The sequence below is a fragment of the Embiotoca jacksoni genome, unplaced genomic scaffold (assembly GCF_022577435.1).
Source record: "Embiotoca jacksoni isolate LCO1_2020_lvr unplaced genomic scaffold, fEmbJac1.0.p SCAF_22, whole genome shotgun sequence".
Lineage (NCBI taxonomy): Eukaryota > Metazoa > Chordata > Actinopteri > Embiotocidae > Embiotoca > Embiotoca jacksoni.
The window spans coordinates 4,529,648-4,817,316 of record NW_027185363.1 but is presented as its reverse complement, the minus strand read 5'-3'; the positions used below and the strand labels follow the sequence as shown (position 1 = coordinate 4,817,316).

Below are 287,669 nucleotides of genomic sequence, written 5' to 3'. Positions count from 1 at the left end.
TAAACTGTTTAAAATTCCAAATATTATCCAACAATTTCAAAAAATCTCCACATTGCTGCTGTATTTTTTGTTTGTTTGTTTGTTGATTGTGTCTCTTCACATAAGAACTCTGTTCAGATGACTGAGATCTGAATACATTTGGTAGCATATATTCATGCTCTGTGCCTATAATGACGTCAAATCAACTGAAAAAATGGACTTCATGACTTAGACTTTATATGTCAAAAAATTATACCAAATTTTGCATTTCCTTTCATGAGATTTCTAAACTAAGAGTGCAGGTTTAACACAAACCTCCACATTTTCAAAATGTCTTCACTTTTGTTGTCATTTGTATGCAGGCAGAATAATTTATAGGGAACAGACAATTGGAAAACAGGTTTTCTTGCCTGCAGTAAGTAGGCGTCTGAATTCCGGTCTCACGTTCCTTTATTCATTCATTTATTCAGCTCGTTTGGCGGCTCTTTCATTACACTGCATTATCTGTTGTCTTCAGTGGGAGAGAGACTCATTGATCTGGAACCAAACTGCCTCTCTGTTTGGGACACGCTTCTAGGCGCAGGTGAATTTAAACACGGTGGGCAATTCTATCAGGACCGGTAGGCAATTCTATCAGGGACCCACTGTTTGTGCATAAACAATCAGAAGCATGTGATTTGTGATTTTGATGCTGCGGTGTATTTGCAAAAGAGAGAGACGAGCTGAGAGTGTGTAGGTGTGTATTTTGTATTCATCTTTGCGATCTGCTCACCCACTAGTCTACTGGGGGTGCCTAATACAGTACCATGCCAGCATTAGTCCTTTCTCTCGCAAAGGCAGGCACGGAGCACACTGGGAGGGTAGAAAACAAACCCCCCTACTGGTTATTTTATGTCTTTCAGCCGCACAAGCACACAGTTCCCCCATAATAGTGGAATTCAGACAGCTTAAGATAACAGGAGGATAGGTGATTGGGTTATTGTCTGATGTCTTACTTCTCTGATATGCCATTGCTTTGTATTCAACATGATCACGGCTTTCATCTGACTTCTCAAAAGGGTTTCTGTTAGATGCATTTGTTTTGTGATCTCTAAAATATGGAAAAAACAAAACTCATCATAATATGAACTTGTCAAACAAACAAAGAGGAACAAAACAAAAAGGGAACTGAATAGAGAAAAGTAAAGTAAAATGAGTTTAACTGACGGTGCATAAAGGAAAACATGCATTGTGTTAGCTGAGTTATTGAGGCAACCCAGTAGCTGAGTGGTTAGGGTGCATACTACATGGGTGCAAAGGCCCTGAGCGGTGAGTCTCCGGTTTGATCCTCACTTGACGTCACCTTTACCGCATGTCATTTCCCTGATTTTCTGTCTATCTCCACTGTCACTATCAAATAAAGGCATAAAAAGCCCAGGAAATAATCTTTAGAAAAGTGTTAGCTGTCTTACAAATGTTAATCTTGTGGTCTTGCATAGCTTCAGAAGAATTTGTCCCTTTTAATGTAGAATATGGTCAAATTCAATCCAGCCAAAAATCACTGCAAAAGCAAGTTTGGGCCAAAAACATAGAGAAAAAAAATACTCATTTGGAAAGGCTCTAAATACCTTCTCTACAGAAAAAAGGGACACTTTCTCCTTTTAATGGCCATCTGCACAGGAGAGGGGAAACAGGGGGCTGGGGTCATCGCCGCTCAGCTGTCAGCGTTATTAGCGTAGGTAATGGAGCAGACGCTGGATTCATAGGGGTGTTGTTTTCATCCATGCCCCGCTCCATGGTGTCAGTTCACACTGATAACTCTATATATAGTGATGTGCCGTGACATAACCATACTGCTAAGTGTATGGAACAACAAAACCTGAGCCTGTCTCACCCAGACGAGTCCATATTAGCTGCCTTTGTAATACAATAGTCTCCTCAAACCAAGTGCAATGAGCCTCCACCCTCACCTCCTCCCATCAGGCCGTGGCTGCTTCTTCTGTATGATTGCCAGCACATTTTGATGCATGGATATTACACTCAGATGATGACGGTCCTGGTTCAGACATAAAGGGCAGTTGTGGTGCTCAGCTACTCAACATTTACTATCATAATGGAGGTAAATGAAAGGCAAGGAGGAGGCCGTGGGTGCAGTAGGGTGTGTTGCAGACCAGCCCCAGCCAAGCCTGTGAATGGCCCCACGTGTCTTAAGATGGAGGCTGCAGCCTGCTAGGGCCCAGATGGATCAGTACACATTTGCTGTACAGCTGGTCGCTCTGTTTGGGGACCTGGTGTGATACTCCTATGGAGAAAAAAATGATATCGCCACCATCCAAGGAGCAATTTAATAGCAGGCCAGAAGACAGCTGGCCACTCTTTAGTTTAGAGTTTTTTTGGCATGGCACACTTACAGAATTGAGGGTGTCCGATTTTTCTCCAGAGACACACAGATTTATACAGCTTTCAGCTGTTGCAGTCACTATCAATCCTTTCATTTTCTATTTATCTTTAAGATTAGAACACAAATCTGTCCATCAATACGGTTTTCTATTTTCATCTGTAGTAACTGCATTGGAAAAGATATTTAAAATTATAGTGCTTTCAAAAAGTCATCTTTTTTTTTTTTTTTAAGAGGACCTTTGAAGGTCTTTCATTGACACAAAAGCCTGTTTGGTTTTATCAGCATGCCATCATGCCACCCCATTGCTTCACTTTGACCCCAGTGTAAACTATGACATTTGGAGCCTCATGGGGGGCACGTTTGGCCCATTTATCGCACTGTTTCAAATGTCCCTGTGTGGATTTTCAGAGCCCTGACATGTTTTGAAGCATGGGCTCTGTCTTAAAGTGTTTTGAAGGTGAAAAGGGGTTTTGCTTTTTTTTTTTGCTTTTGTTATATCTGCTTTCAATCTACTACTCATCTCACTCCTAACCATTCCAAGCATCTACTGCCAAGGTGGCAGTGCTCAGAAGGAAAATTGTAAACAAGCAAACCAAACCACATCCCGGAAAAGTGTTTTTGGGGTCACCTCTACAGATTTTTTGGGTTGGTGACAGCACTGAGCTTGAAGCCAAGTCAGGGAGGAGCTTTCTCTCACAGAGAGGAGCCGGTGGCCTGGTCGGCCCAGGCAAAGGGGGGCACTGGAGGGGTGGAAAGGTTTGGGGGCGGAGAGGGAAAGGCACATTTGCTGTACAGCTGGCCGCTCTGTGTGAAGCAGGCACTGTGGGCCGTTACAGAGCTGGAGAGGAGAGCGAGTGAGAGGCCTTTAGCTCTCCTCTAGTTTCTCCTCCTCCTCTCTGTTCTCTATCTCTTCATTTTCCTCTGTCTTAGTATATAGCTCTCACATTTTCATATTAGCTCCAACCTGGCAAAACACACTGTGCTGGCTGTTAGTGGTGGAACCAACAGGAGGCACACTGTAACAGTATTTGAAGCTGAAAGCCTTGTTTTGTTTCTTGCTAAGGGCCGCAAATTATCCTTGACACATATCCTCTTGTCTTGGGCCCCTAGAGCAACTTGGCCAGTGTATGTTGATTATATGGTCTCCATCACTGTCTCTGCCCTGGTGGCAACACATTTACTACTCCATTAAGTGCTTTTTTTTTTTTTACTCCTGATGCATAGTGTTATTGTGAATATAGTGAATGTGTTATTTTCATTCTTTGTTTCTTTTCCGATAATCCTCTTTGATCAGGTCTGTCTGATGGTGTTCCCTCCGTTTCTAGGACTCATTCATATAGAGCATACAAATGTAATCTGTTAACAAACATGACCAAACACTCCTCATTTGCCTCCTAGGGGGCTGGATCAGAGTCAGAACTCAATAAACTACACAGAACAGGAACAGGATCAATCTTATGAAATAAATAAAAGAACAAGTTTGGACCAGCTACTGGAAACAAAGGAAACCATGCATGCCATATAGTGAGTGTGATATCTGCCTGCTTTTATTAATTGGTGATTAATAACGCCTCTCTGTTCGTTAGCATAGTCACCTCCCGTGCAGCCAAGTGTGTTGCTGCTAATATGCAATTATGCGCACCTTACTGCTCGTTACATTATACCTCTCCCTGACTAATGTGGGGTCCATGAGGAGAATAAGAATCAGAGTGAGCTGCAAAAAAGAGTTATCAATAAGATGCTCACACTCACTGTCTTACTTACCTGTCTGGATGGAAAAACGAGAAAAGGAAGAAGTTCCTTACAAATTCCTCAATGTAACCAGGAGACTGCATTAAAAGTTTTACAGCATTGCAAAGACTGTTTTGCTCTTCCTGGTGTTTTTGTTGTAAAGCAGAGGTAATTGACATCACCATGGGGATGCTCTGTTGCTAGGCCAGACAAGCTCAGTCTGATGTGGTCCTTATCTATTGATTTTCCTGACATTTCCCCACACCTCACAGACTAGGCCAACATGTGAGAAAATATCTGATGCTCTCAGTTCATACAGCCTGTTTGTACAAACTCCGAGCGAACACTTGCTGCCCCTTACTGCATTGCAATTGGTAGGTTGATGTCACCATGGCGACTTGGGGCAAATTCCTCTCAGTGATTGGCTGGTTAATTACTATACAACGTAAATTACAATCTCAATACGATAATTTAGATTTGAATAACTTATGCATATTTAGATTGAATTTAAAGACGTTGTCTATAAGTTGGGAACTTGCACAACCTGAATAAAGGTAGCCTCCTTCTGTCCTTCTGCTATGTTTTATTGATATCCAGAAGAGATGTCTCCTTTAGAGTGTTAATGCCAACCCTTGTTCTGAAGTGAAGCCCATAAATACTGGATGATCAGAATTAACCTCTGCATTACTCCACCTCCCCATGGTCTCTGAGATGTCACCAAGGCCGGAGGTGCATGCGCACCCCTGGTCTGATGGGGTTGCTTAGCAGTCTGACTGGAGGGGGGCTTATGGGAGAAGTGCAAACAGACAGTCCTGCCTTAGTAAAGGTCAGAGCTGCAACCTACACCTCTCAAATCCCAGTTGGGCCCTGATGGGATTGGGGTTCCAGGCGTGCCTAGAGATGCTTGTGGTAAGGGAGAATTACAGTGAGAGCAAAGTGGCCCGCAGCCGCTGAACTGCATTGCTTTTAGAGGTTGTCGGCACCAATAGTAGTGTGACAGATCTGACCTAACTTTGTGTAGTGGCTCTTACTTGGTGTGTTTCTGGAATGGCATGCACACGGCGACACCGGTAGCTATCATATGCTGCTGAATAGGAAAGAGTTCCAGTGTTGTTCTCTAACCTGCTGTTAAGTACACTTCATAGGGGCAGGGAGGTTTGTTTTAGAATACAAACAAACTCCAAAAGAGTTCGGTAAAAAAGTTTTAGCTCTCTTTATGGAGCACAATGGTGGTTTTCCAAAGTACCATGTAACGAATGACTATCCTCATCAAACTTTGGCTGTGTGAATGGCAGACAGGGGAGGAGAGGGGAGGGGAATAGGGTTCTGAAAGGCCCCCCAGCGTCAAAGCCTTAATAATCATGTGAGCAGCGCTGGACTTCATTACCCTCCTGTTCGACAGGCCGAGTGCCAGCCTGGATAGCTGGCTGGCTGTGGCAAGGTCAACGGCGGAGGAAAAACCAGTTACTGTGTTACTCTGGAGCGGAATGGAGAGGGGCGGCCATCTGTCAGCTCAGGCCTGCCATACCCGCAGAGCAAATGGACACGGGCGGCCAGAGGAGAGGCCACAGACACCCATAGAGCTAAACCCAGTGAGCATAACACTGAGGCATGGACACAGATCTAGCCAAAGAGATGGGCCTTGGTAACACTAAAATACATACAGTATATATACACACACATAGAGAAGATATGGCTATCTCCAAGAAATTTGGCAGCAGTTTGTCTGTGTTTATGCATGTTTGTTTTTAGTGTTAGCACACTGTTGGGCCCCTTACTGTTTTAAGTCCAGATGGCAAACCATTTGATAAAAAGTTGACAAAAGTTTTGCTTTGCTTGCCAACGGTAAATGTGTTTAATCATAGTGCTTCTTTATGAAGACAAACTTCTTGTGAACCTACGTGCAGAAACTGTAGCCAAGTTTGGGATCCAGTGGACTCTTGTTTTCTTCCTAAAGACAACAAAAATACCTCAGTTTGCATTATTCTCGGATGTCACGCTCGTTCATATCACATTCTGGGTTTAGTGGTTCACCTTGCGGCCTGTTTGTCAGTGTCTGAGTCGCATCAGCCCTCTCTGAGAGGACCTTTACGATGCCCTCTGGCCAAAGTGGAAGAACCCTCTGGAATGTTCCAAAGCTCTCTTAATAGGTTTCAGGTGCTGCGGGCCACCAGCCAGGCCCCTACCATCACCCCACTCTGTGTGTCTTGTGTGATACGACTCCCTGTTCAACAGTCAAAGCACCAACATTTCTCCTCTAAAACAGAGAGGGCAGAGCTGCAAAATGGATTGTTTACCGTTAAATCTTTGCTTGTCTTTACAATCTGCACTCTGTATTTTCTCTGTCTTCGGTGCACATTGAGTCTCTGAAACATTTAAATGCTTGTCCAATTAAAGTAAAGCAGTTTCTCTCACAGATGTGGTGGAAGTTCAGGCAGAAATTTGCATCTCTACCATTCCACAACCCAGCGCAACTAAAGTTCTCTCTTGTTTTCCTCCTGCACCGAGAGTACCGAGCCCCCGGCTTGAGCATCAACATACTCCGGAAAACAAGGAGATGGTCCTGGGCGATTCCCCTCACATTAATGGAAATCACACAGGAACTCACTAGATGAAAGCTTTATTAGTTATTAAGGTTTAATGTTGATATCAGTACTTATATGTTTACTGGAGTGCACGGTGTTGCTGATGTGGAATTGTCAGAGAGGTGCAGATTTAGTAAGGAATTAGTGTACACCCAGGATTTAATTAAGGGGATCTATTTCCATCTTGTTAGAAAGAGATAATGTGAGTACTGCATGCTTCATAGGTTACCATATTAAATGCTTCTTCCTGTAACAGCATTATATCAACTACAGTAGTACTTGTTATGTCCATTATAGAATGGAAACAAGATGCTAAATTTGCCTGGAAGAATTACAGGCAGCTAAAAGCACACAAGTTCTCTCAGCATGTTTCAAATCACATTTTTTGTACTTCAAATAATATTTAGCTTTATGCCTCTCTGTCTGATCACATGCAAACACAATGATAAAAAAAAAAAAGTGACATTGCTGCATTGAAGGTAAAATGGTTACACTTTCCACTCTCTGCATAACGTCTTGTTCTATTTCTAGCATGACGGTGGAGTGTGAACACTGAAGCGACATGGCCTCTTTGTCTCTCCATTTGTCCCACCACTGCCTAGAGACGTAAACCTTAAGCCACTCACTCTCTGATTAATCTTTTAACATTTATAATTACTAATTAAGTTAGTAAGAGACTTTTAATGTAGTCCTCCTTCAATGGGGAGCAGAGAGGACAACAGATCATTAGCTTCAATAATGAACGTGGATGAGACAGATAATGGCCTGTGATAGGTGAATACTGACAGTTATATTAAATGAGGCGAGTATATGGGAAATACTGTGTAGCGCTTCATGGATTCAAAGGCACAGGGAGACACGGTGGTGAAGTGCTCCACTAACTCAAAAAAAAAATCTGTGAGGCGTAAGGAAATTTGTCTTAAAGGTAGTTTGTACTAATTAAAACATACAAGTATGTCAGTGATGCATTCATATGCAGAATAATGTAGGTTCCGTCTGCGTTGGTAATTGTATCAGAGCTAGTTTTAAGTACAGATTTCATTTATTGATTCACAGCGGTTTCATTGAGTTTTTGTTCTCCCTGATGTCGTCGATGTATCTCATTATCACATTATTACATTAGTGCCTGCATTATACTGGTGGCTGTAAGTTGCTGGCCATTAAAAGAGTCATTTCATCTCAGTTTTTTTTTTTTTTTTTTTTTTTTACCTTAACGATGATGCTACTCTGGCACATTCCGTGAGCCTTCCCACTTTGGGGAAGGTGCTTATGCCATAATGATTGTTATCATTAAGAAGATATTAATGTGCTTAGTGTTTGCGACCCAGCTGCTCATCATGGCCTGAGCTACCTGCCGGGGAGGGAAGAGAACTGCTGCCAAAACGGACAGTGCACGTAGGCCACCGCCCACCTGTCCAGAGGTTTCAGGGTCGGTGGAGGTCACACCTTACCTCCCTGCCCTCTGCCGAACTAGCAGAGGGATGGCTCGGAACATAAAATTGGAGGAGATGAATTGTGTTATGTGGGATGATGTTATAAAGCGCTAATGAATGACTGGAAGTCATTTTTTTAACACCCGATCATGATTGTAAGAATCTTCCTCTTACACAATACCAGCATACATATTAATTATAGTTATGTTACTGCTGTGTGGGGAAATGTATGTTTTCCCCGCAGAGATCCGCGCCACGTAATTATTCATTGCATTAAAATATTGCTATTATTTCAGGCCATACCAGCAACAGAGCATTAATACGAAATGTGTTTGCATTGAATTAAGAGGGTTTTTTTTTTGTTTTTGTTTTTTAAATAAATCGTCTAGTGTCCTTAATTGTGTTAATCAGCCAAAAAAACTGACTTCTAAAGTTTTTATTTTATTTTGTTTGTTACAGCAGAACTCCAGTAACTCCTGTTTTTGAAGCCTCATACAAACATAGATAGACGGTGTTGGGCTGAAAGCAGTCTGGCTCAACCTCCTCCAGTCTCTCAGTTTCAAATTGCTGCTTCATTAGGGCTTGGAAAAGAAACCCGTGGTTACATTTAATCAAACGAATCGGTATGGCAGACCAACATAATCAATCACAATCCTTATCCAATATGCTACATTCTGTAACTACCAAGCTGGCTTGGAGAAAAGTCAATTATAGCCCCTCTCTCTGCTCCTCTGCCGGGGTTGCTGTGGTATTATACTGTTTCCGCAGTTATTTTCATTATGCAAATATGGACTATGTGCATCTCCCACATACAACCTTTTCCTATTCATACAGTTATTTTTCCCTTTTATACTGCTACTTCTTGTATGATACATGGACTGTGGGTTTGTCAGAGAATGTGATGTGCCATATCTGGAATAATCAAATTAAGTATTAATGATTTTTGCTCTCAAACTAACAGTTGTGTTACACAGTGGGCTGCAGTCAGTGGTGTTGTTCATATTTCATATGTTTTGCGTCAGTATGGACCTGTTTTCACTGTTTCCCTCTGTATGAAATCATTCACTGTTTGTTTTCTATACAAGTTCTACTTTCTCACCCCATATCCTTGAGTATATTTACGTGGATGCAAGGCTCATGCTACTTCATGCACAAACACTGTAAACACGCTGACGCACTGCACACACTCATCACTTAATCTGTCAATCCATTTTCCTCTTTTCCTCATCTTGTGTGTTCTCTCTCCCTACCTTTTCACTTCAGCACACGGCCTCGCGCACAATCAACTCGCTCCACATAATACACACAAGCACGGAAGCGCACACAGGCACGCACACACAAGGTAGCTTGGTTGGTGGGGGCCACGGCTGCAGCTCTTCTGCGCAGTCCCAGAGTGGCTCCCGGGGCTCGGCTGCCAGTTGTTTGCCAGCGTCTCCGGGTGGAATTCATTCAAATTAAAGCGGTGGAATGAGGCCCGAGTCCCAGAATGCCTCGTCCCTCTCCTTCATCAGCATTCCGCCGATGAGAGTAATTAAAGCAGAAATTAATTCTGCTGTAAGCAGAGGAGCCACAGAATAACTGATATTAGAGGCTGGATGATGAATGCTTGGCATCAAGGGAGGTCTCAGGGGAGGAAGGGGAAATTCACAGATCTCTTTTTCTTTCTTTCTTTCTTTCTTTCTTTCTTTCTTTCTTTCTTTCTTTCTTTCTTTCTTTCTTTTTTTCTTTATTTCTTTATTTCTGTCTTTCTTTCATTCGTTCGTTCGTTCGTTCGTTCTTTCTTTCTTCCGTTCTCTCTCTTTCTTTCTTTTTTCTTTCCCCCTTTATTTCCTAACATTTAGCTTCTCCTCTTCTCCTCTCTGCCCTTTCTTGTATTTGTATTTCTTTGGTTTGCATTTTCTGCATTTCTCTCTTTTCTCTGTTTCTCTCTGTGCATCAGCTTATTACTTGTTTCTTATCTTTGCATTTCTTTCATCCTCCATGGCAACATTTTGTCCTTCCATGCTGCCTGAAGATTTTGCTCCAAAGAGCTGAAGCCATTGGCTTTAAGCATGACTGAAGACATTGCCACTGAGCTTCCTCTGCTCAGTAACAGTATTTCACATTCTGTCAGCGCTGGTGTTCACATTTTCAGTCATCAGGCATTTTAGAGTGCACTGATGCTGCAAATGGTAGTGCATTGTTGTTTGTCAACAGAAACCAAAATGGAGAGCGATTGTAGTTGAATTCTTTGTTACCAGGGGCACCATATTGAATGTTGAAGAAAAAACATTAATCTATGTAATTGTTAATCAGAATGTGAGCAACAGCAGAAATACAAAATTATTGAATTAGACTGTGTTTAGAGTGGCTTGGAGCTAAACATTGAGTATCATTTTGAAGACAAAACTGCCTTTTTTCTCAGGCATAGTTTGAGACCGAACCTTGAAGCTCTCCAGATGAAGTGATATTCTACCCAGGATGATTCAGTGATCCCCCGTGTCCCCTGACGCTTTATTTTTGGAATAGCACATCTTTAGCAAGAGCAGTCACAAGACTGAAAGACAAACAACTGAACTCTTGAAACAGTGAGGCTGGAAGAGGCTGTCAGTGTTTTTCTCTCTTAGAATCAAATGGAATTGAACAAAGGTTAGCTCTTTGGGGTTTTATGGTAATGTGATATACGATGCTGCCATGGAATTTGCCAATGCATGTCTTAGCACTGTCTGACTCTAAGGAAGCAGTGAATGGTAATTACGCTGACCTCTGCCCCTCCCTCTCTTATTCTGCCCTCTGGGTAAAAAGCCTGAGGAGGTAATAAACAATAGATAGATTTGTCTTGTTTGTATTGCAGCTGCTGCACTCTTAATGACACGTGAGATTGGTCTCTATTTTGAAAATAATGCATGCCAAGATCTGCAGGTAGTTATATTGCATTTTTAATTGGTTTTGTGCAAGAATATCTCAATCAGATGTAAATGAATGGAAAGCTCAACCTGAGAGTTACTGACGGTTATTAAGAATTTAGCAGGCTGGCATGGAGTTGAAACACAGAGTGAATGATTAGAAACCATAAAGAGACCCAAACGCAGAAGAGATGCAAACTGGCTGAACCCGCCACAAACCTGTTGATGAGGGCAGGTTTGGAGGCAAACAGGTTGAAAAGAAGACCTCCTTGCCCTGTAATGCTACATTAAGAAACTGGCTTTTTCTGTTTCCAGTTTCATTTTTGTATTCTTCTTTTAGATATAAAGCATGGAGCAGAAATAGTAATCATACAGTAAAGGCATTTCCTCTAAATTATTTAGCAATGGTATCTTTTTTTATAGCCACAAGGTTTACCTATGGACCTTACTAAAAGCTTGGTACTTTGCAGCAGTTTTCTGAGTGTATCTCTACAGTGGATCATATTGCTGTAGCACATGATATTTGTCTCTCATTCAAATGGTGCTGCCGTTATGAACAGGCAGGGCACGTCTTGATGTCTGCCATCCTGGAAATAGTGGCAGCATTGTTTGTTTTGTCTACTGTGTTCCATATACCAATAAAAAATACACTCAAAATGAAACCTCGGTGTAACGATGACCTTAAACGCAATGACACTCCTTCCCATAACATTGTCCTGTCCAATAGTCCAGAACTCCCCTAAGAGGCCTTACAGCAAGTCTAGGAGGAACCAAATGAGAGAGAAATCGATTACTTTCCTCTCTCCACTGTCTCTGCCCTGGCTGAATTACTGAAACAAGATGCTGCACTTAGAGGAGTCTTTGGAGAGGCAGAGGGAGAGAAAGAGAGGTGGGGGAGAGAGAAACACTTTTAGGGACATGGGTGCCATTTAGACTAGGACCATCTTCTCACAGAAAGCCACTAAAAGCAGTGAATGATCCTCTTCCTGTCACTGGCTGGGAGGTGGTTAGCCTCCTGTGGTTAAGTGAATACTGGACTCTCAGTTTTGAGGTCAAAGAAAGATCATTAAAAATAATATTAATTTCTGAAATCTAAGCAGGACAGTTCCACACATATACCTGTATCCGTTCATCCTTAACTCAAGATGAGCACATTGCAGTTATGGCATGGCCAAAAGCACGATGCCAGGCTGCATGGACCCAAAGGGATGTTGTTTTCAGACTTCATAATGTCAAATGGGTGTTGTTTAACATCCACACCAGGTTTTATTGTCTGAACTATGAAGATGAAAATGAAGCCCGCTCGTTTGGTAGACAGAACGTGGTGCTTAAGGGACCCAATCCCTGTAAGTGCCATTAAGTGGAAATTGCCGTTCACATATTCCAGTGGTTTGATTAATTACACTCTCTCATGTGCTTTCATAAAGGCCCAATGAAATATGGGGAGCAAATTGCATTGTGTTCCTGTATCCTGTTATGTAAAAGCAGTTTAATTATTGACACATGTTTTGCCACCTGGCAGGGGGAAAGGATGGTTGGACATGAATAGAAATCGTACAATAGATATTGTGGAAGGGCAGAGCTAGCACTTGAGATGCCATGTGTTTCTGTGTCTGTTACTGAATTTATGTCCCCGTCTTCATCTCGCCTCAGGTTCTCCTGCTGAATAAGAGCAAAGAGCAGCCGCCATCAGCTAGATGTGTCATAGTTGTGAGGGAAGCATTTTGTGAAAGTGACTGCACTTTGAAACCTGTTTAACTCCGAGAGGCAGGACGGCTTTTTGAAAGGTCTCTTCTAATAAATATGTAGTTAATGCGATATTTTGTGAAGGCTGGATAGTCTCTCCAGGGAATTAAAAGATCACTGCTGGCTTTGTGTGATATCTTAAGATAGCTCTTTTTGATCAGAGTAAAGGCTTAGGCGCTGCTTAGCTACTGACACACTGCTACTTTGAACTCAAGGAAGCAGTGTAAGAAGACAACAAGCGAATTCACAGCTTCAACATAAATGTCTTTATTTTCCTTTTCTTCCGTATTGCTTTGTTGCTGGACAATGTTTTTCAAAAACAGTGCCCTCTACTGCTTTGGAGACTTGCACTGCTTGCCTTCTGTTGGAGCCAGTAGTGCTTATGCAGCACTCTATTCTGTATTCTACAGTGTATGTGGAGGTATTAGCTCATAAAACCCTCCTACTGTCATATGAACCCACTGCTGTCCCTGAGCTCTATATGAACAGCAGGGCTCTGATACTTAGTCCCAAGCTGTTCCTGTTTGCCCAAAACGATCAGGCCTGGCCTCGTGCTCTCTACCTGATCTAGTTGACTGGGCTGTGTAAGTTAGGTAGGCAGTCCCTGTCTCCATCCCCCTCCTCCCTCCCAATATGCACTTGGACCCGGGCTCAGGCTGCACCTTTTGTGTTCCACAGGGATAGGGGGGCCAGATGGAGGAATTTGATTAACCAGCAGTGGAGGACCAAATGTTCAATTGGATACAGAACCAGTTGGAAGACGGGAGGGAGCGAGGGATGAGGCGGGGTAGAGGGAGAAATCTAAAATGGCTGGTCATGTGCGCCGGCCAACACTTTCCAAAGGGGAGCCCAAACAGACACTGAGGTGTAGTAATGCAGAAGCCCTTTTCCAAGTACCAGCTGGGCCTTTTAGGAGCCTCTATCCCCACAGCAGACACTCGGCAGCCTCCGAGCAGCTTGACTTTACCATATGTGGAACTTTTTTATGCTCCACCTGGTTTCCCCAGGGGACCTGTGCCGCTGGGACGCCGGAGGCAGGTGAATTGCTCTTAATGCAAGGCACTGAATCACTGGGCCAACAACATGAGGGAAGTGCCTGGGGAGAGGAAATGGATCTGCGGAAAGACTGGCGCGGACTGGCGCGACCTTGGAGCTAGTGCCCGCTGCGCAGCAGAAAATCGCGTGACGTGTCAGTGTGCCTTCCCTTTAATCCACACTTTTATTTCTTACATAACATTATGTGTCATTTTACAAAGTGTTTTTTTTTTAAAAACTGAATTTATACTTCCATTCTCAGATTTGATTTAGGGCCTCTGTGCCACTACCCAAGTTTCTACCCAGCTCTCCGATTTCTCTTTAACCATTTTATTCTCCAGCAGCTGTTTTGTATAATTTTCTACTGATTGATGTAGATTTTGCAGTATTGGTGGAGCAACTGTATATTGGCTGCAATGCTTCCTCTAACATGACTTAGTAACATCAGTTGCTGTTTCTTCTCCCTCGCTTAGTTTTCAGTGTCCAGACTATCAGGACAGGTACTGTAGGTCGGATGGACGAGATTTTGGCCGAGACAGTGGGGGTGTGGTCACTCTCCTGCCTGCACCTGTCTTACCGAGTCTGTGGCACAAAGCCAGAGGTCAGGGGTCACCACAGGGGGCTGTCAAGGTCAAAGGTTTATCACTCTCCGAGGGGTCCTGGAGCCATCACTCAGACTGTACCATACACACAATCTGGCCAGTTGAGTTTTTTTTTTCTTCCCCCACTTTTTCTAATCCTTCCAAATGGCTCGGGCAAAACTCCTGACAGCAGCAAGAGAAACAAACTGTGGGGTGTGGAGCTCTAAGCCATCAGCTGGAGATTTCACTTTGAAAAGATTCTCTTTTACTCACTGCCCTTTCCACCAATCAGAGGGCTTGCCAGAGTCCAGGCACCCAGAGCAGCTGCCCTCTGACCCTGCCAGCAGTTGTTGGTTTATTTCCTTTTTTTTTCTTTCTTTTTTTTTGGGGGGGGGGGGGGGGCATTTTCGAGAGGATGGGGCTGCTTTTGACAGGTCAGGCAGCAGGACTTGGATGAGGTCTTTAGCAAAGACAGCCAGAGAGGGAGAATTTCACAGCTCGAGAAAAGACACAAGCTACCCCGAGCTGGTTCTGCAGCTCCAGTATTACACTCAAATAACTGGACAGGTTGTCATATCCATTGAGACATGTGGAAAATGGCCCATTTTGGGGGGAAAAGAGGGGCCATTCATGCAAAGTCAATTCCATCTAGCAGACAGAAATTCCTCGATATCCCTGTTTTTGCAGCTGTGCCCGCCGATCAAATTACACCCACCCTCTTGTAACACCCACACCTCCTTCTGCCCTTTTTTGCTTGTTCCCCCCAACTTCGTATGAATGTGCCAGGAGCCACAGATGGGTCTCCCACTCATTGGGGAGCAGTGATAAGGTAAAGAGACATAAGAGGGCGTGTAACCTAGAGTTTTACCTACCCGCAGCAGTAATTGGGGCAAAGCCATGGAGCTTCCATGGGTCAGTGAAGGGGCCAGTCATGTGAGGGGCACGTAGGGGCAAGCAAAGGAGGCACATCCCCAGAGAAGAAGTACTAACCGTCATGCTGTAGCACCAACTCTGACAGACCGCAGGGAATGGACCCGCCGCATCGAGCCTGTCAGCTGTTCCAGCAGCGCAGAGCGATCGTGGAGCCCTCCACTGGGACTGTATTACTGAAGGCTTTTCTTCTCTGCCTCTGTTTTATTTTTTTGGGTGGGGAGGGCAGGGTTGCAAGTCTGTGTGCAAGAGGGGGTGTTGAGGGGTATAATTTAGAGCACAGAGGGAGCTTCGTCTCTCCATCTTATGATTTGGAGGTGAAGACAAGCGCCCTCGGGGGCCCCCTGTCAGAGCTTTTGGGCGCGCTCAATGCAGACTTCAATAAAAACACACAAAAAGAATTCCCCCACAAGGGCGCCTGGCTGAATTGCTGACGCCAATGTAAAAGATTCAGTTTTCTGTGAATCATTTAGTACGCGACCCTGAGCTCTGCACAACGTGACAATAACAGGAAACCCCCCTCTGTCCTCCTCATCATGAAAAAATGAGAATTGCAACAAACCCAGAGAAAGCCGAATTATTTTTTTCACATACAATTTCACACATCGATCACTCTCTGCCACTCCTCCATTTTCCTCTTCCCCTCCCACCTCTCACTCTTCTTTTTCCTTCTTTCTCTCACTGTATTCCTGTCATGACAAATGTCAAACACAGTCAGCTAGGAGAGTGTTTTTTTCTTTTTGGTAACCAAGAGCTTGCCAAGTCGAATGTGCGCTGGGACAAGACTGCTGCAGAAGCATCACATTGGAGCATCAGCCTCAGATATTTCTGTGAAAGTAACAGAAATGTTTGAAGGTGTTGTCACAAGCTCACAGGTTCCTGCTGTTTGTGTGCACCGGAGGGAAATGGCGCCTTCTCAGCCCTTTTGTCTCCTCCCTCCCCATTGTTGTTTTTAAACTTATTTCTCTGTTTAGTTGTTATCACTTTTATAGTGGTTAAGAATCTCAGCATGGCTGTTTTTGCGGGTTTTGACAGAGGGGGTCGGTGTTATAGTCAGAGTTAAAATTAGAGGAGTTGCTTTTCTGTGACTTGGAGACATGTCATCTTCTAGAAGCAGTGGGGAGTCTGTCAGTCACAGCCATGGTGTGTTTTAATCATCTCTGTCCCACTTGGTGAAGCGCTGACGGTTAGAGTGAGGGTTCCCTCCCCTGGACAATACCAGTATGCTCGAATCTCATACACTCTGATGTCAGACGTAGCAACCAGTAAAAGAATATGAGACGTTTCTTCCTCAAGTTAATCCTGCAAATTCAATGGGGGAATCAAGCAATGTCTGGTGAATCTGAAGACATATCACAAGTGTGTTTGAAGGGTTTTGTGATCTTTTAAAAGATATGACAGCTGGAAGGAGATTGGCAACAAAATAGCAGGAGTTTGTCACTATAATAAGAGAATGAAGCTGATGGAATAATCAAAACCCACGACATCTTAGAAGCTTAATGAGCAGGGGCTCCCCCCAAGCGAGCAATAATAATAGTGTTTTGTAATTCTATAGCCGTTTTAATAATACTCCAAGGAATGTTAAGTAAACATTTCTTTGTAAAGAAAAGTAGGTTGACTGCAAATTATATTTTCCATACTGTAGCGCTGATGACGAAAATAATATCTTTGAATTGCACCACTCTGAGAGAATGTGGATCCCAGAAGCAAAGAAGCTATGTAGCCAAGTTGGCCTGTAGATTCCCTTAACCCTGCGCTGAATTGGCGATTACACTGCGCCCATCCAGCCCACACGCCTTTAACCCCAGCCCCAATCTGAGCATGCTCCCTGTAGTCCTCTCCAGGGATATGGCCTCTCATTTCTGAGAGCATCCTCTGACAGTCTTAACGGACAAGTAGTCTCTCTACGAGAGCTCTCGCTGAAAAGACCACTCTTGGTATGTCTGGAGTAAGTACTGCTTTCTCCGTTCTCATCTCAGACCCATCTACAGCAGTATTTATGGTCAGAAATTAAACGTTAGATGGCAGTCAACACAGAAAAGAAAGGAGGAAAAGAGAGGAGGTACTTTTTATACCACACTCACTTTAATGTAAACAAAAGAGAATGTAGAACACTTAAGATTGGTCAAAAAAATGTTTGATGGTGTCTGCATTACAGAAAAAATATTGTGATTACAAAATAAATTATAAATACATTAGAGTTGTGAAATGTGAATCTTAAATATCCTTTGTAATTGCAACTGGAGTCTGGAGATTTACATCTTAGACATTTAATGTTCACCAAAGTGACGTACGCCGCTAAATTCAGCTTTAAACAGAAGTACTTAGAAAAATATTCCTTCAAGCCCCCAAGCAATTAGTCCAGCTGCCTGCCTTTGTCCACCTACCCATTGTGTTCTTTGTAAAAACCATTCTCATACACCTTCACTTACTCCATCCTTTGAGACGCCATTGGAAATCCAGGGCTCTGAGTTGAACCCACAGTTGGTTTAAGTGTAATGAAATGTATGTCATGTCTCTGGCTCTCTCCCTCTGGCTTCCCCTCACCCCCTGGCCCCCTGAAAGCACTGCCTTTGACAGGAAGGCCTCTGTGGCTTCTGCTGCAGTGATCTTTAGCCCCTTCAGGTCCCATTGACTATTTAGGACGTCCCTGCGATTTGACGGTGGACTCAACCATTCACGCATGCTTCAGAGCATCGACTGAGGAGAAAAACAGACAGATAGATGGAGTGGAAGCCTCGGACAGCTAAACCAGCCCTCTGGGAAATCCAACCCTGATGCCTGGCCGCATTTAAAAAGAATAACCTCTGCTCTGTTAGTATATATTAATGTTTCACAGAGTATGCTTATTGAAAAACACCAAGTTGTCAGTGCTTATCACACACACTTGGGGCCAAGCAATGTGCACATTTACTCTGTGGTTTACACTGTTTATCTGTTCCGTCCTATATTGTACACATAATAGAAACCATGGCAACAGAAGTCAGGTGCAGTTTCTGGAAAAGGATCCAAGCTGAGCCATTTCAGATGATGCACATTTAAATTTGAACATATGTTGATTCAGTTCCTAGTATCTGTTTATTTTTCATATATTCAATCTTTATGCAGATGAGGGTGAACACATCATGCATAGAACACTTATGTCGTATCTGCGTGTGTGTGTGTGAGTGTTTATGAGGCCTTTTATGTGATTTACCTGAAGCTTTCATGAGTGTGTGACTGTACGTATGTGTATGTTTGTTCCCCTGCGCACATCTGTGCGTAGACGTGTGTCTGTGCATGGATATTGCAGCTCAGAGAGAGTGTGCATGTCCACTATATTAGACAGAGTGTGCGAGGGGTGCCTCAGCATGTGTGTACTGCTGTCTGTTCGGAGCTCTCTGCGCCAGCAGGGTGCGCCATTCCAATTTACCCATCAGCCATGGAGGTAGGGGGTAAAAGCGCGGGGCATCGCTGTCGGAGATTTCACATTTGAGGGACGAGATTACCAGTCAGGGGACCCCTGTGTGGAGGTGATGAGGGAGGGCGACTGCAGGGGCACAGTGTGGGGGAGTTGGGACTGTTGGGGGACGGGGGTAGTGGTGAAAGGGGGAGGGGGAGCAACACAGCCCAACACCACCCTGGAATCTGTGGGATCTCTGTTTTCTGGGGAGCGTAGCTGCCAAGCTGCACATCTGTTTGACACCAGGCGCTGTGGTATGGCAGTCAGGGGCTGTCTGTCCTGATTCACATCTCTTTGCTCTCTAGTTTGTTGCAAGGATCCAGACGACTGCTGAAGCTCCATCTCTTTAGAGATTCTTGCAAACATAATGTAAAGTAGGTTTTAGAAAAAGAAAAGCAAAAATGATAGAGAAGTCTTACTTTCATAAGAATATACTATTTATCCTTCTATCTCAGATTTTTCATGTACATTGCACAGGAAAAGATTTGTGTATCCTAAAACACTAGAACATAGTCACAGCATTATAAACCCAGATAGTTACCTCGGGCCCACAGACTGTGTTTGAGTGTCAGCCAATGGCTGCTCCAGAGACCCTGAAGTCTGTTGGGGAGACAGGACATTCCAAACAGCATAACTCATTCCTTACACCATCTCTGCTGCCATTAGTTAATTATATGCAGGTGTTTTCCTTTCTCAGGTTTTTTGTTGTAGATCTAATAAAAATGTAACCATAAGTACATAAAGCCAGAAAGACAGCAAAAAGTAAGGGGGAGACAGTGTGGAGGAAGTGGCTGAATGTGCTGCGTGAAGCAAATTATTGCCCCCATGTAGATTCATCAGTTCTCCCTGCTGGATTAAGGAAGGGCCTTTCTAATGAAGTTCGCCCCGTCAAAATGAAGGGACTAATTCTGATTTAGCTGAGGTAATGAACTTCCCCTCTCCTAGTGAGAGCAGCACCATGGGGTGAGGATAGAGGGGTGGTTGTGGAGGGGGGTGGGGGCAAAGGAGAGCGGCGGCAGGAGAGAGAGAGAGGCAGGTCGGAGACGAGACAGGAGAGAGACATGGAAGGAGGACAGATAGAGCTAGGAGGGAGCGAGACAGCAAGGTGGAGAATGAGAAAAAAAATTATGCAAAACGGCTGTCTCGTATTTGCTGAGATGTATTAAATTTCCAGTGCGGATGCCTGTGTTATATAAAATTATGTTAATGTCTTGTGGCCCGCTGCGAATGGCGGCTTGCTGGTCCTGAGCATGCGTGGCTGGCCGCTACACGGAGCGCACTCAGTGGGACTCAGCTTTTCTATTAAGGAAAACCTCTAGACACCTGATGATGAATTCTCTCTCACCAAATGTTCCCCCTTTTTTTGTGTCGAAAATATGAGCGCTTTTCTAAATGACTTTGGAGAGCCTGGCGTGGCGCTTGGCGGCCTGCATCGAGCAGGGGGGAAAGAGGTGTGAGGGGGGGGGGTCCCTCTGCAGCAGGCTAGGGGAGTCAATTAAGGCAAGCACTGATAATTATAAGCCGGCAGAACGCAGGGGCTGGCTAATTGTACAGTGTTCCATGCCGCGAGCCCAGCCAAGGGGCCTCTTCTCAACGCTCTCCTTCCCTGCTCCTTTGTGTGGACCACAAACCCCATAGAGCCACATACCTCAGCCTGACAATGCCACAGTGAGGCCAGCAAAAAAAGCCGGGCATGTGCCCATAATTAACTTTTTACATTCAAGCCGCTCACTCTTTCCAGACCTGAAAGAGAGTCTGGTCTATATTCACACTTCATCTCTTTGCTCCTCTTTGCTTGCCAAAAAGTTTTTCTTCACCCATTGTACTGTTTCTTTGTTTGTTTGTAATTTTTCTTTTCTGACTTTGCGCAGCAACTTTCATTGAGCACAGAAGTCTTGGAAAGTCAGGGCATAGTCACTTGACCTTTATTTCCTTCGAACAAGAAAAAGCCCAGCAGTTTAGAATAGGCATGTATAGAGAAAATTAGAGCATTTCAGTGCAGAATGATGTTTGTGTGGCTGCAGGGGGTCCGGCACTCCATGCAATCCATCTCAGCAGCCTGCACTGTTTGTCCCCAATGGACCACCGTACCTGCCTGCAGCTGCAGCGCCTACATATCATTCGTTAACAAGTATTCGCCTCTCGCCTTTGTTGTGTTGCATTTCTCCCTTATCTTTTTTTCTTCTCTGCCTCTGTGACCTACGCACTGTTCATTTGACCGAGTTTTAGCCATTGTGGGTTTTAGCTGTAAGAATAGCAGGTAACATGGAAACAAAATGGCATACTATTCTTCAAAGACCGCTGTAGCTCCAAATCATGCTGAAACTCCAGCTTCATCTGGTTTTAACAGCTAGTTTTCCTTTGGCAGACTGAGGGGGTGATACATTAAATGCAGCGCAGTTTCAAATCAAAATCATCAAAATCAAAGTCTTTTGCCCACTTTACAAGGCCTTCCAAAATGTCTTGTCTACAGGATATATATGACACACATCATGTATCATTTGTGCACATTTACTTACTCCAATAAAAAAATATACTTTTAGACTCACAAGTGTAACAACAAAATCTATATAATTTACTGAATGAGATGCAACAGTTTAAAGTGATGTGGAAGGTCTACAATTATGACTCAAAAATGCTTGTAAGCCATGCATTGAGACACACAAAGTCCAGAAGGGTCTAAATACCAGGCTCCGCGTAGGTAGTGACACATGGATTCAGCTGTTCTATCATTTACATATCTGGCCTGCGTCCTTCTGGCATAAAATGCTTTAACGTAATGATGATAACAATAATGCAGAGTAAAGCTGAATATTTTTTTCAACCCCAGCTTTATTATTATTTGCGCCAATAATGGCTATTGGTTTTAGTTGCTTTAGTTTTTATTTTCTTTATTTTCGAGTACAATTTTTTTTTCCAAACACATGTATGGGGACGTTTGGCAAATAACTCAACTCGAAATGTCTGCTCAGTGTGTTCATGGAGAAGGAGAAGTGTCCTTATGTTTTTGTCCCTCATGTTTTGTGAAATCCAAAAGGTGTTCTAGTCGGCTAAACCTTTTGTAACGTCCATTCAAGCGTTACGCATGTTTATCTCGACACAAAAACCTGTCAGTTTGGTGTTTCTACCTCTGGCCCGGTAGCCAGGGGAGCTGTGAAGCGGTTAATGTAGGCGCAGAGTGGCTGATCCTAGCAGGAGCCTAGCCCTGCTCTGATTAGCACCTCCAACGAGCTGCCATGCATCAGAGCTGACATTCTCTCAGAGTCATGTTCCCCCAGAATCCTTTGCTCTTGCTGTGCGAGGGCGTCACCACCACTGACATGTCACAGCCAACAATCTCACCTCACCCCTCTCTCTCCCTCTGGAGGTTGGAAAACAGCATCAGGCATGCTCTGACGTTGGGACCCTGACATGGGGGCTTTGGTGCTTTTCTTTCACTTTCCTCTTACAGACACAGAATATGCCTTTTATATGCCCACTTCTCTACAGGAGTAAAGCTTCTTCCTTTTATGCTGTAGTAGTTCTCCAATATCCTTTTATTAGCTAGCACTCAGACGCATTTCCGTCACTGTTTGTAGAATACATAACTCTTTGATAAAATGTGGGGAATTTTTTACCATGCCAGGATTAAATCTTATACTTCAATTTCAACATTTTGCACTTGATTCACTCTGTCCTTCTCGAACTGTGGAGGCAGGAAATAGACATTAGTAATGTTCCCCCCAGGCGCCAGTTCTCCAATCAGCTTTGGTCCAGGGGGAGTCCATCCCTTTGCGCTCCCACCTACCACCTTCCTACCCCCATTCTCCAGGCCTTAATGGGCCTTGTAGTACTTCTGAAATGAGTTCGTTCCTTATGAGCAGTGCTTCTACCTCAAGAGAGCGCACCACACGGAGGTGGAGTCAATTTGTATTCACCCATAATTCCCTGGGCCTTAATCACTCTGATTTTCCCCCCATTATCTGTTAATGGATAGTTCCCGCGGAGAGAAGAGAGAAGTAAACCCACCTACTGTTTACAGGCCTGAAGCTGTCTACTCTGCTACCATCCACAATCCCGTAGTGGGTTGTATATACAGCAGTGAGTCCGCTGAAAACCAAATATTCTTGGTTTATTAACATATAACTCCAACAACAATCTAAATAGTATGAGACAGATGGCAGAATAGGAAGCAAACTCCTGCTAAAGGTGAAATTCCTCATAAACAAGATTGTTCCAAGCGGGTATTTTGGTTTTTATGGCAAGCTTCGGCAGTTAAGGATTTCAACTTTGCATTGACCTGTTAGTGTGAGAGGACTTGCTTTGATTACTGGTTGTTCTGTCTGTTGCTTTTCCAAAACAAATCCATCCCCCACCTTACTACTAAATATTCCCAATTTATTCTCCCAGTTGTTTACTCATTACTTTCAGCAAAGAAGTGCCGTGATTGATGTCCTTAATATCATCTGCTTTGGTGACACATGCAACATGGGTAGCTCTAAGAGTGAGCTTCACTATGCCCCAGAGAGGAGTACAAACCTAAGTATCAGATTTTTCTTGTCCAAAGCCAAATGCTTAGAGTGATCCTGAATTCCCCTCTAATTCAAACTGCTCTTCGGTAGAGCTGTTTAAATAGAGTAAGGGGCAGTGGTGGTGGGGGGAGTGGCGGTGTTGGAAGCTGAGGAAGAGTTTTTAATTAAGCAATGCCCTGCGTTATACTTAATTACACACTATTATCAGAAAGTTAGACTGCCTTTAGTTACTTTAGTTTCCGTCTTTTACTCACTGTCAGCTGACGGCTGGGCATTTGCATTCTCAAGCAAAATAAAACATCTATTAAACTCAGACACTATTACCACTGCCTTAAACGTACAGAATTCAATATGCTGCAGTTGTGTCGTTGTTACATAAAGAGTTCACTAAACTATGCAAGCCAGACCTGCAAGCCCCAGCGTCCCAAACAACCTTCAACGGCACATGAACTTCAGCCTGGATAAAAAAAGTAAACAGCGCAGAGAAATAAAGACCATTCTTTTTGAGAGTAGTTTTTCCTCTCTCCCTCTCCCTCTCCCTCTCCTACCCTCCACATGGGAGAGATATTAGGCGTTTGTGTTTTAAGGAGCTGTGAAATACATAAACCATGAGCCACAGGAACGCGAGGCCCTGTGGATATGCAGATGGGCTTACTTTGCTGGTGTCAGGGATGCTTAGAGGGAGCAGACACAGGAGCAGTTCTCATCTAAAGGATTTTCTTAGGAGTGCGGAGGGACAGGGTGGTGGCAGTGGAGAGCACTCAGGAGACTCGGAAACAGAGAGTGGGAGGAGGGAGAGAGAGGGAGAGAGATGAGGATAGAGAGAGAGAGCTGACAGTCCCCTGTGGCCCTGTAACTATATCCAGAGTCTGCTCGGTGCATAGAGAGGGGAGGGGGCTCACGCAGGGCCATGCTGATTGGGCAGCCCTGGAGAAGGGCTGGGGGAGCAACAGGAAGTGACCTCAGCCCAATGAGGCAGCTATAGGGGCGAGCAAGCTGACTTCCTCCCTTGGCTCTCACTAAGAAACACGCTGCCAGCCTGATTCAGCCACTGCTGAATACAATCCCAGCCCTAAACAGGCTGCATTACGGGGGCTAACAGAGCATAATTTACTCCTGATCGGCTCACTGTTAAATATCTTTTGCTCCCTCGATCTCTTCTTTTCTTCCTGCCTGTTTATTGTTGTTACCCAGCATTTTTGGGGTTGTCATCTCGGATAATATGGTGTCTAATTCATTTTTAAAATGATGACAATGACAATAATCTGTCTGTGCAGCCAAAGTCTGGTATAAGTTATAGAGTGTTGTCCTGAAACTCAGGAAGTAGTATCACGAAGTCGACTGGCGTTGTTGGTTTTGTTGACAGCAAGAAAAACATAGAATAAACACCAGCCCTATTCTTTGAATGTGAAGCATTCTGAATTTATATCTCTTTGCCATTTTCCCCTGATGCACCTGCTCACAGACATAAACACACACATGCAAGCACGCAAGGTCAGTCAGGCAGGTGCAGAGTTATCTGCCTAATGAAGCAGGCCAGGTCTCCAAAGGGACAGCATTGTGCACTGGGGTCAAATGAGGGCTGCACATATGGCAGAGGAACAAATCTGTGAGTGCTGCAGCAAGCTTGACCTTAGTGTACACCCTTACACAGATAAGCAAACTGAATGGTGATCAAAGAGGACAGTGATCCTCTTGCACGGCTGCGTGGATGCACTCGTGCCATCTTCCTCCCCCTGTTTCGCTGCTGCCTGCTGCTACACTCAGATGCACATGTAGGCTGCCGAGTATCTCATCTGTCAAATGCATGATTTCAGAACACAACGTCAACTCTGTCCCTTTCAAACTAGGATGGGCTGCTTTGATCGGCTTTTACCTTTTGCAAGAGAGACATGCAGGAACGCAGTCTGTGAACTCTACTTAGGGTTTGTTTTTATGCTGCAGACACTCTCTCGTGTGATATTTGATGCCATATGTTCATGTTACAAAACAAAATGACAAGAAATGTTTTACAGTGAAAAGTTCAATATCTATACACTCCCACTGTTTCTTTTGGCACCGCAGGAGATGTTTCCATTCCTGCCTTTTTCTAGAATATAAGGGGTCATTGTGTTGTCACTATTACTCGATATCATCGGTGCAGAAGCTGAGATACTACCAACTTCTTTACACTACAAGTAAAACAAAAAGTCAACTGAAATTATTCATATGGGAAAATGATTTTAATATACATTTTTGATCGTCAGAAAATGTCATTAGCGCATTTTAAGTCAGTTAAAAAAACGTGTCACATGGGCTGTTCGTAATAATTCTAAAGATGAAAATAGAAATTTGATGATGAGCCAACAAAAAATATGAAACATTCAAAAATATGAAGGTGATCTCCATACATAGTAACTCTAACCAAACCATGAGGTTCAGGTGAACTTTTAGTTGTGGAAAGGCAAGGAGCTTTATAAAGAAGAAAAAAAAAAAAATGGAAGAATTACAAATCAGAGGATACCTTGTCCATTCAAGGTTACTATTCTCTAGTTCAGCACTGGTTTCCAGCGGACATGTTTTGCCAGATTTGCCTAAAGCACCTTCAATTAACCCTCTACTTGGATCCTCCAGGACTCGAGCTGTGCACAGCTGGTTAGGTGGATTGTGTATACACTCTTCTGGTGCCCAGGGCCTATGTGGTGGGCACTGGGCTGTAGAGACCTGGGGATAAACCCCTAGATGAGTCCCCGAGGTATCCACCCCCACCCCGTTGCTTTAGCAGGCCTAATGTCAGGCTTGGCAGGAGTTTGATAGAGCACCAGTCTGGCCCCGTAGCAGAGTGTACGGGCCTTTTTTATTGATGCATTGGAGATGGGCAGTTCTCTCGAAGTCTGAGTCAGCAGATTGTTGTGCTGCAAATAAGTACAGAAGCCTACAGTTGTGACATTTATTTAAGCTATCAATGGCTGCAGCTGCGAGGTACTCTAATGTTGAGATGTGCGGGGACTCTAATGCCAAGCAGATAAACTGTAATCTGTCTTGTTGCACGTGAGAATGTTGGAAAGGGAGAGTTGTTTCAGCAGCCGTGAGAGTCAGTGTACAGTACGCACTGAAGAAGTGAGGAGACTAGAGACATAAAAATAAGGTTCTCAAAGTAAAAGCAATAACCACTTGTTTGAAATAACACAATTTGACTGTCTTTGATTTATTTTGATTCACAATCTGCAAAGCACAAACGACTCTTTCCTCTTCCATTTGGACTTCCATCAAATTTGGTTTAATTTGCAGACACTAAAAATAAATAATTTTTCATGTAAGTTAATCAAGAAGATGACGCTCACCATGTTTGAAGCGCAAGGCCTCGTCTGAGCGATTAGGACCCCGGCTGGTCATCCAATTTATGCCTGATGGGAGCAGATCACACGTTATATTTTTTTCTGTCTGAGTCATGAAAAGCACAGACAGGAGTCTTTGCCACAAATTTGCTGAATTTAAATCTCGTGATAAGTAAAGGGAAGAAAAAAAAAAAAAGGAACACGGCAGAGTGAGACCTTTGCTGCTCCTCGGCCATTCATGCTCTGCTTATTTTTCCTCTTATGGTTTTCTGTGTTTTTGTTGTTTCTTCTCTACAGAGGAAGGATTGAACCATGAATGCAAGCTCTGTAGTCAGTCGTTCGACTCACCAGCGAAGCTTCAATGCCACCTGATTGAGCACAGCTTTGAGGGCATGGGTGGAACCTTCAAGTGTCCGGTCTGCTTTACAGGTGTGTATTGTGTTTGTGTGCATGCAAGCATGTGTGTAACACAAGCCCACTGAACTAATGGAAAGATTACAAAGTTAGTTTTTGTGTCCATGTAAACTTTTCAGAAACATTTACATTTTCAACAGAGCTTTTCCATGCATCTTTTTTTTTTCAATGTGGAAAGGCAAATGGGTTCTAAATGAGTTGGGAAAGGTCAAGCAAGCGGGCCAAGTAAAGCTGAGAGCAGTTTGCTGCATGTGGCTTTTTATTTAGTCAAATTGCCTCCAAATCAAGGCCAAAGACGTGTCATGAGGTGAGAGGGGGAGAAGGGAAGAGAGCAGGGGGGGAACAGTGCGAGCTGAGGGGAGATGGGGGATGGAGGAGTGGGGAAAGAAAAGGAGATGTGCTAATTGTGGATGGCAGTGGTGCTGATAGCTGTAATGATCTCATCTGTCTCTGTGCGTGGAGGTGGAAGGACCGGACTCCTCCTGAGAGGATAGCGCCCTCCTTCAGTGTCAACAGGGTTAACTATCTCTATAATGAAATCTGCAAAGTCGTTAACTTCAGCTCTTCACTCTTTCTCCCTTCTCAGCTCTTTACTCTTCCTCACACTTTTTGGGTCCTCAGCTCACTTCCCCCACTTGTGCTTCCTGAATCCCACCCCCACCCCCGCCCAACCCCACCCAACCGTCGCACACAAAAAACATTTGCCTCTCCTGCACTTGTTACAACAATTAACATTATGAGTTCACATTTCACATTTTTGCTCAAAGTATTTCTTTCACATCTTTTACCTCTTCATCCACTTCACTTCTCAGTTCCTTATTCATTTTCCATCTGTCTCTCTGCTCTGCTCAGCTCCACTCCCCTCTACTTTTCCCGTTGCTGTTTTGGCCTTATCTCTCTTTTAGGAGAAGCCTATTGATATTTCCCTACCCGAACCCCCCTCCACCCCTCACAGGGGTCTGGGCATTTAATATACAGAGCATGCCTCCTTCATCTGAGCCTTCATTTTCCACCGCCGGCTTTGACAGACAGGTCCCCCCCTCTCCCTCTGCGTCCATATCGATCACGGCGCATGAGAGAGAGGGATGCTGGGAGGGAGAGGGGAGGAGGGAGAGACCGAGTACACCCTCAGGACAGCGGTCGCAGAGCAGACAGACAGATGGGTGAAGGCCTATGGTAGTGGGGAAGGCAGGCTGTGGAGAGTGGAGGATGAACTGAAAGGCCTCCCTCTGTTGGGGATGCAGGGGACAGGCAGACTGAAGTCAGAGCACTTGGAGGAAAAGAAGCAATTGAGAGATTGGCTGACAGCTGTCCTTGAATATATTTCTTCAAGCTTCGCCTGGCATAAAATAGAGAAAAAGCACTTGTTTAAACAAGCTAACATAATCTAATTTACAGTTATAGATAAATGTGCTAACAGGATATTTTTTGATTATGTCTTTAATTTGATTAGACTTATTTTGTTAGTTTTAACATATGCAGTAGTTGAAAGGTATAAAAAAAAAAAGTTGTTCTTGAGGGAAAAATAACAACATAGGAAAAATAAGATAGTTCATCATAGTCTTTCTTTCAAATGTTTACATATCAAGAAATTACATTAATACACTATTAATTTGAAAGAGCAAACATTTTTAGAAAATGCGAAGTCACCCACATCATTTTTTACCCTGCATATGTTAACGAACACATCTGACAAGTCACAAAGTGTAACAAAAAGTGTTCAATGACCAAATATGTCTTCCTCTTTTCTTTCTAGTAGTAAAGCAAGATTAACTTTTTATGTTTATGTTTAAGCTCTCTCAGCTCTTCTTAAGGTAAAGCACAATATATTGAAAAAGTCAACACTGCACAGCACAGGAGGGAAATTCTTTTACTAACATTTAATGGAAACCAAAATGTCCTTCACCTCAACTAAAGTGCTTTTGATGTCTATGAACATAAACACACGTGTGAGTCAGGATGCAAACTCCTATTCTCCCCCATATACTGTAAGATGATTTGATATGATTACAAACTGTTTATGTAAACCAGCTAATAATAAATGGAGAAAATTGACATTATTTCTCTCTCAAATGCAGTGGAGTACTTTTCATACTGTCAGCTTCTCAATAATATGTTTTATCTTAGCCGGAATCTTTGCATGCACTATTTCAAAAACTTTATTTACAGATAAAAAGCTTCCCTAATATAGACATAATAAGTCTGAACATAAAAGCAAAACTTTGATCAAACTTGGTGGTGGCAGTGATGGGTTAGTGAATTCACTTGATTAACGAGGTTACTCTTTGTTTAAAAGACCCCAACCCCCCACCCGCTTCTCGGTGCCCATGTTTTAGTTTGATCCACCCCCCTGTGACCCAAAACGCAGTGGGAGGTAGAGAATGCCTGTCATTCTTTGACATACCTGATTATCCTCAATCGACACCGAAGGGAATGGTGAGAGGACAAACCATGCCACAAAACAGACCGCAGGAAAGTGTGAGGGAAAAGTAAGTTGTAGACAGTCGGTGAGGAGAGACAAAATAGAGGAGAAAAGGAGACAAAACTTAGAGGAAGCTGAGAAGGTTGCAACTGGCAAGTTTGTATGTGAGATGAAAGGAGGGAAGTGGAGGAGGAAAAGAGAACTGTGTAGGGGAGGGAGGGTAAATGGAGAGAGGTCCATAAGCCCCTGGATGATGAGAGAGAGGCTGACTCTCCCAGGACAGATTTGACAGGTTTCAGAAGTGGGGGAGCCTGCAGCTAGAAGTGTCTGCCTGCACCCTTAGGAGCAGCAGCCAGGGCTGGTGTGGAAATTGTGATTGGGAATATGTGCTTAAGACAAACAAAACAGAAGAAAGTGTGCCTGATGAAAGTCCTATGTGTGTGTGTGTATGTGTGTGTGTGTGTGTGTGTGTGTGTGTGTGTGTGTGTGTGTGTGTGTGTGTGTGTGTGTATACACTTTTCTTTTACTTATGTCACAGCATGAAGTACAAACTTGAAAAACTACAGGATGCACTGTTTTCAAATCCAAACGAGTTTGACAACTACAGTAGTTTAATTAGTTTTTTGTTTAGTTGCTGCACATGTTGTGCTGGTGAGTGATGCTGGAAATACGACACCTTACATACAAAAAAAAGGCTTAGCTTTAACTCCAAATTAGCAGTTATCAGCTTGTAGCTCCAAATCAACGCACACAGCCGCCTTGTTTGTGTTGCCTCAGAACAATCGGATCGGCCTCTGCATTGTGAACTGTTGGATTAAGCAGAAACTAACACATGTAGGATAGATGAATAAATAAATTAGATGGAGAAAGAGGGAAAAAAGGATAAACTTATTTTTCCTCCCTGCACAAACAGCTTAGTATTGGTGCAGTGCAGCCTGCAGAGAGCACCACCCTGCCAAAATAAAGATGAGCTGGGGCCTGTAGTAAAGGAGACGTCTGCCATGGGCGGCCCCTGAGATCTAATCAGAGGGCTTAATATCCCCCACAGCGAGGAGACCTTGGCCCCTCAGCCCCCTCAGCCCTGACACCCCTGACGCCCAACCCGGCTCAGCGCTCTGTTCAGCTCCGCTCCGCTCTGCTCTGGCTCCACGGCCAACAAACTCCACAAAGTTCCCTCTCCCTTTCTCTCTGTCTCTCTCTCTCTCTCTCCCTCTCTTGCTCTCAGCAGGGAGAGACACAATGGCCAGCCACTGATCCTGTTTGGATGTGGTTTTGGATTATTTCTTCCTCGTTTCTCTGTGTCCTCATTTTAACCCTCCAGGAAGACATGCCTCTGTTCTTCCTCTAAATGAGCAATGCAATGGCATATTTTATATGGGACTCGTGCTGCCAAATGCCAATACAATGTCTCTCCATTGCCCATTTCAGCTTATCCCTTTATTACACATTGCATGCTAATTTGAAAAACAACAATGAAGACAATGAAAGATTCTAAATTTGAACTTTGCTCTTTATTAAAGGGTTACCATTAGCTAACACTGACTTTTGCAATTATTTCTAGTAAACATAAATACAACCCAAGCCTTTAAAAATGCTCCAACTGACCCATATAAATTAGCTAAAAGGTTATTGAGCTCCCATTTACATCTTGAAATCTTTTGTTCATTCGGTATTTATTGTTTTTACAGTAGACCTGAAGGTGCCAATAGAGCATTTTAGGCCCCTGGTACTTTAATTCAGCTGTCACCGTCCACTTGCGTATAAATGAATGCCAAGCTATAAATTGATAAAAGCATAGCTGATTAAATGTATGTCTTGTTGGAACTGGACCAGAAACGCATGTAAACAGCAAGAAACAGCCGACTTGACATCTCCGTTGTGTTTGGCCCCATTGTACAGTATCTGAAGGCCCCCCAAGTCTCAAATCCATTTTTATTTTGCTGTATTGACTTTTTCCTCCTCTTGCCAAAGACATAATGAAGGCTTCCTGCAGCTGCTATGACCTGCTTCTGTACAGTATATGCAGACAAAACACAGCTAAAGAAAAGGGCTATTGTTTATCAGCACATTTTTTTCTTTCGGAGCATGTGTTCCCCACAAAGAAAATTGTGATCGTTTTTGGAGCGCAAAAGAAGCACAAATATGCATGATAGCCGGGGCCTTAACCTTGAGTGGAAATGTATTGTGACCCACTGTAAAACCAGCCATCTATCAGCAGTTATGTTTATCTTCATATTGCTGTGGTCATTAGTTTCAGAAATGGACCATGGAGCTGTTGTTTGTTCATTAGAGGAGGTTTGTTCATTTCTGGTTAACATGTTGCCATGTTGCAGAGACAGCTGTCACCCAGCCATTAGCAGTTGGAAAGCATCACCACAGTATGTCTGCTTTGGATCTAAACTTTTATTTCCCAGGTCAGGAGTGTGACATTCACTGAGATCGAATGTGGTCTCAAGTCTGCGCAACTCAATAATTAATAACCGCTCTCCCATGTGAGCTCAAATTGGGACACGTTAAAGTTGCAGAGGCCCCGCCACGGGGCTGCAGCGACCCCAAAGCCATCTCCGGCAGACACCTCACCTTTTGTGGCTGCGCTTTTATTTTCTCCCCCTCTCTCTCTCTCCTTGTGGCCCTCGGTGCATGCATTAGAAGAAAAGTTATTTTGAGCTGTAAGAAATTCAAATGAACCCCCCACATGCTAACTTTTCCAGAGCATCCAGACCTTTGAGATTAGAGAGCCATCCTTAAAGCACAAGGGTCTGGGATAACAAACGGCATGTTTGAAGTGCTCCTTGGAGAACGCACAAGACACACACACACACACACACACACACACACACACACAAGACACACACACTCGGGATGCACACAATTGCATCCCCCTTAGCTTTTCAGCGCGGACTATGGCTTAATTAAATCACAAATGTATGGTATATGTTTTAAGTGGCAGTGAGTTGTGTGTTTATATGATGGAGAATGTAGTCTGAGTCTGCATGAATAAGTAGTGCAACACCATGAATATTTATATTGTCAATATAATTAGCGATGTAGACTAATGGAGGCCATGTTTTGCACTTGAAGCCATGCCAATTTTTGTGGTTGTTTATTTTCTGGCTTGTTGTCCCCAAAGTAGCACTAAATATAGAGCATCATTATTCCCAAAACATTATGCATTCCCTAGCTCTAGTGCCATGAGTATGACCACTCTAGTTTCACTGTTAACATCTAAATTGTTCTATTTTTTATATTCAAATTAATATCTCATAACAATGGTTGTTTTTTTGTGCGCGTTCATAGTGTATTCATTTGTTTGCAATTAAGTAATTTTCCTTGCCATTTGACATTGTCTTCATGCTGTTGCACTTTGGAAGCAAAGTGTAGAGATGGTAAGTCATTTGAAAATGATGTATGCATTAAAAACTGTACGCTAATATTTATGCATTCATTCTCCGTCCCCTGTCCTCAGTGTTTGTCCAGGCCAATAAGCTCCAGCAGCACATCTTCTCTGCCCATGGACAGGAGGATAAGATCTACGACTGCTCGCAGTGCCCACAGAAGTTCTTCTTCCAGACAGAGTTACAGGTGAGCCTTGGGCTGGTGCAGCTGAAGGGCCACTGGCAGAAGCCGCGACTGCTAATCACACGTGACAGCTTAACAAACACTAAACACCGCTCACCGCACTCCAGCTATCCCCTCCATCCCGGCTGGGATGAGAGACTCAGAAGGAATTATTTCAGTCCGTTTCCAAAACTCATTTGTGATGTGTAGATATGATTTGATTTGCTTATTAGACCAGCAGAGCACTAAAATATCTGGAATTAGAGGATTAGTGGAATGTTCGTTTTTCAAGAGGTAATTACATACAGTGCAGAGGCAAAAACACAGTCGAGTCAATATGCCTGCATCTCCCCTCCTAATCACAGAGGAGGCCTCGTGGCTAAATATGAGCTTTGTCCTCTGGGAGACCGTATCTGCCCTTCAACAAAGTTAGTAGTTGGACTTATGAACTCGCAATGTTAGAGAGATAATCCATTTTCTAGCAATCTTTTTCTCTGGTCCTCGGAGAACCTGAAAAAATGAAACAGACCTTATTATATTATTTCACTGTGGTGGTGTTTTCAAGCAGCTCTATTTTGTTTGGGGGATTCTCTATTGTACACAGGGCACACTTCTCATATACAGATCTTTTTCTATTACGTTTTGAAACTAAATCATTAAAATATGAGTAGTCTATAACCACTGTGTCTAATCTAATCACTGAAATTATTCTTAATTCACCTTAAAGTGCTCAGATATACCAACAGCTCCTGACCACATCCTCCATCTACATCCATCTGAAAGTTGGATTAGAGGCTCTACATATTAGCTGGTAGCCAGAGGAAGCGTCCAGGGCTTGGCTTCCCATTGATCAGCAATGATTTTAATATTGAGATTCAGGTTGTAAACACAGAGGCGTGCATCTGCCAGGAGGAAGGTGAATGTGATCATTATCTGCTGGTCATTTGAGCACCGCAAACATGAATAAAACAAGTCCTGATCCTCCAACATCCAACTCCACTGCAGAGAAGGTTATTTAACAAGCTTCGTACTCCACCAAACTGCCAATGTGGAGGCCTTTCATTCACTTCAAGCCCTCCTATTTATCACATTTTCATCTCTCATTGGTACAAGTGTTCTCTATATAAGCAAGGGTTGTAGCTGGTACATGTAAACAATCTCCAGTCACCTGGGGATGTTTGCCTACTTTTTTTGTTTGACATTTTTGGGGAATGAAGTGATCTCCACCTCCCGCAGGTGATGTTTCATGCATGATTATATTGTTTTACTCTCTGTGTGAAGAGACAAGAGCTGAACATGAAAGACCTATGGCACTCTGTTGTGAAACAGGGAGTTATGAAAGGAGAGCAGGAATGAGCTTGGGGGATGAGACAATCATTATACTCAACCTGTGCCATGCTCTAAAGGCAGTCCCATGTGAGTGCCAGCTCACACTCTCTCAAACAAATATGAAGTACTTATAGATACATGTAATGTTTCTGGTAGCATTAATACATAGAAATCTGCAATCAGACAACTCTTTCTCAAAGCTTTCTTGAGTTTTGTTTTTTTCGCGGGCCCGTTTTTATTGTCGCTGAACTTCGTAATGTTAGATTTGCTTTCTTCTGTCTGTAGTTAAAACCTGACAAACAGTGTAGGTCGGAGGCTTGTTTTTAGTTGTTGTTTGTTTGCGGTTGCCATTTCCCATGCATCACACTTCAAAATGTCTCACTGACACGGGGCAGTCGTTTGTCAGTCTGTCTGAAGTGGAGCTGTCTTCCAGCAGCGAGAGCTCTCTCTCTTTGCCAGGTCTTGAGTTTGGAGTTTCTCCCTATTTCTCCCTGACACTCTGGCCCACTCGCCGGCTGCCTGGGCTCCTCATCTCTCACAGTAGTCGGAGGGGTCAAAGGGCCAGTGCAAGCTGGGAGAAGGAGCGGCGAGAGGGAGAGCTGCCACGGCAGGTAAAGGGAAGCAGGAAAGATATTTTATTAATTTGCTGCTGAGAACCTGAAACAGACCAAAGGCTGTGACAGGTATCCAGTGCACCACTCCACATTCTCCCCCACTGCCTCCCCCCGTGAACTCTACCCTGCGAGGGGCTAGCCAATTTTCGCCAGCCTGTCGAGATGGATGATGGGAGAGCATCCGTCTAATCAGCCCTCCTAGGACCCCCCGCCCAGCCGCCCCCCTCAGACCGACCAGATTGACTGACTCCTGGGCCTGTGTGCCCCAGAATCCAGATTCCAATGGAGAATAATCTCTCTCGCTCTCACTCTCCATTCCTCCTTTTTCTCTCTTTTCGCTTTCTTTCACAGACAAAAAAAAACAAGCGGTGAGATGCATAGACCACCATTCCCCTCAAAAACTCTCCAGAGGACTCCCCTCTGCCATCACACACTCTCCCGCAGCCTCCACCCTGCGCATCCCTTTCCCTCACCCCATTAAAATATGGAGCAAAGTCTAGATATTTCATGAGGTACTGATAGGGAGGGCAAGTGGGCTGGCTGTGCAGCGCTCTCTCTGACCCTCAACTACGACCAACCCCTTGAACAACCAGCTTCACTATATACTCACACGCAAATAAGATCCGTTGTGCTCTCATTGCGGCTTTCCCCTTATGAGAAAAATGTCCCTGGGTTCTAGTAAAGGCCACATAGCAATGTGAAACTTGATAATAAACTTCCTTTTCCCTTTGTGTTGGCTTCAGATACACTAGCTTTTCACATTGCAGAAGAAACTGAGCCACTGACAATGCTGCTAGGCTGGATTAATTAGCCAGATTCATTAACTGATGGATGCGCAGTATTAGCCACAGCTTAAATCTGACATTTCTCTGACTGCAGTTCATTTGTGATGAAACACACAAGTTTCAACTGTTGCAGTACACTGTCGGGCTGCAGTCAGAGGATTCTCTCCCAGCGATCCCAATTCCTCCAAAGACAAGACAATGAGATTGAAGTTACACAACAGTGAAGATTAATTTTTTTGCTTGAGATTCCCTTGTTTCTTTTAAGATGGTCCGTGTTTTTATTCCTTCCATCCTCCAATTTCTTTATCATTCCTTGGAAGTGACATGAGATTGTAAGTCGTGTTAAAGTCGTGCCATGATCGACGGAGGAGTGGAAGGACTGGGGTACTGTATGACTTCCTCCCTCTTCTCAGACGCCCGCAGGACACGTACCTTAATTGGAGTGTCTTTTAAAAAGATTCCTTCAAAGACAATCCAAAGCTCCCTGGCCTTAATGAGTGCTGAAAGTGACAAGAGCACATCTGCATCATGTTCTACTTCCCCACTCAAATGAGATTCTCCTCTCCCTGTGTGATAGCCATTATTGCCAAGCTGTGACCAATTCCACTGTTTTAATTAAGCATATTTATAGGCTTCACGGTCACCAGGTCAGTGTAAACAGCTATGCATGTCATAACATCTGTCCGAGACGCAAAAATAGGTAGAGAAGGAGAGAGATGGACACTTGGAGAGAAAGGAGGGAATAACAGTGCAACAGGGGAAATATGCATGAAATGAATGTAGCGACAAAAAAAAAAAAATCAACGTAGTTCATTCTTTATGCGTTTTAATGCATGGATTTAGTCATGTTTGTTCGACGAATGTTGTCTCTTATAAACAGTATTTTAGGCCTTTTCTTCCCCCTCTTCCTTTTCATGAAGTATTAAAAATGGCATTCTTCAGCATGAAGCACGGAGACCTAATTCCCCAGAACTTTGTCTTTCTTTTTTTTTTGCATGAATTATAAAATATGCCCCCAAAAACGCCCTAACTGCCCTGAGTCCCAAATGTGACGCACAAAAGCAGAGCTTCATGTGTTTGTCCCTAAGTGGCTCTCAAGCACCAAAATTTTTTCTGAATATTTTGATCTGCCAAGTGTGACAGCTCCTCACGCTTTTGAAAGTTGAATATATATATATATATTTCCTTTTATATGACAACTTGTTTTCTTCTTCATCACCCCAGGTGCTCAGAATTCTGTCACCATTTAAAAAAAAAAAAAAAAGTTACACTACAAAATAAAAGAACAATGAATTAGACAAAATAACGACGGCTTGTGAGGCGCCATCATTAATATTTAAGCTTATTTATAATTATGTACAACACTGTACACACACTGCTCTGCACTGTAAATGGGGACATAAACACCCTTAGATGACGAGTGATGTATCAGTGTTCTAGTTTTGTAGGTGGATCAGAATTAGACAGCATGACAGACCTAATGATCCTGGGAGGATATTCTCTGTCTCGGTGTGTGTGTGAGAGTTATGTTTGTGTGTATACATCTGTGTGCGTGCTGCGCGTTATTTGTCTTTGTCTCTGTCTCTCCCAGGGTCTGATATGTGCATGCAAACACATTGTCTGGAGGGAGACATGACAAAAACTCCCAGAAGCCTTTGAGCTGTTCTTTTTTTCTTTTTCCTCTGTTGCACCACTGGGGAAAGTTAAATCCAAACAAAAAGGAGACGCTTGGTGTATGTGCTAGAATCCATCACCGGATCTCTCCCTCAAACATGTCTCCTTTACTTTTCTTAGTTGACTTTTTCAACAACTTTGATGAATACAATTTTAAGCGCTTCTCAGGAAATTCACTACTGGTTTAATCTAGCCTCTGTAGTGATTTGATTTTCAAGTGTCTATTATGCTGTTGATGTTAACAAAATGCAGCAGAGGCCAAAATAAACAGCATTAGAACAATTATTCCCCCTCGAATTTCATATCCACACATCATAATACCAAAGTACTTTAACTTCAGATTTTGAAAAGCATGTTGAATGACACCATTGATTGGCCAATTAAAAGCTAATTTTATGATCCGCTCCTCCATTTCAGTAGGGAGGGGGAAAAAAAAGAGCGTGCAGATCAGATCTTGCCATCTCATAGTGGCTTGGAAACGCAAGAGAAAATTTAGTCCTCAAAAAATCTGCGCGTTTGTGAAGTGGCATATCTACTGTACCAGCGCTCTAAAGGCAGGGGGGCGCTCTGTAGTATCCCTAGTCAAAGTCTGTCCCTGACTGAAGTGGTTAAATGTGAAAGTAATTGTGTTTTGTTTCTGGGACTGACATGTGGAACCCCATGGACCCCATCTCCCTCCCAGTGACAGGCAGAGATCCTCCCCCCTCGCTCTGTCTAATTAGAGGATGTAGCCCAGGGCTCATGTCCCAGGAAGACCCATCCCCCTCCCAAGATGGCTCCCCTAAGAAAGCCCTTAATTGGGTTCTTTAGTCATAGTCTTCATTTTGGCTGGAAAGGCATCTGTGTGTTGCTATCACCTCAGAATACAATTTGTATCGCTCTCTTGTGTTTCTTTTTTTTTCCGTTCTCTCTTTTTTTTCTCCCTCTCGCTGGCCCTCTCTATTGCTTTTCCTCGCTCCCTCTCCCCTTCTCCCACTCTCTCCTCACTTAATGAGGCCCCATAATAACACAGCAGTTGTGCAGTTGTTTTGCTACCTCAGTCAAACAGCAGGATCACTGCATAGTGTGTTTCTAGTACCATTCACTTGTCTACTTAGACAGGGTAATGAGTATCATTTGGAGCTACAAAGCACCAGCCCTCAAAAAAGGTGGTCCGTCATCTCTGGTTACACCTCAGAAATATTTGGTTGTGGTTGTTAGACATCTAATCAAAGCATTTCAAACATTATGGGTTATTTTTTACAACTATTACGTGTGTGTATACGACTGCACACAAAATGACACATGTGGACGACACTGAAATCCAGTTGACAACTCCACTCGTGCCTTGTGCTGTTACTGTATGACCATTACTCCCTGGGCACCTTCAAACAAGACAGTCTGTTACCAAGGAGACCAGGCCGGTTGTGGCCCAACAGTGTTTGGGGTCAACCCTCCCTACGGCCTGATAAGTGATGACTGTGGAGAATGCCAACTGCTGTATTATTTATTTATTTGATTGTGTTCTTCATTGGCTAAACTAGCCAGCAGTAAGCCTGGCCTCAGGTCAAAGCAGGAAAGGATTACTCCCTCAGTGGACTGGTCAACAGTAGGCAATGCACAAAGGGAGGACTGAGTCAATACTGGACCGAGTTCAACACACCATTAAAGATCAAGACAGAATGCAACACTCCTGTCTCTCCCCAGAGTAGTTTCGAACAACAAGAAAACGCTTCGCACGGCGACAGAATTTTCACAAAATTATCTGAGACATAGTGGGGTCATTACCGATCCAAGTCCACTGTTCATCTTTCAGTCATTACACAAACAGAAATGAGCTTTAATATCCAAGTGATTGCATTGCTTAAAATCTCCCTACAGCGTAGAGCCTCTTAAAAGATCACAGGTTCTTTGTTTTAGTATCATTTGGTGACGTTCTCTTATGCCTTAATTAAATTCCTGAGTGATGACTACGGGTACGCACAGGTCTCAGTGGTTTTGTGCACACTCCCAATGCTCCACATGCAGCTTTGCAGACTTACTGTATGTCAGGCATGCAAGGTAAGAGAGAGAACCTTAATCAGGGCTTAGAGGGGGATGTTTCTAGTTTTGACTAGATGTCAAGTGTTTGATCATTGATAAACTAAAAAAGACACTTTAGCTGCAGGATGTGCATGTTGAACTCTAATGAAATGGTTTCCATGGGTGTCCTCAGGAAACTTAGCTTAGTAGTTGCTATATGACAGCACAGAGTTGCTTGTCAATTTTCAAGAAAAATAAACAAAGTACAACACCAGCGAGCCAAGAAACAAAATGCATGGTCCATGGTCATTCAGCATTCGAGACAAGTATGTTGTTCATCAGTGAATGAATGGCCACATTTTCTTGGCAGGGTTTTTTCATAGCATAAGGCACCTTCATCAGGCACGGAGGGCAACGCTAGTTGCACTACAGCTCAGGCTAGAGGCTCCTCTGTGTTGTCCATGACATCGTTGGGGACAGCTGGTTTGTCTGTCTCCATTGGAGTTTTTGGTCGTTTTTGCTGACATACGAGTAACTTTTTCCATTTGAGCACGCTAACTAGCTACATCAGCCAAGTTTACCACCTTAGGACACGACACCTGACCCCTCACCCCTTACACACTCTTGAGAGTCTCCCGTAAGATTTCATGTTGTACTTACTAAAAGTCAGAAACAGAAATATTTCTGTCCTCAACAAGGAAACTTACAGTATTAATACTATTATAAATAACATTATGACATTTTGCTATCATCCAGAGAATGTTTTCCTTCAAGCTTTGTCCATATTTAAATTCACAAAATGACATGTTTTGTTTTGTATCTGCATTTTTTCCTGCCTTACTATGTACGCATTACATAGTATGCCATGTAATGCACTTTTAGCATAAAAGCAATTTTATCATGCATTGTATGAGTTTATAATTTATCATAATAAGCAGTAGTTCAGGAAGATGATATTATAGGTAGGCATATGGAAAAAAAATTGAAAAATGGAAATGGAAAACCTATTTATATATATATAAATAGGTTTTCCTATATATATATATATATAAATAGGTTTTCCATTTTGACTTTGGTTCTTTGTAAACACTAGGTCAGTTCTATACTTTTGTAAAATGGTTAATTTGTTTCAGAAGCCTTAAAAAGTAATTATTGCTCACTCATCTCTTTAACCACTCGATAAAGCCTGGGTTTAATGTTACATGCTGGATAACACCAGGTAGAAGAACAGACACAATGTACTTAACATGTGCTCAGCAGGTTTTTACATTATGCTAATCAAACATTGTTAGTGTTGCAATTAGGCTTTACTTCTTTTCTCTGTGATGTTGGACAATCTAAAGATCGTCTTTAATACAGCGAGATCAGATGAAAGTGAGAATGTGCTGCTAGTCGACTGGCCCTCCTCTGCAGAGCTGATGTAAGAGATGCACCTCTGTTGCCTCACTGGAGACCGGGTGCTATCGATGGAGACCAGAGCAATGGGGAATGACATAAAGAATGATTAGTTAATAAATCAGCTCCCCAGCCTACTTACTCTTTCCCAGTCTCCACTCTCCCCCAATCGTTCCCCATTTTTTTTCTCCCCCCCCCCCCCTGCTACAGCGTTAAATTCCTCAGACGTGTTGCACCTGTTTGCATGGGTACACAAGACCCCTGCCGGGTGTTCTCCCTCCTCTTCCACTACCCCTGAGGGCGTTGCAGTAGGGTGATGTAATCAGATGAAAGTGGTGGTTTAACGGTGGCACACAGCTGGTGAGAGAATAAGAGAGGAGGAAGAGGTTCGCTCCGAGCTAGTGCAGCCAGTCTTCATAAGGGAGGAGCGGGTGCACGTTATTGATCAGTGCAAAATTTAATTTAGTGGAGAATTGACTGCTATGGTTTACCTGAACACTGCTGGTAACTGGGCCCTGCAGCAGGCCTGTGTGGCCAGCAGGTGGTTGAAAGGATCGAGGAGGAGATTAAGGGTTGGATATAAGGGAAGGAAATGGATGATAAGGGGAATGGCAGAGTTTCAGGGGGAATAAGATGGCATTGAAGGAGGGAGTTAGGATGAGAGCTAAAAGGCTTAATGGAGGGCATCTAATCCTAAATTGCAGTGATTCTAGTGTGACACCATTAGTGACATCTTCCTTGCAGGAGCAGTGGACATTTGGTCATTTTCTTGTGAAAGGAGTAATTGTGTGTTTTATATCTGATTTCACATTTGTGGTTGCGCACTGGAGGTATTTTACCTATCCAACGCTTGTGCAGAGGCACTTGAAGATCTTGACAAGGATGAAGATTGGAAAGTGAATTTCCACACTCCCTCCCCTCTCCCTTCCTTCCACACTCCGTACTCATACACAGAACAGTTTATAGCTACTCTGCAGAGTTCAGTATCCACAGAGATAAAGGTATCAGTTTCATTTTCTTTTAACGTTTTTTTCTCCCTCTTTTCCTCTATTTCCCTTTAGTCTGCATGGCTGCCACAGCCACTGAAGTCGTTTAACACCGTCCTTGAGAAAGCCCTCAGTGAGAAAACTCCTGGCATGTTTAAGGAAAAGGTAGAATGCAGTGTGTGTCAGACAGAGCTGGGACATGCAGAGGGGGGAGCCATTCCCCAGAGGGGTTATTTTCCCCTCTAATAGCTGTTACGAGCCCTACATTATATCCAAGGAGCTACATTCCTTTGGGGTCCACAGACACACACACACACACACACACACACACACACACACACACACACACACACACACACACACACACACACACACACACCTAGACGCACTGGCACACTCACACAAAGGCATGCACACTCAGTTGAGCACAAATTTTCTCTCTGTGTTTCTCTCTCTTCCACACACACACACACACACACACACACACACACACACACACACACACACACACACACAGGGGCACACACTCTCAGTTCTAGCCGCTTTGCTCTCCCCGTGTCAATATCCTGCCATTTGAAGTCACGTACTGCAGGGGCTTCTGGGAGTCGCCGAGGAGCCAGGCTGACGGGTAATGGGCCGCATTCATTAATAAGGTTGCCGTGCTCCTGTCCCTCCTCAGCAACACCAAGGATGTCTTCACCGGGGGGTAGGGGGGTTGGTGGAGTGTTAGGAGGGGGAGGAGATGAGGTGAGGAGAGGGAGAGAGAGAGAGAGAGAGAGAGAGAGAGAGAGAGAGCATCCCGTGGGGAGTCTCCTCCCAGACTCACTTAAAGGAGCTTTATTTCAGCAAGAGAGGAGAGAGGGAAGCGGAGGAGCTGTCCGGAGCCGCCTCTTTAAAAAAGGGAGAGAAGGGCCCAGGCGGGCCACGCTAACCCGTACAGGGGTCACAATCCGACTCCCCGTCAAACAGCTTATTACCCCACCTGTCGGGAAGTAATCGCCCTAGCTGAAAGGAAAGCTGTCGAGGTGTTTAAATGCTTTATATGGAGGCAGCTGAAAGGGTAAAGAGGGAAGGAATGAATGCAAGGGGGGCTAATAGTCGTCTCCTAGCGCTGCCCGAGGGAATCTGCACCAACAGGACTGAAGGTGACTGCTTTGGTAAACCTTCTCTCTGAGGTTGCAGTAATCATTCTCTCTCTCTCGCTCACAGTTATATTTTCAAAAGCAAGTTAGGTACTATAAATGTAATTTCACATGCTTTGATTACTTATTTCTGCGCCTATGTGTAGGACAAAAATGTATGTGTGCACTGAGGTGTGAGTGTATTTGTGCATGCATGCGCGTTGATGTTTTTGTGACAGGTGTGTCTAGTCCATGCCAGTTTAGAGAGTCCAAGGCCGTGTTTTAAACAGAGCGCAGCAAGTGGGGCATGTAGTTTGCATTAAAGGGATTAGCAGTCACTTCAAAAGATGACCTGGATTCAGCCCACCAGGGACACCAGTTACACACCCCCTGGTCCACGCTCCCTTTAAAGAACCTGGCACAGCTGCCCCACTACAACCACTCTCGACGGTCTGTGTGTGTGCCTGCATAAATTTGGGAGATACAGCACAACAGAGTGATATTGTCAGCTTGTTATCCTGTCATAGTGAATTGTGCACCGTTACATACTTACACAAGTGTGAAGGATCAAATCATTAACGGTCTCACCTGCGCCTGAAGTATTTCTCAACTTATTTTTGTCTCTGCACTGTAAGTTTGCAGCACATTTAATGCATGCAGGCACTGGATAAACAGGACTCCAAGGACGATATTCCATCAGGTGTGTCAGTGCCTTGTTATGGATTTGTTGCCATGGCTACAGCCTTTGATCGGGAGGCAGGATTTCTGAGGAATGGGATGTTATCTGTCAGTGGTCTTGTGTCTTTGTGTTAGACCGGGACTTCACTACGCTCAATCCCGGTGCCAACTGCTATTGATCCACGCGCCGATTTGACTCCCGTGCAAGTTAATTGGATCTGGATAATAAAAACTTAAAAATGGCGATGTTAAAATGTCAAGATGTCTTGTCCGTCACAACATTTGTGATGAATTGTAAGGTGTGAAGACATTAGTGGCCTTGGAACAAAAGAAAAATGATGTTTAATGAAAGGAGAAGGAGAATTAAAGCTTTGTCTGCAGTATGTGATCATAATGTTCCTCCTGTTTCTTTTTGTGTCCTTGCAGAACCACACGTTGACTCAGCACAGCAGTTAACATGGCAAAGCTCAGTGCCGTGGCCAAGAACAAGGATCACATGACGCACAGAATAATGTCGGACCGCCAATTACCATCAGTGCAGTTTCCCACTGACTGTCTTGCACTGAACTTTCGATTCAGTTACACCACAAGAAACCATGCCACAGCAAGAAAAAAGCAAAGCAAAGAAAATAAAAGAAAGAGGGGGAAAGAACATAAAAGAAACCTCTCTGTTCTTTACTAACCATTATTTCAAAAAATAAAGAAAAAGCCAACTTGTTTGTACATAGACTTCTTCATGTGTTGCTTAACTAAAGCTATATTGCAATCTTATACAGTATTTGCCAATGTACAGTTCAAAATGTTTGTCCAAAAAGCGAAGGGGGGAAAAAAGTTTAATGACATTGTCAGTCAGACGAGATGGGACACAACCAGTTGTGTAAAGGAGAAACAGGGTGCCGCTGAGAGCAAAGGAAACTGAAGGAACTGGCAAACGTTGTCGGGAGGACACTTTTCATCAGCGCCACTCCTACTGCGCAGTACGTCACTCTGTATCCTGACATGGGCAATCATTATGGGTTAGAAAAGCTTGATTCACCAGCATAGGCTGAAATCTTGTCTGTGTGTCCATCGTAATGTGGCTGCCAGAGGACCAGCTGCGAACAGCGGTGCGACTAATCTGCACTGCCTGTGCTGGAGTTCATACGAGAGGTGGTGAAAAAAAAAATAGAATAAAAAACAACACAGAGAGGAGAAAAACAGGACAGGGGACAGGATGCTGATATATGCAAACGCAGTGACACAGATTTGGAAAAGGCTAGTTCCTCTGGTTGGCTCGTGAACAGAGGCGTGAAGCTCCCATGTGGCTCTCAGAGCATGGGGAAATCTCCAGCCCACTGATTCAACCTGTACATTTCTGTTATTAATGTTTACTGCTCGTTGAAGCCTGGAGATTACTGGAATTCTTTTTTTTTTTTTTTATGTTTTGTTATCGCTACATATTTTTTCACAATGGGGGAGTAAAATCATTTGAATTTGGGGTTATGAAGACTGAATACACTTTGAGTCTGTCTCGGGGATATACCGTAGTTCCAAAAACTCCGTCCCTGGCTCTCCTGGAGAGTGCCCAAGTTCTCCTCTTGTTTTGTTGCCGTGTCCCGTCGCTCCCTGCTCAAGCTGGAAGCCACTGTGGCGTCATACAAAACTTAATCCATTCTGTTCTGTAAATGTTTTGCATTCATTGAACCTGAGATGCACTTTTGTATGAAACTTTAATGTTTTGACATTTTGATTGAGAATTGTTCGTACACCGTTTACAGGAAATCACCATCTCCTGCAGCAAAAGGACAGTTATCTCCAATGTTATTAAAATGTATTGTACAAATATGGAGTTCTGCATTTGGCAGACCTCGTTTTTTGTGTTGCACATGTGATGGAAATATTAAAAACTGTATGAGGAAATGGCTTCAATGTCCCTCCGTCTAAAAGGCTCATGTGTATCTGTATGTTAATGTATGTGTGTGTGTGTGTGTGTGTGTGTGTGTGTGTGTGTGTGTGTGTGTGAGATAACACAATTAACCCGTCAGACAAGACCTATGACGGCATAAACACGATCATCATCAAAAGCTTACGCCGCTTTTTCTCATCGTATCAAATTGCATCCTATTTTTCCTCGCTCCCTCGTGGCTCTCACTAACGAACATCTGAGCATCTTAAGGGAGGTCTGTGTTATTAATGACTCCATTACCCATCACCCTGTGCGGTCCCATTCTACACACCCTTGCGCTAGGTCTATTTAGGGAGCCTCCAGCACTCCGGGGGACCGAGGAAAAGATTCTTCTGCCTTTGCCGAATGGGACAAAACCCGTGCAGCAACATCTGTCTGTCTCAGCAAATGATTCATCAGCGGTGACACACGGGCGGCATAACATTTGTTGAGGCTTTCAGTTTTGTTTTGAAAAGGCTCGGCGCTGCAGCTCACAGCACTGTAACTGTGAGTAACAAGAGTGTAAACTAATGCTTCATTTGAAATGCACAGCAGATACTGCATTTCAATTTTTACCGTAAATAGAAAATGCTGCATTCTTAAAGGAGCAGTGTGAAGGATTCTATAATGACCTGACTTAAGAATTGCTGTGTCTTCATTGCCTCAGAATGAGTGCTTCACAACTACAGTATATGGGGAGTAGGTCTTTGCCCACGTTGCGCCCTGCCATGTTTCTACAGTAGCCCAGAAGGGACAAACCAAATACTCGCTCTAAAAAGGTCCTTTTGTGTTTTTCGCTAGTTTCGGGGCGAACGGTGCACATTTCGTTGCAATCTGCCCCTTAATCCTACACATTGCTCCTTTAATTTTGTAATAAGAGGAGAAAATAATATTCTTATGCACACAAAAAACAAAAAATATACAATTGTGATTCCTTTGGTTGAAGATGATAAATCTCATTTGTCACATCAATGATCACATTCATTGTTTTATAAAGCATCTGTGTAATCCAGCTGCGTGAGACTTGTCTTATAGAATTTTTCTATTCAGACATAATATTAAATGTGCATGCTGTTTGTCATCTATTAGCTTTTATTACATTACTATAATAAGGATCAGGACAGGGCCTCCTACAGTGACAGACTTCCACAATGAAGACGCGACGTCTCGTCCAAATCAGAGATGGTACAGCCCACCATTAACTCTCATACCAAATGCAAGCTGGGCATCCATTAAACAAGTTTGCTAGCATCTCCCCGTGCCAGGCACTTTTAATAAGCTTCAAGGGCATTTGAACGGGTCCAGAACTTTGCTTTGCCAGAGATGGACTGGCCCATATCATCCATTACATTAAATTGGGTGGCGGCCTCCAGCTCATATTTATGATTTAATTAAATTCACTTGTGAGGCGTATCAGAACCACTGCGGCCTCCCTTTTAACGCCAGCCTAAGCAGCAAAACATGCACGCACACACACACACACACACACACACACACACACACACACACACACACATACACACACACACACACACACACACACACACACACACACACACACACACACACACACACACACACACACACACAAGCGCGAATGCATGCACAAGCGTTGTGTTTCTGACACTCGCCCAAGTGTGAGACTTTGTAGGCGCTTTGGCAGGGGGCTCTCAGGGGTTCATTTAAAGCAATATAATTACACAGCCCCCAAGTATTCTTCCATCAGAAAGCAGCTGAATGGATGGCTTGTTCAGAGATAACTTAGCCGGGCTGATCCTCTGTGGTGTCGTCGCACTGAACATAACCTCAATGCAAGTGGCCCTGAATGCTGCTAAGAGCCCGGCCAGTCCTCGGTGAAACTGGGCAGTTGGGCCAGATGTTTGGCAGTCGCTGAAATGGCATTGTTCTTGTCCAGCATTTAGTTTTTTTATTTGACAGCCATATACTCAGTCCTCTGGAGGAAAAGCAGCGGCCCATGGTAAGACTTTATTAAAGAATTATGAGATCTTTCTGAACCTGTGCAGTGTGTTGCCATCGATGAAGCTAAAAATGTGGCACTTTATCCCGTATGAACAACCCCCACAAATATGCATTCAGTGCTTCTCCCTTGTGTTCCAGTGTCCTTGCTATTGCTCTTCTTTGGTGCAAAATTTAGTTTGGTGAAAACTCCACATTGTTAGGCTGCGCATTCCTCCCACTGAAGGAGACCTCAGAGACCTCTTATGGCATTCAATATGTGCGCCCAAGCGTGAGATCCAGCTCCATTTGGCCGGGAGATCCGCTGGGAGTGTCTGAGGTAACCCAATCTCTCACACCGGCACTTCACATCCAGAGAGCCATCTTTTCACTTCAGAACTGTGTCAGCAAAATGGACTCCTCAACCTCAGTATGTAGCCCTGCCAGGGTTTTTTTGGATGGAGCACAAGGGCTCTTGCTATTGTCTTTTTGGGTGTTTCCCCTAATTTTGTGTACACCCTATTTCTGTGCCTTTAAAATGTAATCATAGTAACGGGCAAACAACAAAAAACAGCTCTGAATACTATTACACATCGTCTTCCTCAGAGTAAAGTTACTTTTAAGACAACAAACATGAGGTGTGAATATCCCCTTCAGGTCTGGTGGTTCTGATGATTTCTGCCTTTATATTACACTTTAAAACAAGGAAATTTAAAAATGTATTTTAAAAATGACGTTTTTTTCAAAGTTGATTCATGTAAAAAGAAAATGGATCCTTCATCCGAACATCCATTTTTTTTTTTTAACTCTTTTATCTCTTTAGGGTCACATGGGACTTTGGTCTGTCCAGAAACAAGGTAGATGGGTTGTCAGTCTATCACCAAGCTAATACATATATAGACAAACAAACACATTCACACTCTCACACACTCACCCTCCTAATGATACCCCTGTCTCCTGTACAGGGAGAACTGAAGGTGAGTATCCCCCTCCAGTTATCTCCCTCTGCCTCACCAAGACAGACACCTGAAATAGACAATTCTTTTTTTTTTTTTTTTTTTTTTTTTGTGGATGGGATGGGGGGCAAAATTTCAAAAATGGATTAAACACCAAGTAATAAAATATAGACCAGGTGGGGGTCAAATTCACTGCAACTCTCCAGGCTCTGTGTAGCCGATGTGGCTGGTGTGATGAGATGAGGACAAGGGAAGAGTCTAACAAGAGGAGAGAAAAGGGAAAGGAATTATCAATAATGCAGCGTACACTGTATACGGCTGACAGTAAAAATGGAAAACACACTGCCTGATAGAGAGGAGGGCACACCGAATTCTGGGCTCAGTCCTGTTTGTCTGAGTGCCAGAACACGGATTCGGTGGCTAAAAGATTGGAGTTTTTTGTAACCAGTTGTAATGTGCTCTGGATGTGTGTGTTGAATATCTTTAACCGTCTTTTCTAATAAGTAGAAGTCTCTGCATCATGTGTTTGTTTGATGAACCCATGGCATAAATTCAAGTACAAAAAAAGGCCTTCTTTTTTTCTTTTATATTTTTCTGGATTTGCAGTTAAACATATTCCTTCATTCTTTTACTTTAACATTTGTTTTCCTCTTGTTTACTTGTTGGCGTCTAACTGAAATGGAGCCCCACAAATGAAAGCTTCATTCTTTCAGTGTTCCCCGTTTGCTCCTCTCTCTACCTCTTTTCTTTTTTTCCCCTTAACTTTATCCATCTATTTTTTTTTTATTTTAATTTGAAGCTTCCCGTTTTTTCCCCCCGTCTTTCTCATCCCATCCTTTCTCACCAATGTCAGTCTTCCTCGCTGTTGCTCTTCCAGCATTCCTCTTCCTCTGCATCTTTTGTATTGTAAACAGCTCACAAAAGCATGACAAGGTCTCTGCTCATGTTCCCCCTGCCTCCCTTTTCTGTTCTCCCAGCTATTTGTTATTGTCTCCTCGCTATCGTATGTGTTTGTCTCTATCCCGCGTTCTTTATTCTGTTTTTCCTCTGTGTCAGAAAAGCAAAAGTTAATTAAATATGGAACGAGATGGAGCAGCATCTCTTTAAACCATCATGTCATTAAAATGGCATCCCTGGGAGATCAGCTTAAAAGGAGTTGGAGAACAATGTCTTCTCAGTCAGATATTTATGGGCCTGGTTATGTAAACATGCTCCCTTTATTCTCTATGTATATTTCATGTAATTATCACTTTTTGTAGCTCTTCTCCCCTGAGATTCGTAGAGGCAAGAAGTTACTAGGGGAATGTCATTAGAAAAGACTATTGTTACAGCGCTGCGCTATGATACTGCACCAGGAAAAAGGCTACATTCCCGTCCTGGTAGAACCTTTTATCTATATTTGACTTTATCATATAAAAATCATCAATGTCTTGTTACAGCCTGTCTGCAGCTGAGACAAAAACTTGCGGCTCCTTTTCTGCAGTTGCCCATCTTTAATAACGCAGAAACACACTGAGTCAAGCATTCAGTAGTATTTTATCCTCCTTCCAGCATGCGTTTGATCGAGATACCAGGAAATTCATGGATGATTTACAGGTTTACAAAAACCGTGATGGAGCTAAATCAGCATGCCCATGTATTTGTGTGTTAGACAAGCTTAAAGTGAGAAGAGAACTGGATTCCTTCAGCAGCAGAGGCCGGTGACTGGTGCTTGAAGGCCTGGGTGCCAGCTGACGGAAGCCGTTAATTAAGAGGGCTGGAGAGCCAGTGGGGGGCCTTATGAAACAGGGGCACCTGGGTTTCACATGAGGGGGCTGGGTATCCATCACAACTCATCTGTGTTGCGCGGGGAAGACTATAGTCAGCTCCAGCGCTGTGCCACGTAGCACTCTTTCACTCAAGCATAATGTCAAATACAGCGCGAAGCCCCCCTCCCCCTTGTGCCCGCTCTCAGCTTGTTTGCCATCACAGAGGGAGATGTTATTGCATGGCATGATGAAATTGTACATGTCAAGGTGCATTTCATTCAAGCCAAATGCACTTAAATGCAGATGGGGGAGAAAACAGCTGTGTATACACCCAGTCAGGAACATATGTAATATTAAAAAAAAATGTGCACACACACATACACTCACACAGGATCTATACTCCCACATGCATAACTTAATGCCCCTCTCCTTTCCATTGTTCATCGAGTCTTCTTTGCTGTAGGGTCAAAATGTCTCTAAGTAATCTAACTAGCTTTGACTTAAGGGACAATATAAGGTCTGCCATGAGTTCTGTCATTACAGTTTTGCACACCAGAGACAGATACAGCTCTCGACCACCACTGAACCTGCCATATTGCTATCCAACCTGACCCCACCGATGCAGTAAACCTAAGTGAACCGCAGTTTCGAAAGTCGACAGCAATAACCACTGCAGAATTGCTTTTAATCAACGTCTGAAATGAGGGTGACTTGAAGCGTCGCCCCATGCTGATTAAATGTAATTGTTTAATTGCCAAGTGCTGGGAACCCATCCTAAGAGGATTCCAATGGAATTATTTAATCTCTAGTCAGGAAGTACACTGCAGGAAAAAGCAGAGGGAAAAACGGAAGTAGGGAAAAGGCAAAAATCAAGCAGAAATTGTTGTTTTTCTTTTTCTTTTTCTTTTTGAGTATATCCCTCATGAAATATTAACTGTGGTTTACATTTTGTTGGCTGAGAAAGTGAACAGCCCACAAGGAGGGAAAATGTAGCTACACTAAGTGATGCTACAACTTCTAAAGAGGTCAAAGTTTTGACTGCTCTCTGCACACTAAAGTGGTATGATCTTGTCTGCAGGTTCACTTTTATGTTTCAGTTTTGCTCTAAAATACTACATGTGTAGAATATTGGCCGTGGCTTGTATATGAAAATGCATCTTTTGCCACATTTCACTGAGTATTGTGTGGACAGAGGGTATTATTTGAAAATAAGACATTTTAGCATTAAATCACTCCGACAAAGTGCTGAGGTTGAACCTTTAAGAGTTTACTATTCAGAGATCCTCATGGGGAATTTATAAAGGGCCTCTCCCTCCTCTGATCACTGACTGAGTCTCTGCTAATGGGGCTCTATAAACTTAAGGGGCACAGGTGCGCTCCATTTGGGGTCGCAGCACTTAGATACATTGCTTGGGGTCACAAACATCCACTATGAACACATACGCACAGAGAGTGGGATTAAGATGGACATAAACACATATTTCTGTGTTCACACTTATTATCTCTGATCTGTATTTCCCACTGTGCTGCCTGTCCTCCACCAATTTAAGCTGGCATGATCCCCAATACAGACTCAGTCAGTAGCCAATCGGTTTGGCACACATGGCATGACATTTCAATCTATCAACAAAATCAATAGCAGTACTCCTCCTAGTATAACTGCACACAGTGCAGGCGCTGCACAGTGAAACGGCTCTTGCTGTCGCATTTAGATAAACAGAGAGTAAACCCAGCCTCGCCATTCTGCTGATGAATGCAGTTCTGTTGTCCCAGGGGAAATGTGCCTGCATCCCTCTGGTCAGAAGTGTGCTTCTGTCCCCCCACCACGCCATGGGCAGAGAGGGAGTGAGAGGGGGGGGGGGCAGAATCCTGTTCCCTGCAGCTGTGCCCTTATTCCCAGCACCTGACCATGGGCCCAGATGTGCACACAGGCAACAGTAACAATTTGAGCAATGTAAGTCCCCTGTGGGACCCAGACACCTGCAAATGTAACCTCACTATCTAACATGATGGCGTAATTACAGGTCTAACAAGTCTACATCTGGAAAGAACTCATTTAATCTATCAAATCAAACCTACATAGACTGGGGAAAAATAACAAAAATGGTATTGCACTCTCAGCATTTCATCTGCACATCAAACAAAAGCCACTCAGCATTTGGCACTGACCCAATTAGCCATCAGGTAGACAGCAGCTACAGAGCACATTGCTGTCATTTACAATGCAGCACAGAAATCAATTTTATTTATTTCATACTGTGCATGAAAATCATCAGCTAGTTACGGAGATGTATTTATTTTTGCAAATTCTAATTTCCATTTACTTACAATAAACAAAACAATAATTTACTTTTATGTACATTCACTTTCAGCTGGACAGAGCAGGGAACATTTGGGACACTAATAATAATAATAATAATAATAATAATAATAGTCCTTTTTTCACAAATTTAAAGCATTCAAAATCATTGCAGCACTCAGGAAACTACATATAATATTTGCTAAAGTATGCTGTTACTGTTCAGGTTTTGAAATTAAGTGACAATTTGTACAGGGAAAAGACAGCATGTAAGTAAATGCCAAGGCAGCACCATCCAATTTTGTAGACCTGTCATTATTTAGTTACCTTCTTCTATTACAACTTGGAACAGTCAGGGTTCTGGTGCAAAAATAAAACAGATATTTAACAGAAAATATACACACGCAAACAATAAAGTAAAACAGTGGATGTAAACCGTATTATATCGGAAAGGCTGACCTCAGTCTGTGAAGCACCGCACACGCAGGAAACTGTGAAAGTTAATGGTGACATCTAGTGGCACATCAGGATTCATACAACTATTCATCACAGTAAAATGGTATTTTGGCATTGTCTGTAAAACGTAATTTTTAGTCATTGATCCAAATACTTTCTGCAAAGCAAAAAAAGCAAAAGCATTTTACACCCGGTGGTGTTCAACATGCTGAGAGCGTTTCAGTGGCTAACTGGCTGATAACTATAAACAATGAATTACTAGTTTAACAATGCATTTTTCTAGATCTGTGTGGAGATATATTATCCACTACTAATAGCTAATAAAAAAAATTAATAAAACACTGTGGCCCAAAAAGGTGCAGAAAAAGTTTAGACTCTGACAGCACGTCTAATTCAGCACATTTAAACGTAATGGCACTTTGTGTTTCCATCACTGTGCTTCTGTTACAGTAAGAGCAGCAAACCTTCTGACAGCAGAGGGTGATATTGATCTGTTTTACTTCAGCTGAAGCAAGGATGTTACGGTGAGAGCAACACTTTTTATGAACATACATGTATAGAAAGTCAAGATAACTGCTGCTTCATACAAAGAACAAGACAACATAATAAACCAGATTCTATTTGGCCTACATTCGTTGGAGACATCTTATCTGTCCCATAATAGAGCGGATACAAATTTCAAAGGGAATCCATTTCCTGACCAAATTCTAAACCGACAGATCTCATTATTATGTTGTCTGCATGGTAGTTGTCAAATAACATGCAGACAACTTGTTTCCCTCTTTTCTGTTGTTTCGTTTCTCCTTTCCAACAACCGACACAAAGCTGCTAAACTTGACCGGTCCTTCCAGTGTGAGAACACACTGTTATATTTTTACAATAGTACTGTTGAGGGTATTTTTAGATCCAGACTTTAGCAGTATACAATGAACTAATTGACATCTTATTGCATTATACTGATCAGCACAAACTTGTATACATCCAAAGACTGAAAAGCACAACTGAGAACTACTTATTATGGTTTAGTTGACAAACTGTGGTGCACAGATTAGTTTCAACTGCGCATGGGTTAGGTTACTTCCGTCCATAGTTTTGGCACATTGTCTTCATCCATTCGCGGGCATCTGTTTGTCACTGGCCTCCACGCAGGACAGATGATGGGGGAGTCATATGCCATTTTGGGCAGAGAATCTTGCTAAAGGCCCTGCGGAAGCTACTGTGGCACAGCGGGTACAGGAACGGGTTAATAGCAGAGTTAAGCCACAGGAGCCAGAAGGTGACCTCGTACCAGTGATGCTGGATGCACCGCCCTCTGCAGGCAGCACGGATGATCATCAGTAGGGTGTACGGTGCCCAGCAGATGGCAAACACACATACTATGATGGCCAGGGACTTAGCAACTTTCTTGTCCCTGGACAGACGGCTGGGATGGGCGACCCTGCTGGTTGAAGAATCTAGTTTACCCAAACAAGGAGAGGAGGTCTGGAAGTGGATAGAGCTTCTTACAGCCAGTTTCATCCCAACCCCCCAGTTGTGAGACAGGTGGATGCTTTCCCCCTGGGCAGAAGCAGGTTCACTTGCTTGAAGGTGGAGCTGGGCCTCCCTACTGTGTAGCCTCCTCCTGCGTATACTCAGGTAAATGCTGAGGTTGAAGAAAGCCACAGAGATGAAAGGGGTGAAAAACTCCAGCATAGAGGCACTCAGCAGGAAATACCAAGAGTAATAGAACTCTGCGAAGCACTCATCCTTTGGCACACGGCTTCTGCCCACCGCCAGCTCCCAGAATATGATAGCGGGGCCATACAGGACAAAGGCTAGCACCCAGACCACAATCATCTTGATTATGGCTCGGTGAGTCATGCTCTGTCTGGCACGGTAACTCACCTGCAGTAAAAATAAGCACAAATCAGAATATATACTTGAATGATGCTGCCAGTGTGGGCTCACTCAATTGTTGCTATTATTGCTGAAATATTTCTAGATTCTTATTTACTGTAACATCAGTGACAGAAGAGGTATTTAGATTAACAGTCATAGAACAAAAACACAATGTAAAAACACACATCGCAAGTACACTCATATTTAAAATATTGGTAACATAAATTATGATTTAAAATGCTTCGAGCAAACATATCAACAGTAAAAGTACTTGTTATTCAGGAAGAATGACCCCTCCCAGTTATCATTTGGTAAAAAACTGGGTTTATCATCAGTGTGGCATTCATTTTTATGCAGCATTTACCAATGTTTGGTCAGGATGAGGTTCATTGAACTATTCTACATACTGTTGTACTGCATGTAAAACATTTATCTGTAATGTAACTATGTAACAATATTTGTCAAATAAATATACAAGTAAAATTAACTTTGTACCTGAAATGTATCAGTGTAAATAGCGTATTTAATAAAGTATTAAAATGCAGTACATTACAGTAGTAATGTATTAAGTTTCATTACACTATTATTTCATACAACACTGATTCCATTGAACTAATCACAGCATGGTGATGCAAGGATTGTGGAGACCTGTCTTCAATAGGAAAACATTGTAACTCCAAGCCAACATGTCTATAAAATCATCCATATAAACTGCAAAATCCTTTGACACCAGAGTTGTAATGAGAATTTTACCTATTAAATAGGTAAGGAAAAATAAACATATATATATCTCAAGCTACAGAACATTTTGGTGGAGAGACAAAAGATATGAGCTCATAATGTGTCCAATACTCGAACATGCAGTGCACGAAAGTGTGTGAATGAGTACTAAGTCAATGAAGTACCTCTCATAACCACTTGTCTCAGTTAGTGCCACATCCTGTGTCCCTGTCCACACTCCTGTTCAGCGGGCAGCATACTTTACAACCCTCCAGCTGCTCTGAATACAATATATGTCACTGTAGTTCATTCTAATGAACTATAGTTATTCTTCATAACAAAGTTCCACTTATGTTTGTGTACATTCATTGGTATGCCATGGTTCTGGTCCAGGCTGCATGTTGACCAGGTGTCTTATTTTGAAATTTTACATCACATTTTTTAATAATCACTAGATTCTACCTGAAATCTTATTGGATGAGCCTGAGCTTACTCTTAGAATCAAAACTAACATCTAAAATATTATATTTTCTCCATATTACTAGCATTTTGAAATGTGCTGACATTTCATGTGTTAAACATATGCATGCAACATGATTCAATCGTTTGTTTTCAAAGCCAAACTTTGTGGCTGTTGACGACACTTTCTTTGTGTTTTAATGTTCAGAGAGAAAGGCTTTTAGGAAAATGTTGCTTGGCTGCCGGTGGTTTGTTTCTGCTACGATTGATCTCTCCAGGTTGGAAGGACCATGTCACGGAGAAGAATCTCGATGATCAAAGCTAGCGAATTAAAGAAGAGGCTCTCTCTCTGGTGTTATTTGTATTCATTGCTCTGATGTTAAGTGTTTGCTTCTGAAAGGAAACACAGCACTTTCTTTGTCTACTATGCCAAGCCTCATCCCACCGTTGAGTTAACACACACGTGTATAAGATACAGTCAGCAGGGTAATGCACAGACGAGCCCCAACAAAAGGCTAAATGAGGCTAAGAGCTGTAGAGGTTTGGAAATGTATGCTGACTACAAAATATCTGCTGAAGCAGGCGGAAAATAGAATATCAACATTAGTGATGCTGTACAATTGTATTTCATAAATATTAAGTAATATGACAAGGATTAAAGGACATCGGACATCGATTAAACCATTTGTACCTGCTGAAGTAAGGATTCAAATATTTTAAGAAATTCTAGTTTAGTCATCAAAAATTAAAGCTTATTGACAGCCATGTGTTGTTTTCTATGAATTTTCTGATCCCCAGTTTGTCCCAAAGTCAAACTGTTTTTTTGCTTGTTTTTTTTACCTTCGTCATGGGGAAAATCTATAATTAGGGGTGGCACCGGGCCTGAATGGGTCGCGGACGATTAACCTCTGCAGATGGGCACATGTGGGAGAAAGAGGTGGCTCTGCCGCCACCAATGACCTGGAGACTCATCAGAAATGAAACCACAGACAGCAAGGAGTGGACATTTGAATATTTACAAGAGAGGTGGACTAAAAACTTTTAATGTTACACTTATAAAGCTTCATTCAAAAGGTAAAAAGGGTCGATACTGTTACAAGTAGTCCCGAGCAAAGTGTGAGTGAATACTAACCTACTCTGGTTTAACTTTATTTGGCTATGGCAATGTTTCCTATTCTGTCACAGTATATTGATAATTATGTAAACTGAAGGGCAGCATACTGCTCTGGTGACCACTGATGAAAACAATGCTGAAGACAGATGCCGAACAATATTTATAGAGGGACAGTGTGTTCCACTCACCGCTCTGGTGACTGACAGGAAACGGTCGTAGCTGATGAGAACGATGTTGAAGACAGACGCAGAACAGAGCAGGTAGTCCATGACCAGCCACAGCTTACACAGTTGTCGGCCCAGTGTCCACCTGCCTGTGAGGATGTAGGGGATGTACACCGGGATGCAGAATGCCCCTACAGAGATTGTTATGTTGTAATGGATCAGAAACAAAGGCCAATAAAACCCATATCTAGCGCATTTTCAGTATTTTAGTGTATTGATAGATAATCTGTGACAGTACAGCCCGAGAAACTGAAAATAATACACGCAAAGTTAGATAATTATTAGATATGATCATAACACTATAGTGTCTTATAAACAAATGAACTGTTTATAAAAACGTTGTGGTTTTAATTTGTTTTATAAGGCAAGTTAAAGTAAGTGTAAAAGCATTAAGAAATGCCACTGCCAGTTGGGAAACAAAATTAAAATGTATCAAGCAATCTTTGTATTGTTATCCCGATAAATGTAACGAAATTGCAGCTACTTAATGTTGAATTGTAGATCTGTTAAATCGGTAGAACGTATCTAGTTAAAGGAGACTGACAGGCATAAAGGAGCAACCATATCCTTAAGGATATTTTAAGGATCTCATAACTCAACATATACAAGCATATACATAGCCTACATTTTTAGCAGATCACATCATAAGTAAATAGACCTTATTACAGAGGAAGAACACATTCATCGTTAGCATTAAGCTTTGCTTAATATTCTGTAATTCCAGGCTCTATAAAAAATTTAAAAGAGACTAAGACTGGACTTACCAACAAGAAAATCTGATATTGCCAGATTAAGGAAGTAGTAATTGCATTGTCTTCTCAAACTCTTATCCACTTTAAATGCCAAAATAACCAGTGCGTTGCCCAAAACTATCACAACAACCAAAGTCACCATCATCACCATCAAAACGACAAACATGGGTCCTGAAAACACAAAGCTTCTCTGCACCCTAGTTGAGGCATTGTCAAAATAGTAGCCACTGTAGTTGGAATCAGTTCGTTCCTCCGGCATGGTCCTAATGTGAGGTGATCGTTATGGTCCTTAAATCCTCAACAGGTCGGCACAGTAAAAGTAAAAAAAGCCAGCAACAGGTGTCAGGCGAATGGACTCTGCATTCAACAGCCCCATATGTGTCCCGAAATCTTCGGTTTCCTGATGAAACTGAGCACTGTGTCCAAGAGTATCCACGAGAGAGCGCACGACGTACTTCACATCGCTGCCTGGAAACCTGTGGCAGTGTGCCAGTGAACACATTACACTCTACTTTAATACTTCTCCAATCATAGAATAGCTTGTGTTACCACACATTGCATATTGTGCAAGGCTATGATTTGAAAGTTTGAAACTGGCACAGTGACTCAATGGAAACACCACGAGGAAGTTTTAATTTCTCATCCTGAAAATTAACAAATTACGGAGACTTAACTGCCACATCTTCCTCCTAAAATAATGTAGGAAGCACCGCAAACCTGATTATTGTCTTTTTACTGTAATCTGAGATTGCCACGATTAAATACTAGCAGCATCAGAGTCAGCTCCTTTCTCTCTCTCTATTTTCATTTTCAGGATGTAAATCAACTCAGCAGCTAATCAGCGTGTTTAATAATCTCCACCCATATTATCCTTGGAGAAGTCCCCTCATAAAAACCTAATATTTAATCCATAAACACGCACTGCCTCACTGCAGCACGCACAGGTGAAGAGCCATGTGTGCATGCGCCACCATACAGGAAGCAGGACATGAATGTGCTGTGGGATGTTGCATGAACATGCTTGGAGAAGAGCCTTCTGAAAAACCATCAGTGCCAAAGGGAAAGTGAGCGCAATAAGCTGTTTTCCCAGCGACAAACAAACAATAAAATAACTAGAAATGCCTTTTTTGTTGTTTTTTGCTTTGCTTTGTTTTTATTTTAGCTTTATTGCCACATGCTTCTTCCATTTTCTTTGGTAACTGATGGAGCCTAATTTCTTTTGTTTCTTTCTTTTGTTGACACCTTAATTTGCACCTAAAGGAGCAACTAGGTGGTCAGAGGCATTTTTCCTCTGATATTTTTTCTTAAAAGTCCTTCCGGTGGCACACAGTGGAAGACACCTTAGGCCTTATTTGCATTCATACACCTCCCTGTCAGTCCCCCAGCTGTGGTGCAAGAAAAATAAGAAACACTAGAGCAGTCGAAGTGACTGAAAGAGGCCCAGTCTGAATTGTTATTTTCTCCCAAATGGAAGCGCCACCACCTCTCAGTTATTCATGTCACAGTGGCAACATGGGGACCATTGATTGCTGTTTGATTCAGACTCTTTACCAGTGTTGGAGTGACAAGAAAAATAATAGTGAACGCTTGATCATGTGAGAAATGTTTAGTTTAATGATGAAGGGGAAAAATTAATCTTCACGAGTTTATAGAAAGTGTATTTTTATTTCAGACAACAAAACATACTCCAAGAGAAATGTATTTTTAAGGGTAGGTTGGGGATTACATGAAGAATTTGATTCACATATTGTACGTGAGCTGACTATATGTAATGACAGGTCTTACATATTATGATTAACTGCTCTCCTTTTACTAGAAAATGGATGACTGAAATTATTTTATATATACACTGAATTGTTCCTGCTCATATGCATAAAATTGTCCCTTATAGCCTAAACTCCAAGTAGCTAGCTGGCTGTAAAGAAGGCTGGTCGTGGTGAAATATCCATTAACTCTCAGTTATTCAAGTAGGCAACAAAGGTCTGGCAACGTCATGGAAGTTGACATTGTGCCATCATGGAAACTAATGCACATAAAGATGTACGCCAGTGATGTATTATTGCTGTCCTTTAGACACAGGTATTAAAGACACCATTGTTTACTTGTCTCCCATTATGAGGTGCAACTCACAAATAGTAACTGAGAAAATGAATCTCCTCCCAGGGTATAACTAAATGTCATCAATAATGTAAAATTACTGCAGATGTCTCAGCTCAACATTAATATTAGGTTTTTAGTCATAAAGGTCATGCAGTGAGGTGTTCTTGGTTACATGCTGACTGGAAAGATAGGTTGGGAACAGCATCTCCACAAGTGTATTTATGTATTTTAACATAATTGTGTTTTTTTTCTGTGTAAATTATGTTAAACTACAGCATAATATTAAACAGAATCAAAGAAATTGTGTCAGAGTAGGAATCAGTTTAGCAGGTGCATTATGGCGGAGTTTAGAAGTTCACGTGACTCATCTAAATATAGAGGGCACTCAGAAACAAAGCCGTGTCACCAAGGGTACACTTGTTGCCTATTATACTGTGCCCTGCTGTGACTATCCATTACTCTGCTCGAGTGTTTGTGTTTGTATGCTGGGCTGGAGAACAGATGCGATCATACTGTAACAGTGTGCCTATCCGCGGTAATCACAGTTAGAATTTGATGAGAACATCTAAAGTGCACATCCCGAGTCTCCCTTTTACAAAAGCTTTGGAGCGGTTCCTCCAAGATCCTATTCATAATAAGTAGTGAGTATCACATTATAGACCTTTTTAGGGATGAAGTTTTGGTTGAAATATATTAATTCAACAATAATTTAGCTAAATACAGGATTGCAAACACAAAGTCTAACCATTTTTGAGAATAAAAATGACCAATAATGAGGCTAGAAGTCTTTATGAGTGTTATTCCTTGTTAGAGAAGGAATAAGATGGCAGATCTTTACATCAAGTGTTGCTGTAAGCATTCAAAACAATTTTCTGTCAGCTGCTTTCAATGAGCTGAAAAGAGATGCATTAGTGTATAAGAATGTTCTCTGCCCACGGAGCTCCTAAATATAAAAGAAATAACATCAGTGTAGCTTTGTTTAATTAGTGCGGCCTTCTTTGTAGTTTTTTTTTAAATTGCAGCTCAGTTTGAATGACTATTCTTTGTTTTTACGCTTTTTTGGTTCCCATTTCTCACATTCAGTAAACAACAATGTGAAGATATTTATTATCTTAGATTACTTCAGTAATGAGTCCTAATCTCGTTCAGATTTGGTCTAACTTGGCTCCGTTGAGTTTCGTGTAATGCAGAAGAAATTTCCCCTCGGGGATTAATAAAGTGTATAAAATAAAAAAAATTAAAAAAAAATTAAAAATAAAAATCAAAGTTCCTGACTGACAGCCAAATGTCCTCTGATGCCAAAGTCGCAAAATATCAGAATACACTTAAACTCTGTTCTGCCTTCAGCAGCTATGAAGAATTAAAATATCCACTTGCTGTAGAAAGGCATTTGTTATTTTACTTTTTCATCACAACCTCAAAACTCCATCTCATTATAAAACAGCAGAGGACCTGATGATGAATTGGGAAACCATTTTATGGAAAACAATATTACCCGAACTGTTGAGCATGGTGCATGGTGGCACCAATATGCTGGGTATGGGCTAATTGCCATTTTGAACACAACAGAAATATCCCCTGGTAGCTGAAGTCTTCACATCACATCAGAGCCGTCACAGTTTACATAATGAATGCTGATCATTAATGAGAGAGCTGAACTCAGAGTTGGATGGCTTCACAGCCTCGCAGTCTGTTTGGCAGAGCTGCTTGCGAGATGAAGGGTGCTGGCATTTACCTTATGCTCCAGATCCACAGACGCTCATTGAAATGCTGTGGGTGTGCCTCGTCGTGACTGTATTTTCAGTTGTTAAATTTTTTATCTCATTTTCAAAAGCTCCGTGCTGGTTAATCCATGTATCTCTTTACTCCGCCCTCCTATCAAAAATTGTCAAGTGAGTCAGCACTGTAAACATCACGGTGCAGGAGTTATAAATGGATGAGGTATGTACGCATTCAGAGAAAATCTTGGATGTAACATGATTCATTTATTTTGAAAAATAAGTATTTGTATTCAACACATTTTGAGCTGTTTGGATAATTTAGAATTTTTTTCTTTTAATGTTTACTTCCATCACAATGCACACAGCTCTTGTTTTCTATTTATTTTAGTTTCCACTGTGATGCTTTAAAAACGCTTTCTGCTTCTTCTAGCATTTGAATCAGTTTTGCTTATTGTGATGTAAATATGCGTTAACAATGCTTTAAAATGAGGCTGTTATAGTTCAATTTTCTTGCTAGAGGTTAAGAAACAAATATACTGTGGTAATCTGTCTCAAAAGAGTGTCCCATCCATCCTGCAATATCAAAGCTGTATTAAAGCAATTATTTTAGGATAATACTCCTCCTATAAATGCTTTACTGTCTTGACACGTATCAGTGCTGTTAACAATACCCACAGAAAACTGAACTTGATGATCCACTGGGGTTCATTCAAACAAGAGACAATGACTTTGAGAGCATTTTAGAGAAACCATGCATGTGTCTGGTGATGAGCTATACTGAAGTGAAAATTACTTCATCAAGCATTGTTAACTTTGTGATAAGTGTAGCACCTGGGCTCAATTTCCATATAAAGAACAATATAATGAAAATAGTACACAGAAAATTACTAATTACTTTCAACATTTATTTCCCACTACTTACTAAAATGACTTAAGCATCAACAAAGTAAAACACCATAAAGTAAAGGTCCGATATTGATATGGTCACAGCATATCAGTGTTGTCACCTATTCTGTCTGATAGACTGACTGAGCACATGCAAACTGTGCTGTCTGACCCTCCTATCAGTTTTGTTCCAACTGTTACACTTTTAAAAAAATTCTTATAGATTTATTGAACCCCTGCACAAACATGGTCCTGACATACAAATATTTTCACTTATGCTACTTCATAGTGATTGTGTTGACACCTGGGTGAGATCCGATGTGGTCTGGCCGATCCAATCGATTTCCGATCATATTCTTTGTATATTTTCACTCTGTAACATACATTTGTCCTTGTTCAAAAGTAAAGATGCAGATCACATGTAAATGCAACGTGGACATGGGGTCAGTGTTTCCAATCATGCTGAATATATAATAGCAGCTTGACATACATTAAATTAGGAATTTCTTGAAAAGCAATCAGTTTGCAGCAGCTTCTAAGACACAAAAATCCCTGATCATTCATAGTTAGAATAAGCTTGCAGTGGTGTGTCTGGCACCACAGGTGAGCATGCCACATGTTGGATTCAAGGAGAGAGGACTTTTTTTTTTTAACATTTTTTTACTTCAAACCTTGACTGAGCTCATGCTGTACATCATATAACATAGAAGAATCAAAAGTGACTTATTAGCTATTATGTTTAAGATATTTTTTACAACTACTGTTAAAAAGAAACATTAAAAAAGACTCATAATGGGTTAAAAGAAGAACAGCTGTTGAGACCTGTTTCCTTTGGAGCCAGTCCCTTTACTAAGCAGTCAAATAAGCCTCTGCTATTCAGACTGCTCGATGTGAAGGGAATACATGCTGTACTTTTCTCCCTACCTTTCCCTCGCTCGCTGTCTCTCTCTGCCTGTCCCTAAAATGTCCCTGCTGGGGATTCTATCTCCTCGTTCCTTTTGAAGCAGTGGCCTCTCTTTGCCTCCATTATCTTGTAATTTGTGAGGGATTACGCTCTGGAGCACACACAGTCCACCCCGTTGCTTAAGAACTGTGACAGCTTACAATAATTGCCATGCTAATTAGCAGGAACTAGCCCAGTGCGCTTCATCGTTCCCTCACCAGACCTGATTTGATGAATATGTTTTGATTAATGTCTGCTGTGGTGTTTCCATAACTTCCAATCCATTATTATTAACTATGTCACCAATAATAATGACTGATGTATGTTCACAGATAAAGTGTAGATGCTATTTTTTTAAGGAATTACTAGAAATTATACACAACTAGAAAGATATGTTGCACTGTCAAAGGTTTGTATAATGTATAAAACATTTGCCTGATCTTTTGTTTTGTTTACTCCTTATTGTCAGAGCAGTTTGTCTTTGTTTGACATAATTGTTATGAAGACTTGTTACCCTTAAATGAATTCTGCAGTTATCCTGACAGATTCATCTGCAATTAATGCACTGCTGAGTTGGCCTCTTTGGAGGTCTGTTGGTTGTCTCATGTTACTTTGAAAACTGACATAACATGACCCTGACTTACAGACTTACTTTTAAAGACGACAAAGCTGCTGTAGCTAAATGGCACACCTCTGTGCATCACTTGTCAGTGTGATTTGATCACCAAATGATCATTTTTTAATGTCTAACCCTGAAGTTCTGTTTTATATTAGCCTTCCCAGTGATTAAGGTTCCTGGTCAACACGGCCAAAAAAAAAGTATCTAATTTCTTGCAGGAGACTTAGAAACCCATCTTGAAAGTCCTCCCAGACATGTACTTCCATTACAGCACAACCTCCCATCGCCTTCCCTCACAAATATATTTTTCATGTGTTAATGTGGCCAATTCAGAGATTTGATTGCAACCTTAGTTATTAGTATACTTAATCAAAATATAGTTGTTGTTTTTTACTTTTATTTCCTTCATAGCATCCTTTAAGAAAAAACATTTCCCATAAGTCGTACATTTGTAGGCTATGGCTTGACATATTGGAGAGGTGATTCAAGGGTTTGCGCTGAAAAAGACACATCTAACAATTGGACAGAGAGGACATGATGCTGTAGTAGTTTAAGCTGAACTCAAATAGAAAGTTGAAAAAAATGACATCGTGAGCATTGGTGAGTTTAATGGATATCCACGAAATCATGTTACAGTGAGCAGTGTAGGCTAGTTTTATCACGAGAATTGTAGTTTTTCTTTTGCTCACAAAGCAATAGATATTGAACTTTAAAATCTCTATGGTTTTAATTTCCTATAGCTGCTGTTGTGAATGTTGATTCATCCTGGAATGAGAACAGTAAAGACGAGACTGTAAGGCTATAAGCCGCTGGTAGACAGGCCTAAAGACTACAATAATTAAAAGCACTTTTATTACCGCTATAGTCTATACGTCTACATATTTGTGTATCATAATGTGGTTGAATATTACTTCTGGCCTACATGATTCAAGTAACGTAATTAGGTAATTGTTTTACACATTCATAATAAGTCTTTGTTGGTTTTTTTTAATCAGCAGTTGGAAAAACTACTTCTGTATTGTATTACAATGAAGTGTGGGTAATTAAATCAGTAAAAGCTGGCCTCGCTGTTGCGGTCCTGTTAAAAATGACACGGCCCATAATATGATTTGTTTGTTGGTGTAACTCGTTTGTTTGCAGCTTGGGATGGGGTTGGGAGGCGGTGGACTTTTTCAAATGGGGGCCACGTGCTGCAGCTACGTCGCTATTTACACTTGTTTAGCAGCTGTCCGGTCACGTGACAGCTGATTGTCAGCTGATTGAAATGATCTTATTTCGGCTGTGAAGTGTTGTGTCGCTAAACCAGAACAAAGTCTGTAAAAGTTGGGTGAATTACGAGTTGAAAATTCTTCTCCTGTCAGCCTGAGATTTAATTCTAGCCAAAGTCAGTAAACAAGCTGTTTTGTTTCGTGTGCTGGTAAGTTTACTTCTCCCCTTGTTTGTGAACGTGGCGTTGGTGGTTTTACGATTTTAATTCAGTGAAGCGAAACACACTGATAAAATAGATAAGTTAAATAAACTCGCATACCAGTGGACCAGTTACTAAATATGGAGTTTGAAACCTAATTTAACGCTCGGCTGTGCTTGTTCCTGTCTGTTTAAAATAATTTGTCTAATTTGAGTTAATTCATTTGATTAAACGTCAATTAGCTTTTGTTTTTAAGGGAGTCCAGTGATGGAGGAAGACACACTAGAGGACAAGCTTCTCTGCTATGCTAAAGAGGGCAGTTGTCATATTCAGACGCTCCTTCAGTCGAGGATTGGCCAAAGCAGCTCTCTGAACATCAACTGCAAATGTAAGTGGGGAAGAAAATGCTATTGCCTACCTAGCATGACTTCAGGTACCCAAATAGTAATCATTTCCCTCTATCTAACTGTAGCAAGATCTAAAACCAGCTCAGGATGGACGCCCCTCCATTTGGCTTGTAACTTTGGACACAGGGATGTTGTCGAGGAGCTGCTCAAGGTCAGACCTATGGATGACATGTATGTTGTGTTTAGCACTTAAAGCCAGAGAAAGCTACTAAAAGGAATGCATTTGCAGGCAGGCGCTGCTGTGAACTTGCAGAATGACGTGGGTGACACACCTCTACACAAAGCAGCATGCACTGGAAGAAAGGTGAGAATAAAGAATAGTATTTCTTCCTTGCATGTTCAATGTAAATCGTGCCATCACATCTTTTCCGTCAGCCTAATGTCAGCTGGAACAACCATCACAGACTCCAATAATCTATTATTCCTGTCTCCCTTTGAAGCTTTTGATTGATGCCAAGTGATGGTCAGATGTTTTTTTTTCTTTACTTTGAACCCTTAAGGAGATTGTTCTGCTGCTGCTGCGGTACGATGCCTGTGCCAACATAATCAATGGAACTGCTCAAATCCCTAAAGATGTCACGGAGGATGATGAAATCATTACCATGCTGGAGGGTATGAAATCATGGCTTTTTCTTCTTTTTTTTTTTTTTTAAATAGCTGATGGCTTCTCATTACTGAAGATCAGCTGCCTTTGTTCTCAAGTACTGTTTGTTTTGTGCAGCTGCAGAGAGGAGAGAGATGAGGCGGCGGGAGGAGAGGCTTCTGGAAGCAGCCAGAGAGGGTGATATCTCCACTCTGTCTGAATTGGTTAGCCTCTGACCTTTTCTAAGAACTTTTGCAGAATATATCACACACTGAGAGCATCTCTCTTCACTTGGACACACATAACAAGTGTCTTTTGCAGGTTTCAGTTGTCTCTGAAAGGACTGAGATACACAATTAACATGATTTGTTTGTACTTTACACTGTTAGATATTTGCATGGGGTCTGATTGGTCTGATGCTCAATCAGGAGGTGATAAGTTTTAGTCTTAAAGAGCCAAAAACAAGATCATATGTGCCCAAATTTCCTGCCCTGTTTCTGCAGATTAGTGCAGATTTCAGAACCTACTTGTCTATTTTTCTGTGTATTGTGTGACTGATTTAAGATGAACACTTGAGACAAAAATGTTAGTCTTTTCCCCTTCAAACTGTTTTCTTTGGCTCAGCTGACCTTATTTTGTCCTTCAGCTCAGTGGAAATGAGGCTCCAGACATCCACTGCAGGGATTCAGTGGGGAACACGGCGTTACACTGTGCAGCCTACAGGGGGCAGAAGCAGTGCATCATAAAGCTGCTGGAGTTTGGAGCCAGTCCCAGTATCAGGAACAACAATGGCAATCACTTACCTTGTTCTTATGATCAGCTCTTGTTTTATCTCATGTTTAATTTGTACAGCATTGTTTTTAAAATCACAGTTCATTTTCAAAGGAGTTCAGTATCCACAAGAATCGTATGTTCTGTTGTTTGTGTGTCTAAATGTGGATAACAATTTGTTTGTATGATGATGTTGCAGATCAGACAGCATTGGACCTGGTTCGTACTAATGAACTGAAACAGATTCTAGCAGCATATCAAGAAAAGGTGAGATCAAATAAATAGATTGTAAACTGTCATTCTCTTTGAATTATCAGGTTAGTCTCTGCAAAGAATGTGTACGTTTTTGTAAGTTATTTTGACATTTGAATTTTCATATATTTTTGGACACTAAAAAAAGATTTATCATCTTTTTGCAGTGTGTCACTCTCTTGTGACTAGAGCTATTGCCTACAGGCAAGATTGCTATGGAATTTGGCTTTCAATTCACGGTCCCCAAAGGTCGATTCCTTTGATTATTTTGGTGATCCTCTAGCACCACAATTAAAGTTGGAAACCTAAAAAGCTAATGAACAGGTTTATGTAATATTTTCTGAGCTCACTGGTGTTTCTCAAAGGACTAACTCTTATGTATTTTGGCACCTTGAGAGCATATAAATCCTTTTTTTTTTTTTTTTTACTGAAATTCAGCACTTTGGTTGTCTAGCATCTTAATCACAATTTTGATATTTGCATTTTCTCCTTTAGGAAAAACATAACGTAACTATCCTACACCCAACCTGATTATACAACGGGATGTGCAGACATCTTATCTTTCTGCTCTTGGTCACCCATCTCTACATGTTCACCTGAGTTCTGGTGAATGTGGAGAAAAGGCCTTAGAAGTCAGCAGCCCTTGCTCTTGCTTGGATGCCTGATAAGCTTGGCACAGTGTCAATGCAGAGCATTGCATACTCATGGTGGGAATAGAAAAGCGTCCGCACGAAGCTGTTAAGAAAATGAAAAGTACTCTATACTATTTACCCCTGAAACTATGCACGTTTTACTTGCCAAAAACTGTTCAACCCTGTTAGCCAGGCTCTGTATGTACACAAGTCGGAGAATTGTGTTTTGTTCCCTCAAAGGATGAGAGCAGTGGGGAGCAGAAGATTGAAGGCCCTCTTTGGAAGGTACCCAGATGTTGAAGTGCATCCTGTTCCACTCTCAATAGACAGACAGTATTTCTGTTCAAACTGTAGTCTATAAACATGTAGTGGATTGTACTTTTTTCTTCTTACTTGTTTGTTTAGACTCCAATAAAAAAATAAAGAAACAAATGTTTGAAATAAAATACATTTTGTTTAATCTAAATACTTCTTGTGTCTCTGACAGAGTTCACGTTTTCTGGGATGGCGAAACCACTGGGTGGTAATTGAGAATGGAATGATCTCTTGGTACCACAGACAGTGAGATAACTTTATCTGATGTATTAATATAATATAATAATTATTTAATTATATATGCTATGTTTAATCTTACTGGAGAATAAGTGATCTCCAGTCGTTCATCAATCATGCAGTGAAAACTAGATTTAAAAAGTGTACTGAGATGTTGGTAGATTACCGTCGTTTTTTTTTTTTATGTCATCTAGTGTATGTCTGGTGTCTGTATCCTCTGACATTTCTTTCTTTTTCTAGAACTGATACACTGACTGGTGCTGGAAAACAGGGTTGTAAGTCCCTTTCACAAGCCTACTGCATAGTAAGTAATCTGTTCATTTTTAAGACGACATAATGATGCTCAGTCACAAGTTTCAGTTGCAACCACAGTCAACTTGTCACATGATGATGTTTGACATCGAGTGCAGCGAGCATGACCATTAGTGATGTTATGGTTGTCTTTCCAGGTGAAACCGTGGGACCATTGCTTGTTCATGCTCAAGTGCTTTGATGACACTCTGCATTATTTTAAGGTCCCTTCAAAGACCGATTCATTGGCAACAAGACAAGTGAGATGAGATTCATGTTCCATGCTGTTTCTACAGCGTGGTCTCTGCAAACAGAATTGGACTAATTTGATTACTTGTGTTAAATAGACTAATCGATAAATGTTTCTGGTATTTGTCCACTCAGAGATGGTTGGATGCTGTAAAGGAACATGCATCCTGTAGCACTCGCCACTGCGCTCAAGAGCAGATTATCTATGATGCAGTTGATGACAAGGATGTGGCAGTGGGAAACCTGACGCAAGCCCTTCAGGTGAAGTTCAAAACGTCTTAAAGCAAGTGTAGTGTCATGTAGGGAAGTGGTGACATTCAGAACTTTTCTTGCAATCTTGTAGGATTTTTAAAACGGTGTGTTTTGTTGAGTTATTAAAGGGCTCCACTGCTAAAGTGCCTCTTTTTTCCTGTACTCCTACAGGCAGCCAAGGCCTACCAGCAGAAATTGGAGAGTGAAGTGTCAGTATTTCTATCAATGGGGAAGAATGAGGAGAATTTTGGTACGTGCCTCAGACATATCCTGTTAATACAGTGTCCAAATGTCTTTTGGGATTATTTGTTACACTAGTTAGGGGATTTTTAGTCAGTTAAAGGTTCAATTCATCCCATTTGATTGCATCTATTGGCAGAAACATAATATCCATTATTATGTTTTCATTCATGTATAATAATCTGAAACTAAGAATTGTTGTGTTTTCATCCCCTTAGCCCTTCATATCTACATAGGGGAGCGGGTCCTCTTCCATGTAGCCCGCCATGTTGCTCTTCTATGTCTCTACAGTAGCCCAGAAGGGACAAACCAAACACTGACTCTAGAAGAGGGCTTTTTTGCAAGTTTTGCAGCCACCGTAGATTCTCTTACACGCTTGGCAGGGGAGTGTGAGGTGATCGGTGTTGTTAGTTGCAATCTTCAACCTAACCACTAAATGTCAATAAATCATACACGCACACACTCCTCCTGAAACAGAATATAATAAATTATATTATCAACTATTTTCATAATAAAATAATAATTTCACTCATGGAAAAATGGGAAAATATTTACATTTTTGCACACCACCAAAACAAATGTGGAACAAAAATGTGCAATATGAAGAATTTATTAGAACTGTAATGGACAGCTTTCTCTATTTTCTGACATTTTATATATTGTATGTATTATATATACTGCAATCAATTAATCATAACAAAAAAGTAGTTAACAAAAATAATCACAAATATTACTTTATTGTTGTTTGCATTTTTTGTATGATACTGTATATATTTTAAGTGAACACTTAATATTTTTACTTTTTCAAAGTATTGGCTGCACCTCTTCTGCTGAAAGCCAAAGAGACAAGTGAGCTATCCAGTGAAACTTGTGCTGCCCTCGATCAGTGCTTCGAACTGCTGTCTAAACAAGAAGAGGTAAGGGAAACATCTTCATTGTAAGTTGTAATGTTTATTATAAATGTGAAACTGTCAAAATCTCGGAGAAATTAGGTGAAGTGAAATCTGATCTAGTTATATATAATTTTGGCACTCCTGCACTTTTAGGTAACCAGCCTCACCGTCGTGCTGTTCTCCTATCTGTTGAATAATTACAAAATCCTGAAGCCCCTCCCCCCCTACCTTATCTCCTTCATACCAATCGGGCTTGAAGTTTGTGCGTCTCCCTGTCCACCTGTCTCAGGGGCTGTGCTGTGCCCTTGCCAAAGCACTGGAACAATGTGGTAATCACTGCCGCGTCTGTAGGAAGGACACGAGCAGGATCCGCTTTTATGCTTAGGTCTGCATTCAGCTTAAAGATCAGTGTAGACACGCGCACAGTTGCACACACAGACGCTGTTGGACTTGGATCCACACACTCCCGCTCTAGGGAAAGGCTGTGCATTGAGCGAGGGAGCTCAAGCGCTTGCATATTCACTGGCTGGAGATACATGTATTCACCCTCACTCAGTGAAAACACGCACTCGCAGGCACACTTCCATATGCCAGAGCGTCCGAGCACGGGAGAAAGAAGAGACAGTGACGGCACTTTCAACAAGCATCTTCACAGGTATAAGACTAAGCAGTTGTTCTTGTTTAATATTCTCCGCTTTCCTCTCTATTGACAGCTGAACAATTGACTGTGTTTGCTGTGGGCTGATGCCTGCTGACTCAGCGTGAGGTGTTTGAAGTTTGGCGTGGAATTATTCAGATGTTTTTAGTGTGTTGTCGATTTGCGGGTTGGTCTAAAGCGCGGGTAAAAGCATGGGCTGTTCATCAGTATGCAGAGGTCATTTCTGTGGATTTAATGATCTGAATTTAGAGTGTGAAATTGAGCATAAGGTGTTACTGAATGCTACAGTGCTCATTGAATCTTTTTAATGAGATCATCTTATAAAGTAATGAAAGCATAGATTAAATTGCACTGAGGATTTATTGGATGTGGGAATACCTAAAGACAAGCTTTTAAAATAAAGATTTACGAGTTTAACCATTTGAACATAGCAGTTGCTCTTTCTGTAGCGCCTACATTTAAGAATTAAGTGATTATATATCGGCTTCACATTTTCTGTCTCTTCACCAATTATTTTTAAATTGGCACTCTGTCAAAAAAACTACACTGCGTCTACTGATTGCTAGTTATAGTATGATATACTGCTGTCTGATTGAAAACCATTGATGAGACAGGATTTAAGATGATCTTCCCTGTGGAGACACAGCTGAGGACACTTTTTTTTTCTGTGTGGATTTGTATAATAAAGCGTAGATAACTGAATTAATTTTGCATCACTTACAATAAAACCCAGCTGTGAATAAATACTGCACAACAATGTCCAATGTAGAATGTGTACACAGTGCGTTGCCAAACCACATTATCTTAACACAAATTGGCAACAGCAACTCTCCTGTAACAAGGAATAACCCGACTTTGTTAGCACAGGAAGGCTGAGGACATTCTTCACGGTCTCATCAACCAAGAAGCACTGAAAATGCCATAACAAAGGACACTGAAATAATTTCTGACAACCAGACAGTATAATAAGCAGGAAACGCCTGAACAAGCACATTACATCTGCTGGTCTCTTGCTGAACTGCTGCTACTACATGAGCTAACTGGATTAAATTTCCTAGAGTGCTGAGATTGACTGTATTAGGCAGTATTAATTCTAATCCCACATTTTCATTGTCCCACCACAGATGTTTGCGTTGGTGACACTTACACATTTGTTCTCTACAGTACATACGACATGACAGTCGTCACATGCTGATGTAATTGTGCTTTGACATCCAGGCAGGCGTATAACAGAGAAACACAAGATGTAGCTAAAAGGGTTTTGCAGCAATTTCAGCGTTGCCCTTGAGGACTGTAGATGTGGTCTGACCCATTTCAGCAGCTGCTGCAGGACTCGTGTGCTAGCGTCACATTTCTATAGTACATGCAGGGAACGGTATGACTGCTTGGTGACTACATGGCATTTAAACTAATACTGTTTCTTTACATAACCACTGGCATGAAGATCGAGCAGCAAAAAGACAAACCAGGGCAGAAACTTCTTGTGACAGCTCTCCCTCATAACAGACTATAGGCCTGGCCTTACTTGGTGTTTGTCTGGTGGCGCACTTCCACTCCTGTCAAGAAAACAAATGGAGGCTTAGAGTTTGAAACCACTTAGCAGTGACATGCGGATAAGCAGATCTGTCAGTTTGTGTTGCTGTAAAGGCAGCAGAGTTGCAGGATGATATCTCTTGTAACAGCAGTGATTCATATTTTTTTTTTTTTCTGTACAGTGAGCAGGTTGCCCTTTAAAACCTTGGGGATTGGAGAGAAGACAAAGTACCGTTTGACCTTTACTTGATCCATTGTCACATAAGTAACTGACCCACTGACTGTCATGTCTCCCCCAGGAGAGTCCTTACTGAGTGTATATCTGTTGGTCCCTGCACTGACCTCTATTTTTTTCGGGATCTGTGGAAGAAGAGTGAGTGTGTACATATTCAACCTCGTCTTTTTGGACTTAGTCAAGGGTGTGTAGAGAGGTACCTGGTTGTATTTCTGTGAAATTTGTCACTGCATCTCTTGCTGCAAAGGTACCAGCCTCACCCGACTTGCTTGGCTGCCAGCCACCGTGCATTCATATAGAGTTAGCATTACAGAGCACTGTGAGGAGCTGTAATAATTTTGCCCCTGAGATTTGCTTTAGCAGAGAAAGCCCATTTTAGAACTGGCTGAGAGCTCTACACTTTTGGGGGTGGGCCAGGGGGGTGTTGGCCAAGGAGAAGCATCCCTCACAGGCTCCAGCAACAGCTCCAGCACAGAGGCCCAGCATGGCTTAAAATAGTGCTGTTTTGTGCTCGGACAAGAGGATGCAGTGAGAGCGAAAGAGCTGGCTAGGATAGTTACACAACAAAGTGCTCTGTTCCTGGATGGGCTCTTAAGCCAAGTGACAGCGACAGGGGCTATTACACAGGACCCTACACAGAAAGCTGATTAACCTCGCACAATATATTTACAAAGAGGCTTGGGGCCTTGCAAGGACAATGTTTTTATGGACACACACGTGAAATGGTCCTTATTATTTTCGCTGTCGTTAATTGTGATAAAATTAGAGGCAATCTTTCTGCAAACTGGCCGTCAGTCCCACTGCAAATATTTTTGAACAACAGGATAATGCTGAATTTCCAACCACTAGCGAGAGATGAAATTATATTGTCCTTGGCAAGAAGTTTCCATTCAATCTTTCCAGAAACATTACTGAATTTCTGAATAATTTCTCTAACTGTACAGCAGGACAGATCTTTCATTTGGAGGCAAAAGCATAGATATTTAAATGCTTTTCTCAAAACTAAAAATAGACACGTCTGATCTCATCCACAATCATACTGCAGGGCTGTAGTAGGGGCGTAGAATACAGTTTAGTGAAGCGTGACGACTGCAAGAGTGACAGTGTTAAGTTTGCCCTTGACTGAAAGTGCCAGACTGCTGTTTGAACCGAGTGTGAAACAAGGTGCTTCTGTTACAGTAACAAGACAGAAAAGATTCTTGGCGTAGCATGAAAACCGTGTGTATGTAGTTCTCCTGTTTTACAAGAATACAAAAACATCTATATAATGCGATTATGAATAACCTGTGTGTGTGTGTATTCCTTGAATTTGGATGAAGATGGATCTATCACCTCCGATAAATAATAATGTAACATGAAATATTCTGAGCAGAGGTGTTTTACGACTGTTGCATCATTAGAATGTGCATATTTCACATAACGCACACGAGTCATCCTCACCTGTTCTTTATACATGTCAAGTATATTATAATGTAATTGTACTAGATTTCCGTAATGTATTTTTAAAGCCAATAGTTTACATGTTACACCCAGCTAGAAGTTTGAAATAGGGATGCAGCATTCCACCATTCGAAATCAATCAATATGTATTATAAGTAGCTAAATCAGCGGCCTTGAAGTGGCCACGCTAATCTGAAAGAGCTAATCAGCAATTAAGTAAATGTATCAGTGTTTTCCCCGGCTCATCTATTATGTGTGGCTGAATCTGAAGGCTCCTGACTGCAGGAGTCGGTCAGTGACATTATCCGTGTATATATTATAATTCTAAAAAGTAAGAGTGAGAACATTTTAAATGACACCAAGATGGATCTTACACCTGTCACTTTTTAATAGGATAATAAGGAATATTACACTTCATGAACTTTTTATTGAGTTGATCACAACATCTTTACAGGCACATTGTTTCCATAATGGGAAACCATTTAAGTGAAAGGGAAATTGGTGCGCCTCAGGTGCAGCCATGAATTGTGACTCCCCTTGAGCGCACTCACACAACGTAACACTTCAGGCAGGAGAAGAGATGAGGCTGAACTTTTCATTTTTAATCGAAGACGCCGGCATTGCTCTGCAGTCTCAGATTTATAGTGTGATTTACAAGCTCCTGTTTCTCTCACTCACCTGCCTTCCTCAAGGTGACTCTGGAAGTTTTGTAAATTGTGAAGACTCGGTTGCATTTTTAATGATCACTCCATTTTCTTTGTGTATCTTTGTGAATGTTTCCTTTTTGCCTGTTTATAATGTATTTCATTTCTAAATTGAGTCCATGGGGTTTAAATTTTGAAAGTTTATATTTTGAAAGAAGGCTTTGTTATTATAGCCATTATCGTCTTTCATCCTTTTGGGGCAGCTGTGGGTTTTTGTTTGGTTTTCTGTCTTCTGTTTGGTTAGTAAAGGACGCACATCAGCCGCATTAGACAGTAGGAAACACTGATCTGGTCTGTCCTGGCTCAAGTTGCTCAGAAGGGACACTCAATCCTGGTCTACAGAGCTCTCTGAGAATGGGGTGTTTGGTTCCGCCTGGAAGAAACCAGATCTGTGGGCTGGGTCAGAACAATAACCTGCTGTCAGAACCACTCTAATACTTTTCACATCAATCACATATTTGTAAGCAATATTGTCTGTACTGCCGTTGAGTCCAAAGTGTTTGACTAGCATCTGTGAGCACGTTCGCTCCTCACTCACGTTAGCGTGTCTCTGTTGTGTGTTTTGTCTGTCTGGTGGTCCTGTGTTTGCAGGTGTGGAGCCTGAAGGTAGAGCAGGAGGTAGAGAAGAACAAAGCTCTCACAGAGGCCCTGCAGACTTTGGCAACTGAGCACCACGAACTCAAGCAGTCATTGAGTAAGAGCAGGAGATCGTCGACCCTGAGAACCCTCACTGAAGATGACTTCTATGATGCTGAGTCAGGTCAGCAACCTCTGGGTGGACAGTTAGAGAAGTAGTCAACAGATTTGTAAATATCACGTTGGGGTTATGTGAGATCTGTACATCTGTATTGTACATCTGCTGGCCAGAGACTCTAAGCTGTGCTCAGCATAAAGTAGATTCAGTAAGTATTCAGATCTGATCATAGTTTTAAATGGATAAACATTACATTTTTCCCATCAATCTTTACTGAATATCCCACAAGTAAACATATTTTTTTTAAATATATCATTTTAATTTTTTTTTTTTTTTAATCATTCAAATATATTTGTAGACCCATACATTTTGCAGCAATTGCAGCTTTGAGTCTTGTTGGCTAAGTTTTGGAAACCTGGACTTGGGCACTTTATTCCACACTTCCTGGCAGGACCTCCCAAATTCAGATTTGATGGGAATTTTCAGGTCTCCAACAGATTTTCTGTATGATTTAAATCTGGCTTTGGCTGGGCCACTCAAGGACAATCACAAACTTTTCCTGAAGCCATTCCATCCCTGTTTGGGCTGTGTGTTTTCAGTCATTGTCATGCTAATAGGTAAACCATCTCTCCAGTCTCATGTCGCCTGTACTCTGTAGCCTGTGTCTTCAAGGACCTCTGCATGTTTGACTGCTTTCATCCCTCTGTCAATTTTTACCCATCTCCCTGCCACTGAGATGCACTCCCATAGCATGACGCTTCCACCAGAATGCCACTTTGTAAGGATGAGAAATGCCTGGTGACCTGACCAGAGACCAGATCGTGCTCTTTTAATGCCCAAGAGTGGCTTCTGTCTACCCACTTTACCATAAATGCCTTCTTGATGGAGTGCTGCTGAGATTGTGGTCCTCCCACTACATTACATTACATTTAGCTGACGCTTTTATCCAAAGCGACTTACAACACACCGATGGTACAACATCGGGAGCAATTTGAGTGTCTTTTTTGAGGTTCAGTGTCTTGCTCAAGGACACCTAGGCATGTGGACAGGAGGAGCTGGGGATTGAACCACCAACCTTCTGACTACGTTATCTCATAAACATAGTGAGCTTCTGAACCTCTGCTCGGGCCAGTTCAGACCACAGATTTGCCACTACTTGCAATTTGTCTGCAACATTATGAGAACTGCCAGTTTGCACCATATAGCAACTTGACGAGACAAGAGAGAGAAAAATCTCCACAGCAACAACTTACTGTACTTCAATTTTAACTGCCGGCTTTTAAGGCATTTTTGTAGCTGGATTTAATTTGAAGCATCTTAAAACATAAATGAGAATAGTGATGGAGAGTTACTTGCAACAGTTGCATTTTTAGCAATGATAATCCGGCAAAAATCTGTGCTCCTAGGAAAACGTCAAGCTTTAGAAACATTTTTATACCCTTGCCCTGATCTATGCTGCTCCACAGTGTTATCACACCGAGTACTCTGGACTTCATGTCTTTTTAAAGGTTTTTGTCCTGATATGTTATTTGTTAGACTTTTGTATGCATGTGCGCCTTTCTAAATTGTGTTCAGTCAATTCAATTTGCCACAAGTGGCATTTAAGTTCCAGGTACATTTCAGGGATAATTGAAGCAAACAGGATGCAACATTTTGGAGGGTCACAACAAAGGATCTAAATTACTTTCAAAAATGTTTCAGTTTTTGATTTTTAATACAAAAGTCTCTAAAAATATGTTTTCACGTCGTCATTATGGGTTATTGAGTGAAGATTGATGGACAACATGGCACTTTAGCCAACTATGTTGTCTTATACGTGTTGAATTTGCTACTACCCGAAACACCCACAGTGTCGTTTTCTGAAATTCTGTTAACATGTATACAGGTTCATATGCTAAACACTGATCTCAGTGTGTGAGTAGCACACTAGTCTCCTCTCTTTTGTGTTTGTGACAGTCCCTGTAATGTCACTGGCAGTGCTGTCTAGGGGAGGAGTAGCATCCAGGAAGCGCAGAGCAAACAATGTTAGAGGAAATGAAGCCTCTGCCTGGCCTCTCATTGGAACACAATCCTCAGGTGGGGTTTGGCTGGCAGCAGGGAGGGGGAGGTCAGAGAGGAACCTGAGCACAAGTGCTTATTCACCGACTGTGCACAGTTGAGGCTGCAGAGCTAGAGCTTTTCTAAGACGGCTACTCGAACCTGAGTGTTTGGCATGACCTGGCATCTGCCCCCTGTCGCCATCCCACAGAGTCCGAGTCGGACCTCTCTGTGAGTGGCTTCCTGTCTGTGGCCAGCCACTCCTGTGAAGAGGACGAGGGGAGAGACACCCCCCTTCACAACAGCCTCTGCCATCCCGCTGCACACAGGGGGCCTACCGGAATGTCAGGGGAGGGTAACCATGGCAACCAACCAGCCCAGCACAATGGAGTCAAGAAGCACAGGTGGGACATGTTCCAGTTATGATGTCAAGCTTGTTTACTGGCTTTAATGATTACAAAGAGTCGGGTGGAGACATCCGTGCACAGTGCTCTGCTGATGGCCTCCTCACTGTTTGTTTTATGCAAGCCTTTGTTTAAGATGATTGTCAGGATTCAGTGGAATATAACTTTACACTGCTGAATGACTTAAATTTTGTATACGTGTCTGATGATAAGCTGCAGACCTCAGTCAGAGGATAGGCCCGCAGGCAGATTTGGTGTAATGGGATACACACCTTTCCACTCTGGTTTGTTTTTGTACTCGGGTGTTTTTGCCTCAGTGCCCAGTCCACAGAGAATAGCCTGTTTTGCTTTTCCTGACAGCTCCAACTCTTCAAGTGAACAATCAATTCGGCGCTTTGTGTTTATTGCCGTCTTTTTTTTCGTGAAGATTTGACAATCTCTTTCATTTCCTTGGATGCTGATTCTGGCTTGGCCTCTCTTCCTTCGTCCAACAAGTGATCCATGAATAATTTAGCATGTGCTGGCTCACAGTAGAGTTGGATAAAAGTGCTGGCTGGCGGGCTAGCTCTGTGTGCATATGTGTAGGCTTGTGCGCATTAAAGATTTATGAGGTGTCTGTTTATTTGAAATTACTTACTTCATTCAAAGATACGTCAATCACTAGTTATCTGTAAATGGCCTGTACTCTTTCTCTCGATTTTTACTGCACACGGTGACAATTCAATTCTAAACAAGATCTCCAAATACCCCAAACTTAAAAATCAAAAGCACACAGTGTTGTAAGGGTATTATTTTCATAGATATATTCATCATTTGAAGCCTTATTATATTGTAAATGTGCCATTGACAGTCTAATCTGTAAGAAATTGTGGCTTTAGAGCGTTACATTTTTTACGAGAATAGAGCATTCCCCTCACTTCCAGTTGGCCTTATGTTTCGATAGCCTCTGCTAAACAATGTAGTTTTGCTTAAAAATTTGTTTTATTTGTACTTCTGAAAGACATTTAATGAGAATTTGTGGCCATATTTTAAACTAAGTAAGCACAATTCTGAAATCCAATTTGACCACCTCGTCAAAAAAAAGGACGATTTACTCAACAGCTACAAAAACTGCAAGTCCCACGATTCTTCAGACATGTACAGATGTAGATATCAATTAGAAAATAGAAATCCCCCTAATATTGCGTTTTATTTTTTCAGTCTAATGAAAGAAATCATCCATGCTAAATACATCTTGGAGCAGAGGCCAGTGGAACGAAAACTAGGCCAGAAGTATAGCCTGCCATGCCTCACTGCCCATCCTACAGATGGAGCAAACCCCCCCACTCCCTACCCCACTGTTTGCTATGCTGACATAATGGCTTGTATTTGTGTAGTTGCTTCAGCACTCATTTTTTAAACAAGGCTACCATCTGTCTCAAGATAGCATACCTGTAAAACGGTCTGTACTATAGATGTCAGAAATAGTGGAAGATGATGACTGAATATAGTCGAGCAGCAAAGTCTGAGGTGCGTGGGTGCGAGTGTGTGTCTGTGTCTGTCAGACATTAATCTAAATGTTATTTACACACACACACACAGTTGTACTATTGCATTAGGCTTGAACAGACCAGCTGAAAGCTCATTAGCTTACAGGTGTCAGATAACCTCTCTTCCCAAATGGTGGGTCAAGCTATGTTGTCTTCTCTGAATCTTTTAGATGGTACAGGCTCACACATACAGGAGACAAAATAAGGGTTTTAATGTATATTTTAACCTAATACTTAGGTATTGGATTTAAGCTTAATGTATCATATAAACGTATCAGAAAAGTAAATAAATGTGGAGGAGACTAGAGCCATATCCTGAAGTGTTGGTTTTAGCTGATGCACACAAGCAATCTAATAATGTTCCATTGAGAGTCAATAGCTGACAGAGATAGCTCTGCAGATATTAATATTATGATATGGGTACCAGTTGTCTCTCATCGTTGACTGTGTTTCTCCCTCTTTTGATTCTGCTCTCCCACAGAACATCTCTGCCGGCTCCCATGTTCTCCAGGAATGACGTAAGCATCTGGAGTATCCTGAAAAAATGCATTGGCATGGTGAGAACAGACTCTTTACTTTTACTTTTGCTTGGCAAGATGAGCTGTGAATATTGTGAATGGTTACATAAGTAATCATTCAATACAGCTCTGTTCAGGTCCTCCAGGAAATGGTGATCTTGCGATCATAACAAGTAATGCAAATTTAAGTATGTGCAGCAATATTTGTGGGAGCTTGCTGTTTTCCATAATTACTGCAATTTTCAACAAAAAAAAAGTACTTAATAGAAGCTCTGTTAAGGGTATTACAGCACAAAGTAAGCATTTTCAAACAAAACTAACTCCTTATCTACAGTCAGTAAGGCTCTTCAGCCGCTTCTCTCATCAAAATAAGCCACATGATCGCCGGAAAAAACGGGGTTTTATTGGAAACATGGTCTTTTCATGGGAATGACAAATGTTAAATTACTTTTATACACACTTTTAGTCATAAGAGACAACACTTTGGTTTTGTGTATACAGTAGGCCTACGTGTTGAATTATTATTTAAAAAGCATTTACAGCCCTTGTATTTACAGAAGATTTTTATATTTTGCATTACAGTCACAGTTTTGTAATGCTACATCACTTTTATTAATTTTTGTTAACTTTTAACTTTTAACTGCTGACTAAGAGGAGAATTACATAATTCACTGTTGTAGTCTGTGCTTTTCCAGTGTCTTTTATCCTTTCCAACTCCAACTTCTTCCTCTTAGGAGTTATCAAAGATTGCCATGCCTGTGGTATTTAATGAGCCTCTGAGCTTCCTTCAGCGGCTAACAGAATACATGGAGCACACCTACCTCATCCACCAGGCAAATGCCAAAACAGACTCAGTCGAGAGGATGAAGGTACCATCATGCCCGTATTCGATTTCTTGAATAATAACGCAGATAAAATTATAATAATTGACCTCCATGTAATTTAAAAATGTGTTTTATTTGAATCAAGTCAAATCCGAGTTACTTTCTAGCCTTAGTGTACTTTACTTTATTATTAAAATTTGTGCCATCAGTGACAATGGCATGCTGTCACTGTCAAACATTGAATTAGTTGCCTGTAATTTGGTTATCATCAAACGATGCTCTGTAGTGTGTTGCAGCATTTGCTGTGTCAGCTGTAGCATCGCAGTGGGAGAGAACTGGGAAGCCATTCAACCCACTGCTGGGAGAGACCTATGAGCTAATCGGGTAAGACAGTAGACTCGTCAGCAAATGTGCTTCATGAGCACACGCAAGACAATTAGCATATAGTATGGAGATTTGTTGTTTTGTTTGTACCTTACATGTTGCTGTTCTCCATCAGGGATGATCTGGGCTTCAGGTGGGTGTCGGAGCAAGTAAGCCATCACCCTCCAGTCAGTGCCTTTCACGCTGAGGGCTTCAAGGAGGACTTTGTCTTCCATGGTTCCATATACCCCAAACTCAGGTTTTGGGGAAAGAGCATCGAAGCTGAGCCCAAAGGAATCATCACACTGGAGCTGCCCAAGTGAGTTTTCAAACTGTTTTATGAGTCTGTGCTGATGCCTTTTCTTATAGCATTAACTCTTGTTATTTTTGGTTGGGCTGATGGGGCTAGCCCAAGACATATGAGAGTTACACCATTGGTTGGCCAAATGTAGTATGAATGCGTTTTCAAATTAAAAGCCTTCTAGCTTTTCATACGCATTACAGACATAATTTAGCCATCTCATCTTATTGTCTTTACTGGTTGCGTCTTTGTCTCCTTAGATATAATGAAGCCTACACCTGGACAAACCCCACCTGTTGTGTCCACAACATCATTGTTGGTCAGCTTTGGATTGAGCAGTACGGCAACGTCGAAGTCATTAATCACAAGTAAAAAAAAAAAAAAAACTCTTCTCTTTGGGGTGTTCTGTATGTGTGTGCTAATGTGCTTGCCTTGTGAATTTGCATGAACCAAGACTCGGATGCTTGAATATCCTTTTTTCTGTGCTCTGCAGAGAAATGTTGATCTACTTTCAGATCCAGCTTATTGATCATGGAAGAACTGGGACAGTTGCCCTTAGGATAGAGGAGGATAATTCATGTTTGAAAGCCTCGGCCTGCAGAAGCAGAATAGTGACAGGGAATTGGTAAACGGGCTGTTATTCTGTTCCAGAACCGGAGAGCGATGCAGCATGACCTTCAAGCCCTGTGGCCTCTTTGGGAAAGAGCTTCATAAAGTTGAAGGGTACATCCTTGATAAAAGGTATCTCCATTAATCACAGTACATATGATTTTAGTATTACCTGAAAACAATGAGGGAATTTATCCTATGTTACTACATTGTCACCGACTTGTCATATGTAATACAGTAAGATAGTGTACATTGTGTCGTATCCATTAGTATTGTTAGAAAAGTATTGCTCAGTAGTTAGGTATCAAATAACAAAAGGCACCCAAAGCTGTCATTTATTAACATCTATTCTTTGTATGTTTGCAGCAAAAAGAAGCTCTGTGCAATATATGGCAAATGGACTGAATGCCTGTACACAGTTGACTCTGCTACTTTTGAGGCCCACAAGAAGGCTGAAAAAAAGACCTCCGATGACAAAAAGGGCAGCAAACAGGTACTAGATTTCACTGCTTTTAAAGTCACCTGCGTTCTGTTTCTATTTAGGATCAAACATTTTAGTTACTAAAAAAAAGATGCACAAACTACGAGTAGTTTTATTCATGAAATCATATGCAATGCATTGAGCAGAGACAAAAATCCAATTGATATTTGGCCTTGAAACATGAACAGTTTGCGCACAGGTCTTCAAGGTGTTTGGCGGGAAGGTTGTTCTGAGCATTGACTCATGAAATTGCTACAGTTCCCTGGTGGATCAAGGTTGTCTCAGCTGCTTCTTACTCTTCATGTAATCCCAGTCTGACTCCATGATGTTGAGATCAGGGCTCTGTGGGGGCCACACATCTGTTGCAGGACTCCTCGTTCTTCATGTCATTGAAGATAGTTCCTTATAACTCCAGCTCTGTGTTCTGGGTCTTTACCATCTGAAGAATGATTTGTGGCAGATCAGATGCCTCCCTGATGGTAATGCATGATGTATAAGAATTTGCCTGTATTTCTTAGCCTTGAGGAGACCACAGATTCTGACCAAATCCCCAGAAGAAATGCAACCCCAATTGTGCAAGGAACTTCCATAATGCTCCACTGTTGCAGACACTGCAGAAACTCTTCCTGTAGTGTTTTCCAGCTTTTCAGCAAACAAACTGCTTTCCGTTAAAGGCAACTATCTTAGATTTCCACTAGTCCAGAACACCTGCTTTTTGGCTGCTAGGATTGCACAAAGACCGTTTTTGTTTCGTTTTTTACTGGAGATGGGTGTATACCGGGGTCCCACTAGTTTCTGCCAGTTCTGAGCTGATGGCACTTCTATGCCATCAGCTAGGCCATTTTGCTTGCCTTTTTGCACTCAGTTTATTTGGCCAACCAGTATGTATCCAGTCCTCAACCCTGCAGCCTCTTTATGCTTCTGCAAAAGAGCCAGGACAGCACATCTGGAAACATCCATCTGCCTGCGAGCAACCTTACTAATTCAGGATGACCAACATGTGCCTTTTGGCCACGCTCCCTCCTGCTCCAAGAGTTTAAGATCAAACTGTCACTTCTTCAGCAACCTCCCTTTTTTTTTAGTAATAGTTATCCTCAGATTTTGGATTTTGGTTCAACCTACGTGTTATAAAGCGCATTTAGCAGATGGAAGTCATAAACTTTGCAAATATGTTTTCAATTTTTTTTTTTTTGCTTGATCATCGGTAACTGACTTACACATGGTTTTGTGAGCACTGTTCTGAGCACACAGAGATAGTTTCCCATGCACCTAAAAGCTGGGTAGAGAGCGCACTAAACAATTTTTTTGTCAAATTTTTATGCAGCAGAAATAAATTGAAGGGAGACAAATTCGGTAAGTAGGACTGGTTGGGAGTAACATTTGTGTTTTTGCAGGTGAGAAACGTGCCTGTTTTAAACACGCTGTGAGCGGGTGCATTGGCATGTTGGAGAATCCAAGCACGATCGCGCCACAGTTCAGGTTGTTCGCGTCAAATGTTTTCCCTCGGATGCTTCAGAATATAACGGTAGAACTTGGCACTGACAATCTGACACTGGAGGACGAATTCACAGTGCACAACCCCCTGGATGTAAAAGAAAAACCTGGTTGCACTCCTGAGCTGGTGTGCCTTTTTCAGTTTTGGAGTGATTTTCTCTGTTACTCAAAACACCCCTTCAGGCTGATTTCTTCATGGCCGTAGAAATGATGAAGCTTTTTAAGGGTCTTAGCTGCCCTCTCTGCTCATGACCATGCAGAAATCATCATGCGCCCGGACTGGTGCTCACAAAAATGTGTGTATCTCAGATACTGACAATGATTAAGTATCAAAACTTTGAAAATGTTGTTTGAAAATTGACTGAAAGTCATAGCTTCTCACAGCTCCATGCGCGTCACAATGTTATTACTTGGATACACCCTTGTAGAATAGCTGTCCTGGACAAATGTCAATGTGAAACTACCTACATCTTTTGCACATTACTGTCTATGTGTTTGTCTCCGTGGCCTCAGAGCAGTGTGAACGAGGAGCCAGAAGACATGCCTCCGCCTGACGCCGAGACAGTTCAGGTCATCCCGGGCAGTGAGCTCGTCTGGAAGATAACACCTCGACCGGACAACTCAGCCAAGGTATGAGGAGACGTAAAGGGGAGGACAAGAGATCAGTTTGAAAAAACAGTTGTGCTGAGCTCATCTTCTCTGTTGCAGTTCTATGCCTTCTCCACATTCGCCATGCAGCTAAATGAGCTGGAGAAGAGCATGGAGGGAGTCGTTGCGCCCACTGACAGTCGCCTCAGACCTGACATTCGCTCCATGGAGAATGGAGATATAGGTACAATGTTTGACCTCGACTTGAGTCCCTTTCATGCCGCGACATCTCGGTTCCATCGCTGGCGGTACTGAGTTTTTCTACATCCATGCCCTGTAGATCTCGCAAGTGCAGAGAAGAAGAGACTTGAGGAAAAACAGAGGATGGCCCGCAAAAATCGCTCCAAATCAGAGGAATGGAAAACAAGGTTAGTCACCAAGAACTGTGGTATACGTTGTTGCCCCACCAGTGATTCTAGGTCTTCTTTTACTGATATTGTTTCTGTTGTCTTCTGCCATCAACTGTTATAACCGAAAAGGAACGCTGCACTTGGCCCAAGGTTTGTTTCCAAGCTTTGCTTTTTCCCTTGCCCTTTTTTGCTCTTGTGTGAAGTGCTGCACTACACCACCCTCCTCAGGACAAGATGCACAACTGCGTGTTTTTAGAAAAAAAAATTCAGTTTTTTTTTGTCACCAAAATCTTTATTTTAGGCAGACTACCACATTTTTCAGTTTGATGTATTATTTTTGTGAGTGTGTTTTGTTATGTTTCCCTTTTAGGCTCATATTAAATCAATCCTCTTATAACTGTTCATTCTGTAGGTGGTTTCAGCAAGGACCCAACCCACACAACAAAGCTCAGGACTGGCTTTACTTGAAAGGCTACTGGGACAGGAATTACACTCAGCTGCCTGACATCTACTAACAAGTAACCACACACACACACACACACACACACACACACACACACACAGGATCCATACACATGGGACTCCATCTGCTACACTGAGGATTATGCTCTCAGCATAAGCAACAACATAATGGAGTCGGTATAGAACAGCAGGACGTGTATGGGGTTCAATTTAAGAAAAATAAATGCTCAAATAATGGAAAATATCAGAGCAAAGTTAACTCAGAGGTATATATTATTTAATAAATCTGTGTGAACAATGAAGCACAAAAACATTATTTTGCTTATTTATTGTGGTTCTGGACCACTTAAGTAAGTTATTGGCATGTTCTGGAAAAATGACGGTGTATTTTAGAAATATTTCATGTTAGTTGTTTGAACAGCAACCTCAGTTTTACTGTCTGTAATTTGTCCATGATTCCCACTTGATAACATTTTCCTCCCTATCTTCAGTGTATGGGAGAGGCAGCATCACTTCAAACAGTGAGGATGAAGTGCACGGCGTATTCCAAACACAATTTTAACACTGATGCATGCATACTATTATGCAATGCAGAGTATTAAAATTGATCATTTTGGTACGTTTGCCTTTGTTTTCGCTTCCAAACACATTGAGTACTGCAAATATTTAGTGTTTAAATGAATGTGTTTAAAATTGGCCTAATTGCTTGTTTGCAACGGCTGCTATAGTCGATTGTAAATCTAGTTGTTTCCCTGCAAAGATGAGAAGTCAAACTTTACATCGGACAAGAATGATAGCGAGGACGGTGACAGTAAGGCTTAGGTTTGAACAAATAAAAATGATAAAACATCATGAAGCCCTAAACTATGTACTGTATAGAGATAAACAGCTGTTGCATACCCAACTCTGTGGCACTTTGTTTTTATCACTATACTGAAGCAGGGACACTGGTTCTGCACTTATAGATTTGTGTGTGTGTAAAAGTCTTGCCATAGATTAGTATAATTGGTGATATTCTTAGTGCTCTGTGCATCAATCTAACTGAAATCTATCACATTTAATGCATGTGCATCACTATAACTATGCAAGCCTTACCTCCTTCACAATCAAGCACTGAATATTCATTGTCTCATGTTATTATGGATAGCTGCTACATGTATACGTGTTACCACTCTTTTGGGTGTTAAAACAAAATTTCTATTGTTGCTAAATAAAAGCTTAATGTCAATTGAACACTTTGCTTTTGTTTTATTTGACTTAAATGGGAGAAAACCTGTGCGCGTTCACTGGGTCGTCATTGCGCTCCAAATTTAATGATTTACCATTTACAGACAGGAGGATCACGCAGAAACCAAATTTTTAAAAATCCCAAATTCTGATGGATTTCTGAATGTGTATAATGCGTAAACTGAATCGGCCTCCATTGTAACTTCCTTTAATCTGGCTAATTCTGTTACTAACATCGAAATGAACATACGGGTGCAGACAAAGACAAGTGGGGCAATTTTTTATCGCGTTGCGGAAGCACCTGTGAGGAAACCCATCTCTCTTCTGTCCAATCCAGAATGTAGAGATGATCTTTCACGTTTCTGCGGACTTAACTGTCGACTACACCCGAGTTTTAAAAGCAGTCGGCGTGTGTTCAGACAGACGCGCACACGCACACTTGTTGCAAGAGTAAACATAAGTGTATTTATTAGCCACTTATGTAAATGAGTTCAGAATAAAATATCTCTTCTGTTGCTTCACCTTACTTAAGAGTGAACAAATCAACATTCCATTTTACAATACTATTTTTATTATAACAAATATAAAGTAAAACCAGTTTACAGCAATGAGTAGCACTGTGCACTTAGGCCACTCCAAACAACATTTTAACATTTATTCAAACTGACATATTTACACTGATTAAAAACAATTCTGCTTAAAAAAAAGGGGCTGTGCTAAAGAAAAATATTTTTCGATTAATATTCATGCCTATTGATTCGATTATTGACACAGGTGGTAAGAATATTGGCTTCTCAAAGACCTCCTCAGAGGCATGCCTATTAATTGCTTTAACAGTCAAAACTTGATGTGCCGTTACTCAACTTGACTGGTTGCCAAATCTGAGCAAAACTTGTCCCTCTGTGGAAGCAATAAATCTGACGCCTTTGAAAATTAATTTATAGATTTTCATCTGATTTAGGTAACATCTCTTTTTAAAATAAACATGCGTATGTATTGTGCAGTACAGCCTCTTGTAGCTGTTTCTTCCATGAAACATTTATGTTCGTGATTTTTGGCTCAGAAGATACAAATAATAAATTAAAACCAAAAGGTGCAACGTTAGTTTCCAAAGATTGTGTTGTGGCTTTTTCAAAAGACATTTCTTCCAGTTCTTTCCGAGGTGTAGATTTCAACTTTAAGGTTGGGCCGCAGCTCTCATGGAGGCGAGAGCCGAGTGAATACGAACGTGGAGTCTGTTCTCAAAGTCATAGCCGGCGTAGTCCTCCTGCGCAGTCCACAAAAGAAAGAATGCATACAAATGTATTTTATTTTGTTCATGCTCTGCCCCTCTAACGAGCGTCTGCAGTCCACACGGGCTGATCAGTGCCCTAGCTGCCCAATCAGGTAACGGCGTACTCATTTAAAGCAGCAGACAGCCCACTGTTTGGCTCCTCCCGAGCTTCTCTCAGACATCCGTATCTGCTCAGTCACGCGGAGACTGTTGTTATGGCGAGATCTGTCAATGTCAGCTGCCAATCCACTAACCGAGTCGATGCCGCTCCCCTCGACGCCTCCAACACTGGTAAGGAGGGCGAGACTGCGTCACGTACACAAAACGGTGTCGATACCATTTTGTGTTGTTGTGTGGACACAAGCCGAGAGCGCCTTTTGGAGAAGTGGAAATTTTTGTGTTCAAAGAGGACTCTCAGACTGTCGAAGAGTGAAGTCAAATCCAGTCTGAGCAGTCCTTGGTCAGATAATACACTTCCCCCTAAACCAACAGGGCAGTATGTGGTTCTCCTTTAGCGTCCACAACATCCCCTGCTTCCTCAACACAAAGCTCCATGATAGTCAGGGGAGAAGTCACATTCAGTGGCCACCACCAAGACAACATGGAGACAGGAACCTAGTATAGCTTCAACCAGCCAAAAGCCAGCGTCACAGTTTCTAAAAAAAAAAAGAACTTAAATGCCCCATCAAACCTCCGACAAACCCACAACACTCGGTTCACTGACTTCAAGGAGAGCCGAGCAATCGCCTTTGTGCTCCTTCATTAGGTACGCCGTCACCTGATCAGGCAGCGAGTGATCAAAACCTTCCACCGACGGCAGAAATCAAACAAAATTCTAGCGATGTGCTAATTCTTTCTCAATTAAATAATGCAGCGGTTTGATCTCGGATCTTCATCAGGCTTTGTCAGAGGAAAACCAATAACAAAGCCTGTTAAAGGCATACATTAAAGAAAACTACTGTACCTTGGCCTGAAGCATTAGCATTCGGCCCTTGCCTGCAGACTGGAAACAAAAAAACAGAAAAAGAGAGAATGAAATATTTAGACTGCATGTCTTCACCAACTCGGATGTGACAATCGTTCTCTATCGCACAAACGCAAAACTTGCCTCTGGGGAGTTCAGCAGCACACAGCCCAGTTCGTAGCAGGAGTACGGCTGCACGTAAGAGTTGCTCAGACGACCCACCTCGTCCCTTGCAGCCAGATGGAAATACTGTTTAAAAAAAAAAAATAAAGGTGAATACAGTCAGGACTGACTAAAAAGACAACAAGTATAGCTATTGATTATTGTGTTTTGAGTACATGGATTAACTACAACAATTCTGCAGCTGATGAGCGTATCATGGCATCGAGTTTCCAAACCCCGTAGTATAAACTGTGCTATTGACCAAACATGAGAATACCTGGATGGCATCTTTGGTATTATGGAGACATTTGTTTATGGCACCAAGAAGCAGGTTTTTCAGCCCTGCACTCGAGGCATCGTCAATCCCCTGCAAAACTAAAACAACAACAATACAGTTTGCCTTTACCTAGTGACAAAGTTACAAACAAAAACATATTAGGTTGTTATATTTTTGAATTATCCATGATACAGGTGGGATATTTTACAGTGCGGTCGGTACCTTGCGTCATTGTCTGCAGCTTGGCGGTGGAGCAGTTGGGCAGAGCTTTCCACAGATAGAGAATCTCAATCACAGACAGGATGCAGAGTTCTTTGGTGAGACTGGAAATCTTTAGCTTGTCAGCCTGATCAAAAAAAAAATATGCACGTATAAAACATCATCGATTTTTTTTTTTTTTTTTTTTTTTTTTTTATTGCACCCAAAAAAACGTATTCCAAAAATCAGCTGGATACGTACTCACCCTCTTCATGGAAAACACCTCTATCTGATTATTCTTGCGTTTGAAGAGTCTTTGAACATCATTGAAAACTGCAACAGCTCCCTCCAGATCACCCGTGGCTCCTTGGCAAGCTACGACAATACAGTGTGGATCAGGAGCCGGGACAGAACTAACAAAACGCCTGCCCAGCCTTATTCCCGTGTGCTGGGATTACCTGCAGTTAGATAAGCGTAGTAGCATTGCGACCAGCGAGATTCGGTCTTCAGCCGCTCGAACGCTCTGTAGGCTTCTTCATAGTTCAGTTCGATCATGCTGCACCAGCCTAAAACACCCAACAATCGGAGATTATGATGCAGACTAGTGCTGAGCGAGGCGGTCTGAAATCTGAGAAGGGAAAATAGTACCTATTTCATATAAACACACGTGCTGAATCTCCCTCTGGTCAGAGGCCAGCTCTAAGGCCCCACTGAAGGACGTCAAGGCACTACTGATCTGGCACTAGAAAGGGGAACTTTGTGGCGTGAGTTACAGTGACACAACACTGAGCTTTCCCCAAGTCAGGAGAACAGTACACACAGCAAATGCTAACAAAGGTTTATTCTTCACGTCTTTACCTCGAGGCGTTGAACTCTGCCTTTGAAAAACATGAAGAGGGAGGAGTTTGGGTAGATAGCCTCCCTCTGCTGGAGAATGGATTTGGCTTCGATGAGGCCCGCCTGTGTGTCTGCGCCATCCAGAGCAAAGAAGGGCTGCACTACCGTGTGGTACCACAAGAGGGCCAAGCTGTAATGGAAGCACAGAGACTGTAACGGCATGAGGCAAGTTTCGAGGTTAAAATATCAACCATAACAATGGCTGCTGCTTTGTAAGTGACGTTAAAAGTGTTTGACACATACTGACGGGTTGATTTGAAAGTACAGCATATTGCACTTACACTACTCACACTTGATCTTTTGGCTGTTATGAGTCCACCACCAAGGTACTTATAGTGCACTACAAGTTGCCATACTTAAGTGTGGACACTTCTCACCCTCTGCCATCGCCAACTTGGCAACGCAGCTGAGATGGTAAGGAAGGGACCGCCAACCTATTTTCAAATTACTGAAATTGTCAGCTGAAGAAGCTGCAGCTGTTGTGGCCGGCGTCACATTATACGAATGCCAATCGTACACATCCAGACAAAAGTATATAATTTCCCACTATACTATCGTCTGATAGAAGCTATTGTAGACTGTAATGTATGTGAAACGGAGCGCAAGGACACGTTCATTTGTTTAGTAAAATGAACAAACAAAGTCGGCAGATATTTGGGTGGCGATCCATTCAAATGTTGCAGCTGACCTTTCACCTGAGTGCGCAATGGCCATTTCAGACAATACGCAAGTAAGTGTATAAACATGTAGTGCACCAACGGAAGTAAGTGAGACAGCCACAGAGAATATGGTAACTTGGCAGACGTGACCACATTTCCACACTCTTGATTTTAATACAAGTGATGAGTACAAACGTCGCTGCCAAGGAATCAAAAGGATTCATTAAGAAGGCAGAATTATGCCCGAGTCAGTCTGTGATAACGGCTGTTCACAGAGGCACCCGAGAGGGTTTTATGTTCTTCTTCTTTCCTCTATATATTGTGCTTTGTTATATAGTTTGAAACGGAATTAGACGGATGAGGTTTTAGTTACAGCCACCACACAGATACACAAACATACTCACTCACGTACTCACGTAGCTAAGGGGGCCTTCATGTCCTTACTTTCACTGGCGAACGTGAGCGCTGACAGGCCTTGGAGACGGTCTCCGGGGAAGCCCAGGAGGTTGACGATCTTCAGCAGGTGTGGCGGCACCATCGAGATGCAGAGGTGGAAAAGGCCGTAACCGAAGCTGACCGAGCCTTTCAGACGATCCAGAGCGTCGGGGCTGATGCCGTCCAGCCTCTGGGACGGACTCGGCCCCGGCGAGGAGGTGCGACTGCGGTCGGAGGTGGAGGACGGAGATGAAGACGTCGCCGCCGCCGCCGCCGCCCGCTGTTCGGAGGCCCTCCTTCTACTGCCCTCTTGTAGATGCGTGATGTCACTGTAACATTTGTTGTACATCTTCCAGGCTTTACGGAGGATCCAGCCTCCTTTAATGTATGCTGTCGCAGGATTGAAGAGCAGGTCAATGGAACATGCCATCATTTGCGTTGGTCTACTGGTATTCAAAATGATAAATACGTTCACACGGTGGACGAAGAGATACGAGCGGGTCGCTTACCCGACAGCTCCTGTTTGATGAAAGATAGAACTGCAAGATAAACCTGACAGTCTGCGATGATAATCTGCCTCTGCAGTCGGTCCACTGCAGCCAACCCCGACCTCTGGGAGTCCATCTGCCCACACAAAGACCAACACACACTTATAGACAGATGGCAAACCTGGACATTATGGACCAAGCTAAAACGCTGCTTTTCAAACAAACTGTAGTTGTTCTATTTATACTATTTGCATTCCAATAGATCGGGTGTCGAAGAGGTCACTCACACTCCGCTTGATCTTGTTTTTAATGGTTTCAATGACACCGGTGTTTTCGCTCTCACACAGTCTCTCTGTCGCCTTGAGGTCTTCGAGGGCCATCTGCATTTTCTCCTCTTCAAACGTCATCATGGCATTCTATGAACAGGAAGCCAGGTAAATAACCGCATCAGTTACAAACAACTTTTCCACCCTGAATGCTGCTCATCCACAGGTTCTGAAAGTTCTTTCAGTTTTAGTTAATGAGGGTTTTGATGGGAATTTCTCTTTGAGATGACCGACAACTGGCTTTGGTCGGCTCGTTTGGTGTTTTGTGGACATTTTTTTCTCGGTAAATTTGGTCACGCTTAGAGAACTACACAACAATATAGAGGAGAATTATTAAAGATCACAATGATGTGCTCATTTTGCACCTGAAGGATCAATCTCACAGAAGTAGTTTAATGGAGCGACACTGAGGGTGGCAGCGAGAGTCAATAAGAACTTGCTAAACAAATATTATTGGACTGTGGATGTTACCACCTACAAAAACAATGGCATCCACTGGCACCAATGGGAGATAGTTTGTAATTTTTTGTTCTGCTTTTAATGAAAAACAAAGTCAATTTGGAAAAAGATAAATGTGTATTTCATCTGCTGATAAAGACTTGTGATAGGGTCAAAAGCTTTGGGACACCAAGCAAGTGAACCGTGTGTTTCGTCAACAAGCTGGAAGGAATGAACAGTCGAGTTCAACTATATTGGTATAAATGTATTTGATGTTTAACATGTGGTTGAACACTGACAAAATAAATTGAAAAATGTAATGCAAACCCTAATTCAAGAGTGAACTAAGTCAATCAGTCACATGTCAGTGTTTGTGCCAGAAAAAAAATAAAGCTGTCTTGGGACTTAAAAACCACACAAGGGAAGTTCCTTCCATCTCAAAATGAAACTAAAAGTTTTCTAGAGTAGCATTTACGATCATTTTAGTCAGCACTTGTAGCCCAAAAGCTATAGCAATGGCTGCTTCTCTACTCACCAGAAAACTCACAAAACTGGCCCCGAAACTCATCAGAGGACTGTGGTTCCTGAAACGGAAGATCGGGAAAAGATAAGTGACGCATCAGCAAGAGTCTCGCAGGCAACAGATCTGTAGGGCAAGAAACAGAAGCTCATCAGCGGAGCAAACAAAATATGTCAGGCCTGTTTATAAGATTTACCGTGAACAAGTCGAGGCGACAGTCAAACAAAAGCACCTTGATTCAAAAGGAATGTGGTGATGCAAGTGGGTGCAGGTATCCCTGTACACAGTTGGTGGCGATTACACTCGTAACTAAACTTCCCCCTGCACACATAACACAACACACTATAGGAAACTGGTTTGTAGTGCCTCTCATCAGATCATTCTTTCTCATTTGCTGTGTTTGCGTCTTTCACTTCCCTCCATCTATTTTTTTTTTAATTTTTAATTTATTTATTTTGCTGATGCAGTCAGTCAGAGCAGGATGACACCATGTGCTAAATGCAATTAGTGGGAGAGGTGACATTTAAGCTTTTCACCAGGGGTCAGGACACATGGGGGCTGCCCTTCCGAGGCATCAACATGAGATAATCAGCCCTTTGGGCGGCACGGTGGTGCAGTGGTTAGCACTGTCACCTCACAGCAAAAAAGGTTCCGGGTTCGAATCCGGTCCTGGGCCTTTCTGTGCGGAGTTTGCATGTTCTCCCTGTGCTCGCGTGGGTTCTCTCCAGGTTCTCCGGCTTCCTCCCATCATCCAAAAACATGCACCTCAGGTCAGGTTACCTGGCGCCGTGCTAGTGGCAGCCTGCTGCAGCAGCTCCCCCCTGAGAGCCCCCCTGCTGTAGTGAAGAAACTTCCCCTCGGGGATTAATAAAGTGTATCAAATCAAAAAAATAACACAGCATGGCTGATGAAATGTACACAAAATCCTGCAACCATTAAAGTGAACTGCAGTCAGAGTGCGTGTGGTTTAGAGCAGAGGTTACCAACGCTTTTAGTCTATAACACACAAAAAAAAAAGGCAAATATTAGCTACAGGTAAAAGAAAAAAAAAATCAACAACAACGAAGCGTTTAATTCAATGTCTCGCACATCCTCAGATTGGACGGTTTAGGAGTCAGTGGGTTGTTTAAAGGTTTTATATTAATATTTGGACTCTAAAAAACATCCAACAAAAGGTTTTCCAGATGAAGCAAAGAAAGTTGACATGATGTGAAGAAATGAGTTACAGAGATCACACATTTCACACAAAGTCTATTTACTGCCATTCTGAGGTACTTGTACCTTACCCGAGTATTTCCATTCGATGCTACTTTATACTTCCACTTCACTATATTTCACAGGGAAATATCGTACTTTCTACTAGGCTACATGTAGTTGACATATTTACTTACTTTTCAGATAATGATTTGAAACAATGGATAATAAAACAAGCTATTAAAATGCATCATTAACTTCCTGAAGTCTTACAGAAATCAGTGTGTAGTCAGGGTCACATTTCAGATGGCCGAGTTGTTAACAGCTCCACCAAACGGATTGTTCCCTCAAAACTTCTAAAACTGAAAACAGATTTGTGTACCAGAACTTTGTTTTTCTTTCTTTCCTATCCCAGCAATCATCTGATGACCCCTCAGATGTATCTGCTGTCCCCGTTTATAAAATTTACATTTAAAAATAATACAAAAAAGTAGTTCAAAGTAGGCCCGCCTGCAGCAGCTACAACAGTAAAATGCTGCTCCCACACCAATTCTTCACTATTAATAATCTAATGATGCCACGTATACACATCAGTCAGAAGGGTCAAACTAACACTTTTACAACCATAATAAATCCCAAAAAGTCGGGACGCTGTGTAAAATGTAAATAAAAACAGAATGCAATGACTTGCAAAAGTCATAAATTATTATTTTATTGCAGATAGACTAAAGACACGCGTATCAAATGTCCAAACTGAATGTGGTTTGGCATTGTTTACTCGAAATAAACAAGGCCTTCAATGAAAGAGACGTTGTCTGGACGGCAGCATATGTTGCTCCAAAACCTGTATATATCCTTTCGCATTCATGGTTCCTCCCCGAATGTGCAGGCTACCCACGCCATGTGCACTAATGCATCCCTGTACCGTCACAGATGCTGGCTTTTGAACCGGGTACCGATTACAAGCTGGATGGTCCCTCTCCTCTTTAACCTGGAGGATGCAGCATCCATGATTTCCAAAAAGATCCAGTTTTCCCACTTCGCCTCAAGCCACCTTAAATGAGCTCGGGCCCAGAAAAGTCGACGTCTTTTCTGTGCCCGAGCTCATGTTTATATATGGTTTCTTCTTTACACGGTAGAGTTTTAACTGCATGCGTAGATGCAGCGATGAACTGTGTTTTTAATGCAGTGCCACCTGAGGGCACGAAGATGACTGCCATCCAATAATGGTTTTCGCCCTTGTCCCTCGTGTGCAGAGATTTCTCCAGATTCTCTGAATCTTTTAATATTACGTACCGTCGTTCATGAAATCCCCAAATGTTGTGCAATGTTACGTTGAGGAACATTATTCTTCCATTTTTTTTCATTATTTTACAGTGGTGAACCTCTCACCATCTTCACTGCTGAGCGACTCTGCCTCTCTGAAATCCTCTTTTTGTACTCAATCATGTTACTGATCTGTTGGCAATGAACCTAATTAGTTGAGATGTTCCACTAGGTATTTTTTTTTCACTCATTATACAACTTTTCCGGTCTTTTGTTGCCCCTGTCCCAACTTTTTTTTGAGATGTGTTGATGGCATCATATTCAAAATAAGCACATATTTTTCAGAGAACAATACAATTTCAACATTTTATATATTGTCTTCGGTCTATTTGTAATTAAATATGGGTTTATGGGATTTGCAAATCATTGCATGCCGTTTTTATTTACATTTTACACTGTCCCAACTTTGTCAGAAACAGGGTTGTACTTTCATCGGCTACTTTACCTACATTGTGCTGCTAATACTGATGTACTTTTACCTAAGTATGATTTTTTTCCTGCAGCCTTTTTTTTTTTTTTACTTGTATACGAGTATTTTTACACAACTGTTTTGCTACTTTTACTTAAATGAAGGGTGTGAATACTTCCTCCGCCACTTAAAGCAACTCAAAGCCAGTGAGTGGCATGACAGGAATGAGGATCTGTTCTGCCAGCAATTGTGTTGTGAAAACACAGAAGATTGTCACCAAACACACACATTTAATAGTAGTATTATAACGAGTCATTCGGCTGGGTGTGGATATTTTTCTCGGTGCTTTTTAACAGGACTACTGCTCTTGACCAGATCATATGGTGCAACAGCAGACAAGCGTGACAGGGATGCCGAGGGTTTTCATTTAGGAGCTTAGCACGCACAATTTCCCTTTATGTCTTCATGTCTTGAGCACAAGTTGTGAAACATCAGATACGCCGATCGGGATATTGATTGTTAAGTATCTATTGGTGAAATGTTTCGCAAACAGAACAGAAACCGAGACCGCTCGTCGTTGAAATATGACACACTCACCTATGTGTTTTGAAGAGCTCGTCGCTCTCTTTGAATCCATTGTTGAGCAGCATATTGATTCCTTTAAGAGCCAGCTCTGCGTCGTTTATGTGGTCCGTCTTCCTCTCCTCTTCTTCCTCCACACTTCCCGGGGCCGGTTCTGACGGGTCCGCCATTACGATACCCGATACCGGTAGGAGGTTTGGAGCCGAACGCGGTCGCGGGAAAGGAGAGAGGGGAAGAAGTGGGTATGTCTGGTTGGTTTTACCTACAGACAGACTAGTCTCACCTAGTGGCGCAGTTCTGCACAAACGCTTGTCATGTCTCTGTTCTTAAATGAGGAGCGTAAAAGGCGGCGAAGGTGTGGACAAAACTAGCCGCCGAGTGCAGGCGAGTGACGGCTTGCTGCTGCTCCGTATTCTGCCGCCTGACTGTCGGTTCCTGTGCAGGCAGGAAGCGCGCTGCTTTCAAGTGCTACCGGAATTATCATGGCCCTGAATAGATTATAGAGAAATGTCCGTCCCCCTTTCCTCCCTCCTTCCCTCCCTCCTTCCCCTTGACGCAAACCAGCTTGACACCTGCTAAAACTAAGAGAATTTTATTTTATTTGTTTTCCTTTTTTTGTTGTTGTTGTTAAGTTACACATCAATGTGTCTGTTCTTACATTTCTGCTGTCGTTGCACTTCAATTTCCCAGCGTGGAGGGAAACAAAATTATAATTTGTCTTAGCTTTTTTTTACTTATCTATGGTGTCATCTGAAGATGGAACAAATATCTTCCTAGTTTTGGTTGCGGTTGGCATACTTTGGTTAAATGATCTGTAAGCACAACTTTGCATCATTTACTTGTGACATCAACGTTAGTAAATAAAACCGTCCTTAAAGGCGGCACCAAGTGGGCGTTGTCTTTTTTTTTTTTTTCAATAAAGTCATTCGGTCAATTCAAGAATTTTAGAAATAAAAATGAAAGAGTCCAAACTTCCCAAAAGGTTTGGACTTATTACTAAAAATGGTAAATAATATCATATTTTTTGCATTTTATTAATTATTTTAAGTTATATTCTACCAGTATCATTGTGGTAGACAAACGCTAAATTCCCTCAATTAATTTTCTTGAATAAAATAGATAAAAAATAGTTAAATTTAAAGGAAGAGCTACTAACTACATATTCAGGTCAGTTTTTTGTAAAAAAAAAAAAAAAAAAAAATGTAATTACATTGTGTGGATGTATCCAGAATCATAAAAATCTGAATATCCTGATCCAATTCTGAGGATATGACTTCAGGGTCCTTATTGATACCACTACTACCATTATTAATACCATATAATGTTTTTAAAGTTTTAATCACCGTTTTTAAATGTCCTTTTCTTTTGCCTGGTGTTTTGATGCTTTTAGTGGTTTTATGTGAAGCACTTTGAATTGACTTGTTGTTGAAATGTGCAATATAGATAAACTTGCCTTGCCTTGCCTACTATAGTATGTACTGCATTCAAACTCACTAAATGATGAATCACAATTTATTCTTATTAATATTAAACATGGGACCAATTAAAAAAAGTTTTAATCATATTTGTCTGCAACACAAAAACGTATAGGTTGCACATGTTGCCGAGTAGTTTTCAATGGTTAAAGATTCCTTTTTAAAATGCAAGTTGTTACCTTGATCACTTGTCAAAAGATCTTTTACAAGAACTGTTTAAGGCAAAGAGAAGTCTTTATGAAGAACATTGATCGGACATGTTACAAAATGGTTTACAGTGGTCACAAGACAGGAATGCATGTATAAAAGTATCCAATTACAATGCAATTTTTCTCATTTCAAGATATATCATTAATTTTGGCATAAATGTACAAAGCAGGAAAGTAAACACTTGCTGTGGATTTAAGTACTTCAAATACAATATCTTTTGTTTGTTTGTTATATTACTTCCAACTTTACTGTAATGGTCCCAAACATGACTGACCAGAAATGTGAGACATATGACAATGGCATCTGTGTTGGTTATCAAACTGACAGACACAAAATGCAATAGGCCTGCATGCTATTCTCTGGTATAACTCAGAGATACACAGAACATTGTCATCCTTATGCACAAGGAATGCAAAATGGAAAATATACTCGGAACAACTTTCGCAGAAAATGGGAAAAAAAATTAGATTTTACAACATGGGTCTTAACTAAATGTCTCTTAAACCAGTTAAAATGCAGAACTCTGCATGCTGGCATATGAATAAAGATTGAAAACCCCTGAAATGTCAATGAATTGAGCACCGTGGGTGTAAACGTAATTATTTTAGTATAAAGTTTTGAGTCCAACAAAAAGAAGAGGAATAAGAAAAAAGAACATCAACTAAAAATCTTGATCTTAAGCTTACAGCACCAACACAATAGGCATGATTTGTTTTCTTAAAGTGCTGGGTTTCCCATAATGAAGCCCTGACCAATCACAGGCATTTTCAGTGGCTTCTCAACAGAGAATCAATGGACCAACACATCAAACTGTATTAAAGCTGTTAGAATATGCACTCATGAATTGGTAACGTGATATATGATTTTATTACAAAATAAATACAGAAATGTTTAACAGAGCAGCAAACCATATGAACCTGTAAGCCGCTGCTCATATCTCTATTTTTCACTCATATTCTCACACGTATTCACACACACTCACACTGAAACACGCTTCATAATACATACACTCGTACACACAAACACATTCTCTGTCTTGGTAACAGATTGCACATAGTTGGTGGTGGACGTGGTCCCAAGGTTTGTTTAATAGATGATGCTATTAAATGCTTTAGTTCAGCCCGGACACTCTTTGAGGTTGACTGGACCGAACACGCCTGACGACCTGTCGAAGGAGACCGAGCCACCGTTGATCCTCATGTCCTGGATGCATCCCACAAAAGACGACATGACTGGAAGCGTCTGCTGCATTAACATCTCTGCAACAAAAAGATGTGAGAATTAATATTGATTTTATAGTATTCTGTGTTTCAGGTGTGATTCATATTAAGAGGTTGTAATATTGCAGTGTAGCACTATAGTTTGGGGCTTGTCCTAAAGAATGCATGACTGTTTGTAGTTACAATATGTTCTCACTAAAGATTTGATTATCATTAAAGAGACAGACGCAGTAAAACCGTGTGGCTTTTTGACCATATTGGTATGTCTGACGTAAGGCTTTTTCCTCTTTTTATGGTATAATATACAATTAATTCACATATTTTATGGAAATATGTGTATAGACTTTACTTAAACAAAATTGGGGATATTACTTATTCATTCAAACTATCTCGTTAATACTCACCAGGAATGCCCCCCACATACAGTGGGTCTTTGGTCAAAGTGGTGGTGGAAGATTGTGGTCCAATCTTATAATTGTCCATTGTGTCCACGTACAGTTGCACAACATTTTTCCTCTTGATGACTAGAAGACATATAGACAGTGATTTTATGGAAATGTATGCATACATTTTATATATATATACAAAAGGCGACATATATATATATACATACATACATATTATATATTATATTATAAACTCATGATATTTACCTGAAATTTTATGGAATATTCCATCACATAGAGAAGCTTTCGGCTTCACCGACACCATGAATTCTCCTTTTCCATTGCTCACCTGTGCCACCACCTGAAAATGGGAGCATGTCCAAGCAGTGTGCTTTTAATCACACTTAAACTAAATTCACTTATAAATTTCACTCTAGTATGAATTCAGTGTCTTTTTTTTGTGCTGTAACTCTCGAAACAAAAACCGGAGAAAAGATCTACAAGCTGTGTGTATATACAGTAAATAAGAGTGTGCATCAATATTTTACCACTAAGCACTGAAGGCAAGGCGTGTGTTTTGTCACAGACATGTGGTCTCACCTCTCCTCTGAGCATGTAGACACTGAGATAGTGGCCCATCGCAGGTCCATGTTCGGACCTGCTAGAATCGCCGACATGAAGCAGGAGTCCACTTGGACTCCGTGGACGAATATTAAACAGCAGCTCAAAAGTGGAGCCCACAACAAAGGAGTCATCTGAGATACAGAAAATAGGTTTCATCATGGTGGTCATTAATGGCATTAAAAAAAAAAAGATAGCATAATTCAGCCTGTATGTGTAATTAAAGAGAGGACAGCCATAAAAATGAACATATCAAAAGGACGCATTTTAATGGGTCTCAGTTTCCTAGAAGGAACGAATATGTAACTAATATCCAAAGAGTGTGTCCTTGAAAGGACTATCTAATACTAATTATGGAGAAAATGGAGACAGTGTTCCTTAATTAATGAATTTAAATTAATCTCTAGTGTAACCTAGAGAGTGTTTTACGCAGTGCACAGCAGGTCAGTTGAACATGAAAAATATACTAAAATATGTCTTTCTGTGTAGTTGTACATTACCAACATGATACAAATTTACCGCATATGTACAAAAAGCATTTCACAAAAACATAAATAGATTTCTTAGCTTTTTTCAAGGACATTTTAGTGGGTAACTGCACATTTTTTTTCCTGTTTTATTCTTATCATTATTATGGTCACAAAAAAATTAGTGTGGAGTTTTATTAGCATGATGTACTCACTAATAATAACATGTGCTCCATTCCCCGAGAAATAAGTGCCCCTTTGTGTCTGTCCCTCAAAGCAGGGGCCAGCACCATGGTTTGTGGTCGGACTCAACATTGGTGCTCCGTTCATTTTAAAGTTGCGCACACAGCCAGACATACTTTGCTTTGGAAGGGCCTTCAACTGAAAGCAAAACGAAAACACAACTTAAAGAGTCATAGACAATATAATTGTTGAGTGAAATTGGTTGTATGTTTGTTAGTTGTTTTTTGTTACCTTTAACTCTTTGTGAAGGGATTCTGGGGCACTGCCCAAGTACACAGGTGACATGAACTGCTGCATGGATGTCAGTTCAGCACTTGTCAGCTGACCATCCTGAGCTCTGATCCCATCTACAACCAATCGGAATTTCTTCTTCTCCAAACTGAATATGACCTACAGACAACATATTCACACATACAAAAAGGTGTCTAGCTTCATTTCAGTGTGGACAGACGGATTCACTGATAGCAGTCATCAAAATGTGTACAGAGATTTGGTTTTGTGTTAAAATAGACGTAATTTGGATAAATGAACCCACTGACCGAGTGCCACTTTCCATCATTGTACTTCTCTCTGTTGAAGATCTCCTTCTCTTTGCTCACAGACAGTCTGATTCTTCCCTTTGACATATATAAAGCAAGATGATATCGCCCTCCTCTGATTGCAACAAGGAACAGCAGACCTTCAGGAGATCGAGTCCTGACATCGAGAGAGAAGTGAGGTCTGAAGAGGATAAAGAAAGAAAAAAATAATCATCATCATCATCATCTCCAGTGTATGTCTGTGTTGTCGCTGACACCAGTACAGCACTCTATTTGACATGGTAGACTCATCCAAGCACCCTTTGCATTTATAAATCTCCCGTTTAAACTATCTAGCATGCATGTTTGTGTGTAAACTGTTTACTCACCGGGACTGCAGGACCTGTAGAGGAAAGCTGTAGCTCAGGGTGCTCACAGCTCCCCCCATACGATAAGCATGTTGAACCAGCGCTGGTAATGGACACGCTGATACGCTCTCATTCATCAGTGACATCCCATCATCCTAAAACAGCACAAACACAAACAACAGAAACCCTCAGCAAAACTTGGCCCTTGAATCATAACCAGCTCACAACTCTTTGATAAGTCTCTGCTCCACTCTGTCAATAAATGTGTCATGAAACAATACATAGTGGCAAAAAATATAACAATAACAGTTAACATATGTAAAATATTTATTCTCTATTATGTCAGGGCTCCCCAGTCATTAACAAGAGATTCCAAGTGAGAAGCTCCGTTTTACCTACAGATGTGAATACTGCACTGTTTTCTACATTGAATGACTAAATGCAGGGCATCAGACAACAATTACATTTTTTGCTATCATCGATTTATCTCTTGATTATTTTCTAAATGAATACATTTTTTGGTCTATAAAATATCAAAAATTTGAGGAAAAGATTCCAATTTCCCAACACCCTAATTAACTTATTTAAATGTTCCATTTGGTTTGTTTAAAAAGTCCAAAACCCCACTTAATATTTATAGTTTACAGTTACGGGGGGTTAACAAAACCAGCAAACTGAAGTTTTTGAAAAACTAGAACCAGAATAATGGTGTAATATTTGCTTACTTCAATAAATATTTGATTATCATGACTGTTGCAGATTCATTTCTGTTTAGTTGACTAATCACTTCAACTCTTGAAAAAGGTGATCAACTTGTCTTTGTCAATTGCATGGCATCTACTGTGACTCAGAACATAAATACAATAGATTGAGAAATAGTTCAGAATAACTTGATATCAGCTTTTATTGCTCATACATGTTACTAGTGATGCTAAATGGTGGGTTTAATTGTAATCAGATCAACAAAATAACCCATTAGATCCTTTATTTTGGTTACATTGGGGGGTTTACTATCAGATAGAGTTTATTCTGGCAGCACAGCTCCTACAACCTTTCTGTTTACTCCCAGGTGTGTTTTTATTTAAATATATTTATGAGTTTGTACTTGTTATATTGTTTAGTGCAGCATGCAAGAAGGTTGTAGCTGCGGTTGATTTGATGGAGTTCAGTGTGGCATGCATTCAAGGATTTATTTACTTACAATAGTTGCAGAGATTGTAAGAGTGTAAAAACCTCAGACTCAGATTCATTCTGAAATGGCTCATGAGGTCTTGATATGATATATAATTAATGGACGTGGGTTGGCTTGCACCACAAGATCATCTTACATATATATATTTCTTCAAACTCTTCCATATGAGAACCCCAGGGATCATAACTGGATTTCAGAACACAGATTCTCTGCATTTGTGAGAGTTTATTATTCAGGCAATCTGTTGTGGGTCAAAGGTTGTTGGATAATAGATTGCTCCAAACTAAATGGCATTAATAATGAGTGATATAGTGATGGTGAGCATGCAAGGGCCACTGATATTAGAAGACACAGTACTGTGTTCATGCTTTTGTGAATGAACAGTGAGCTCTACCAAGCCTGAGGTGAGAAATCCTCTCATTCCATGTCAGAGTATGCTTCTACACGGGGCTACATAATTTCTTAGAATGTAAAGTAATGTTTCTCAACCTGAATGCTAGGATCCTAATTAAGAGTCGAAGTTGGAGGATTTTGTTATTAAGTCGAGCAATGTTTTACTTGTGTAGCCCAGAATTACATAAAGAAATGTCACATGGCTTAACTGTCCCACAGGGTTTAGGGGCATTTGGTGTGTATTTTATTTTAAGTTTAAGATATATCATTTAGAGGTGGCTTTATGTCCTTAAATGTTGATTACAAAAGCATACTATATTCATATTCACATGCATTTTATCAGCTAAAGCAGATACTCGGACAGAAAATGTTGAGAAACTCAAATTCAGTCTCGTGTCTTTTGGATGTGACTTAAAAGTGAAAGCCGCTGCGCAAGAATTATAATTAGCACTTTTCTAAGTGAGATTTCTATTTCTATCATTTCATAATCAGGCATGATTGTGTGTGAGTCCAAACAATCTGACATCAGTGAGTTAGAGGGGACGTGCTTGTGAATGACTGTTAGAGTGTTACATGGAAGAAAGAGAAGAGACATGACATCATTTTAAGATTATAATTCACAAGTTTGTAGTTATTGAATTTAAATAGAATAGACAGATCTGATTAAATACAGTACAGTTTGTAATTCTCATGTTTATGAATCATTCATACAATATTTTGTTTTATACAAGTACACTGTAAATAAATGAGCCTGTGCATAAGCTACAGAACATTGTGGTGCACACTGCCAGTATTTCAAGTCATTATTAGACTCTTGTCAGCATCAGCGGGTCTTAGGACTCCTTCTTCTTCATCTCTGGAAATGATGCAGCAAAATACAGTGTAAACAAATGTCAACAAGAAAAGTCAATGAAAGTTAATAAAGAGAGAGCCTTAACGAGGTCTGACTTACTTTTTTTCAACATCTTCATCAAGTCAAAAGTCAATAATATACATGTCAGTTTGAACAGTTTTACCCAGAAATAATGTTGATCGCTCCAGTAATTTAACAAAAACATGTCTTGACTTGAGAAAAGAGAAACAAGTTGATTTGCTTCAGGAAAAAGTAACATTTGTTTTTTCTCACATATTCAGAAAACAACAATCGGACTGATAAAACAAACTTATTAATATGGATTACAGTGTGTGTGTGTGTGTGTACATGTGAAACAAACCCTCACCCTCTTAGAGTTGCGGTCCAGCATCAGTTGAACAGGACTGTCAGCAGTACACACATCCAGCAGCACATCTCCAGAAGCTTGGAAGGAGCTGAAGTCCTCAGCCTTGTACAGATTGTCTGGGCTGCAAACAGAACAAATAACAGATACAAAATAGATATCACGCATCAGAGTATTGAGCACACAAACGATCATAATGTCACTTTCAGAAAATAAAAAGAAAAGAGTTTTACGTTCCATAAACTAAGCAGCGATGCAACGCAAAGAGTAGAAACATTACCGTCTTGTGTAGAGGTTGGAAATGCAACCTTCGAACTTGTCAACTCCCAGGAACACAAAGCCACCTGTGTCAGGTATGGATGTGCTGCCACTCTGCTTCTGACCTTTATCTTCATCATCAACATGCAGCTCAATCCTGAAACATTTTTTTTTTGCACATTAGCCTTAGAAATAACAGTTGACAATTAGTCATTTTTAAAAATTGTATTATATTTGTCTGCTGTTTGGCTTTAACTACTGGGCAACAGGTGTCATTGTCATTGTGCTTTTCCTCTTGCTGTTCCCACAGCGTATACCTCTTTCAGAGGTCATTGTGTAATCACAAAATCCAAACAGCACTTAATCTATGTAGTTGTCATATCATTGCTAAATGTGTGCAGATGGTTGCATAAATTTATTCAATGCTTGAACGTGAAATTGTTGCTTCTTCCATACCTTCCAGATTTTTTGGTGACAGTCAAGTAATGCCACTTGCCATCGTGGTATTGTTTGTTAGATTTCCACATGTTGTCATTGAAACTGAGAGTCACATGGCCATCTTTCAATTCAAGATTAATTCCGTTACCCTGAAAAATAGAAGATAAAAGGGTGTTTAAATCTGACCAAGTTCCACCTGCTGTCACACAAATCTGGTTATCAGATGTCAAAATAAAAGTAAAGACTGACCTGTTTTTCCTGAAAAATGAGACCCTGATTCTCTGTGCTCTTGAATCCGAGGGAGATGGTGACGTCGTTATTCAGACTAAAACCTGGGAGGACTGCTGAGAGAGAGCTCCCCATGCTGAACTCTGCTTTACGTGGAATCTACAAGAACATGGACATTACATGTCAGTCTATATATTGACAAATACATAGTACTGTGATCCAGGCAGTTTATGAATGGTGCTAATGGATTTGGGATGCTGAGGTTAACATCATACCAGGGAATCCTTGGGACAACCTTTGCTGATGCCCACTTGTTCATCAAGAGGTTTAAAGCCACTGTTCAGCTTCAGATTCTTCAAGCATCCGTTGAATGGCTGCATGGTGATGTTATCTCTTTAAGGGGAACAAAAGATTCAAATTATTCTCAATAAAGTGGGAAAATTATGATGGCCTATCTCACCACACACACTGATCAGGAATAGCACTTAGAACCGCGTACCTGTCCCTCAGGTGCTGTGCTGCACCACCAACATAGAATTCTTTAAATTCTTGGACGTCGAACGAAGTTTGGGCTGCTGCCACTTCTTCGTTGGCCACACGGACTGCTATTTTTCCATGGTTTCTGAAGATGAATTGTATATCTGTCCAGTCGCTAATCTGAAGAAAGTAAAGAAGAGCAAGATATAGTTGAATGAACAGTTATCTATTTACCAGTCATCAGGCTGAGTTATGGTAACTATTAAAGAAGAACACGAGTGACTGCAAAAAACAAATAAAAAAAGAAGTCTTACCGGGAATGTTTTCATGTTTTTTGTCACTGGCGCTTCAAGCAAATTACTATGTATATGAGGAACGCCCCTCTCCATTGTCACAGTAAAGTATTTGTCCTGTGTCACAAAACAAATTGAATAATCAGGGTCTTGCAAATAGTGTAAACAGTTATGTTAAAAATATATGATTTTTATAAAGTAATCATATGAAGTATACTTTACCTCACTTCCTATATATAGGAGCAGGCCGTTTTCTGAACGTGTGAAGATGGACATACTTATGACGAGAAAATTGAGTGTTTTGTCTATGACCATTTTGCCATATCCAGTGCCTTCATAGTAGTATCCATCCTGTGGAGGTACATATCTGGACGGAAAAGAGCATCACTCGGAAAATTACTTTCATCTGAAAATAATGTCTTCTTCACACTAAGTACATTTACTCAAGATTAACAAGGAGGGACATTTTTTATTCATTCATGCCAGAGGGATGACATCAAAAACTGAAAGCAATTTGAGAATGAGAATGTCAAACACTTGAGTTTAAAATCATTATGTAGAGTTAAGCTACACTTCACACTAATCATACTACAACCAACCTCTTGCATGGAGTCTCCAAATTGATTTTCTCGGCTCTTTGGAAATTATAGAGACTGAGGACTTTGTCGTTAAAGGAGGAGAACTCAATGCAGCCCTTGTACTTGGGGAAGTTGAGAGAAGTTGGTGGCTGAGGAGAAGCGAAACAGAAAAAGGTATAAATTAAATCCATGCTACTTTAAATAAATCAATCATAGTATTTCTCTTTTTATTTCCACGGTGCTTACAGTGAAGCTGGCGGGGTAGCCTCCAACATAGAAAACCATGTCACTGGAGCTGAGGTCCAGGAGGTTCTTATTTTCCTCTCCTTGCTTGTTGCTCAGAATAGGTGCACCAGGTGTCACGGAGTTTATACCTTTGGTAAGGGTAATCTCTGCATCTTGGTAAATTCTAAATCACAAGAAGGAAAATAAATACCCCGGTTATAATCACATTTTCAATGTTCCCATTCTTCACAGATTCCCTTAGTCTTTTGTGATATAAAATACCGACAGGGCTGTGTATTAACTCAGTGGATAAGATTGCGTAACAGTTTACCTGCGAAGGTCCAGTTTATCAAACGTGGCCTGCTCAGATTTGGATTTTGTGATGAATCCCGTTTTTATCTCGTACTCAACTCCGTTGAGCTTGTACACACCGTACAACACGTTGCTCCTCAAAACCATACCTATGTAGCTCTTAGAGGGCTACAAGACACAGTTTGTTAATGCCTGGTGTAAAATATCAATTAAACATAATTATGCCAAAATGTTCATATGCATTTGGATCTACTTACATCTCTATTGCCAAGGTACAACACAAACATGTTTCCACTGTCGCTGGCCTGTCTGCGTCTGCGTGCTCCGTCTCCCCTGCCATCAGGTCTCTGCAGCAACAGAGACAGCGCCGTGTAGGCTTTCAGATCGTCCAGATTCTTTGGTGGACGCAGTTCCACGTGACCATCACCCGCAAACTTCATAGGGACCACAATCTGGAGAGAAGACATAACAAAAAAGAGATTAAACCCTGCAAGGTACAGCTATGTTTGACTTCTGATTGGAGGAGTAACAGAGTATCATGTAGATGTAAGGCTGCATTTGCAGAGCTGGACCTCACCCTGTTAGCTGCATCTCGGGCTTGTTCAATGAGCTCTTTGATCTTCTTGATGTTATCAGTTATGTTGCTCATGGGTGAGAACTGCGAGGTCAGGTTCTCCACCTCTGAGATCTTATCATTCAGAGATGGGATGGTGTTCAGCAAATTCTTCACTGGAAACAGAAGAGAGGCGGCACAAAACCAATTGAAATATGTAAAAAGTTGATGTAAAAAGTGGATATGCTGAACCATTAGAATATCTTTTCAAAGCCTCACCTGACTGGTCCACATCGTCCAATACTTTGCTGAGGTTTGAGTCCACAGGAGTGACACTGATCTTATCAATTTCCCCCCTGATGGTGTTGAGTTTGTCCATAGTGTCGCTGGCTTTGCCATTGGCTGAAGCTGCCTTCCTCTTGGCCTCATTGATCATATCCCCAATGTCATCTGGCAGGAAAAAAACAAAAGCAAGAGCCAACATATTAGTATGTTCCAATAGACATGAATGTCTCTTCCAGACACGGTCAGTTTAATACTTTTAACACTTATCCAATAATTGCATGTCATGCTCTGCTCTACCTCTGTTGATGTTATTTAATTGGCTCTGTGCATCAAGAAGGTCTTTCTCAAGAGCTTTCTTCTTCTTGTCAGCATTCGTCAGGCGTTTCTTCAGGTCAGTAAGTTCGTTGGTAGTGCCTGTTAAAGAAACAACAAGAATTAGTGGCTGAGTTTTTGGTTAGTTGAAATTAAACAATTTAAAAAGAAGGCTGAATACCCTTAAGGTCTTCATCAGCAGCCTGTGCATTCTTCAGCAGGTCTGCACCAGTGTTTTTCAGGTCTTTGGCTCTTTCTTTGAGTTTCTGATTTTTTACATTCTAAAGGAAGAAACAACCCATTGGTTACAGTGACTCAATATTATCAAATATTTTTTATAATGTCCAATACTCAATTAACTTCATATCATGCCAAAAAAGCGTGTAGCTTAAGTATGTATGAACTATCAAGACTGTGACTTACATTCAAGGCATTGTCTGAAGCATCTTTGGCCTCATTAGCTGCATCCTCAGCAGCATTGATGGCATCCGTGATGTTCTTGTAGGCATCGATAGCATCTTTTGCGTTGCGCACCTCAGCACGTCCACTGGCATTCTTTACAGCACTATTATACAGGACAAGATGAGAAGAAAATCAACTGGGACACATGGACGATTGATTAAAAGAAAACATTTAAAAAAGTAGTTTCACATGACCAATTTGAAAGATTACGCTTGAATTGCACTCAGGTAGCACAGACACAATATCATTAAAACAACCATTAAACATCAGGTTATAAAGAGACAACTTCTCTTTACTGTATGCACAATAAACTTACTCTTCAAGGTCCTTCGCCAGCTTCTCAAGGTTCTTAGCGTGCTCCTCTGCGGACTCTACAATGTCCTTTTTGGCTGCTGCCTTGGAAATCTCATTCACTTTCTTGGTCAAATCGGTCTTGGCACCATCCAGCTGTGCTGCCAGCTGTTCGTACTCCTACAGAAGAGAAGGACAGGTGAATGGGTGCAAGTAATTCTGAATACCAGGCAGGAAATGCCACTGACTTCAGCTCAGAGCACAACAAGTAAAAACACTGATCATTATCTGAGTAGATGGCACGTTAGGACCTGGCAGCTCACTGGTGTGCCAGCAGAGATGAGGTCGTTTATGATAACACAGCTGCAGTGTTTCAAAATGCTTTGGCTCAAATTAAGAATCAGTAAAATAATTCTGTATAATTCTTAGCAATGAGAATATTTGTGGTAAAAAAAATATGCAGATTTGTCTCACGTACCGTTTTACTGTCTGAGAGCTTTTTCACCAAGTCCTCTGTTTTCTGCAGCTCAGCCCTGGCCATGCCCATCTGGTCCTTGACAGTCTTTCGCTCATTTTTTAAATCTTCGATACGTTTCTGTAGGAAGCATATTAATCTATTTAAGGAGAGCGCAACTGTGTATTGACAACCACTTACATTGTAGAAAGGATTAGTTATACTAAACTGTGATGCATAATACTGTGATAACATAATACCCTACCATTAATACAGTGTCCAAACATTGTACAGGCGATATAAAAAAAAAAACACAATAAAGACAAACAAAACATCATATGATATTCATTGTAGTTTGTAGTAGTTCTTCATAATTGATTAACCACTGAACTTTTGTATTACCTGCAGATCTCCCAGTGCCTGAGCACTGAGGCCGTTCTGGGCATTGGCTTTTTTCACCAAGTCCACCGCCTCCTTCAGAGCCTTGTCCAGGTCCTTAAGCTTGGCCTCATAATCCTTCAAAAGGCCACGTATTTTCTCTGCTGCTACCTCATTTTGGTCACACTGCTTGCTCACATTAGCCTTAATGTGGTCCAGCACTGGAGAATGGAAAATATAGAATAAGTTAATGAAATTTGTAATTACTGGTAATTGTTAACTTTTTATTTAAACAACAACCATGTTTGTACTCTGATAATGTGATTCTGGAGGGGGTTTGCTCATCATAAAGGTTTTTTAAGGAATTTACTGAATGCACAAATGACTAAGAATAGACCACGAATCGTACGTTTCTTAGCCTCGTCTCTTTCTGTCTCAGCAGCTGTCTTCTGAGGGGTGAAGTTCCTGTTCTTCATCTCCTCCACCATGTGCTGAGCATCCACCAGCATTTTAGCCAAGCTTCCATTGGAAGCACCACCTGTGTTGTTTTGATTCTTCAGCTGGTCCAGAAGATCTTCAAACCCACAAAAACACAAAATCAGTCCAGCAAACATTTAAGCTCGCTGTTAAATTACGATTTATATGGCAAAAACAAATAAATTATTATCTTTGTTAATTATTATTAGCATGGACAACAGGAGAGAGTTGGAGACCAAAAGAAAATGGAAACAATATATTACAACACCAACAACAGGAGATGTGCTGCCACGGAATTAATGTTTCCCTCTACCTTTGATTTTCTTTAGCAGGTTGCCAATCTCTGAGTCCAAATCCTTTGCTCTCTTGTGGGTTTTTTCAACATCTGCCACTGCCTTGTCAGCATCAGCAGACCTCTCGTCTGCCTATATAAAAACATAGTCCGACAACTCACATTTACTCACATCTTTCCACTTCCACATTCATTGCATGTCAACATATTAATAAAATATTAGACACTCAATAGGACTTTACCTTATCCTTGAGGGAGCTGATGTCATCTGCAAGAGTGATCGTGTCCTCTTCCAGCTGGTTGACTCTGGACTTTTGGGTGTTAACTGCAGAGCCGAATTTTTTGACAAGAGTCTGCAAATGCAGCAGCAGAAATATAAAGTAGGCGGCATGAAGTCAAATTTAATGTTTAATGTTGAAGGTGGTTATTGAAGCTTGAGGGTGGTAAGGGTTATTTTCAAACAGGGTTGTGGGCATTATTTACCCGTGTCTCATGAATACATAAAGGGTGCGCAATCAAATGAAGTGGATGCAACACAGAGATTGTGAAGGCAAGAGAAATGGCAAACACTGGCATTCAGTGGTGTAGTCTCTAACTCGTGTTGACACACAGACTGGGGGACAAAACCTGCTGAGATTGCTTATCATGAGGAATGTCGAATGTTTGAACAAGCGCTCCCATGCTGTGCTACACTGTTTGTGCGTGTGTGATGGGCATGTGCAATGTGCAAAATCTGTCCTAACTTTTGCCTCAACAATTAATCTATGATCCTAATAATCTGTAATTGCTCTTTCCTCCACTTCACCAGTATTTATAGCCTTTAGAGTTACAGTGCAGGGGTACGGTACACTGACATGTTACCTTGGTGTCTGACACAGCCTGCTCCAGCTTCTTTAGCCTGTCCTGAGAAGAGGCACTGGCAGTAGCATTGTCAAGCTGAGCCTTGATCCTCCCCAGCTCGTCATCCAGTTTCTCCAGGTCATTTAGTAAAGTTTGGGCACAATTATCACACTCTGGAATACAAATGAGGAAAGGATTAGAAAAGGATCAAATCCTGGTCTATTGTAAATGGCGTGTCACACCATAAGACCGCAATCCTTTTTGTTCAGTCACCTTGGCAGTGCTCATCTGTGTTTGTGTCTCCTGGCTCCAGTGTGTTCTTACAAACTGCAAAAACGGTGAAAATCAGTACATTTATATTATATGACTGAAATGAACTATAATGTATATCAGCAAGACATATTTTTTCAAAATGGGAGTCCACAATCTAACCTCCAGTCCTGGAATCACAGTGGTTACCGTTCCCAACGCAATTACAGGGCCGACAACTTCCTCCACGTCTCAGTGGCTCGCCATAGTAACCAGGAGCACAACTATGGGAGAGAGAAATAAAAAGCATTAAGTAAGTAGCAAATTAGAAATAAATCAACAGTATTCCGAATGACAGTCTCTGGCTGATCAGTCTGTACTGACACTCACCTTTCACACCTGTCACCAGTGTAGCCGGCTCTGCATATACACTGGATGTTTCCGTATACCTCTCTGCAACCTACTGCAAAACTACAGACAAAGAGAGAGATTCAAATTTCATTCCTAAAACACAGATTTCCATTTAATTAGAGTTCAGCAGTTTAGTGTTGTTGTTTTTTTCTTTACCCACCTGTTTGTGGGCATGCTGAATGGGCAGGGACACACTGTGCATGTCCTCTGAGATGCATTTCCATAGTAACCTTCTTTGCAACGTTCACAACGCTCCCCAGCTGTGTTGTGCTCACAGTTCTGAAAATGACATAATGTATCAATTAAATCACTTGCAAAGTATAAGACAAAAATGAGTGTGTAGACGCAAACCCTAACTCCCAGAGGATGACAAAAAAATAAATAAATCTGTGTGTGCACTGCAGCGAGCCTTTTACACACAATCAACTAGACATCAAGGCTTTTATTATTCTGAAGCAGAATTGCAAACATCTAGGCTCAAAGACAAAAGACTTTTCTCTGCCAAATCCATCAAAGGGTGTGTTTGATGCACTCGGTGGAGAGTTCGGCTGTTTGTGTCCATTTGGCTTTGAGCAGTAAATGTGTGGATCCATGCGTGCATTGCATGCACAGGCACAGTCTTGAGCGTCTTGCATAACAATAACAGCAGAGATGGCTGAGATTTTGGAATACGTGACGGTTCACGCTCCCATCAAGGAGAATAATGATTGAGAGGGCCCTAGAACGTGATATCAGGAAGTCATGTCAAATCATGTTTCTGATGGTGATAAAAACGCAGCACTGCAAGAAAAAGGATAGAGTTGTGTGATTAAAGTGTGTCAGCAGATGTGAGAGGTCTAGACTCTGATTAAACTCTGGTTTAGTGAGCTGGGGTGAAGTAATCATGTTTGGTTTGAGGTGTGTGTTGGTGTCTGTACACCAGGAGTTATGATGTCATTAACATGGGTTAAGGGTTCAGTATACTTCTTACCAGGCACCTCCCTGTCCCGTCTTCACACTCATCAGACAGACCGTTGCACTCACAGGGCACACAGCGGCCAAGGTAAGGCCTACTGACATCTCTGTAGAAACCAGGAGCACATTTCTAAAGAAGAAAACACAAATATAAAGACATGATTACCAAACTTGGAAGTTAAGCTTGTTTACAGCTAACTCACATACCCCTTATATACTGCTGTAAATCTGAATGTATTATCAATCCATAATTAAAGAACAATTATGATAATAACGGCGGACAATATAATTGTCGATCAAATTTGCTATAACGTTACAGCTAATGTCATTGATATAGACAAATCATGATAGAGTGTACTCCTCATGATATATTGAAAAACAGATTGAGAAAAAGACTAAATAATGAAACACGACTGGGCATGTTTATGGCCGATCCATTGAAATACTAAAAAAATTAAATTTGTTCATCAAGATAATGTAAAAATAATGTAAATTCAATTTTGGTAAAAAGTAGTCCTGCTCACTGGTTTGCAACATTATGTGTAACTACAATTATTAACAGTAAAATATAAATAAAACCATTATTGTCTTCTGTATATATGTAATCATATTGCCCAACTTTGTACTGATAACATGTACACTTGTGTAACACCAATTATTACTGCAGTTTAGCAGGGAAATTATTAACTTCAAAATCATTATCTGTTTTATTTTGCTAAAACATAGCAGCTTTTCAAAGATTTTGCCAAACTACCCAAATTGCCAAATTAAGTGTGACAATTTGTACAGAATATAGTGTCATTAACAATTAACCCTGAAGCATGCCCTTTGCTTCCAGAGATAACACTCCTCAAGGCACTATCAATCCACACCTGACACTTAGAGCGGTTTAACAAACAGCTAAGGTGAAATAGCATCCGTTCAACAACAAGGTACATCCCTTTACCTGAATCTGAGAACTGGCATCGCTGTCATGAACAGAGGGATATTGAACTCTCTGTCCTCTGTCATGTGCTAAGGGGTGATGCACCCCTTGGGTGCCTTGGTCATTTACTGATGGATACTCTATCCGTTGAGCTCCCTGGTCATGGAGCGAAGGGTACTGTATCCTCTGAGTCCATCTGTCATGATGTCTGGGGTAACGGGTTCGCTCTCCCTTCTCCAAATGCCGGTGGCCAGCGCAGCAAATTCCAATCAAAGTCCAATAAATGAGGGTCTGTAGCAGGACCCGTTCACGCCGGTGTCTATCCATACACGCATCTGACATTCCTAACGTTTAGTCTGTGTGAAATAATGCTCCACTCTCTCTTGCCGCTGCCTCTTAAACACACATGCTCACACTCGGACCCAGAGGACACACCCCGTTTACCTGAGTCAGTCACGCAGATCAGCATGAGTCAGCAGGCACACAAGCACAAACATGCAAGTGTTTCCATGCACTCTGTCCTGTTCTCGCTCCTATACACACTCATTATCACACACAGTGGTTTGAGACACAGTCAGACAGTTAAATGTGGGTGAATGCATGAGTATGCATGAACAGGAAATAAACTGTATCAGTGGAAAAAAGGAGAATCACAATATTATAAATGCTGCTGTGTTTACTTTAAGCTGAAAGGGTGGGGATAAAGCTACTACTTGAAAGAGCAAGTAAAACATTCAAAAGTATATTAACAATCTGTAATATTCTGTGTATGAGTGGTTTATATTAGGATTTGTGCAAGCATATGTGACTAAAAGGAAACTCAGACATCCGCAGACAACGCAGACAAAAACTCACACCTGAATCACGCTCATCAAACACACAACAGACAGAACTGGGTGTGTCAGCTGTACTTACAGCCACGTGCACATGCTTAAGGTGTGCTAAGATGAACACACGCAGGTTCATGAATAATGGTAAGTTGCCAAGTGCCACACCTCGTGTGTCAAGGCAAGGTACCTTGTCATACTGCCTCTGGGCACATATATTCAGCTTTCTTAGACACACCCAACCAGACAGCGGCTGACACACACGTAGGCAAGCACATCTACAGCAACGGCACTACCACAATAAACTTTTTATTATTACTGTCATTTTCCAATAATATATATCCAAAAAATGCTCTCTGTTTCATGACAAACTCCCCTTTAATTAGTGGTTGCTCTGTTCTCATTTTTAATTTAGCTATGTGGATAAAACTGCTGAAATCATATGTATACCAATCAGTTTTGAAAAGTACAAACGCCACACTAAACAGTAGATCAAGTGAGCCCCGTTCCGATAAAAAGAATTCAAGTAAAGTGTTTCCTTGGCAACTACATCACGGTTGTTTGCACTACATTTCTGTGCGCTGTAACCATGCCAGTGATTATAGCTGTATAATCACTAATATTATGTCTGCATGATTGTGCTACATATCCCAGCCTGGGGCTACACTATTTGATTGGACAGCTCTGCGGATGGTATTTTCCAGTGGATACCACCGTCACCCTTCAGCTGATAAATTTTCCCGAAAGGAAAAGGGTGTGGTACTTGGTGCAGGCATGTCGAGACACCCCTAAAATATGAGAAGGAGGTCCAGATAACAAGATGTAATTTCAATCACCACATTGCCCCACCCTGCTCGTTTCCTTTGCTTCCTAGACCTAACAAAAAGCGTCTAATCTCCCTGCCCTTTCACCATCTTTTTCTAATTGTTTTTCTCTCTAACTTTTGGAATGAGGACAAATTCTTTCAGTATTTATTTGAAGGGCAAGTTAGGACAGGAATCATCCAGCTCCAGATGATGCTAGACACCTATTATTCTGTAAATATGAGGTTGTTGTTTTTTTTTTTATTTCTTTCCCATTAAATTCAATAAAGACTATAATCTGATTTCATTTTATTTAGGAGAATTCATGCATATATTTGGTTGTCTTTTAACTACTCACCTCACAGGAGTCTCCGGTGTACTGAGAAGGGCAGGAACAGTCCTCCACAGTGTTTCCAGGACCTCCAGTCCCTGCGTTTGTGGCCCCCTCGAGGCCCACCTCCCCCAGGCTGAGTCGCTGGCTCTGAGTAAAGTACAGGGCCCGGATCCTGAGGCCTACCAGACCAGCCAGTACCATCATCAATTCCTCTCTGGACACGGGCCTGTTGGTGACAGCATGGCGCCAGTTTCCCTGCAAACAACAGAAAGTTTGGGGTTTAGTCCTTAGACATCAGTAGCGGGGAGACTATTCAAGAAGGAATATCTCATTCGATGTATATGAAAAAAAAATAGAAAAACTACATTTTACAATATTGTACTGTATATCTGTCTGTTTAAGACGTTGATGCAGAGCATGATATCTCAGCACTACCAAGACAAAATTTATTATATGCATAAATAACAAAATCTAATGGCAGGTTAATGTCAATTTTGACATTTCACAGAGGATGTAATTGTATTTTAGTTTACCACTTTACCACTTTACCTTCAGATCAAAAACTGTTCTAAACTTGGAAAAAAAATACCTTTTAATTGAAGATAAGTCTGAATGACCTCAACATAGGGCACTACGAGAACGAATCAGTGAGTCGTTCATCCCTTTACAACATTTTCATATTGTGTGGTTGATGTGAAATCACAGCCTAATGTCACAACCTAATGTTGGTTCCAAATCTAAGTGTAATAAAGTCACTGTTTATTTTACCTCCAAGAGCTGCACTCTGCCCTGATACAGCCTGTCTGGAAGTGGATCTTGTGGAGCTACGTGGATCAGAGTCATATCCTGACCCTAAGGGGAAAAAGTGAAACAGATGAATGTGTTGTGTTTCTGCCACTGAAGGAGATAATAAAGCTTCTAAAACTGAAAAACTAGTAGCACTCCGCACAGTCAGTACAACATCAGGTCTTTTGCCAATCAGAGTCATCCCCTCACTGGGAATCCCAAATGATTTGGACTGGTAGGTGAGGAAACCACCGTAAGATGAAACCTAAGAAAAGGGGAAGAAGACCAAACCTCTGTTAGTTCATTTGAAGGGACTGTTGAGTCCACTGAACTATAGAATATATCTTAAAGGAAAATTCTGCATGTATGCAACCTAGATCTATTTCTTTTAGGATTTAATAGTTAAGGTCATTCTTTTTATCAGCTGTGATCACGTTTTACCTCATTAAATTCCTAATAATAATTTTAAGATTTTAGGGACATTGCTATATTTTGAAAACAGGATCCGTAAAAGCAGAAGACTTAGAAAATAAAGTCCACAGCTGAATTAATACCAAAGAATAGGCCCAAACTGATCCAGAACGCAGCTCGAATTTGAATGCTAGTTTTCATTTTCACTTCAACTGGAGTTATATATAAATATTAACAATTATATTACTGAGTACAGTACTGAATACTATTTAATATTGCCTTTTATTTTAACCTGATTTTTCTATGAAATAGCTATATAGCTATCTGTTTCTATATTTAGACATCAGTACACATTAACTGACAACAGAATTCCAATTGTGATGATGTTGTCTACCTCCGTCGACTCACCCTGTCTCCCAGGTAGGACGGTGGTGCCACCCAGTGTAGAGTTTGAACTGTAGGGGGAAGCTCCTGGATATCTGCAACCGCTGTGTTACTGGCTGTGTTCAGCACAGAAGTAACCTCTTCCTTGTCGGGGCTTTCCAAACGCCAGCCCCGCATCTCAACAAACTAACAACAGGGAATACAAAGGGGTGAATGGCAAAAGTACTTTCTAAAACTGTAGCTATACTGTGCTGCTCCTAATGTGTTTGATGGTAGTATTGGTCAAATATTAACAGACTGACGCCTCCCTAAACTGGAGATTACAGCAGCAAGACTTGATAATGTCATCATGAGACAAACTTGGACTATTCACAATTCCTTGGTGCAGTAGCTTTACTGATATTACAAACAAACACTGTGGATGATAGATGTACCCAGGTCACAGTAAAATCAACATGGCACGGTATGCTTTCATCTGTTCTGTCACTGTCGATTCATTTCCTGAACAACACCAGCATGTGCAGCTTTCGTTCATCGAATGACGTCATTCATCACACAACTTCAATCAGCGAAAAAGCTCCACAGGCATAAAATGTCTCCAAATTATTCACAGACATGCAGGGGCATGAAAAGCAAACACACCTTCCCCCTGCGTTTGGTGGAGCTCTGACACCGGTCAGTAGCTCCGAAGCAGAAGCAGCTGGTACAGCCGAGAGAGTTGGAGGGGTCAAAGTAGAAGGAACCTTCCCGACAAGAATCACACCTGATGCCAGCAACATTTCTCTACAGACATGGCAGCAATTATAGAGAAGAATGCAAAACAAGGAAAGGCAAGTGAAGAACAATGATTGAAAGGGGTTTATAAATGAGCAGTTTGATGAACTTAGCCCACCTTGCAGAGACACCTGCCTGTGTCTGGGTGACACACGCTGGATGTTACTCCACCTTGGTTACAGTCACAAGGCACACAGTTAGGGAAGCGATAATAACCTACAGCACAGCGATCACACTGCCGGCCTCCAATCCTGGGTTTACAACTGCAGGAAAATACACAGACACTTTATTGTTAGGGAACGTCTCAGTGCACAATTGCAATAAAAAACTGTCTTTGGAAAGCTTGTACAAGCAAATACATTAACATTGCATCGTATGCATTTCTCTGTGATGCTTTACACTGCTTATCTATTCCATTGTCTCCAACTTCAAGACAGAAAACATTGTAAAAAGGTTTCAGGCACTAAAAGGAAGTTGTAGAGGCTTTAAAAATAATATTACGAATTATTCTTGTTTATCAACTTTATAAAAACTGCAGTAAACAAAAGAAATACTGGATCAAATCAATATTTGTTTTGGCAGATTGCTTAGTCCAATCATCACTGAGAACTTGCCACAGTTCTTTTGGGGATTTAGGCTGTCACAGATGTCTCTTTTAATAATCTCAGAATGACCAGATGATGATGGGATCAGTGCTAAATTGTCATCTGTCAGACTTCTTGTTCTTCTGTTCACTGAAGATATTTCTGAATGAATATTTCTTAATGTGTATGTTTGGTCTCCTTACAATGCTGCACAGTAAATTTGGGAGTAACCAGACACCTCCCTGATGATGGTATATCATGATGGATGAGAATGTAAACATGTGAACTGCCTATAACGTTTGCACAGTACTGTTCATGAGAAAAAAGGAGCACGTCACGAATCACATTTAGTGGTTTGGTGTTATGTTTCATTTTCATTGACTGGAACAGAAGGCCTCATATTCCAGATTTTTTTCATCACTCAAGAATTAGTGCATGAAAGATTGATATTGTCAAGGGACCGCCATTACATGCACAGCTGTTAAACAGACAAATTACACAATCAGATGAGGAAGAACAATTAAGAAATTATATCTTTTAGAAATAATGAATCTTAGCCAATTTGATCAGAGTGATATTCCAACTGTATATATTTAGCAGTCTCCGGTAAATCTGTAATTAACAAATAATAAAATTAAAGAGAAAACTTGCAGGCTATCATTCAGATTGTTAGTGATAAGAAGCGACCAGAATAAAATATTTACAATATATGATTTTTTTTTTAATGATAATTATAATAATATATATAAAAAAAAACATTGATCTATTCAGAATTGAAATTTAAAAGATAAATCTAACCATTAGATTCGAGGTTATGCATTTAAACACTTTTTTTTTTTTGCTTTTTAGTTAAGACAGCTTTCTGTAACATATAATACATCTTCTTACATTCCCAACTGTATGACACAAAAACTGTCTGCTCTTAATCAGTTTATTTATTTCCCTGATGTTGTCTGTTGATGTCGTGTTGTGTGCCCCATGTAGGTGTCACCTCACCTGCACTGTCCAGTAATGCGGTCACACTGAGGCCCTGCATTGATACCACTTGGAGAACATTCACAGTTCTCGCAGCCCAGCAAAGCGTGATAGCTGAAAGTCTGATTTTGACACACATCACAGGCTGGTTTGATTGTCTGGGGAGGGCAGATGCAGCGTCCCGTCACTTCGTCACACAGTCGTCGGCCACATTCACATGCTGCAGAAAGAATAGAACATTTCATGAGCTCAAAAGCAGGTGCACATTTTATTTTCAGGGGGAGTGAGAGGGAGCAAAGGATGATTAAAACAAAAAAATCTCACATGCACTCATAAGTCAAAGGGAAATATTCACTCACGTCTGCAGTAGGGAAAGCCAAAGTATCCTGTGGCACATTTTGTGCACTGTAGCCCGATAACATGCTGCCTGCAGGGACATTGTCCTCCAACTGGATCACAGACGGTCCCTGTAGAGCCCGACTTGTCACAGTTGCAAGACAGAGCTCCATCATTATAAGCTGCTACAAGAGAGCGGGCTGAGTCTCTGCAGAACTGGGAGGAGGTTTTGGGGCTAAAAATACCAAAAAAAATAAAGAGTTCTTTTAAATAAAGTTGTGGTTTTATACTTGATCATAACAGCTAGAGGGCACCATTTCCAAAAACATCTGCTTTACTGAAGGTTGTCCCTGTGTTATTGATACACTGGTAAGAAAATATTACACACAAAAAACAACATATAATGGAATTGTATCACTTATATATCAAATTATCATTTCAAATGGATTTGAGTCCAGCTTGTGTTACAGTTCTGGTGGATACCTACTCAATATGGAACCCTTCTCCTCTGCATTGTTGTATGAAATCTGCAGATTTATCCAGTGGCTTCTCTTTCAGAAGCTCTGGGGTGTAACTGCTATCAGGAACCAACAAGATATAATCCTGAACAAAAGAAACAAACCATGACAAATGATAAGAACACAATCTCATCAAAACCCTCTAGTTTGGTTGGTTTTGTGTTATGTTTTAATAATGCAGACAGTGATAAAACACAGGATTTTTGAAAGTTTTAGGTATACTTTTCTGTTTGATCTTATCTGAAGAAAGAAAAGTAAAGCACACTGAGCAACAAGCAAGCAAAGCCCAACCTGCCCCCTGCCTTACACAGGCTGGAAGCTTAGCTTTTATAAAGCTGTAGGGGACTGCCAGGTAGAATATAGTCGCTTCATTGTTGTTTTTGGAGATATGACATAACACTGAGGTGAGAGGACCTCAGCATGCCAAGTCCTCAACAACTCCAGTACAAAACACAGACTTCACAAACCTTCAGATTTTACAGAGGTATGCGTCGTACATTTGTTAATGTTTTACCATTTTTCTGTCGTTCCATTTGCATAGTGTTTGAGAAATTAGACAAACCACTGACCAGAATAAGAGTCTTCTGAGGTGGCACGACTACGGAGATGGTGGGTAGCTGCCAAGCATTTCTGTCAAAGTCGAGGGCAATGCGCCCATCAGCAATGACTACCTCCCTGCAGCCTGAGACTGCAGGGCAGAAAGAGGTATTTATCAGACCTGCAGGAGAAAGCAGATTTCAAGTTTTAACGTAAGGTAAAGAAAAAATGCAAGAGAGTAGCAACTGCCCAATAATCCAGCTCTCTGTTAAAGCTATATAGGGAAGTACGTATTGGCCTTTGATCATCTTGTCATGTACTCTTGGACTTTATTTGCTCTTAAGGAGGATGGTGAATCCTCCTTAAGGATGGTGAATCCTCCTTAAGTGAGGAGGTGATCCTCACTGAGATGGATTTCCCGGACACCGCTAGAGTGACATCAATGGAAGCGAGTAAACTCTGACAACCACTTCCTCCCACACACTCACCCTTCCATTCACGGCCTGCGTCTACTCGCACTTCCACAGGGAAGGAGATATGTTCAGGCTGGTGATAATGGACCACAACCACATACCTGCCCGGGAGGGGCACCTTGGGTGTGAAACTGATCTCCGTCTGGAAAAAAATGAGGAGAAAACTTGAAAAAGTCTCACCGAGACAGGGTGAAATTGAAAATGAATTTCATGACAGGGCTCTTTGAATATCTTGAGTGCCCAGCAGCAGGGTCAAGTCCAGAAAAGCTCCAATTATTCGACAAGGTGAGGAAAAGTAGAGCCTGGTTTTCACACTGATACCTGAGGAAATTTTAGCAGTGTCCCCTCAGTCGAAGGTTCACGGACAGGAAACAGTCCAGACTGTCGTCTCCGTCTCCAATCCTCATTCTCTGCTCGTTGAAGAGCATCAGCTGCTGTGGACGATAGCTGCCCATCACGGCCCGCATACAAAATGTGGGCTGAGGTGGGTTTGTCCAACTGCCTCAGAACACAGTACCGACTAGAAACATTAAACAGAAACTAGTTGTTGTTACTTTAAACATTTTCATCGTGGTTAACATATTTGCAGAGCCCAGAAATGTTCTGACGGTCACACTCTCTCATTAATGAGCAAAAATTCTACCATCACACACTTAAAAACACACTTCTATGGAAATCTAGTTTTACAGGCTCACCTATAGGTACCATGCTCCTTCTTTCTCATTCTACCTCTTTAATTTAATGCCAGTATTCAATCAAAAATTAAATTAACCCTGAATTTGCCTCAGGGTTAAATGTGCACTTTTCTCTCCAGATTTAGAAACTAAAACAGTGCTTAAAAATGTCGGCAATTTTTCATTACAAAAAACTATTTCCCACTTTTAAAAAAATCAGTATTATGTTATTATGAAGTCTGAGTTTTGTAAAGTATTGAATGTGTCACAAAGTATTTGAATAATAACCCATACATCAACATAGCACCACTTAAATGCAACATTTTACATTTTTGAGGCTCAATGGAGCATAAACAAACACAATTTCAAGGCATAAAAGCAAAGTGCAGGCTTATATTCGGCTTAATGAAAAGATTTAACTCTGCTTCCAAGCCAGTTTTTAATATTTATTTGTTGACATATTTTTCAATTTTTGGAAACCTTCTTCTGCACTGTTCAGTTTGAGTTACACAGTAAATAACAGAGCTGCACACTGACAGCTGTAACAACTGTAACATGTACCCTGGTCATTATGTTCACAGTGAGAGTAGAATTTACTAAGACAGAGGGAGAAATGGAGACTTTGACCCTAAGTTCAGCCTCAGGTAAGTGACCTTGCCTCAGTTGTAGTAATGCAAGTAATCACACCTGGAGAACAGATGTGTGTCTCCGTTCTCCAAAACAACAGTGAAACACAAAGGTCTATGGTAGTATCTAGCGTTTCAAAAATTGTAGCTTATACTGACGGGTGTTGGAGAAGTCTCTACGTGACAATATTATTAAATTCATTCAACGTGGATTATTCGAGATTTACCTGTCTTCAGTGAAGCGGCCATGAGTGGAGACACAAAGCACCTTGGGGTCTACATATTCAATGGAGAACTCTTCAGCAGGCACTGCATACACTTTATACTACAGAGAGAAACCCATTTAATTTCAAACTGCATGCTGCTGTCTTGATATTGAGCATTATAAATCTTTTATGGGAACATTTTCCTCACCAGAAGGAATGATGTCGTGGAAGTCTGCAGAAGAATTTCTGTCTTGTGAGAAAGCTGAAGCACTGCCACTTGATTTCTGCTGTCCACTGCCACACTCCGGCACAAATGGCTGCACGGTTTAAAACACACAAAAACTGAAACACATACATACTCTATACCTTTCTACCTTAAGGACATTATCACATTTTCAAATAGTAAATACACAAATCAACAATATACTGGTACGATAAATGTTCACCTCACCTGAGGGCACAGCTGTAAATGTTGGCCCTGGCAGGGATCTGGCCACCTGACTGACCACTGATGAGTATATTGACATTCTGGACTGTGTCCACCTCACTGGCATACTCCAGAACCAGGACATATGGGCCCGGACGAGGTACACGCAGACTGAGTTGGAGTTGCGACTACAAGACACAGAACATATATTTCACAGGAAGCATTGAGGTATTCTAGGATACTAAAACAGAACTTCAAAGAGGTAAAAATAAATAGATTAAAAAAAAAATCATCATATAAAAGTACTAAAAGTCAAGGATTAGGTTTAAGATTTATGTTTAGCTATTTGTGAGTGAAGCACCAATCTACAAATTGTGAAACTATATCAGAATGTTCATTATGGACCGAGGAACAGGAGATGACAACCGGCCCAGTAACCTCAGTCTGTTTTATGACTTGTTGTGCAAACCCTTTATTCTTCAACAGAGTTCTTTACAATACTGAACCTGTCTGCCGTTGAGAGCAGCCATCTCAGGGTGACCTGGGGTGGGACGCCGCACACGAGCCTGCCTCCTCCTACGCCCACTGCGGGTGGAGAGTCTACCCTGTGAGCCCAGTGCAGAGCTGAAGCCATCCAGGGCTGCGTGCTTGTACAACAGACAGCTGAGACACACATGAAGACACTAAGTCAGACAACACTGTAAACAGGAATAGACCTCGAAAGTGCTGAACAGTATATTTTACTTTGTATCCGTATTTGCGATGGATAAGTATGTGCAGGGCTGTGTGATCTTTTCCTGCAGCAGAGGTGCTTCATAGTAATCCCGGGGCAGCAGCACTAAATAATCCTGACGGGGGGAGAGAGTGAAAAGCATTTTATTCTTCAATCTGTTATACGTTTACTACTTTACTTCAATAACCAAGGCACATAGAACAAAAGTTTAAACTTGTTTTTTCAGTATTTTACATGACAAATTTCACATCAATGTCTTCCCTATAGACTCACCAACAGAACCCCCTCTGCTCTTATGTGAATGATCCATTTCCCAGGAGTCAATGCAAAGGGCTCAGCGAAGCCCTCTCCTGGGACAGTGAGGAAGGATGGGGAGGGACTCGTGGGAAATATTACTTCCTTACTCTGATCTGACCCTGCAGAGCACCAAGCACAGATGGCTGTAATGTCACAACACTCACAGAAAGACATCATTGTCATAAAGACACGTCATGCATCAGCTTCCACATAAATGTCATGAAGGAAATGTTTTCATTTAAATGATGGGTTAGATTTGACAGTTTGATGGTGAGATGTCAGAACTGATTCGATATTAGAGGCAGCCTTACCTGCAGTGCCTCTGTTATTTGTAGCCTTGACGCTACCAGTCACACTGGCGCTGCTGGGATTAATGAACCGCAGAACCACCCGGAATAAATGCTGCCTCCCATTTATTGGTTCAACATGCACTGTTACTCTGATTTCACTCTGCAGGGATGACAGTGATACAGCTGACTGCAATGGCACAGGTTTGAGTAGACAATGAGGGAATAATGTTAAGACGGACGTTAAAAATCATGTCGGGTGGGCAGAGAAGCAAAGCAAACAGAGCGGGTTAATCAATAGACAGCAAACAAGGTGAAGGAAGTAAAATTCAGCTAAAGCAAGTCAGGCCCTTCACTTACAGTCACAGCAAGACTGAAAGTCAGCTTCGTCCACCACCAAGATCCACGCGCTCACTCGTGCTCTCCCCTTATGCTGGGGGGTGGAGTAGCGTATTACAATATGGAAAGGTCCAGGAAAGCCAAGGGTAAGCATTAGGATCACCGCTGGCTGAAGAGAGAGCGTGTTAGTTCTAAGAGAGCTGGTGTCCACATTCCCACATCAGCACTGAAATAACAGGATGGTCATGTGCTCCGAGGAGAATTATTTGTGCAGTGGCAAAAGCAAAAGAATCATGGTGGTATCAGAGTAGTCTGAAAGAGGAAACTATGAGGTTACTTAAGTGGAAGATTGTCGAAAAAAAATTCTGAGCCATACTGTAATTCATTACAATAATCACATCAATGTATGAAGGTACCAATGTAAATGGACAAACCTGTGCAGGGGACATGACAGCATAACCTCTCCAGCTAAAATCTGGGAACTCTTGGCGGTTATAACCAAAGCGTACTGGTCTGGCGTTTGGTGTGGTGCCGTCCTCCACCTCTAACTTCAGTTGGTGCAAAGTGGGGAAGTAGTAGCTTGGTGCAGGCCTAATGAGAGAATGTTGTAATCAGTGAAATATGATATGTGATATATGTTTCATGACATTAAAATTGGCCATATCTTACTCAGTGCATTTACGGCCAATTACATTCTTCCGACACCGACATTGTCCTGACGTCTCATCACAGGCTGTGTCAATGGCACCACCTACGTCACACTGACAACCTAGAAGGAGGGAGAGTAAAATAAGTCACTATTTTTGAGTGAAGAGTAACTTGATGCCGGGCTAAAAAGCATTGATTCTGATTGACAGAGTGTTCCATCACTGCCCACACCCAGTATCACTTTTCTGTCTATTTTCCTCTATATTTCAAATTTCTCATTCATTACCCTTCGTGGGGTAAAAATACAGCAATGGTTCTGTACATATAATTCAATTGTGCCTTTAAACTAAATATTTATACTCAAACAATTAATGTAATTCATCGCTAGTGTTACCATAAGATCTTCCAGATATCAGAGGGATTCTACTAATTCTGCATCTGAATTTAGTCAGATAGGTCCATGTTTGTTTGTCTGATGGTGGAGAGACAGCTTTCCATCTGCTGCGTCAGCTTAAATATTTTTTAATTTATTTTACATGAACTATTACTACATTTTATAAATTCCCCAAATTTCCTTTTCAAATTGCCAGTATTTTTGTGTAACTTAAGTATGGTTTTCATGAATTTACGATAAAATATTTTGATAATTGCAATGTCTATGGCGCCCGCATACCTCTGTCATATTACATGATCAAACAGTTCTATTTGTGAGTGAATTTATAGCCCTAAATTACCTTCAGTTAAGATACTGTAAAGTGTCTTCCTGACTTTGTCTACTGTCTTCTCAATTTAGTTTTTAAACCAAGATGTGTTTAATCCTCAGCTATTTCCATCACAGTGTAAAATCAGCTCAAGAGCATTTTTTTTATTTTACTCTTAGAATTGTTAACGAGTAAGAGTGTCAGCACAATAGTTGTCAACGCTTGCATCATCATCATAAAGAAGGAAAAAAGTCTCATTGGTGTTCCCAAGTTATACTCATGGAGTTTTAATCGTAGTTTTTTGAAATACTTTTGTAATATGTTGTAATACTTGCTCACTGAATATTCAAAATCCTTCTGATCAGAAGTGTGCTCTGTTGCAGTTTTTCATGTTAATGTTTGCTGTAATAGTATATGCAAGTGAGATGTGATGCTGGAAGTTGGGTAAAGCATAATATCTTACCTTGACAACCAAAATAATTATTTTTCTGTAGCAGGAAGTATCCATCTTTGCAGGAGTCACATGCATGCCCACATGCATTAGGCTTACAGTGACACTGTCCACTTTTCTAGACAATCAGATAATCAAGAGAAAAGACATATTACAAAAGTGTGGCCAAGCAATGCAGTCAAAACTCTCCAACTGTTGCATCAATACAACATAGTTTGGTTAGCAGGTGTGTATAATCACTGGAGGTACTGTTACTCACCTGTTCACACTCTCCAACACCACTCAGGGTGCCTTTCAGATCACACTGACACTCTGGTATGAGAGAGAGACAGAGAGCAATAAACAAAGTTATGAAGACGTAAAGGGTAATCTGCAGTGAAAAGACTCTGATTACAGGATTTTGTAACATTCATGGGTGATACACAACATCACAAAACCCTCCAATCTTCAGAGATCTGCACATTAAAGGTCCAGAGGGAGCTTTTCAGCCACAATGTTTGTTCAACCAAGTTAAAAAGAAAGTTTCCCTCAATGTTTGGCAACAGTCAACCAGAGGCATTCTTTGACTATTAAAAGCTCTTTTCCCCCTCTCATGTCTTCAGGCAACATCGCACTAGTAGTGATAACATTCCTACTGGAAAGCAGAACTGTAACATAAGTGAAATATCTGGACAAAGTCTGGAGCTGTTCTCTCACTGGCCGTATAATAGGAGCTACCTTATTATTCCCATATTAAGTATTTTCAGTTGATGAAGAGAGAGATACAGCAGTGCTTGAAACTTTGTGAACCCTTCAGTTTTTTTCAAAATTTCTACAAAAACATGACCAAATAAAAACCTAAGATTTTCACAATGTTGTGAAAGGACCTGAAGCAAGCAGTTCATGTGAGGAACAGTTGCCTCACAGTGAGAAGTAACTTGAGGTCATACTCTAAAATATGATAAAAAAAAAAAATTTTAAAAAGTCATACTATGTCACATGTTGTCTGAAAAGTGACCCAAAATTCATTTTTGTATAGAGTATATAGCATAGCCAGGGCGATGCGGGTAAGTTTGATGTTTCGCAGTGACACAGGAAGTTAATTTTTTAAGGTCAAACGATGCTCCAAACCTCACGAAACTTTGCATGTGTCTATGTGTCAACAACTTTCATGAGTTTTTGAAGATATTAAAGCCATCGAAAAAAAAAAAAATTTTTTTTTTTTTTTTTTTTTTTTAAAGAAGAATAAGGAACGAGATCGAGAAAAAAATGTAAACTGCAAGCGGGAATATGTGGACCCTCGCGTGCTGCACGTCGTGGGAGCCGGCGGCCCCGACCCGCTGGATCCCCGACGTGCAGCTTGCGAGGCCCGCATATCACTGCTTGCAGTTTTAATTGAGATTTCTAGTCACTTACCTATACAGCCACGAGGGTTGTTTGTAGCAAGATTCCAGTATAGAGGTTTACACTTGTCGCACAGGTTTCCCTCTACGTTTGGTAGGCAGCGACAGGATCCCTGAAAAAAAAAAAAAAAAAAGTATTGTTGAGACTGGTAGCTACTGTTGAAAGTTATATTAGTTTACCGTTAGAGAGCATGCACATTATGCTGCAGAGCAAGTTTTCTGGATGACTGCAAATTGGCAGTTTTTCTTCCTTTCTTTTAAACACAGGATATGTTCCAAAATGACTTTTTTTTATCATATTTCTGACGACATGCCAAGAAGAAACAAAAGTTGCCTCACAGTGAGAGGTAACTGGGTTCGATCCCCACTTGAGGCATGCATATCGTTCAAAAAGTGACCCAAAATTATTTTTTGTATATAGTACAGCAAGGGCGATGCGGCTAATTTTGATGTTTCGTTGTGACAAGGAAGATGATGTTTAAGGTCAAACGATGCTCCAAACCTCACGAAACTTGCGTCAGGCACCAACTTTCATGAGTTTTTGAAGATGTTAAAGCCGCCAAAAAAGAGGCCATTTTTTTTCAAGAAGAATAAGGAACGAGATAGAGAATTTTTTTTTAACTGCAAGTGGGAATATGCGGACCCTAGCGTGCTGCACGTCGGGGAGCAGGCGGCTCCGACCCGCTGGATCCCTGACGTGCAGTGTACGAGGGCCCGCATATCACTGCTTGCAGTTTTAATTACCTTTACATCTAATGGGAAAAACACTTCTTTGTAAAATCTGCTGGATGAAGTTCAGCGGTGTTATCAGTTATACACGTCACTGTTAGTCCATGTGAATCCACACCCAGTACTGGATTTAGACTCTGACCACTTTTATTATCAAGGCTGATAAAACCATGATTAAGATGGGGCGATGACAGACAGGAAAAAATAAAAAATGTGAGCGTGGCTTACTGTTTGAGGATCGGAGACTTCAGTTCCAGCTGTGTTACACATACTGATTGAGGCTGAAAGGACAAATTTAACACATAATGAAAACAACACACACAAATATTTTACAACAACAAATAAAGTAACAAATAACTTCAAGAAAATATCACTGAGCCCCACCAAAAAGCATTGCCACATTCATCTTTATTGGTTTAAATGATAACTGCTGTTTCTGTTCTAAAACTACTGCTTTCTGGTATGATGGTGTCCAAGGTGGTTACCTGAGCACTGGGGGAACCTGAGTCCAGAGGCACAACGGTCACACTGCTGGCCCACCACACCTGGGAGACAGAGGCACTGACCCGATAATGGGTTACATATTGTGCCGTATGAGCCTTCCTGTGAACACCGGCAGGCTGAGGACAATAAACAAGCACAAATAAGAACTTTAGTTGTAAGCCTTTGTGTTACGATCAGATGGGTTCATTAAATCTTATTTGAAAAAGGATTTAAGACGACTCTTGAGATGGGCCTGTTTACTTTAAGAATAAGAATTCCTAAGGTGATTCCCAGTTGTCTAATCTTGGAAATATGACTCCATAGAAGGAAGAAGTCCATATATATCACTTGTCATACAGATTGCATTAATAAAACGAATGCAGATGACAAAGTGGGATTTCACAGGACACTGCGGGAGAATGAGGATGTTTGTTCAAGAGTCATGAGAAGAGACCACCGTACATCCTGTGAAACCAAAAGTTGCATTTTTTTTTCCACCAGCAAAAAACACCAACTGGTTTATCTATCACATTCCTACTGGTGGACACAGAGGGCTCAAAACCTACTCACCAGCACAGTCCGGATATCCGTAGTAGCCTGGTGCACATTCATCACACTCCTGTCCCCCATAGTTGGGTAGGCAAACACACTGACCATTTCGACTGCACACACTGTCAGTCAAACCAGCACCATCACAGAGACATGCTAAGGGAAGAAAATATTAATCATAGTTTATTTTAGTGTTATAGCACTGCAGGATTCCTCAAAAGTTCGATAAAAAAAGTCATACAAAAAAATGTACATTGATTCATATAAACAATGTATACATGCAGGGACCTGTAAGATTAACAACTGATATAAAACTTTAAAATGATGGAACGACACATTAAACACTGACTACACTTTGATCATTCTAAAACATTACTTTGAATAATTGTTACCATAATTACATTCTGTGGTCTGGGCCTCTCATGAGGGTCCATCTAAAGCCTTAAGTTACAAGTGTCAAAAATCTTAAACTAAGACTAAAGTGGTCAAAAAACATCCCTGCTTAAAGTGTACTTGCTCCAGAAAATACTGCAGGCAGGTGCATGTGGACAAAAGGACACTTTTGTGTAACTATAAAGGACAAGCTTGCTGGACAAACTGTTCAAATTCTTTGCACACCAACCCCTACTGTGTAACTGACAGCAATTAGTCCAAAATATCTTCTGGGCGCACCGCCATGTGAAACATAGCCACTCTTATCTCTCTGGTTTGCTGCTTTTATATCTTCATGATAAAAGCTTGTGGCCATTTTTTTTTAAAAAGAAGAAAATTCCAGTCTCATCATTGTGACAAGTAGTGTCTCTGAGTTTGTGGTCTTTTTAGAACCTGTGGGAAGTAAATGCACATCAGTGTGGTGATTGTGTCTCACCCTGGCAGTTTGGGAAGGAGTAGTATCCAGGTTGACAGCGGTCACATCGCTCCCCCTCCACACCCTGACGGCATAGACAGCGCCCCGAAGCATCACACATCCCGTACACTGTTCCTCTGTGATCACAAATACACGCTGTGCACAAACACATTGGAAATGTTTATTTTAACAATGAAAGGAAACAAATTAAATGCAATCGAAAAGAAATTCAAATGAGTGACCCAGTTGATCTAAGAAGTCTGCTTATAAATGAGCCCGAGCTCCTTCTTTGGTCCAACTTGACAACAAAGAATGACAAATATTTCCGTCAGCTAAACTATTCTCATGTCGTGGCACACAGTGGTACAGCTACACAGGTGCCCATGTCCTGCCAAGCCTCGCCTGGTATTGGTATGTGAATAGACTTGGCACCAAGACAGGACGCCACCCGAAAGACTGCCACTGTTTTCTTTCCCTCTACGCAGCTCTTAAACATTAAAATCTGCTTTTCAAACGGTGCTGAAAATCCTTCTCAGCAGACATATTAAAGGAAAGTTATTTTACTGTTTACATTCTCTGACAAATTATATTACAGCAAAAGTCAAGGGTTAAAGGTCTTTGTTTTAATAGAAATGCCATATTACTAATAATGGATTTCCCATCTTTATGGAAACCAGAAAAGGGAATGGAGAAAATACCTAATATTAGACTGGTTAGTTCTCACTGAACAGTCCCAAATGTCTGCTGCTATCATGGGAGGACAAAGACCACTTGAACTCAAATCCCCATGGTTGGACAGGATCATTTCGGATCATCAAACTGCTATGCTGAACTACTGCATGTTATCTGTTGTCATAGTGCATGCTGATGTGTTATACCATTACTTTAATCCTCCCATCAAGCCCAAAAATAATATATGCTAGGTTTCACAAGGCCTACAAACATGACCTAACCGACAGTATATGTGCAGTGAGTGACCTCTAATTTATTAACATTTAACTCTACAGAAAGACCATTCAGACTCACTGGTACCTTACATGGTCCTCTGGAGCCCCTTTTAACTGCCTGGGCTGCCTCTAAGTAAATGCGACTCAAGTGACAAAGAAAAACCCAATAAAAAAGCAGCTTCTCAAGAGGACAGTACCAACAAAGTTTTTTGTAAATCCAGGAAATGCAAATGAGGAGAAGCAATAAAAGCTGTTAACACAGCGCAGCCATGAAAACACTTCATATCAGTTTAGATCAAACTCACGCAGACAGCTGGGTGAGCCAAAATAACCCGGAGGGCAGGTAGTTGGCCCTATACAGATAGGAAAAAAAATGAAAAGGGTTGACAATAAAAACATTTTAAATTATTGTTCAAATGCCTATGAAGCTATGTTGTGATAGAACATGATAAAATTTTGTTGAATGTACTTACCCACAATAGGACCTGCAGGGGATTTGGTGGTTGTCAGGTACACGGGATATTCTGATTGCAAAAGAAAGGCACAAAATCAAGACCTCCAGAGCTGGAAACTGTGATCAAATGAAACCGCAAGTGTCAACTTTATTTATTACAGTGGAGAAATACAAAAAACATCAAATCACATATATTATTAAGTCAGGTTGAATTTTTGAGAAGTACAACCCTGAATCTGTCCAAAGTGTAAAAATAACCCTTTGTCAATTTATGGAGGGTTATGTACTAACTATTTCTTGCCTAGGAAGAATAAGTTCTTGGAGTCTAATTTGGTTTTCTGGCAACTACTATAAACCAAGAAATAACCCAGCACATTAACAAAATAAAATACATTTTCCCACTTTCATTTTTGTATGAATTAAACGGATAAAATTGAACATGTTTCTAAATGAGCTTCAAATATGATAGCAGGGTGTAGTAGCCAGACTGATACCCTTGTTTACCATCCAGACATTAGAGTGACATTGACCTTCTCGTCAAATAATTAAATAAGTGTATTTCCCAAAATGTTGAACCATGAATAATTATTATCAAAAACTGTACACTCAAGTCCTTTACTGCAAACCTCACTTCATCTGGTACGCTGGTGGCCGTGCAAAAAGCTCAAAGTGGCTGATGTTAGCCAGTGTACGAAACCTTATGAAGTTAAAAATAATGGCTGAATCCTAACAGACTGGAGATAAGAAATATTAATGTAATAACTTAGAGTAATATATCTGCTGCCCATAAAATGCTCATTGAATTGACGTTAATGGCATCAGAAAGAGTACACCTCAGGCAAATCTTCTACAGACTACAGATCTGTGCATTCTGTGTGTAAAACAACCACAAAAAAACTACTATTAAAACTTACGATGATGGTTCAAGTTAAATTACACGCTTAAGGAAAAAACACTGAATCTTTATATGGATCGGATGCTCCTCTATGAACCTTGATACTAGTTGCCAAACAATTACCATAAATTTGAATTTGAATGGGAATTCATCATGAAAAAATGTGAATGTCTGACATTTATTCAAGTTCCAGGAACACAGACAGTGAATGCTGGAGTAAGTCCATGTCCTTGTCCATGACCTTGAAAAAGCTTATGTCACAGACTGTAAAGACATGAAATTACTTGAAGCGATGAAAGACATAAGACTGAGTGGTTTATCTCTACCTCCTTGCAGACTCGTGCATCTGTAGCCAGATCAGATTAATGAGATAATAGGTTCGGTTAGGTAGTTACTTTATTAATCCCCGAGGGGACATTTTTTTAATATGGAGAAACTCTCTTTGTCTGTCTAATATCTGTATCTATTTGTTTAAATAAAGTTATGGTGCTGTATGTGGAATGTGCAATAATACCAGTCAGTATTGGAGTATGTGCATACACCCTTCCACATGTTACCCTGCAGCATTAAAAGCATAGTTCTTTCAAATAAGATTTGCCACCCCCTAAAAATAAAGTCCCATCAGGGGGAAAACTGACAGACTGAAACACAAAAGGCTAAAAAACATGACATAAAACTGCTTCCAGCCATTAAAAAGGGGGGGGGGGGGGGGTTTCGTTGTCATCTTGTTCTGAGTTGAGACAAAGAGCACTTAAACACAGACACAGTGTTTCATCAAATATAAAGGACAACAGTACAGCTAACTACCCTTTTTTGTTGGGAATCACGATGTGATTCAAGTCATATGGTTTATACTACAGGTCTGGTAGACCAGAATTATATATCTAGTACATTCACACATATGTTTCCCAGCTGACGAGTTATTTATTTCAACACTCTTGAAGAATAAAATTCCTATCCAACATGGGCAAGGCTTGACGAAAACTATAACTTACGGATGCACTGGGGGTAGTAATAGTATCCATCAGCACAGCGATTGCAGTTGTCTCCAGTAAACTGTGGCTTGCAGATACACCTTCCAGACCCCATTTCACAGCCGGCTGTAGTCACTTCATCACAGCTGCAGGCTGGTGGATGTCACATGTTTTTATGAAAAAGTAAATAAAAAATTGCCCACATGAACAGGTGCATCAAGAGCAACCTAACACATACATCAACAGAGAACAGAAAGAATTGTCTCTGCATAATATAAAATCTCAATAACAGAAAGCTTTCAACCATCCTTCATCTCAAAATGAGAGATCTTAAAAGCAAATAATGATGAACATTTACTGACTCTGAACACCTTCCGCTGCTAAGCTGACTTAATTGAGTTATTGGATTTCATGGTTTACTTTTCAAAGCGCTCAGGGCAACCAGTTTAATTCCACTGCTTTGTAATGTCCAAACACAACTGGCAGCTATTTATACAACAAGGAACAGCCATTGGCCATTAAAGTAATGTAAACAATGTCAGAGCCCAGTTTAGCAATAATACAGGCAGTGGTGCCAGTGGTGTTTCTATGTCGGTGCCATTTGTGTCTGTCTAAAACAAGATAGATCTTTGAATAATACTCTGTTTTGGCTTTGTTTGTAGGTCCTACATATTGTAGGTCAAATACCTACGTGGTGAGTTATCACTTAGTTCCCAAAACATCTGGTGTTAAATTTTTGATTTAATTGCATTGATTGAAGCAGCTCCACTGATTTGAACTGGTATCTAAAGGATATACTGCAACAGATTTCACAAAATGACACAATCAATAACTTTTAAGAACAATGCATTTCCATTTTAGCCCCATATTTACACAGTTTCTTTTGTTGGTGCAAGTCACCACAGCAAGATCTATTTAACATCAGTATGTTTTGCTAGGATGTCTCATGCATGGCTCTGCAATTGCAGCCTCAGTAGGCATGTTTAAGTCTTGATTGTTGAGTGAAAAGAAAACGGAATGCTAGATTTGAAAGATGTTATGACAGGTCAAAGTGACTCACGTATGCATCCAGTGGCAGACTCAGCAGGTACTCCATAAGGTCTGTAGAAACCTTCAATGCATCTGTCACAGTTCACTCCAGCAGTGTTGTGCTACAGAACAACACAAAAGTAAACTGAACCAGGTCTACATACAGTAAGTGCCTAACAGAAAACACAGATGGATGATCACAAGGCTCCTTTTTGTTCTGTACAGAATCCCAAGTTTCTATTTGAACTGGACATAACATTTTAATATACTCATACTCATACTGCATCTGTCAGATTCAAGGACACACACGCGCGCGCACACACAGACACACACACACACACACACACACACACACACACACACACAGAAGGGAATTTTTCTTCATATTTTTTTATACCTCCTACACCCGACAACCACACACATGCACACACAAGAATCGGTTTGGACCTGAGTGCATTTCATACCTGGCAGTTAATGCACACTCCTCCTCCAGCATACCGGCCGAAGGTGTCTAAACTTGCTCCCCTCTTTTCCACCTCTGGGTCATAATAACAGTCAAAGGCATGGGAGAAACACTGGCAGGCTGAAGAGGAAACCCCCGAGACAGACAGAGATACACATACACGCACAATTATTCTATACACTCAGCAAATTACCTTTGACTTCCCAGTCTGTATTTAAGCATCTTAAGCTACTCATTCTCAAAAGAGGAGTTAAAAGTCTGCTTGTTAAGTATTAAGAGAAACTATAAAATCCAAACTAAACAAGACGGCATATCCTCTTCCTGTACACCACCCCATGTCTCATTCATGTTTATGAATGGTTAGGGTACATTTCTCCTGCATGAGTGCAGTGATTGGATTAAAAGTCTTCTTCATCTTCCTCTCTTTGCTTTTGCTACAAGATCATATTTCACGAGAGAAAAATTTGTCAACAGTCCAAAGCAATTAGATTCCAGCTGACACGGGCTCTGTTGGCTGACCGGACGGCTTGCCAATAAGCTTTCACTATCTAGGTTGGCGCAGGCCTGGCTAGCAGACTGACTGGCTAGCTAAGCAGACAAAAAGCAGTTATCCAGGAGCTAGTTGTGCACTGTGCTGTTCATCACACATACCATATGAGGAATGTCCTCTCAACTCTTTACTGAGGCTCACTGCAATACCATATCGGGGCATCCACAACAGAGCTTAAATATCAGAGGCAAGAGGACAGTTCAGTCCTCTATGGGGATCGTAATTCAAGGAGCCAGCAACATGTGGAGTAGCAGAGTGTGGTTTTGTTTACACACCAAATGAAGCACTGTACATGGACACTTACGCTGACACTCGTTCGGGCTGTCAACAGTTGCAGTACGCCATGGCTTTTGGTTAAAGCCTGGGCAGCAGCGGTCACATGACTCACCACAGGTGTTGTGTTGGCACTCACACTGGAGTCTAAAGAAAGGAAATGAGGAACCTGGATTTAGTAATTCCAATATCCGTATTGACACAAAACCCCAGACATTTTTTTGACAGCTTTGAGGCAACAGTACAATATGCACATCATTGACACATCATCGTGTTGCTATAAGAACACTTTAGCAAACAGTTGCCTATTTACCAATGGAGCAGAATTCATTTGAAATCAGATGATCATCATGTAAATCCAAATTTGGTCTGTTTTACGCCCTGTTTTGGTCTCCAAACATCCTGAAGGAGATATCTGGCTTTTTAGCTGATAGCTAATGCTAACTTTGTTTTACTGCCATTTGATGATGGACAAGGAGCAGAAAATAAGCATGAATCCTATGTTGTTCTATTGTTCAGAACACAGGGGGCTACAGTGGCTCAAAGCAGGACGTCATCACATCTCTTTCCTTTTCACCAACCATTTACAATGTCACACCCAGTAATCAGAGGAACTCAAATGTTCTCAGAAACACTTCAATGTTCTTGATTGTATCAATACCATCATAGACAAGTTAGATATGGCAGCATTTCTGCAGTCTGTGCACACTGTAAAAGACTATTTACCTCGATTAATGAATAAACAAGGGAATACTTCAGCCTGTTATCAATAGGGTGTGTAAAGTTCAGTGAAGAAATGTTTTGCGTCACATATTTGTTAGACCTGCTGAAGATGAGGAGCATTACCAACCTGTTTGGGTTGTCCTGGTTACGTCCCCCACCACACACCTGTGCGTGTCCATGACAAACACAGCGTCCACCGATGCTGATGTCTTTGATACTGTAGTAATACTGGAGACAAGTGAAAGAAAATATCATGACCAGCACAGTTTCAAAGTAACAGCGGTGTTATTAGCAACTCAGTGACATCACCCACAGCAGACCAAATGTTTGGCTCTGCTTGGCAGGAGATGTGAGTTAGACATGTTGACAAGTACAAACTCAAACCATGAGCTAAGGCTCGTTTTATGGTGTGAATCAGTGCAGTGTACAAAAATCACAGAAACAGCTGACATCGCTGATTTATTCTCAGTGTTTTAAATAAAGAATAATTGAGGTGGTGCTTCAGACTTGAATTCCGAGGATACATTTCTGGAATTATGGCTTCAAGAGATTTACTTTAAAACACAATTTTGACAATTTTACTGAAGCTATGAAACCGAAAATATCATCAGTCTAACGCTGCTGTTTTTATAAACATTTTCTTCTGCTTTAAGGAAATATGACATATCTCACAGCTGCAGCCTGTAGGAGCTGTCCAGACCAGTCTGCATCAAATAAATCACCATGATGCCTAGACAGATAAATCTGGCAGAATGTCTTGACATAGATGAACGTGTGAGCAGCAGGTTGGTGTGTTTGTGTCAGCAAAACGTAAGGCTGGAATGTAGGTGGTGCAAATCAGCAAATGTGGCTTGCCCAAATGGGAAACAAGAGTCTGCCAGTTTGACACCTTAGTGTGAGGTTGTACAGTCAGTGACTCACCCTGCGTGTGACGGTGGGGTCTCTCTGGGCCTTGGAAATAAGGTGGCCAAGCAGGGTGCTGGTGCGGAGGAAGCGCAGACGGATGTTGGTGGCCTTTGTAAAGTCTCGCAGCACCGGTGAGTAGGTAAAGTTTTTGGACCCTGGCCGGCCATTAACCAGAGACACCACAATCTGTGCAATACAAGATTGTTTTTGACACCTCATTCGGTGTAACTATTTTGATTTGGTTTTCTAACTAGTTGATATTTTACCTCTCCGTTCTCCAAAGGGACGATCCGTGAGTATTCTGTGGTGCAGAGCTGGTCATCATCATTTAATACACGAGCGTCGGGCTGCTTTCTGAACCTTTCAAGACACTCACGCTTTGAATCTGAAAAAAAAAAAAAACTGATTCTCCCTTTATTTTCCCCATATTGCATACTAGTTTCCTTTGAAATGAATGTAACATTTTCACACGGATGCCTTTCATAATTTTCTCTGTACTAACAATTAATACAACATTTAACCTTTCAATGAGTAATCCAGAAGGACTGTTGAAAATATCACGATTATATAGTTGATTTTATTGAATTAAAGTGATAGAAATATTCATTACTGACTATTGTAGACTAAGTAAACTTGCCGCCATAGGAAAAATGGTTACGCAACCTCAGAAATTAGCTACATGCGGACCTCTACTTCTACTGTATTGTAATTCTATGAAATACAAATCTGAGATGCACTTTCTGAGTCACAACACACAATTAGACATTTGTGAATAAACCCTGATTGATGATAAATATTCAAAGTTATTGTAATAAATGTACACCTTTCATGTGGTAAACAAAATACAATTTATTGTTATTATCATCCTTATTTCATTTAATACAGTTGTTTTCACTTTGCAAGTTATATGAAATTTTGAGCGTCAAGTTAAAAGTGATGCATGTTGCGCTGAACAGTGAGAAGTGAGACATAAACAAATAAAAGTGATACTGAAGGGATTGGCCCATGCCACTGCACCACTAGTGGCATACCATTAATCTCTGTGAACAAGGCCTCCCAGATATTAAACATCATGACTCATATATATGTCAACTCAGCAAATACGAAATATGTGTTCAGGTGTGTTGTTCAGTTCATTGGGAAAAGGTATGACATTACTGGCCTAAGTTTCGGATTTACTGCATGCCACCTCTTTACACTTTGAACACAATATCTACCTCAAAATTAAACTTCAATCCAAACATTTCTTTTAATATTTCATTCAAAGTTACAGTGTCCGAACTGTCTAAAGCAGACTAATCAGTGTGCCAGGATTAAACATAAACCAGTAGATAAATTCAAATCCATCTTTACAATAGAACTTTTTTCCACAGCAGACATTTTTACTTGTCATGGCAGGAAAGGAATGGGTGTATTTAATAATGTTAATAATGACTGCATTCCTTTCATCTGTGCCAGTAAAGAGAATCCCGTAATGTACTGCATATGCATGGATTTTGGTAAACTGTTAACATTACTTGTTAAAACCTGTGCTTTCCAGTTTACTTGATTTTCTTACAAACCAGCCCCTGGTGGGGATTGGTTAGTTACGTTACATGCGTACACAACTTTAGTTAATGTTCGACCTCATAATCTAACCAACAGCTAAAATGGGTGATTTAGTCATTATGTTTCAACATTTGATTTATAGCGCAATAATTGAGGCACGTGCAGGAGGAGTTATTTCTTTTAATAAAAAATTGTTTGGAACACATTGAAAAGTAAATTGTTTGAAAATACAATAACATGTGAACTTACGTGCGAAATACTGCCAGGGTGTGAAGGTTCTCCCATTGTCCACAGAGTGCTCCAGCACCCACAGGTCAGGACGAGGTGAATTAGCAAACTTGATGAGGACATAGGCTACATGGAAGAGCTAAAAAGAACACAAAGAAATCGGCTAAACAAAAGGCAGCCGCTGCTCAAAACGGATTTTGGCAAAATGTTGTAGTTTCCTGTACTCAATTTTTTTCTATCAAGTAAGGTCACAGGCTTGGCCTGGAGCTCTAACTATATCCTTTCTCACAAAAGTTGGGTCAAAACATCAGTTTGGTTGTTGTAGCTCTATAAATGATCACCTCACAATAACAACTTTAGTGAGGACTCAGCCTTTGCCCTGGATTAACTTCCTGTTTTGAGCCCTTTTTTTCTTGCAGTTTGACTTCAGCAGTATTTGTGTGGCCATACAGCAAAGTACAAACAATCCACCAACATTTGTTAACATGGAGTCGATGAAACTTGTGCAGGTGCAGCCAGGTTAGTGAAAAGACATCAGCTAAACCCACATGATCCCTTTCTCTTCTCTGAACTCTCTATCTCCACTTTCCATCAGAATATAAAGTCCATACAAGGGAAGAAAATGATGCCAATGATTGTGTCAGCCAACACTGAGCTTTCTGTCGGGCTCAGGATGCTCATAGCAGTGCATTTCTTTTGCAGTTTGTCAACATCATTATCAAGCTCTAAAACTCAGTGACTTCATCTTGATTGAATGTTGTTCAATCCAAAGGTAATCTGTGATAGTCACTCCCTTTGTGTGATCTGGCACGTACTGGACTTGGCTTGCAATTCAAACCCTGGGACACAAGTCTGCACGTGACACCTGTCCTACCAAAAATGCCTCACCTACACCTGACCACCACACCCCTGTCTTGTTTTGTAAGGATAAAAAAAAACAGCTCATCTAAATGCTGGCAAAGGCCCAAAAGAAACATTCAACATGCTTCAGGAGTACTGTAAGCATACAGTGCATGCCCTTAGGATTGAAGTGATGAATGCAAACTGTACCTAAAATATTGTGTGCTATTTAAATAAAAGACAGTTCTCCAGGCTGTGTCTCTTTGAGAAGGATGAAGGCAGGCCCACACTCGTCTAACATCCCTCAGCGCCTTGATGAAAACCCCAGCGAGCATTTAAAATATTTAAGTTTGTGTCTCTCCTTGCATGAAGTGAGGAGCTACGCTAACATATAAAAGAAAAGAAAAGCATGGCAAAGCCTCTGCTGTGGAGTTATTGACTATGTCAAAGAGGATTCACAATTATCTTGATGGATTCCTCCCCCAACCCTGAGAAGTAAAAGCCTGAAGTTCAAGTAGCTCTTGGGTTTATGGATACTGAGAGAGAGTTAAGAGGTCAGCTGGGGGAACTTTCTGATCTCGTTCTCTGAAGACTGTCAACAATCTGTAATAACTAACAACAAAATCATTAGTTTGAGAATCAGGAATATTTTTTGACTTGACTGTCCTGTAATCAGTGTTGCCACTTAGGAAAACAGTCAGGGTAAAAAAACTAAAACAAAATCTCAATTTTAAATGGGGTGTGTCTGGAAATTAATCAGAGAACACTTCCACCCACATGTAACAGGATGCACAAAAAAACAAAAAAAATAGATGAATGGCACACACAAGATGTGGGCTGTGATCTAAAAATAGAGGCGAGGCTTTTGCAAAGGAACTGTCCTTCTGCTGAGGACCGGGAGGAAGTTTAGTTCACACAGGCAGTGATGACATTAAGGGAGGGCTTGGTTAAGGGGGGTAGGAGGGTGAGATGGGTGGAGGGTAAAAGCGGTAGGGGTGGCTAGAGACGTGCTGGCTGGCATGCAGACCCATCTCAAATTCCAAACATAGCGCCACATTCCCCTTCCCTCCTAATGCACCCAAAGCAGAGCATACCACGGCTTTCAGGAACCTGTCACTGACACCAGTGAAAATCTTCTCCACCAATTGTCATGATGAAGATGGCAGCCAAAAAAGATCCACAAGTGTCACAAAAATAATATTTACCACACATGAAAAAAATTCTGACCCGGTGTTGGTACAGTACAACACCAGCTGTGTTTGTCTAGGGATTTTTGGGGTCGGGTAGTGTCACATTTGCATCAGTTTACCTGTTGTTCAGCATGTTCTCACACATGTAGGATATTTCTGCTACACTAAATGTGGAGACTGGATGTCATTCAACCAGTTGTTTCAAAATGAGTAACTGTGCAGTAGTGAATTGGTAAATATAGCTGAGTATCCTTAAACTGGTGTCAATACAATAACTAAGAGTCACGTGACAAAAGCTTTTGATATCAACCTTAATGTTGATATGGACCAGTATTCAAAATCATGAACCTAAGTGAGGGCCAGCCAGTGAAGAACTAGTATGTTGTTCAGTGCATTTCCTACAAAATTCAGTCAGTTGTTACATTGCTACTTCTGTTTTTAATGATTTGAAAAGTATTATCTTACATTATAAAATCTTAGTCATAAAGCGAGAAGATAATAATAGATAGATAATCCAACCAGTTACTCCTTTTTACTCATACAACAGTTGAAATTGTGTGAAATCTGTAATTTAGATGGAAATCAAAATTGATGCATCTAACTTTATAAAATGACAAACACTATAGTATCTAATATTGACACAGTGCCATTAACTGAGTGTTGGCAAGAACCTTGCGGAAACAAACCCAGTCAAAAAAACAGTGTGATCTTGGAAGAAGGAGGCCTGTCATGGCACAGCTTTGCTTAATTTCAGGCCTGTCTGTCCAACTGTATCCCTGCCAGTCCAAACACACACACTTGAAATATGTCAAGCACCTACATATTGTTTGGACGGAGCATGAAATACTTTGGTGACATGCTATTCACATCAGAAGAGGATTCCAGCGGCATAAAAGACATGCAACAGATTGACAAGCTTGTGGCTACAAAACACTTGGGAATAACACTTGAGCAGAGCAATCCTTGGTTCCTCCCAGCATCCCAACGTGTCATACCAGGAGGTTTAGCGTAGGAGGTTGTGGGTGGGTGGCGAAAGGTCAGGGGTTGTGCTGTGACAGGTATGGACTGTTTGACAACTACCATCTTTGCCTTTTATCACCCTTCTTAAATTCCTGACCTTGACCCCCTATGTGATATATACAAGGTATGAAGTTTCCAGATCTCCTCTAACCTTCTTATTAACAACAGGGCAGCTGAGCCAACCACGTCCCTCATGACCAAACACCATTTTAACAACAGCAAATCAACATGTTTTCCCTCTCTCAACACACTTGTCGCAATGTGTAAATAACTTTTGAAAAATGCACATACTCACATCATTCCTAAATCTTTCCACCCTGAACAGCTCAAGCTTTGTGTGTGTTGTGTGTTAATTATCAAGTCTAGAATACTGACCCCCCGACGGTTAAATACCCTGTTTGTGTGTGTGACATGTCAAATGTAATAAATGTGCACCCTTAAGTGTGAACTGCAGCACAACGGGTGCCTCTACACAGAAGTCTTACCCTTTAACTTCACACATGCTCACCCTTCAAGTAATAGAGCTGTAGATCAGCGTTTCGTACTCACAGAAAGGTCTGAAACAAAAGACCTGATTGCGTGACCCTTTGCCAGTTTCCCTTCTTGCCGTGCCTGCCATGTGGATCTCTTCATTTATAATCTCTTTGTGTTGATGAAATGAAGTGTGCTGTAAAATGAACTGGTTAGGAATTTCTCATAGCCTTCTCAATCATTAAACTGTGCAACAATTACTGTATCTTATTTCATTATCCACAAATGTAATATCCAAATTTTATTGTGCTGCTACAATAACTTCTGTGTGTTGCCAAGTGAGGATGAGATATGTAGGCACAAATATGTAATCGTATCCACTGTTAAAAAAGGCATGCGATATACGCTTACAATTCAACACTGATCATTTTCAGCAAGTGCAATGAAGTAGCAGATATTGAATACCCTAATCCCAAATTCCAACCAAAGGGCACTGCAGAGCCACGAGGACTAAATCTAGTGAGATCATGGTCCTGACAGCTAGAAGCCATCTGAGTGAGCTCCTGAGGGTCTGATGTGATATCAGAAGAATGCAATTCAAAGGAGAGGAGGCATCACCTTCTGTTGGAGTGGATCAGCTGTGCCAGACAGAACACACTGCAGCCCGCTGGGGTGGAGCAGTTGCCCTCCACTTTGTAACAATGCAATGTACAAATGTTTGTCTGTGTGCAACAGGTGGGCGCTGGAAGGGGAAGGGGAAGGGGGAGGTCTGGTATATTTTTCTCTGTCTCCATGACAGAATTAGTTATATGGTAACAAAGAACAGTTGGCTAAAAGTTACCATAGAACTGTAGGTGTAACACACAACATAAAGCACATGCTGTTTCTACTTGTTTGCAGTCTTCACACTGTAAAAGCCTGAGTTGCAGCTGCTCAATAATTTGCACGTATGTTTGCTTTTCTGCATTGTACATTATACAGTATGTGAAAAAGACATGCAGAATTCAAAGGGGGCTACAACATAAAGTATTTGATATTGCTAGATGTTGTATTTTCCAATTCCTATGCGAGCAGGAATAAAATGAAATATGAATTGTTGGAGCTGTTCTTTATTGTATTGGAGCTATTTGTTGTGTTTAGCTATTAGACCATTATCTGTTTATTTTGTTGCTGTTTTGTTTGAGAAATAAACATGAATTTGTTGACTACATTATTAATGCCATGACTTTAATTTGAGTAACTGATGTGCTTTTATTTTGAAGGCACTGGGCAGCTCGGACACATCAAGAGAATTTACATATGAGTTTGCAGGTATAGCATGGGCAGGCACTGGGAAGGGTTTATAGTTTTTTTACCAGGGCAAGAGAGGCAGTGGATGCTATTGTTTTGTTTGCTTGCTTGCAGAAATGGTAAATTAAACCTCATGAAACATTATGCTTGCCTGGACAATGGACCCAGCACCATGTTCCCCGGTGACTCAGTGGCCGTTAAAATCTAAGGTTCAATGTGTTTTTTGTTGTTGTTACATCTGAGGACTAATCGCCACTACAGAATCTTTGTTACAATTGGCTCAAAATCAAAACAACTCTTAAAATTGAATGACGACAACACTGATTCTAGTCTGAAATGTTTCAATGTGAGTAAAATGCTGCAATATTGCTGCAATATTATCCTGATGCAGTATTTCCTTCCACCTCTATGAATGACCTCAATTGAAAGCATATGGGTGTACTATTCATGACAGCCCTGTCAAATGGGTCTAGGAAAACTACTGCTCTCTTAACATATCCCATTGCATCAATGCCTGCGTCAGTAAACCTGTGACCACTGATTAGCATGACCATGTGTGAATTGATGACAAAGGCCTTGAAAAGGTGAAAAGAACCCACATTAACTCGCACAAGCTTTTCCACATCGGAGCACCAGATTTAGGAGGTGCTGCAGTCCAACAGTCACGCGTGATACACTCTCAAAGCTGCTGCTAACTAGCACAAGGTGGCTGTTAGTGGAGTAGTAAATATCTGCTGGGTTGGCCTGGCACCTCAGGCCACCCGGCTAAAGACAGGCACTTACATCACCTCCATCGCCACCACAGCAATAGGGACATGTCCAACAGCCAAATTTGTCTCTGGGGTCGGACTGAGTCAACTACACTTTATGAACAAATCTTTAATACAAAGCTGGATAGACGAGCTCTTCAACAGAAAATACTGCATTCTTTGTCTTTTTGGAATTACATTAAAATCACATGACCCCAAAATGACAGCATTATCTTAAAAAAAAACAAAAAAAAAACACTTGCTGCATGATTTAGAAGGGCACAGTGCAGCCATGCACATCGAATGTGGACCCACAAGATCATCCATGCATGCAAGCAAGCATTATGCATGGTTGTGTCTTAATGTCTGTTCAGTAAGAGGGCTGTGAGGGGGCTCACCGAGAGGCAAAAATGAAATGTTTTCAGTCAAGATGTTGTTTGTGTGTGTTTTCTGTTTAAGTACTTTCTCACCACTAAATTACACCACCTCTCTTTTTCTACCCATTAATCCAGTGAAAAGAGAAGGCCAGGTCACTTTCAACGAGGCTTAAAAAGAACCAAACCTTTGTGAGAGTCTGAGAGCACAGAATGGATGTCACACAATACCGCCTAGAAGGATTCAAACACAAAAGGGGGCGACGGCTGCAAATAAAACATTCAAACCAAATTTGGTGGGAGTTGGACCCCTGAGAGAGAGGATTAGGTTCCAGGGGAATGTCTCTAAAATTTAGTTCTTGGAAGCTTTGTCTCTTGACGATTGCAGAATTGTGAGCATAGCCAAAGCTATTGCATTAACCTCAACCAGTTCTCTCTCGTCCCACTTCATTACAAAGGCAAGTCATGGATTTTGCACTTATTCACATATCCTACAAAGAGAAATGTATGTATAGCAGCCTGCTCAGTAAATAACCAATAAATCACAGATGGACAACAAGATGTTTTGTAATCAGAGACTATTTAAAGCCACAAAACTGCCACACAAAAGCTCCATCCTCAACACAATAAATTGATACCCACAGAAATGATCCACAGCCTTAACCTTCACCCGCAAACACCAGTAAAGTCCCTTGAACATCAATCAGCAGCTAATCAGAACCTCATTCAAACCAATAGTGTCCGATATTCATTCAGTGCCTGACTCCTACCAATCAGAGGTAATTATGTCTCATCAAATAGGAGACAGACAGTAGTAAGCCCTGGCATGTTTGCCTCACATGGTCTACTCTGGGCTCACTCAGGCAGATAAGCACATGTGGTCAGGGCTCCTAAAATACATTCCCCAGAAAAAAGGAGTGACTGGCAGCCTGACACATGGTATAAATGTTTAACAGAACAATGGCTTACCTACTGTGGGCAAAAGTTCCAGGAAAAGAAGCCAATATTTTAGAAGGGATAGATGTAACACAAATTTATAAAGAGATCCAAGTAATGGTTGACTGCTTCTTGACATACTAATGCATTTGGTTAAATAAAATGTCCAAAAGACAAACATACACAAGACAAAGCTGTATTAGTGAAAATCAGTGAAGACATGATGACAATGAGCCATGATGGGCTCACATAAATATCTACTTACAGCTAAATTCATTCATTCCAGGTCAAAAAACTCCAGAAATAAGCAAACTATTTATGCCAAAAAAACATCTTTAACTGTCATACAGTAGCCAACTGAAGATCACTGAGGTCATTTCCTGATTGAAGGTATAGGATTTGTCATGGGTCACAGGTCAAAAGCCAAGAAGTCACAAAAACAGGGAGCAGCTTGCATGGTTGTATTGGCCTGTCTGAAACAGGCCAATATAAGCTTATTTACAGGACATTTCTGAGCTGGAGGCCATTTGGAAAGTGATCATGTCATAAGAACACAATGCTGTTTAATGAAAGCCATTAGCTTTGAAGGTATTTTACCTGAATGAAAACAAGGCATGTCTAGAGTGGGATCATGTTTAGCAGGATGTTTAGCATGTATACTGTTTCAGTGTGTGAAACACGTTTAAGCATGTTAAACCCTGAGGCTGATGGGAACGTCATTAGTTGTGAACCAAAGCATTGGAGGAATTGCATGTTTAACCTGACGATGGCACTAGATAAAAAAAATCAAGGGATTATCAAAGTCATTACAATTTATCCACAGGGGAACATGTGACACCTGATTTCACTGCAATCATTTAGATATTTCAGTTTTTGAAAAACATAAGTTGACTTTTCATCAGATTAGCCCAGCCTTTAAACTTGGCGGACTTCAAACAATCTTCTTTCAAACAGAACCACCGGAAACAGCTCTGTCAAAAAAAGAAAAACTCTCTTTGAACCTCATCATTTTAACATAAACATCAACCGTGCCATTATCTAATCTATCTACTTAGAGCTATACAGACAACAGCTGAACAGCCACCTGCGTTGGTCTTGAAAGAAACCACAGCACCCATTCAGCTCTGGCTAGCCCTCATATTTCACTGAACACACAATTTATCCAGTGGATTTCTAAAAAATCTACAAAGCTATCAAAGTTTCACATGGAATGGTCAAACAACACGACAGCTATAGCATCATCTTTGACAATGCATGACCTTGTATGTGTATGGTGGGGACAGCAATAAAACCCCTTGGTAGGTAAATAAAACACGTATTTCAACTCAGAAACATGCCTAAAGAAAACTCAGCCTTTCAAACCCCAGTTATAACAAATATGGACAGAAATAGCCTTTATCATAGTGGATTCACATTCTGTGGGTCTTTTCCGTCCATTTATACTTCTATTTCTACCATTTATCGAGAAGAAAGTGATAAATGTATTGGCTCTTACCAGAATGCTGAGCTTACCAATTTCATATACCGCAGGTTAGGAAACTGCCAACATAAGTTTTAGTTAGTAAATTACAAATATGCCTACACACCCTCATTTTTCCTGTGTGTGTGTGTGTGTGTGTGTGTGTGTGTGTGTGTGTGTGTGTGTGTGTGTGTGTGTGTGTGGACGGGGTGAGGGGGTGTTGTATTGAGGGGCGTCAGGGTGTTGTGTCACAGTCGAAATCCGGCCACACTCTTTTTAGCACACTATAATGCAATAATGCTTCTTTCCCAGCTCCCAAATAAACTGAGCATCACCTAGTATTAAAGTCAGACATCCCTAAAGGCCCTGCATGTGCCCATCCTTTAGTACGCCTGGACTATATTTAGCCGTGTAGGATCTTTGCTCAGATCAGTCTGTCTAAAAACAGAGATGGAAAAGCTCCCACCCATTGTCTGACACAGTTCCCACTGGGGGCCAAACATGTAACACGTATGAAAACTCTCTTTTTGAAATCTTCTCCAAAACTAGTCAAAGCCCTCCTCAAACAAAAGGTCCGGGCTTCCACCTGCACTTCTAGAAACAGATTTTACATCCTTCTGATCCCTAATCCAGAGACAGCATTCCTCTCTTTCCTCACAGTGAACAATTGAGCGTGAGGTGCAGTTTTATGGGCTGTTGGCCAAACTCCTGCCGCAGGCACGGGTCATGATGGAAGCATATTCTCCAGTCAAAGGGATGTGAATCTGATTCCTGGCAAGAATCCAACCACTGCACATTATTCACATGATTACTGTTAGCTGATGTGATGAAGCTCAAACTAAAACATAATCATTTAACACCTTTGGAATAGCACTACTTGTAGTATGAAGGAAACACCATAAGTCAAACAACTTCCTCCATAGCATGTTTAAAACAAATCATCAGCAGAAAAACACAGCAGTGACAAAGGAGGTGCAAAAATACTGCAAATTTGTAATATCATACCAGTGATACCCAGTAACAAATGACATAACTCATTTCACAGCAGCAGAGCAATGGCAAAGGGAGAAACAAACTTTCCCTCTCTTTCCCCTGTAACATTCAGGTGCTATGTTTTACTGTCACCACAGAGCTATCATTATTCACACAGTAGGTAACAGCTGGTAAACATCTGTTCATGCAGAAAGGAAGGTATGATGATCTCACCTGTCCGAGGTCCAGGGTAACATTCACCTCGTTATAAACCATTCCCGTGGAGAGAGGGGGGCTCTGCCACCACCGCTCTGTCCCATCGATGGCATTGGTCACCGGGTGGGCTTTGTTTGGGTCAATGGAGTTGCAGTAGTCACAAAACTGACCCTAAATGGTGTCAAATTGCTGGTATCAGAAACATACACACATACACATGATAGCAAAAAACAAAAAGCATGTTTCAAACGATGACAAATAATCTGTAACAAAATAAATTTAAAAAAAAAACAGTGGGCAAAACATTGGCATACTTGTCAAACTGTTTTGTTTTTGTTTTTTTTATACAAATGGGGAACTTCAGGAGAGATCCTGATGGGAAAGGAGCACTGTTGAAAGAGAATTTACTTTAGAAAACGTGGGACTCAAACTACAATAGTGTAAAACTATTCCTGGCAGTTGCACAAGTTGGACAGAGCTGGCAGAATTGTCAGGGATCCCCGAGGGGGCTATAAACGCTCTCGTAGTTGCATTTACATATTAGAGCATAGGACAAAGCTATCTTCCTAATAAAATAACAATTCAGTCAACTTTCTTTCAATAGGTACACGCTAGATATAATATCCTAGTCACTGTTTGTACCCCATTACAATTTAAATACACACTACAGGGCTTGTTTATAGTGCTGCTATCACTTAAAAGTTATGAGGACACATCAAGCCCCTGCTTTATTTTCTTACTTGTATATTTTGAGTAGGAAGGCCTGCAGTCGGTCCTCCGACAAGCTTACAGAATAAATCATATTTCGGTGTGCCAGCCTCATCCTGTCCGCAGGTTGCTGTTGCAGAGATCCTTGAGCCCTCAGCGAGGTTGAAGTACGGTGGACTCAAACTAAAACCAGTTAAGTCATTAAAACTTTCTTGTCCGTCTGCGTCCCTGAACAGTGTAATCCACAAAGTGAAAAATATAGCGAGGAGGTGAGCTCCTGTCATCCGTCTCGCCATCTTCCACATGAGAGATCCTTGTAGATGCTGAGAGGACCCGCACCGTGCAGGTCTTGTCATCTATAGATGTCCATGAAATGCGCTAATGGGCTGCGAGTTACGCGCGAGGCATTTCCCGTAGGACTACACGTCAAACAAAACAAAAGTCAAACAAAGATTCAGGTTGATCTTCCACTGATGATGGTCTGCTCTCTGTCCGCAGCATGTCCCCAAACTAACAAGACCGGCTTTCCGTGTTCTGGATCAAGCTCTGTGCCACACTGGAGCTATCAGGTGTCAGAGTGTCGATGGTCTGAATTCGACGCCAATCCACTGAGTGGTGCCGAAGGTCTGCCCTCACAGTTTTCACAGAAGCTCGTCTCTTGTTTTCTCGTCTCTTTTACTGCTAATAATACAATTCTCATCTTCGAGCGTCAAATATGTATAAAAGATGTTATATACACCAACTTATCAAGTGCAGCTTTTGTTGTTGTATTTCAATCCTTATAATTTTACAATCATCATATGAAGAACTGCTTAGATGATTAGTCATTTACTAATAGAGTAATATAGACACTGTCAGAAGTGTTTATCTTAAGCATAAACTAAAAGAATAAATAGTTAAATAAACTAATAAAATAAGCAAATTGACTATTTAAATTAACTTTAAAAATCGAACCTGCATAACAAATATGAACATTTGCAACTTTTTTATATTTAAGTCTGTACCCAAGATTTTGTTTCATATTCGTATATCTTTACATAAAAGTTGAAATCTCTGCAGAATCAGATGAGTCACTCCAAACCTGTGAAGCACCCCACCAGTGGCTTCAAACATCTCGATCCTTTTACAGTGATCTTAGTGCGACCTCTGGTGGAGAACGCAGTCATCACATGGAAGTCATTGGATACGTCGCACACTACGCACTGCAAGTATCCTGTTCATGTGTCACAAGAGCTTCCATATTAAGTTACAACTTAAGCTATTTTGGTGTAAATGTAATGTCTTTGTTCAGTCTACTGTCTCAATTCAGCTGTTTCTGTTTGAAACTTTAAAACAACGACTCTACAACTTGTGTTGTCTTAATAACTCCCACAACAACAATTAAGCACAGTGACTCATTGGCAGGAGGCTATTTCCGCGTCACAGCATCGTTGCCATTCCTCAGACTGGACAGGCTGCTTTCTTGAACGCATCTTGTCAGTGTGACAAGTCCCCCCTTTTTCCAGGGGCGTAACATCAGTGCTGAGGGCGTGATAACAAAACAGGAACTTGTTGCACAGTGACTTCACTGCTGGGTCAACGAAACTAGACTGGCAGGGACCCGGGTCTGAATCTATTGTGTTTTTAATTCTCGCAGGACTCCGCATGGAGCCAACAAATCTACAGGTAGGATGGAAAACTTTCTTTAAGAGTGAAGTTCTCCGTATGCTATATATATATATATATATATATATATATATATATATATATATATATATATATATATATTTACTCAGACAGGAACAAACCCACCGAGTGCATTCCATGTTTCCAGTCTGACAGCTTTCGTTATACACTTGTTGGTCAGTGGATTCAGTGTAACTCGAGCCCCTAATTAAAAAGGCTTCCCGTGTTTTTGTAATCTGTAAGAGAATAAACAGTTATGATCTTGAATGCAGGACCATTTATAAACCAATATGTCTGCACTACAACAGCTGTCTGAACTCCATCAATAATCCAAAATAGTCACTCACATGTAGTCCACGGATTCAATGACAGTCTGTGAGATGATTCATTCACAGGAAATCAAATGTTTTAAGCCGGCAATATAACCATCATAATATTATATCAGTGTTATGAGTTGTTTTGATACAATAAATACAAGTTATCTCTCTTGTTCTAATAGATGGTTGGGTAGTTGGAGAATGTGGGGGTCCTAGTTCAAGAGGACTGCACATAGAGCCTCTTCTAATATTAATAACTCATTTTCCATATAGTTCCACCCAGTTATAGGGTTCAAGCCTGCTCAGGCAGATATGAAGTTGCTTAATAATGCAACAAATTTGAGATAATTTTCTCGATGCAAAAGGTCAGTCACATTAAAAAAAAAAAAAGTGTTGCTGAATAGCTCAGTTTTGGCAGAAAAGTCAGACACAGCTTTATGAAGTTACGAATAGTTGCGTTTCGGTAAGAAGCTTTTATTTTAGCTATAATTTCCATCACTAAGTAACTTTATCTATCTGCAGTATGTTGCCCAGTCAGTAGGTTACCAGAACTTAACTTTTAATGACTGTTTTAATTAGCCAGAAGAAAAGCCACAAATCTAAATTTATTATAATGAATTAATGAATAAACAAGTCATTTTGTAATATTTGTGAAGCTTTTCACAGCTGATATTTTTGACATTTAAAAGCATAATAACTGCATTTAATTTGTTAAACTATTTCCTTTTTTGTGGATCAAATTCAACTGATCAATTTATCATTTTAGCACTAAGCTAATAGTAATCTATGATTCAGACTTCAGATTATTAAACAACAACTTTGTAATGCATTTGTTTTGGCTGAAGAAGCTTGCCCTTCATGAGTCACTTACTGTAGATGTTATGAACTGAGTTTGAAGTTCATAAATACTGCAAACTGTCTATGTGATTTTAATGGTTTGATAGTATCTGAACTATTAATTAATTTCCTTCCCTTTCAGAAAGCTATTGCTGTAGCTCAGAAGGCCTCACAGGAGGACCAGGCTGGCAACTACGAGGAAGCCATCCGCTCCTACCAACATGCTGTCAAGTACTTTCTACACATTTTGAAACGTGCGTCACCGTGGTGGAAACATAAAGCAGCTATTGTCATAACATTAACCGTTAAAGTATTCGTCATCGTTACATGGTTTCCTGTGACTATCACTGACTGATGGGCAGATTAGTAAAATTTAAAATGCAAAACTATTCATGGATTTGTGTGTGTGTGTGTGTGTGTGTGTGTGTGTGTGTGTGTGTGTGTGTGTGTGTGTGTGTGTGTGGCGATTTGAAGCTGTGTCACTCCCCTAACTTGCCATATTTGTAAAATATTTCATTTAAGAGGCAATAACATTACAGAATAGGGCCTTTTTTTTTTTATAGCAGACATCAGGGAAATTGAAGATGTTACTAGTCACCTGTGTCTCTTTAAGCCATGACAATATGAGAGTGAGCCAGGGTGCACAACCGCAGGACCCTGAAACAGAAGCATATAAAGGGAATTTAGTCTGTTTTCATTATTATTTCTTTACACGTGCATGTCTTACAATGACAAGTGACATGATATGCCATGATGACAAATGGTGGTGTTGCCTATGATATTAAACCATTGTTGTTTCTTCCATCAGGTGAGCCCCAGGGTAAAGATGGCAACCAGAAGATTAGAGATACATGTAAACAGTACCTGGACAGAGTGGAAGAACTACAGGAGTACCTTGTGAATAAAGAGGTCGTCACAGAAATTACATACATAATATTTGCTTTACAAATGTGGACATCATTGTCTACATGATGATAAAAGCAGAATAGTGTGACAGTAGGATGGGTGTACAATGAGGTGGACAATAAATGATAGATAATTAATGTTAAAATATATAATAAATTATAACATAACCACAGACACCAAAAGTAAGCCATATAAAATGCGAATAAAAAAAGGATCATAAGATAAATCTAACATAACTTAACATAACGATTTTAGCCCCAATCTTCATCTTTACTGTCATAAGATACGTTTTATATTATTGTTTTGTATTAAATTGTGATAAACGTAGTGTTGCCAGTCACTCTGGACTGCGTCGAGGCGACGTCTTGACGTCACCACATTCCGTGCACGCGGAGTGTCGACTTTTCGATGCGGAAGTTTCCTCCTCGATTTGACTCGGGAGCGAGAAACGAAAACAAGTCTACCAGAAACCTCGATTATCGCGTTAACAGACTACATGTACGGTAGAATTTTAAAGCACAGCGTTTAAAAACTGTTTCCTCTGCTGCGGGGTTACATTCGTTTTGATTACTGGACGAGCGATCGGCCCTTATGGCTACCAACAATAATTTACAGGTAAGTTGAGGACCAACCCAGGAGCTGGCTAAAACGCTGAAATAAGCTTTTTTAAAAAAAAAAGTTGTTTGCAAATTGATTTAAATGGATAAAAGTATCCTAGTTGCTGACAACCGAAGTGTTTGGCCTAATGTTTGTCGGTTTTTCTCGCTATAAACACCTCCAGCTTTGTAAAACAGCGTAGCGTTTGTAACATTAGCCGCTAATTAGCATGCTTGGCTAAGCTCGCTAACAAGGCATTTAACGGGGAAACAAAAACAAACAAAAAGACCACAAAGATCTGGAATTATGGCTTACGTGTATTATCAAGGCTGCGATTTTATTATTATTATTATTATTATTATTATTATTATTATTTCAGTTGTGAAAGCAGCCTTATAACATTTCCGTGATGTTATAGTGACGAGATAGTACCTCATAAGATTAGCGTTGCTAGCGAGCTAGTTTAATTTGGCCTGTTAAACGACTCACACTTCAAACAGAGGTGACAACGTTATTTATATATTTGTATTTGTGTTCAAATGTATAAACTGTGTTGTACTTACAGTTATAGTTACGGTGAACAAAAGTGTTTTTAAAGTTCAGGTTCAGGCACTCCTACTACGGGGGGGGTGTGTGTGTGTGTGTGTGTGTGTATTTTGAGAGGGTGGCTGGGACTGTTTTAAGTATTTATTTATTTTTCCACCTTTACTCGGTTAAATTCACAACTTCCTGTGCTTACATATCTCATTTTGTTGTCTACATGTTTGTTTTGATTGGCTGTTTTCTATCAGATAGATTCATAAAACAACAACATTGTCGTTCATTTCAAACAGTTTTCTCAACTTTATTAATACCTGTACCTCCCAAGTGTTAATAACTAACACTGTCCCTTGTCTTTCCTCTTGTAGAAAGCCATCGATCTTGCCAGCAAGGCGGCTCAGGAGGATAAAGCTCATAACTATGAAGAGGCTCTGCGCCTGTACCAGGCTGCTGTTCAGTATTTCCTTCATGTGGTGAAATGTAAGACATTATACAACACATTGGCATTAGCTCAATAGGGTCCCAAGTCTGTTAATCACAGCCGTTTGCCACTTTAGGAATCACAATTTGTTAGTAATCTTCCATGACATGTCTGTTGCTTGTTGGTTCAGAGTGGCTTGTGACTTAAAATGACACGCAAGCCATTTTGCACACCGTCACAGCAGTGTTGACCACACAGTTGTGATATTGTTTTACAAGTGCTAAAAGGAGGTTAATGTCTTCTTTAAAAGGAAATACTCAGACCTGAAATCATTTTTGTGTATCTTTTTTGTGTTGACTCCCGACAGATGAAGCCCAGGGTGACAAAGCTAAACAGAGTATCCGGGTGAAATGTGCCGAATACTTGGACAGAGCTGAGAAACTGAAGGAGTATCTAAAGAAGAAAGAGAAAGCACCTCCTGCTAAGCCTGTCAAAGAGTCACAGTCTGACGATAAAGGGTGTGTAATAGGTGGGGCAGTGGGATATGTTGGCTCATGTGAGGCCAATCAGTTATGGTCAGAAAAATACTTTCCCCTAATAAAGGAAAATATAATGATTTTTTTTTTTTTTTTACTTGAAAAAAGACAAAATTTTATACATATTTATGTGTATATGTATTGTATGTTTGTGTCTAGAAATGAGAGTGATGAAGGTGATGATCCAGAGAAAAAGAAGTTCCAAAATCAACTCTCAGGTTTGCAATAGTCCTTTATTCCTACTTAATTACACCTTATGCAGGTATATTTTTATTTCTACACTTAATTTTAATGTATTATTTCGACTTTTCATTAATATCGTATTATTATTTTACCAGGTGCAATTGTTATGGAGAAACCAAATATCAAATGGAATGATGTTGCTGGCCTCGAGGGAGCCAAGGAGGCACTGAAAGAAGCCGTTATTCTTCCGATCAAATTCCCCCACCTTTTCACAGGTATTAAATCTCATTTAATAAGAAAGTCACCTCATTACTTTGCTCACATTGAAGCACACATCTATTCTGTGTGGAACAGTTGTGTAGACTAAATAACCTCTTTGTTTGACTGACAGGAAAGAGAACTCCGTGGAGGGGGATCTTGCTCTTTGGGCCTCCAGGTACAGGAAAGTCCTACCTGGCTAAAGCTGTTGCCACAGAGGCAAACAACTCGGTCTTCTTCTCAATCTCCTCCTCTGACCTCGTTTCCAAATGGCTGGGAGAAAGTGAAAAGTAAGTCATTTTAACAATTATTCTCAGAAGCATAGGTTAAGCATATAATCTGACATTCTAATATATAATGTGGAATGGTGGTATTTAATATCTACAAATATATTGTTATATTACATTTCCTAAAAGTGTCCATTTTGCTCCCCAGGTTGGTGAAGAATCTTTTCAGCCTTGCGAGGGATAACAAGCCTTCTATCATTTTCATCGATGAGATTGACTCCCTGTGCGGCTCAAGAAGTGAGAACGAGAGTGAAGCTGCTCGTCGTATCAAGACAGAGTTCCTGGTTCAGATGCAGGGTAAGTCTGATTAGCTCCAGCAATTATTTGTAAATACTAAATATTTTGATGAACGATGTCAGTATTGCCGTGTTAAAGGGTCCACACTCTTAGTGTAAAATTATTTAGTGTCAGGTTTTTTTTTTTAACAATACTCTGAAGGACTAAACAGCCTGTGGAATATAAAATGGCAGCTTAAGTACAAAATGAATATTAGTGCAGTAAAGTGAACAAGTAAATGAACCTTTCAGTTCCAGTTCCTTTCTGCAGCCTAAATTATCTGTGAAATCATAGTTGCGAAGCAGAAGATAGACAGAGATATACATAGAAGCTTGAGCTGTGAACAGGAGAAAATAGTTTTTACAGAGGCTGGGTACTTTTGGACAACCTTAAAAAAAAAATTAAGTTGTTGGGTTACTCAGGCCATCAAGCTCAGTAGCTGGCAGTGGACAGACGCTTCCATGTCTTTACTTCACTCAATTTACTCATTACTAACTAAATGCGTGAACCATGTGAAACATATGTGCATCCCATTTTATTTTATTTTTTTCATAGTGGCTCCCCTGTAATAAAAAATGCACATTGTGGCAGATTTGTAGAAAGCTGCAGGTGTTTGACAGTAAAAGCATCAAAATATTGGCACCTTATTGTGAAAGAAGTTACTTTTCACGTCTTTTTTCACTTTTATTTTGTTGTTTTGCAGGTGTGGGGAATGACAATGAAGGGGTGCTGGTCCTTGGAGCAACAAACATCCCCTGGACTCTGGACTCTGCCATCAGAAGAAGGTGATTTTTTTGATTTTTTTTTTTTGATTTTTTTAGATTGTAATTTTTACAACTAAAGTTGTTATTCTGTTGTCATTCCCTTGTGCTCACTGTGGTCAAATCTTACCATCACAGATTTGAGAAGAGGATCTACATCCCGCTGCCTGAAGAGCACGCCCGCTCCTTCATGTTCAAGCTCCACCTGGGCTCCACCCCCACCACTCTTACAGACTCTGACTTTGTCACTCTTGGAAAGAAGACAGATGGATACTCAGGAGCAGATATCAGCATTATCGTCAGAGACGCTCTGATGCAGCCTGTTCGAAAGGTCCAGTCAGCAACCCACTTCAAACAGGTACGTCATTCAAAATATCCCTCTTATTCTACAGTGTCATAGGTTGTAATTGACTTATTGTTACTTCGCTTTCCTCCCTTATTTTTTGGTTTAAATAAGATACGAGGTTCATCAAGAACCGACCCCAACGTCACGGTAGATGACCTCTTGACCCCTTGCTCGCCTGGAGATCCCAATGCAATTGAAATGACATGGATGGAGGTCCCTGGGGAGAAGCTAATGGAACCTGTGGTATGCATGGTAAGGACATAAAAATTAAAAAAAAAAATTAAAAATGTTTCTCATTTCAACACAATAAATATATTGGAACCATTTTTTTCTTCCTCTTCCCAGGCTGACATGCTGAGGTCTCTGGCCAACACGAAGCCAACAGTTAACGAACAAGATCTGTCAAAACTGAAAAAATTCACAGAGGACTTTGGACAGGAAGGCTAGGTTGGGTGAAGGAGTCAAAACAAACCAAAGCAAAGGAATTGTGATTGTGTCTCTATACTGTCCTTTTTTTTTCTTTTTCCATCTCATCCTAACCATTCACTTGGCGTCATGGGTCATCTGAGTGGGCAAGATTACTGCTTTATTTTGCCATTCTGACAACCACACAAAGGGTGGAAGACCTGGTTTTATTTTGATATATTCACTTTTTTCCAAAGAAGATTAAAGACTTCACACCTACAGCTGACCTGATTAAAGAATGAACATCAATATTGGAAACTTAAAGGGTTATTTCACTTATGTCCTAAAGACAAAAGGTATTGATGTGCAGAATACTCAAGCAGATTAGAGAAACTAACGGCAGACACACACACACACACACACACACACACACACACAACAATTACTGCAAGTAAGACTTTTGAAATCAATATAATTTATTTGAAGTAAGGACTTGCTCTTATGTCCTTATTTTCCACTATAAGTACAGCTTAATAGATCAGTAAGTATCCCTCACATATACTCTATTTTATTAAGAAAAACAAGCATTTTATAGCATATACTGTACTTTAAGGAATGTATACATCTTGGGCAGTGAATCACAGCATGAGTTCAAGGTATTGTGGTGAAATATGTCATTTTCTTGAGGTGATGGACATTACAGAGTTTTGAGACTGACATAATCAGGATGAGCGCTACATTAGGCCTTGTGGCAATTTTGGATTGTTTATTCAGTTTCCCCCAAAAAATTACAATTGTGTGTTTACTCATCCTTCATTTGAATCAAACACGGCTGTTTGGGTGGATTACCAATGGTGCCGGACCAGCATTATGTTACCACTTCTCAAGGACTCGATGGCTTTGAATTGCTTTGTTGTTCTGCTACTGTTGTTGTTGTTGTTTGTTTGTTTTCCTTCAAAACCTATTGTACATATTTTTCCTTTACTATCCACAGGCTTTGCTGATTATCCTTAATACAAACTGCAAAAAAAACAAAGCCTTATATTAAGATCAAGTCCTGAATTTTGATAAAACAAGAGTGGGGAGTTGATGCTGGTCATTGATGGCTCAGGTGGAGAGATCATCATCTTGTGTACTTCACAATATAGGAATGCATCTCCAAGCATGAACTATAAGTAGCCATAAGTGGCAGTGTGCACCATGTGCCTTCTCGAAAAGATTTTTTTTTTTTTCTCTTGGTTTATTTCTAAATTAGTCAGAGTGCTTGTATGTCAAGTGCATTGTCACTACAACTAAGATATGTATAGCACTTGTACATTTCATGTAAGCTCTTTTAGAGATTGTATACAACTGTACTCTGTTGCTGTTGAGATGTGCAAACAGTTTTTGAGTTGTTGTTTTTTTTTTTTTGATGGGGAACATCTCTCATTTGACTGTAAATGTCTCTGTAGCCCACTCTTGAATCCTTTTCTTCGTAAAGAAGTCACTCATGCATAACATCTTCTGTTTCCCATGTCCACAATGTAAATAAAAGTTAAAGCTACGTCAAGGCAGGCTGATTACTTTTTGTAAGAAATCAATGACGTGTTCCTGACGAGCAATGACAATAGAGATATAGGTTTGGTAATAATATTGTCACAATTTTAAATAACTCGTGTTTTCCGGTCTGTAGTTAGTCGCAGTAGCCTACCTTGAACGGCTGGTCGGGTGGGCGTGCACACAGATGGCGAACCGAGGCGGTGGCGCGTTGCATTGCGGGAATTGTGGTTCCTCGGCACTCGAGCAGCGGTTCGAGCGCCAGAGAAACACTTCCGGCTCGAGAACTACAAGTACCAGGAACGACCGCGGCGCGTCCGGCTCGCAGCGCACAAGCTCGATTTGTTTTGGTTTGGACAGACTGCGCTTTTGTCACGGGGACCGAGGTCCGCCGCGGCACGTTAACCTGGCCTTTGCGCACCTTTGACTCGCTGCCAAACCCCGGAGGAACTCCTCCTCCGAAGTCCGTGTTTCTCCGCCCGCCTCGCAGCTCGTGTTGTCGGATCCCAGAAGCTGGCCCGCTAGTTAGCGAACAAGCTAACGATCGCCAGATTTCCCCCATGTCCTCTGAAGAAGGGTTCAGTTCAGCGATCGCAGATTGGCTTTTCGTCAATTCCTGGTGGCTCCTCCTGCCGTTCGTCATGCTTCTTGTAGTCGCTGCCTTCATAGTTGCCTTTGTGTTGCTGTTGTACATGATATCGCCCCTCATTAGTCCCAAGCCGCTGAAACTGAACGGGGCCCACGTCGTGGTAAGTGCACCGCAGTGCATCCTAACATCTGCACATTAACAGCAGCTCCATAGCTGGCTTCAGGTTCTTGTTCAAATAGCTTTGAGTTTCTAGTTGCGCTTTAATGTCAGGTATGTGTTCGCTCTAACGATTAACAACCGGTTTAAGACTAATATATATATATTAATATATATATATATATATATATATATATATATATATATTGAGGGAAGAATATATATATATATAACAGCTGTTATGAAGAGAGACACGCCCACACGATGAGTTGAGAAACATTGAAATGAACTCATTTAAGAACTTAAGTTGTCTCCCGGTTTGTAAGGTGCACCTATATGAAACAATACACGTAAACAAAACCAGTGTTTTCTATCCGGGCTATAATCCTACTTTCATGGAGGTTAGAACAATATTTAATTTCGTTGAAGCCGTAGTAGAGAGGATCTGATTCAATGAAGTCACTGATTAACTTTTCAGTTATGTCACTGCAGGTAGACTAAATGTTATTTATGTCAATAGTATGCGCTACATTTCAAAAGCACCTTAAACTACAGTCTCCAAAATGCATGCAAAGTGGAATGTCTTCAAAAGTTTCCACAAAAACTTGAGTACTATTTTTGTGATTGTTAGTTCTTGCTGCGATAGAGCAGAAATGCCTTAAACTCGATTAAGCTGCATCGCATTTTGTAACCATATTTAACCTTGAACTTTCAGGTGACAGGAGGCTCAAGTGGAATTGGGAAATCCATTGCAGTCGAGTGCTACAGGCAAGGAGCGTTCATCACTTTGGTGGCACGAAATGAGGTCAGTACAAACAACATTTAGCCCGTTGTTCCTTTATATCTAACCAAGCCACAAGCTGTTTGTTGTTAGAGCAAAGTTTTTGATGTCAAACATGTTGAAACTCAAAAGATGAATTCGTTCCATGTCAGCCGAGAGATTGCGCTCCACACACGTGCAAAACTTTTCTTTATTTTTGCATTAAACAGTGTTACCTACATGTGAGCGTTGATGTTTTGAAGATTCATTTAGTTTCTTTTGATGTGACCCTTGACGACAGTCAGCATTTTTAAGTCTTCACATTTACCCGAAATCGTTATAATAGATGAAACATGGATTATTTTTCCTTAGGAGAAATTGCTCCAAGCAAAGAAGGAGGTGGAGAAATTCGCCATCAATGACAAGCAGGTATGGGTTTAGTATTTATTTCCATTAAAGATGGAACTTTTAAAAATTGTTCGAAAGCACCTTTTATGAGACTTATCAGACTTAACAGCTTAATGAATGTTGTATCAATAAGATCTCAATTTCTTTATTCAGGTGGTGCTCTGCATATCAGTGGATGTTTCCAGTGACTATAGTCAGGTGGAAAATGTGATGAAACAGGTGATGTTACCTTCTCCGCCACAATGGAACATATACAATTGTTGTGTTCATTTGTTGCTGAGGAATTAAAGTGGCTTTTTCCCGTTATGCAGGCTCAGGAGAAGCTAGGGCCTGTTGACATGCTGGTGAACTGTGCAGGAACATCTATTTCTGCAAAGTTTGACGAAATGGAGGTGGACCGTTTTAAAGTAAGTACACGCAACCGTTGTTGTTGGGGTTTTTTTATGCACAGAAGTCAAAAAGCTGCTCGGTATTAAAAACTGTTTATATTGTATCATGCAAAAATATTCACTGCTCACATTTACACTGGAGTGAAAGCATCAGAATAAAATGGAGTGATTTGGATTTATCATAAGCTACATGAATTGAGCATGTTTGTGTTGTCAGTGCCATATGTTTCCAAATTATAAAGAAAATTGAGATTTGAAACCATATTGAGCATTTCAATGTACTCGTATGCGTAAAACCATTGCCTGCCAAGGATGCACTCTAAAAACCTTCAACAAGACCAACCTTTTTTTTTTTTTTTTGGCACTAAATACATGCCAGGAAAGAAGGTTTGATTGCTGTCTGACTTTGTACAACATTTTTGCTACAGTCAGAGCCGTTTTAAGAGGTGACTAAATTCTGTAACGTCTAATATTAAGTACAAACCGTTAGTCTCCTATAAATATAGAAATTGTGAAACTGCACCTCACTGTGGACTGCCTCATTATGACGCGTGTGAACCTGGGGCTTTCCTTGAACAGAAACTGATGGAAGTGAACTACCTGGGCAGCGTTTACCCGACACGAGCCGTCATAACCACCATGAAGGAGCGACGAATGGGCCGCATCATGTTTGTGTCGTCGCAGGCGGGCCAGATCGGTCTGTTCGGGTACACGGCCTACTCTCCGTCCAAGTTTGCGTTGCGCGGCTTAGCAGAGTCGCTGCAGATGGAGGTTTGTTTGTTTTTTTTCTTTCTCCCTTCTCGCACTGAAATACCCTTTTCTAAAAATTCCACCAAAAGCCAAACAAACACGCTGCAGATCTCGTGATCTTAAAATGCATGTAGTCGGAATGTGTTTGCACATATTTCTACACCACTTTGCTATTTAGGGATGATGAGGAGGTGTTTGTTAGTGCTTTAAATACTGTAATAAAATTCCCAACCTACCAGTAGGGGGGGGCATCCATACTCATTTGTTCTTGTTTATCAAAGACCTGTCTTGCATAAAAATGTTGATTTGTTTAATGTCATCAAGGTCAAACAGCTGTTTTCTCTGCGCAGATAAAGCCATACAATATCTACGTGACAGTGGCATACCCACCGGACACCGACACCCCAGGACTGGCAGAAGAGAACAAGATGAAGGTAAACATCTATGTCACAAAGAACAGAAAAAAAACAACTTCTTTCCCAAAGACAAGGATCCTTGGAGTCTTTCTCCATCTTTATTTTAAATTTAGTTTGGAGGTATTTATTCCTTTACTTTGTTCGTGGATAGTTGACATTTTCCTCAGTATTTACAACCTTTCCCCTGTGTTTTTTTTTTGTTTTGTTTTTTTTCCCCTCCCCCAGCCTCTAGAGACCAAATTAATCTCTGAAACCTCTGGAGTGTGTCAACCAGATCAAGTGGCCAAAATCATTGTGAGAGATGCAGTGGTAAGCAATCGGTCCATCTTCCGCTGACCAAGGCTGTCCTAAATTCTGGAATTCTTTTTTGTAAATTCCCCCTGGCTGTTTTCTCCTTTGGCTTTGCAGCAGGGGAACTTCAACAGCTCCGTTGGTCCTGATGGTTACATGCTCTCAGCCCTCACCTGTGGCATGTCGCCCGTCACCTCCATCACAGAAGGTCTCCAGCAGGTACGACTACATGCATAATGTCACTGCATTGCGAGACGCAGTGCTCCTCCGGCCTGTGGTCTATAATAAACATTTCAATTTCTACGTTTCTGTACAGATTGTGACCATGGGATTATTTCGGACCATTGCCCTTTTCTACCTGGGGAGTTTTGACAGCATCGTGCGCCGCTGCATGATTCAAAGAGAGCAATCGAAAGCAGCTGACAAGAGGGAGTAACGGCAGCCTTACCTTCTCCGCAGCCCCCCCCCCCCCCCCCCCGCCCCACTTCCCCCCTTCCCATCCAGTCCCTTCATCCAGCTGTACAAGTGCACAACCGTAGGCGGGAGAAAAAAAAAATAGGCCAAGTCAAGTGCATTTCTGATATCAACCTTATAGATGGGATGGAAGAAAGTAGCAAATGTTTACTCGTTGCTTGTCCAGTGACGTAACTCGTCCATAGACTTCAGTCATTTCGATTTTTCTGTCCTCTCAAGAGTATTCCAGTGACTTGGGTTCGATGTGTCCACCTGCTTCTTTTTGTGGGAGCAGCCTTACGTTAGGAGAATGAGGGCAGGCTAAACATCCCACAGTGTGGTTTTAAAGTAGGTAGGCCTTGTGAACCACTAACATTACAGATATCAGGCCCTCCCTGACTCCCATTTGCACAGTGCTTTTTTTGTTTTGTTTTGTTTTCTCTCCCCCCTCGCCGAGAGGAAGAAGCAACAGATAGCCTGTCTGTCCGGTTGTGCCAAATATGGCTTGAAATTCCTTCCCACCAGGGGCTGTAGCGAAAAACAGAACGCTTACTCTCACGTTTTGTCTAATGGTTGCATGTTTCACAAAACGGTCTCCACAATTTTCACTTAAATAAGTCCCTTCGTCTCAACCTTTTCGTACCACAAGTCTTTGCAGGCAGAGCACCTTCCTTTTTGACTGGATAACCTCTATGTTTGAACCCGCTCGTGACCCTCAGCGTTTTGTTTATGCTGTGGGAAGTTTTTGCTCTTGTGCCCCGTGTTTGAACGAAGCCGAGACGTGATACAAAACGAGATATTGCACACCGAGAGAGAGCATCTTATGTTTATTTTAATTTTTTTTGTTTTATTTTACTAACGAAAAAACATAATTTCCATGGAATGATAATATTCAAAAACTTTACATGCAGTGTTGAAGAAAAGAATTGTGGGTGTGCGTGGATGTGTGTGTTTGTGCTTGCTGTGACTGAGCCGACTTCCGGGCGGGAGATAAGCCATTCGATTTTATTGTCTCGGGAATAAAGACCAAATTTTTTTTTTTTGTCATTCTAGCTAATGTCATTGAGAAAGGAAAGCAGGTACTATGGGTTAAAGCCATGAATTCATAAGATGGTAAAAAAAAAAATAAATAAAAAAAAAAAGCACATAATGGGATTTTACTCCTCACCCGTGCATTCGCTAAGTTCAGTACATTTATCTTTTTTACACTTTAAATTTGTGAAAAGAAGCGTATCATATTTACCTGCAGTTCAATGTTTCTGTGCACATATTCAGCCGCCCCAGTCGAGATCCTCGCAGGATCCATAATCTGCCGGGTTGGTGTAAATCAGGGCAGGGCAAGGCTCGCTGGTTCGAGTTATGCGTCTGTAGGTCTAGTGAGGGCGCCGGAGATTTGTTTTACATAAAGGCCAAAATAGAGGGACTGGCATGGAAGCGTGATCCTTGTCCTTGTAATTTTGACCTGCTGTCCCTCTGTCATGCACAGCTGGGACTTTGTAACTCCCTAAACGACAATATCGATTCCCTCCTGAGTTCTATCAAGTCTTGAAAAATCATCTATTTACCACATGACTTTCTTATTGTTTCGCATATAGAGGGAGAAAAAGTACAACATTGACTCTTGCAAGTCTTCCTTTGGTCCATCACAATTGGGGGCGAATGTACTTTAATACAAAGCATACAAATCAGAACATAGGAATATTATTTTTGAATACACCAATATTTGAATGCCAAAACGTGTCAAGACAATTTCTGTAGATGCAATGCATTTATTTGTGATTTATTTCAATGTCGCTGCTCTGTTGATCTTATTTAGTTTGTAAAAAAAAAAAAAAAAAAATGTGGAGCAGTGTGGGGACCCATTCTAAGCCTTAAGATGTGACTACTGACGAAGCAGATGCTATAAGAATGGACCTGTCCACAGAACAATGTGACTTAACCCACATATGGTTCGCCACATCATTTAATAGGACTTTTCGGTGTAAAATGCCAACTGTTTTTGTGTATTTGGTCGATTTCTATTCTTTGTATGACAAAAGAAGCCTTACTGAAATCCAAGATATGAAAGTGAGAATGGATGACTCATGCTTGATGATGTTCTCATTTGATAATGGCTGAAGGCACACTGTCCTGCGATCAAGAGATTTTCGTTAATTGTACATGTATTGCTTTCAGAAGTTCTGTTTTACTTTGAGGTAGCAACACGTAGTTGATAGAACATGTAGCTCATGTAAAAGCAGTTTTGTTTTAATTAACACCTTTAAGCTATGCAAACAAAGCCTATGCTTACAATATGTTTAAACACGCAGTGAAGATTTAAGTTCTGCAACAGTTATGCTCGTTTGCCCCCATTTAATGGTGTCATCATCAGATACGTACCGAGTTTAAAAAGTACTGAACATGAAAGGCATACTGCACTCTTTTGTTTAATTCTTCTTCTTTTTGCTATTGACTTTTTTTCTGCCAAAAAACTTAACACCTTCACCTTGTGTGCCATTGAAAGAAAAATGTGAGAAGTGGAACGTTTCTTTGTCTTATTTTCTTACATGATAAACTAAATAAATACCTGTGAGGAAAAACAAAATTTAATTCCTGTAGTCTTCATCCTTCAGTTTTGAATGTTTGATGTCTCGGATCGCTGGTGGCGTTGTGCTTTGTCACTGCTGTTTCCCTCCTGTTATGTAGCTGCGGAGCTCTTTATCTGAATTTCAGCTGAGGGAACCCATCGCAGAAAAATGCATGAGTGAGTGGGGCCTTTCAAAACTTTGATGTCTCTGGGTTTGGAAAGGACTATGAGGGTTGTTAAGTATTCTGTTTGAAGAGATGGGATTTTAATTTTCCATGAGGGAACTTTCCAAAGCAGCAGCTCTCTCAGATTTGCAGAATACAGCTTTAGATTCTTCCTTTTTTTTTTTTTTTTTGTCCTGTCATAAAAATAAGAGACATGTAGGATGAAAGACAACAGAGGAGACGAGAGAGAACACGGGGAACTTGTATAGGTACATCAGTTTTGCAAGGTTCGATCTCCATCCACAAGGGGGTGGCTGGACCACATCAAAGCAAACCTTCAGCAGGACCGGGTGGTCCTGTGTTTCCTCGTGAATAATCCTTTAGTCGCCTTTCATGCATGTATTTTATGAGCTGCTAAATGGAGGCCATCTCTGTTTATGTTTTTTTTTTTCTGGATAGTCCGTTATAAAACATGCATTGAACATGCAATTATGAGAACATGCACTATTCATGGTTTTAGTGCAGTTCTTCGTGTGCACTTGGAGTCTCCGAGCGCAGCCAAAGGAATTACTTTCCGTAGCTGACGTCAGGAATACCTCATCAGCGGAGCGCGGCCCACTGGCGGTGGGCAGGGAGCTACTGAGGAGGATGTGAGGAGCAATCGTGGAAAGGACTCAGTCCGACCTTGTCTGGCTCACAGCCCCGCGCCTTGTCGTGCGTAACGCTGCTAAAATAGTTTGCCGCGTTGAAACCCCCTTCAGGCGCGTCCAACTTTGGCTTTCATTCATATTTTTTTTTTTATTCGCAGCACATCCACGTCTGGGTGATGTGCACAGGAATAGAGCAACACTACTCCAACCTCTTCCGCATATTGGATTTCTATGCAAAGAGAAGGTCGCCTCTGTCCCTCCAAGGAATCGGGAAATGAAGACTGCTGCTGACACGGAACCAGTCTTCTTTTGACTCATACAACGTCTTTCTGCGCCGTTTTCTTTAAGGGGGTTCCTTCCATTTACAAAGTATTTGCTCCCGGTGTGGGATAATTCGTTGCGTTGCGTATATCTGAATACAACCCAGTTTTGGACAAGCCTGTGCAGTGCGTTGTACAGTGCACAAATTCGACCAGAATGCATTTTATTTAGGACAAACCTCTGCAGACACCAAGTGCCAAATTGAGCCGGGATGGCGAACGAGTGTAATCGCAATATTGTGGAAAAGTATATCCACCATAAACTCTCCAAACTGGGGTATGTGTGGGGTTTTGATGATGTCCGAGAGGATGCTGCTAATAACGGGTTAGGAGTTGACCCTCCGCCGACTTTGGTCCGCCGGTGTCGTGAAGCCAGCACCGGGCCTGACAGCGAGAGCAACCCCCACCTCTGCAGACGGCTCCCCCAGTCCGACCCACACGCCGCCATCCACAGAGTCCTGCGCGAGGCTGGAGATGAACTTGAAAGACTATACCAGCCGGACTTCACGGAGATGTCTCGGCAGCTGTATCTCACGACCACCACGGCGCAGCGGAGATTTGCCGAGGTGATAGACGAACTGTTCCGGGACGGGGTGAACTGGGGCCGGATTATTGCTTTCTTCGAGTTCGGGGGCGCCGTGTGCGTCGAGTGCGTGGTCAAGGAGGAGATGACATCGCAGGTGGACAACATCGCGGAGTGGATGACGGAGTATTTAAATGGACCTCTTAACAGCTGGATACAAGATAACGGGGGATGGGTAGGTCTGATTCCGTGTAGTTGAGCGCTTAGCTGTGGTTTGCCACGGGGGCGCAAAAGTCCTCTTTAGCTCCGACTGAAGATATTTCAATCAGTGAATTCAGCCGGTGTATGTCGGCCTACATGTTTGGTCGAGATCAAAAGGGGTACTCTGATTTGGCTCAATATCGAAACCACATGTCCGGTTGATCATTAATAAAAATCTTCTAGAGACGCACGACAGCGCGTACGCTCGAGATGGAAGGCCTTACTTCTGAGCTGCTCTGATTGGATGGTTGTGTTGGCTGTTAAACTTATCTGACCAATCAGACAGCTTGCTCTGTCACACCTCCCGACGCTCCAACATAAAAACCCGCCCTGTCAACTGCACAGCCAGTGGCAGCCATACAGCCGACATGGAGTACAGAGGATACTCTGGGGTATAGAGGGAAGTTAGTGCGCATTTAAAACCAGGGTTTATATGTGTCCCACCAGAAAGAATAAAATGGCTATTTCAGCCTCCACCTGTGTGTAGAGCGTTGCGGAGGAAAATGCTTCAGTGCTGCTGTCATGCGATGCATTAGGCCATGAATCTGTCAGGACAGAGGAGACCAGACACATGTCAGCAAACAGCGAACTATTGCATTAATGTGTTTAGGCCTCTGGGCATGACTGGACAGGGCTCAGCTATCAGTGCCCCTTTCTGCACACCTAAATGACACGTAGGTTTCAGCATCTGTACTCCACCTTAACCTGCCTGCACACATTCACATATTCAGGGAGAAATCTGACAGAAGTGTGCATTGTCACATCCATTTTTTTTCTCCTCCAAACTTCAGGTAAGTTTTTGTTTCTAGGGAGGAGGACAGAAGAAGAGGCCGCTGTGCTCCTCAACCAGCATTAAACCAATCTGCTATAAATTAGCCTTTAATTAGCAGAAGTGCTCTTAATGAGAGCACAACATTTGTGCTGCTTGGTTATTTTAGCTGGAAGCTATCATACATGGTGTGTGTGTGTGTTTGGAGGGGCGGGCCATCAATGATTCATATCGACTGTTTCATCTCTAAGGATAGGACCGTTTAACATTCCCCTTGAGTCTGCCTTGCCCCTGGAGGTGGCAGGTTGTGCCACATATCAAAGGCAGGCAACAGAGGGAGGGCCCTCCAGGAACACAGACTGCTAATCTGCAGCCACTGTGTTTAACATGCAGTCCTCTGTGCATCTAGGTTGGAACTCTTTTGTCTCCTTTTTCAGACCTGTGCCTTGAAGCAGGCGCAGACTGAGGCTGCAGAGATGCCTGCTCGAGGTCTCTGGAGCCTGTGCCCGCTGTACAATAATGTAGGTCATCATTGTCTGTGTTTTGAAGCTGGGTGGAGATGACTGTATTTCTGCATCGACTATAGGGAGAGAGAGAGTACAGTCCTTCAATCCGAAAGATTATTCAGGATTATTTGAAAGCGTATGTCTGCAGTTTGAGTCAATTTGGGGGATTTCCTCTGAAGGAGAATCAAAACCCTTATCCAAATTATTTTTAGCTCAAACTAGGCTCTAAAACAGTTTCATACAGAATATGTTATCTCGTTGTTGTTTTTTTAACTTCAGTACAGACAGATTGTCACTGATGTTGATTATAGTAATTTGAAAGGCTTTCAGGTAGAGTATATCCTGAGGTGTGTGCTTCAGTTATTACATGACCTTTAATAATTGACACTGCAGACAAAGACAGAGGACATTTGTGCTCTAGTTTGGATTGGTGAAATCTGGCCTTCATTTTTATTGACATTTTGAAATCTACTATAAAGTCACTGTATTCCTCAGGGTGTGACACAAAGGTCGTTCCCATGTTGTTCACAGTTGGACTTGGACTCTGTTCTCTACTGAAGAGTTTGAGATGTTTCTTTCGAGTGAATGGCAACTAAAAGTTGGTTGATTTTGTTCTGGCTTCATCCTGAATTATAAATTCACTGATAATGGTGCAAACATTGGTGATCAGATATTTCCCTTCAGGGATCCGAGGGCCGCAGCCAGAATTTTTGAGATATCAAATTATGCTCAAAAATCCAAGAAAAGCTTTACACATTTTTCAAATATTAATTTGATATTTTCACTCGTTATTAAATCTTTCCTTAACTTTATTTCTTAACAGAATCCTAAAAAGTTTTGTTCTTTTGTTGGTTTACAAAAAGTAAACATTTTTTATAGTGTGTAGAAATCATCAAATTAAACACTCATCATGTTAAAGGATGTGGCTTCAGTGTTCCCCAGTTGGAGCCTTAGCTCTGTGCACTGAACAATGCTGCCACTGTTTGGAAATAATCTGGCATCCAATCTGTTTTTGCATGAAAGCTTTTTGTTGATTCTGATGAAGCAAATGTGACACATTTCTATATCTAATCTCATAGTGGGATTTGCTTTGGGAGTCCAACCATTTTGGGGTCACCCATTTTTGAGGTTCATGTGGGTCACGTCTTCCACCATCTGCTGGGTGGCCGTTATACGGGAATCAGGACAAAATACATTTTATGTTTCAGTCACTTTTGATGAGCTCAGCATCTCAAGAAACCTTATTTTTCTTAATGGAGTTTACACAGTTTCTAAACAGTAAAGACTCTCTGTAAACATGGTGAAGTGTGTGTTTAGACAGGTTATACTTATGGTCACTTACACTGTCCATTGTGTCACTGTGCGGTGGAGGTAAGTCTTGTGTTTTCCACCACCATAAAAACAAAGGTGGGGGCTAATCAGCCTATTTCTGACATTTTGACGTGAGAGTGGTGTGGAAACAGCTTTCTATCAGCCACCCTCTGTTTCCTGTTGTTTTTGAGACAATCTGAGCCCAAAATAGGACTGCCCACTAATCGTTGTTGAGTCTAGGCATCATCCGTGAGTCAAATATACTTTTAGTTCAAAAAATTTGCCCCTTTAGAGGTGACAAAGCACCCACTGTATTTGCAAAACCTGGCTGAGGGTGAAAAAAAAACTCCTTTTATGCACTGATTACTTCCCACACTTCAGGATGTGAAACACTGTCCTTTCATTGTCCTCCAACAAAATTCAAGCTTTGTGTTGACAGAAATCATCAGCCTCACCCACACGTGGCACACCTGTGTTTATTTACAGCCGCTCGCAGTAAAAACCAAGTAATTGAACAAAGTGGCAGACGGCAACCGAGTTCTGAAATTACATGGTTGACCTCAGACATTTGACTTGGTGAGGGGGCGGCACAGAGCGAAATGCCAAAATGTGCTTCAAGAGAAAAACATCAGTGTCACAACTGAAGGTTAAATGAGATGTGATGTTGAGAAATGAATTTCTTACCTTGAGTGTTATTTTCAGCCATGATCTAAACATATCATTGTCTGTTGGTGTATTTCAACAAATATATGAGGGATTGCCATCAAATTTTGCACAGATTTTCATGGTCCTTAGACGATGAATCCTGTTTTTTTTTCTGGTGACCACTGGGGCCACCAGCAGGTCAAAGTTCATCACTTATCCTGTGAAATTCACTAACTGGATTGACACAAAATGTGGTACAGACATTCACGGTTCTAAGCCGATGAATCATACAGACTACCGTCATTCATAGGCATCACATGTAGTGTCACCGTGATGGTTACAATTGGGGTTTTAGAAAAATATCAATTAACTAATCAGTTGCGATTAAATGTGGTACTCGCAGTCGTGCAAATGGTGTTGGCTGTGCATGATCCAGATGGCAGATTAGGGCAACCGCCCACTAATCGTAAGGCTCAAGAATGGGAGGCAAATTGTAAAGCGTTTGAGACTGTGAGGTAAAAAGCTGCTCTATAAATGCAGATCATTCCCCAGGGGGAGGGAATGTAAACAAATTGGTGATTCCCTGACTATTCATCTACTGCACTCATCAACTCAAAGTAATAATCTTTCATTTATGAATGAATAGCTAACCAACACAGTTTCCATCTGCCGTGTCTGTTCTTTGTGTTCACAGCTAATAAGCAAGTATTAGCATGCTAACATGCAATTACAACTAAGACGTTGAACATGAACTCTGTACCTACTAAGCACCAGCATGTTGTCACTTGATGGTAGCCTACTGACATAAGCTCTCTACCGTTACATAGACCTGCCAGCATGGCTTTACAATCCTGTTTGAGGAAGGAGTTAAATCACCTGAAAACCCTTTTTTGAAGTCTCAAACAGCAAGATCAGGTGTCTGCGGAATGCCGCTAACCAGGTGGCCTATTTCTCTATTTTCTCTGTGTTGCAGGTGTATGTGTGTGTGTGTGTGTGTGTGTGTGTGTGTGTGTGTGTGTGTGTGTGTGTGTGTGTGTGTGTGTGTGTGTGTGTGTGTGTGTGTGTGTGCATTAGGAGGAGACAATGTAAGTTTGGGTTGGGTCCATCCTGTGGGGGATTCCCTGAGCACAATCTGTTCATCGAAGGGTGGGACCTGCAAGTTGCTATGGTACAGTGGGCATCTGGTCGAGCCCCTTGTTGAAGCTGAGTGGATCTGGGACAGCGAGGAAGTCATTAATCTCCATATAGTTGACATGTCGGCAGAGAAGAGACAAAAAAAAAACAACAACAAAAAAACAAATCACTGAGGAGGCACATGCAGTAAAAAAAAAAAAATCTCAATGAGATCTCACTTACATTTAATTTGCGTCTCCTGGATGCAAATTCAGTCTGTTTAACACGAGTCAATACTAATCAGGGTGGCATTCAGGAAATGTTCGAGGCCATGCTTCCCTTGGCTTTGAACTATGTCTTTAACAAAAAGCAGTCTATTGACAGTGAAAGGAATGCTACATCTGAGAACACACTTTACAATGTAATGAGCTCCATAAGTTGTGATTGATCCATCTGTTCTGAGCCTGAACTCATATCTTATTACCCCGTGTGCTCAATTCCTTTTCTCATCCGTTAATTTATAGTTTCTTTCAGTCTGGTCTCACAAATTAACGTGTGGGATGAACTCTGCATTTTTGTTTCCAGCAATCAGACAGAGAAATACAGCAAATGATTACTCATGCAATCAGCATCTAGGGCTCCTTCCCTCCCACCCGTCAAATGACAATGTAAAGTCACAGCTGCCGAACTAAAGGATGCCTGTAACAAAGACTGAGTTTGGAGATTTTGACAACAGTGTTATCTCTTGATGTGGACTCTCAGTTCTGTAATGGAGACTGTACACCACAAGGGAGCTTAATGTTGTAAGAGCCAGCCAAGATTTCCCCCCCGTACTGTACCCCTTTTGCTGCGCAGGCCTCGGTCGCTCACCATCTGCCACTGTGTTTACACCCATCAGCCCGGCAACTGCAGTCGCATAAATATTTCCTACAGACGCAGGCTGCTCTGGGCTGTGACTCCCTGAATTGGTCTAACAAGGATACTTTCTTCCAGTAGCGGGCCTGTAGAGCTCTCCGACTCTCTCTGCCGTCTGGATCGCTGAGATGCTCAAAGCACAAAGACCTTTGATCCAGTAATTTAGTCCTGCCTGCGGAATACAGATTTTTACCCTTTACTGAAGGTGGTGCAGTTTGAAAGACTGAAAAGTGATTACTTCACACAGTTTTGACACTGAAATGGCCTGTATTTATATCTATAAAGACATAATTTGACTTTTATCTTAACTTTTACAACAATCATTTGCATAAAAGCCTGTTCTGCTGACATTTAAAGGCACTGAATAACATTTGCAGGAAGTCACTTAAAAAGTTTTGTTACAACTTGAAGTGTTTGAGGCTACAACTGAATAAATAATTTAGTTATTTAATCACAATTTGAGCTGCATTTCTCTTCTTTTCTGACAATAAAATGCAGCCAGTCTTCAAATTGTAGATTTGCTGTCAATTTTAATTACAGAAGAATATGGCGTGAAGACTGGAAACTAGATTCACTCAAATAAAGGATTTTTACTGTGCTGTTGACTGGAAGTTAAGGACAGACACTTGGTTTGACTTCTTTTCGGTGTCTAATGGCACGCCTTGCCTCATGTTTACTCCGTCTTTACCATTCCACACATGCTGAGCATTTCATAAACATGCCAGAAACCTTCGCTTTGTGTGGCGTGCACTTAAACAAAACAATTAGGACTGAAATACTGCTCTGTTACAGTTGCAGTGATACAATTGCTTTGCAAGGGCTGTGCTTCTTTCTACGACTTCATTTGTCTCCTGAGACCCTCCACCCTATCCTGTGCGCTTATTTCTGGGCCTCCTCAGGAGAGCTGGAGGAATGTCTGCTGGGGAACAGCGACTGTAAATAAATAATGGGGATGACCTAGGTTTTTCTTTCCTGAGTAGAGGCAGGGAAGGGTGTGGGCAATTTTTGTTCTTTTGTTGGAAGATAATGTCAGCGGAGCATGCTTCATTCAGGAACACGTGTTGACGTGAGTGGCTTTTGTTTATGTTGTGTCGTGCAAAATGTATTTTTATGCTGGACCTCTGGGGTCATGTGAGCCTTCACATTTGTGAATTCATCCATATGATTGTGTTTCCTGTAATTATTTGGCTCAGATAAGTAATAATCACCTCAATGTGCTGCTTTCCTGTTTTGTGAGGGACACGTGCTTGAGCTGGTTAAAAGCACTCCTATCTCACTCAGAGCACATGCTGATAAATAATATATGGAACAGATAAACTCGGACACTAAATGGATGTCCCTCAAGTAGAAACCCAAAGGCAGTCTGTGCTTCAGTTGAGAGATAATCTTTTCTTTTTCCCCACTTTTTTTCTCATCATTTTTTCATCCCTCTGCCTCTTTCACAGTCCACCACCGAAGACAATATTCATTTACACACATACACATGCCCAATCCCTTCACAAACAGCGCACTAATACCCTGGGACCTGACTTCCAGTGTCAGGTAACGTTCCACATCCCTGAAAAATGCAGGGACATGCGAGAGGCCTCTAAATATAGAAGTGTTACCATCACTGCTCCCGTGTGGTCCTTTAATTGTCATGTTACTCATAAATTCCTGCCCTGTTTGTTTCTGTGTGATCGTCGTGCTCACGTCACAAACCTGCCACCAATCTGCATGGAAAACATGTCCTAATGAACCATTTGAGATGGTAGATAAAAGAGTTTTCCACCTTTCCTGTCATGGTGGGAGCTGGATAATGAGGAGCCCACTGAGACATTAGTTGACTTTGCCATAGGCACACCCTGGCAAGCAGCGCAGCATATCAATATAGGGCAAGGTTAAATGGTTCCTCCCATTGTCTAGCTACTGTAGATATTTCTGGGACGAACCCCCAAAAGGGTTTTAAAAGAGATTTGATATGAATTTCTGGAGCAACAATGGCCACTGCTGTTTGAAATGCAGCTTGGAGTGTCTACTAAGTTACTTTTTTGTTCACAAAAAAACAATGTTTAGGATCATTTAAGGCAGCGTAATTACTGTAATTTAAAAATGTTCATGTTATCAATTATTATTTACACATTTAGCAGACACAAATCAACTTTAGCATCATCTAATCTAAGTCCAACACTCACTCTGATGCCACTGGAGGAAAGGCTGATGAGGATAAATCAAAAAAGTGAAGTTGCAGTTTACAAAACCAAAAACAATAAGCTGAAAGACGCTAAATTGCTCCATGGAGATGAGGGGAACTGCAGTTAGGTAATGAATTTAAGAGTTTCTCTTATGCATTGTTGATACAACAAACATGAATTAGTGCATCTTTAAAACAAAAATTAAACTATATGCTTGCGTGGAGATTAATTAAGTGCGAAAAGCCGTTAATGTGATTTGAGTGAACCGACCCTTTACAGTTTATACAGTACATAAACACACATAGGCAGGCAAACACTGGAGCGGATGTATCTGTGGAAATCAATTATTTGCTGTCCACAAAATGGCTGTGTACACACACACACACACACACACACACACACACACACACACACAGACACACGCAAATGCATACACACACATATAGTGTGGCACATCAGCGGGTACACACAGAAGCGGATGTGGGAGTGTGAATCAATAATGCTGTGTTGTCACTGGGTGACATGTGAGCCATGGCAGGGAGCAGATGGCCCCGGGGTGCCTAGCTTCCTGTTAGCCATGCCATTCAGCCACACACACACACACACACACACACACACACACATACACACACACACACACACACCACTACCTTCTCCACTGGGATTTCCCGGTGCAACTAGCCACAGCACTGGCCATTAACAAACAGCAGAATGTTATTGGCGCTTCTCTGAAATGCTGAGTACATGCCCTCCCAAAAAAATGACAACAGCCAGATAATGGTAAATAGATTTCTGTGCCTCATCCGTGGAGGTCTGGAGTAAATAACCCCCCCTCCTCCCCCCCCAACGTGATTTTTGGGCAGCAGAGTGAATAGCCCACAGGAAATCTGATCTGTTTCATTTGACGCTGAGTGAGGTCAGCCATTTCTCAGATATCGCTTTGACTATGTTGTATTGATTGAGCGTTTCCGATGGTTTGTGTTGGTATCTCAAAGTAAAGACTCAATTAACATAGCGAACTGGTGGCTGTAAATGTCAGATTGTATGTGCAGTTGACTTGATCCAAACTCACTCTGAAGGAAAATGTGTCTCTGTGGAAAGACCTTGGTGAGACGTTTTAGCACTTCTTTTTGCTGACGGCTTTCAAGCTTGTGTGTGTGTGTGTGTGTGTGTGTGTGTGTGTGTGTGTGTGTGTGTGTGTGTGTGTGTGTGTGTGTGTGTTTTTGCAACCAGGAGCTCTCACTCCTGGCACAGCTCACACTGCACCACCCTGTTGGCAGTCACCTTTGATGGCAACTGATTAGGTTTGAAGTGCAGAGAACATGATATGCCCCTGATGTTTGGAAGATAAAAGCTCTGCCGAGGGAACGCAGTTCTGCCGGCATTGTTTTAGGACAGCGCACTCGAATCTCCTCACCATCCTGAACTCTTGATGTCTCCTCAAACCTACAACACCATTCTGTGTGCGTGCTACAGTCGGCATTGTCACAGATAACCCCTGCTGTTTTTAGAGTATCACAACCGCATGCTACTTCTGACAGGGACATCTTGCTGGCAGGGGCAAACCCGGTACAGCTAGGGTGTTATATTACAACAATTTCACAGAGTCTACTCAGAAGGAGCTACTTTAATTGGTTGTTGGACTGTCATTACACCTTCAAATAATGACAGATACTTCAAAGAAAAAATTGAGAATTGAAAACAGCAGAACTGACAGTGATTCCTTTTCTTCTAAGGTATTTCAATTTCGATTTTTTTTTTTTTTTTTTTTGGGGGGGGGGGTATTTCTTGACGATGGAGTGATGATTTATGCCTGTATATGTTCTAAGGATGCAGTCATCTTTACATTTTTATTGAGGACAGGATTCAGTTATATCAGGCGCCATTTTTCTTTACGGGGGAGTTCTAATTCCTGTCTAGACAAGGCACATCAAACCACCAGACGTTTAATCAACTCTGCAAATTAACTTGTAAAGTGCTTCATTTATCTTTCACTTTTTATGACACTTGGTGGTGAAGACACTGTAAAAAAAAAGAAGAAAGAGTCCAATGAGTGTGTTTTTCTGCATTTTTAATCAGCAGAATTTAAGTGTATTGATGTAAAATAGACTTTTGATTGTTACAGTTTTATCCGCCAGCTTTGCAAACTCATTTTCTGATAGCACCCAGTCGATCACGGCGAGCACTCGGACCCCTGACCTTCAATGTTTCCAGATTTGAATTCAAATGAGTCCACATTCCTGCACTCCAGGGAAGCCAGGAGGTTGAAAATATTCTTGGATGAAATGGCTGGACTTCAGAAAGTGTCTTTGATCAGAAGGTGAGGCTAACAGGGTTGTGTAGGAGGAGTAGAGATGTAAGGGCAAGCAATAAGAGGAGGCTTATAAAGCTATAAACAGGCAATCCCATCCTTCTTACAGCCACATGTGCTGCAGCCAGGTCAAGACTGACGGGGTAATTTGCTGGGGAAAAAGTATGGATGGTTTGCAGAGTAAAATCAGGCCACCGGGTAATAAGACCAACAAAAATATTGAGCTAACAGAGGAAATAGTTTAGATTTAATTTTAGTTTATGCTGTTAAGTAAGTGAGAGACAGTTAAGGTCACTCCATAGAAGTTTATAGAGCATGCTTGGACAATGTTGCTTGTTAAAGTCATCTGACTCAACAATCATCTGATTCTCAGCTGATGCATCTGCTGAGGAGAAGGCAATCTACTTGGGAAACATCCGCATCGGCATTACGTAGCTCTAAATAAACATAAACAACTACATTTATAACACTGCCAGCCTCATATATATGTAAATTTACCCCTGCATGATTTAAAGTCTGAGCTTTATTGTAATTATCAGTGTACAGCCGTATCGAGGTTTCTCAGCTCACAATAAGCAGTCACTGAACACCACTAATGACATTTTCCAGGGACTATTCTAGAGGAAAACCCTCCTCCATTATGAAACTGACATGTGCCTCATTAGTTTTCTGCACATTTTCACTCCAGACTTTCATTGTCACAATAGACAACTTATTATCATTCATCAGGTGGGCTGTGCTTGTTTCCCTTTGGTCTCTGCGTGCAGACAGGGAAGGTCACACGCTCTGAGTGAGCCAACCTGCTCCAGATAGTTCAAACAATCGTCTGTATTAAAGCTCGCTGCACAACTTAGCTCTCTGCAAGATGTCTGAGAGTCACATGGACATGGAACTCAGACCAAAGAAAGGACCAAGAATAAAAGTTATGTCAACGGCTGCTCTTTGCTGCTTGATAAGACTGTAATTACATTCTTTTATTTCTGAAGAGGATTTAGTTATTTCATTACATAAGGCAAGTGTAGCTGTGTTCCTTGCAGTGGACTTGGTTATCTTAAGGCTCATTCCTTCTCATATCAGGCCTCTCGGGGCACACACAGTGCAGTTGTTTGTTTCCACACATCAATGCATTCCTCTCATTCCTCTCCCCCAGCCTGGATGAAAATCAGCTGGTTGCCTGAGAGAGGTCATTGAACTTTTCCCCAGTATTCCCAGACTTGAAAGAAAACAGGGGGTGCAGAAAAAGTGGAGTTCAGTCTGAGATTGCTTTTAAAGGCGCTGACAGTTGAACATGATATGAGGCTGTTGTGACTATATGCTTGGATTTCCTCAGTTGGAAATCAGATTGTGTAAGAATAATGATTGCTTCCCTTTCCCCCACTCTGTTTCAAAATGACCTCATGCTCCATGCAAGATGGAGAAGTTTTGTCACACTGTTTTGCAACTGCAGTCCTGAGCTTGTGGGAAAGCTACTTTCCTTCCCATATTGAGTTTTGCTTTGTCTTCCCACATGTCTTTTTTTTGTTTTTTTTGTTTTTTTGTTTTATCCCCGCACGACGCAAACAGGAGACAGAGGAGGAGGAAGTATTCACATGTTTTACTGAAGTAAAAGTACAGTGCTTTAAAAAGTCCCTATTGCAAGTGAAAATTGTGAATCCAGTGGAAATTAGATAAAGTGAAAACACTCAACAAGCAAGAACAGTTTAGCATGTCTCACATTTTCTGTATTTGTTTGCTTTATCTCACCGTTTTTTTGTTGGTTATAGGTGGGCAGGGCTCAGGTGGGGGGTGGAAGCGGGGGGGGGGGGGGTGGAGGCTATCCCTGCTGACAGGGCCAACAGAAAGACAGACAACAATTCATGCTCACACTCAAACCTGCAGCCAATGTAGAAGCACCAATCAACCCAGCACACAAGTTTTTTTGGACAGTGGGAGGAAGCTGGAGCACCTCTCAGGCACAGGGAGAACATGCAAACTCAACATAGAAAGGCCCAGCCGACCAGCAGGCTGCTGAAAGGTGACGGTGGCTAACCACTGCACCACTGTGCTGCCTGTGCACCAATCAGGATCTTACAATATTTTAATCAAAATGCTGTGACAGATGAGTTCTTGTTTGTAGGTCGTTGTTAATAAAGTCTTATCAAACCGCACCCGCACAGTTCTGTTGAAGCACGTTAGCAGAGATCTTGACCTTTAAAATTTTAATAACATTTGCTTTATTCTGACTTAAACTTGCTCATTTAATCATGGATTTTCATTGTTATAGAGAAATACTAAATATTAATACTAAAAGATTTTTTTTTCAGGGGCTGTAAGAAGAAGTTGTGTCTGCATACAGAGTTACTTTCCACCTCTTGCAGTAGATGCCGTCTCTGTGACTTTGTGGAAAATGTTCAGTGTGCTTTAGCTCCTCTTCTCTGCCACTTCAAAGGTGCTCCTGAGGGAGCTGCGCCTCAAACAGATGATTATTTTCCCTGACATTATCGGACATTTGAGATCCTCAATCTGCTCTGCTCACAGCATGCCCCGTCCCAGACTGTGGCCTCTCTCATTTACATGGGTGCGTGGAGAACACAGCCAAACCTTGAAACCTGGCCTCGCGTACTTTAATCACGTAAACCGCTCCAATATCTTGTTGCCAAAACTGACAAGCTTTCATTTAGCGGCCCGACTTTACAAGATGTCTTCTGTATGAAAGAGGAGAATACGGGAGGCACTGGGTGTCTGGCTTTGATGTTCTAATACTTTCTCCTCCACTGACATGTTTAATTCTCTATTAGATGATATTACACTTGACTTGTTTGGCAGCACTTCCTAAATTACAGGGGCAACTTGGGATTTCATCAAAGGAAAATAAATCACAACATTCCTGCTTTTTGTGAACATAAAACTTACCCTTTTTTGCACGCTTTGCTTGTTCTTAGACTTGGGGCTAAGATTTAGGAATCACTTAAGAGTTCAAAACAAATACAAATCTCTTAGTTACAGTGTCTAACCAACTGTAGCTCTCCCCTGCTTCTCCCCTCTCCCTTTCTTCACGGTATTAGGATGACTACATGTTTGGCTTGCCTCTGGTCTTTCCCTAGTTACCCGCACAGACTCTGTGATTTAACCATACTTGGCTCTACCACAGAGAAGCCATAGTCTCAATCCAGACAGTGATGTCATTCCTGCAGCGTCTGGCACGGAAGTGACTTAATACGAACTGAAAAGTTGAGGACCTTGACAAAAGACTTTCGCTGCCGATCACTGCGGTCTGAAAAGCCCCTTTCTGAACATCGGGATTGTGTAATTCTGTCGCATCAGGGCCTCAAATCAAAAAAGCCCAATGAAACCAGATGACAGGAAGATGAATACGTAATAAAAAATAAAATAAACTTAATGGTTCCATTTCTTGGCCAAGTTGAGAAAAATCAGCCACCACTTGTGCTTCACAAGGAATCTGAAGCCCTTGTGCAGATGGTGTTCCCACACATCTCATTCATTACTACATATAGGCTACAGTAGTCATTTTTGGCTCAGATCTGTCCATCTATTTTTGGAGCTGCCTGGTGAGATGGTGGCTGTGTGGTCTCAAGGTCTTAAGGGGTCAGCGTATCTGACTTTTAAGGCCTGAAGCAGCGTGCTGCCCCTGTCACAGGAAATGACCCTCTCCCATGGACTGTGTTTGTTACTGGAGAAGCAACAGGCCACCTGGGAATCAGCTGGTTCCCACGGTCTCTATCAGTCTCTATCAGAGGTTTCTATCTGAACCAATCAGGCGCAGCAGTTGGGCTACTCATGCTCTTGTTTTGCCAAAATAAAAGGTACTCTGGTTCCTGTATGCAGCACTCCAAAGCGGATTTAAAGCTGATAGAGCAGCTTGAAATGTAAAAGTTTTACCTCGTTGTCCAATCATTAACTCAAACTTACTTTGCCCTTTTACCTACTGAGAGCCTCTGCATGTTTTAAATGCCAGAGATACTACTTTCAGTTATAGGTGGCTCTCTACACTAGTGCCCTTTTGCATTCCTGAGAGCAGAATTAGAGCAAAAACACCCACCTGAGTTTCACACAATCGGGAAAAGGAATGCAGTTTATTGGCTCTCACCGCTTGCTTGGGTTTTCAATGCTACAAACACGTCACCGAAGCGTTGGTCTTTGGCACCCAAGTGGAAGACATCCTGTCTTCACTGGAAAGCCATTCAGGCCAGGTTTAATGCAGTCCTTGCACACAAGCCTGCACACATTTGGATGATGACTCAGCAGTCCTTTTCCATTCTCTCTGCTCTCGCGCGTCATCTGTGGCCTTTTAAATGGACTGAGCAGCAGAGATGACAGTTATTTTTATTAGATTGGGAGGCCCTGAACCGAGAGCTCAGATGAAGCCTCTCGATATTTATAGCAGCACAGCAGTTGTGCTGCTTCTGTCCGGCACTTCCTCCTCCTCCTCCTCCTGTGGGCCTGATGCTCTCAGACATCCCCTTTTTAGCTGTATTGTATCTATCTGAGGCAGTCATTGTGCATAGTTTTGGTGATTGTGAAGGATTGTGGATGAATTGTTGAGGCTGAAATAGGTTTCAAGGTCAAAATCACAACAGTGGCTCATTTAAAAAAAATAAAAGAAACATATTGACTGCGCTGCAGGGGTTTATTGTTAAGAGAAAGGGATGGTCTCTGTTGGTTGCTCTTTGCTTTGATGTGTCTTTGTTCTACAGAAGTGACTGATTTTATACGATACACTCTGAGCTTCAGTAAAGTGTACAGAGGCAGATAAACCAGGAGTTCACAGTCTGCATCCCTGCACTCGCCTTCACTCCTCTGAGCCTGCAAGGTTACCCAGTCCTTCATTTCATGGCGGCTCAAAGCAAATCAATAGGCTCAACACGAAGAAAGGATTCCATGACTGCTCAGTCGGATGTCCTGAATACATCAGAAATGTTTGTCAATCCAAAATCTGTCTATATTCCCCAGAAATCTGTGAATAGTTTTGTTTTTTTCTGCTGCTGTACAAATTGAATTATTTAACTCCAGCTCTTCACCTCCTCTTCCACCTCTTCCTCCTTGATGGGATATAAACCAAGTTTACCGAAGCATTATACATCTCCAGAGAAACCGAAGTCTCCTGTGTAAAGTTACGGTCCTCATCTTTCTGGCAAGTTTAGACAATGAATAATGGAGACAATAAAAAAGCGAAGAGTGTCATGAGGAGTGTGGGTGATTTACTGCCGATCACGTTTCATGTTCCAGTGGAGAAGCCTCACTCCCACAGGAGAGCGAGTTGTTTTGTAAACACACAAATGCTGCTGCTGCTGCTGCTGCTGACGCAAATTTGAATATTTATGAGCCTTAAGGGTAGCATGCAACGTCAAAATTGTTTCTCCCTTTACACTCGAGTCCAATGTAATGACTATTGAAAGTATGAAACCTGAGTTGGCAATGAAAGTCAAGTGGATGTAAACTAAAAAGCTTTCCTATGTTTCACGTCATGATCTCTTTTTATCGACCAATATTTTTCTACATTGTAGTTACCATGTTGCGTGGACATTTGAAAGGATGTTAATTCCTTTGTGGGGTATTCACAGCACCAATTTTAAAAGGAGGTGGAAAGTCAGTCAAGGATTTCAACGAAAGCATCCTCTGCAAGCCATTTGTGCTTATTTGAATAATTATTTCTTCACTAAATAATATTTGGTTTAATCTGATATCTTTTGGTTGGAAATCCCTGGACCGCATTTTACCTGTAAAGATATACATTTGGAGAAAGATTATTTTCTCATATGAATTTCAGAGGTGTTCGAGCATGAAATTAATTATTGTTCTATAACTTGTTCCTTGGGCCTATAGGGGACTTCCTAAAATGCCTTGTTTTGTTTAACCCACAGTCCAAAAACAGAAGATTTTCAATTAAAAAATATATTATTATCATGTTATGCCAAACTATCTGGCTGTGAGTGGTAGCTTTTTGTTTCGTGGACAGTTTTTAGAGTGAGCATCTAAAATGTTGAACTATTGCTATTGAAAATTGTCGCAGAACAACTTTCTGCTGATCAACTCATCAATTTGTTTTCAGTGCATTAAATCAATGAAAGAGGCTTCTTTTTTGTTGTTTTCTAGCGTTATCCACTACAGGCTTGTGTATTGATTGGGCCAGATTTGTAAAACCTTCCCATTCCAGTTTGTCATCACTGTTGGCTGTTGTTTCCAAGTATTGCAGTATTGTCACAGGGTAGTGAAGGGCTCAGTGTCCTCAGCTCCAAGGTGTTTGCCGGTGCTGACACAGGGGGATTTGCCGGGTAATGAGTGTTGCAACAAGCTCCTCCGTCATCTGATTTTTGTCAGGCGGTCGATGGATGACACTCCAGAGACCGGATCGAACCTGACCTTGCTACTAGTCGAGCGCTTGCTGTCCTTTCTCCTATTAAGGGCCCGATATACAGGTTTGAGTGTGTAAAATCACGTGCAAACTCCACACCAACCGCAAATAAATGTCCAAACAGATTTACGAACGACGTGCAGCGAGGATTGCGTCTTTCAAATGTACAATTTAACACACGTTGTCCATTTTGCTGAATGCGTAATATCAGGCGTTTCTATTCGAAGGTGCAAAATACAAGGGAGGGAAATACAAATAGAAAAAGATTGCACCCGCAGTGATAGTCACTAAACCTGAAAGTAGAAATAGGAGAAGTGATTGGGTGTGCGTTTTAGTACGACTGAAGTGCGCTAATCAGGTGCGCAAATCTGGAGAGACGGCCTTTTTGTTTTTCACACATTATTGACTTTCTTGTTATGTTCTTGTTATATTTATATTTCAGTGGGATCAGATTTCCTTTTCCTTTTGCGCTCACTGAATTCCATTGCTTGCGCTCACTTTAACACACACAAACCCCTCATTTAAATACAGCGATTTGCACCTGTGACGCAAATACTCTTAGTAAATCACCCGCAAAACAGGTACAAAATAAATGTGCAAACTTTTGGAAAAAACACACAATTTAGTACCCTTTATTTGAGATCTTAGTAAATCAGGCCCTGAGTGAGAGTGTTTCTGCATCTGGGTAAGCACTCAAACAAAACATAATAATATGCACACATGAAAGAGAGAGATATAATTTAGGCTGTATTTTGATCAAAACAGATCAATTACAAGGACATTAAGGCCTTCCTTGCATTTTTTTTTTTTTTATCTCCTATTACTCCCCCTTGGCTCCTGAAATGGGAGTTTTGTTTGACTTTAATTAGCTGCGGAGAAGACTGCAAGAAGCTCATTAGAAAATCAAAGAGGGGCGGCAGGAGCAGCATATGCAATATTATAAGTATAGTACTATGAGAATGCTTAGGAAATAAACAGAGAGTGGGGAGAAGGTTTGTTCAGAGGTGAATATAGCAGCGACGCCACAACAGGCGCTTTAATTACAAGTTGAACTTTAACCCACATCCCTTTCCCTCAGTCTCAGTATGCCCACAATTACCCATGGAAACGTCCCAAAACAGAGATGGCTGCCTAATCATTTGTCTGTTTTGGCAAAGTGCTGCTTGGGGTTTTAACGCAGCTAGCCGAGCGCACAAGATGACTCATTATCTTCCACACAAGCCGCCAGATCGTTCCCAAAAGCAAGGGGGATACCCAAAGGAACGAGCAAATGTTTGGAATTTCCTGTTGCACATAAGGTAGTGTAAGGCCGTCCGAGGAAGACAGGAATGTAAAAATCTGTTTGTGTCAACGGGAAAGACAGAGCAAAACCCAGAGGTGTAAATCATGTGAAAAACAAATCAGAGGTCGAGGACAGGCTCTCTCCCGCTGGTGGGAAAAGCAAATCGTGTGTGAAGCTTCCAGCCTCGGTAACCATGACACTCAGGCAGCACGTTGCCACCCCATGGCTGAGTACGGGATCCTGTCAAGTCCTCACTGTTCAGTCGGACTCTTTTGGCCTGTATGTATCTCTCTGAGGAATTCATTGTATGCAGCACAAGTGAAGAAAAGGGAGTGTGTAAACCTGGCCGGGCTTTCTCCCATTGGCTTCATGGTCTCTGTAGGCTGGCTCCGACCTTTTAAAAGCCATTGATCCAAAGAATGAATACTGTGGAGAACTGCAGGCTGAACTTTATTTCCCAGATGCACACCTGCTGCTGATGGCAGATGGCCATGCTGCAGGGCAAAGATGAGCTTTTGAAGATTGTTTAAGGCTTCTGTTGAATGCAGATGTTTTGTCCTTTCCTGTCCCCCGTCAACGTTCCGTGTCCCCTTTTCCTGCTGCTTGTCATTATTTTCTCTAAATGCTCTAAATACAGCTGGAGAAAAAGGAGAAGGAACGGAGAGAATAGAAAGTGTCTCGGCTTGTGTTTCACGCTCACGTGGCTGCGGCAGCGCTGCCTGCTGAATGTGTGGGTGAAAAAGTTGCAGGAGCTGAAGTGGAGCATGCTTCAGTCTCATGATATCCACCTGACACCCCTCCCCTCCTCCTCTGTCTCTGCTTCCCGGCTCTCCCCTGAGTCAGTCTGGAGTTATTACCAACCATGCCCTTGTGGGATTCTTTTTAACATCCATCACAGCTCTTATCAACCTCTTACCGTAATTGGCCCGCTTTTGTTTCAGACTTAAATAGATGATAATCTGTGGCAACTGTCTGGGACATATCAAGGACACACATCATGAGTTTGCCATTTTGTCGAGCCTTGCTGGCGGTCAGTCAGATGCACTTGCTGCTGGAATCAGTGGCTGCTTTGAGTTACAGCCTCGGCAAACTGTTATTTTCCAGGAATTGGCGGAAAAAGAAAAGAAAAGAGGAAGGCAGTGTTTTTGCCAAATGGACACGTTGTCCTCAACTGGACATCTGACTGGGGAGCTTGTTCTCTTATTAATCCCTGAATCCTGGAAATGAGATGGGTCATCCCTCAAACACTGAGCTTGTTCAGAGCGCTCCAGAATAAAGCTGCCTGACATTTTAATTTCCACACTAGCGCCATCGCTCCACGGATGGTGACGTCAGTTGGTCCCGTGCTTTAGTCCAGACTGAAATATCCCTGAAATAATCCAATGGACTGCCATGCAATTTTGGACGGAAACTTGTGCTGCCCAGAGGATGAATCCTACAACTTTTCACACAACTTTTCCTCTTTGTGCCAGAATTTGTAACTTCTCTTGTAAATGAAGTCAACATGGGTGGGGCAAAAATTTGTTGTAGACGGTCATCGTTCCTTTGATTTGAATTTGGTGATTGGTCGGATCATCTGGTTTATTAGCAAAAACCTGCAAAACTCCAGATATCCCATCAGCCTCAGCTGCACTTTGCAAAGGTTAACAGGTTGGACGAAACACATCACACGTGGTTAGCGTTCACATGCTAGCATTGACGAGTCTGAGTAAAGCTTCACACAGCGGTTAGCCCTGGTTAATTAAAAGCGTTCAGCTGCAACAAAGAAGATGCCGTGTGGTTATTGCCGGCTGATTTAAGAGCACACTGTGTTTTGACACCAGAGGGCCTAAAGTGGGAAGAAACTGCTGATGCTTCCTCCCCTGTGTCACCAGCCCCCAGCCTCAGGAATGCCACAGGACGGGAAGAGAAACAGGAAATGCTTTTGTCTCCCCACAGCATTTCAGAATGAATGCCTCAGGTTTTTTTTGGTTTTTTTTTTAGTCCTCTTTGGATTTTTTTTTTTTTTTTTTGGATAAAAAAGTGTGTAATAAAATGTGACACTCGTGAACGGGAGTGTAATGAACTGGTTTATCTTGTACTGGATTAAGGGCAAGTAAAACACACATTCCCGTAAAAGTAGCACAAAACATAATTACTGAAGGTAAATTGACTTAAAGCCAGACAGATTAAAACAGAATAATTCCCATGGGAACCGACACCGTAATGTTGTAGTGAATCCAATCGAACAATTCACCATTGTTCATAGATAGGTCGAATTACAGCTAAAAACGGAGACATCAAAAGAAGCTCACAGGAACTGCTTCACAACACAGCTACTAATGTGGTCAGCCTCATAACAAAAGGAAAAATATTGAATGGGAGCTGGTGATATTCCCTCCCTTAAACCTCTCTCACATGTACTCTATTGTGGTTTGGTTCAAGATAATCTACTTGTGTGTGAGAGCAGAGAGCTTAGCGCCATTACTTCCTGTCCAGCTGTTCCTGCTGCCGCTGTTTGTGAGCAGATGTCTGTATTTCCTCATCGAAGACATGCATCCGTGGTATTTGCTCCGCAGATTATCCGCGTGCACACTCGACATGTACATTCTCAATTTGTAACAGGGCCTCTTTTAAAAAAATAAAAAATAAAAAAAAATAAAACTGTTAGCAGCAGAAAGCAGAACCCCCCTCTGAGGAACATTAATATATTTATGCTTGAGTGCTGCGGTGATCAGACACATGGTAAAAAAAAAAAACACCAAAAAAAAACAACAACCCAAAAGCAGAAATCTGTTGTGAATGGGCTCTTTTGGTGATTCCTGTTTGGTTTGTGTGTGTTTCTGAGGTTGTGCGTAGGAGGGTGTGAGAGCCGATGAGCAGTAATGGATCTGTCTGTGGCATGGGTGTAATAACACTCTTTTTCCACCCATATTTGGTGGCAGCTAAGGGACTTACATTTTAAAGGGTCAGTTCACTCAATTTAGAAAAAAAAAAAAATCTCATACATCTGGTGGGATCATGGACATAGGCCTTGTACAACTCTGCCTTAATAACTTGTTTCCTAGTTCGTCTCGAAACAGCAACCTCGTACCGGTCGGCAATTAACAGCAGATTATCCGGAGTACACCGATGAAACCCCTCCCGGGAAAGAGATTCAACAATCTCTTTCAATTTAAACTCCATTTTTAAAAAAGCTGACAATATTCAGCCTCAGCACAAAACACTGCTGAACCAAACAGACTCGCAGCTACAAACTCCTGACTCACAAATCACTGCAACCAAAGTTGCAGCAGTGAGCCCGTTGGCCAAAAAGCCGACAAAATTGCATCCACAACATGGTCCAGAACACAAAAGGCAACGCACAGTACAACAGGATACAAATGCCATTTGGTGGTGGGAGGATTGTGAGGTCACAGTGGCCTTGACCTCTGACCCCTATAACTACAAAGAGGACGTATTACATTATTATTTGTGGACCGTTTTGAGTACATCATCCAGGTACTTATAGTGCACTACCTGTTTCAATTCCCAACAGAGAGTGTGACAACAACAAATCCCACGAAAAAATTTAAACTAACAATGAACTCATCCTTTAAGTACTGCATGCGTAGCCAAAACCCTGACATATCTTATTTCTCTGTGCCTCCATTGTTTTCAAAAGATAAAAACCTAAATGAATTGCTGCACTGGGTGAGCATGGGAATTATTTCCAGGATGTACCACAAACACTGCCCTGCTGCTGAAAATACTTACAAAAGCACCAAATGTCTATTAATATGCAGCTGAAAGGAGCCCCCGAAAATGCTCTATTTACTACTGTTTAAGTAGCGTTTGGTAAAAGCTGCATCGTTGTTTTAGAAAATTGCCGAACCTTTTCATGTCTCCGTTGGGAACAAATGGGATGCCAGCCTCGTCCAAGAACTCTGAAGAATTCATGCACAGGTAAGCACATTGTCTTCGGCAGCCTAATTAACTGTCTGTTTTTCCTCTTCCTGTCTCTCTCAGGAGGCCTTTGTGGAGCTGTATGACAGACAGAGGGACTCCATCTTCAGTTGCTCCTGGCCCTCCATCAAGACGGTCTTCGGCCTGGCTGCACTCGGGGCGGCCAGCCTCACCATCGGAGCATACCTTACGCAAAAGTGAACAAGCCCTCCTTTCTGCAGCCTGACTATATTTCTCGACATCCTCCTCCTTTTTCCTTGTGCCTCTCCTTTATTTTTTTTCCTTCTAAAGACGCCCCTGACCCCTCAGAGACAACCTTCAGACTTCTTCTGAATCTGGCTCTCTTCAAAGCCTCTCTCAGAAAACTCCCTCTTCTTTGCTCCCTTCATGTCAAAACAGACACAAATCAAAACAACTGAAGGAACCAGAGGCACGGCCCATAGAGCAAAGGATGTCTAGAGGAGAAGCATCTTAGATGTAATCACACTAAGCTGAGTACAACTGAGGAGAAACGAGGAATCAGTGGCATGCATCTTTTTTGTTCTTTTTTTTTTATTATTTTTTAGCTCTGCCTGCTTCTGTACTAGTTATAGCATGAACGTTGAGTGTTAGTGTAGACTTTGCATGTGCGGGACCTCTATTCGGAGGCCCTGATAGTGGGGGTCTGAGGATGATGACGCCGAAGAGGAAGCAGCCACAGCCCCACCCGTGCTTGTCAGGGTGAAGGACCCCGTTTGAACTGTGGACTCCAGTTACCCCCCCTACAGCCGACCCTCAAAGGACTTCCTCCACAGAACAGCTGCTCAGAATGTATAATGGCTACAACCAGCATCTACTGCCTGTGTCTACTGCTCAGACAGCTCCAGTAAACTCTGAACACACTGCACCATTATACTCTCCTCGGCCTGTATTGGACGGCGGGCCAGTGGAAGACTGAGCTCAGCTGAGCTTTCTTTTGCAGTTCTGAAAGCTCCAAGGTTGTGATTTTTTTATTTTGGTTTTGCAGCACGCCAAACCAAACTGCGTGTGGAGGTTTTTAATGAGTAAAAAAAAAAATATGCAAAAGAAGCCTAACATTTTTTTTTATATGTTGCTGAGAGAAATGGAGCACAGCACGAAGAGAGGGAGGTCAAATAAACACTGCATTTTGCATTTTAAGGGAGAAGGCCTCTGCAACAGAAATGGCCAACTTTAAGAGCGCATTCCTCAAGCAAAGCAACGTGAACGACACCACTCCTCTACTCAACGAGTCCCCTTTAGAAGTTAGATCACCACTGCCACGAGCAACCAAACTAAAATGCTATCAGTGGGTGTTTATTTTCTACCTCTGTTGCAGCTTTTTTTTTTTTTTTTTTTACTCCTCACTGAGCCCATCTGTGGTCAGACTGGTTGGGCTCGCCCCGCCTTCAGAGCTGAACCTCCGGTCGTTGAGGTCCCGCAGTGGCGCAGAGAATTCGCTCTGACAGAGACGATGCGGACTGAGACAACCTCGCTCAGCCACAGCAGACAGAGTGGACACCACGGCAGCAGCAGTGTTTTAGTTTAAAGCCAGTGAGTCTCGCGTCCTGGAACCTGAGATGTCCCTTCTCTCCAGTCAGCAAATGCATCCAGTCATTGATCTGTTCCTTTCGGCCTGTTTCATCGATGTTCGTCTTGTGTTACAGTCTAATCTAAAATTTTGGAAACGCTCCCGAGCTCCAAAATATTTTTGCCGTATACAGTACTTATCAAGCTGGTTATAGAAAAGAAAAGTGATTTTATTTGTCTGTCAGTAAAAAAATCTCCAACTTCTTTGTTGCATGGATGAAAGATACTGTCTTTACACAAAAAAAATATTCACTACATGTAACCATATTTATAATGATAGACTAGAAGATCAGAAATAACAAAGAAGTTGTGTTTTCTATTTATTCAGAGGTACAACATCACAGATTTTAACAGTTCTTTGATGACGAATCAGTTGTTTTCACTTTTTGTTTCTATTCTATGGAATCACACTGTAACTACATTATTTTCTGGCTGCTATTATAACAAGAAAAAGTTTTAAAAGGTGAATTTCTGTGTCGTATCAACATTGGCTTAAGGCTGCTATACTGTTGATTTTAACTTTTACTCACAGCTTCAAACTGCCACGACTTTACAGTATAGTTCTAGAGAGCTGGAAACCAAAGTTAACTTGTATTAACCTTTGATTAAAAGTAGTTTAACGAGAATACACGCCGCTTCAGTTCACTGAGAGTCTGTTCAAGTGAGGTTTTGTGACCACTCTGTGGAGGGTTTGTCTAGTGTTCCTGTACTATATCAGCTTAACTTTTGTCAACGTCGTGCTCCGATGATAACTCAGTACTTATCTGTAAAATGTTGACCTGCCAGACCTAAACCTTGTCTCAGTTATATCACTATAAACCATCTGTTACAGCAGCTCACAGTGTGTGTGTATGAAAGAAACAGAGGGTGATCTATGAGCAGGAATAGGAACAGTCTAACAGCAATATACTGTAATTTTTATATTCTCTGTGCATATATGAATGTAGCACTATGGTTGCTGTACTGTTTTATGTCTATAATCGCAAACCTGTAGCACTTAAAAAAAAAAAAAAAGAAAAGTGAATTGTGTTTCTGTTGTTTACTGCTATATCCACGATAAGCTAGTGGGATCATATTGTTCCTAATAAACCAGATTTCTCAAGCAGATGCAGTCCAAGTTCATGCGTCTGCTTTATTGATCCTCAGCTTCATCTCTGAGCGAGTCAAAAGAGAATAAGAGATGTTCAGGTGAGGAGTAGTGTGTGCTCTTTTGATTATCTGTGATCTATCGCAGCTCTGTGTATGTAAAGCCTGCTTGTGTCGACGCGACAGTCTCCTTGTGATGGACTGTTGCAGAAGCAGCTCCTCAGCAGCAGCAGCAGCAGCAGCAGAAGCAGCAGCCGCACCCCATCAGACATCAAAGCTGTCCCCAAACACTGCACTTGTCAGCCTCCCTCTTCGGCTAAACATGAGTGCAAAACCCCAAATGCCCTGCGGCCAGGTTTTGTACACCCCCTGCCTCTGTTCTGATCACACTTGTCTTCAAAGGCTGCGGTACTCGGGCTGCTTGGTGGAATTTGCGAAAAGCATGATGCAGTAAAACTAATGTTGAAAGAGTTGAGTGGGTGCAAGAAAATGAGGGCCGAGGAGTGAAAGAAAGTGGTGATGGTGGTGCGTATGGATGTATCCCCGAGGAAACCAACAGCGGATGGAAGTTCATTTGGGCTGGAGCCCCCCCGATCCCCCCTCCTACAATCCTCCTCTCTCTCACCCTCTACTCGCCATGCATATAAAATGCATGACACGCTCTGAAGAGGAATTTTAAATCAAGACTTTCAAAAGAGAGTCCAGTGTGGGTGTGGATGGTGAATGTGTGTGTGTGTGTGTGTGTGTGTGTGTGTGTGCGCGCGCGCGCATGTAAAGAAAGAGAGAAAGATGGGCAGTGAGAGGAGGAGGGGGAGGAGGATAGTGAAGCCCTTGTGCCTCTTCTGCTTTAGGGCTACAAGGTGTAGAGGAGGCTTTCCCAGAGCTGGATATCACAGGGGAGATTGGGAGATCAAAGCAGATTGTCTGGAGTAAGTCTGGTCCAGTTTTACCCCTCATTTAAAAGTCCATCAGATCCATGCACGGTACCTTTGCCTCATTTAAAGGCAACCTTTACAGAATTAAAAAAGTTCCTGCTGAAATCTAGCAATTTCCTTGAAAGAGAGCTAAAAAAAAAATTGGAATGTAAATATTCAATAAGAAAGAGGGGGGTTTGTCATCATACAAGAATGGGAGAAAACGGGAGTCTGGGTGAAGCAGCATGATGCTTGAAAAATGTACGACAGTGTCACCTTGTGGCTGCTGCGCACATGTTCCAGCAGCAACTGAGAAAAAAAAAAAAAACAGTCTGTAAGATGCCACAAGTCTGCAAGAAATGTTCTTCATCTGCAGGAAATGACAGCTGATTTGACTGAGCAGTTCATCTTCAAATATAGACGATGAACTATCAGCTGCTGAGCCGAAATGAAAAACCATCCTTTTTTTTTTTTTTTCCCCCAGCACATATGGCTGCCTATCCCTGCTCTAAAATATCCTCGGGGCAGCGTGCCACGGAGAGACACGGCTCCGGGGCTGAAAGCTCAACAGCTCACAGGCTTTGGTGATGACTGCTCACCCGTTTGCGGCTGGCGAAGACTTCGCTGCAGCAGCAGCAATGTTAATAGGAGAAACATGTGTGAGACGAGCATCTAAATCTCCCATGATATGGTAATCAGCAGGAAAGAAGACAAGGAAAGTGTGTGGTGAGACTACCAACTACAACTCACTGGCATCAACCCCACTGAATATTTCTATAAGCTCCAGAAAACTCTGAAAGTCTCTCTCTCTCTCTCTCTCACACACATATTATTAAATGTGTTTCATGAAGCTGATTTTTCTGTTTTGGCTGATATTAAAGAAGAAGAAGAAAAAAAAAAAAGAAGAAAAAAAAAGCCAAATTAGGAAACTGTTGCAATACTGTTGCTGAAGACTTACAGAAATCGGTCATTAAAAGTGTTAGAGGTTGGATCATCGTGTGTTTGACAGACGGAGCAAATACTGATGACAACTGATTTTTTATAGTTTAAAAGCTGACATGTCCCTGCAATACCAGAATGAAATTACATACCGAGTGTGTTTTAATCGGTCTCATTATTTATTTCTACTCAACTGTTCATATCTGCAAATGTACAAGGCTACAATGCTAATTCTGATGATCATTTTAATGTGTTCTTTTGCGATAAGTCAACTAATGGAAATCACAATTTCTAAAGCCAATCGGTTTTACAACAATTTAGCTGAACAGTTGAAAAGGTAAAACCAAATAATGTAAAGACTTTTCACCAAATAAATGACTTCCAATAATTTTTTTTTTTTTTTTTTTTTTTATCAAATAAATGACTGATTAGCTTCTTTAACTTTTAACTGATTAACCGTTTCACCTCAACAAATGTGTTTGCTGAAGAGTCAAGATGCAGGGGATGTACTCCTGAGGTTACCAGAGAAAATGTAACTGCGTAGAGGTTCAGCTAACATGAAAATAACCGTGTTGGATGCCTGTCGCGCGTTGCTGTCTCTGTCCTCCCCTGATTTTTTTTTTTAGGCACTAACAATATGATCCGTGTCCACCTGTAGTCTGGCCATGCTGCTCGTTGGTCTCCCTGTATTTCAGCCTGACGTGTCGTCCTTTCAGGTCCCTCAATAAAAAGCACACCTCGGGAGTCCATGCTCTTCTTTGTCTCCCTGAGCTGGCAGCATCGAACATGGTAAAGTTATGTGTAGGGAGGTTGAGGACAGTTACGAGAATACGTCTTTAAAAAGTACATTCAGTGTCCGTTTATTTTTCTGCAGCCAGAAAAATAGAAAAAGTAAAACAAAGAACATTCATACTGCTGAAGTGTAGTTTCTCATGCTTGCACATTTACAGTACATGTTGATCTCATACAAAGTTTCTCTGAACTAGACATATTGCCACAGTATATTTACAAAAATAACATTGAAACTGTTTTGCAGTCTCTTTAAACATGTTGACACATTCATAAAAATAAAGCTTTGTGTGACTTGTTTCCCGAAATCAAACCTATTTACAGTCAAAGGTGGAGATGAGTCCTGTCAAGCTGCAGCTGGAGATAACCATGTTGCTTTGCATGTTTGTGAGTATAAGATTATCCGAAGCATCAAAACCACTGAAAATAAAATTCAAAAAAATGTTTTAAACATTTAAAAAGGCATTTTTCCATCTCGTCTTACTGTTACAAAAACCCATCCTTAAGTCATAATGACTGTAAAATCACTAGTGACGTAAAATGAGCGAGAAGTACCCTCTCAGTTCTTGGCTGACTTGTCAAATGTACAGTTACATTTTCTTTAGAGCACAAGTGCTACACTGATTTAGACTTTATTTTGAATTATCTTTTCAGAGTAAGAAAGATATAACAAATTCTCGACACCTTCTTCTGACATTTTAAATTTTAGTAAAAAAAAAAATAAATGAAAACAAATAAATGAAAATCTGAAGAATAGAAGGTAAAAAATACCATCTACTTCAATATTACACATTCATAACATCTTTACAATCCCAAATAATTGCACTCATTTGACAACACAAATTCATAGGACACAAAACTGATGTGCGGAGGGGAAACCAAAAGGCACAACTAAAGATTAGGTAATGAAAGCTCCATGTTGGCACTAGAAAACATTTTCTTTAATGACATCAGCCATAAAATGGCCACATTGTGGGCTACGTGTAGTTTTAATAATAAACCAAATAAGTTGAGAATGAAGTTTTCCCGAAGGCGATGACATTCAAAATCAACTCTAACAATGTGACTAAAACCATCTGATAATGGCAGCATGATTGTGACTACACAACCCAAAACACCGGAGCCCCATTCATTAGAACCCGTCTCAAATTATCCACCTTTTCGCGAAGGTGCGTTTGTCTGCATGTATTTTATACTGCGTTTGTCTGCGTGTATTTTATACTGTGTCTGTCTCGTGTGCGTCGGATCAGTGTTCAAACCACAAAAAAAAAAAAGAAAAAAAAAAAAAAGAAATTCAGAAAATCAAATCCTCAGTGCACAACTCCACTTCACTCAGCTGTCTAAGCTCTTTGGATTCCAAGCCTTTAGAGACCATCAGTCGCAGGCGTGTCTGGGACCTCGAGTCTGGCCCCACTCAGCCTCACCTTAACCTAAGTACCTTAACCTTTCAATGCATTTCCTCTCACCACAGCTCCACTTTAAGCTGATGCGCCTCCTCTCATTCAGTCAGGTTCTCCTCCTCCTTACAGGCATCTGGGAAGGAGAAGGAGAAGAAGGAGAAGAAGAAGAAGGAGAAGAAGAAGAAGAAGAAGAGCAAATAAAACAGACTTTAGTAGAGACAGAGCAACAGTTTAACTTAAACTATCTTCTTTAATAATTAAGCATACTGCAACCTCACCAATGGCTGGATTTTTACCCGGCGTGCCACACAAAACCTAAAACATATCTTGACATGTTCCGCCAAAACTATTTTACAAATGACTGTTAACAGCTAATGTTTTAATAAACATTTATTTTTGCTCTGCTCCCTGCTCCTGTGAAGCCAAAACCGGCAGAAATGAAGTCAATAAAAGTAGGAGTAAGCATAATCCTGCCTGCTTTTTGAGCAACATGTCTGTCTAAACCGAGCTTCCTCTTCTCAAAAACAAAAATTTAGCATTCTTTTTGAAGCCCTCCGCGACAGCCCCACGGGATTCAGTTTAGACCCAGTGAGAAGCTGTTGCAGTTTCACGAGATGGAGATTTTTGTCAATAAATATAAATAATGATATTAACATGTCAAATGAACGCTGGGTTGAAAAACTGAATTTATGAAGTAATGAATCCCCGTGTGTCATGTTTTCTTTGCAGCATTTTGTACTAGCTTCGATCTGACGGAGATACAACCTGAAAACGCCGCTGCCTGCAACGCTTAAATCACTGAACGTGCGCAAGTACGTCATTTTCTCTTAAGCGTACCAAATAATAAACATACTTCGCATCAAAGTGTAAACTGCTACTGATAAAATGCAGCTAAATCTAGTAAAAGCCCAACATCACCTGAGCAGAATATACAGTCCCAGAGTACAACGGAAAAGATCGTGATTTACCTAACGTGGAAAATGAAGCGCGACGGAAAATCTTGTTCATAAAAGGACAATTAACAAGTTTACCACAAATCCTAACGTGGTGTCACCGGACTCATCTTTGAGTCATGTTTGGATACCCCGTCATCCCACAAGGTGAACAGCTTTTGGAGACAAATATTGAAAACGCACCAAACTCGAGCAGCATCATGCTCCTCGCCGCAGTTTACCTTCTCCGAAGTGAAAACGCATGAAGCATATACAGAAAGGTGGAATATGCCGATCTGCCTCGACCTGAAATCTTGGTTTGTTGGACTGACAAGTTTAGAAAAAACAAAGATACAGCTGAAACCAGAGACATTAGTCGGGTTTCCATCCAAACGCATCAAACAGTTTAACCAATTTTTCAGCAAAACTGGCAAAAGAAAATGCGAGTTTATGCACTATCCATCCAGCAGTGTTATGTACATATTAGGAGTTGGAGCTAAACAGAGAATGCTAAACAACGTTTCCACCTCCCTCTCTCTCTCTCTCGCTCTCGAGCAAAAATCAGAGATTTTGTTTCGGAATTTTCTGCTGTTTTACTACAATTTCTTTTTATAAGCAAATTGAAAACGAACACAAAATTAGGTGGATGGAAACGCACCTTTTGTCCTTTCCATGCAGCCTTCTTCGCTGTTAAAACCTGGTGACTGCATTACCCACAATGCAACGCGAACAGCAACAGTTTGGCGATTTATGCGTGTTAAGTAGTCTAAAGCTTCTAGCCTCAAACAGAGATGATGAAAGGGACTGCAGAAGTTGAACTTGATGTCTCTACTCACCTACTGACTCTGGCTTAAGTGACATCACTTGAGGTCATTTATTAGGTCCTCTGAGCTCCAGCTACAAAAGGCTTTATACTATTCACTTTTATTTTTAATATATATATATATGCAGTAGTAACCCCCAGTACCTGTAAACAACTGACTGATGGATGTCGATAAATTCCCCTTCAGATCACTTAGAGAAAGTTTACTCCAGCACAATCCCATATATGCGTACGACAAAGTATGGCGCAACTGTGTTGAGAAAACCAACTACGACACATTTATATTTTCAAATATATTTGAGTGCGTTATGTGGAAAGCGGACCGCTAATTTGTGCACGAAGCAGCAGCGTGTTTTCAATCAGTGATTTCTTGTCCTGGCGAGAGATCACGGTCTCTTTGTCTTGCCACCATAATCCACACAACACTGCTGCACAAAGCGACAGCCAGCAGGACGGACAGGAATTTGGACGAGCACCATGCCTCCTGAAAAACCAGCTACAGGGCGACAGCCGGCCACGAGCCAAAAAGACCCGTTTCCTACCTGGGGCGGGGTTAAAGAGCACGTGGGGGGGTGGGAGAGCTCAGGGTCCGGGACAGAAGGGGAGTTGGGGCTAGCAATGCTGAGCGTCTATACCTGCAGGGCCGAGCACCAGGGCCTGGAGGATGTCTGACAGGGAAACAATGCCCTCGATACTGGAGCGCTCGTCCACCACCACCAACCGATGCACCTGGCATGAGAACACGCAGTTACAACTTGAAATCAGCGCTGGATTGTTTCTGAGTAACTACATGTATGTCTTTGTGTCTCACTTCAGCTTTGACTATTCTGTCCACAATGGTCTCCATTGTTTCCATTTTATGGCACTTCATGACTCCTTCGAAGTACTGACAGCGATGTTTCAGAGCCTGCGTCACCGTAATGTCGAGATTGTTGTACGTCTTCTCAGCAGCCAAGTTCTGCACACATAAACACGAAAATGTAGTGACTAAAGTACAAACAATAAATCACAGAGCAGTTTAGCCTTCAATATTTGGGATGTTGTCTCTTCAAATTCAGAAACTGTAGAAATTTAAACTTACAATCACATCAAACTTGGAGTAAATATCCACAACTTTGCCTTTTGAAGAAAAAGAAAAATCTTAGCGAGAAAGTTCATTTAGAAATATCAATAAAATGTGTAATATTGGATTTTGGGATCTCACCCGAGTCATCCACCACAGGCAAAGCAGACACTCGTCTCTCCACAAAGATGTTGAGTGCTTTGATGATGGGCGTGTCTGGGTGAATGAAAGCAATGTCCCGGTATGTACCAATGCCCAGCTCCCCGAGAGTCTGCTTCATGAAAGCTGGCTTTGGCATTTCACACATCTGGGACACACCGACACATGCAGAATGAGGCAGGAAGACATCTCTGATTACACAATTCATCAGACACATTTCCTTCATTTCCACATTGACCACCAGGGGGTGCCAGATAAATGAAAGCGAGACCAGACGTCTCTCTTCTCTTTCTAGAATTTCAGAAATCTCTCTTTTGTGCTTCCTATATCGCCACAACCGTTTGCTCGATCTGCTTTAAGCTTGATGCGCGTGTTGCCGAGGACCCGAGGGTGCGTACTGGTCAAATTGGTGCGATTTGGTTAGGCAAATCCTTTTTCTTATGTTTTGCATGAGATTGAACACACTTGTCAAGATGTTTTTTTTTTTGTTTTTTTTTTTAATAGCTACTTGTAGCCTTGCTCAAAAAAAAAAAAAAAAAAAAAAAAAAAAAAAATTTCCCTATGGTCATACAGCATGTGTTTCAGAACCAGAATTTAACATTTTATTAAAACAGCCAAACGGTGAGGCTCTGGTGGGCCGTTTTCTACAAAAGTTAGAAAAACTGGCCCAGTGAGAAGAACCTCAAAGGTCCCTGCCTCTGCAATCTTAATCATCATGCTGATCAAAATGCTACACAAGATAAACGCTCATCGACCAACAAATTGACAGTGACGTGTGATGATGTGTTGGACTCACAAACAGCTGGAGGAACTTGAGGATCCTCTTGTGTGTGAGAATATAAAGTGCATTCCCTGTGACAGGGTCGATGACAGGCAGGCGGTGAATTTTGTTTTTGATGAGGGTGTACACTGCATCAAACAGGCTGCAAACACAGAAAACACAATAATATGTTACATGCTGCAAAGTCAATCCTGGCTCACATTCACAAATATGTAACAAAACATTATGATATTACGGTATTAATTCAGAAAACGTACCTTGCATCCGGTGATATGTTGACCAGAGGTTTGAATGTTGCTTGAAGGTAAACCTCTGTGTAGCAAGGAATACGAAATGGTATTATCTTCCATTAATGCGTGTATGTAACAAGAACATGAGAGAAGGCATTACTTACCCCGCCACGTCTCAAGCTTATGTTCCTCTAATTCATAAATTTGCACCTGCAATACAAAAAGAAGAGAAGCTGGTTTAAAAAAAACAAAAAAGAAAAACAGGGAAATCCTCAGTGTAACAAAAATGTGAACCTCATCTGTCGAGTGGACTTACCATCGGTGACTTATAGTATCGGTGTAGTATGATGATGAAATCTGTGATTGTCAGCATTCCTGCGATTAAAACAGGCATTAAAATGCTTTGAATCTATAGTGGTGTGAAAAAGTGTTTGCCCCCTTCCTGATTTCCAATTTTTTTTGCATGTCTGTCACACTTAAATGTTTTAGATCATCAAACACATTTAAATATTAGTCAAAGATAACACAAGTAAACACAAAATGCAGTTTTTAAATGAAGGTTTTTATTATTAAGGGAGAAAAAAAAAAAATCCAAACCCACATGGCCCTGTGTGAAAAAGTGTTTGCTCCCTCCTGTTAAAACATAACTTAACTGTGGTTTATCACACCTGAGTTCAATTTCTCTAACCACACCCAGGCTTGATTACTGCCACACCTGTTCTCAGTCAAGAAATCACTTAAATAGGACCTGCCTGACAAAGTGAAGTAGACCAAAAGATCCTCAAAAGATAGACATCATGCCGAGATCCAAAGAAATTCAGGAACAAATGAGAAAGAAAGTAATTGAGATCTTATCAGTCTGGAAAAGGTTATAAAGCCATTTCTAAAGCTTTGGGACTCCAGCGAACCACAGTGAGAGCCATTATCCACAAATGGAGAAAACATGGAACAGCGGTGAACCTTCCCAGGAGCGGCCGGCCGACCAAAATTACCCCAAGCGCGCAGCGACGGCTCATCCGAGACGTCACAAAAGACCCCACGACAACATCCAAAGAACCGCAGGCCTCACTTGCCTCAGTTAAGGTCGGTGTTCATGACTCCACCATAAGAAAGAGACGGGGCAAAAATGACCCGCATGGCAGAGTTCCAAGACCAAAACCACCACTGAGTAAAAAGAACATTAAGGCTCGTCTCATTTTTGCCAGAAAACATCTTGATGATCTCTAAGACTTTTGGGAAAATACTCTGTGGACTGACGAGACAAAAGTTGAACTTTTTGGGAAGTGTGTGTCCCGTTACATCTGGCGTAAAAGTAACACCGCATCTCAGAAAAAGAACATCATACCAACAGTAAAATATGGTGGTGGTAGTGTGATGGTCTGGGGCTGTTTTGCTGCTTCAGGACCTGGAAGACTTGCTGTGATAAATGGAACCATGAATTCTACTGTCTACCAAAAAAATCCTGAAGGAGAATGTCCGGCCATCTTTTTGTGACCTCAAGCTGAAGCCAACTTGAGTTCTGCAGCAGGACAATGATCCAAAACACACCAGCAAGTCCACCTCTGAATGGATGAAGAAAAACAAAATGAAGACTTTGGAGTGGCCTAGTCAAAGTCCTGACCTGAATCCTATTGAGATGCTGTGGCATGACCTTTTTAAAAAGGCAGTTCGTGCTGGAAAACCCTCCAATGTGTCTGAATTACAACAACTCTGCAAAGATGAGTGGGCCAAAATTCCTCCACAGCGCTGTAAAAGACTCATTGCAAGTTATCGCAAACATTTGATTGCAGTTGTTGCTGCTAAGGGTGGCCCAACCAGTTATTAGGTTTAGGGGGCAAACACTTTTTTCACACAGGGCCATGTGGGTTTGGATTTTTTTTTCCTCCCTTAATAATAAAAACCTTCATTTAAAAACTGCATTTTGTGTTTACTTGTGTTATCTTTGACTAATATTTAAATTTGTTTGATGATCTGAAACATTTAAGTGTGACAAACATGCAAAAAAAATAAGAAATCAGGAAGGGGACAAACACTTTTTCACACCACTGTATAAACAACACAGAGAGCCAAGCCTGCAGGCATTGTGCAATTGGGCTGAGGCGGTGATTACAAGGGCGTGGTTCAAACAACACATCACTGATGCCCGCATGCTCTATTCTCATACTGACTCGGCATTCATTATTCATCACAGACAGACTTCCAATAAAGCACAACAAATCCAATTCACTGCTGGTTTGTCTTTTGATACGAATAGTGGGTTTATTTTTCGGAGAGTCTGCAAATACGTTTTTTGTTTTTTTTCCCCTTTCTCTTTTTTTAACCTACGTAAACTCTGGTCAATACAGGAAGAGTCATTGCTGCTCTTAATGGTTTATGACAGCTCTAATGACTTCTGCTCAATATAGCATCACGCTCCACTAGCCATGACCAAAGGCATTAATACATTTTCCTCTGTTTCCTCTGTTCATTTAGGAATGAAACAGCACTATGAGGACATTTTCCATCTCTGTTAGAAAAAAATATCAAATAAAAATAAGCATTTCATTTTCTCAAACTAAATTGTGGCCCAAAATTATGTAAACTCAAGTCCTCTGTGCAAATAATACGATTTAACATCATAAACTCAATGCAAACATACTCGACTTTAACCGGAAAACAGCAACAAATATAAAGTGTCTTTAATCTTCTAATAGATAAACAACAAATTAAATCTATACTATAGTTTCTTATCCAGCACACTGTATTTTGGTCAGTGAATTTAAGTTATGTGAATAAAAGCCATTCAGTCAAGTTCCTGACAGGTTTTCAGGATTCTTACCCACAAAGCTTTGCTTCTCTGTGTCCCACAGCGGAGCAGCTCGCACACCGTTGGCTACCAAAGCGAAGAACGCTTTCTTAACCTGTCGAGCCATAGTTCAAATTAAAAATCCAGCACAAGATAAATTCATACATAAACACTTCACAATAATACACAATTAACTCACTAGAGATGAAACAGTCCATTATTGTATTAATTGATCGCCAGAAAACTAATAAACAACAATTTTAATAAAGTTAAGTACAAAAAGAATAGCAAAGGCTCACTGGTCCAAGATAATTAAATGTCAATATTTGCTGCTTCTGTGTGTTTAACACTATTTTCAATCAAATTTCTTTAGTTTGTTGACTGATGGTTGGACAAAAACAAGACATTTCCATGAGGTCACCTTGGGCTATCCAACTGTTTCATAGACCAAACAATAAAGCACAAAAGATAAATGAAAAATAACCTTGAGTTTCAGTCCCAATCATCATACCATACGTAGAAAAACACTTAATATCTCCTGTGAGGTGCAGTCAAAACTCTTGAAGGCTTTGTGTTGGTTTTCCTTCACTTTTAGACAAGTGTTCTCTACTCTTAGTTTCCGTGGATATAGTGGTTGAAAATCTACACATCAAAGAGGTCCGACCTTCCCCGGATTAGTGTTTAACAGCTTAAGGACAATATGAACCACCACTTCACAGAAAGTGCTCTGAGGTAAAATACTTTTGACTTTATTGAACATTAACTTGAATGTCTCTTTCAGTTCTCAAGAAAAACAGCCTCAAAATCATGTAAAAGTTGGCAAGCAAATGGACTTGACTTTATGACAAACAATGCCGCTGCAGAACACAAAAGTAACCTCGCAGCTCCCAGTTTGTCAGGTACTGTCAGTATAATAAGAAGTGTAAGTATAATATGGTACTAACTTGGAGTGCTGTGTCGAACACAACCAGCTTGGAGCTCGTGGGGACGATGTCGTAGCACTTGTGGGATTTCATAAAGCGCATGTAAATATCACTCTCAGGTTCAGCAGCTGTAAGAAGAAAAAAGGAAGGAAAAATACTTTAAGAGGAAGGAGAAATCTCACAGGGAATATATAATAAGAGCTTGGAAACAACACGTGGAGCCTAAACAACCATTATGGGCCTGGACCACTTAAAGCCACTTTACTGCTCCATCTAATTGCACTTAAAGCATCAACAAGCACAAAAAAAACCAGTGGAAAAACCATGAACAGTAAAATACTGTAGGAGCCACGATCCTTTACAGATGAGGCAGATTGAAAATGAATGTAATTTTCTCCACATGTGGTGGAGAAACATGGAGAAGATTAATTGATAAACTAACAGAGAAAATCAACAAGAGTTTAATGCATCGTGTAGAAAATGTGGAAATAATCTTTTCAGCTAGTTTGGGACTTGACGCTCTCCCCGTTTCATGTCACTGTAAACTGAAAAAGAAAATCGGTTTTAGGCTGTTTGTCAAAATTCATGAATAATTTGAAGGTGTCGCTTATTTTTTCACATTTATAAGCCAACCAATCAAATACAACATGTCTGAAACATTTAATTATCACAATAAAACTCAGATAGGATGCCTGTTTCTTTAAATTCAAGAATGGTCTCCAGCATTGCTCAGCAATCTGCTTTTCATCAATTCAGCTGCATAAAATCCTTATTTAAAACAAAGATTAGACGGAGACTTCTCAATGAACAGACTTGTTATAATAACACGCCTGTAGTAACCTGCCATTAGAGGGAATCCCTCACATTTCTGACAGTTCAGAGCGGATCAACGTTGGATAGGACTGAACAGACGCTTTACGGTGCACTGCGATTTAACTCTGACGTTTGCAGCCTGGTGAAATATCATCTGATATCCTGCTCACCTTCACAATATATCACACCAGGACTGCTCGCGTTGAAAGTAGTACGAGAAGCGCACTGGGTCAGCAGAATTTCGCAGCGGGGACACTTACCATCGTCATCGAGTTCAAGTTTCTCCAGCATGCCTTCGAATAAACCGTAGACCTGAGAGAGAAAAGGCAGAAGTTTGCAGTGAAGAGCGGCCGCAAATTCGCGCACCACAAAAAACTTTGCTGGAAATAGTGAGTGAGCAGCAGCGGCAAAGGGTTGACGCGACGCCGACGTGTCCCCAGCAGACGGAGGGCTCACCGAGTGTGGTGCGCAAAACACCAAAAGCAACCAAACCGCGCTGGGCGACACCGGAGTTGTACCGATTACATCAACCTAACCCGGGTCTGCTAAATATACACGGGTAACGTGACATAAAAAGCCCTCGTGCCGTGGAGCAGCTACTTCAACAGCACATTATAATTAGACTACACACACCCCCTAAAACTCGGAGTGGAACAGTCCTGATCTATTTGCTGCAGTCGAGGCAACCAATGTCTACAGCTGCTCACGCAGCCGATACACAGACGTGCCACGATTAAACCCACTGCAATGAATCAGCTGGATTCATTGCAAGAGTCATACTCTGCCAAACACAACGCCCGACAAGAAAAGTCTCTCACGCGCAGCGTGCGGGGAAAGCAGGAAGCTCCGCGCGCTGATGACACACCCCTCCATGCAGAGCAACCTGGGTACTTCGCCATATTAGGAAATCCCTTTCGTTGCTTAGCAGCAAGAAGCTGGGGATGCCTTGTCACATCCTCGGAGTTACAATTTCTTCAGAGGAAACGAGCCACATGGCTGACATCGACTTAACAACTCTTTGAAACCTTGGCTGAAAGCAGCAGCCCAAGAATATGGCATGCAAATTGTGCTAAATGCATCTCCCACACAACATAGTGGAGTTCCCAGCTGAAATATGCTGTGTCATGCTGAGAGATTTGCATTCTCAAAGTGTGCTGGCTGATGTATGATATCCCTGGATCCCTAATTTGCAAGCACGTTCACAACAAGCAACTGCGGCCGAGCGAGAAAACCTGCATACCTGCTCTGGGATGCTCAACAGTCCCCAGTGTTGCCCTGCATTGGTGACACAGCGTTTCTCTCGCCAAAAGCTACCCCTGCACTTTCATAAATCTCACCCTGCTGCATCACAGCAGACACGTGGCCTGCTTTTGTATTACAGCAAACCTTGGGGAAGCAGACATACATAAATCCATTAAATGAATTGCTTTTAAAATTGGATTTGCCAAAAGGTGAAATGCAATTTCAGAGGAAGTTGTTGGGGGAGGCACAGAGAGGCTGACAGGCACTGGCTCATTGCTCTTCAACCACAATCATGAGTCTCTGGGTGTTAATATCAACCGTATACAACACTGGTGATGAAATATTGATTTACCGTTTCTGGCTAGAATCCACAATCACTCAAAGCAGACAGGTCTTCAGATAATTATTCAATAAACCAGCACAGTGAGTTTTGAAGTAATTGCTCTCAAGCTGAAGGGAATCTGGTATCAAATTCTGACTCCGGGAAAAGTCTTGTGACAAACACTTAACTCACTCTCACCTGTTTGTGCTGTAACAGTCATCTGTGCAGCCGCTTTGCTGACATCTAATGCTGTTTAAGCTTGCATAGAGACAATATTTACACCCTCTGCTCTGCCAATGGTGTTCAGAGTAAACGGTGCAAATACAGTCCTGTTAACAAATGAACAATGCTCAAGTAGCGGAGCTTGAATTACGTGCCTTGTGTTTACCATGTCCAAATAAAGCCTTATGACTCTGAGGGAAGAAGCGCATGACTCATGACTAGAAGGCATGTAAGGCCACTGATGTGTAGACCCAATGGATAAATAGTTATCAGCTTCAACATCCCATGAGCCACAGAGTTTTATCATTGTCTAGAATTAGTGCAAAGATACATTTTACCTGCAAAGAAGGACAATTCAGTTCAATAGTCAGTCTTGTTTTTGATAGAAATCAATACCTGTGAACTCGTACCGCTCTCTCAAAAAGATAGAAACTGAAGGTGACTTTTGAACTAGTTTTGTAGCCGTTACCGCACATCCTCCATAAACAATAAGCAAATCTCTGCTCTATAAACAACAGAAGGTGCACTGACTCCCTGGAGCAATAAGGCGCTGTGGACAGACCATGTTTATTCTATATTATATCTATTTGGGAGCAGAAATGTGCACCAAACTATCCTTAAGACTGACTCCATTCATTTACTGTTCAAAGCTCACAAACACTGATTGAACTGTCCTGAGGAAAACAAATAACATGAATTCTTGAGGTAGATGGTATTCCTCTTTAAATGCACTTCTTAATATAGGAATAAATGTTCTGCAGTGTGACTCACTTGTTGTGAGGTAGAGTAAGATGGCACGGGGCTCGATGAAGGGATCGGGGGCTTCGCAGAAGGGAGGCTGAGGCGCTGTCCTGTGTCCGGAGGTGTGGAGAGGGAGCGGCTGCGAGAGCTTGGCTCCAGGCGTTCAGGGCTGGGGACACTCTGCTGGGCCTCCTGGGAGAACACAGGTTGGCTGGATGCCTGGGTCGGGGTGAGGGGTGGTGTGCTGAGTCCAGAGGCTGCGGAGAGACATAAGGTGCAGTGTAGATAGCTCAAATTACAGCATCTCTCGTTTCTCTTGATGCCAATCCGCACTGCGCTTTCAGTGACACCGAGACACAGCGCTGATTGACAACGTCGATAGGCTTAGCTGGTAAGACTGAGGCGCTACAATTGTCACTGCCGCTGATGCCATCGATGCTGTCACATGCTGTAAACAGAGAAGGAATGCATACCTGATCCATCGTGAACTGAGAGTCCTGAGTACTGAGAAACAACACAGATATCGAGATAAAGTTCAGCTCAGCCGCTGACAGGTAAACCACCATTACAAAGATAGCTACAACACCGAGTTATATTGACACACTTATTATATTAGCAATATGTTTTGGCTTTGAGAGACATAAAAAAAACAAAAAAACCCATCATTTTTAAAGTCCTTCTCCTGGCATTGATTAAACTTCTAAAAACTCATCTCTGTTTGTCAAAATTACATATTTAGAAGTCGTTTCCTCTGTGACATGGAAATCCCGACAAGTTGACGGGATAGTTCTCAGGTATGAGATGTATAAAACCCTGTCTGCCTGAATCAGTGTTTTGTCACTGTGTCACTGCAGCTCCAAAACAGACATGCTCAGCCAAGGTGATCACTGCTTATTTAACTCATGGTATTCCTTGTAGCATATAAAAATACCAAATGGGCATGTTGACAAGGTTAAAGGATGTCTTTGAGGTTATTCAAAAAACATTTAAATATAGCATTGGTTAAAGGGTAAAAGTTCCAGTTTAGTAGTGTCTTAAAATAATTCTCAAAATGAATGAAGAGATTGTGATGTATATATAAAAAAAAAAAATTGACATATATTGTATTTACTGTGCCATTATTACAGTACACAGGAGTTAATGTTAATTTATTTCCATCTAGTGTGAATGAAAGTTAAAAAAAAAACAAAAAAACAACTAACACCTGAAATTTCATTTAAAGTATGCAGTCACAATACATTCAAGCAGATTGTGCTGTCATAATAATTATCCTTTTGTAGCAATAACAAAAATCTTCATGACACTTATGAAGCCTAAATGATGCATTTGATGTAAAAACCACCAAGGTGGTGTTTGCTCTGATTCTGCCTTATTAGTCCTCCTCTAAGGACTGACAATGCAATTGCGAGTCTCACTTCAACCTGAGCTGGAGTCTCAATAGCCCGAAGTGAAAACACCTGCAGAAACTTTTGTTCTTGTTGTTCCATTTAAAACATCATACTTGTTTAAGTGTCTTGCTTTTTGATGAAAGTTTGTTCTCACACTTTAAGTTCGAGAAACTCAGTTTGAATATTAATTATCTTCAAAGTCAATGTGCTCCATGATGCTGCAGCTTTCCGCTGTGCTCAGGAAGATGAGGCTTCAATCCTGAGGGGGATCAGAGTCCAAAAGCTGACTAGTAAGCTCCAGTTACCTCATTAAATTCTTAGTCTGACTAATTGGTTGCATGTCCTGGAAATAAAACGTGATTGTTAAAGGAATTGTTTTTCTTTCAAACTAATCAATTTAAGACACAAGTGCAAACAGAAAAACAAAAGTTACATTTAAAAGCTATTTAATCAAATCATTTTTAAAAATAATATTAGAGTAGAAGTAGAATTGTTTTCTATGATGATTTTAATTTCTTTAAATGTAGTTTTACTTTAAATAAAAACGTGATTCTACCGTTTGTTTTACATTTTTACCTCTATTAATTAAATAATTGATTATATAAAACTACTAACTCAAGGCTGTAATTATTCCTGAGGAATATTCTTCAACAGCACTGCAGTGAACTGACAGCTGTTGACATCTGTATCTTTCTGAATGTTAATGAAAAATCCTTGATGGCAGTCCAAAGTTTAGCTCATCTAAATGGATGCTCTAGAAAGTGATCAATAATGGATCAATACTGGAAAAACTCCCATAATGAATCATACAGGCTGCGTCTCTGCTGCTCCTGGCATCCCTCCATGATAACTAGGCTGATTACAACATAAGCACACCATTAAACCCAACTCCAGCATAGCAGTCAGCTGCCTGTGACGAAGCTCCTCTTGCAGCAGTGTCGGATAGAAGGTGTCCGTCACATGACGACCCACACACACTCTTTCACATCAGGCATCACAATCTTACGCAGGTTGACACGTGCCACTCACATTGTCCTGGCTCCACCCCAGTGACATATTTCTGCGGCCAGACAATGAGTGACATGGGTGATGTGCTCCAAATGGTTCACATTACAATGGCTCCACCATGAGATGTCCATATGACTTTTATTATAACCAACACTGGTGTGACGGGAAGGTTAAGAGTATGTATGTCACGTGAGGACAGTTAGTATCAGGCTTGATTCAGTCACTTTCAACAAACTAGGATTATTATTCAGGATTTAAACTTGAATTTAAATCATTCAAAAAGTTAGCGAGTTGTACTGTTGGGGTTTAAAGCATCTGTATTGGGATCAGTATGGCACTGGGACTTTCTTGTTAAAAAAAAAAAAAAAGTAACTGCAGCTGTCTTCTAAACATCAACTTCCTTACTTCTATGATTACATATAATCATTAAAATTAGAATAATAACATATTCAAGTTACAAGACATATTTCTTAAAGGAGGCCCTGTGTGTTGAGTGAACATTCTTCCAAGTGCACTCCACACTATCGCTTGACATTTAGTTGGCGTGCACCGGCCCTCTTCGGTGTGCCCTGCTTCCGCTGTGTTGCCTTCTTATTTTAGCCACGCTGTTGTGGCACATTCCACAGGAGCAGATAACAGCAGGGCTGGGAGCCCTCTCCTCTGCCTAAATAACAGGAGGCAGCGAAGCACCACCCAGGAAACAGGAAACGCATGCCCTGCATTAAAGCAGTCTCATCCATGTAACTTTATATGCATTAAAAAAAAAAAAAAAAAAAAAAAAAAAACGAACCAAGTACTTACTACAATATATTCTAGAGTAAAGCTCCTCAAGAACAGATGTTCTGCACACAGCTCTGTTTGTGCAGGGAGACAAAAGCAGTCCTGATCTGTCAAAGTAAATTGCCATTTCCATTTGAAATGAAATGATTAGTGGAATAAAGAAATTAATTTGCAACTATTTCAACAATTCATAATACATTTTTCAAGCTGAAAAACCGCCTACTTCATTATTCTATCTTCTCAATTTGCTGCTTTCTTTCTAGTCTTATTATGATAGTAAACCTCATAGTTTTGGATTTTAGACTCTTAAGTCAAAATGAGCAATATGAACAAAGATACCAATTGCAACGTGAGGCTACAGCTCCAATGAACGTGCTGCTACAGCCATTTAATACAATAAACCTCAGCTGTGAATGGCCATGTTTGTGTAAGTGCACTAGTTGCTCATGACCCAAATTAGCAACTAGGGTTGAAAGTAATTAGCTAGGTGATACTATAATACTGAATTCCTGAAAAAAAGAAAAGAAGTGACAGCTGAGAATCTCTGTAATGGCAGACTTACAAAATCACACACGTGTGCAAACTGCATCACGGCAACACATTTAAGTGAGCACTCACAATTCAAGCTGACCTTCAAAGTAAAGCTGAGAAGAACACATACTTGTTTTAATTGGCCACTGCCAATATTCTATTATTTTATTCTATTATTTCTATTATTATCTTATTGCTTCTGTATGCTGCTGTAGCGAAAAAAAATTTCCCTCGGGGATTAATAAAGTAAATATCTACCTACCTACCTACCTACCAAACATCACATGAAGATGTCAGCTTCTTAAAAGGGTGCAGTGACCAACATGAGCAACACGGTTGCCGCGTCAGGCTTCAGATCAAAGGACTTATAGTTTAGGCTGACGTGTCGGCATGTCGTATACACCCTTTACGATACACTCCACATCTTACACAGCCACATATGGACGTACATCATTATGATAGGACCCAACCGAGGTCAGGCTGGCTCTAAATCAGGAGCTGTGAAGTCAGTGATGAAGCACCACTTGAACACCACAGAGATGAGATGGCCCCAGAGCTTCACTCATCTAGCATTAAGAGCTCTTGCCTTACAGCAACTGCATTACATCTGAATGCCGGTCGGTCTGTTTTGTTAGTCATCCATCCTTTCTGTCACTTTTCGTGGCTTTCTTCCAAACCTGAAGGAATAGTATAAATGGACAAGTGTTCTGACTATCCCTACTTGAGCTGAAATGATTCCTGTCTATTTTAATGAAGTGTTCAAAATGGAGCAGCTATTCTGAACTCACTTTGGATATGGGACAGAAATAATGACATTGAAGTGGCACTATATCAGGTAGACTAGCTATAAATTACTCTGCCGTGATGATGGGATTACAACTAAACAAATAAACAAATTTCACTTTTCCTGTTCCACTTTGTTAAGGCATTGCATCTCTTAACAACAATTCATCATTACATTATCGGAGACATATTAACCAAGTAAAATGCAGCAGGCACAGTGTGGTATATGTAGATGGACCTATATGAATTTAGCTTAGTGAGCATTAACTGCTTGCCCCACGTCAGCCCCTCACAGAGCTTTACTACCTTCGGCTCATGTCCTGTCACTTGGTGCCGACGCATGTCATGCTTTTGTGAAACCAGAGACGAGCCGTGTTACTGGCATCGAGACTACATGGAGCCCTGCAGGGGCCACAATAAACAGCATTTAGTACCTATACATACCTGTAAATAGGCTCACAGCAAATTCATACTGTTGAAATCATAGCTGCTGTTATTTTATGGTGTTTGATAAGAAATAACACTAATGTGAAATGAGAAGAATATTCACGCAGCATTACTCAGATGTAGAATATTTTTCTGAACACCTTTTATTATGATGTCTTTAAAAAAGGTATACTAGCATGTGATTGTAAATAAATGCACAGAAGTACATCATACTGTTATTAAACATAACAGATGTGAGGGCACTTTGTTTCACTCTCTATAGTTGTGCCCAAATTTTCAGCCATTTTGGAAGAGTACATTTGAATTTTTGTCAGAGGCCTCATGCAGCCACAGTGAAGCCTGATCGATCGACAGGCATTCTGGGTGCCACATCAAAGAGGGCTGATAAATGCCAATAACAGGCAGTGTTGTTATGCATGGTATTCCAGAAAAAGGCTATAATTCAGAGGTGGAAAGATGACTTTGTGGGTAAGGGAACTGAGCAGTGTTACACTGGAAAGATACTATTGATACAAAAAGCCAACGTTCTCTGTAAAATTTTGGCATCTAGTTAAAACCTATACGGACATTTCTAGCCAGTGAACCTAACATTACATTTTCCTTATTAAGTATGAACTTTTTTTTTAATGTATTTTTAAAATAAATTTCTAGCGTTTTGTCTGTATGCTAGGGATTTGGTTTGTCTGTGCTCCGTGTGCCTTGGCCACCGCAAGCTGTTTTATCATGTATTTTCTAACTTCTTACATTACATCCGCCATCCAAAGTTGAAAGCATCGTCCATAACATAAAGCCTGTTCCCTTTCACAGGGAATTAGCACCTCCCCGCGGAGGGGTCGCCGATAGTTTTGGTTTGTCCTCTTTACCGTTTTCTGTTCGACATAAATACAAATTGTTAGGATATAAAGGAAATTAAATGGACTCAATATTGTCATTCTTTCTTAAAAGAAAACAAAATAAATATACAGATATGAGAGGACTAATAATGAAGACGGTGAAGAACACAGCACGTTACCAGACAGACACGACGCCTCGGACTGATGCCGCCCTCCTAGCCCATCTTGCTCCTTCCGTTTCTTGCTTCTCCGCAGGCTGCCAAACCTCTTCATGGAACGCAGTGGGTTGCTGGCACAAAACTAAATTTGACCATGACCATCCGCATCCCGAAAGGAGCACAACAATGGCTCAAAACTGCACCAAATGTGAGTCACTGCAGAAACAATAGGTTGAAAAGTATATCCTACTGATGGAGGTCCACGGATCAGTCTTTGAAGCTGTCTTTGAAGGAAGAGATGATCCTGCGGAAACTGTTCGCCTTCAGTCAGTGGATGAGGTTGTTGTTTTCTGGTCTCTTGTTAATCTTAAGGAGAAAAATCTAAACTAGGCTGTTTAATGAAATTGCACATCATAGTGTTTTTTTTTTTGGAGGGAGCTTACTTCTTCCCAGGAGAAAATGACAACGACAGCAAGTCACCAAAAAGGCTAAGATTGTATATCCGGGCAGCAAAAACAAAGCACAGAGCCAGCAGGAATCAGCATGCAGCTCGTTCATTTGATGAAAAAGACACAAGTACGAGAGCTTCAGCAGAGAAACGTCCCCGTAAGTAAGTGATGCAAATAAGAACTGGGACGGACCGGAGTGCTTTTTCCCCTCTCAGAAGTGTCGGTGCTGTAAATTGTCAGGTGCAGCTGTGGGTGGCGTCTCTTTAATATAGCACGCGTGTCAGCAGCCTGTAAAAGGAGGCCAGTCTATGAAGGAAACACCACCGATTGGCTCAGGCGGCACATCTCCCCGCCCACCCCCCCCCACCCCCCCTGCCCACAGAGTAAATTCAGCACAGGAACATCCGTTTCCCTCCGTCTTCACAAACATTTAGGATAACACAATTTAAACATTCCCTCAGATAAAAGCCTCCTTCATTTTAAATTCTCCTAAATGTGCATCTCTGTAGCTTTTAGCTGCATCATTTGTAGAGTCAGTTGTCTGTAACCTTTCGGGGGCTGACCTTTAAGAGTGCTGAGACCAGCCCCCCCGCACCCCCCCCACCCCCACCCCCCGTCAGATGACAGCAGGGGGACATCCCATGTTCTGTCAGCTGACCAGAAAGCTTCCATTCAATACCACCAGCCTCTCCTACCCTCAACAGATGGGCCACTCAGTATTTGCTGCTCACATTAGCTGTCCAGCATGTCCAGTACAGATCTCAATTATCATGTTATGCAAGTGTTCCACTAGCCTCAGTGGGTCAATGGCCAGTATGAGTTAGGGGTTCAGGTATCAATAATGAAATCAGCCACTTCAAAAATCCTGGCAAAGCCACTGTAATAAAGTTTTCATTTATTTAATAGAACTATTTCATTTCACTTAAATTCTAAGTTTGGCAAGTTTCATATCCACGAGGCATTAAAAGTGTTTTGATTATGGAAAAATGCATCTATGAGTCCATATCCATTAAGCTCTTCTTTAACTAAAAAAAAAAAAAAATCTCCATCCCTTGTAAGGCCTGCATTTTATGAATTTAGAAAGCCAAAAGCAGCTCCTGTTCCTTTATTTACTGACAACACACAGACCATGGTAGCAACGGAGAGAGTGAGAGAGAAGGGAAAAGAACTCTGCATGGCAGTGTGAGGCGCCCCTGAGAGTCTCGTCACTTCCAGATAAGGCTATGAAAGCTCTACAAATGCCTTCAGCAGTGAGAGACTGACAGTGTCCAGGCAGTGGGAAAACACATATTTAGACCAGCAGGGAATGAGGAAACATTCTGGTCATATTTGCAGCAAAGACAAATATAAATACACCTGAGAAAAAACTGTTACACAATCAGTGATATAAGCAAATGATACAAAAATTTGATGGTCAGAAAGGGACAAAATCCTGCATGTCTTATGTCTAATTTTTTTTTTTTTAAATGAATAATAATGTAGAGGTGATAGAGCAGTGACAGCTTCATTAACACTAATTTAAAAGTCAAAACAAGACAAGACTATGCTTTCAGCACACCCTTGTGGTGAAAGTGGGGTGTCTACAAAAACATCCCACGAATAAAAATAGAAAAAAAGCTGGAGTGCCTACTCAATCACTATGATATTCATTTCTAAACATACGTTGTCACTTCAATCTCCAGCCACTAATCACTTAAAGACACATCATTAGTTAGTGGAGAGGATGCTATGTCTCAAACCACATTATGCACTAGTAATTCTTAGCAGCTGCCGTGAGAGGACTGCGGCAGTTGGTGTGTGTTTTAGTTCGGTAACCATCAATAACAATCTCCAGAGGAAACGGAGCACGCTGACTCTTGAGGTCTGGCCCTAACACAGCTATTCCACCAGTCACTGCCAAACTGACCCTCTGCAAGGAAACATAGAAGAATGGGTATGTGTATGAGCCAAAAACATATGACTCATCCTTCTAGCTGTTTGATGCTGCTTCCAGCAGGGCTGTTTCCATGTAGAGCAGGCTGTTTTTAGTTATGTAATGATCAACCACTGAAAAAATGGAGACACGTGCACTGAAATTCGGCCAGTTAGGTCTGTTCTTTATGAAACAAGGCCTTGTTCTGCCTAGTCTGCCTCATTTGTTCTTGCTTATACCAGTCTTACCATTAGGTTATGTATGATTTGTAATGGTGGCTGGAGAATGTACTACGGCTCGGCTCCCATCTGTGGGAAGTCAAACTTGTAACTAAATATAATAAACTGCAATTGAAATGCACTGATTAATGTTGGGCAATGATAACTTCCTTTTTTTTCCTGACAAACAAGTCAAACTATTTCCTTTCCCAAAAGTAAGCTGTTGACATCTTATAAGAAGATGACTGATGATGAAAGAACGTCTGTCTGCACTCAGGCGATCGCCCTTTGCCTGTCAAGGCTTGTGACCGTGTTGGCTGCAGAGCATCACAAAACAAAGCAGCAGATGGATTTTTGTTTTTATACCAAGTGGAAACCAAGATGTCTACTTCCTTATTGTACAACAATGGTCAGTGGTGTATCTGAGTAAATGCTGGAAGACACTTTTTCTACCAGTTCTGCAGCAAAATATCTGAACTCACAACCTCAATCAGATACACAAGTTCCTGTATGCGGCTTTACTTGGACAGCAGGAAGTCCAAACGGTTTCATCTATTGTGTCTGACTTCCTTTACAATTGTCTTCCTCCCTGATCTTTGCTCTTACACAACATAATATCCGAATTGATCTGAATTATCACCAATGACCTTAAATATTTCATAATTTTCCTCAATCTCAACACAGACAGATAACAAACAAAACAAAAATCCACCACCTAATGTTTCAGTCACCCTTTCAGCTTCCGAGTGTTCTTTATGAATGGGCAGTCAGTATCTTTTCGACTTACCTCTCCTGGTTCTGGAGAAGATTTTGATGCTTGCAGTTGTGGAACTGGATGACGACCGGAAGATACCACTGAAGCTCAGGCGACGGGGGGACTTGGGTGAACAGTTCTGATGGGAGGGATAGGGGAAGATGGTTTTTGGAGAGCCTGAATTGGCCTTTGATTGCACTGGAGCGGACTGGGGACACGGAGGCAGTGGGTCGCTCGGTGGGCTCTTCGTCGCCACTCCTTTGGTGGGGCTGGCTGAACTGATGAGGCGCTCTCCCTGAGAGACGAGAAGGACAGTTGTGTAAATCCATGGTTAATATTCAGTGTGTAGCCACTGTGGGAGACTGCAGCGCCAAGCTGTGAAAAAAATCTGCAAAGCAATTGGCTGAACCGAATGTGCAAAATGTGGAGGAGATTTATTTTGAAACGACAAGCCGCTGATTGCACTTTTTGTTTCCTCTGGTCACGTCTCCTTTTTCCACGTGACGCACTGGTTTTTTTTTTTCTTAGTTTGCCACATTAGAAGCAGTTATTGGTGTCTCGTAAAAAGCAGCACAAGAATGTGATTATCGTGTGCAAAGTACAATGAGGTCCATATTCTTTCATAATCAAGTTGTGACACAAGACACAAGTTTTAAAGAGTTACTGAAAAACAATATTGATTACTAGGCTTTCCCCACAAAGAGAGCTCTGCGTTCGATTCAAATACAAATCAAACAAATCCGAGCAGCGTCTCATTTTTTCATCACATACAGATTTACAAGACTATAATTACAGCTGAAAAGACATGTGCTGTATGAAAATTGTTGCAATTAGTGCTCTAATCATCATGGGGAGAATCTACAAATATAACTCTGTGTCTTGACATGCAAAAACTCTCCATCCTGTCTCTGTGTTTCTTTTACGAAGACACTATGTTATCCTGTACAATGTGTTGGCAAAGGTGCCATTTTTAAATGGCTTCATCGTTGATACAAATCAGGAACAGCACCATTGGGTTCACTATCATACAATCAACCTTTCTCTTGGTTAAACTGTATTTTCGTTCTGTGTTTGTCAGTGTGTTTTTGCAAGGTCGAAATCATGTAAACACACGGAGAAATCCTTCTCTATTTGCAGTGCAGATACCAAAACAAAACATGAGCGATGGCAGCCAATCTAGCTGGAGACAGAGAGAGCCTCCTCCCACCACTGACTGCTGCCTGCTCTGGATGTGCCAACAACAAATCCTTTAACCATTTGTGGGCTCTGCTACAATGAAGCTTTCTTAATCCACAGGGATCTGCAGCTCTGGGGTTGTGTTTACTGAAAACAGTTGAATGCAACAGGTGTTTTTTGGAAACTGCACTAGTAGATAAAAGCCTGCATGATAATTACTTTCGAAAAAATCGGCATGATTAGAATGGCAAAAAAAAAAAAAAAGCTGCCCTATAGGAAATGAGATCAGAATCCGAATTTTTGACAAAAGGGAAAAAGGGAAGGACTATTTTGTCTGGTCTCCTTAACTACAGTTCAGGATGGTATTTGCTGAAGGCTGGCCCCACTCCATACACATATTTCTGTTTAGACCAATCCTGTGACAATCTGAGGGAGTGAGTGCACACACCCATCTTTTCTGTTTGCCAACAAATCTCACTCTCATTGTGCAAGAGCTTGTCAAGGCAATTGAAGCAGATCTCAGGGTTTTGCCTGGATGTAAACTGGCTCTTACAAAACACAAGACAATACAGGTTTATATCCGCACTGCACAAACATTACTGAGGCAACACCGAAATATGTATTTTGGCTGATGGGAGATAAGGGTCGATGAGTGTTCTTTTCAAATGAATTAGAGCAGACAGTAGGAAGAGGCTGCTTTCTTTCAGGAAAAAAAAAAAAAAAAAATCAATTTCCTGTATGTGATCGTGCAATGCCTGGACACTGTGGGCGTAATGTTACTGTAAGCCAGTGACGGTTGGCAGAATAGCAGAGATGGCCTCGTGTAATATTTTGCTCTCCCAAATCCCCATTTAAAAGTGTAAACAAACGGAGTCAGGCAAGATAAATCATGTGTGGGAAAAAAAAAAAAAAGGCAAGCTTGAGAAAACAAACAATTGGCAAGCACATTAAAAACCATGACACAGAAATTGTTAAATGTACCGTCTGAGGGGCACTTTTGGTTGAGCCACTTGTCTCCACTTGAGGGGCAGTAAACGCACCAAAGTCCTGCACATGAAAGAGATCTGGGTGTCAAGGATAAAGCTAACTTCCTGGAAATACAACAGAAAAAAAAAATCAATGGCATGTTACAACAGATTAACACAAGTGTCTTCGTCACTATATGCTGATGTAAACAGTATTAAAACACACAAATCGACAACGCTGATCTTCTTCGCTGCCTCTCAAAAAGAAGATAAACATGTTTCACCACCGTGAAAAGCTTCGCAGGGTAATGCAAAACATAACACTGTTCTTCTCCATATCCGAGGGTTGGGTTTAACGTTCCACTTTAGACAGATGATGTTACACATGCTGCAGCAGAGAAGGACGTTTTATTAGTCAGATGCAAGTAGGTGACTGTTTGAAGCGCTTTTGATATTTTCTATGCAACTGTATTGGAGTTTCCACCACACTGAGGATGGGGAAGTTCACATCATGGTGGAAAGCTCCAACTTCTAGCACTTGAGTGTCAGCCACAAAAACAGCGCCACATTCATAAGCACAGGTTTGTTTTTTTCCAATCTATACAGCTCTATATGGATGCATTATTAGGACTTTAATGATACTCTGTAGCGTTACGATTATATATTCTACAAAAAGCATGACCAGGAAGCACAAACAAATTGTATTCAATTTAGGGCTGCAGCTAATGGTTATTTTAATTATTGATTAATCTGTCAATTCTTTAACTCATTGATTAGCTGTTTTATCTTGAAAATGTCAGAAAATGGTCGACCAAGTGTTTCCCAAAGGCCAAGGTGCAGCCTAAAATATATTGTTTTGTCCCAACCAACAGTCCACAACCAGAATATATTCAGTTTATTATGATCAGCACTAAAGGAACCCATAAAATATTCACATTTAAGAAGCTGGAATTAGACAATTTTAGATGATTAGATGATTAATCAATTGTCAAAATAGTTGTCAAATAGTTTTCTGTTGATAATCAATTAATAAACTAATTGTTTTAGCTCTAATCTAGTGCACGTACAGTAAATTGGATCTGATGGATACGATGTAAAAAAAAAATACATGCAACAAGACAAAGCTAAATTGTTGTGACCTAAATGTGCTCAAAGTGACTTGGAGATGTTGTAAACTTGGAAAACAGGAGGTTCAATCAGGCTTTAAAGTCTACAGTAATACCATTCAGTCCACAAGCCTTTGTAGACGTGTGACGCAAAGAAATACAGAATCCCAGAAATTCATTGGCTGGCTTGATGAATAGAGGCAATTGTGAATCAGGCCAGGTTACTAAAATGAAGTTAAAATAAACAAAGTCTTTTTGGTAGTGGCCATAATGAATCATGACTTGCTGGTTTGGAGCATGTTGGTTCCTCTGAAATGTTTCCTGTGCTTGGTATTTCTTGCCGTTTCTCACACTATCCATTCATTTAAAGCTGGGCCAACCAAGTTATCGTTACAAATCATTTCATCAATTAGTTGAGTGGCAACAATTTTATGAAATTTAGTCCATTTTCAAAGTCCCCCTCAGCCCCCTCTTTTTTGTTATTGTTGGTACATTCGAATGTTTAAGCTTCTCTGTAGAATGATGTCTGTGCAGAGTTTGGCACTAAGGCTGTTTTCACAATAATCTGCTGAGTGAGGAGAGTTTCTGTGTGCTCATTGAAAACCCCAGTTTGAGCATTGGATCTACCACTATGATCTGTGACATTTCAAAAAGGTTGGAAGATGATCTTGGCCCAATACTCCACTTATATTCAACTTAAAAAAAAATAATGATGTGGAGATTTAAACCTCCAGTGCACATTACACTAAGAAGGAACAGTACAGTGAAGTAAGAGACATCTGGCGTGTCAGATTGGACATATGAAACAATACATCTATAACTTCATTAAAGACTTCACCTCAGACAAAAGAAGATAACAAATGTATTGATTAATCGAGATGATAAAAGGCAGATTTTTTTTTGATAGTGTAGTTGCAGCCCTAACAGGGGAGTTGGCTACAATGACATCACATTAAAGGATTACTGCTGTACATAATGATGAAAATATTTCAATAAAATTAATTCATTTTCAAATGTGCAAACACCGTTTCGAGTAAAGGTTCAGCCCATACCGTTTGGGAATTTGAAAATAAATGGCATATTTATTGGCTATGTGGTGTTAGCGGTTAACACAGTCAGCTGTCAATCGGTGCACGATCTCATACGTCGCGTGCGATCCTAGGCCAAAACGAAGCAAAACAAAAAACAAACAAAAAACACGGCTTAAAACAACTAAGTTTCCCCCAAAAGTTCACAAAACAAGCCGATTGTTGTTGTTGTTTTTTTTGGTTTAAGTCACACAGGGAAGCCAAATTAGTTGATACTTCACCGACTCACTGGCATGTTAATCCGCAAACTTCTCCTCTTCTTTGGCATTTTCTTGGAGCTCTCCTTGCTCTCCTCCATCACCGTGCTTCCCATCTCGTCTCTTGGAGAAAACAAAAACAAAAGCGTGCTAACCGACTGCTCTGTCTCGATCGCAGCCGCCCTCCACCTTCACTTCAGCTGCACCCTTCGCTTACTACGACAACACTGAGGAGCTGCCTCATCCACCAGGAAGTGGGCTCGGCGGCGAAAAGAGGCAGGGCACCCCCCCCCCCCCCCTCCAGTCCGTCTGCACGCGGACTGTTTACAAGTGTTGTGTCGCAGTCGGTAGCCTCGAGGAAACGTGTGTCCCCTGCAGTGTGTCCGGCTCCTAAAGAAACAGCACCACGTCGTTGTTGTTTTTTTTTTTTAAGGCTGACTGTTTAAAACAACGCTTCCTGTACCGTTTTTTTGTTGTTGTATAAAACAGCACAGCGCAGCTGCTTTAAATTGGAATGATTATTATTACAAATCTCAAGATAATTTGTCCTACACGGCAGCGAGACTGCGAACTTGTCGTGTTTACTTGTAATTTCAAAAGCCAATTTTCCTCGCAAGCTCGCGAAACAAGAAAAGGGAAACGCGAAGGCAGGCTGCCAGGGGAAAACCTGTTTGAAGGGAAACTATTTTTTTTTTTTTGACAACAACACCAGGCAGCTCTGACGTGCACAGACACCACCAACAGATGTCAGTACGAGTCAAATATTTGCTGGATCGACGTGTACGTGGATGAACAACAAAGTAGGCCAGTTAACCGATAAAAAAAAAAAAAAAAAAATCACATTACCAATAGTATTATTATTATTATCATAATTATTTATATTAACATTGTTGCCCCCCCCCCACCCCCCACTGACCTCCCTCTTTTTTCATATATACCCGTCACCTCCAGGTACCCATGAAAATGCAATAACTAAACGTTACTTCAGTTCCACAGTATTTCGCCCAGAGTCTCAGATACTAACCAGTACTCCTGCTGAAATGCCGCCAGAAACCTGGTTTGCAATGTGTCAAGGTGGAGGTAATTTATTCAGACACAACGTGCAAAATGTAACATGTTTGATTTAAATAAATCAACCAGTGCTTGTAAAATGTTTATAAATGTTATGTATCTGCAATGAGACTCCCAGGAATACTCTGGCAGCACACAGAACCGATTCAATTAGTTTCAATTATACCCAAATTGACCATTTATTCTAGTACCTAAAGGTCCCAGGTGCCAGCACTTTTCTTGTTTAAATATTTGCCTTTTCCCTGGGACATACTTGATGCTTCCATCTCATCTGATCTCTAACAATCTGCCAAATTAAAACGAACAAAACAACACAAATCAAGAGAATAATCCCTCATTAGTTACACTGATCCCAACACATGTCCAAAATAAGACCTGGATGTGTGAGGGTCACAAATAGCCGCCCCTTTGTATACAGTGGTCCAGAGCTGAAACAATTAGTTTATTAATTGACACAAAACAATTTGCAACACTTTCAATAAATACAAATTTTTTAACCCAAAATCAACTCAATTCGAGCTCATCAAAAGGCAATATTTGCCAATTTTCTTAGTCTTCAATGATAATAAACTGTTGGTTGGACTAAACACACAATGTAAGTATCTAAATGTCAGTGTGAGCTCTGGTAAATGTGATCTTCAGCCGTGTGATGGATCAAACAATGAACTGGCTGCCTAAAAATAACCAACAAGGCTGGAGAAATTAAACATATGGATTACATTTTTCATATTTAATAATGTAGAATTATTGATGACGCATACACAGCTCGCTAACATGTAAAATAGTTTATTTTTGTAAATGTTTCTAAATTCAGTTCCACAAACTCCAAACCTCATACTCTGTACACTTCAAAAGGCATTTTCCCCCCCAAAAAAGGAAAAAAAAAAAATCTGACTACTTTACACGACCAAGAAAATGTAGCACAAACACACTGGCAGGATGATGTAATATCATACAAGAGAAGAAAAATATCCAAGAAACAATTTTGTTACAACCATTCATTGAGAAAATATATACAATTGAGTCTTCGGAAAGTTAAAAAAATACATGCCATATACATTACAAGTTTCTAAGACTGTCTCCAAAATTTTACAGTCAACTTGAAATTGTGCACGCAAAAACTCTTGTTTCTAAGCATGTGACTTGTGAAGTGTCAGTATAAGAAATATTTCTGATTAAGCAGAATGCCATTTCTGTCCAAAAAGGTAGAACAACCTGTGGTTCCCCATACGATTCTTTCTGTCACACACTGGTTTGTCTACGTCACAACATCATTAGACGTTCGCACCATTATTTTTAAAAAGTAACGTAAAAACAAAAAACAGGTAAATACATGTTGCTGTTCCTATTCGTGATAAAAAGTTAAAAAGTTGTTTTTGGGTTTCAAAACCTAATTCACAGTTCTTTAAAATCAAACCTGATTAACAGCAAACAGATCACACTGATCTCCTACTATTTGAGTCTTTTTTTTTTTTTTTTTTTTTTTTTTTTGATTCTGTAACTGATAGCTCGTTACGTTAGTCAACAAAAATATTTCTTTTTTGAGTGGTCAAAGTATGTGTAAGTCACAAAAACACTACGCTACAATACCTTACTTTAATACAACAAAAATACTTTGTGAATTATTGTGGTTATCTTACAAATTCTGTACAGAATAATCATAATATATACTCTCAAACTGAAATAACGTCCATCTTAAATAAATTTCAATGACAAAAAGAACAAAAACAATTTAAAAACACCCAAACATCAAGAAGGTTAAGGTAGTATTTGGTCGGTTATTCCTATAGTTTTCTTTATGTACATTTATACAAAAGTAACAGCGTGTCTTCTTCAATCTTCAAAAACAATAGCAATCTAGCCTTCTTTAACTCTCATCATTTTGAGAATAAAATTCATTCACTCAGTAATAAATACAAAACCTCTCGAATTCCACACAAATCACATGACAGAGACCTATGATAAAACTGACTCATGGAATCAAGTATTTAAAAGTTTTTGAGTGTGTATGTTTTTTTTTTTTTTGTTTCTTTTTTGTTTTTTTTTAGTGCAAGTTAATATTCCCTTCGCGGTATTCATTGCTGTACATTCCTCATTCAGTGATGTCTACATTTAGTCAAACGGTATACATTAACAGTATGTAACAAAAGGGCCTGCCCTTAGTAAGCAATAAGGCCGCACCCTGCACAGTGCTTTCTCATTCGCTGGTGGATTCCGCACCCCATGTACACCAAACAAACACGCACATACATACAGACAGACAGAGGCATCGCGTACAACAGAGCCCCCTCACATATGGCACAAGTCACATCCTGCTACTGTGTTACATTTCCCTTCCTCCACCCATTTCTTTAATCCATGATCTTGATGAACCAACATGTAAATTCATTAATTTCTCCAAGGGTTTAGGCCTTCTGCGCATTCATAAAATGACTTTAGTTTGAAGTCTTTTTGTGTGTGTGTGTGTTTTTCTCTGTGCAGAGATCGTAGCATCTGCACACTTTTAGCAAGGAATGCATTTGGGTTTGTCGTTTTGCTCAATTAATCCACTTCCTGCATTCAGGAGCGCCGCAGTGGCAAGCGATCTTGTGCTGGCCCTCAACAGTGTCAAACTGATAGTCGAAACACAGCTGGAAAACAGGGAAGAAACATCAGTCGCTGAGCATCACGGTTGCATCTTTCAGACCAACAGTCATGCAGCCGTAAAGGGACAAAGTCTACTCGAAGAAAAAGATACCCACCTCCTCTCCTTTTTCAACCCTGCGATTGCAACTGATGATGATTTTGTAACCTCTTTCAAATGTGACCACCTCAGCAACACAGTTAGCGGCACAAGAGTGATTGATATATCTGAAGAACAAAACAAAAATCAGAGATTCTGAATCTTCCAGAGCTGCACAGGTTCATTCGTCGCACGCGGTGCATATATTAAGATTATATTAAGACGTTACTTTCATGTTACATTTATGTTTACAGGCAAAGGCAAGGACGCTAACACAGAAGCTACCCAGTGGCAGAAATGGTATGATCCGCTCCCCACGAAGGAAGTGAAGGAAGAGAAACTCCTATAAACTGGGTAATTTATTTAAAATAAATAAAACCTAATATTTATTCATTACATCCATGTTTTGGTTGACAATTTTGTAAAAATAAAAGATGGTATTGCCATCTTATCTCACTTAAACAAAATACAGAAGAAAAAAAACACCCTGATGCCTGCAGCAGCCACGAAAAAACACGAGCTGATCATTTGTAATACCAAATGGGCTAAATCCGACACAACCACAGACAAGCCACCCACGCACACATGCAGGGGTCATGGTCTGTGCTGCTATGTTGGGAGGAAGAGATGCAGAGACACTATGTTCTGCTTTTAAGACTGTATTTTCCCCTCACGGGCTGAAAGGGGGATAGAGCATTCCCTTAGAGGCTGCTGCAAACTATCAAATATACCCATCCAGAACACTGTGAAAATTGAAGCAGCAAAATGATCAAAATAACGAAATTAATGATATATTTTGGATTACAGGTTTACGGAAGTGTTCAAATAATTTGTGGGATCTCATCATACCTTGCGAGCCCTCCAGTTCGAGTGGCATCAACGACATGTTCGCTGTCGATGCGGAACATGAACACTGCCCGGTTCTGTAAGGGAGAATTGCATTGGGAGAATTGCATATTGTTAGTTTTAGAAAAAAAAAAAAAAAAAGCATCTTTAAAAGGAATTCTGGCTCAGAAAGTCTTAAAAAAAAAGATGCATGCCTCAGATCTGTAGGTCTTCTCCTTCCTGATGGCGACCTCATTTCGGAGGACGGTTCCGTTGTACTCGATCACCATAGTTTGTTTTTCAACGTCTCGAGCAGCAAACAGCCCCAGGCCCTGTGAATACGTTACACAAGCAGCTTATAATTCTATCTGCGGGATTCCTGAAGTATCACTCCCATTCTATCAATTAGAATTACATATCTAGTTGACTCACCTGGATGCGGGAGCGGCCCAGGTAGACATTGGCCCTCCACTCACTCTTCATCCAGCGGTACTGGGAGGACCTGGGGTGCACTACTGGAGGCTTACTGTGGGGAGCGCCACCTTCTCCTTGAGCCACATTCTGGTTAGACCTGGCACTGCTGCTGGATACAGCCTGCGGTTGTGGCCTTTATGTTGAGTGGGAAGTCAGAAACAAATAAAATATATATATATAAGTAAAACGTTGTTTTTTTGCTGTTGTTTTTTTATATATAAGGCATATATATATATATATATATATATATATATATATATGAAAAAAACAACTGCAAAAAAACAACGTTTTACTTCAAGACAACATATTGCCTCAAAGATAATTTAATATCATCGTCCCTCAAAGTTACCTTATCACCAGTGAGGAGCAGGGAGAGGTTGTTCTTGGTTGTGCACGGGCACTTCCAGCTGGATTGAACATTAGAGGCAACTCCACAACAGGGTTGGGTCCGTAACGGAAAGAGTACCTGTCACAAGCCTTCACTCCTGGGAGCTGGAGTAGAGTAGAGCAGAGCAGTACAGAGGTGCAGAACAACATTTAGAGATTTGTTCACATTTTACCTGGATGAAATCAACCAAAGCAGCAACAAACCGATTCAGTGATCTTGACGACTGCAGGGACTGTGAGCCCAAACAGATCCTCTCCTTTCAGGTAAACGGGGAAGAGCTTCAGAGTGCTTGATTCACTTCTTTTCTCAGCGACGGGACCGAGCACCTTATCCCACACGCCTGATTACAGCGAGACAAGCACACACCGTGGTTAAAAGCTCTGAATAAGAAGGAACACACGTCAATCCTGTTTCTGTAAGGAATCACTGAGAGCAAACCTTTAGCCGAGGTGTCAGTCAGGACCAGGTCTTGGTAGCCCTGTTCGATGACTCTGATGTTAAACTCTGGTAGACCCTCTCTGTCTTCAACAGAGCAGACGTAGCGGCAACGGCGGTTGCCGTGGCGCATGCTCCAGTAAATGCGGCAAGCCTCGTAGCCAACTGGAAAGATGGCTGTTGGGGAATGGAAGGCTGCCATCTGTAGGGGGGTTAGTTGGCCCATCGCATGCAACACCAGGCTGCCTACCCGAAAGGTGTAACCCAACTCGGGCTGCTGCACAGCGGTGGCGATTTGTCGAACTTCGTCTCTTTGGACATATACGCGTCGGAACACGGCGAAGCAACGCAGCTCATGCTCCAGTGCCTGTCCTGTTGTTCCCCGTGGCCTGTGGGCATGACACAGCATGGTCTTGTCCTTGAAGAAGGTGCACTGAGCTTGCAGAGCGCAGGTGAAATGGTAGACGTTAGTACAGCGTAGGCGGTGGCAGCCGCTGGTGGCCCCAGTCTGCTGGCAGTAGGCGCAGCGTACCGTTTGGCCACGACGCAGTGCGAGCTCCACATTGATGAGGGCACCAGCCTGCGTCTCGTACACCTCAGTTGACCAGAGGGCGCAGTTTAGATGAACCCACACATCAAGATCTAGATTAAGTAGCCTAGCAGGGCCATCAGTGATCCCATCTCCAAACTGGTGGCAGAAGCAGCAGCGTCTCTGGTCCAGTAGGGAGGCTGGAGGGCGCAGAGAGGCCCCAAGCTTCTTCAGGAGCTCATCAATCTTATCCTCATCTGGGAGCTGGGAGTTCCCTCTTGGCACCACCACCTGAACAGTCCACTTCCTCCAGCGGATTCCTTTCTGTCTCTTTCCCTGGTGCCAGCCGTCGTGGGACCTCGGCCGGGCCTTTAGCTTCACCGTCACTTTGAGGGCATCGGACCTGGCCTCCGTCTTGGGTGTCTCACCTGCCATAGGGAAGGGGATAGGAGGAGTAGAGGGGGGAGACTGCTTGGGTTGAAGCTGGGCCAGGCAATGAACATCCAGGGAGGACATGTTGTTACTGTACTGGTGCTGAGTTTTAGATAGGCTCTCTGTTTGCTCTGAAGCTGGGAGGAGGGACACCGATTCCTGTAAAAAGGAGACGAAAAACAAACAAAAAGCAAAAGAAGAATTCATATTGACATCATGCTATTTACACTGTCAGTGGTTTACCTGCATGGGTTACAGTGGTACAAACCTTAGTTTCTGTGGTTAATCTGGATTGCAGTGGTGATGATGAACAGTAGAGAAGGAAGCAGCTGTGACTGCAGAAAACCAGGTCTTCTTCAGATTTCAAACGGCCGTCAGACTCCTAATGAGAGAAATCAGTCCAAGATTTAACAGGCTGAATAAGGAATGAGGTGTTAAATCAAAGCCTGACCAATGTGAACTGCTTAAGCTCAACTGACATTCAAAAGAGTGATGAAATAAACATCAAAAACATACAATATTTAAATATCCAAAATACTCTAAGACTGAAGTCATAGGGTATGCTGTTTAACCCACTAATTGATCTGAAATGGATTTAACTGCAGCAGGCAGGATTTACATAATCAGAGGATATGTGCAGTATCACTGTGGCGCTGTGTGTGTATAAATTTATAGATGTGTGTGGCCCTTCAGGCTGAGAGCAGATAATACTATATATCCTCTCAAGTAAGGTCTGGGCATCCAGTCACAGCTCATTTAATACTTCCAGAGGGAAATCAATAATAAGATGAAGATGAGACTGATTTGTTTGGCAAAGATGACTTGAACTGGTGCCATGAGCGTGTTTAACCATGTTGTACCTCATTAGACCCTGTGGATGTAGAGCTTTTTGGTGATGATGAAAGAACAAACATTGTTGATCGTCCATTAGCTGCTGCTCTGATCTCTGAGTAAGCAACTGAGAAGCAGTATATCATCTCATCTATCGCATCACGAGTGCTTCAGTTGAACCACAGTCTGGCTTATTTAAACCAAATCAATTAGGTACCTTCATGTGAGCAGGGAGGTCTTTGGTGGCTTTCTGCACTCCATTTCCCAGGACCACCACCTTACAGTGGCAGCACCACTGAGGTTTGCATCCAGGGCTGGCGGGGGTCTTATGGTCCGGTCCTCGAGCTACAGCTGTGCCTGGGGCAACAGAAGATTTACAAAATGTATTCTCTGATAGAAAACCAACAGATGAATGTTGCTTTACTTTAAGTAAACAAATAACGATGAGCTAAGAAAATAAAACATCCTATTACCGAACAAAACAAATATCCTTTACTCTGTTTTAATAGCTAAAATAATCAGTAACATTAATGAGGTCACGTGTCAGCACCTGGGCTGTATGCTGCCCTCAGCCCCAGATTAATAATTAAATACTTGACAAAATGGCCGTTTGTAAATACCGTTAAGAAAAAAAATTGCGCCAGTGGATGTTTAAGGGGAAACAATTACTGTTGAAATTGCGTTGCTGCATTGTGATTTTCCTTTTTTTTTTTTTTTGCAGAGTGTGATTATGTTTAGCTTAAATCAGAAATAACATTTCAATTACAGGCTGTATAACAGTACCTGGGGGAACCGAAGATGCTCTTGTTTAATTTAGTTTCATTCCCTCACCTGGGCTGTTGGGATGGAAACGGAAATGATGTGCCTGCTGCTGTAGCATCATTCCCTGTACTCCGCTGGGCCTCATCATCTGTCCTGGCCGTCCGTGAAGCCCTCCATTGTCTCCTTGTCCGTGGAAGAGCATGGTAGGCCGAGGTTCCATTCCATGGGGGCCCACCCTGGGACCACTGAGCATAGATAAGGGCCCTCTGTCAGGGGTGCTGCTGACCTCATAGCTGCTGGGGATCTTCACACACAGTAGGTCTGAAATGGCTGCCACTACACCTGTGATGTTCTAAAGAAAAAAACAAAAGCAAAAACAATAGTTTAGTTAAATCTTATGAATCGATTTTCTTTAAAGTACCTATATCATTTGTATATTCAACATTTTTCCTCTAAATAGTTTAAAACAAACACCAGCATCACCACCATCATCGAGTGTTTTCATATTTCAAAGTTCAGTTAAAATATGAAGCCCCTTGCTTTGGTTTGCATACTGGGTTGACTTTTAAATGTTAGAACGTGGGTTTTAACATAACCTCAAAGGCAGAAATTGTATACAACGTGGAAATAGTAGAAAATAATGACGCAAGATGATGCCAATTATCTCCACAGTCACAGACCTAAGTTTTCTTTGCCATGTGAAAGTGAATTGGCCTGACAGCGAATAAGCCAGACAGTACAGCAAACTTTAATGAATGCGCAGTTTTAAATGTCCTTAATTAATTAAACTGAATAAACAAGTAGAATTACTAAGAAGCCACAGTAATTTGAAGTATTCTTACCTCAGCAGCAGCTGGTCTCAGTGTGATAGCTACAGAAACCAGCCCTTGTTTGGAGTCATGAGACATGGGGCCAAAGGGGGAGCCAAAGAACATGGAAGAAGGCTCAGTCTTGATATCCTGCAGTTTGATCTCTGACCCTAAAGAATAAAAAGGAGAGCTTTCTGAAAAACTGTCAAAACTGTTGAGCTCTGATCGTAGTCTCGAACGGACGAGGACAATAGACTTGCACGATGCTACTATACATTGTACAACTGAGGGTATATGCATATGCATACATGTTCCAAACATACGACCTCCTCACAGCCAGAAAAAGTGTGCTGAGCAACAGCAACAGCAACAACAACAACAACAACAAAAAAGAAAAACAAATATGAAAAAACTAAGTGTGCACCTGCTTAACAAGATTAAAGCCAAGGATGACAAATACAGCAATTAAGCCGTGACATATATATATATATATATATGTGTATATATATATATATATACAGGCGTCCCGTTTCCTTTTCGGGCACATACATCGTCTGCGTGCTTGCTGTGCGTACAGCCTGGGATAATCAGCAAATTTGCATCACATTTAGCGCATGCTAAAGCCATGAGATGTGACCATGGTTGATGATCAAACTGTTTCGGGAGTTTTGGGTGTTTACCTTTCCCATCAGGCGCAGGAAGCATGGGGAGGACAGGAGACAGGCAGGGGGACGGCGGCTCTTCCTTCACCAGAGAGAGGTCTGGGTAGCGACTGATCTCCATGCCAACCACGCTCTCAGGAGATGAGGATGGAACAAAGCTGTCGGGGGTGTCTCTGTCCTTGCAAGGCTCCTGTCCTCTGTTGCTGTTATCATTCATCAGGGAGAAACCAAACGTTAACCAACACACTAAAAACCATGCAGCCTAAATAGATCTTCATGCCATGAAGTACTGTTAATTATCCATTACCTGAGCTCTTCCTGGTTGTTGTGAGGAGGAGTGGGAAGAGAAGCTGGAACATCCACAGTTTTGGGTCCCTGAGCAATGGCCCGGGCTAACAGATCTTCCTCAGTTCTAAATGGGACGTGTAGTGGCTTTGGGACCAGGCCTTTGGAGACTGTATGTAGTAAAACAAGGTATGTAAACACTTTGCTTGTGTGTGATGATGGCAATACTTCATACATAATTACTGATATTTTGCTGATGAGGTTTTAAGGATTATGGCAGCACAATATTAAGACTGCCAACAAAACATGATGGTGCAAACTACCTGGAAAGATGTATTCTTTACAAGTCTTCAGTAATGTCACAACAAAATACCGCCTCCTGATTGCTTACCCATAGCAGCAGCTTTGCTGGCCAGCTCTTCTGTTGTGGCAAATCCGTTGATCATTTTCTGTCGGTTCACAGGTGGCGGGGTGGGAGGAAGAGACGCCGGTGGTGTCGGTGGATTGCTCAGGTTACTCTGCTGTAGGAGTCAGAACCAATGCCACGTCAGCACACTATGCTGCAGACACACTTAAAACCCCATCCCTCTGTTTAGCCAGTTTTCCCTTAGTGAGGTAGATGGATCTCACCTTGTAGGCCAGTTGGGAGTAATAGTCAGAGACTCCATCAAGTGAGGCGCTGCCGAAAGTACCAGACAAGAGATTCTCTCCATTGAGCTGGCCGCTACCATAGGGAGCAAAATGGGCAAAATTGACCCCAATCAGTGGCTCCATGAGGGGCAGCAGGGAGAGCTGCTGTGGCAGGAGAGAAAAACAGAACCAGGGGAAGGGTTAGGAGAGGAATCAGAACAGGATTGTTCTCGTACAAACCACCCCAACCAGAGCAACTGAAGCTCTCTAATGCAGGATAGTTTATCTTCACAGTAAAGCAGTTCCACTTGTGTTTTATCAAAATCAAAACGAAACCATTATCAAAACCTCCTGCCTTTTCAAAAAAAGCCATTCCGAGCAGTAGTTGTGTCTTTGTTATGTAGGATTATGTTAACATTAAATAGTTATTCTGCTTCCTGTGAAATACCCAGAAAAAGTAACCTCAGATATAGCATGACCTGCCTGAATTGTGAGTGGCCTTGAGTATTGGAAATATAATAAGAACTTTAATCTCTGGTCCAGTTATCTAACTTTGCACAGCTAACAGTCCAACATATAAGGTAGACATTTCCATCTCAAAGTCACACAGTCAAAGTCATGAATTCTGATTAAACCAAATCCATGTTATACTTGTGAGAAACTTACATACATACATAAAGCACGAGCTTATTTAGGTTCTGCTAAGCTGTACCAAATGTGATGATCAGATGCTATTGTGTTGCATTTCTAATGAATGCGTTAGCTTTATAGAGTTGAAATGAATAAGCCTCAATCAATGAGGGACTTGCAATATAACCATGAATCCCCTTCAACTCCCCTGAATAATAACAGCTTCTAATACCTGGGTGTGTAACTGTCATCCGACGAGTACGTAATTACAGTAATATTCTTACGATATGTGGAATTAGTGTCTGTGCACTCGGCACAGATAATATTTTATTCTGGCAGTAATTAATACTATAAAATTCAGAATAAAGCAGTCTGATAATCTGCAATCTTTCTAACATCCTTTGTATCTATAGACGGGTAGTGGTGCAGCTCCTACCAATTGCAAGAAGAGCAGGTGATAAGATAAAAAAAAAAAAAATTAAAAAAAATCAGTCTAACCTGTTTGATTTGGTTCATTACAGTGTCAGGGCCAGAATGCATCAGATGCCGGTCATCCCCTTCCTTCTTCCTCTTCTTGTAGCGCGAGGCAGGTTTTTCTCCTCCTTTTGGTGCCCTCTTGTTCCTCCCTTTCTTCTTCTGTTCAGGGAGCAGAGGACCAAGAAAATCTGGGGTGCCATCCGAGTATGCCTGGAGAAGCAAAACAGATGTTGCCTTTAAAATCTTGAGTAAACTTACTTATCTGGCTTTAAGTTGGACATTTTCAAACATATGACTTTGCCTCATTTAAACACTGACAGCTATGACTCACACCAATTTAAATATGACGCACCTCCCATCTGAATCACTGTGAATCACTTAGCCTGTTTATGACTCACTATGTTGATCACCCCCTCAGCGCTCTATAACTGTATGACTAACAAACACTGACCCCATTGCTGTCCATGGAGCTTTGCCTCAGCAGGGCTTTGCAGTCTGTGGGCTCCTCCTCCTCCGAGCGCAGACTTTCTTCTGACCTCTGCTGGGACAGTCCAGGTGGCGGTGTACTTTTGTTCTTCAGGAGATGTTTCAGTAGTTCATTGCCAGCTTCCCCCTTGTTTGGACTTTGCCCAGCAGGGAATGGAGACGCGCTCCCTTTATTACCCTCTTCCTTCACGGAGCTTATTTCTGAGCCAATGGGCCCTTCTCGAGGCCCATGGCACTCAATGGCATCAGTCTGCTCCAGCTTTATGTTGTTGAGGATCTTCTCATGCTCCTGAGCCTGGGTCCTTGATGTGTCTGATGACAGACCTAGTTGTCCAGACTGTCCTCCAGAAAGCTGCCTCTCAAGCTCTGAGTGACTGGGGGTGGAAGACCCCAGTAAGGGGGACCTAGACAAGTCCTGGTCCCCGAAGAGATGGGTGTTTCTGGTTGGAGTTGACGAGGTGTCTGAGACACACGGCGTGAGAGGGGCTGTAAGATCCGAATGCGGAGTTGAAGGTGTCTTGACTGAATCTGCGTCATCATCTTTCTTCTTTTTGCGGTTCCTCTTCTTCTTCCCTTTCTCGTCTGGGATGATGTTGGAGTAGAGCTGAATCAGAGACTGACCTGAGCCCGGAAAGTTAGACGGTAGAGGTGTGGCCGAGTCACCCCCAAATGGTAGACCCTCACCTGGCATCTGAAGCATCATTCCAGGTCCGCTGAATTGACGAGGCCTGGGTTGAATGTGAGGAAAGTTAGGGCCTTGAAGGGCAACATTATCAGGCCCTAAACCAGGCCCCAAACCAGGCCCCATGTCTGGTGGCATCATCCCATTGCCCATCATGGCTCTCCTTTCCCCTTGCATAAATGTTCCAGGCGGGGAGCCCATTCCCGGCTGCATGCCCTGCTGCTGGGGGAACATTGGTCCAAGTTGTTGCGGTTGTTGCAGAGGGGGCCTCTGAGGCTGCATGAAGTCCTGTGGCAACTCTGCATTAAAAAATGGCATCTGAGCGAGTGGTCCCATATTCCCATCTTGCCCCATCATTCCTTGCTGCTCCATTTCCATATGGTGTTTCAGAGCTCTCTGACGTTCAACCTCCTGCATGAGCTGCACCCGCTGTCTCTCCTGCTGCTCCCTGAGCCTCTCCCTCCTCTCGCGCTCCTGGAAGCCTTCACTGAATGGATTGTTGTCATCAAACTTCACACCACCTGCCTGCATGGGTTTTACGCCACCTGGTGGAGCGGCTGGTGCTTGGGGCTCCACAGGCATTTGTGAGTGCTGAGTTACATTACCAATTGGCATCTGCAGGGGCTGAGCAGAATTTCCCACAGGTACCTGCGGGGGCATTATAGGTGGCATTGCTGGCCCTCCCATGGGCATAGAAGCACCGGGATGCCAGCCAGGTAGCGGGTTGGGCATGCGAGGAGGTGCATTTGGCTGGCCAGGATGAAGTGGCATCTGCATCATGGGGTTCATGGGAGGCTGGACCATTGGTGGCCCACTGGGCACCATGCCAGCAGCGCTTGGTACTGGGTGCATCACTGGCATAAGTGGTGTCATGTTGTTTTGCTGCTGTTTCACTCGGTACTCCTCTATAAGTTCAGCATGCTCCTTCTGCTGCTTGCGGATCTAAAATAAGACAGAAAAACAGTTTTTTTTATTTATGACAATCACAAAGTAATTATGTGTGACTTGCAAGGTGTACTATTACATTTAAAAGACAAACTTGTGAGGAAGTGAGTTCACTAAAGGGAAGAAAATTTAACTTTTATGGGCAAGTTAGAAAGTACACTCGGCAAAGACAGCGGCAGTGGAGACAATCATTTTGTTTGAATATTATTTTTCTAGTCTGCTTGGAAAGGAAATGGCTAGATGTATACCTTCAGGTGCTTAGCTTATACCTACACTGAGTTTGCTCAAACTAGACTAATATCTAATACTAATTAGGTATGCTATAAAGATCAGATATGATCAAAGACAGCACCTCTGGCCCTGATACACAAAAACATACCTTTCAAAAGTATAAAAAAGAATTAAAGGTAATGAAAATGAATAATAAACAGTGAGGTACTTTTTCCTCTTAAATATTACATGCATGCACATTACTTTTACATTGATGCCAGTGTTTCTGTTGTAGCTAAAGAATACTAATTAGTTCAGGTTTTTTCATTGTTATTTAGTTATACCATATTTCAACAACAAAAACTGAGCATATGATGGCGCTAATTAGCCTGGCATTTGCTCCCATGTGTGGACAAATATTCCAGGTGGAGGACCAGATCACTATTTTTTTGACCATTCCAACTTTAAACATTAAAACCCTGCTCACAGGACCAGTGAGGGGGCAATTCTTAGGGCAGCCACTGTGAGGAGGATAGGTGAGACAGAATTCAGTGGTGGAGCTCGACAGGCCGAGCATTTACCTGCTCCAGTTGTTTCTGCACTACACCCTGCTGCTCTGTGACATGTTTGAGCTGCTCAGCATCGTCCTCAGGGAACTCCCTCCCTGCCTTCTTAGCAGTTCTCTGCTTGGCAGACAAGGCTTTCTTAGACTTCCTGTGAGCTCCTATCTTCTCTTCCAGAAACTTCTGCTGCATTTGAAGTAGTTGCTGAGTCTCCTGGAGCCACTCCTCGTACTGAGCCCTCTGAGCATTGTCTGAAAGAAGAAAAGGGCTCTTTTCTTAGCAATCTTGACAGCATAAAAAAAACAAACATCTTTATATTTCAAAGCCTAAAAAAAAGCTTTAAACCAAAACACTGACAATGCATAGAAATTTTGAGGGAACTTACTGACAAATCCCGGTCCAAAGTTTGGAGGATTCGGTCTTGTTACTTGTGTCAATTTGCCATCCTGTAACGAAGATTGACAAGGATGTTACCGTATATTTGGAACTATGACATTTAGCAAGATACAGTTTTAAAATAACATCTAAGCAGATTAATGATCATTTACCTGTCCAACTACTTGGGGAGGAAGCGGCGTACTTTCAGGACGAGGTGGTACAGGCCCAGGAGGAAATCTGACACACAGAAACCATGACAATGCAATACCCAAGCTTTACAGTAGCAATTCTACTTGATAGAGGCACAATACACAAGTGGCTGAGTTATGAGGTTGGTATTACCAATCCGATACATACACGTCCACCAGAAGCAAAAAATATATTCATGTGGTAAAAAAACTAACTTTTTACCTGTTCATTCCCATGGTCATCCCCATGTTGTTCTGAACCATGACTTTGTTGATGCCTTTTAGTGCAACCATTTTGGCTTTCATGATGGGGTCCGTGATGGCATCAAAATCTGCAAAAGACAAATACGTCACTGTCATAAATAATCACTGTGCAAAAAGAGAAAGATTATCTCAACCTAAAAGCAGTGGCCCAAACAATTTACCGATGTTGGGGAAGAAGGAGTCACTGGATCGCTGTCGTATCATGGCCTGCATCTGCCTCTGCTGCTGTTGCTCCTGCCTCTCCTGGTCTAGGAGGTCCTGCAGGAGGAGTGGCTGCTCCTCCAGCAGAAGAGGACGGTGTAGCTGGCTATGCTGACCCATTGCCTGGTTCAACATTGCCTGCTGGGCCTGGCTCAGACCACTCTGGTCCAATTCAGGGGACAGCCCCAACTGATGGTCTGCCCCAAAGCCAGCCAGAGAAACTTCTCCTGTAGTGGGGGTGTCGGCTATTGTTTGACTCATTGTAAGTCCAGAGGTATGCTGAGTATCTGTGACTTGGTTCTGTTGGCCCATGAGGTTACCTCCTTGATTGACAGATTCAACAATTGGATTTAATGACTGCTCTTCAGGCTGTTGCTTAATGAGTAAACTAGACAGAACAGGGGTGGAGTCAGACAGCACTCCCTGCTGGTTGATTAACATGTTTCCAGCAGCTTGCTGGTCTCCCACCTCAAGTGGCTTCTGACAGTCTTTGACCTCTGCTTTAATTTCCTGCCCAGGTGCCAAAGAAGCAGAGTCATGATTTCCAGGGGCTTCCAGCTTGATTTCAGCTGATGACTGCTCACCTGGATCCTCTGACTTCGCCAGTTCAGGGGCTGAACTGGATGAGGCCTCAGCTCCAGAGCTTGTACTTTTGTGGATGTCTGTGGTGTCAGCACTGTCATCTATAGGATCACTGAGATCCAGTTCCTCATTAAACATGTCTTTCTTGATGTCATCTAGATCTGGGTCTGTATAAGCGATGATGTCAAATTTTCCAGATGTGAGGAAATCGTCAAGGTGGAGGTCGTTGGTCTCTAAATCGAGGTCTTTGCTGTCTTCAGGATCCAAATTTAGGTTTTCCAAATCAGCATCTACCAGGTCTTTCACCTCCACATCTTCTAAATCTTTGACTGCTGATTCTTCCGCATCAAGTTTCTCCTCCACAGCTTCACTGCTGGTAATCGAGACAGCCTCAGCCTGCCCAGCAGGGGGTGCAGACAGGATCATGGATGCTGCCATGTTCTGGGTCTCACTTGAAGCAGGCTGACTCATAGATCTCATCAATGGAGACTGCTTGAGTGTATTGTTTCCTGGCATCTGGGTTTGGTGATGAAGATTGTCCATGCTGGCAGAGAGCTGCAAATGGCCAGTCTGGCTGGCCATGGGGTCTACCATCCTGGGCCCCTGATTTAAGTGGAACCTGGAATCGGGTACACCTGGAAAGCCTGCTGGCCTTTGACCCTGGAAGTTAGGATCTATGTTGCTTCCTTGCATGGGGCCAGGGGGAAATGGCAAGCGTGGCCTGTTTTCTGCTGCTGCTCTGTGTCGTAGCTCAATGAAAGGCTGACCCATTATGTTGTGCTGCTGCACTGGCATACTACGTGGTAGGAAGTGCTGCGGCATCCCCATAGGGTTTCCTCCCATACTTTTTGCCATTTCAGCAGATATCGACCGTCTCATTTGAGGAGGGACATCCTGCATTGGGTGTTGCCCTCTAGGAAAGAACTCTTGGGCCCCATGAGGTCCTAAAACCCCAGGTGGAAACGCAAACCTAAAACAGGATAAAAACATATATTAACAAAGAGAAATAGCATGCCTACGTTTGTTTTTGTTTTTATTATTAGCAATTACAGAAGTGTTGAAACACAAAAATTCATCAAATCAAGTCTAACACACAAACCTTGGTCCCTGATGTCTCAAATTAGGATCTCCAGGATGTGGTGCCCGGTGCATTTGTCCTTCATTCGGGAAAGGGACACGCTGATCCCCTGGAAAAGGTCCAGGAAACCTCATTGGCCCTCTCATGGGTCCTTGGCCAGGATAAGGTGGAGGAGGTCGGTTAAACATTTCCCCCTGTTGACCCGGGCCTTCCAGGGGCCAAGGACGAGGCGTTCCTGGGGTCATGCTGCCAGCAGGGTCCTGAGGACCCCTCTCCTGTCGAATGGCACTCCTCTGTTGTTGCTGCTTGAGGATTAGTTCTCTGATTCGTTGTCGCTACAACACACAAGTTTGCAGATATGTAAGCCTTTTTAAATACAAGATGAATGACCAATTTATAAATTACAATAATCCTGAATGTTTAGCTGTTCAAAGAGTTAATTTTGGCTTAATTATTCTACACAGCTGTGTGTAACTTGGCCATCATTGCTATTAGACAAAAAAACATATTTACTAAGATTGCTAAGAGATCAATAGATGTGGCACCATTCAACAATGCATGGGATATATTTTAATAGCTGATGGCAATGACAGCCAAACTTCGCAACATGACTGAAAGTGTTAACAACAAAGCAACAATCATTTTAAACAATTACAAAATTACTTTAAATAAATAGAATTTCAGAGCAAAAATGTTAGCAGTAATGTATGAATAAGATTCATAATAAAACATAAACCAAAGTTTTTATATACCTGTCTGAGTCTCTCCTCACTCTCAGCGAGAGCAACACCCTGAGCGTCAGTGGATCCACCAGGCATTTGTGGGTTGTTGGACAGTTGGACTGGGTCTTGAGGGCCAATTCCATTGTTACCCACAACTGACTGATCTTTCATTTCCATTTTCTCTGTTGACTGTGGACGAGGTGTCATAGGGGCTTGTTCAAATGGGTCATGGCCAGGTGTCTGACTGGGTCTTCTGGAGGGTGACTGAGTAAATCCATCCTCTGAAACACTAGGGTGTTTTGGTGTTTGAGAGTCTAGATGAGGGAAGGGGTCTTGAAGCCTGCCTTGGGGTGGGGAGAAAGGATCCTGGCTTCCCATCAGTCCTGGCCTTGGCCCTTGTCTGTTGATTCCATCAGGACCAGGCCTTGGGGTCCCTGGAGGCTGGCTGTAAGGGTCATTAAGCAATAGTCTTGGGGCCCCAGGCTGAGAAAACCTGTCACTACTACCTGGCCTTGATGGCCCAGGTGTACTACTAAATGGCTCCATCGGGCCCCTTTGGCTACCTGGTGACTTGGCAAACCTCTCTCCCACTGAGGGCCTGGGGGTGCCTGGTGGATGAGCATAAGGATCCACTGAGTGGGATGGTGACATCCTCTGTCCAGGGTGGGACTGATGAGAGAACTGGTTCATCCCACTGGGGCGAGGAGTAACAGGAGCCTGTGAGTAAGGGTCTGAGGATGGGCTAGGGGTGTTTGATGGCTGACCATAGTTGTCATGTGGACGTGGGGTTCCGGGAGGTCTAGCATAGGGTTCAAAAAATGGTCGAGGTTGAGTACCAGGTTCATTGATGGATCGTTGGTTACCTGTAGGCTGAGAGAAAGGGTCAGAAGCTGGCTTGTTTGGACCAGAGGGCTGGGCAAAGGGGTCATATGTGAAGTGGTCGGGCCTTGGAGTGGAAGGTGCGTGTGCATAAGGATTTCTAGACATTTGACTCATTGGTCCAGGCTGAGCAAATGAGTGCCCCTGAGGGTGATGCTGCCCCATTCTTGGAGGTGTGGTAAAACCGTCATTTCCAGATGGTCTTGGGGTATGCGGGGGCTGTGCATAGGGGTCATTCTGCTGATTCTGGGAGAATCTGTCATTAGGATGAGGACCTGGTCGGCTGAAGGGGTCCTGAGCCTGAGGAGGGGGCATAGGTGTTTTGAACAGAGGGACAGAGCCAGACTCATTACTTCCAGGGATTGGTGTGAGTAAAGGCCTTGAGTAAGGGTCAGACAGGATCATTCTGTTCTGGGCCATGCGCTGATAGGCATCATTTCTTATCATAGGCCTTGAGTATGGATCTCTGCCTGGAGAACCCATTGGGGGCCTTCCTTGAGCAGCCTGACTGCCCCTTGGGGGACCCATGGGTTTCAGAAAAGGGTCCATTTCCCCAGTTGGCCTTGGGGTGTCAGGAGGTTTGGCATAAGGGTCACTGCTCATTGATGTCGGAGAGCCAAAAGATTCATGAGCAGGAGAGGGCCGCCCTCTGTCCTGCTGCTCCATTAGGGAGGTGGGGGATTTACCAGATTCCACTGGCATTCTTCGACATGTATTTGGTCCGAGAGTTGGCGGTCTTGGGGTGCCAACCATTTTGGCATATGGATCCCATGGAGAAGAAGGTCTGGAACCAGAGGAACCTGGTGAGAATACCTGTGGAGACTGAGGTTGGGAGGAGGGGCCAGATGGAGGAGGTGGAGGGGGTCGTAAGAACACATCCTCTGGAGGACCTGAAGTGGGCGTCCCTGGTAGCTGCGGCCTGGCAAAACTTTCTTTAGGGTTTAGCTGTTGCATGGGGGACATGCTGCCATTACTGGGCTGGGAGGCTGGGCTCTGGTTACCGCTGTTGCTGCCATCTCCGTCTGACTGGCTGGTCTGCTGCTGTTGTTGCTGTTGCTGCTGCTGGAGTTGCTCATTCTTAACTTGCTCCAATTTCTGGGTGGCCTCAATTTTGGCTTGCTGTTTGCTTTTCTGCCTCATTTGCTGTTGGAAGGACAGAGTGAAAGGAGGGATTAGACATCAAAAGGGATGCAGCAATTATCAGTCTCATGCCAAAAATGAACTGGACCTACTAACCACCAATGTCATCAGGGTTAATGTGGAGGATAGTGCAGTTGTTTAGGGAGCTTTACTAAACCACCACTTCTTAGCTGTCTTAATATTAAGTGGACCTGCCGCTGCATTCGCTGACTTCATTGCATACACTCTTACCTGTCTAAACTTCCACTCTTGTTCATGCTCTGACTCTTTTGGTTTCAAAGGGTCTTTAAACAGGAGTTCTGTGTCTAGTGGTATGTTGGGATCAAACACCTCAGGGGGCTGTTGCTGTGGATGGTGCCTCTTCACCGTCTCATTCGACATCTGGACTTTGTTGATGCGCAGGGCTGCTCGGTTATCTCTTGCCTTTTGCTAAACAGCAAATCAATCAGAATTGCAAAACAAAAACACATCAGGCAAATATTTTACAAACAGAACATTGCAGAAAAAAGACATCACCTATACAAAACCAATTTTCTGTTAGAAGTGTGATGCTGTAAAAGTTCATTGATACTGCTACAAAAACTGATATGTAACAATAAATTCTCTTTCATAGCATTTTATTTCATCGCATGGTAGTATATGGGGACTTGCATTGGCAGGCAAGTTTAAAAACAGCAAGACAGCCAACTCTAAACAGCCAGATGGTTAGGAGCTATGACATTCAAATTTACAATCTCCCAGATGTATGGGTTGAGAACTGACAAGCATGTGAACATTGCTACTCTGATAAATAAAAACAGTTGTGGTTGCAAAGCTACAACATCCATAAAAAGACAAAGACTGCTCTTCCTCTCTGGTCATATCAATCTTGTTTGTAATCCAGTAACAGGGGATTAGTTCAATAGAGGTTTCCTCTTCATTGGCAAAGAGTTGAATATTTGGTGGAGACAGAAAGAAAGAAATCTCCATCCCTGAGGCTATGGTGGCGTGCGAATCAACAACAAAGGCATGCCTGGATGTAGAACTCCATGGTCTCATAAATGTCTAATACAAAATTTCAATTTGGTTTTGATTCGATCCCTGGGTTAAAGAAAATGTTCAAGGTGCAAGTATTCTATGTTGCTGGGTTGCAATTTTTACACACATCCTTGAATCAACTTCCCCAATTAAATATTTTTTCTTTTGTATGCTGAGTAAGTGCACAGACAGGAACCTTTTATTGTTGTACATGCAGCACAGGATAGAAACCATTCTGTTACACTTAATAAGGTATCTCAATAGTTGCCTGATCAGATCAAGGATGTTGGGTCACAGCCAGGGTGTTATAGTGGGATGTCAAATGAAAAAGCAATGAAAGATAAATTTAAGCATGCAAGCTGTTAAAATGTCCTTAAAATCACCAGAGCAGATATTATGTCTTTGAAAATGGCCTCTGCCAGGTAAAATTACTTCTAGTGAACTTAATTAGAGACCATAGTGAGTTCTAACACTGAACAGGGCTTCCTGTGTTAATTAGTTCATCTGTGAATGGCTGGATTTCAAATTGCATTGGCAAAAGGCAAGAGGCCAGATACAGGAGTCTGCCTTCTGCATACTAATATGTCAGTGCAACTAGCAGTGACAGTTTGGTGTCTCACACGGATCAAAGTGTTTCGGCTTTGAAACAGTTAAAAAAAATAAATAAATTGGCAAATTCAACAGTATGAATGATCTTACCACATATGGGGCCCTGTCTTGTGAACTAGCTTTCCTCCAAAGTTTTGCAATTTGCTTCACTCTTGTGGACCAGTCTGTTGAGGGAATGAGATGGGGAGTTGTCATGTCAACAAGAGCATACAACATATTCTTTGCACTGTGTGACTTGGGTACAAGACAATAAACAACATGGACATGCTTTCTAACCATATACCAACCTGGGTATTCTTCTTTGAGGTTGGGGAAATTGATATTAGTATATAGGACAGGTGCGACAGTGGCTAGCTCTCCGAGTGTCTCCTCCTTCTCCCACTTGAGTGTACTCCTCTGGGCATTTGACATGGCTTCAGTCTCCCCCTCGGGCAAAGTTCCAGGAGGTGTCGGGCCGGCACCATGGGCAGAGGAGGGCCATGGACCAACTGCTTCTCTAGGCATCTGATTAAACTTTCTATCCCTGTAACACCAAGGACAACAGCTCTAGTGGTATAATTTACTGATTTTGCTGTGAGAAAAAATAAAAATCAATCTTTTAACTGTTTAATAGTTAAAAAAAGGAAGCATTATATTACCTTGGATTGTCTGTGAAAGGCATACGGTTAAGGGGGGAGAAATTTTCTGGAATGCAGGGCCCTGTTCCGGGATTTGTAGGGAAGCGTTGGTTTGGTCCCATCATACCATTGATCATTGGCATCCTTGGAAACATGGGATTCCCTGCATACAGAACAGGTGAATTAGATGCATGGATTTTCTAAAATATAGTATGATGTCTATGTCTGACCATGAAGAGGTGATTAATGACGTACCTGCGTTGGGGTGAGGCATACTCGTGCCGGGTGTGGCAGGGAGGGGCCCTGGACCCTGGTGGTGAGGCACCTGTGGTGGATGTGGTTGGCTTGTACTGGGGCTGAGGACTGCTGTGAAGAGATCCTCCACATCCTTGCCTTCAAGCTCTGTAACAGATGTGGCAGCATAATGTTATGATTTTGTATATATAATGAAATGCACTGTCAGATATCAGGCTTCCCATGTGTTAAAGATACGCTAGTTCCAAATAGTGTAAAAATGTAATATGAGGAAAATGCCCATTTATGGCCAATTTCAAGAAGAATGGAGTGTCTTCATATTGCAATAAATTCACTGCATTATTGTATGAGCTAACCAATTTTCATAATTGACTGCCTTAAAGAAACCTGTGAAACTTGTCGCACTAACCTGTATAACATTATTTAGTAAAATACTAAATTAATGTGTGGGGGACAACATGGGGTCAAAACTTAGTTTTTACAAAAAATATGAAATTACAAACCTGGAATTTTGTAGAGTTTGCTGAGAATTGATTCTGCAACAAGGAAAGAATCAGAGAAAACTGATTATTATTCACTTTAAAGTTTGTAAGTAACAGTGTAAAACAAACGTCTTCAAGATAAAATAACGTATAGATCCAAGGACTGATGTACGGGGACTGATCTCAGGAACTAAGAGTTCCTTCAACCCTTTGATATCCATGTTTGCACCGTGGTCTAATGCCGCATGAATTTGGGTAAATTTCTCACTTGAAATTTCACAAAGCAATAGCGGTTTTACTCCAAGGATGTCTTACTCTAGAAATGCTTATAAATGCCTGGACTTGGTCATCATGTTGCATCGAAGCACAATGAACAAAAACCCCTCCCTGAAACTTCCTGAACCATTAGGAAGAACTACCCCACCAAGATGGGTCTTTATGAGAGGCAACACATCCTGAAAATCCAATTAGACCCAGGTTTCTCTGGTAAAAACGCAGGTAAAGGAACCAAATTCCTCAAATGGTTCCAAGTCCCCGGAAATGTGGCTAAAGATGGATGTCTGGTCTCCCACACTGACCATCAGTGACCATCTTGTCTAGCTCTGGGCTAAGAATGCCGTCCAGGGGTTCCTCCGGGAGGGTTCGAGGTGTCCTCCGGCCAGCCTGAGACTGGGGCACCACTGGGGAACTATCTGCCAGGGGCCCAATGTCCAGACCAGCTGTGGAAACACACACAGACCGACAAAAACAAATCATAACACGGACGTACACACACACACACACACACACACACACACACACACACACACACACACACACAGAAACACACATATACAGAGCAACCAACAAAGTATCCTTCCAAGAACGTGATCATAAATATAGACTTTAAGTGTGAACATGTCTTTTGTCTGAAAAGCCAGTAAAAGCCATCAAAACTGAACAGTATATGATTAAAGCTCCTTGGGCTTCCTGTGCTTTCTTTGACCTTATTATTTACACTGTTCTTTTGTATTAAATACCTTGATCGATAGATAGATGGATGGATGGATGGATGGATGGATGGATGGATGGGTGGGTGGGTGGATAGATAGATAGATAGATAGATAGATAGATAGATAGATAGATAGATAGATAGATAGATAGATAGATAGATAGATAGATAGATAGATAGATAGATATTTTTTTAATTACTGATCAGGTCTATAGGAAAACCCACATAAAAAAAAAATCTGGGTTCCTAAATTACTTTCAAATTGAATTATGTCAGAATTGGTCGAGCTTGCTACATTACAAAGCATGACTACCAATACATACAACCGTTTTCCTTCTCTTGTCGTATATGCTATATTTGTCTGACACGAAAAACTTTCTACCGATTTAGAATGGCTGCAAACATTAGTTGGTAATACCTGTATTCAAACTAAATTATATAAGCCCTTATAACATTCAAGATGAACAAAGTTTTTTTTTTTTTTTTTACAAAGAATGAGGGACATGTACTGCAGAGCTTTTTGTAATGAAGCCACAGAAATGAGAACAGAAGACCTTCAGCATCTTCAGGAACTGGAAGAACATTTGCCAAGGCCTCTCGGTCTCTAAATTGCTCGGTTCTAAACTGCTCATTTCTTGAATGCAAGAATGTCCTTGTCAGTCTGTTTCTTTGCTACCTTTTCAGATATACATTTATGAAAGGGTATAAGGAGGTTCACGAAGATCGACACACCATACGCATTTGAGTGAATACTGCCCACTGTTAGGTAAGCACTAAGCCATTTATGAGTGTTAAAACAATCCAAAATGGTTGACAAAAGCTAAGTATGAAACAGCTTATATGCATGCACACTCAAATAGAGACACACACTGGAAGAGAGGAAGAATGCACTAAAGCAAGGGATTAGTAGGCCATAGCACCCTTACCAAAAGGAGGAGGTGAGCTGTCAACCTGGAAGGGGCAAAAATCAAGACCTACAAGAACCCAAAACCAGATAAAATGAGTGAAAAAATAGTGAAGACAGAACAAGCACAACACGCTTCAGACAATGCAAACAAACAAAAGATAAACCCAAAGGTAAACAAAAAGTATTGTTAAAGAATGTGACATTAACAAAAGAAAATCATTAAGGTGGTGAAAGCAAAATAAACTTGCTGTCTGGGGAAATTTCTGAATCAGGAGTAAAAGTTTGTATAAACCCACAGCTAGGTGACTATTAATAAATTCTTGCCACTGTGACTGCCTGTGAGATAAATGACGCACCAGAGTCACTGCTTGGCTTTCCGAGCATTCCCAAGATGTCTGCATCAGTGTTCAGAACATCAGATAGATCAACTAATGGTTCCTCGGACGTCTCTGTAGATGAAGGACAAAAGGAAGAAACAAAAAAAAACAAAAAGAAAGGAAACCAAACTGTCACAAATCATAATTGATGGTGATGAACGGACATGAAAGTGTGATTTGCAGCCATTTGTTTGGATGCCACACATAGACTTTAGTCTTAATTAAACATAAAAGAAACCCTGAAAGAACTCAAATTTACCACATCAAAAGATCATTCAACAGTGACTGTCAGAGAATTGTTGCCAAAGATATGAACTGTAATACTGGGATGTCAAAATACTACAAGTTGTTGAAGTTGGAAAACTCATTCAGTTAAAACAGTTTTTCTAGTCTTTGATTTGCAAGTGTGGTTCAGTGTTTTCCCTATTTTATCTTTCTCTTCTGTATAATAATAATACAAAATAATAATAAATTGGCTGATAAACCTCACTACTTTCTGAAAGTCACAGTTGTCAAGGTTACCGTGTTTTATTTTGTTTAAGTGTTCCAACTGCAGTAACAAAAATCCAAATATTGCTTTTCAAAGAACGAAATCTTGAGCACTGCCATATAATTTTACAATTGTTCCTTTGCTTAACAACTATATGAATGTTTTGTACACTGATTGTTGTTTTAAGTTTAAGTAAACTAAGAGGTAAATATGTAAAATGATATTTGTTGGACTGAATTTAACAAGCTGGGGCATTTTAGCAACTCTGAACTAGACCAAAATTGAAACCAGCAATCAGACATTATCCTTATTTTCTGTCAGTGATTTGATCTGTACCATGCAATAATAAGCAATTCAAATACGATGACCATGTCAGTTTATTACTACTGCAGTTTAACCACCCGTTATAACAAGGAATCTTAAAATAATAAGTCTTTAATGGAGTGCAGGAAGCAGGTGTGATGTGGAATCTCTATTAGTTGCTGATCAAACAGTGTGGCTGAAGCTGTGCCTCTTGTTGGGGAGTGGCTGCACCGTAAAGTTTCTTGTAGGTTGAAATAATAAACATGTTAAGCAACTGCCCCAATGTGTGAAATGTTCAATCATGGTTAAATTCAGATTTAATCTTTGGGCAGTTTGAGGTGTTGGCAAAGATAGTATAGTAGCTTTTTCATTTGGATTGAGCCTTGACAAGCTACTGGTACTATTCTGTTTCAGGCACTTGCCTTTTGTTGTTTTGCCTGCATAAACATTCAGGTCAGGACAAAGGCAATATGCCATTTTTTTTTTTTTTAAACTGAGGGAAAGATCTGGAAAGCAAGAGAAGCAGAGTGAGTGGGCAGGCGAGACAGAGCAAGTTTGCAAAAAAAAAAACAGGCACTCAAACTTCACTTTTTCGCTTCACCTCTGGAATTAAATGACTATTCATTTAAAGTATCTGTGGTTCATTGGTGATGTAAATGGAGCTGCAGTCGCAAAATTGAGTTTGAACGTTTAAGACAAAAGATGAACCATGACACTTTGACTTAGTCATGTTTGAATGGGTGAAATGCAGTTTGAAAATGTGTATGGCGAACGTTTACTCCTGCATTAAAAAGGTAACACTTTCATTGGGTGTTAACATTAAAATGACAGGGGAGAACTTAATGGAATAAAAGCCAATGTTGGGTCCCGAAAAAAAAAATAAACACAATATATCCGTTGATTCCTTTCCTGCGTTGCTCTAATATCGGCCGATCTCAGTTTTTGGTCAAATCAAATAACTTGTCCAATGCATTGCTTTGAATAAGTGCATCCTTACATCTCTCATCCTGTAGAACAGTAGAAATGCCTATACATACGTGCTGCAGCTGGTCTGGTGGGCAGAGATGATGAGGCACTGAGCAGAGGATCTGATGACGGGTCCAGGAAGCTGGTGGTGGGATGCTTCCTCTCCACTTGGCTTTGCCCGTCCTCCAGTAAGCCCGACTCAACCGCCTGCTGCCTGCTCTGCTTGCTTTTGTCCAGCAGGTCCTTTCCAAAGAAGGCCTCCTGAACATGACAACACAGCACAGGTCACACCTGTGTTGACACTTTTCTTCTTCTTGTGGTCTTGTAGAACTGTCACCTCACCTTTCTTGACATCAGTCTTGGGAAACACATCACCATGTCACACAGAAATTATTCAGCACCCAGTGAAGGCCGCAGAGAACTGAGGTGAAACCGAGAAGCTCTGAAACTAACCGTCGTGCTGCTGCTGACCTCACCTTTGTCACCACCTTCCTCCCATAAGTCATCTACTATCCTCGACAACATGTAACTGCAGCTCACTGCTGCACCAAGACATTAAAAGCCCAACGTGTTGCCATCTCAATAATTAATGAAATGTGCTTCACTGTGACGGACCTTTAGGTAACACTGAAACATCCCCCTCTCCCGTGCACTGTGGTGGGATAAAGAGCAGCACTGACAGCTGCCGGTGGCTTAATGCACATCACATATCTCTGTTTTAGCCAAGACAAGGTGACACTGAGATACTGGCTGGGGAAAGGGAGCCTTGAAGTCATCTCCAGTTAAGCTTTTGTATGTCAATTCACAACTAAGACAGGGACCACTTAAAGAGTATGATCAGAGACAAGTATCCTCTACTGTGAGTCCCTTTAAGCTGTTCATCTTTCAAAAAAGCTCACAGAAGGGGCTCTGTGCACCAAAGTTCTGTGAGTGGTTTCCAGGCAATGTACTTTGGGTTCCCAACCTTCCCAAGGGTGAGATAAAACGCATTTTATGAAGATCTGGCATGACGTGACCAGACAATCTGTGCATATGAATGTGACGTTTGCATAACAATAAAACCAAAATAGATTTGCAATCAACTGATGGCATACATTTTTAAACTAAGTCAGTCTTTTCTCTCATAACAAATACGCTTTTTAGAAGATGCAATGTTTGAAATATGCTAGAAGAACATTTAAAAAATGGAGCTATTTATCGATATCCACGTGCAAAAAAGAACACCCACCTAAAGGATATATAGTGGTTTACACAACGGCTACATGTCATATCAAACACCAACTTCGTGCTATCACTGGTGACAGACCTGCAGGTAGGTGGGAAAAGCCTCCTCCAGTTTGGTCTTCTTCTTTCGGTAGCGTTTCTTTATTTTTTCCGGGACTTCCGGTCCAGGAGGCGTCTCATCCACAGGAGTATGTGGCAGGGCCTCTGTCCATCCAACTGTGAAGAAAAAAAATATATATATATCAGAGTAATCCCTTCCAGCTCTGCTGTAAACTGTTATTATGGAATAATATGCATGTAATTCTGATTCACAGACCATCGTCTTTTCCAATTGGATTCTCTGACACAGAGCCGGAGGAATCTTTTCTGCAGAGGGATCGTTTAGCTTTGCCTGGACCTTGGCCTGGACGACTCCTCTGGCGGACCATGAATCCACCAATGCCTTGTGAGAAGAAATTTGAATATTCTCAATAAATATGCCCACAAACGATACCAATTTTTGTTACGAAGATGCAGGTAATATAATTTTAAGTTTTGTTTAATGCATTCAGCAGTGAGTCTCAGACGCACTGGACAGAGCCCTCTGTACATCAGAGGCCGTGAGATGGCAGTGCTTTGCTACAGCTACAACGTCGGGCTTGTACTGCACCATTTTACGCTTCAGAGGAGCTGTCTCCTTTAATCAGGTGCCCTACCCGGCCGGTACGGTTTCCTCTTCCTCTTCTTGCCGCCGTCGGCCCCCTTGGAGTCATCTTCTGCTGGCTCTCGCTCCAGGCTTGAGTCAGACTTTGCTTCACAATCTAAGATCTCCGCCTCTGTGAGAGGGAGAGAGCATTGATGATGAGTGACAGCCCTGCAGCAGAGAACACCTCGGCCAGGCCCCTTAACACAGTGCCAGGGTCAATTCTATCTGAACTCCACACAGTGGCAAGACATTAGCCTGATTGAAATTAAGTTCACCAGTCTTACTACTAAGGACCTTCATTTGCTGTGGAAGTTTTGTCTTTTGGATTGTATTCTTAAAACACAGCAAAATACCAACCAGCAGTCTAAACACATGCTCTTTACACTGAGTGAGAACCAAGTGTGCTTTAGTGAGCAAATTCCCATTCTGCTCTTCAGTATTTGCTCCACTGTCTACATATGGAAAGGTTGTCAAAACCTTCCTGCCATAACACTTCCATACTAAGACATGAATCTCAATGGAATACTATGAGAGCATTAAGGGAAAGTTAATTGTCACATCTAATCATTACATCTGAATGTGGTCAGCTTTATTCTTTTTAAATAAGCGCTGTGTAACTGTAAAATGTTGAAAGATCAATGAAGCCTGCAGAAAAAAAGAAAAGAATGAGCACAATCATAGTCCAAGTCGCTGTTATAGTGCAATCCTTGGATAAACACCTTATGATGAAAGAAGAAACTTGTGTGAAAAGGCACGTACCTCTGTTGTCCTCCATGTCTTCATCACGAGAGTGTTCCGAGAGGTGGTCCACGGGGGCCTGAAGCACTGCCACACTGTTCTGGTTAATGATCTTCAGCTTCAGTTTCGGCTTGGGTTTCCTCCGCCGTGACGCTGTAGCAGACAAGCTCTGCAGCTGGCAAAGTCCTGACTCTGTCAAACAAACACCGTCCTGGGTGTAGGTCCTCGACAGATCTGAAAAGACAATAAGAAATGATTGTGTGCTGTTACAATGAGCAAATACAATAAACTACAGTAAAATCACCAATTAATAATAATTTTTTTTTTTTTAAATCTTTCTGCAGAATGTATAATCCATCAACTGTAAAGCTGTTAATTTACCGATTTCTTTAGCCTTTGTGACAATCTGTGTCATAATCAAAGGCTCAGTGGTGTCTCTGGTCTTGGTGACAACTGCAACAGCACAAGACACACAAAAGCCATTAAACAAAACGGTAGAAATAGGACCAAATAAAATAGTTCAGTCTTTTCACTCTACAGTGGACACATTTTGTAAAAAAAAATTTAAAAAAAAAATAAAAATTTTTTTTTGGAGAAAGCACCTTTAGTGGTCTTGAATGTTCGGCACATTGTGCAGTCAAAGCTGTTGTCTGCAGCTTTTTCTACATCTTCCTCTGAATGGAGACTCTGACAAGAGGCATGAAACCACCTGTGGATGGAGGAACAAGTTTAGATAAGAACCAATAATGCTCAGAAAATTTGTCGAGACTAGGTTCTCCTGAGCCGACAGCTGCACACCTGTCACATTGGCGGCACTGCACGATGATGGTGCCTTCACTGTAATCCACCAGGCAGATTGGGCATGTTGCAAGGCTAGCGCAGGGGCCACACTGGGTATAATTATTCTGCCACTCACACCTCAGGCCCGGGGTGGTGGCACCACACTGGGTACAGGACACACACCTGCAGGAGACAGGGAGGACAGAGGTCATTTAACTCGGGTTACTTCCAAGAGGTTAACACAGCATTTAATACGCTGCGAAAATTCTTCCAACTCATTCCACTATACTCATGCTGCAAATATGAAATTATTTCTACTTCGTTCCTGTCACTGCTCATGTCTTTGTACAATTGAAAAAGTACACATTTTATAGTTTGTTTTTTAAACTGACACTGGTAGGAAACTATTACTCAGCGAGATATTACACAGCAAGATCAATTAGGAAGGGATTAAGATGTGGTAAATTGTCTGAGTTGCTTCCTGTACCAATAAATCAATGTGTTATAATGTTAAAGTTTGTTCTAATTCAACTGGTTGTCTGCTTCAAGCACATTTGGGTGGGAAGATCAAAAAGTGACTCACCACTTGCACTTCCAGCTGTCCTTGGGCACATTCTGCAGCGGAGGGTCCAGGCAGTACGTGTGATAGCTGATATCACAGTCATCACACAGCAGCAAGCGGCCAGGATCTGTAGCCTGACCACAGGCCTCGCACACTGTACACTCCAGACAGCGCCAGCCTTTACTGAGCACCACCTTGGTGATCTGTGGGAAGTAACAAAGTGATCGTTGTAAGAAGCTGTATGGATGGTGTTTCTATGCTGAAGGACATTCATAGAATACGAACTCGGTGTACCTTTATGCCGACACAGAACGGATGGTAGCATTGGCCACACTGAGCACAGGCCAAAAGACGGCCCTCTGCGCCGAGACCAAAACTCCCACACACCACACACATGTCCTAAAAGGAAGAGAAACACCATGAGATACCTGTCCTACGCTTTCTGTACGCTAACCCTGCACAGTTAATAAGAACGGTACAGTTGTCCTCTATCCTCCAATACAGACATAAACGTACCTTGAAATACAAGGTAAAAAAGAATGTAAGACTCTTGGCTTACAGAAAAGAAAAGAAATCCGCACGGAGAAACGACTTTGAGGAGCGAACAAGGAACAATAAAATTTAAATATGATCCTGTGTTATATAATTGACTGCATTTCCTGCAGGCAGCTGGCAGTATCTCCACAGGAATTAATGATCTCCAGTGGGAGAGATCTTTAAACACAGATTTAATTTCAGGCCATCTAAGTGAATGGAGAAATTCAGGGATAAGGATTCAATAAGAAATGCTTCAGAGCACTCAATTTGCAAAAAAAGAAAAAACCCAAACACCTGTTTTAGTGTGAAACTGTCATTGCTGGAGAATATGACCACTGTGTTGTGCATTGCATTCTCCTCCTCCTCCTTGATTGGGTAAGGTGCTTCCACTGTGGTGAACTGCACATCGGGAGAAAAACACACAAATTAAACAAATACTAAAAATAACATAGGTCATATAGTGATTTTTCATGATAAAGATCCATCCTTTTGTGATAAGAGTTTGACTAGCTTGGATACGATGATACTGAAGTGGATTAGCTAATGTTAGCTCTTACTAAGTGCAGAGTAATTAATTGTTATTGCGGAAGTGGCCCTCGGGAAAAACACAACCTTTAGCATAAAATGAAGCTAGCATTAACATTAACACTGCTAACAATACATTATCAATACTGGAGGGAAAACAAACACTGATTTGCATGTCGTGCAATACTTGACAAAGACATTGAGATGTCGTTCGGCTGATAGCACATACCCCAGGGTTGAAGCTGGGGCACACTCCATTCTTCCCTCTGGCCCTGCCGCGTCCAGCTCTACCTGACAGGCCAGCCCCTCTCGGCCTCCTCCTCCCCGGGAAGCCTGAGCCCCGACCCTGCGGAAGCAAGAAACAAATCAGACGAAACAATGACAACCACCCACCTTAGAAACTAAAACGGGCAGAAGCAAGCTCCAATGTTCACAAAAGTGCGTTTCTCCTCATTTTTTTCCACAGCAGACAAACATTTAAAGGTTTTGACGTAAAGAACCTTTCACTCATTCCCACTTCAAGTGTGTATACCTTCTTCACTGTCCAGACCACATGACAGGAAGAGCACTGCAAATCCAGTTCTATAAAAGGCAGGGTCATTCTTTGGTTTTGTTCATATGGTTGCAAGCTGCTACTTCAAACACAGCCTGTATGATTGGTAATTTATTTCATGCATCCTGTTAGCAACTTTGAGAAGATCTGTCAATTGTAAAAACGAAGCAAACATTTTTTGATAATTAGAGGGAATTAATTATTTGAGAAGTACACTTCAATTTCTACCAGACAGCCAGCAAGTGAGGAAGTGGAAAAAGACCTTTGGCACATTTCCAACAGGAGGCCTCTGCCCTAATCATTACTGTCAAACTTGTGTCTCACTGAACCTTCCAGCACCTGCCCCAAATCCCTTCACATTTACCCCACATTTGGCCCTGATCCCAAACCGAGGCCCCTGCCATCCACTGTGCCTCCTAACAGACACACGTACAGCGGTGTTTAACCTCCTCTGAACCCTACCACCGAGTACAAATTAACCCTCACTCAGTTTTGCTAAGAATAATGACTGTCACTATGGCAACAAACTGTCAGACTTTTCTCTCAGTCAAGGTCAGAGAGGTGAAATTTACTTGATATACTTGAATACTTGAACAGGTCTGAAGAAGACAATAAAGAAGAGAACCCAACAGTGCATGGCTGACAAATGGGAAGTGGAACAGCACCAATCAATACTAAACACTATTACCCAAAGACTTGTGGAGACTGTGGGATGTGTCACTACAAATCATGCAATTCAAACGACAAGCCCAGCAAAATGTCAATATCGCCATACATATATTTCAGCTCTACTTTCTGACTCCTCCTCTCACTGTAAGGTGGTGGTAATTGTCAGTGTTGGCTACAATACACATCAGTGACATTCAGGAACACTCGGGGGAGTGTGCGTCACTATGGTAAACAGAGGGCTAACAGAGGGCAGCAGCTGCCCTGCCGTCTCTGGTGAGCCGCGGTATTTACCACTCTGATGCTCCAGCCGGGGCTGCCAGAGGACTGCCTGGTCTTTGAGACGTCCCACCCCTCTGGCTGGTCTGGTGACCAGGACAAGGGTGAGCTCACACTGCTATGGGGGCTCCATGCACCCTAAGGTAAGGAGGGGTGGGTGAGATAGTGAGAGAGAGGGAAGGAGGAGGGCGACAAAATGCAGCAACTTAAAAACAAAGCCAGCGAAGAAATAAAACATACAAAGAAAGATGTTAGAGAGATGTAGTGAGCTTCGCATGTTGCCATTTGGGAACTACTTAATACACACCCATCTATGTAGAGGTACAAGAGAGCATCTGGGATGCCAAAACATGAAGAGGATGAGTTGTTAGGTTACATTCTGTGTTAAAGCCAAACCTTTCATGCACATTAGTTTAGGAGGCATTTTTATAATAGACTCTTTGTTCAAGCAAAACTGGAGAGCACAACTGTGTTAGTTGCATGTCCAGCAGCAGAATTGGCCATGGTATCATGGCATCATACAGCAGGAAAAGAGGCCCTGCTACCTCTCGCCATGACAACCGTGTATGTTTGGCATGTTGACAAAACAAGGAGAATTGCGTCATTACGGCAGCACATGAGCGCATCAGACAAAAGCATGGTTGACTAAAAAGGAGCAACTTCAAAATTTTTTAAACAGATCTCCGCAGGCCTTGTGTAACAAATTGGTTTGAGCCATTAAATGTGTATTTAAGAGATGGGATATATGTGGGAAAACATTTTTTCAAACTGAATTAGTCTACCCTCACCAGCATCATTCATAATATATTATAGCCATGGGTGTGAATCAATTCCCACTCTTATTTTTCTGAGAGTCTACATTCAGTGCCTGATAGTCTCCAGACACCGAGACACCAATATTAGTAGATTAAATGTTTTTTCGCAGCCGCTGCAGTCGATGGTGTAATATGGATAACTAGGACGTGATAATGGCGATGATCACTGTAACGAGTGACTTGATGAGTGCTTATCCTCCACAGGACAATAAAGTGATCCATGTTTGTAACGAGGACATGAGATGAACAAAGAGACTGATGACAATGCTGGAGTTGGAATATAGTGAGGACTGGCAATAAAAAATATTTTAGCTATAAAAACCACAATTCCTAAAGGAACTAATTAATACTCAACTGAGCTCTGCGTGAACACTGTGACTAACTACTCGTGGTGCAAAACGTGAAGAGAGCGTAGGGAGTGGAGAGAGCGCCTCATTCGCCATGCTGTCCTCCTGCTATGCTTACGTAGTGTACTGCAAGGTATAACTTAACAGAAATGATTTGAAATGTAATTGAAAAAACATATCCCAAACCGTACAAGCTGCTTCAACCCTCTCAGTGCCACAAAAAAAAAAAAAAAACTAATCCAATTTCATAGAGCAGAGCCTACAGGATACACACAAAGTCACATTCCATGGGGGAGTACACAAGGTACGAGCACCATTTATCAACCTACACTCCTTCGGTGTATTACTTGGGCTGGGTCAGTGAACAAGGCCAAACCGGCCAGACAAGAGACACAGAACGCATCAGTGATCTCTGCGACATGATGTCCAGGTTCTTACCTGTTTCACTCGTGGCCTTCCAGGTGAAAACTTCCTCTTAGTGATGGCCGGCTTTCCCATGCCAATCTTCGGGATGAAAGGTATCAGGGTGGTGGTGGGTATTACACTGCTGTGGTCACTCAGTGAGGGTAGGATCTGGGTCAGAGGTGGCTCCCTGGGGGACGTCCCTCGAGCCAGAGGGGAGGAGTGGGAAGGAGAGGAAACCATTTCAGCTAATTTTTCCACGGATGTTTTGAAGGGTTTCTCCTCTAAAGACAAGCTGGGAAATGTCAGGTTAGGTTTGCTCTCCGGTGTAGTGTCCATCTCCTCTAATGTAGTAGAAGCTGAGGGCTTAACAGTCTCTGCCAGGTTCCTGTGAAAAACACCCTCCTTCGTCTCCTTGTTAAGTTCTTTTGGAGCAGTTTCCATGAAAGACGCCCTGACTACATCCAGACTTGAAGGCTGGGGTAGTGAGACTTCCATTTGTTGGTCCGTGAAAGGTACTGATGCAGTACTTGGTTCTTTGGTGGTTGAGATGATGGCCTTAAAATCCTTTGTGCTGGGGTTGAGCAGGCCCTGCTCAGGGCCGGCCTCAGTATTTGCTGGTTTGATTTGTAATGTGGTATCCTGTGTTTGTAGTGCCTCCATGGAGTGTTGGGCTGGAAAAGACTTCAGGCTCGCAGTCGCCAAAGACGCAAGACTCTCTGTAGACGTGAGCTGGGCCCTTGCTGCTGGTTTTGTTTCTGTAGGAGGAAATACAAAGTGGTCACAGGAACGGATTTGGATATCTTTATATCATGTGCACCACTAACAGATGAAGTGATTTCAAGTGATCAACATCGTTCAATTCACGTTAATGTCATGAAGGTAAAAAGAACTCCGTGCCAATGACCCTGTCGAATACTACACGTTCACAATATTTACACAGCATTTTATTAGGGTGAATAAAGCCTTACATTTAACACAAACTTTGCAACAGCAATCACTACTATATTCATGCAAATCTACATGAGGTTCCTCACTAGAGATTGGACTACATCTACTAACCTGGTTTGAATTCTGGAATTTTGTTGACAGACGGTTCAGTAACCTGCCTCTCGACAATGTCTGCTCCTGCTGGGGCTTCTAAAAGAGAGATTCATTGACAGAAGGATTATATATAAAAGATGCTTAATAGACCGGGCCTTTGTTCTTTAATAGCAAGAGACTAGAGAGATTTTGAACACGTTGAAGCACTTAGGAAAATTTTGGGTTTAGATCAGTCACACTGACTAAGAGAAAGAAGATATTTCTTTAAAACTATTCTCGTTTCAGTTTTAAAACACCCATCCCCTCAAATCTAGAGGTAAAATAAACATGACCATACAATGATGTAAATCCCTGCGTCACGGATAAAAAAATGTGAATGTCCTCTACAAGTAAAACTAATGGGGACAGGAGTGACAAGTGCTTTTGGAAAGGGACGGCTTTTGATAACAAGCAGTCACAGTGCATCAAACAATGAGGCAAGCTTTTATCAGAGGCTACATTTTAGTATTAATGCGGTGTCTCTTCTCCTCTCTCGCTTTCTTTTTTTGCAATGGTTTTGTAATGTGTCCTCCCTCTCCGTTTGGTTTTGTATCACAGACATCAATGCATTTTGACTCGTCTGGTATGAATAGAACTAGTCATTCCTGGCTATCAGGAATCCATCCATCGAGCCAATGTTCTGCCAGACAGCCACTGACAGTACAGATAGCCTAGTCTTAAGGAGGCGCCCACCATTTCAATCCACAAGTTCCCATGTCACACTGTTCCTGACACACGCATGCACCTGCTATGCATCTCTGCCAGGGAAGGGAGTAACCATGACAACCAACATCCCAGGGTCTGTGTGCTCTGGGCTCATGACTGTGCAGCTTGCAGGTGCTCATCCGGTGCTGATGCCAGAAAGTCAATTAGGGAGATGGGCCTCCAAGCTTCTCCAGCCATCAGCTATTGACCAAGCTGAACACGCATTCACATTCATATTAATGCCCCGCTTCCTACATCTCCTACAGTGAATGCGGCGATGTTTTTAGATAAACACACAGCTTTGATTAATGCAGCAAAGGCCTAACGTTGAGCCTAACCTGCATTCACAGAATGGATCTAACAGCATCTGTCAGTTGAGTTACTGTAAGCCTGTTGTCAAACCCTGAGTGGTGGTGAATGGTGGCAGGTGATGAACAGCTGTAGTTAGTAAGTTTAATTGCATTACATGTGTAGGTGGCTAGCAGCAGAGACAATATCTCACATAACAAAGCCAAAAAAAAGAAGCAAATATCCGAGTACATTTCAGAACATAATTCATCTTATAAATAACTATTTGAAATAGGAATATGAAATACAATGCAGAAAAATTCAACTTCAAATTAAAATTCTCCTAATTCAAGAGACTTTAACCCAAAATCCCAAACATTATCTTCCAGGAGCAGAGAGCATTATGACACGCGTGGTAAGAAGTAAAGTGGGAATCTTATTTCGAGATGCTTAACATAAACCTCCAAAAGCCCCTCTTAAATCAATACACAGATCACCGGTACACTCAACATGTCTTTAAAACCACAGCGGGGAAGGCTTCGCCTTGCCAGCTAAATCCAATGATGAAACAGTGCATGACCACAGAAAAAAGTTAGTAATGCAGAGCAAGCGAGCTGTGTGAGCAGTAATGAATGAGCCAACATAGCTTGAAGGCAGGTTAGCAGACAGGGGATCTGTGATATCATCACCATCATGCTGCTCCAATCCATTCTCTCTTGTTAGAGGAGTCTGCCGCCTAGACAAGAGTGGGCAGCATACTACCACTGGCATCCCCAGCTCACGCTGCATTTCCTTGATATTGCACTCTAGTGCTGGCAGACCTCCTATGGGCCACAGCTGAGATGCAGCTCAGAGCTTCATGCAAGCAGATTTCAGCATCATGCAAGTCAAAGGGTTGATACAGCTGACACTACAGAAGCCCTGCGACTTGCAGAAGCGATAGAGAGATGTTGTCATGGATGGAATTTAATACTGGGATGGTGCTTGTGCTTCTAAAGTCTCTCAAAGAAAATGATGCAGATCAAGTTTTGAGTCTCTAAACTGAAGTTCCAGATGAGTCTTAAGTCTCCATGATGTTTCTGACTTAAATAAAACAGTTCTACTGTTCAGCCAAAAGAGCTTGAAGCCCGAATCCAAAGGCCTCATGTCATAGTTTAAAGTCACATTATGACAAACACTATTTTGATTTAGCATTATCGCCAGCCATAAGGATTTAAGATAGAAAAATGAAAAAAGCTTGTAAAAAAACAAAACATGTTTCTGTGTGTAGTTTGCATGTTCTCTCCATGTTTGTGCTTTTTTCCACTGGATGTTCCAGTTACCTCCCACCATCAAAGACATGTATATCAGGGTTAACACTGTCAGTACTGCTGACCAAGGGCGCTGGCAAAAGAACCGTAGGTGGTCCCAGCGCACTGCACTGTGGCTGCCCATTGCTCCTAGTGTAATGTGTGTGTATAGGATGGGCCGAGGATCAGAGGATCAATGTCCCAACAGGGATCAATCAAGTAGGAAAAAGGAAAAACTTTGATAAGCACTTCAGCAATATTTTAGTGCTCTCTGAAGGAAAAACAGATGAGTAATTCTTCATTCACAATGATACGCTGCACATGCTCTCTTTCCAGGAGACAGGATGGAGAAACAAAGAACTTAAAATTTTCAAAACACAGAATTACAAAGACAATAGAGTTGCTTTAATCTGATGCTAGTGGGACACCATCTGCTTATTGGGCAGTCCTCAGAAATTCCTCCAAATAAAAGATGGAGTGCTTTTCTCTGGTCTTAGTCCAAACAACTCTTTTCTCAATTCTTTCATCTGCAGCAACTGCGACTTTCAAAACTTCATCAGCGCTGACACTACAGTCCAAATTGCTCAAAAGAGCCACATTCCTTGGCTTGTGCTTGATTAATATGCTGATAGTTATGATATGATTAATATGCTGATAAAACAGATTTGATTATCGGGAAGGACACGAGGGCAAAGATAAAAATAAAAGAACAAGATAAAAGTCAAGAAGAAAGGATCGGAGTGTAATCTGTGTGTAATCTAACCTTTTTGGAACAAAGACCCACCAGGCTTCTGGTCTGACGTGGCCAGCTTCTCCTCCTGGACGGTAGCCTGAACAGGCTCTGGATCTGAGTGCAATGGAACAGCAAGTAATTCCGGTTTGGGGTCATTGTGCATTTCAGGAGGCAGCTGAGTGCCAGGTTCTAGGTCTGTGTGCTTTTGAGCCAGCTGTAGGCCAGTCTCAGAGTTTGTGTGCATGGAGGCTGGCTGAGGGCTGAGCTCTGGGCCGGTGTCCATATCCTCTGACTGTAGCGCCTGCTCTGCAGCAGGAGACCTGCAGTTGGAACAAACATAGTCCTCTCTGGGGTGGATTTCTGCTTGGCCTGAGTTCTGACGCTCACACTCCAGGTGTAGCCATCTGAAAGAAGTGCAAAGGAATTTCAGAGATTGTTCCACTGGGATCTCTGAGCAATCCTAAAATTTGACATAGTTGTGTGGAGTGTTTCCTTAGTGTTAACGAGGAGACATCAATTTGCACAGGAATGAAATGAAGACGAAAACAAGAGGAACACATTTTGAAGTATTACAGTTGAAATATGTTACTTACCTCTTACAAGTGTGGCAGAGAAGTAAGTCTTTGTGATGCTCAGGGTCCAGGATGCAGGCACACATAGGACAGCTCAGAGCAGGGTCCTGGTTTTGGACACAGTTCTCACACAGCAGGCTGGTGTGGTGCCATTGCCCGCTAGTTCGTGTTCCACATTGGATGCATACTCTACAGTTCTAAAGGGGGAAAGTAACATGACATCCAAAGCTATTCAGACCAAATGCAGGATGAATACAGTGTTTCTGCTGCACAGATTTGGCACACCAGTCATGGAATGGGAACCGAGTAGGAAGCCTGTCCAGACCCACAGCGAGTGTGTATATAATCAGAACCATGACCAGGAAAACATGCTGATACAGCAGGGGAATATCATCAAAAACAAATATTTTTAGGGCTTGATGAAATAGATTCTCACAGCTTTTTTCAATCATTAATGATCATTTAGACAAACCAGTTTTCAATACAGTAGTTGTCGCTATATTTATGCACATTTTCATTGTTTTATTACGGAATATAAGGACTTATTCTTAAAAAAATTGTGACATTAAAAATAATACAAATTTTAAAAGACTGGCATCAAAATGTTCCGATTCTGGCTACAAAACTGCACGATGCTGCACTATGCTGCCAAATAGTTACAAATGGCCAAGAAAAGGAATCTCAGCAGGATGCCAATAATCAAAACATGGAGTACATCTAAGCATCTTCCTGCTGCATCTCTAATATTTTGGATTATTTTTAAACAGATCAGTATCAGCTATTATCAACCCTCTCCATTTTCTATTCTTTGTTTTCTGCATACATGACAAAGTCCCACTGCTTTTAAAACATAAAAAAAAAATCATGGTAACAGTATTGTTGAGCAGTGTTGTGGACAACACAAGCAAATAAATAGCAACCAGAATTTTTTATGAGATAGCCACAATGACAGCATATACCAGCAAGCAGACGTGTTATTGGGTTTGGCTTCTATGTTAACCAACAGCATGTTAGCCTACTGATACCCAAATTCACTGTCGGAAATGTGGAAGATTGTTTTACTTACTTATATATTTTTACTTAAGTTTAAATGCATATTAATATTAATGCTTAGTCGGTAGGAGAAGTAATTGTGATTATATATTTAATTTGAATGCTTAGTTGGTGGAAATATTGGTTTCGGGTGATTCACAGCACAAAGTGAGTCACGTGTCAGTCAGGAATCAGCAGTGACATGTCAGGGAGTCTCCTCACCTAATAAGACCCATTGTTTCAGCACAAAGGCAGCAGCAGCTGATGGGGGAGTTCTACTTCAGTTGCTCTCATGACTCGGTTTATTCAGACCCTTGATTTTCAATAAATCTGCATTGCACATTGCATCGGACTCCAAAGAATCTGTGTATGATTTGGAATACTACGAGTGGTGTAAAGGCACCATGTCAGTTGGGCTCCGGTGAACATTTTCCACCACATAATCTGTTGGACTAAATACTCGCCCTGGGTTGAACTATTGGAGCCGCCTTTCACCGGTATACCATATACATACATATACGTATAATTCTACCAGCGCTCCAAATACATTTTCGAACGAGGGACTTAAATGCCATCGCTCTTAATCACCTCCACTGGCTGCTGATTGGTCCGCCCTTCAAAGTGGCTGAGCAAACGTTAATGCGAACAGGGATTCCAGACTATAATCCCAACATAGAAAACTGATGCTTTGAGCAATAGTGTGGTAACACCAGGCTGGTAGCATGCCTTTTAAAAGAAAAAACTGCCACTTTTTGTGGGCATGTCCAATCAGTGTTGATGATAAATGTAGTCAATTAAAGCAATAAAATCCTTAATAAATTCTCTGTGTTTCTGGGATGCAACTGCAAAATCTGTCGTTGGTCCGGCACCAACACCGTTATTTGACATGTACAGTGACGTAGGTTGTAGCCAGAAGAACTACAGGTTCATTGAGCTGCGTGGTCACCAGGGGGTGCTTTAAATGGCACCCAAAAACACAACAAAACCTTTATTTCTTTGATTGCACTGCAACTATATGTAAAACAGCAAAAATCACATCCCAAAATGCGAGTACAGAGGATGTTGTGGACGAGGATATATTTTACAGTTTTTGGCTGAGTAAGATATTTGGCCGTATTTATTCTAGCCAGAAGAATTTCGTCAAAGAAATGCAGCACCGTGTTGCTTGTGCTTACAATAGCTGCTAATTTTATAGTATATGATCAGTACTAGTAACTTCCTGATGAATAACAACCTTCTTTCCTATTTTGGTGCTGTCTGCAAACATTATTGTGTGGCTGCTTATCCATTATTTTGTAGAGTGGGTGCTACGAGGGGAGAAATGTGTCAAAGGGAACCAAACGATTTGGGGGTTATGTGTCAGGAGCTCGTGCGTGATGCATAGATCTACCATTGACTCTGACATTAACTGGCTAATTTTGCCGCTTTTGATTTAAAACAGCTGCTAAGCAATTTGCTTCTGCTGCGAATAAAGATAGGCTGATCACATTTTGACAAAATTATCATGCCACAACTGTAGAGACGTTACTTTTCCGAACAAAACATCATAAGACAAGTATAAAATATCAAGGAACCACAGAAACACACAAAAAAAAATAAAAGGATATATTGTGGGCTAGATTTGCTTCAATAATATTTTGTTAACTTATTCAGTTATCAGCCATAGTTAAATAGGTTTATACATTTTTAATGTAGGGATACTCCGGACTAAATGCATTCTGAGCTGCTGTATAATGAATGCAAAAACATGCTAAAACTAAATATTGGAGAGAACTTGTTAGATTCTCAATATAAAAGTAATTTCAAATGGATGTGGGGAAAGAAAATCTTCAGATTTTCCTATGATATTTTGGTCTCTAGTTAACTCAAGATTGTTAAAAAAAAAAAGAAAAAAGAAAAAAGAAAAAAAAAAAAAAAGCAGCTTCAACAAAGTGAGGGTTCTTTCAAATTGTTTTCCAAAAGACATGGCCATAACGCTTGTTCATGAAAAGTGTACCAGTACTTACTGTCACGAAGCAATACAGTGACTTTGCAGTTTAGTCTGCAAACTAGCCACGCAGCTTAAGTAGACTTTTTTTTCTTTTTTTTTTTTCCTCCAAAGCACAGCCTGCCATTCTGGGGCTCATACAGTCATAAAGACCACATCAGAGGAACATCACAGCGCATTGAAACTGGAACAATGACTCATTTTTCATTGATCTCTACTTCAGCAAGACAACAACACTCAGAACATAACCACCATGTGAGTGGGGACGGGGGCTGGGGGCAGGCGCTCAGGAGAAGTGCGTGCCAAGGAAGTTTGCGGGTTGCATTGCTCCTTCGCTGAGTCAAACAGAAAAGCCAAGTGTTAAGACCTCTCATCACCTGCTGCCTCTATTACCGTGGCCGACTGCAGCCGGTGCAATGAATTAGGCGGTGCGTTAACCAGCCAGCTAAGTGACAAGCACATCATTTGTGCATGTACACACAAGTACGCGTCGTGTTGTCTTGCGGCACTGAGGCTGAACTGAAGCCTTTGAAAGATCAGACGTTGAGTCATTTCTTAACCACAGAAAGCTCAAATAAAAACCACCAAAAAAATCGTGCTTTTATGGGTGGTAGTCATTTTACTCTGCCAGGGCCAAGGTCCACATCATGAATTTGTTTCTATTGAATATTATGGTGCACATGTGGAGGAATTTTGTGATTGTACCTGGTGGAAACAATTTGGCCATCCTGCACAATAGACTTCCACTTCAAACCAGTATCCTTATTTAATCATCTTAAATAGGCCACCAAGCGTTATATGAGATCTTTCCTACCTTACATCTCCATCCATTGGTGGGAAGAGAGTCAATAGCAGGTTGCAGACAGAAGGTATGGTAACCTTTGTCACACATGTCACACACCAGCATTTTAGTGTCCTCTCCTGGGTTCCTACAGAGGAGAGAAGGTTGTATGACATAGGACAGCATAGCAATTTGATATACTGGGCATAAACTGCACAAAGTTACGCAGGAGAATCTATCGCTAAATATTGTCATTTATGTTTCCCTCAGCTGTTCTCTCAGAGGCTAACATGAGCATTATCAGCAAGTTTATCTCCAATACTCAGTGGTGAGATTCAAACAGCTGAGCAGACTAACAGTGTAAATGCTACATTGTGAATCCTGTTCATGTTCACCCATGATGGATTCAGAGTTTAAAGCACAATAAGTCTTATGAAGACTACACCTGTAAAATTTGAAAAAAGATGCTCATACTCACACATACAATGCACACAGCTCCCATTCATTAAACTCCAACTATAATGCACAGCACTCGCACGGATCACATCATAAAACTAACAAAGCAAGAATGTAATGCAAACTAAACAGTCAATATTAGCTAGCTAGTCAACTTATTATTATCATCAATATGTTCAGTCAGTTAACATTAACTCAATTCATGAAAACGATAATCCTGCAAGTGGCGAAGCGTTAAATTATTAAAGCAAAACTTGTTAGCAGCCAACAGATATTAGGATTTGACGGATTAACTCACTTTTCTTGGCTGACTACATCTCAATAGTAATTTTATCTGACTGTCTTCACTGACCTGTCGTGATTTGAGGTGCATTCAAACGCCTACAATTTTGGAGGGGAGTGCAGACTTTACAGCCCAGACAGTGTCACTCTAACATGGTCTCTGAACATAGTCTCAGCTGACAGCTGTTGTACAGATCTCAAAGTTGGCTCTCAGCAAAAGACGAGAACGTCAAAACTATTTTCATGCACAACTCTTAAAGGATAACTTTTCAGGATATTTTAATATTTCTTTTTATTTTCAGGATTCTTCTAGGACTGGAAAATAAGTCTAAAAATATTCCAGGTTTGTCAGGTTGTGCGGTAACCCTGCACGAATACAGTTTTGAATTTAAAGATATAATATTTATACAGTAGATACAACATTCACAGTAAAAAAAAAAATAAGCTGTGCACAGTAAACGATTAACAGGTTTGTGTTGTGAAACCTAAACAATTGTACCTAATCAGTCAGTTTTAATGGGTCTTAATTCCCAACATGTCCATTACACTTTATGACAATACAGTACATCACGAACCCCCTCTCATTTTGCAAATATAATACAGTACTCATTTTTTTATTTAAATACAGAACCTTAAGCTCAACAGACAGTGGTCACCTGAGGCAAATCAGAGCTCCTGTGCTGTTTTAATAATGTCAGAGGTTACAAGACTGAGCTTCAGGGTACAACATCCAGTTAGCTCCTCAAACCACAGAGGTAAACAAACCAGCAGTGAACATGATGGCTGGTGGCTATACAGAAATTAAGCAGGAAAAAAAGTGAAAAAAAAAAAAAAAAAAAAAGGCATAAGAAGACAAAAACATTCCGTGTGAGGTGCGAATGTAAATTATTTAGAGGGGAGGGAAAGGGACTCACTTGCATGTCTGGCAGACTTTGCACTCGGGGCACTGCCAACCTGCTCTCCTTAGAGGGGTCACAGCCATGTCCAGGCACATCCCATGGTAATGTAGACCACAACTGGTGCAGAAGAGCTGGTCCAGTAGGTCCCCTGGGCTATCGCATAGTGCGCAGTTTACATCATCTACAACTATGGGCAGGAAAATGAAAGGAAATGGCAGGTCAGAAAAAAATAAAGACATTATACTTATTTCAGAAAGTACAGTGGGTACAATGTAATTTATTAAAATTTCTCATTTCCACTTTGTAAATTTGATATCGAATGTATCAAAACCTACTTGACTTACTTTTGTGAATGGCCAATTCAATGTGTTCTGGGCAGAGGAGTGAGAGACTCGTGATATCCTGAAAGGTCCCAGCTGCCCCCGCACAGGGGTAATGGTAGAGTTGAGCACATCCTTCAGCACAGCACTTAATGGATGCTCCAAGGCGCTTACAGTATGCACAGTGCTGCAGAAAGGAAGAGAAATCTCAAAATATACCCAAGATGTTCTTTGTCTGCAATTGAAATGAATAAATACCTTAAACAGCAGCAGAAATCAACTATAAATCATGTCCATCAGTGACTGACTTAAATTATGTAAAGACGGTGCTTTATCCTTTAATGTCTCTTTGGAAAATCTGGGTTTTCAGTTCAGGATTAAGACCCTGTCTGTTTAAACCCCTGTTTTAGCCCTCTGATGATCACACTGGCAAAACCTCATCCAGCCCTTATTTCTCTCAGTTCCATGAGTGTGCTTTAATAGCCACTCTGGAGATCAAGTGGCAGACTTGCTGATGGGCTGCACAAACGATGGGCTGCAAACACAATCAGAGAGATGTGAGCAGTACCACTGCTGCCGCTAGGAGCCAAGCTGCCATGAGAGCACAGCCCTGTTGAGTGGCGTGACCTTTTCCATTTCACAGCTGAGAGATCCACGCTGCCAGGCCGACCTTTACCAGCCAGTCTGATCCATCAGCTTTGCTGCGCCTCCCTGAAGCAGTCCCTCCCTGCTGCCCCAGCACATTAAGATGGTGTTAACACCCATTAGTCCAAGGATGTTCTCCCCTGACTCACCTTTGTGCTCCCTGAGTCAATGGCTCTGTCCACATTAAGCAGAGATTGTCCCTCGCCCTCACAAACACCGTCGGACCACAAGGCACAACTCTGATGTGCCCAGCATTGCCCTGAAATGACAAGATGCAACGGATGTGATTGACAAAGAACTGGAATGAAAAAGATCTTTGACAGATTCTGCATCGACATAAAGTGCATTTCTGGATGTCATATTCATGTAGAAATGTTAGTGCAATCAATGTTTGGTAAAAATGAGAAAAGGATTTTGAATTTTAGTCTTACCTGACTCGAAGAGAGACTGGACGTTGAGATCTTGTGGAAGGCCGACATGAGAAAGCTCATCCCAAAATCGACTGGCTGGGTCTGGTTCTTCCTCGCAGCTTTCAGACCCACTGGAACAAAAAATAAGGTTTGCAAAGAAGAAAGTCAGCACAGGTTTTTGTTTTTGTTTTCTTTAAAAGAGAGGACAGCTAAAAGATGTGCTATGCAAGAGAAGGACAGTCTGAATCAATTTATGAATGAATCAAGGACAGAGACATAAAGGTCGAGGACGATGTGCAGTTTTTACAAAAGCAGAGAAATGAAGACAGAAAGCTGGGAGAAAAATGTTAGAGAGCAAATAAAGAACTGTGGGGGAGGGGGAGAAGAGGAGGAGGAGGAAGACGAGAAGGAGGAGGAGGAGGAAGAGGGCCATCTTGTTTGGCATGTGCACAAGAGGCTGGCTGTTCTGTCTCATAAAATCTGTTGAAAAGGATGTGTTTCTCAGAGTCCCTGGCTTGAACTAGTAAGCAGCATAGCATGCAGAAAACGCAAAGAGGGAGCATTAGCATTTTAAAAGGACCTAGGTTCCAGTAAACAAACCAATGGCCAAAATCAAGAGACTGGTTTCTGGAAACGTGATGGCACACGCATGACAAACAGCCTTGACAGCTTACTGTTCACAGTCCGAGTTTTATTACCAATTATGAAATGGTTTTCTCCCACCTCCTCACATGTCCACAGTCTCTGTCCACCATAGCTGCTCCTCTAACAAATCAATACATAATTTCTCCTTCTGCCCTGTGCTCCCTCCTCTGCCTCTGTGTGGCACAACTGAGGGCTGGCCTCAATGACCAATCACACGGACAACACACCAGCTACTGGTTGGCTTGGCACGCTGCCAGACCCATACTGTTCTCTCTATCCATTACGATACGAGGAACCCAGAGAGACATCCAATTGGTTTCAAAGGACCAAAACAAATTAGGCAACTGTCCAAAAGAGTCCGAGGAGAGTCTTTTGTTGGCACAGTGTGCACGCATGTGTGGGCCCATATACTGACACAAAAACAAGGCTCTAGTGAACCCTTCACCTGATGTGGCATCCCTTGGCCCTGGGAGACTTGACAGTTTGTATGACTTAGCATATGCATGTCTGTAGAAGTGTGTCCACATATTAACCAACACCGACTCCTTTATTTTATTAGGAAAATATGCTCAGTATGAAAATTCTTTTCTGGGAAGGGATATAGGTTGATTTTGTCAAAAATAAACACATTTTGGACCCAATTTCACAAATATTTCACAAAAGACCAAAGTAAAAGTTGTTCAATTTAAGATTTCGCAGCACTGTCGGTGCACAGAGGCTCACAACAAAAACACTGACGTGAGGCTGTAAGCTAATTTTGACTTGTTGCAGCTCATTAACTTATTACATGGACACATCACAGATTACTTTACCCTCCTGACCAACACTGACAGCCAAACAATTTGCGAAACAGTTTGAGCCAGGCCTACTTACTTTTTCTTTTCCTTCTGTCCTGAGGTGGTCTCTCCGGCCATTTTTTGCTGAGTGGTTTTATCACCATCACTGCTATCACTTGTCGAGCCCCCTTCACCCTTGTGGCTGAAGAGTGCTTCAAGCTGAGACGTGGTGCTGAATACTTGCAGATCCCCCTGACCCAGAAGGCTACGGCCACCGCAGTAACAGAAGGCACAGAGACGATCACTGAAACAAAGAAAATGGGTGGTGGGGGGGGGGGGGGTGTTTAATTATAAATACCTACTGTGACTTAATACAGTGCCATGCATGTCACCATGAATTAAGGCCTCCATCTTCTGGCAATGGGAATGTCTGAGTGGCGACATACATAGAAACTCACAGAGCCTGCATTTGTGAGCCCAGTGGACACACTGTCTCCATGCATGCATGCAATCAATCACGCAACAGTACACACACTGGTGCATGCATAGAAAGCACACAAAGCTATAACCAAACAACTTACAAAAATCATAATGGCGAATAAGCAGGGCTGACACTTTGTCACAAGGTAAGAGGTAGACATATTCTTTCATTGAGGGCATATTTCCATTTATAATGCTGTGTTTTTCTTATTTATTGTATTAATACCATACAACTTTGCCTTTAAAAACATGAAGGTATTAGTTTTGCATGGATTTTTCTGCATTGAAGACCCATGAAAACAAACCATCACCTAACACGCATATCTGGACATAAAAATGTTCCAAATTTCAAGTGAGAAAGCCATGTTGGAGACAGAGTTGTGAAGAAGCAAAAAAAAACCAGTAATAGTAGCCAAGAGCTGGAAAGTTGAGAAATAAAATGAGCAGTAAATATTTATCAGATTTTTAAGCGACGAGATGGCCCTGTTAATAAGATCCCTTCCATCGCCAACATCGATAGCACAGACAGGCCAGAAGATTGATTACAACCTTTAACGAAGTGGCACCTGGGAAGACAGTGCTGCCTCTACCAGCTGATGACTCCCATTTAATCCGTCCATGCATGTTTACACAGCACAGCAAATAGCATGTCACATGGCTGGGCAAAAATACAGATCTGCATGATGGTGCTTCAGGACGTACACGTTCATATAAACACTTTAAAAAAAACAAAAACAATGTTTCTTTATTTGTAAAACTACTGTTGTTCAGAGGAAATTTAGTGTTCGTAACCTGGTTTTGACTTCTCTACTCGCTGGGACAGATGGTCCTGCTGAATTCTCGGCTGGAGGGCTCTGGGCCAGAGGGGAAGAGGGTTTGTCCTCCTCTGGCACCTCATTGGTCACCACTTCCACGGTCTCCACCGGTTGGATTTGTGTTTCTGATGGTCACAAAACAAATAAAATGTTCAGTTAGTCAGTAAAGAAATGACCGAGCATTACATTCCTCCGGTGCATCAGTGAGCGCTGCAGCCCGTTCAAATTTGGACTCCGTGCCGTTAGCTTGCTCTTCAATTCATTTCCAATTATGACCGTACAATAAGCATATCGCTTCTGACAGACACAAGCTGTCATTGGGCAGGTTGATTGCATTCTACTCATTTTTCCTCCAGGTCAAAAACACAGACTTTATTCGTAAGATGGATGGTAAAATATGGGGACCATATGCTCAAGCACTGATTATAATAAACCCACCGGGAACATCAAGCTCTTGTACAGAATAGCAAAAACAATGGAGGCATGGAAAAAAAACAAGAATCGCGACCGTCAAAATGTCTCAAGAAGTGGGGTTTAATATTAATGGGAAGTATTTTGCCTGAAATAAAAATACTCAGTTCTGATGACACCATGTGTGCTTTTGATTTAAAAAAAAATAAAATAAAAAAGAGACTCAATTCACAATGCTAATCATATAAAACAACTACCAAAAGCGCCTCTCACTGATAATTTGGGAGCATGTATATATTTTACAAATATTTCATCGACAAGTAATTAGGCTAATACACGCAATGATTCTGTGTCATCCAATGGAATTACACAAGGACAAATTTAAGCTAATTACCTCCTAATAACTGAGTGCTCCTGTGGAAGACGTGTTACAGTCATTGTGTAAGATTGAGGTGTGAGAATTTGTACATAATTTTTGTTTTTATGAGACAGCAATTATTTCATATGTGATTATATTTACCTTTGCAAGAGAAATGTGCTGCAGTAAATGCTTTGATGTGTTTCCGAACAGTGACAAGGTAGAGGTGTCACATAACAGACACGACTAACACAGGGCAATATAATCTACTTGACCTCAGCTCCACATATACTGTATCACTTTAAGGACACAGATGTAGAAGTTACAGATTTCATTTTGCCAACGGCCTGGAGGCAGAGAGCCACCGAAGGAACCACTGAGTTTGAAATGGACAAGGGAGCAGACTGAGAAGGCAAAGTGCATCATTGGTTCTTTCATAACCTAATTAAAAAGACATATGTTTAATGTTTAAAACTCCTAAACCTTGCTCATTGCTGGTCTCATGTAAAATACTAAAAAGTAAGGCAACCCATTGGCAGGTTCACATTTCCCAACATCACCAGCACAGCACCAGGTCAGCACTGATATGTATGAGAATGGGAGGCATGGTCACATGATGTGATGTACACACATAAAAAAGCACATAAATGGGTCTGGAGAGACTGATGGGATTTTAAAAAGCTTTTAGAGGGCATTAGCCTTGGGCTCTTTCCCACTGCAACTCAATGCCAATCTCAGAGCAGGAGGAGAGATGGAAGCAGTACAGGGAGGAAAAAAAAAATACACACCCACTGCAGCTTCACAGCTCAAGCTAAACCCTTTCAATTATAGTCCTGAAGAAGAGGCATGGGGTGCTAAGAAAAATCTCTCATCCACCCTTCTTCAGGAGAGGGAGACTCCTCTACCTTTAGTGAAATACTCTCTGAAGCTCTCTGAATGATGATACCTGGATGTGCAAGTTCAAGTCTTATTTCACTCCCAATATAACCAATATGTACATAAGGGATGAAAACGAGGATTGCAAAGTCTCACCTGTGTCCTGAGGGTCTATGGACTCTGTTATCTCAGTCCCATCCATGCTGTCCTCTTCATCCACAACAACCCTCCCTCTAGTGCGACCCCTAGAGTGAGGAAAAAAGACAAACAAATAAACAGAGGAAGTGAAAAGGAATGAGACAAGGGAAACTGCCTGAGTTTGCCTCAGGAGGGGGGAGTGGCAGTGCAGTCATGAATTAGTTAAATATAGTCACAGCTGTCACTGATTTTTAATGGAGGCACTCAAGCCGCTGGGCAAGGCGGAAGGGTGGTAAGTGGCGGGGTGTGCAATACAGACTGGTAGTACACAGGCTTTAAAGATGAAGGAGGCCAATCTGGATATTTCAGCTAAAAAACAAAACTCAGATAAACACGGTGGGGATTAAAATAAAGTGGATCTTCTACAAATAAATGGATGTGCCCATGTAGAGTGACAGGGTTATAGCAAATCAAAATGCATGAATATGTACAATAACGGCTTTACTGTTTTTAATGACTGTCAAAGGAAGAGAATGACCATAGATTACTAAAATGAATCTCTGAATGCACAGACATGTCACCCAAAAATATAAACAACCAAGCTACAACATGTCATTATCTTATGAAATCACCGCTACTCTGTTGATAACAAGCCGCTGTAGCCGATTTGCGTGTACTTACGGCACTTGGATTTAAAAAAATAAAGCATATTTTGCCTTTGCTAAACACACTTACAGTAATTATATGCATGTACATGAGTAAAAAGGTGATGTTTTCAGGAAAACAAGTGTGCGCAAAGGTCAGTGCTCTACTTAATTTCCTACTGGCTAATGGAAAATAAGTCATCCTATTCTAAGAGTGTGCCCTGAAAACAGTTGTCAAATAACTGACTAAGATTGCTCCATTCAAGCAGTTGTTTCCACACACTGAGTTTAAGGTTCCAAGTGGAGGGCCGAGGCCAGGTGTCACTGGGCAGGGACCCCGCACCAGCCTCCGCACGTACTCGTACGGCAAACCGGCGCACACCTAGCAGTCTACTTTGACAACTGACGTTTCCATTCGGTGGGGTTGGGCGGAAGGGAGTAATGAGAGACCCCGCTAGTGGTGGCGAACACAAATACTCACATTTTTTGTCTCATACAGCCCTATTGTATTCAACGATCATTTTCAGAAGGGTCTAGTTGAGATTATAAGCAACAATTTATTGCTGTGCTGCAATTTGTCTTGATAGTTGAAGTAAAACTTTTGTTATTTTGTCAAGACATTATTGAGGCAAAGGTCTCGGCACAAGCTTTGCCATTTCAGAAATGTTCCGACCCACTCATTTGGTCAATACAATTACACTCTCGTTAAAGACCCTCACCATTTCTCTCCATTGTTTCAAGTATTGGATTGCCCAAGTTTCCCCCAAAATAAATCTCGTCACAGCTCGTTTTCAAGATGTGCTCGTTCTCTCTGGAGTGCCATGTTAAATCTCCTCTTAGCCTTTTCTCTATTTCCCGTCTCAAATCTTTAAAGATGTCATATATACTGAAGACAGATTTTTATTTTTTTTCCGCCACTACAAACAAAGTGCAACCCTTTTCATATCTCACTGAATGTGCCCCGTCAGCAAACCAGACAACCATGTACATTTCCAACCACATGCCTGTGTGCCAGCTTATGCAGATGCGCACATACGTCAACACATACACCCCTCTTTTTCATACAGTATGGAAAGATCTGTCAGTGTCAGCATCCTCCAATGGGAGCTCGGTTAACCTAATCTTGGAGGCGGCATGTGGAGGGGATAATTGTCATGGTTACAAATTAAAGAGCAACATCATCTGTTAGCATGCTAAGTGAGGAGGGCAAACACAGCTCAAATGAGAGCAGCGTGTCTCTGGGGTACTCAGGGGAATACAGGGGGTTGGAAGTGAGGGAGGAAGGTGGGGGGTGGGAGGGGTAATTTTCGGTGCCACTGGAGAGCGAAATGGCTGGACGCCAAATCAACCCCTCCCTCTAAATGACTTCCATAGGGAACAAACCTAAAACACAAAAATGACAGAAGAGGCCTCTGGCAAACCTCAGCTAAAAACATAATTACCTGTAAGCTTGACTCAAACATTACTATCTTAATCGGGTGGAAACAACCTAATTTTAAAAGACAACTGCTCTGACACATTAACGGGCCGCGGATGTGCTATTTTGTGCCGTTTGGGATCACAATGCGATTTCTACATGGCAGAATCTTAAAACGAGCTGAAAGGATTAGTCAATAAATTGATTAGTCCATTGACAGAAAATTAATCAACAACAAAAAATGTCATACATTTCCAGTTTTCAGTTTCTCGAATGTAGTTACCTGATGCTTTTCCTTGTCAGATATAATAGTACACTTAATAAATCTGGGGTTTGGACTTAGTCAAGCAAAACCTGCTACACATTTTGTTTCACTATTTAATGACATTTTATAGACACAACTATGATTAGACAACTATTAGATGCATTGAGATAGCAGCTTAATTTACAGGTGAGTCAATAATGCAAATAACTGTTAGCTGTAGCCCTAATCTAAATTTATACTGTCATGAGGAACAATATCTTTTCCAAGAATAATAATTGTAATTGAAGGCTGATTGTGAGATTAGAAAATAAACTGCAACATCTGCACTGCACTGACAAACAGAATTTTAAAGGATACCTGACCAAAATATAGTCTATTAATTTGTTAAACATTTGTCTAAAATGGTCCAAATTAACTGTGATTACATTTCTTATTATCCATTGAAGTACTTGTTAATGTACTACTATTTATGAGACAAGGAGCTTGTACAAATAGGACCAAGTAAAAAAAAAAAAATCAGACAACTGAAATTACATACATATTCGAAACTATACTTGATCAGCCTGACAAGAATACATGTAAAGCTAAACAAATATCCATGAAGACCCAGCTAAGCATCTTTACAGCTATAGCAGAGCAACAAGCGATAGGCCATATATCGTGCTTAAATCTGGTAAATTCCACACCTTCTATCTCACAGGCTTTTCTTTTCAAGTTCATACCAAACACGTTTAGAGCAAATTACACTTAAGTGGGTTTCAGACTGCAGGAAGCAAATCCGAATGCAGAAATTAGCTGTGTGAAATTTTCATCTATGATCACAATCTAGTGTGTGTACACACACACACACACACAAACACACACACACACAAGACGACGCGGTGGTGACGTCTTCACAGAGACTGCTACACAACATTCAGGCATCAAATTTCAGCATTCAGACAGCCCGTTATTTCACTGACAAATGCTCAAGACTAACATTCAACCCCATACCCTGCACAACTTACCCCCCCCTTCCACACACACACACACACACACACACACACACAGTCCCACCACAGAGAGAGAGGGAGAGAGAGAGAGAGAGAGAGAGAGAGAGAGAGAGAGAGGAAAAAAAAAAAAGAAAAAAAAAAAAGGTGAAAATAATGCTTTGGTAAGTAGTCCCAGCTCACAGGGTGCTGCCTGGAAAACCTGACACGGATCATGCTGCTCTGAAATGGACTCACTAACAGATGGAGCGTGGGCAAATCTAGTAAATTCCAATAACCAGGTGTAAAAGAACAATTTCTGACACATCTTCCTTTGTCACAAGCAAATTGCCTTTTTTTAACACTGGACATTTTAATATTAATAGTAAAGAGAAGGAAGCTGATTGGTCGAAATAGAGGATTATTTGAAGAGGATAATTCACAGCTCTGTGATTGGGCACAATGTATCAACATTATTATAGTTATTATAGTTTATAAACTAAAAAAAAATTGTAGTTTTAACCCAGAGGATCAGCTCCCATATTTAGTCTATAGTTTTTATGACCAATTGTGTTTTTAGAAATTAGGGAGACTGAATTGGCTGAAAGCCCACAAAGCTCTGATCAGTGTGTTGGTGGAGAACGAGGTTTTATGAACTGAACTCTGCTGGAGGTGCTTTGGATTTAATTCAATGAAATATGAGATGGGATATGTCATTGTGAATTATCAGCTAAATAACTGTGATAATCAGCTGCCTAATCGGTAGCTTTATCAAATATGTTCGATGATATGAGCAAGTGCAATCTTGATTCTGACCATGATGACATTGGTAATTACAACAACATAAATAAACTGAGCACATTTCTGCTGATGGTTCGTCAACATGAAGCAATTCAAGTCTGTCCCGGGTCATCCTTCCACTGTGGCATTAACACATCGTCTGGATGCTTGCAGATTAAACGATCCATTGGGAGCAGAGTATTAAGATTGATTGAGAGGACAGACTAAGGAGAGATTTAAGAACCTCACAGGCATTATTTTGCATAGCAGCTCTAAACTGCATTGTATGTTGTTATGCAAGTCACAGAGGGGCAATGCACGGAGTACAGTGCTCCATAAGAACTATCTGCGCTGGAATTACCTGAAATCATGCTGCTAAAGCACTTATATGACAAAGATTTTGAATCACTCAAACCACAGCCTTTATTCAAATATCTGCTGCTAGCTAAACTGCCACTTCATCAGTAGGTTTGAAGAAGCAACGTTTTCAGTGATGCTATAAACCCCCCCAAAATATTCTGTAGTTTTAGAACAAATTAAATATGCCATATACTGTACAATAATCTAGGTTACATTCATTTTGAGATATTTAGAAGACTGAGGGCATGTTTTCCATTTATAAAAAGATAACTTCTTTTGGTAGTTTCCAGATTGCATGGTAAGCTTTTGGTGCTGCCTCATAACCAGGCAGGCATCATGACTCAGTTTGCTTACAGAGGGATTCAATAAGTAGTAACACATGATGGAATTTTCAAATTGACAACAGATAGGGTATAGAGGACAAACACCGCAATGGAAAGCAAGATCGTCCCATCCACTGATTTAGATTGATATCTGAACAACTGACCAGAACTGTTTGTTTGTCACAATATTTGTCAATATCTGTCTGTGATTTCATTCTGGTTTATGCACCAGGTTCTGCATCCTTTTACTCTAAACTGAGAATATTTAAAAGGTTACAACTTTCACGTGTCAAAGGGAGTGTCACGAATCCACATGACTGTGCCATCGATGGGTCAGATGCACCACTGTCATTTCCTTATCACCCTGTCGACACTCCCAGTGGTGTGAACAAAGTGTAATGGACCTGCCACTTGACCGCGAGACCTTTGCTGATCTTAAGAAGTAATCTAATTCAAATTCTACATTATATTAGCGGCACCATAAAATTGCTACCGTCAATTCAAGCGATAGCAATAATTTCTTTGAATTGTCAGGGGTAAAAACCTACTTCTTTCTGTTCTTAGACGTGGGTAAGGGTGGTGCCTGGGGTAGGATGGCAGCAGCATCCTTGCGCGGCCTGCCACGTGGTCGCTTGTCTGCCTGGGCAGGGCTTCCTGTGGACGTGGCCCCTACAGTGCTGGAGGGCGGTGAGGGTCCCTGGTCAGAGGGTTCCACAGTCTTATCCTCTGATGACATTCTAAAATAATAAGAAAGATCAGATCATTGTAAGTGCTGTAAGTCCGGTAACCAAAACATGATAAAGAGGGAAACCGCTGACTTGTACCCAATTTGAATCTATATTTGCAGGTGTTCAATTAGTGGACAGAGAAAAGGAAAATACATAAAGGTATTTCACTGAGATATCTAGATGTCCATACATGTTTTAAACATGTTTAATTTAGCTCTAAGATTCAGAACAAATTGGGTGTAGTGTCTACAAGAATTGAGGTAGAATGTAGCTTGATCAAAAGCTTCTGTGTTAATGTATACTTCATTTGCGATCAATTCTGATAAATATTTACAAAACTGCATCTCTTTCTTAGTATTTTGTTTTTATGCCCAGGGTGCTTTACATTTTATCCACCAACTACTGTTGTTGTTTTTTGATGCAACACCTGAAAATTGTTTAACTCTAAAGCAGATAAGATGTTCAACTTAGCTTTTGCACAATGTGAGCTGAGTGCAGTAGGAGCGATTCCACTTCTTATTCAAAGCAATCTGTAATCACTCCGCATCCAGCCACTCCGCATTTTCTATTTGCTGCAGCCCACCCACTAGAAGAAAACCTACTACAAACCACTCAATGGTAAACATTCTGAATGCTGCCCTATAGTTGGAATTAACAACGTGAAGTGAAATTTAGAGGTGGTATGACTACAGTGGAGAAACAAAGGTAAATAAATTAAAGACTCATTTTAGGATCGTCAAAGCAAAGATGGGTGAAATAAAAACGGGACAGCTGAAATTTTGTGAGGCTATGATCAGTAAGGTCAAAAAAATGTTTTTAAAAATCAGCAAACATTTATGGGAATATTGAATTGTCTGGATTGAGCTTGAATGTGATGACATACTCTTGGCTTAAATATTTATGTCACTGGATAGTCTGTTTATTTCACCTAAAGTGAGTTTCTCCATACAATTTTGATCAGTGTAACTATATCAGTATATGTAGTGATGTTGTGCTATGAAAACTTTACAAAAGATATTCTTTACCCCACGTCACCCAAACGAGAAGTGTATAAAGCAAAGACACGCTGACAAAAATGTTTCAACTTCAGTGAACATTTAGTATGTTGTCATCTGGGGCCTTTCTGTGTGGAGTTCACGTTCTCTTTCTGTGCCTGCATGGGTTTTGTGCTTCAGGTGCCTCAGCTTCCTCCCACAGCCCAAAGACGAGCATTAATTGGTGATTCTAAATTGGCTGCGAGTGTGAATGAATGTCTGACTTTCTGTGTTGGCCCCGTGATGGACTGCCGACCTGTCCAGGATGAACCCTTGGGGAGGCTGTGGCTCAGTCGGTAGAGTGGGTTGCACGCTAATCGGAAGGTTGGTGGCTCAATCCCCAGCTCCTCCCGTCCACATGCCTAAGTGTCCTTGAGCAAGACACTGAACCCTAAATTGCCCCCTGATGGTGAACCATCAGTGTGTTGTAAGTCGCTTTGGATAAAAGCATCAGCTAAATGAAATGTAATAACCCTAACTTTTCCCAAAGTTAGCTGTGACAGGCTCCAGGCCCCCCAAATCTCATGACAAAGCAGGCATAGAAAATGGACAGATAGATATTTGACTTCTGTTCATTAACTTTCAGACATGTCAAACAAAGAAAAAGCCTAGTGGAAAATAAGAGTCACTGCAAGTCAGATGGCTCTTACAGTTGGAGCTCTGGTCAGACTGATGGACAATCCATCCCAGATAAACTAACATAGTAAGTAGATGGGAGAGCCAGAGTGAAGCAGCAATGGTGTTGCTGCAATCAGGACGGACATACCCGAGTGCCGATTGGCACAAAGCAGGGTGAGCAGTATGAATGTAGCTCTAGATGTATGTATATTATGATCCACATTTTACAATAAAAAATAAATTATGCAGTCCTCCGTTCAAAGCATAGTTCACAAATTTTGTGTAGATCCATTTTGCTGATTGTAGTGAGCTACAATTTATGCCGAGGAGCAGTAAGGACATCTCGGAGCTTTTCAACCAGCTGTGGAGGATGGAGACACTGTTTGAATCTTCAGTCATTTACATAAAGTGTTAAGAAATTACTATGTATATGTATATGGGAAGTGGCAAAAAAAGACAAAGCTTATAATTTATTGTTGTGATGCAGTGATAAATGTGTACCTAAATGAATAGATTAATCCACGCCCCGATGTCATTGTCTGTCACGATGGTTCGCTGTAGAAATGATCAAATGCCAGTTTATTGCCCAACCCTAGTTGGAGAAAAATATCCATTGATTGTTTGCACGTAAATGATGCAGTAACTACAATTACTGCTTCATGGTAGTAGGCCTCTGCAAATCAGACAAATTGCAGTTTACTTCCATGTCAGTCCAGATTTATCTGTAGAACACGTTGAAGGTATTCAATAAAAAAAAAAAAAAATGCATGCTTAAGAATATATAAGAAAAAAATGATTTGCCTTGAATTGTTACATTTTGTTATTCTTTTGCTGCTGTATGTCTACTGTAATGATGCATAAATTCATAGAGACTAAACAAAAGTCAAATTCCTTATATGTGTTCATGCTTAGCCAATACAGCTGATTCTGATAGAACAGAAAGTTGTTGCCATGACAGTAGACAATACTTTAATTATGGATGTTGCTGCAAAGAAGCTTCAATATCTAAAATGTGGATGCTTCACTCACATCTTTAACCTGACAGTGCAATATATATATATACAATCCCCACAGTTTCAAAGTGGGCTCCCGAGATTACAGTCACCAATTCAGTTTCCAACCAAAAGTGGATTATGGTCACAATCTCCCCTTCTGCCACTGAGTTATAGCATTAAATAAGGCCAGAAAAGGGTTTATTCAAAATACTATGATGCCACAGTGAAGATGACCTTTTGGATTAAAAAATGTCAATTAACTAATTGCTTAAGTGACTGATTGTTGCAGCTCCATGTTTGACCACCAAAATCTAAATCAGTTCATCCTCGAGTCCAAGGGAGCGTCTGGCCAAAGGCTATCGCCGGCATAGAGCTATAAAAACCCACCTAAACAGTCATATTACCACAAATAGAGGGTACAAATAGTATCAGAGTTGAATGTCATTACAGTTTTCTCATTAAATGGAGGTGAACAGAGTAAGAAAAAACTTTTATTTTTAATTTTTAAAACCACACTTCTTTTGGGGCAACTGGGGCAAAATCATTCCACTCCATAACCCTCATATACCCCGTTTCAAACAGATGTCTGAAACGTTGACGGGCCTATTTTCATTAGACTATATGAGGGGGAAAAAAAAAAAAAGTTTGTGTTATTTCCCACCCAACCTGTTTAGCAGTGTGACTGAAATAACATGGAAATGACACAGTGCAGCCAATTGTGATGCTCTATGCTTCACACAAGTCATTATGCAATTAAGTATTTTTGTTTACCCGGTGAGTGAGTGAGTGATTGCTGTCGGGGAAAAAAACAAAACAGGATATAGTTTTTTTTTGCCACCGGTTCTATAGTTGGTGGAAAAAAACATCTGATTTCTTTTCCACAATGGAATTTACCCTGTAAAACTTTGACACATTTAGTAATTAAAACCAAAACCCAATGTTGACCATTGACTATTTTCCATGGATTTCCGACAGTTTTTGTGCAATCGGGCTCTATCGTGAAAAGCTCACTACTGTAAGGTGAAGCCATAGATGTGTTAAATTAAAGTAAACACCAACATTAACATTGTAAAACATGCATAACTGCAGCAACGCTCCTCGGCATAGATTCTCTAAGTTTCTGGATCCCCATTGAAGGAACGAACACCATTCTTCCAAAACATATTCCTTCAATTGTTATTTTAATGATCAGCTGGGTTGATTTGTGCACATAACACAACTTGTGATTGGGAATGGGCATTTCAAGGAAAAGCAGTATTTGCGCTCTGCACAATCTAGTGTACACACACACACACACACACACACACACACACAGTAAGAGAATTATTCACACCATCTCAGGCTTAACAAATCCCATCAAACTTCAGAAACCCTTTACCGTAGATAAAGCTAATGGGATGCATGTCTTTAGCCATTATATTTAAGATGAAGGCCAGTATTTGCTGTCTAAAATCAAACCTATTTGGTTTGGGGACAAAGCTACCCATTGATTGTGGACCTGTGGATGTGGAAGTTCAAATAACTGTCCGTAGCTGTTAGAATTATTCATTAGCTTTACCTGGCACTTTTCACTGCATCTCATTTTTGTTGATTTATTAAAGGAGTTCCACAGTGAACATTTTGACAGCTTTACTAGTCCTTGCAATTTTCTCCAGCTTGTGTAGCAGCATTCACAGTGCCACAAAACATACCAGCACCTGGTCGGTTGTTCTTCTCCTTTTTTTTTTTTTGCATAAAGGTGGTTGGATAAACAGTTTTTTGGTGCATTACTGCAACCTACTGGTGGTAGTGATGGGTTACTATCAGACACCTGAAAAATATTTTTAATTATTTTAAATTTGTGACCAGTCTGTATTTTGTCTGTTCCAAGTGTTGCACAAGCTGAAATGTTCCTGCTATGCTGTGTTTCCACCAGTAGTGATCAATGGTGATTCCTCCTCAGAAAGGTAGACGCAAACGTCCACACAAACCACTGTGGTTTTGTTTTGTATCACAAGGCAATCACATCAAACAACATATTGGCATTATGATGAGAAAGTCAACTTTGCTCGGTTTCAGGTCAGTAACACTGTAAACCATGCTGAGCATAGTTTGTTTCAATGCACGGTATACTTTGCAGTGTGGCATATTGCACATCTGTACAATACAATGTCGATGCAGACGCAATGTATTGTTTGGCCCCACATTAAAAAAAAACATATGCTTTCAATACTCCTCTAATGAACAATTACCGGTGGCTCGTCATGCCTAGTGGGGTTTTAAGGACATAGTGAGGGCTGAAATGATTAAAATGATTATTGAGGCATTTTCTATCAGTGACCCAGAAAACAACTCCATTTGACAGACACCACCTTTAACTACTGGTTTCTGGTTATATTGTTTTGGATAATATCCTCCGCCAGCCTCCCATCTCAGTGGACAGATGGCGGTCCGACACCAAAAACGCAACCTTTAGAAAAGAAATAGGTGCTCTCACTTGTTCCTCCAAAACAATACACGGAGATAAATGAAACATTTTGGTTTTTTTTTTAATATAAGCAGATTAACAACCAGGTGAGCCTTAACTGAATGTGATGCGAACACCGTTGACTCGACGGGGCATCCGAGGTTAGGGATCCGGTGACCGACCGGGCAGTCACGACCACCACCGGCAACAATTGAAAACACGCTAGCGTTAGCTTTTGTTAACTCCAGCTTTGGGCACAAAGCGGTGTTGCATCCAGCTAACGACAGCTAGCCTGTTGTGTTGAACTCTTGTCGCCTTTTTCTTCGGCGACCACAGACACACAAAAACAAAAACAAAAACAAAAAAAAAGTACCACTGACAACGTCCGAAAACGCGACCCATCGATCACACGCAGCAGGGGGGGGGGGGAGGAGGGGGAGGGGGGGCAATAATAGTCGGATTAGATTTTGAAAGACATTATTTATCCAGCGAGGACAACTTTGAAAAGGAGGTTCACGCAGCAAACAGGTTAATCTACGGTCGCGGTTTTTTTTTTTTTTTTTTTAGTTGGCCAACTCATCGTACTTGCGACTTAACAAAACACCGAAGATCTTCTTCAGCCTTTTTTTTTTTTTTTGTCTGTCCCGTGTGCTTCTAATAAATCTTACACGTAATGGTCCGGAGACGGTGGCGAAACTTAACGGTATCCTGAACTAACACTTATCCGCTAAGCCAACTTCGTCCGGGGGTCCGCGGTGATGATGAGCATTTGTGCCCAACACACACACACACAAAGGCTCGGTCTATCCAATGGAAACTACAATGCTCCACACACACACACACACACACACAAAAAGTGAAAACGATCCGTTCCCATACGATGTGTTGCTTTGTTATAAAGCCGACTAACGTCAGCTGGGTGTGGGATAATCGACCTCCCTCCTTCCTCCTCCTTCCTCCTCCTCCCCTCCTCTCTCTCCCTACACCTCCACCTCCGTAATAACGCGTTAAACCGGTAAACAAAACGTTATAGCCCCTCCACGTCTTGATTATACAAAAAAAAAAAAAAAACACACACCCGTGAAGCAGATCTCGTCGATCGCTCCGTTGAATAGTCTCGAGTCATGAGAGCCGAGGCGGCGACAAAACCCCCGACACCAAGACCGGAGAGGAGGAGGAGGAGGAGGAGGAGGATCACGTTGGCTCTCAGCCTCACTTTGAAAATGGGTGAATTCCCCCAAAAAAAAGAAATGTATTAAAAAAAAAACAAAAAAAAACACAAGAAACGACACGAGTCGTCACCGCGGCTTACCTTCCAGCCCTATGAGCAGCGAGTTATCCTCTTCATGTCCGAAATACTGGGGGATGAAACGTCGCACTTTTATCACCCAGCTAGCTAGCGAGCTAATTGAGCTAGCTAGCCTCTCTCCAATGAAGCAACACCGCAGTTCTCAAAAATGCATAACGCATATCATTATATTCCAGCGTTGCAATGTTATTCCCAACTTCGCCCATTTGACGGGAAAGCAGACGACGTAAATCCCACGGAAAGCCGCTTCGCTGGCACACGCATTTGCAGGGATCACTTTCCTTTCTCCAATGACAGCTGTCGTCGCACGAGTTCGGGTTATATAGCTAGTTGGCGTTAGCCACCCAAGTCTACGGCCAACAATTTTTTTTACCATTAAACGTACAAACAAAAATCAAAAGCCCCCCCCCAAAAAAAATAAAATAAAATAAAATAAAATCCCCCCCCCAAAAAAAAAAAATTAAAAAAAAAAATCCAAAAGCGGCTGCAAAAGTCGAGACTCCGTTGAACGAAACTTTAAACGCGGATCCTCGGGGGGAGCACGGCGACGCGCAGAGCAAATGTTGGGAGCCGACCGCCGGGTTGGCAACCGGTTCTGTTTTCTTCAGCTGCGACAAGCTGCGGGACCGAGCGGCCAGTTAGGAGACTCTCGCAGCCAGCCTGCCACGCAGCAACACCCGCCTCCGAAGACATGTAAAAACACACATTAGATTGCCGAGAAATACCGTCCCGCCGGCCGCGCTGACCGAGCTGCAAATAAAAAAATTTTGACCACGAAATATCACAAAAAGAATTAAGTTGAAGATGACGCTTCGGCGTACTCTGTAACGGTGGCCATATCTAATGATAAGTGGCACCGAAGCGCAGCCCCCTCTGGGCTGTTCGAAAACTAGACCCTCCTCTCCCGGCGCGACTACGGCGCGCAGAGCTTTTCAAACGAGTGCGGCTCGCCGAGAAAGGAGCGTTTTGACGAGCGTGGGACAAGTCCCGAAACGTCGGTAAAACGACGTAATAGAAAATAGCACGTAAATTATTTTGCAATTTCTTCAAAATACTCTCTGACCCTGCGGAGGGATATGGGCATTTAGTAAATAAAATAATGGCAAAGGAGGTCTCCAAAAGCCGGAGCCTGGATTTTTGCCGGGGTTGGAGGGGAACCTGGTCCTCC

The 287,669-nt window shown here is 41.5% G+C and overlaps 10 protein-coding genes across 28 annotated transcripts in view; 5 read left to right on the top strand and 5 right to left on the bottom strand.

Annotated features, from left to right (window-relative positions):
* Positions 1–45,431, top strand: part of znf521 (zinc finger protein 521) — an 89,600-nt gene extending 44,169 nt beyond the window's left edge. For all 5 annotated transcript variants that reach the window (XM_069157422.1, XM_069157421.1, XM_069157418.1 and 2 more), the window contains 3 exons: positions 26,853–26,984; positions 32,858–32,973; positions 43,959–45,431. In XM_069157422.1, the coding sequence (XP_069013523.1) occupies positions 26,853–26,984; positions 32,858–32,973; positions 43,959–43,988 (278 nt within the window). In that variant the 3' untranslated portion in view covers positions 43,989–45,431. The remainder of the gene's footprint in view (positions 1–26,852; positions 26,985–32,857; positions 32,974–43,958) is intronic.
* An 8,110-nt stretch (positions 45,432–53,541) lies between these two features.
* LOC138203273 (histamine H3 receptor-like) lies at positions 53,542–58,277 on the bottom strand. The gene is made up of 3 exons (XM_069158028.1): positions 58,031–58,277; positions 57,231–57,397; positions 53,542–54,755 (listed from the first exon to the last, which is right to left on the bottom strand). The coding sequence occupies exons 1-3, from the start codon at positions 58,275–58,277 to the stop codon at positions 54,003–54,005; spliced, it is 1,167 nt and encodes a 388-aa protein (XP_069014129.1). The 3' UTR covers positions 53,542–54,002.
* Positions 58,278–65,634: 7,357 nt separating this feature from the next.
* Positions 65,635–87,328, top strand: LOC138202979 (oxysterol-binding protein-related protein 1-like). Of its 2 annotated transcripts, XM_069157416.1 has the most exons (28): positions 65,635–65,703; positions 65,937–66,082; positions 66,167–66,252; positions 66,331–66,405; positions 66,602–66,713; positions 66,823–66,908; positions 67,331–67,475; positions 67,655–67,722; positions 68,580–68,624; positions 68,827–68,900; positions 69,132–69,195; positions 69,341–69,442; positions 69,567–69,692; positions 69,855–69,933; positions 70,734–70,840; positions 75,978–76,146; positions 78,329–78,521; positions 80,532–80,607; positions 81,303–81,437; positions 81,679–81,776; positions 81,892–82,074; positions 82,317–82,424; positions 82,708–82,797; positions 83,032–83,158; positions 85,154–85,270; positions 85,349–85,472; positions 85,569–85,656; positions 86,051–87,328. In XM_069157416.1, exons 2-28 carry the CDS (start codon positions 65,962–65,964, stop codon positions 86,151–86,153), a joined length of 2,901 nt encoding a protein of 966 aa, XP_069013517.1. In that variant the 5' UTR covers positions 65,635–65,703; positions 65,937–65,961; the 3' UTR covers positions 86,154–87,328. The 2 variants fall into 2 exon arrangements, with proteins under 2 accessions (XP_069013517.1, XP_069013516.1); XM_069157415.1 differs by lacking the exons at positions 65,635–65,703; positions 65,937–66,082; positions 66,167–66,252; ... (2 more) ...; positions 66,823–66,908; positions 67,331–67,475 and adding an exon at positions 85,768–85,788 and having other exon boundaries at positions 67,592–67,722.
* A 547-nt stretch (positions 87,329–87,875) lies between these two features.
* On the bottom strand, positions 87,876–97,911 carry LOC138202978 (tetratricopeptide repeat protein 39C-like). Its single transcript, XM_069157414.1, has 14 exons — positions 97,491–97,911; positions 93,980–94,028; positions 92,968–93,096; positions 92,702–92,816; positions 92,174–92,582; positions 91,060–91,228; positions 90,850–90,943; positions 90,660–90,767; positions 90,467–90,576; positions 90,226–90,349; positions 90,004–90,101; positions 89,709–89,813; positions 89,565–89,603; positions 87,876–88,594 (listed from the first exon to the last, which is right to left on the bottom strand). Exons 1-14 carry the CDS (start codon positions 97,643–97,645, stop codon positions 88,505–88,507), a joined length of 1,794 nt encoding a protein of 597 aa, XP_069013515.1. The 5' UTR covers positions 97,646–97,911; the 3' UTR covers positions 87,876–88,504.
* A 1,102-nt stretch (positions 97,912–99,013) lies between these two features.
* On the bottom strand, positions 99,014–152,342 carry LOC138202977 (laminin subunit alpha-3-like). 3 transcript variants are annotated; one of them, XM_069157411.1, is made up of 77 exons: positions 151,846–152,342; positions 151,124–151,276; positions 141,610–141,727; positions 140,079–140,197; positions 139,828–139,998; positions 139,034–139,134; positions 138,215–138,330; positions 137,362–137,480; positions 136,929–137,019; positions 135,890–136,021; positions 134,019–134,069; positions 133,851–133,898; positions 132,620–132,754; positions 131,773–131,907; positions 131,205–131,339; positions 130,948–131,000; positions 130,004–130,103; positions 128,868–128,920; positions 128,621–128,726; positions 127,478–127,577; positions 127,243–127,399; positions 126,830–126,977; positions 126,159–126,301; positions 125,897–126,000; positions 125,659–125,815; positions 125,177–125,340; positions 124,934–125,042; positions 124,747–124,844; positions 123,541–123,739; positions 123,235–123,361; positions 122,779–122,927; positions 122,179–122,294; positions 121,715–121,926; positions 121,377–121,575; positions 119,915–120,059; positions 119,665–119,805; positions 119,047–119,208; positions 118,391–118,492; positions 118,210–118,293; positions 117,466–117,696; positions 114,569–114,682; positions 113,759–113,877; positions 113,578–113,658; positions 113,371–113,471; positions 113,212–113,265; positions 112,960–113,111; positions 112,341–112,451; positions 112,120–112,231; positions 111,739–111,903; positions 111,354–111,550; positions 110,976–111,092; positions 110,523–110,677; positions 110,168–110,309; positions 109,926–110,025; positions 109,730–109,846; positions 109,427–109,597; positions 109,172–109,323; positions 108,852–109,046; positions 108,614–108,762; positions 108,304–108,466; positions 108,079–108,206; positions 107,702–107,846; positions 107,501–107,596; positions 107,209–107,366; positions 106,985–107,102; positions 106,731–106,868; positions 106,500–106,630; positions 106,066–106,200; positions 105,789–105,909; positions 103,005–103,138; positions 102,637–102,817; positions 102,329–102,487; positions 102,070–102,235; positions 101,367–101,521; positions 101,034–101,127; positions 100,785–100,904; positions 99,014–100,419 (listed from the first exon to the last, which is right to left on the bottom strand). In XM_069157411.1, the coding sequence occupies exons 1-77, from the start codon at positions 152,167–152,169 to the stop codon at positions 100,277–100,279; spliced, it is 10,296 nt and encodes a 3,431-aa protein (XP_069013512.1). In that variant the 5' UTR covers positions 152,170–152,342; the 3' UTR covers positions 99,014–100,276. The 3 variants fall into 3 exon arrangements, with proteins under 3 accessions (XP_069013512.1, XP_069013513.1, XP_069013514.1); XM_069157412.1 differs by lacking the exon at positions 126,830–126,977 and adding an exon at positions 126,494–126,632; XM_069157413.1 differs by lacking the exons at positions 99,014–100,419; positions 100,785–100,904; positions 101,034–101,127; ... (3 more) ...; positions 102,637–102,817; positions 103,005–103,138 and adding an exon at positions 105,195–105,424.
* Positions 152,343–155,932: 3,590 nt separating this feature from the next.
* On the top strand, positions 155,933–161,697 carry vps4b (vacuolar protein sorting 4 homolog B). Its single transcript, XM_069157408.1, has 11 exons — positions 155,933–156,153; positions 157,044–157,155; positions 157,464–157,614; positions 157,792–157,850; positions 157,971–158,090; positions 158,207–158,363; positions 158,509–158,657; positions 159,340–159,421; positions 159,536–159,755; positions 159,855–159,995; positions 160,089–161,697. Exons 1-11 carry the CDS (start codon positions 156,130–156,132, stop codon positions 160,188–160,190), a joined length of 1,317 nt encoding a protein of 438 aa, XP_069013509.1. The 5' UTR covers positions 155,933–156,129; the 3' UTR covers positions 160,191–161,697.
* A 343-nt stretch (positions 161,698–162,040) lies between these two features.
* On the top strand, positions 162,041–168,485 carry kdsr (3-ketodihydrosphingosine reductase). The gene is made up of 10 exons (XM_069157409.1): positions 162,041–162,433; positions 163,145–163,234; positions 163,562–163,618; positions 163,751–163,816; positions 163,909–164,004; positions 164,566–164,757; positions 165,087–165,170; positions 165,378–165,461; positions 165,561–165,662; positions 165,760–168,485. The coding sequence occupies exons 1-10, from the start codon at positions 162,245–162,247 to the stop codon at positions 165,877–165,879; spliced, it is 1,080 nt and encodes a 359-aa protein (XP_069013510.1). The 5' UTR covers positions 162,041–162,244; the 3' UTR covers positions 165,880–168,485.
* A 750-nt stretch (positions 168,486–169,235) lies between these two features.
* On the top strand, positions 169,236–194,374 carry bcl2b (BCL2 apoptosis regulator b). The gene is made up of 2 exons (XM_069157410.1): positions 169,236–170,354; positions 191,746–194,374. The coding sequence occupies exons 1-2, from the start codon at positions 169,809–169,811 to the stop codon at positions 191,881–191,883; spliced, it is 684 nt and encodes a 227-aa protein (XP_069013511.1). The 5' UTR covers positions 169,236–169,808; the 3' UTR covers positions 191,884–194,374.
* Positions 194,375–197,052: 2,678 nt separating this feature from the next.
* Positions 197,053–223,791, bottom strand: LOC138202972 (5'-AMP-activated protein kinase subunit gamma-2-like). 5 transcript variants are annotated; one of them, XR_011178687.1, is made up of 16 exons: positions 223,259–223,791; positions 220,852–220,917; positions 218,728–218,989; positions 209,464–209,690; positions 207,167–207,218; positions 206,115–206,221; positions 205,204–205,285; positions 202,702–202,760; positions 202,550–202,595; positions 202,413–202,467; positions 202,171–202,297; positions 201,357–201,522; positions 201,234–201,271; positions 200,964–201,110; positions 200,695–200,881; positions 197,053–198,530 (listed from the first exon to the last, which is right to left on the bottom strand). XR_011178687.1 is itself a non-coding variant. In XM_069157402.1 (16 exons), the coding sequence occupies exons 1-16, from the start codon at positions 223,340–223,342 to the stop codon at positions 198,496–198,498; spliced, it is 1,647 nt and encodes a 548-aa protein (XP_069013503.1). In that variant the 5' UTR covers positions 223,343–223,790; the 3' UTR covers positions 197,053–198,495. The 5 variants fall into 5 exon arrangements, 4 of the variants coding, with proteins under 4 accessions (XP_069013503.1, XP_069013504.1, XP_069013506.1 ...); XM_069157402.1 differs by having other exon boundaries at positions 200,788–200,881; positions 223,259–223,790; XM_069157403.1 differs by lacking the exons at positions 218,728–218,989; positions 220,852–220,917; positions 223,259–223,791 and adding an exon at positions 215,383–216,111 and having other exon boundaries at positions 200,788–200,881.
* Positions 223,792–225,067: 1,276 nt separating this feature from the next.
* On the bottom strand, positions 225,068–287,346 carry kmt2cb (lysine (K)-specific methyltransferase 2Cb). Of its 8 annotated transcripts, none has more exons than XM_069157394.1 (61): positions 286,505–287,346; positions 279,920–280,108; positions 274,633–274,721; positions 272,809–272,956; positions 271,634–271,840; positions 270,137–270,246; positions 269,855–269,964; positions 269,085–269,247; positions 268,756–268,927; positions 267,137–267,251; positions 263,325–263,500; positions 262,762–263,135; positions 259,696–259,773; positions 258,670–259,391; positions 257,085–257,207; positions 255,801–255,917; positions 255,341–255,445; positions 254,804–254,908; positions 254,531–254,712; positions 253,966–254,130; positions 253,770–253,876; positions 253,549–253,620; positions 253,189–253,401; positions 252,440–252,559; positions 252,061–252,186; positions 251,827–251,960; positions 250,592–250,781; positions 248,741–248,833; positions 248,404–248,451; positions 247,065–247,205; positions 246,508–246,540; positions 246,005–246,151; positions 245,771–245,912; positions 245,420–245,655; positions 245,223–245,296; positions 243,738–243,935; positions 241,518–243,509; positions 240,787–241,100; positions 239,066–240,657; positions 238,864–238,972; positions 238,623–238,689; positions 238,460–238,520; positions 238,093–238,325; positions 235,640–237,298; positions 235,210–235,398; positions 234,082–234,246; positions 233,843–233,972; positions 233,474–233,621; positions 233,185–233,369; positions 232,538–232,674; positions 231,765–232,047; positions 231,151–231,290; positions 230,371–230,484; positions 229,145–230,261; positions 228,910–229,046; positions 228,668–228,810; positions 228,277–228,451; positions 228,060–228,176; positions 227,869–227,942; positions 227,039–227,147; positions 225,068–226,927 (listed from the first exon to the last, which is right to left on the bottom strand). In XM_069157394.1, exons 2-61 carry the CDS (start codon positions 280,105–280,107, stop codon positions 226,835–226,837), a joined length of 15,006 nt encoding a protein of 5,001 aa, XP_069013495.1. In that variant the 5' UTR covers position 280,108; positions 286,505–287,346; the 3' UTR covers positions 225,068–226,834. The 8 variants fall into 8 exon arrangements, with proteins under 8 accessions (XP_069013495.1, XP_069013496.1, XP_069013499.1 ...); XM_069157395.1 differs by having other exon boundaries at positions 234,082–234,243; XM_069157398.1 differs by having other exon boundaries at positions 243,837–243,935.
* Between the last annotated feature and the right edge of the window lie 323 nt (positions 287,347–287,669).

Excerpts from the sequence above, each read along its gene's own strand:
- LOC138203273 (XM_069158028.1), bottom strand. The coding sequence starts at position 58,277 with ATGCCGGAGGAACGAACTGATTCCAACTACAGTGGCTACTATTTTGAC. Across the intron at positions 57,398-58,030 it reads AATATCAGATTTTCTTGTTG|GGGCATTCTGCATCCCGGTG; the intron begins GTAAGTCCAGTC and ends CAATCTCTGTAG. Across the intron at positions 54,756-57,230 it reads TCCTGTCAGTCACCAGAGCG|GTGAGTTACCGTGCCAGACA; the intron begins GTGAGTGGAACA and ends TTTTTACTGCAG.
- LOC138202978 (XM_069157414.1), bottom strand. The coding sequence starts at position 97,645 with ATGGCGGACCCGTCAGAACCGGCCCCGGGAAGTGTGGAGGAAGAAGAG. Across the intron at positions 92,583-92,701 it reads CATCAAACAGGAGCTGTCGG|CATACATTAAAGGAGGCTGG; the intron begins GTAAGCGACCCG and ends ATCCTGCGACAG. Across the intron at positions 90,768-90,849 it reads CGTGTGTTTATATGAAATAG|GCTGGTGCAGCATGATCGAA; the intron begins GTACTATTTTCC and ends TGGGTGTTTTAG.
- kmt2cb (XM_069157394.1), bottom strand. The coding sequence starts at position 280,107 with ATGTCATCAGAGGATAAGACTGTGGAACCCTCTGACCAGGGACCCTCA. Across the intron at positions 259,774-262,761 it reads TGGGTCTTTGTTCCAAAAAG|AAGCCCCAGCAGGAGCAGAC; the intron begins GTTAGATTACAC and ends TCTCTCTTTTAG. Across the intron at positions 248,834-250,591 it reads CACCAGACCAGCTGCAGCAC|AGACGTCCGAGGAACCATTA; the intron begins GTATGTATAGGC and ends CTTCATCTACAG.
- LOC138202972 (XM_069157402.1), bottom strand. The coding sequence starts at position 223,342 with ATGGGAAGCACGGTGATGGAGGAGAGCAAGGAGAGCTCCAAGAAAATG. Across the intron at positions 202,761-205,203 it reads AGAGAAGCAAAGCTTTGTGG|GAATGCTGACAATCACAGAT; the intron begins GTAAGAATCCTG and ends TTTTAATCGCAG. Across the intron at positions 202,468-202,549 it reads TAAGCTTGAGACGTGGCGGG|AGGTTTACCTTCAAGCAACA; the intron begins GTAAGTAATGCC and ends CTTGCTACACAG.
- LOC138202977 (XM_069157411.1), bottom strand. The coding sequence starts at position 152,169 with ATGACAAGACCTGCACGGTGCGGGTCCTCTCAGCATCTACAAGGATCT. Across the intron at positions 130,104-130,947 it reads AAGTCTCCGATCCTCAAACA|GGATCCTGTCGCTGCCTACC; the intron begins GTAAGCCACGCT and ends TTTTTTTTTCAG. Across the intron at positions 111,093-111,353 it reads AGGCACTGGGAGATCTGCAG|AAACGTATCGAAGATTTAAA; the intron begins GTAATACAAAAG and ends TGCTTCCTACAG.
- LOC138202979 (XM_069157416.1), top strand. The coding sequence starts at position 65,962 with ATGGAGGAAGACACACTAGAGGACAAGCTTCTCTGCTATGCTAAAGAG. Across the intron at positions 66,253-66,330 it reads TTGTCGAGGAGCTGCTCAAG|GCAGGCGCTGCTGTGAACTT; the intron begins GTCAGACCTATG and ends ATGCATTTGCAG. Across the intron at positions 76,147-78,328 it reads CTTCTATGATGCTGAGTCAG|AGTCCGAGTCGGACCTCTCT; the intron begins GTCAGCAACCTC and ends GCCATCCCACAG.
- bcl2b (XM_069157410.1), top strand. The coding sequence starts at position 169,809 with ATGGCGAACGAGTGTAATCGCAATATTGTGGAAAAGTATATCCACCAT. Across the intron at positions 170,355-191,745 it reads TACAAGATAACGGGGGATGG|GAGGCCTTTGTGGAGCTGTA; the intron begins GTAGGTCTGATT and ends TGTCTCTCTCAG.
- vps4b (XM_069157408.1), top strand. The coding sequence starts at position 156,130 with ATGGCTACCAACAATAATTTACAG. Across the intron at positions 157,851-157,970 it reads GTTCCAAAATCAACTCTCAG|GTGCAATTGTTATGGAGAAA; the intron begins GTTTGCAATAGT and ends TTATTTTACCAG. Across the intron at positions 159,996-160,088 it reads TGGAACCTGTGGTATGCATG|GCTGACATGCTGAGGTCTCT; the intron begins GTAAGGACATAA and ends TCCTCTTCCCAG.
- kdsr (XM_069157409.1), top strand. The coding sequence starts at position 162,245 with ATGTCCTCTGAAGAAGGGTTCAGTTCAGCGATCGCAGATTGGCTTTTC. Across the intron at positions 163,235-163,561 it reads CTTTGGTGGCACGAAATGAG|GAGAAATTGCTCCAAGCAAA; the intron begins GTCAGTACAAAC and ends ATTTTTCCTTAG. Across the intron at positions 164,005-164,565 it reads TGGAGGTGGACCGTTTTAAA|AAACTGATGGAAGTGAACTA; the intron begins GTAAGTACACGC and ends TTCCTTGAACAG.